Source organism: Tamandua tetradactyla, chromosome 12 (genome assembly GCF_023851605.1).
Source record: "Tamandua tetradactyla isolate mTamTet1 chromosome 12, mTamTet1.pri, whole genome shotgun sequence".
Lineage (NCBI taxonomy): Eukaryota > Metazoa > Chordata > Mammalia > Pilosa > Myrmecophagidae > Tamandua > Tamandua tetradactyla.
The window spans coordinates 20,498,883-20,745,395 of NC_135338.1; the positions used below are offsets into that span (position 1 = coordinate 20,498,883).

General features: G+C 44.2%; 1 protein-coding gene, 2 long non-coding RNA genes and 1 pseudogene across 8 annotated transcripts; 1 reads left to right on the forward strand and 3 right to left on the reverse strand.

The window, feature by feature from the left end:
- Positions 1–82,092: 82,092 nt before the first annotated feature.
- LOC143651374 (forkhead box protein R1 pseudogene) lies at positions 82,093–83,559 on the reverse strand (annotated as a pseudogene).
- A 51,754-nt stretch (positions 83,560–135,313) lies between these two features.
- Positions 135,314–212,300, forward strand: LOC143651857 (uncharacterized). Of its 5 annotated transcripts, none has more exons than XR_013160289.1 (5): positions 135,748–135,803; positions 136,836–136,944; positions 186,279–186,435; positions 207,672–208,090; positions 209,019–212,300. It is a non-coding gene; the product is annotated as an uncharacterized LOC143651857 (long non-coding RNA). The 5 variants fall into 5 exon arrangements; XR_013160287.1 differs by having other exon boundaries at positions 207,672–207,856; positions 207,968–212,300; XR_013160290.1 differs by having other exon boundaries at positions 207,672–207,856.
- Positions 136,015–138,723, reverse strand: LOC143651858 (uncharacterized). Its single transcript, XR_013160291.1, has 3 exons — positions 137,903–138,723; positions 136,574–136,928; positions 136,015–136,131 (listed from the first exon to the last, which is right to left on the reverse strand). It is a non-coding gene; the product is annotated as an uncharacterized LOC143651858 (long non-coding RNA).
- On the reverse strand, positions 210,257–240,908 carry LOC143651856 (uncharacterized). 2 transcript variants are annotated; one of them, XM_077122682.1, is made up of 4 exons: positions 240,307–240,908; positions 240,070–240,193; positions 225,742–225,854; positions 210,257–218,718 (listed from the first exon to the last, which is right to left on the reverse strand). In XM_077122682.1, exons 2-4 carry the CDS (start codon positions 240,183–240,185, stop codon positions 218,543–218,545), a joined length of 405 nt encoding a protein of 134 aa, XP_076978797.1. In that variant the 5' UTR covers positions 240,186–240,193; positions 240,307–240,908; the 3' UTR covers positions 210,257–218,542. The 2 variants fall into 2 exon arrangements, with proteins under 2 accessions (XP_076978797.1, XP_076978798.1); XM_077122683.1 differs by lacking the exon at positions 210,257–218,718 and adding an exon at positions 222,397–222,763.
- Between the last annotated feature and the right edge of the window lie 5,605 nt (positions 240,909–246,513).

Below are 246,513 nucleotides of genomic sequence, written 5' to 3' on the forward strand. Positions count from 1 at the left end.
TAAATTAGGGTCACTCCTGATTATTCACGTGAATGTAGAGCAAAGTGAATACCCTAAAAGAGACCCAATTTAGAAGTAATAATGGTGACTATACAATATGATGAATGTCTGGCACAACCTGGGCACTCAGGAAATGTTTGTTGAATGACTAAACAATTGGTGTCCATGGAAACAATTTCAAACTATAAAATGATGGGCAAATCATTATCCCCAGTGTATGATATGTTGTACTAAAGATGTAGTTTATTAAAGATAACAGAGAACCATTTCACATTCTTTTTGAGTACCTGCTGATACAAGAAGGGCCAGAACCCTGTCTTCCTATTGGTGAATCTAAGCTTTGCTCTTTACTCTAGGGTAAAAATGGGGATGCTTTCTCCATGAATGATCATTCTGCTAAGCACCAGCCTTTGTTTTCCCACAGCACACCCAGCTCCCACCTGCTGCTTTGGTCCAAAGCATACAGTCAGCTCACAGAACAACCGAACATTTACACACTCAGCTTGACAATGGTTTAAAGCAAGAAACTATCTCTGGCATTTATACCCTCACAGTTTAGGAACTACAGTTCTTCAAGCTGACCCTTCCAGCTTGACAGAACCCAAGGCAGAGTTCTCTTTGGATTCCAGGAGAGAGCATAGCACGGGAACAAATGTTTTACTGAGTGCTGACTCTGTGCCAGCGACTGTGCATCTGAACCTCATTTAAGTCGACCAACAACACTCTGGAGTGGGTTTTATTATTTTCTCTCACAGATGAGGTTTGTGAAGCACAAAGAGTTTAAATGACTTGTTCAAGGTCACACAGTGAGTCGGTGCCAGAGATAGGACTCAAACCCAGGTCTGTTTGCCTTGGAATCTGTGTTCTCCTTTCCCTACAGCAAGGTCTTCCAACCTTCTGAGTCACTTCCTTGAAAAAAGTTTCTGTTCAAATCCTGCAGAAGTACAAACTCACCTAATCCTCAGCTCTGCCTCTGGGAATACTGATTCTCTCTCTTCCTGCCTTTCAGCTTCCTTCTTCTTGTCCTCTGTCCACCTTCTTCTTCTCTTGCCCTCCCCTCTCTCCCCTCTTACTCCCTCTTTCCGGTCCACCCTCCTCCTCCTCGTTGTCTTCTTCTTCTTCAGCTTTGTCTTCTTCTCCTCCTCCTCCTCCTCCTTCTCCTCCTCCTTTTTCCTCTTCCTCCTCCTCCTCTTCCTCCTCCTCCTCTTCCTCCTCCTCCTCTTCCTCTTCCTCTTCCTCCTCCTCTTCCTCCTCTTCCTCCTCTTCCTCCTCCTCCTCTTCCTCCTCTTCTCCTCCTCCTTCTCTCTCCCTCTCACTCTGTCTAACTCTGTCTCTACCTGAGTGTGTGTCTTTCTCTATTGTTACCTCTTTCTCCCACATACCATCATTCCAGGCTTTTTTGCCCTGACTCTCTAACCTGTAAATTATACTATAACATCAGGAGGTGCCTTGAATTCCACACTTGCTTCATCATTTCTGTTCCACTCCAGATTTCTGTCCAGGAAGTGTCCCCTTGAGTTTTCCTAAGTCCTCACCATTGCCACCTAGTCACACACAAGTAGGACACACCTAACCCACTGTAGCGCACCTGGCCTTGACACAGGAGTGAGGCCCCAGGCCAGACATGTCCTGGTGGAGCTCTGGAAAATGTTTAACCCTGGACCAACTCTTCCCTACCATATGCCACGCCTCCAGGCATCCAGCTAACACTGGGGCGAGACTGCTTTCCTAGTCCCACCTGGAGAGTGGGCTGGAGGTGTGGTCTGCATCTGTCATTTCAAACACCACCAAGGAAGAAATGAGGTGTTTTTAGGGAAGATAGGGATTTTTAATGTCCACTGGTGAAGTGGCAGTTTCTCTTGACTCTATCCTCTCTTCTTGTCCCCCCACCCCCACCCAACAGACCTTTTTTTAAGCCACAGGGCACTTCTCAGCAACCCTGAATTGCACCAGGCTCTTGTGCCTCCCCCTTGTTTGCATCTCTTCCCCCCCAACCCCCCCGCCCCCCCTTTCTTAACTGCTTAATGCTTAAGGATCTTTCATGTCTCACCTTGGCCACCAAGTCTCCCAAAAAGCCTTCCCCAAGTGATGCTCTGGCCACAAATGGGGTCTGAGCTCTCTGGCTTTTCCTCTCCACACCTTATCACACTGGACTAATTTTCTGTTCACAGAACTGGGGGCTCCATGAGGCAAGGACTATGCCAGCTTGCTCAGTATTGAATTATCAGCCTTTGGGGACAGTCAGCACATAGCAGACACACAGTAAATAATTGTTGCGGTCACATTACAGTGGACGATTTTCCTTTCTATTTTTCCACATAACTGTAAGCTCCTTGAGAACAGGGGGCAATTATTTTTTATCTTTGAGTACCTAGAACTAAGGACAGAGCCTGACACAGGATAAGGAAAAGTCAGCACCCTGAGATGTCTAACCCAGAGAATAGGTGACTGCGGAAGGAAGTGGGGACCCACTCACTATCTTTAAATTCTGAACTATCGAATGGGTTAATACACAGCTACTCCAAGCATGGTTCCTAGAGCATGGGAACCTGGTAGGCATGTCAATTTCCAGGCCCAGCCTAGACCTGTTGAATCAGAATCTCCAGGGGTGGGACCCAACCATCTGCATTTTTAAAAGCCCTCCAGGGGATTCTAATGCGCTTTCAATTGTGAGAATCCCTGGACTAATAATAAGATTATTCTGCATAAGAAGAAGGTAATTTTCCATTTAATACACAGAATAGTCCTTCATGAGTTAATCTCTGTAATGACAAAGGCTACTCTACTAATTCCCCTGCAGTTCTATAGGTTACAGAAGAATCAGGGTAACCTCGCTTTCCCCCAGGGATTTAATGCCTTGATTCGTGTATTGTTGGTCCAGCCAGGAGATACAGATGGGCATAGAGAAAACCCTCCTGGAATTCGGCACTAATTTCTGGTATGTGGGACTGGGAGCTGGGAGGGGTTGCTGGGGGAGGGGTGCCAATGTTCCTGGATAAACTAGTTGCTTATCTCACAAGGCTAGAGGCTGGGGGTTGGAAGAAGGCAGTGGGGGAAGAGTGAGTAGGGCAGCACTATTTGTCTTTTTACTGAGAGAAAGGCTTTGTAGCTGTGGAAGGGATGTAAACTTGCAGTTGCAATAATAACTGCAAAAGCACTTTAACATTTATTCAGCATTTACTATGTGTCTGCAAGGATTTCCTCATTTAATTTTGTGAAAATCACTATTATCTCAGAAAAGGAAGTGAACTCAGAAAGAGCCTAAATGGCTTCTCAAATGATCACACGGTTATTAAGTGATAAAGCTGGGATTTGAACCCACATTGCCTGACATCAGAGTTTGATTTCTTAACATCTACACTGCTACAACCTTCCTGGTAGTAAAGACCTTTAGAGACTAAATGTCAGAAAAATGTTCTGGCATCCATTGTAACAAATGTTACAATTATATTACCACAAATACAAGGTGTTAATAAGGTGGTATATGGGAATCCTGTATTTTATGCATGATTGTTCTATAAGCACACAATTTCTCTAATGAAGAAAGAAAAACTTTAAAAACAGATTAAATGTCCAGAATCCAGAGACTCTGGTTGGGGACCATGTGACACCAGGCAATGGAGTTGAAGGGTGAGCTAGACTGTATCAGTCAGGATAGGCTGCAGTAACAAAACCTCCTGAAATTTCAGTATTTTTAAACAGTAAATATTTATTTCCTGCTTCCACAAAATCCATCAAAGATACTCTTAGTCTGCTTTACTGGGTAGCACTTCTCCAAGTTGAGTCAGACCCAGGTTCCTTCCACAAATGGGTACACTCTTCCCTGGAATTTTGGGTGATCATCCGCATTCTGCCAACTGACTGGAGAAGACTACAGGCAACTGGGGGAATCTCACTGTGCTGGTTTGAAGCTATTATGTACCCCAGAAAAGCCATTCAATATTGTTGGGTGGGACCATTTTTATTGTTTCCATGGAGATGTGTCTTCACCTATTCAAGGTGGGGTTGCTTACTAGAGCCCTTTAAGAAGGAACCATTTTGGAAAAAACTTTAGAGCCACCAGAATGGACAGAGCACTGAGCAAGCTGTTGAATATTCCTGGAGAGAAAGCTAGCAGATGTCTCCACATGGCTTTCCAGCTGAGAAAGAAGCCCCATACATCATCAGCCTTTTTGAACCAAGATTTCTTTCCCTGGATGCCTTAGACTGAACATTTTTATAGCCTTGCTTCAATTTGGGCATTTTTACAGCCTTAGAACTGTAAACTTGCAACTTAATAAATTCTTCTTTTTTAAAAAGCCATTCTGTTTCTGGTATATCGCATTCCAGCAGCTTGCAAACTAGAACACTCACCAGTTATTTTAGGGGCCAATCTTCAGAGCCAGGTGAATGACCCCACATCAATGCAAAGGAGCTGGAAAAGATTCTCCCTGTGTTCTTGGAAAGAAAATTAAAGGATGGTGAACACCAGATCTATCTCTACCACAGGGATATTTTATTTCTTTTCATCCATGAATGGGGTGAACTTTCATCTCTAGAAATGATCTCTAAACTCTTTTAATTGTTCTCCCCTAATGATAAAACAGTTAAGGCCTATACCCTAATAGATGCATATTTATATAGAAAACATATGCATGTACTTAAGCCAATCTATATTTGAGTGGTTGTGCTTGATTTCTTTATTTTTTTAGACAAGGAAATAAATATAAAGAGAAGTTTCAATATTTTATGCTTCCACCCCAACAGATTGCCTTGGTATCTCTGGAAGTTTCATTACTACACCTGAGAGACCCCCTGCTCCATAGCTTTGAGAAGTGGCTAGAGAAGAGGTAGTTTTCTGCATCAGAAACAAACTCTCCTTGGCCATAGGGACTTCCCTGATAGGCTCCCAGCATGGTGAGGAGGAATGGGCAAAAAGCAGAGAGGAGAACATGCTATGAACCATCCCCTGTCTCTACCTGTGGAGGACTGTATCCTGCTTCTCCCTCCCTGTGCTGAGGAAAAGTGGTTAGAGTCATTGATAACTCCCTTTTTATTCTATAGGCCATGCATCCTAGATCTTCCATCCCTTTTACTTTATTTTATTATTGGCATTTTAACAAGATTCCAGGATTTTAATTTAACAATAATTTTATTACTGACACTTGTATTTTGGGGGAAAATAATATGTACCTGATATTTTATGGAACAGTAGCCATCTTTTTTTCTGTGCAAAATAATTTTATGTACCAACTCTATCAGATAAACTTGAGAAAGAACAGAATGAAACAATGCAGGAAAAAGCACTTCAAATCGGTTCTGAATCATCCAGAAGTTAAATCTGATTTTAACGTCCTCTTCCTAAGTGGAGATATTTGATATTCAATTCTTGATTGTTCATTTATGCAACACGGTTTTTTTGAAATGGGGAAAACAGCGTTTCTAATTATAACCTAGTATTTTTTTAAATAAACTATTGAAATAATTGGTTACTCTAGCTGTCTTGAGTTTTACTAACACATAGCAAATGCTAGAGCACTTAGAAAAATTTCAGAGATGGGATTATAAACCCTAACTATTATTATCTGTGTTAATTGAGCACAATAGTTAAGATTTCCTGAGTTGAGTATTAACAATGTGTTCAGCATACCATTGACTATTTCACATGGATTATCTCATCTAATCCTCAAAAGAGCCTTAGAGAGGAGGAAATTGTTCCTATTTTATACAGGAAGAAACAGGTTTAGATGGGCTAATTGGAGACTTCGGTGGCAGACATGGAACAAGACACCTCCTATTAAGTGGGACTAGCTACTCACCAACTTGAAGGTTCTTCAGTTCCATGAACATGTGGAGAAGAGTTACAGTGACTGGGGTGGGAAAGGCAAGGACAACCTGCAGTCCAGGAGCACATGTGAAAGTCTGGATGCTGGCTTGATTCATTGCTGCACTGATGTTCCAGAGGCTCAGGGTAATGCAGTTTGAAATTTGAACAATTGTTAATGTATGGCCTGTGCATTTGAGCTAGTATGAAATGTGAATAGATGAAAGTTAGAGCATCAAAGAACAAAAATAGTGACAATTAACATTTATGGAGTGCTTACCATATGCCAACCCCTGCATGAATATACTACAATCCTTTGAGGGAGATATTAACTCCAGTTTTATAAAGGAGGAAACTGAGACACAGATAAGTTTAACTGAAGCATGTAGGGTTTTACTAATGCTTTGCTACTCAAAGTATGAACCACTAACCAGTCTCACCTAGATGTTGTTGGAAATGCCGACTCTCAGACCCCACCCATACCCATTGAATCAGAGTCTAATTTACCAAGTTTCCTAAGAGGTTCATGCACACATTAGAGTTTGAGAAGAACTGGACTAAAGAGTGCAACCTGTGCTAAAGTGAGGCATCTGCTGAGCCATGTTTCTCCTCTATTTGTTCTAGAAGTGATGTTAGCCAAACTGAAAGGCAAATGCTAGTTAGGGTGGTCAGATTTGCAATCATAGAAAAATCGTGGTTCCAGAAGGAAAGAGCTCATGAATTTGGCATATTGAAATGTTTAATTGGATTTCTCTTTCTCATGGTCCTAAGGTAACAGTAGTTAGGAATGAGACTCTAATATTCATTTGCCTCATTCTACTTCATATCTACTTTCATTCTACTCCAGATCACCTGCTTAGTGCAACAAATCATTAACCCATCTAAACCTCAGTTTCTTATGATAAAATAGGAACAATTTTCTTCTCTCTAGAGCTGTCATGAGGATTAAATGAGATAATCCATATGAAATACTCAGTCGTGTACCGAACACATATTTTTTGGTTTTTGTTTTGTTTTTTTTTTTTAGGTGCATGGTCCAGGAATCAAACCCAGGTCTCCCACATGGAAGGTGAGCATTCTACCACTGAACTATCCATGCACACTGAGCACATTTTTAATATTCAACTTAGGAAATCTTAACTATTACAAAGAATCAATATGGACAGATCAGGACTTATAATCCTGACTCTAAAACTTGCCTAGAATTTGCTCTGCGTAAGTACATTTCAAGAGAGAGTAACCAATTATTTCAATAGTTGTTTTAAAAAAAGGACTAGTTTGAAGTTAGAGACCCCATTTTCCCCATTTCAAAAAACTCTGTTGCATAAATTAACAACCAAATACTAAAAACCAAATATCTCCACCTTGGAAGAGGATGTTAAGAACAGCTCTAACTTCTGGATGATTCAGAACCAATTTGAATTGCTTTTCTCTGCATTGTTTCATTCTGTCCTTTCTCAAGTTTATCTGATAGAGTTGGTACATTAAATTATTTTGAATAGAAAAAATAGTTACTATTCCATAAAATACCAAGTATGTATGATTTTTTTCCAAAATACAAATGTCAACAAAAAAATTAAGTAAAAGGGAAAGAAGATATAGGGTCTATGGCCAATAATATTAAAAGGGAGCTGTCAATGACCCTAAACACTTTTCCTTTTCAGTTAATAATTACATGTACTATTGCATCCAAAGTCTTTTAAATTTATATGTGCATGTCTCAACAACAATTTGTACATCCACTCCAGAACTATTTTACCTCATCAGCATAATTCTTAAACAAATTTTTGTTCACTTTGGTTCCCAGAAAAATCCACTCATAACATAAAGAAACAACTTATTTGTAATGGCCAACTATCTCCAGTTGGAACCTTAGTGTCGAAAGAATAGAGTCCTGGACCTGCCACTATTAACTCCAAGACCTCACATAATTCATTTAACCTCTGTGGACCTTGGATTCCATGTCTTTAAAATAAGGATTCAAATAATGGCTCAACTTAATGAAATTGTTTCCTAAATTCTAGGTTAAAGGCCTATAGAAGTTTTGGTGAACTAATGTTTGTTTTACCTGTTTTGTTTTGGTCAAATGTGAAAAGGTAAATGAAAATTTTCTTCTTTGCTCACATGGAACATAAAAAAAAGAGGTTCCATTAATTCTCCTTTCCTAACCATTAAAAGCCTCAATTTTGTGTATGTCATGATTTGGAAAAAAAAAAAAAGAGGCTTGGTATATAAGATGGAGGCACAGACACAAACATAAAACCCCTGAAATCACTGTCAAAAGGAATCTTGGTATTGGCACCAATAGTTGTGTGACCTTGTATAAGTCATGTACCCTCTCAAGACCTCAATTTCTTTGTCTATGAGATGGTGCTCTCCTTGGTCAGGCTTGAAAAAATTATCACCTCCCCATCCACAACAATGAATCCACTCACAAAAACAATGTGGGCTCAATCCTCACTCTGTCCACAACTTCATAACATGAGGCTACTATCTCCTAGGGCAAAGTGGTCCTTCAGGATTCCAAAGTGTACTAGGAATAGTGGCAGAGGAAATTTCACAAAAGAAAAAAAAAAGAAAAAGGCAGATGAGCCTCCAGGATGTCACACATACTACTGAAAATATTTGTACCATGATTTGTTGTTTTTTAAAGTACTTTTACAAAAATGTGTTCTCATATGCATCTCTGTGAGGGGGTGACACCATGGTATTTACCACCACATCCTTTTCCTAGCATAGCCTGGGCTTGGCACATAGGCTGAGCACATGCTTATTGCAAAAATTAGTAAATGGGGGGGTGCAAGGGTAGTTCAGTGGTAGATTCTAGCCTGCCATGTGGGAGACATGGGTTCAATTCCTGGCCCATGAACTTTCCCAAAACAACAACAAAAACAGCAACAAAGATTCAACAAACGGTGTCACAATAACTGGATAGTCACGTGGGAAAAAAACGAAATGTGCCCCCCATCATACAGCATACAAAAAAAAACAATAAATGAAAGCTTTCATTGCATGCAGTGAGTTAGGTGCAGTCATTTTCTCCATATCACAGATGAAAAAACTGAAATTCAGAAAAGTAGGTGATTATCTAAGGTCACTTGGCTATTAAGAGATGAACTGTGATTTGATTACATTTCCTATCTCTAAAACTTGTGCTTGTCCCCTTCATCATAATCAACAGCATGGTAGATTATAAATAAATGGCTACAAATTATTTGCACTCCATTCAGTAAGAGGTCAACTCTTCCTCCACATCCCTGAATCTCAGACTTGGCCAATTGACCTGCCTTAGCCAATATGACACTGGAAAATGTGATTGTATTAGCTAGGGCTATCTACAGAAACAGAATCAGCTGGAGAAATCTGTAAATATAAAATTTATAAAATTATCTCCTGTAACTGGGGTTGTAGAGTCCAAGGTCTGTAGGGCTGGCCACGAGTTGGGAGCTCTAGTGAAGGTCTTCAATAAATTCTCAAGAGAAGCTGGTTAGGCAACTATAGGCATGTAAGAGTCCAAGCTCTGTAGGGCAGGCCACAAGCGGCAACTCCAATGAAGGTCTTCAACAAACTTTCAGGAGAGGTTGGTTGACTGAAACAGTAAGAGTGATTGTCTCTTCTGAGTCTTCCTTAAAAGCCTCCCAGTGATTAGATTAAGCATTGCTCATTGCAGAAGACATTCCCCTTAGCTGATTACAAATACAATCAGCTGTGGATGCCACCAATGTGGTCATGATTGAAGTCTTTAAAATGTCCTCATAGCAACAGACAGACCAACACTTGCCCTATCAGACAACTGGGCACCATCATTCAGCCAAATTGACACATGAACTTGACCATGACAATGATGCAGGCAGATGCTTGAAAAATCTTGTGCATTGGTATTTGCTCTTTCTTGCTACTAGGAACTTTTCCACCAGAATGTGAAGAAGCCCAAACTGGCCTACTGGATGATGAGAGACCATGTGGAAAGAGAGACCCCAGCAATCCCAACCGTCCAAGCTGTCCCTGCTGGGGCTCAACATTTGAGTGAGACCATCTTAGACTTTCCAGTACTAGCTGATCCAGCCCAGAGCAGAAGCCATAAATCTTTAGCAAATAAATGACTATTGCTTTAAGCCACTAAGTTTTGGGCTGCTTTGTTATACACCAAAGGCTAACTAACAAACAATGTCATCCCACAATCAGTACTTCTGATGTTATGTGGTTGAAACATCTGAAACTGAAACTGCCCTTCTTACTCACACAACCTTAAAAGTCATTCCTCATGCAAACACATGTGCACAGAGTAGATCACACATAAATATACACAGATACTCATGCATCTTTAGACTTAACTAGCTTGGAGCAGTGGGGAAGGAGGCACTGGCTTTAATAAAACTTTCTTTTAAGCACACGGATTGGCCTAAAGAATAATAAAAAGGAGTCAAATATTCTTACCCAGGAAGTCTGGATCTCTGCACAAACCAAGTGACCATTATTAGACCCCAGGCTTTAGCACTAGGCCACAGTCTCACAGCACCCACCAACAAACTGCCATCAGTGAGTTAACTTGAGGCATTTCACCCAGGCTTGCAGGCATAAAGGACACCACTCACCACCTGAGTAAGCCTGCAATGTATGTGGACATGGATGTCTACTGACTGGCCAACTGTAGATAGTTACTCAATATTCAAGGGTACAACAAAGAATGTCATCTCTTCCCAGCACCTGGCATTGCTCAGATTGCCACCACCAGGTATGGCCTGGATTTCCAAGGGGACATTGGTGACTGCCAACTGGCAGGAGCCTGAACCTACAGCTGCTGTTGCTGTCATCTTCCCAGAGTCTGCCACTCATGCCATTTCTAAGCTCTGGTCATGGTCACAGAACATCCACATTTAACCAACCATAAGGAGACTGTTAACTCACCCAGTGTGACGACAGTGGGGAATGAACTTCAGGGGTGAAAAATTAAATACAATCAAAGGTGTTGAAGGCTGCCAGAGGAGCTGATCTACAAAGAAATAACAGAGCCATATCAGGGCATGGAGAGCCCAAGAACCTCACACACAGTAAACACTCAATACATATATACTGAATGAATTTGTTGAATGAATGAGTACAAAGCAACCCTGCCACAGAAACAGAGCTTCATGTTTGTCCTCAGGTCTTAAACAATACAAATGAATTTGATCCTCCTAGTTGAAACCTGGCTTTCCTTCTAAGGCCAACTCTGACCCTCAGAGAGGCCACTCCAGGCCACATCTTCAATGTCAGCACAAAGGCTTTCTGATTACACTAGAAACTGATACATATGTAGGTCATCAGCTTTCTCTTCAAGTAATATTGGCCCAAATGAGGTAAAATAAATTTGTTTTTTCCATCTCATCTAAATTGTTTGGCAGAAGCAGCTTCTCATGCTAAGGCAGGAGTTAACTTACAATTCCATGCGTCAAAATAAAGGTTGACTTGTGCATTTATTTATTTATACCTCATCTCCCTGTACAAAAGGTTTAAGACAGTAATGGGAAAATATCAAATGTGCTATTCTGTTTTCAAGCTAAAAAACAGAGAAGAGGAAAACTATTTTTTTATGCTCTCCTGGCAGCCTCCTTTGACTTACACTTGGCATTCTGAATAATGCACATTTATAAGAGATTGCAATGGTCGAAAGTTATAGGGTGTCAGCCCAGCCCACACAGGGGGATGTGTTCTCCTAGGCAAATCAAAGCCAGGCCTCTGGTCAAATGAGGTCTTGAGATGGGAATGTCATTTCCAGAAAATGTGTGTTTTCTGGTTTTACAATACAATTTGGGAAGGTGAAAGATAGTGTCATTACAAACACAACAGAGTTCATAGGAGGGGACAAGGAACGAGGGAAGTGGAATAGTGTTTGCCTATTGATCAAGCTCTAAGTTCCCACATCTCTCTCCTTGTACAATCTAGAGTTGTCATGGCCAGAATCTAAGGAAATATTTGTGTTCCCAATATTTTTGGGTCAACTATTTTAACTTTGTACATTACCTACAACTCCACTGGAAGAAGGAGAGACAGGATAGTTGACCCCAGGCAGGCCCAATTATAAAACTCAGCTAAGCAGGTGGTTTAGTGGTAGAATGCTCACCTTCCATACGGGAGACCCAGGTTTCATTTCCGGACCATGCACCCTTCAAAAAAAAACTCAGCTAAGGGAGGTTGCCTGGGGATTGAAAAGAATAAGCTGGGCTATAACAATGACAGAGTGGAAGGGGGGCAAAAGATACATGCAGACACTGAGCCTAGCAATGATGGTTGCTCAGCCAGGGTCAAGTTCAGAATTCCAGATGCAAACTGCCCCCATGTGAGGCAGGTTTTGAATTTGGTTTACTTTTTCCTATTTTGTTATGAAAAAAAATTCTAACAGAGAAAATTGAAGGAATTTTATAATGAACACCACATAGCCAACCTAGATTCTACAATAAACATTTTGCATCTGTTGTTCTATCCCATATTTCTTCCTGTATCCATCCATCTGTCCATTTTATATTTGCATGTATTTCAAAATGAGTGACAGACATCAATTCACTTCCCCCTGCCCCCACATGTCTGTATTTATATCATTAGCTAAAATCCAATATTAATTTACAGTTGCTTTTTTTCTTTTGAGGTTAAATTTACATACAATGAAACACACATCTTAAATGTAGCATTTGATGAATTCTGAAAAGGGATAAAACTGGGCAACCCAAACCCCTATCAAGATAAAGAACATGATCCTTGCCCCAAAAGTTTCCTCTTGTCCCTTTCCAGCAAACCCTGCCCCTAATCCTCAGAGGTAACCATAATACAGAAAATTGTTCTGTATTTTTTCTACCATAGATTAATTCTGTCTATTCTAGAAAGTCAAATAAATAGAATCATTAAACATCACTCGACATAACATTTTCACAATTCATTCGTGATGCTGTGTCTATTAGTAGCTTGTTCCTTTTTATTGCTGAGTAGTATTCCATTATATGAATATATCACAATTTGTTTATCTATTCACCTGTTGATGGGCACTTCAGTTGTTTACAATTTTGGGCTATTATGAATAATTTTGAATTGATGGAAATATGTGAGTCAGCAGGTCTAAGTGGAACAGGGATCCTAGCTCCTATTCTAATTTCAAGTATCATGAGGCTAAACCCCTCAAGTGGTTTACACTATCAAGTGGCAGAATTTAAGGTTGAAATCCCAAAACAACTTACAACAAAGTTAATATGACTCACATTCAACAATGTATATAAATTTCATTGCCTCATAAAGTAGGGGACAGAAATGTGAAATAATTTACATAAATGGAAATAACTAGTATTATTTAATGTCACTTGGGATGGGAAAGGGTATGCAGTTGGAGGAAACTTCTTTCTGGTCTCTGAATCCTGTTCTCACCAAAAGAAAGAGATACCTACAGCTTTATTTCTACTCCCTTCACCCAGATGGGTTTTAAGGGAAGAAGCAGCCCCACTTAAAACCAAGCCAAGACCCTGGTGTCCATGAGGTCCCAGTTTTCCAAATACCAGTAGAAGAAATTACTTCTGTCTTCTCAGAAAAAGAAATACACAAAATACCTTCATCATCTCCACACCTTCACCTCCTATTCTCTCCTCAACATACTGCAGTACCACTGCCAATCCCAGCAGAGTGAAATAAGCAATGAGGTGAGCATTGAGAAGTTTCTACTATATTTGACATCCATTGTTGATGTTAGGTAGGACAGTTTCAGTAGGAATGGTGAGGGTAGGGAAGAGTTTAATACAGATAGAAATTAAGGAAACTGAGCTAAGGGTAGGAAGAGAAGTTTCCAAGAAACAAAAGAAGCTGTAGAAAAGAAAGTTTCTGGAAACATGGTGCAACCATTTTAAAAGTTCATGTAAAGCCAACTCAACTTGGTTCTCAACTCAAGACTCAGGGCTGTTGTCTCTTTACTTCCCTCTGAGTAAGTCACCCTTCCCAGACACCTCTCAGTCTCAGAATGGCACTGCCCTTGTTTTATGTAGAAGCCTGGTATTGGAGTGTCCTCCTCTGGTCCTTGTCCCCAGCAAAGAAAAACACTGGCCTAGCTGGTTGTCAACACTTCGGCAAGCATTGTTTTTGCTCCTCTCAGGTCAATGATCCTCTGGCCTCTGGAAGTCTTCCCTTCTCTCCTTACCCTATATGGCTTGGCTGTGTTGTTTCAGTTGCCTAAAGAGAGTTCACTTTCCAATTGCAAAAGCTGCTTCTGGCCTCAAGCAAAGTTTACTTTGTTGCTTTTTATTTTAAGCTGCCAGCCAAAGCTTGCCAGCAGCCTGGGACTTTAATGGCAGCTGTGCTGTGTTCCCTAGAATCTATGAGGCTTCCCTCAGCAGCTTTTAATAGCATTATCCCTACCTACCCCCAATTCCATTTCTTCCCATTTAAAAACCAGGGCACCTTCTTGGGCCTTCTGCTCAATTGCACTTTCCAGGTAATGGGGGATATTTGAATCTCAGTTCATTTGGGAAAATGTGATTAGCACAACCTAAGCCCAATAAAAGGTCATCTGCAGATCATCTCCCATCCATGTTCTCCCTGGGGACACATTCAAGTTTTCCCACCGCTGCCACATACAAATCCAATCCCTACCCCCATAGACAAGTAAAACTCTCACAGTTCCCAGATTACAGATGGACAATATCAAAATGCTTTAAGCATGCTATGATAGTAACAGTTACAGTTTCTACTAAGGGAAGAAGATGGTAGATTTCTGGACAGGGACATCATTGTGAACATCAGCTATTAGACTCTGATGTAATAAGATGAGGTCTTCATACAATACATGTGTGTCATTTGATTTGTCCACCTATTTGGTTTCAGAACACTAGTTTTCTGAGTTTCAGTGTTTGTTTGTTTGTTTTTAGTAGCTTTCTTTTCCCCTTGTGGCTGTTATCAGCTATCAGCTCTATGCGCTACTGTCATTATACTTGTCTCAGGCACCACTGATCACCCCACCTTCTAATTAGTTGTTTCTAATGCAATGTGTTAGAAAAAGTATATAGGCTCTGACTCACAGCAGTATATTAGTGGACACATTGTGCAAAATTTCATAGAAGCTCAAAATATGTTGTAAAAATATTAAAAACTAAGTAAAGAAAAATGTCCTACAATATAAAAAATGGAGCTTGTGTGAACAGGGTAGCCCCTTTCTTGCTGCAGCACATAGAAAGTATGGATACAATACAGCACCCTCTCCCTTCCCCAACTTTATAAAAGCACAAAGCTTGGCTTGAAAGACTCCCAAATATCAGATGAGAAGAGGGAAATCAAAGCTAGAGCAGTAAATACCCACTGACGCCATGGTGTCCCAGGGGAGTTTCAGCCCAGATATAGGCTGCAAACACTGAGATGGGGGCTTGAACACCTTCCCATACATAGGAACTGAGACCTCAGGCCCATGCAAAGTGAGAGGGCTTGAATCAAGCTACCTGGGTAGAGCTTGGAGCCTCAGAAATCTTTCCTGGCCATTAAAAGCATACAGAAGTACTCTGTGCACTGGCTCAATGAAACAGTAAGAATGCTTATTGTCTGTTTCAGTCTTAAGCAGGTAAATAAAAAAGACACCAAGGAAAAATCAAGAATCGAGGCCTCTATTCATTGTAGATGAAACATCTGAGTTAACACTACCTGTGGATATAGAAAGTCCAAGGTGAGAAATCAACGTAGAAACTGGTCCAGGGCCTTGAAAGCATTAGCGCCCTGGCAAAAAGTAAATGTGAAATTACACTGAAGGCCATATAGAACCAACACTGAGGGAAATAAAAGCTAAAGATAAACTCACAATGAAAAATACAAGCTATATAAGGAAATAAACTACCATAAGAGATAGTTCAGAAATGTAACAGTGAGGAAGAATCTAGTACTACCACTGGAAATAATAGAAAAATCTGAAGAAAATAAATATCACAAAAATGATTAAATAGATCAAATGGATAACATAATGAAATTAAGGGTTAATGAATAAAAATCTGATTTGAAAAATATATATAATAAAAAGCTGTTAGAATGAAAAATATAATAATGGAAATTTAAATTTAATAATTCAACAGCAAAACCTAATGAAAGCAACTTCTGTAAAGATGGGCAGGGGGAAGAAGCCAGGAGAAAAAAAGGGAAAAGAACGATGGAACACCTGAAAAAAAGGGAATAGAACCTCCTCCACCACACTATAAGCTTGCAGAGTACAGGGTCCAGGAACCATTTCCTATTTGACCTTGAATACCCAGTATCTATCCAGCCAGTTCTTGGCAGAGAATGACCTCCAAAAATGCTTATTGAAAGAATGCAGTAACAAAAGAACAAGCTATAAGTAAAAGGATTAATGAATAGTACCAGGTAGTCTTCCAGGCAGCATTCAGGACTAAAGTTTTTCTTTTCTCTCTTAAAGCCTAAGATGTCTACCAAGATTCATTCTATCTTACCAATGACAGATATTCATGGGCCAAGGCCATTTGCAGGCATCAGTACACAACAGATATTTTGTAAAAGGCCCCAGCTGAGTTGATTACCTTTGTAGATTGTGGCAGCACTGAGAGCTACACTCCAGCCTTGCATGGGTTTAAGCAAGACTGCATGGGGACAGAAAGGGCTAGGGCAATGGAAACACAGTCAGGGAAGTAGATGCAGAACAAAACAGAAGGCCTCTGGTCTGAGTGTTGCACAGTTGCTAAAGAGGGCCGGAAAGCATCCTAATCTCAATGACTCAACTTGTGGTAAGGATGTGACCAGTCCAGATTCTATCTGAATGGAACTGGTAGCACTTGAACGTTGAACCAAGAGGGCCTATCCTAGAGTCAGCCCAGTGATAAATTCAGTTTCCTCATAGTTTCAATGGGAGGAAAGTAGCAATTAATACAAAAAAACCTTTCCGCCATGAGAGCTTGAAATTGTTTTTGTGTCTATGTTCCAAGCAACATTTCCTAAATTATATATGCTTCACTGCACATTTAGGATCCAGTTGTTCTCAGTTCATCTTTTAGTTTGCTAGAAAATCCATTAGATATTTTCTAGTTCTCTTGATATGATAATGCTCTCCCTACTTGTAGATTACTAGAGCTGGTGCAAATAGTTACTGCAAGTGGAAGCCACAATAAACTTTTTTTGCCTTAGGCAAGCACAAAACACACTTCTCCAGAGGTTAACACTTCAGGATAACAGTATCAGATGGGCCTATTTCCATGCCTGTTGCAAACATTCTGGAAGTGAAACATACTGATGACTTTTTGACCTTCAGGCCTTCCTTCTATAAAATTTGAATGAATGAAAGAGGTTCAGAGTATGGACTTGGGTACCAGACTGACTAGGATTTGAAGTTGGGCAAGCTAAATGACCTTGATAAACTTTGTAACCTCTCTGAATTAATCTGAAAGTGGTGATGAAAGTATTATCAGTTGAATTTGCCTAACTACGGACAATGCAGTTCCATTGAACTGACCACCTGGGGCATCTGGAATGACAAACTGAGATAATATATGTGATAATAAGCCTCTTTGGGGTTAGAGCATCGTGAAGACCACTGAGTACACTCATCGTGGATTTTCAAAAATTACTAAGAATGCTGGTGTCACTGTAGTGCTCAACCATACAAAAAACGCCTGAGGGAATCACACTGGAAAGGCAATGCTTGAGGGTTGGGAGAACCAAAAGCCCAAAACAGAATTGCAGATTTTACAGCACATGCCCCATCCCTTACCACACCCCAGCAAAACAAAAGCAAAATCTAACCAAGATCAAATTCCTAATAGAAATGGGGGAATTTTCCACCTTACCTCTTGGCTTCTGCCTCCATAAGCCAAACTTGGCTTGATGGTCTTGAAGACCTCTTACAAAGTTTAATGTCTGAAGTGAAAGTAGAAGCCCAAGTCTTGTTTCACAACATGTCAGGCCAAATCAATGATGGAAAGGAATTTTCTAATGGTGTGATCACCGGCAGAATGCTAATGCTTCAGAATGAACTGAAAGGATTTTCTCTCCTTCCTCCACCCCCTTTAGTGGAGAACCAAAATTCCTGCATATAAAGAGCTTTTAGGAGAAAAGAAAGGTCAACTGGTATAAAGGGGAAGAAGAGTCACCATTTTTCACAAGGAAGACAAGTTGTGCCTGACATACTGAAATAAGCAGACCTTTGGAAATGATTTTCACCATTTCTTGGTTGATAAGTGGTTTGGAGATTCCTGGTATTTCCCGTATAGGCCATTTTAGATTGTTTACCAGCCACCACCTCTGATTCCCCACTTCCTGACAACAATGCTGGAATAAAGCAGGTTTCTGATGAAATGAACCTCTCTCCCACCCCCTTGGTGCAAGAATTCCCTTATAAGTTAAACAGAAAATCAGCTCACCAGTGAATTCTAATGAGGTTGCCTTCTCAAGACTGCAAGCAAGGAAAATGTTTGCACACATTGTGCCAAGCAGTTGACCTTCCCATAGACATCAGAACAACTTTCATTATGGCTGAGTTCACAGACAAACCCAGCAAGAAAAAACATTTGATGTAAGTTACCCTGTGTCCTAGGATTCCCACAAAACAAGGCTGATGTAGAAGGACAATTCTAGGGAACTGATTGAGATTAATCATTAATCTGATGAAAGCTCGGAGTTTAAACACATGCATATACCCAAGTACTCTTTGGGTATCAGCCCTGAATTGAAATGAGACATTTAAACCTTCAAAAGCACTGGAGCACCTTTGGATAGCAGTCCCAAGGGCAACTAGATGAAGGTCAGTTTTGAAATTAGCTGCAAAAGCAGGAAAACCCTCCTGTAGAAACCCTAGACTGTCCTTGGCCAATGGTTTTGTCTCTTGAGAAAAGACAGGCAAACACCTGTGCCCTTCTGAAACCAGGGTATAGGAAGGTTGTGGACTACCAGCAGTGTATGAACCATGGGGCTAAGTGTAAGGTTTAGGAGGTGAAAGAGAGATGAGGCAGACCAAAAAACCTTACAGTGAGCGAGTTTATTCCTGTGCTCCTGGGCAGAGCTCACAGAACTCAAGGTAGGGAGTTGTGAGCTCGCTGCTGGGTCCTGGTGTGGGTGCTTTTTAAGCAAGGGGGTTAGGTTACATCTAGAAGGGGCGGCACATTTTACACAGCTCAAGTTATGGTGACTTTCCCTATTCCCCTGACCTAACAATAAGCATAGCACATCTTTCAAGGGCATCGGTTTTGATAGCAGGCACTTTAAATATTGTTTATTTTAAATTTGTAAACAATTTTCCATGTTAAAATCAACCCTATTAGGTATGATTAACATAAAACAAAATTTTAAATGTGCAGTTCATGAGTTTTAGTAAACAATATGCACACATATAAACACCACCACAATGAAGATACAGAATATTTTCCTCACCACCCCAATTATTCCTTATGCATTTTCACAGTCAATACACCCTCCAACTGCAGGCAATCACTGATATGCTTTATTTCACTACAAATTAGATTCCTCTTTCTTAGAGATTCATTTAAATGGAATCCTATAGTATGCACTCCCTTGTGTCTGGCTTCCTTCTCTCAACATAATAGTTTCGAAGTTCATCCATATTGTCTTGCATGTCATGTCATTCTTTTTTATCTCTAAGTAGTATTCCATTGTCTAGACATACCACAATATTTTTAACCATTCTCCCATTGATGGACATTTAGGTGTTTGTTTGTTTGTTGTTGTTGTTGTTTCTTTGTTTTGGCACTTATGAATAAAGCTGCTATGAACATTTGTGTCCACGACTTCATGTGAACCTGTTTGCATTTCTCTTGGGTAAATACTTAGGCACGCAATGTTTGGTCATATGGTAAGTCTATGTTTAATTTAATAAGAAACTACCAAACTGTTTTCCAAAGTTTTTCTACCATTTTACATTCCTGCCAGCAATGATTTCTATTTAAACAAATGCAAATGAAGTTGAGTCACATCATATATGGAGATTCTAAATCCAAATCATAAGAAAATCTCTTTTGGTATTTTCCAGAGCACCACATACATGTTTTGGGGTGTGCAACTCTGTACCATAACATGTAAATATACATGTATCTTGCACATATAGTAATGGGCATGTGTATGTGTATATTATTGGTAGTAATAGTTAACTATGCTTTATACAATATGATTTTATATAGTAAAAGGTAGAGATAGAATAATAAAAAGATAAAAATAAAGAAAGAATAAATAATTTTTAAACATGGTCACTTCAGTTGAGCACCAGATTAAATGGTTGGCTTGTTTTTGGTGACTGTCTTAGCTTACCCCTCTCTCCCTCCCAAAGAAAGCAAAGCCTGAGACAAAGGATAGGAGCAGGAGAGAGGAGAAAAGGAAGTGAAACAGGGAGAGAGGGCAAGCCTTAATAACGATGTAACGATGTATTATAGTAAAGAGTTGGCCACTGTGACAGATGACAGATGTTCCAGATTGCTGAACTTTCTGAGGAGACTTATGGCAGGTACACCTTCAAACCAACTGCCTAGGGGACAAAGATGGGGATATTTATTTTTGGAGTCCTGCCCCTTATGGCCAAGAAGAACTCGAGAACATTTGCTCCCCAGATTTCCAGTAGTGCATTAGTACAGTTCGTCCTCACTAGTGTCTTGCACCACAGGGTCAGCAAAGCCCTAGGACAGGTACACTTGATGAGCCGAGGAGAGGCACTGCCTCATTGCACCTGTTTGATCCTAGTCAAAGCCAGTGGACCTGGTTGCCACAGTAGGTGGTGGAGCAAGATACGGAGCTGAGAGGAATTTGAAGTAATGCACAGAGGTACCCTCAAATCATTCATATTATTCCAATTGCAATTTCCCTCTCTGTACCTGCCTGTGTATGTGTGTGTCTATCTATTTTACTTTTTCAAGTGGAGGTGCCTACTTACTAAATTATATGAGCCAACAATTCAATTCCACTGCATGTTACAAAGTAGAACTTTTCAAAACTGACTTTTCAGACACTGCCAGAGATTTCAAAGATAAGTCAAGTTACAGGTAACTTTGGGCCATTCTCCCAGACCTGACCAGGTGATACCAGGGGTGGGCATAGTGACATACTTTCACTGTTGCCTGCTATTGGTGGTGTTTCAGAGAAAAACCTGATGTTTTTGTGTTTTTCAAATTTGAGTAGTATACCAGACCTTTTCGAAGGGTGCTCACTGTTGACATAAAAATATTTAATTAAAATAATTTACCTAATTACATGCAAACATAAGACCAACAGTTCTTTATATTATTGCTCTTCTACATCTTTGAAGCCTTTAACCCTTTAAAAATTAATGTAAGTATAACTATGACATCAGTGTAATTCTAATTAACAGCATTGTTTTGAAATAATAGGTAACGTTGTTTTGCTGAAACTAAATAGCAGCTACTCTAAGAGTATGAAATTGCCTTTATGCCCATACAATGATGGGTGAAACAATGCTCATTTTTCCCAGTATTTTGAACATTATTTTCAAATTATTCAGGCACCTTGGTTCAAGCAAATTACATTTGGTACAAATGCTTCATTTGCATATAAACATTGCTTTTGTGTTTTTCCTATTAGGCCAAGACAAGTTAAGTAGAGCTGCTTAGTGCTAGTTCAATCATAAACAAATACCATAAGAGACTGCAGAAGACATTTTGGTCTCACCATTATATCTCCAGCAAGTGAGTGATGGAGAGAGGTTATTTGAAAGCCCCAAACAGAAATCATAAATATAAATACTTAGGTCAATTTTTAAAAACTTATACTATCATCTATACCAAATAATCAAATATTGGGGTCAGTTAGACAGAATGCCAACTTTTCAAGACAAAAACTCCCTGAAGTTCTTAAATTCCCATTTGAACTTTGGGCACAATCAGACACAAGGACAAGGGGGAAATTAATCAAGAAATTTACAGAAAAATGGCATTGGTAGTGATGCATGGCTTGTTTGACAAATACATTGCAAGACACAAGGGAAATGAAAGACTTCAGGACAGAAGACTGACTGTGCCCTATCAGCAAATGTGGAAAGGAAATAAAAAGCAAAATAATTTCTGATGGAAGAATGGTCAGTGCTGGAGTTATAAAAGGCACTGGAAAATAATTTAATGAAGACCCTTCAGAATTTGAGTGGGATACTACACTTTTAAAAAGTATTTCCACATACATGAACTCTTGTGCTTCTTACAACTCTCTTGCATAGGAAATAAGGTAATGGTGAGCTCCCATGTCCAGAAGAAGAGACAGAAGTTCACAAAGGTAGAATGCTTTTCCCATGGGCATAGAGGCAATCAGAAGGGAGGTCAGGACTTGAGCTGAGGGTTCCTGCTTCATGGTCTATGCTGTTTACAACAATTTGGAAATCAAAGACCTAGAGGCAAGATAGTCTAGTGGTTAAGTGTGTGGGCTTGGAATCAGACAACCAAGGGTCTGAAACCACCATTTACTAGTTAGGGGAGATTCCTGTTCCCTTCCTCAGTTTCCTTATCACACAATGAAATAATGCATATCATTGAACACAGTGCCTAGTATATAGTCAGCTCTCAGTGAATGTAGCTATTGAAGCTTTAAAGGGTACATGGATTATGCAAACCAATATAATGGGAGTGGATAAATCATATGTAATCTTATGACCAGGGACCAAAGCATTCTGGGACAGATACAATGGTACACAGCTGTTTTTTTTGTTTTTTTTTTTTTACATGGGCAGGCACCGGAACTCGAACCCGAGTCCTCTGGCGTGCAGGTAAGCATTCTTGCCTGCTGAGCCACCATGGCCCCCCAATGGTACACAGTTTAAAAACAAATTTGACAGAATAGAAGAATTATTTTTAAAGGATTAACTATGGAATTTTGACTATTAAGGAATGAGGAATGATAATTCTTACAAATGGGGAATAATAAGAAAATTGGGGACCAGACAAATTGAACAATGAGATTAGTCTAGGAACGTCAACATTCACAATTACTCTCTTATGTTGCCACTCAAATATCTCATGTTTAAAAGAAAGATTAGTTGATAGATGATTCAGAATTGCATCTTACTGTGAATGTGAGGCAATTCAAATGAAGCTTGTCTGTACTTTATGTAGACTGTGTTAAGTGGAAAATGCCTAATGGGTAGATAAAAGACATTTTTTGTAAGGTTTTCTTCAAGTCACTTCAGTTCTAACCTATTCCAAAGACTCTTTTTATTGAACATCCATGTGCTCACATTAGTCTGCTTCAGTTCAATGTGTTAAGTTCTTTGCTAAATCCTGGGGATTCAAACATAAATAAAGACCATGTCTGGCCTCCCAATCTAGCAGCTGATTCAGATATATGAACACATAACACTAATCAATGTGGTGGTGACATTAGACAGCATGTTTAAGGTGCCGAGGTACTGAGGTGCCCAGATGAGGACTTTTGGTAGACCAAATTATTGGTCCCAATTTTTTACTTCTCTGTTATTACATATCTACACAATACACCCTTTCCATGATCTTCTCTGCCTCTTGAATTTGGGCTTAGCTATGTGACTGACTTTGGTCAAAGGGATGACAGATGTGACATGAGCAGAGGATCAAAATGAGCTTTTGCTCTCTTGTACTTCTGATTATCATTAGTAGAACATACCATGAATATTCCACAGGTCAAAGGAGGAGGAGAGACAAGGGAGCAAACCCATATTCAACCCATAGCCTGAAACCAAACCCATCTGAACCTGGTCTGGATCAACTAACCTCTAGTCAATCCACAGATACTTAGGCAAGAAATAAATGATTGTTGTTTGAAGTCACTAAGTTTTGGGGTGATCTGTCATGCAGCATCATGACAATAGCCATAGGCCTATTATAGGACATAATTAATTCTGCAACATGTATGTCAGGAAGAGTTTTATTAAGGCTATTCTTTGCCAGTATACTTCCTTTGTCTCTCTCCACACTTGCCCCATTAAATATATACACACATACACCAAGGAATTCCTGCCATTTTCAATCTTATACAAAAAGACTTTTCTTTGCATTGCATTGGGGCAATGGAGGGCCTATGACATTGACCTTTTGTGGCCATCTCCAGAGCAGAAAGATGAATGAGGAATAAAGGCCCAAACTTTATCCAATCTGCCTCTCCTTTTCTTGTTGCTCTTTCTTGAAATGTGTGACTCCTTCAGGAAAGGACATGTATGGCATCAACTCTAATGCACTCATAGCAACTTCAACAACTGCAGAAAGCTAGAGATGGATTTCCTAGAAAGAGCAAGTTCATTTGCTTGACTGTGGTCAAATTTTAAAGAGTATCTTGCAACCATGAGCAATATAGGACTTAAATCATGGATGACAAATGTTAACATTTTTCTCCAGGCAAGTAGACAGATGCTAAGGAAAGGTTGGGGGAAAGAGAGTACATACAGGATAGGGAGGGTGGTGAGAAAAGTGGCACAGAAAATCTATCGCATGCTATGAAAAATATGGTTGTATTCTTTTCATGTGTTCATCCCAAAGCATAGAACAATGTGGGATGATATACATTTCAGAGGCAGAGGTTTTTGTTCAAAGTTTTTGTTAGTTAATTTAAAAAGAATTTAAAGAGAGGGCTTCCAACTAAGGTATATGAGTCCCACAGTATTAATACAGTTAGGCAAATATTTGGAGGATCACAGGAAATGAGGTTGAATAAATTACATGTTTTATCAGACATCTTTGTGCTTTGAAATTGCTGACTGCCCACTGTGGAATATTAACTCTCACATTTCTCAATTTGCCTTTTTATTTATGTTGGGGAGAAGGTTGTATATGAAAAATTGTCTTCTCCCAACATTTATAAAATATTATGCATGTATTTACATATGTGTCAATATTTATTATTATAGGTATTTCAGGCTGGGTTCTCCCACCCCACCCTCCCTGTCACCGACTCTGAGAGAGGATTTGGATGGAAGTGGTTCATAAAGGAGGTGATTCCCACGTCAGGAAGTGGGGAAGTGAGGCAGGAAGGGAAATAAGTCAATACAGGGCTCATTAATTACCACAGTGGGAAACCGGAGCTTAGTCCGGTTAGAGGCCTCTGGCAGATCATATGGACACATAGTGTAACCTGGAGGGTGGTGGACTTGAGTACTTACAATCAATTCCCACTGAATATTGGTTGAAGGATGCCCCCAGGGGTCTTAACTCTCTAGCCCTTCCAGTCCACCCCACAAGAAAATCATCAGGTGGAAAACCTCTGGTCCATGCAGTAGGATTCCATTGGCACGTACAGGATGGTGAGTGCTGAGGGAACATAAACTAGCCATCAACAGTGTGTGCTATAAAGTGCACACTTTAAATCCATGTGCCAATCAGTTATATGTTAGGCATGATCTTACAGAGACAGCTTGTGCAGTTGTTCCTTTAGACCATGTTTAGACTCTGACTTCAATCATGAAAACAAACAAGCATAAAACTTTGTCTTATGTCTCTCCACCCCCTCACTAACACTGTATTATGAAAATTTTCAAACATACACAGAATTTGGCATGATTGTTCAGGGAACATTTGCAGATCCACCGTCTAGATCCATGTTGTCCGATATGGTAGCCACTAGCCATATGCAACTATTTAAATTTAAATTAAGCAAAATAATATTTAAAATTCAGTCCCTCAGTTGCTCTAGCCCCATTTCAGTTGCTTAATAGCCACAAGTGGCTAATGGCTACTGTATTGAACAACACAGAACAGACCAATTTCATCATCACAGAATGCTCTATTGGTCAGCACTGATTTATATTCTAAAATTAATATTTTTCTATATTTGCTTCATCATATATCTAATCATCTATCCAACCTCTATCCATTCATCATCAGTCCATCTTAATTTTCAAATGAATTTCAAATTAAGCTGCAAACATCAGTACCCTTTGCCCCTAAACTCTTCAGCATGCATATCTTTATTATGATTATTTTATGTGCATTGTACTAGTCTTGTAATATCCTCCCTTAATGCTTTTACAGATAAAGCAAAGTCACCATCAAGTCTACGGCCACTTCTACCCATGAGATGTCTTTCTGCAAATTAGAAATTAGAGTAATGCCTACTCTTGGAAGGCATTTGCCAAGATGTACTCTACCTGAGACACAAGTTGGCAGGCAGATTGCAGCTTGGTGCAAAGAAAAAGACACCTCTTCCTTTAATCAGAATCACACTGTGCCTGAGTGCATAGCTTAGAAAGTAGAGTGTAGGTGCCTTTGTGCAGTACACATACTGACCAAAAGTACATGATGGCTCTGAGCAGACCTGTTTAGACATATATAACATTTCCTAAGATCCATTTATTTACTCACAAATAGCTAATGTGCCTTTCTAAGAGCTCAAGACTCTGCTGGGAACCAGGGATACCAAGATGATTAAAACATGGCCACTGCCTCAATAAATTCCAAGTATAACCATAAATCACAGTCAATGGGGTCAAAGAATAAATACAAATCAACATAACATTAGTTATAATAGATCTGTACACAGAATAATCTAGCACTGCCATGATCAAAGGAAGACACACTCATATTTACTGAGGACTTACCATGTGCCAGGCTTTTAAAATGATCCCATTTAAGCCTCATAACAATCCAACCAGATACCCTTATCCCCATTTCTTCATATATTGAAATGGCATCTCAAATTGAATCAGGAATAACATTAAAAAAATTTAACTGATGGAAGGGCATGGACACCAATCAGAAAGGAAGAGGAGAACTGGAGGAGGGTCCTGAGAGGATTTGCGTTAACCTCTCAGTTGCTGGATTAGTAGAGGGTCCTGAGAAGGAGCCATGGTAGCTCAAGAGGATGGGGAAGAAGGTATTTACAAAATAGAACCTAAGTATTTCAAAGTTTTACTGTGCTTATCTGCTGACCATCAGCCCTGAGTAAAGTAGCTTGCATACAAGTCACACATAAAGAAAGTGGCTCAGTGGGGATTAGAGCACACATCTGCCTGACTTCAAATGTACCTCTTCACGGGGCTGCTCCCAGGAGAGCTATGGTTAATGCAGACATGGGTTTCCCATCCCACAGGGGAAATAAGCCACAAGTCAGCAAGAGGAATGACCCCTAAGAGAGAGGGGTTAGGGAAGGTTTAATGACACCTACTAGGGCTTTTAACTTTTCTTGGTTGATGGGATGCTTTAAGGGTCTGATGAAAACCATGGATCTTCTCCCTAGAAGAGTAAACTATGAACAAAAGAGTCTATACACATATTATGTCAAGAGCATTACAGTCACTTGAAACCCCTCTGTGAGTCCCAGGTTAAGCTACAAAATAACAGAAACTACTCATATTGTGGATGCTGTGATTTGGGGCACATTCAGAAAAAAATTTCAAATTTTGATAATTCGCCAAAATGGCTCTCTTCTTATTAAGATTATCTCTCTCCCACTGACAGTTCTCATATTACCTCTACAATTTCAGCCAATCCAGATATCTCAAGTGGCACAAGGAAACATGGTTTGATCCAGTAGGTTTCTCCCAAATCCCATTTAACCATAAACTTTTCCCAGCCAAACTAGGCCAATCAATGCTACTGAGAGGTTATCTTAAATTAGAAATTAACTGGGACAAAAGAACATACCTAATTGATTAAGTATTTTATAGGAAAGACTTAAGCATTAGTGGTAATGAGAGTGGCAGGGATCCAGACTTCAAAATATAGGTCTTTTCCATCCCTGACCCATTATTTATAAAGTTGCTGCACTGACATCATTAAGGCAGAAAAAAACATAACTCAGGGAGTCAGGCAGGACAGATTTAGTACCGCATCCCTGTGGCACCCATAGTTCTCTGTGACCTTGGGCAAGCTAGTTAAACTCTCCAACCCTCACTTTTCATATCTGTGCAGTGGGTGAATATTCCTTTCCATTTAAGGTTATTGTGGCATTAAAATGAGAAATGAAGACACCTGGAATATCTCTTGCCTTCATTTCAAGGTGTCTTGGTTTTAATTCCTTTGTTATTCTAACAGTCTCATCCTGTAATATCATGATGGTACTCAGATTGAACAAAAAAAACCACTTCAATTATTCTTATGTTCATACACTGTTGAAGAACTCCTCATAGTGGTCACAATCAATTAACATAAGTATCTGTAAGAATATCTCTATTGCAAAGAGTCCTATGTCTTAGTTGACTGTCTCTTTATTTCAATCTATAGTTATCAAATTATGGGACCATAGAGATAGGTGGGAGGGAGCAAAGACATAACTAATCTGACTCCTAATTTTACAGGTCCACAGCAGTTAACTGTCTTGCTCAAGTCACACAGCTAGTTAATGATGGAGTAAGTGGGAATTGGGTCTAGCTCTACAGACTCCCAAACCTGTGTTCTCTCTAGTCCCCTCATGGATTCCACATCAATAAAACTGAAGGACAGAAACAAATAAAAGAAATTTTTAAAATGTCTTGCAAGTCAATGTAATGAGAAGCTATCTGTACCTGGAATGTTTGTGAGATAGAATGAACAAAAAGTGCCTGAAAGGTACTGAACCATTCAGTATGTGGTGTGTGATCCTCATTAGTTCCACCTGTTTTGGCATCTGGATCATTCCAACCTGGAGGTAGTCACATAAGAGAGGAGGGAGATAGGTAGTATGGGGAAAATGGAAATTGCCCTGAACAGGTGAACAGAAGACCTGGATTCTAATTTCAGTTCCATTTAGCTCAATGTGTGAGGTTAAGCAACTTCTTTGACCTCTTTGAGCCCCCAATGTTTATCTGTAGAAAAGGGGTTCCAACTAAAGAATGTCTCCCTTTGAGTTCTCATACTCCAGTTTCCCAAACAAGGCCCATCCAGAGGAGGCCGGCTGCACACAAAGAAGGAAAAGAAAATCTAAGTAAGAAAGAGAAAGGGAGACTGGAAAGGAGTGGCAAGCGAGGGGGGAACAAGCAGGGAGACAAATCCTTTGGAAGAGAGAAACCTTGGCACTGGCCCCTGCTCAGGAAGGTGGTGCTTGTGATTTGACTCATGGATGTGATTACATTCAACACAAATGCAAAGCAGCTGACCCTCATTTGCCCATTCACTTGATCAATATTTTTTTTTCTCTTTCTTTGGTAACAGCTTTATTGTGATATAACCTACACACAATCCACATGCATAATCCACCACCCATGTCACCTATTTAAAGTGTATAATTCAATAATTTTCAATATATTCAGAATTGGACTACCATCACCACAGTCAATTTCAGAACATTTTTGTTCCCTTTAGTTATCATCCCCCAATCCCTCCATCCTTCTCTGCTCTAAGCAACCACTAATCTGCATTCTATCTTTATAGATTTACCTATTTTGGACATTTAATATAAGTGGAAATATACAGTATTTGTCCTTTCATGATTGGCTTCTTTCATGTAGCATGTTTTCAAGGTTTATCTATGTTGTAGCACAAATCGGCACTTCATTCCTTTTTAATAGCTGGATAATATTCCATTGCATGGATATATCATGTTTTGTTTACCCATTCATTTATTGATGACACTTGGGTTGCTGTTTTTACCTTTTGGCTATTATCATTGCTCTCAGAGAACATACAATGAAATAGGGGCAGAAAGACATGTCTTAAAAAGCTACAATAACCCACTGTGATAATTGCCATACATTAGTATGTGCAAAAACAAGAGGAGACCCATCAGTTGCTGGTGAAGAACTTACCATACTTGAAACAGGTCTTGAAAGTGAATTAGCCTTTAGGCATGGAAAACAGAGGGGACATTCCAGGCTAGGGAAACCACATGTGCAAAGGCACAGAAATGTCAAAGAGAATGTCATATTTGGGAAACTATAAATAATAATAACAATGATAATGTTACCTATTAGCATTAATAATGACTTTTTTATGATCCTTGCTATGTGGTGTCAGGCACTATTCAAAACATTTTACTTATATTAACCCATTTCTCCCCATAATAACCCTATGATGTAGATATTATCATTACTCTCAATTTATGGATAGGAAAAACCAAAGCACAATGAGGTAAGTAGCTTGTCTGAGGCTACTCAACAAGTGAGTAGCAGATCCTGGATTTAAACCAAGAGAATCTGGTTCCAAAACCTGTGATCTCAGCCACCACGGGACTGCCTCATTTAATTCCCAAGTCATCCTGGCAAACTGGATTATGGAGTGTGTGTGTGGGAGTGTAGGGGGATGCAGGAGATGAGATCGGAAGAGTAGGCTGTGCTAAGTCATGTGAAGAAACTCTAATTCCAAAAGCAAAGAGAGCCATTGAAGTTTCTTAGGCAAAGCAATGACACAGTTGAGAAATTCATTTTAGGATGTCAAGTGACAAAAGTGGTGAAGGTTGATTGAAAGCAGGGAAAGACTATGGGCTTATTTTACTGCAGATACCACTCAACAGCAAATGCCACCCCTGCCACCCTTTCCAATACAATATATCCATTATAGGTGTGAAATTGCAAAAGCAGTAGTGGTTGTGCTTTCCTCGATGCCATCTTTTCAGGAGGAGACCATTGTCAAGATTTGATAAAGATACTTTTCATTTTCACTTCCCCTACCCCTCCATGCTATCAAAGGGTTGAGCTTATTTCTGAATGAACAGGGCCGGGTGGTGACATAGACCTAACCTTGGAGGAGCAGGAAATCTGAGTACACACAGCTCTCACATATATTCTCACAAACACATCAAGAGAATGAAAACTGATAGACAAAGAGTTCATGTGCCAGAGGACCATATGATTGGGTATTTTCCAGATACACGTTATTAAAGTCGCTGGCCTTCAACACATCAATAGTTTGCAGAACTCACATCCCTGTTTTGCCGTGAATTTTCATTGTAATTCCTTACCTCCCAACAGAGTTCACAGCAACTACAGAGACAGCAGGCAATTCCAAGGGCACTTCTGAATCAGTTCTAACAGAAAACAGGGCATAACTGTAAAATCCATGCAAGGTGCAGAGAAAATGTGGCCTCTGTCACTATCCCTCTGCCTTAAAACCAAGGTTGTTTTAAGGAAGGTAAACAATGATCCTTGAGCCAGCAAGGTTCATATTAACTCACAAATCCTCACAATCCCTTTGTGAAGCTGCTGCAGTCATTTCCATTGCACAGGTGGAGAAGCTGAGAAAATAAGAGACTAGTGGATTGACCTCCTGTATTCAAAACTGTGCTGACAAAATGCATGGCTCTGGGCAAATTATCTCCCTTCTTCCACCCCCTAGACCTTACTTCATTTTTTGTTTTTTTCTGTTTTCCAAGCTCTGAGATGATGCTGTCCTCAACAACTGCAACACTTGATATGCATGATCTTAGAGTCTTGCCTTTTTAGCCTGGCTCATCATAGTAGGTTTGTGACAAATATCTGTTGAATGAATGAATAAATAAATGTTGGAAATATCACTTAGGGGTGATTGTTAAAGTATCATTCATCACTCTGTATGCATACGTGTGTGTGTGTGTGTATACACACATACATGCAAATATATATATGCACACACATGCACACATAAATATATGTGCATATCTGTAATGCCTTTTCTATGCTCTGAACTGAGCTACATATTTTAGAAGATAGCTTCAAATACTATGATAGCTAACTTTTGTGGAGTGCTTACTATGTGCCAAGAACTGTGCTAAGCTCTTTACATGCTTTAACTCATTTAATTCTTGCAACAACCCTATGTAGGATGAAATATTATTTTCCATTTTGCAGATGAAGAAATTGAGGCACAGAGAGTTGAATAATTTGCTTAAGTTTTCACAGTTAATAAATTAATTTAAAAAGTGAAGATTTCAACACAAGTAGTATGGCTCTTACCCTGAATTCTTAAATTAAAAGATAAAAACAACTTCTGAAATTACTGGATGAGAAAATTATATGAATTACGTGCATCTCCATAGCAATGTAGCATCCTTGGAGAGAAGTTGGTCATATATCTTGTAGTCCTAGGCAAACTGATTGTTTCAAGTATAACCCCAGTAAAATAGTGCTGCCTTGAGGCCAGTCTATGTCTCAGCATTGTGATATATCCAAAGGAAACAAAAACCTAATTCCCAAAAGCATTTAAAAACACTGATGTTCTCTTGAGATGATGATGATGGGGGGAATTACATCATGAAATAATGCAAAAAAAATTTATTAAATACCTAAACGCTGCTCTTTCTGAAGTCTGTCTGCTTTCTCTCTTTTCCCTTTCCCTTACTCCATTCCAGTACATGCCCCAGTGCTGATTCGTCTTCCTCTCTTCCTCTTCCGCCCTCTTTCTACCTCTGTATCAACCTCTCTACTCTTCCCTCTTTTTTCTATCTCTTTGCTGCCATTCTCTTTTCCACTCTTCCACTTGAGCAACCAGAGAGGTCCCTGGAGCCAAGTAAGCAATGCCTTTCTCCCCAGGAGGCAGTGGAAGAGGAGGATTGAAAATACTTATAATTAAGTATTAGTGACACATGAGAAAATGGGAAAATTGGAGAGTTCACCTTGTGGAAAATAATAGATACTCTATCTCCCCTAGACATTCCATATAGTGTATGGCATCATGGGAATTTGTGGACCCACTTTGGGGAGGGCAATCCAAGCTGCCCTGAGTAGATGCCAACAGAATGTGGAGGACAACAGCATGTGAGTATTTTTCATGGTGGGATGTGAGATGGTCTCAGTGGAGAAGTCAAAGTATGAGCAGAGCATTAAGAAATTGTGAGAATGGAGAATTCCAAACTCTGCACAATTTTTCACTTGTTCACCTCCTTCAAGAGAAGCAAAATTCCAGTTTCTCCAACCACAGATGAGGTTGGACAAGAGAAGAAGGTGTTAGAGTTCTGAAGACAGAGGGCGAAGGGCAGTAATTGCAGTGAGGAGAGAAAGGGGGCATGCTATTCTGGCTTTTCACATTGGATATTTGGAATGATGCTAAGATATTTGGAAAACATTATATTCTCTTCCTCTGCTTTTCCTATGGTGAAGGGTATATTAAGAGGACAAAAGAAAATGGAGGACTGAGACTATTATTGCTACTAAACATTTTCTCTATTCTTCCTATAGTAAGAGGTTGAAGAGAATTGAGACCATACTACATCAAAGACCAACACCCTATACCAATCCAAAAACATCCTGATACTTTAGGGACTATATAGCTAGGTTGGACACTAAGACACAGTTCTTGTTATATTGTCAGGACTCCTTTGGTAGAAAGTAACAGAGTCCCAACAGAAACTATTTCAAGCAAAAAATTGGAATTGTGTTAGGTAACAAAAAAAAATCGGCAGGTAGATTACCAATCACAGCTGCTTAGCTCAGCTCTGATTGCCCTTATACTGGCTTCATTAGATAGCTTTATCAATGAGGGAGCAAAGAGAGGTACTTGGACACTAGGCTTACATGAGCCTTACATTTTATGATCCCCATACAATTCCCAAAGATAACTCTGGCCTAGTTTGGGCCTCACGCTCATTCTTGAAACAATTGCTGTGTTAAGTGGTCATTGGGACTGAGTATTCAGATAGGTTAACCCAGGTCATGTGTCTAAGCTGTGGAAAGAGAAGAGGGACATTATAATTGGCCACCCATCAGGTAGGGAAGGGAGAGTTCACAAGGGAGATAGTATATTGAGCAGATAAAAAAAGTTCCAGATATACAGCATCTCTGCTCTTAGGAGCTTAAAATTTATTGAAAACAACAGCCTATAAACCAAGTAATTACTGGATGAATGCTATGTCTTTGGTGACACAAAAGGAGGAGTAACTAATTGTGCCTGGGGAAGGTTTCAAGAAGGAGATCGTAATTCAATCAGGTCTATATTGTCTTCATTCTTTTACGCTGAGATATAATTCACATTACATAAAGTTCACCCTTTAAGGCATTTTTTTATATTCACCAAATTGTACAACCATCATCACTATCTAATTTCAGAGCATTTTAATCATCCCTAAAAGAAAACCAGTATCAATTAGTAGCCACTTCCTATTCCCCTTGCCTCCCCCCAGTCCATAATAACATCTAACCTTCTTTTTATCTCTATGTATTTGTCTATTTTAGACATTTCATAAATCAAATCATGCAACATGTGGTCTTTTGTGTCTGGCTTCTTTCACTTAGCATAATGTTGTCAAGGGACATCCATGTTATAGCATGCATAAGTACTTCATTCTTTTTATTACTGAATAATATTCCATAGAATGGACATACCACATTTTATTTATGCATTTATCAGTTGATGGACATTGGGTTGTTTCCATTTTTTATGAGTAATTCTACTAGACTGAATCTTGAAGAAAGAATAATTCCTCAGCAGTTAAAGAAGATGAAAACCAATACAATATTCTAGGTAACCACACTAGTTATTATTTATTGAATGTTTTTCACTTCAGGAACTGCCCTTATATGCCTTCAATTTCATTTATTCCTTTCTGGAAACCCACAAAGTAGATACTATTATCCCTATTTTGCAGATAAGAAAATTGGGGCTTAGAGGGGTTAACTTCCTGAAAATCACACAGCTAGTAAAGGCAGAGGCAAGACTTGAATCTTGACCTGCATGAACCTATAGTCCATGCTCTTAACCCCTTGGCAATACTTCAGTAGTTCATGGACAGACACACGGGAATCAAAAAGCTGTTGTGCTTTGGGAATATTGCTGGTGCCACGGGCAATGCTGGAGAAGGAGACTATGACTGGATTTTGAAGAGTTTTACGTGTTTTGTTGAAGACTCTAGAATGTTCATTAGGCATTAGGAAGCCATAGAGGATTTTAAACAAAGGAGGGTTTTTTTGTTTTGTTTTATCTTGGGCATTTTAATCACAGCCTATTTTGGATTTTAGAATAATGACTCTGGCAATGGTGTGGAGAGCGGACTGGTGTTCCAAAGCCTCTCAGGTTGGGCACTTGCCTCACTCTTCCCATGCTTCAGGCCTGCTTTCTTGGAGGGCTGGAGGAGGGAGGTGGGGTTGCTCAACCTAGAATGCATCTGAAGGACTGAAATGCATCCTGGGAAAGACGCCCCACCCAAGGTAATTAAAGTGGAGGTGCAGTTTAATTTATATGACAGAAGAGATATATTTAAAAGATATCTGCATATAGTTTGCAATTGAAACCCTGGGATAGAATAAGTCCTGGAAAGTATGCTGAGTGAAGAGGGGAAAGAAACAAAAGTGAGTCCACGAGGAATTTCAATGGTTCATTACCTATTGACCAACTGAATGTAGGCACTGAAAGACTTCTAATTCTAAATATCAAGTGAATATGGGCTATTTAGATAAAATGGGGCTTGGGTGTGAAAAACAAAAGTGATGGGGAAAACTAAAATAGTATGGTCATAAGTTCATTTTTTTAAAGGAACCTGGATAATGCTGCAATACAAAGAGGTCCAATAGACATTTCAGCAATAAAAGCCCTTTGGAAGGATAGCTCATGTTGGGATTTTCTCATAGATGCATGTCAAATTAAGAGGGTACTTTGATGATTCAAAGCCTGGTGTACTGGATATTTTCAGTTCCCTCAGTCTCTTTCAAGTGACTCAACACTGGAGAAGTGCCAGAGGCTGATTCCAGTTGATCTTTTCTTAGGACTAGATTCGGTTGTCAGTTCATGGAAAGTTTCCTTTGGTTTAGCCAAACAAGAATGATATCAGGGTTATATTAAAAGCACAGATAAGGTGAATCCTCATCATCTAGTATAATTCCAACTTGCCCTACAGCATCATCATTCAAGTTAATTAGAAATTTTTACCCTAATCAGCCGTCTTTTTCTTGTTAAAGAATCTCTCCAATTGGATTTTCCTTCGGGCTTGAATTTTCCACCAACCGAGCCATTCAGTCATAAAACTTTAGGGCAGCCCTTGACATCAGGGTTCAACTAGCTCAATCCTTTTATTTAGATCAAGAAATCTAAATGAATACAGGTTAAATCAAGGCTTCCCAATCAAATGCCTTTTGGGATCAGGTAGGTAACACCCATGAGTGCAGCAGGCTTTGGATTTGCTTTTTAAACACCTAATTTTCATTTCAATTAAGAACTATGCCCCCCTATTGTTTTTCCTGGAATCATGTGACGCTGATGTTCTAACCCCCCCATCCTGAATTTTGAAAACAAAATTAAAAAAAATACTTCTACCTATAGGAAAAATAAACACCTTATAAGCAGAATGAGAGATGATAACTGAGATATAGCTTCAGTGCTGGGGGGAAGGAAGTAGGCAGCTAAGTGAACAGCTAATTCGACAAGCTCCATCTGTAGGGGTCAGCTTCTCCCCAACTTAACTCAATCAATTGTTGTCTTGAAAGACTGAACTTGTTGATGTCAGATCTTCCAAGTGTATTTACTTCTTTTTTTCTCTCTTTCACATATAGGCTGTTTTATGCTCTTTTCATAGGCCTTAATTCATCTGCTGAAACCAGACTGATGATCATGATAAAGGCACAAATAGCTTTCCTAGAGCTTCCCTGTTACTCTTGAGTGTCTGTTGGTTTTACTGTGCTTCAGATGGATGGAGAATGTTCCAAATTTCTCCAGCCTAGGTCATTTGGAACACAGCATTCCTATTTCAGTTTTGTCTGCTTCCCACATTTCTTTGCTTGCAGACTTTTTTTCCAGCAACAATTTCAAACATCAAACCAAATGGATTTTAAATAATCATGCAATAGTTTTGTCACAGTAAATATTGGATTAGATAACCAGAAGGGTGAGTTAGGGCAGTTTTTCCAGAATTTCACAGTTTAGAAATGTACATGGGGGGGCTTCCGGAGAAGATGGTGGCTTAGTAAGACGTATCTTAGTTCCTCCTCCAGAACAGCTACTAGGGGAGTAGAAATGATACAGAACAGCCCTCAGAGCCACGACAGAGAGCAAAAAGACAGCGTACCCCATCCTGGAACAGCTGACTGGCTGAGAGAACCTGCTCCGGTGAGATTGCTGAGGGGCGCGGGCTTCACCAGGCGGGGCGGCAAGCGGCCGGAGTTCCTCCCTTCCCCCTTCCCAGGCCGGCTGGGAGAATTGGACAGGCGATCCCCTCAAACCATGGCGGCTGGCGCCCACACCATGCGCAGCCCCCTGGACCAACTGAGAGAATTGGATCGGAAATCCCCAGGCCATGGAGAACGGTGACTGGGGGGGGGCCCCTTACAAACACGTGACTCCCCAGGAATGGTGCACTCTCCCGGGCGGGCTGCGGCGGCTGGCGCCCTCCAGCCACGCTCGGTGCCCCGGGCCGACTATGAAATTCGGACGGGCACTTTCCCGGGCTGCAGCGGCCGGAGACCCTCCCCGTGTTCGGACCCCGAGCCGGCTGGCACTCTTTCAAGACGCTTCGACTGGCGAACCTCCCTGAGGGCGAGAGTTTTCCAAAGTTAAAGGACCCACAGTACCTTTTACTGGTGGGACCCGCAGACAAACGTGTGCCATGAGCGCCCCCTACTGGGTAGGATAAGAAAAACAGAACCCAGAGATTTCACAGAAAAACCTTCTAAATTGTTGGGTCCAGCACCCAGGGAAATCTGACTAAATGCCCAGACACCAGCAGAAGATAATGGTTCACGCTCAAAAAATTGAAAATATGGCCCAGTCAAAGGAACAAACCAATAGTTCAAATGAGATACAGGAGCTGAGACAACTAATGCTGAATATACGAACAGAAATGGAAAACCTCTTCAAAAACGAAATCAATAAACTGAGGGAGGACATGAAGAAGACATGGGCTGAACAAAAAGAAGAAATAGAAAAACTGAAAAAACAAATCACAGAACTTATGGAAGTGAAGGATAAAGTAGAAAAGATGGAAAAAACAATGGATACCTACAATAATAGATTTAAAGAGACAGAAGATAGAATTAGTGATTTGGAGGATGGAACATCTGAATTCCAAAAAGAAACAGAAACTATCAGGAAAAGAATGGAAAAATTTGAACAGGGTATCAGGGAACTCAAGGACAATATGAACCGCACAAATATACGTGTTGTGGGTGTCCCAGAAGGAGAAGAGAAGGGAAAAGGAGGAGAAAAACTAATGGAAGAAATTATCACTGAAAACTTCCCAACTTTTATGAAAGACCTAAATTTACATATCCAAGAAGTACAGCGCACCCCAAAGAGAATAGACCCAAATAGGCGTTCTCAAAGACACTTACTAGTTAGAATGTCAGAGGTCAAAGAGAAAGAGAGGATCTTGAAAGCAGCAAGAGAAAAACAATCCATCACATACAAGGGAAACCCAATAAGACTATGTGTAGATTTCTCAGCAGAAACCATGGAGGCTAGAAGAGAGTGGGATGATATATTTAATTTACTAAAAGAGAAAAACTGCCAACCTATATTCAGAAAAATTGTCCTTCAAAAATGATGGAGAAATTAAAACATTCTCAGACAAAAAGTCACTGAGAGAATTTGTGACCAAGAGACCAGCTCTGCAAGAAATACTTAAGGGAGCACTAGAGTCAGATACAAAAAGACAGAAGAGAGAGGTATGGAGAAGAGTGTAGAAAGAAGGAAAGTCAGATATGATATATATAATACAAAAGGCAAAATGGTAGAGGAAAATATTATCCAAACAGTAATAACACTTAATGTTAATGGACTGAATTCCCCAATCAAAAGACATAGACTGGCAGAATGGACTAAAAAACAGGATCCTTCTATATGCTGTCTACAGGAAACACATCTTAGACCCAAAGATAAGCATAGGTTGAAAGTGAAAGGTTGGGAAAAGATATTTCATGCAAATAACAACCAGAAAGAGCAGGAGTGGCTATACTAATATCCAACAAATTAGACTTCAAATGTAAAACAGTTAAAAGAGACAAAGAAGGACACTATCTACTAATAAAAGGAACAATTCAACAAGAAGACATAACAATCATAAATATTTACGCACCGAACCAGAATGCCCCAAAATACGTGAGGAATACACTGCAAACACTGAAAAGGGAAATAGACACATATATCATTATAGTTGGAGACTTCAATTCCCCACTCTCATCAATGGACAGAACATCTAGACAGAGGATCAATAAAGAAATAGAGAATCTGAATATTACTATAAATGAGCTAGACTTAACAGACATTTATAGGACATTACATCCCACAACAGCAGGATACACCTTTTTCTTAAGTGCTCATGGATCATTCTCAAAGATAGACCATATGCTGGGTAACAAAGCAAGTCTTAACAAATTTTAAAAGATTGAAATCATACACAACACTTTCTCGGATCATAAAGGAATGAAGTTGGAAATCAATAATAGGCAGAGTGCCAGAAAATTCACAAATATGTGGAGGCTCAACAACACACTCTTAAACAATGAGTGGGTCAAAGAAGAAATTGCAAGAGAAATTAGTAAATACCTTGAGGCAAATGAAAATGAAAACACAACATATCAAAACTTATGGGACGCAGCAAAGGCAGTGCTAAGAGGGAAATTTATTGCCCTAAATGCCTATATCAGAAAAGAAGAAAAGGCAAAAATGCAGGAATTAACTGTCCACTTGGAAGAACTGGACAAAGAACAGCAAACTAATCCCAAAGCAAGCAAAAGGAAATAAATAACAAAGATCAGAGCAGAGATAAATGAAATTGAAAACATGAAAACAATAGAGAAAATCAATAAGACCAGAAGTTGGTTCTATGAGAAAATCAATAAGATTTATGGGCCCTTAGCAAGATTGACAAAAAGAAGAAGAGAGAGGATGCAAATAAATAAGACCAGAAATGGAAGAGGAGACATAACTACTGACTTCACAGAAATAAAGGAGGTAATAATAGGATACTATGAACAACTTTACGCTAATAAATACAACAATTTAGATGAAATGGACGGGTTCCTGGAAAGACATGAACAACCAACTTTGACTCAAGAAGACATAGATGACCTCAACAAACCAATCACAAGTAAAGAAATTGAATTAGTCATTCAAAAGCTTCCTAAAAAGAAAAGTCCAGGACCAGACGGCTTCACATGTGAATTCTACCAAACATTCCAGAAAGAATTAGTACCAACTCTGCTCAAACTCTTCAAAAAAACTGAAGTGGAGGGAAAGCTACCTAATTCATTCTATGAAGCCAACATCACCCTCATACCAAAACCAGGCAAAGATATTACAAAAAAAGAAAACTATAGACCAATCTCTCTAATGAATATAGATGCAAAAATCCTCAATAAAATACTAGCAAATCATATCCAACAACACATTAAAAGAATTATACATCATGACCAAGTAGGATTCATCCCAGGTATGCAAGGATGGTTCAACTTAAGAAAATCAATTAATGTAATACACCATATCAACAAATCAAAGCAGAAAAATCACATGATCATCTCAATTGATGCAGAGAAGGCATTTGACAAGATTCAACATCCTTTCCTGTTGAAAACACTTCAAAAGATAGGAATACAAGGGAACTTCATTAAAATGATAGAGGGAATATATGAAAAACCCACAGCTAATATCATCCTCAATGGGGAAAAATTGAAAACTTTACCCCTAAGATAAGGAACAAGACAAGGATGTCCATTATCACCACTATTATTCAACATTGTGTTGGAGGTTCTAGCCAGAGCAATTAGACAAGAAAAAGAAATACAAGGCATCAAAATTGGAAAGGAAGAAGTAAAACTATCACTGTTTGCAGACGATATGATACTATACGTCAAAAACCCAGAAAAATCCACAATAAAACTACTAGAGCTAATAAGCAAGTACAGCAAAGTAGCAGGTTACAAGATCAACATTCAAAAATCTGTAGCATTTCTATACACTAGTAATGAACAAGCTGAGGGGGAAATCAAGAAATGAATCCCATTTACAATTGCAACTAAAAGAATAAAATACCTAGGAATAAATTTAACTAAAGAGACAAAAAACCTACATAAAGAAAACTACAAAAAACTGCTAAAAGAAATCACAGAAGACCTAAATAGATGGAAGGGCATACCGTGTTCATGGATTGGAAGACTAAATATAGTTAAGATGTCAATCCTACCTAAATTGATTTACAGATTCAATGCAATACCAATCAAAATCCCAACAACTTATTTTTCAGAAATAGAAAAACCAATAAGCAAATTTATCTGGAAGGGCAGGGTGCCCCAAATTGCTAAAAACATCTTGAGGAAAAAAAATGAAGCTGGAGGTCTCGCGCTGCCTGACTTTAAGGCATATTATGAAGCCACAGTGGTCAAAACAGCATGGTATTGGCATAAAGATAGATATATCGACCAATGGAATCGAATAGAGTGCTCAGATATAGACCCTCTCATCTATGGACATTTGATCTTTGATAAGGCAGTCAAGCCAACTCACCTGGGACAGAACAGTCTCTTCAATAAATGGTGCCTAGAGAGCTGGATATCCATATGCAAAAGAATGAAAGAGGACCCATATTTCACACCCTATACAAAAGTTAACTCAAAATGGATTAAAGATCTAAACATTAGGTCTAAGACCATAAAACAGTTAGAGGAAAATGTAGGGAGATATCTTATGGATCTTACAACTGGAGGCGGTTTTATGGACCTTAAACCTAAAGCAAGAACACTGAAGAAGGAAATAAATAAATGGGAGCTCCTCAAAATTAAACACTTTTGTGCATCAAAGAACTTCATCAGGAAAGTAGAAAGACAGCCTACACAATGGGAGACAATATTTGGAAATGACATATCAGATAAAGGTCTAGTATCCAGAATTTATAAAGAGATTGTTCATCTCAACAACAAAAAGACAGCCAACCCAATTACAAAATGGGAAAAAGACTTGAACAGACACCTCTCAGAAGAGGAAATACAAATGGCCAAAAGGCACATGAAGAGATGCTCAACGTCCCTGGCCATTAGAGAAATGCAAATCAAAACCACAATGAGATATCATCTCACACCCACCAGGATGGCCATTATCAACAAAACAGAAAATGACAGGTGCTGGAGCGGATGCGGAGAAAGAGGCACACTTATCCACTGTTGGTGGGAATGTCAAATGGTGCAACCACTGTGGAAGGCAGTTTGACGGTTCCTCAAAAAGCTGAATATAGAATTGCCATATGACCCAGCAATACCATTGCTGGGAATCTACTCAAAGGACTTAAGGGCAAAGACACAAACGGACATTTGCACACCAATGTTTATAGCAGCGTTATTTACAATTGCAAAGAGATGGAAACAGCCAAAATGTCCATCAACAGACGAGTGGCTAAACAAACTGTGGTATATACATACGATGGAATATCATGCAGCTTTAAGACAGGATAAACTTATGAAGCATGTAATAACATGGATGGACTTAGAGAACATTATGCTGAATGAGTCTAGCCAAAAACTAAAAGACAAATACTGTATGGTCTCACTGATGTGAACCAACATTCAAGAATAAACTTGGAATATGTCATTGGTAACAGAGTCCAGCAGGAGTTAGAAACAGGGTAAGATAATGGGTAATTGAAGCTGAAGGGATACAGACTGTGCAACAGGACTAGATACAAAAACTCAAAAATGGACAACACAATAATACCTAATTGTAAAGTAATCATGTTAAAACACTGAATGAAGCTGCATCTGAGCTATAGGTTTTTTTGTTGTTGTTGTTGTTTTGTTTTTTGTTTGTTTTTGTCTGTCTGGTTGTTTTTTTGTTTTTTTTTACTATTATTATTACTCTTATTGTTTTTCTCTATATTAACATTCTATATCTTTTTCTGTTGTGTTGCTAGTTCTTCTAAACTGATGCAAATGTACTAAGAAACGATGATCATGCATCTATGTGATGATGTTAAGAATTACTGATTGCATATGTAGAATGGTATGATTTCTAAATGTTGGGTTAATTTCTTTTTTTCCTTTAATTAATAAAAAAAAATGTGCATGGGAATGTGTACCGCTTCAACATGGATTTTCTTATCTACTTAAAACTAGGTCACCAGTGTCAATAGGCTATGGATGAATCCCAGATCTAAGTCCAAGACTGTGGGTGCATTCATCTTCTATGGCTGGGTAACAAATTACCCCTGAAAACTTAGAAGCTTTAAATACTATATTATTATCTCACAGTTTCTTTGAGTCGGTAATCTGGCCACAGCTTAGCCAGGTACTCTGCTTCATGAACCTGCAATCGAGGTGTCAGCCAAAGCTGATCCCATTGGAAGGCACAATAGGGAAAGGATCCATTTCCAACCTCATTTAACTACTGTTGACAGGCTTCAGTTCCTTGAGAGCTGGTGGACTGAGGGCCTCAGTCCCTCACTGGCTGTTGACAGGAGGTCATTCTCAGTTCCTTAGTGTGTGGGCCTCTCCAGTATAGTAGCTTTCTTCATCAAAGCCAGCATAAGACAGTTCACTAGTAAGATAGAAGTTCCAAGCTTTTGCAATCTGATCATAGAAATGTCATTCCACTATCTTTGCTTTATTCTGTTTGTTAGAAGCCAGTGCCTAGGTACAGTCCACACTCAAGGGAAGGAGATTATACAAAATCATGAATACCAAGTGACAAGAATCATTAGGGTCTATTTAGAAGTCTGCCTACCACAGGATTATACCAAATCTGTTTCCCGTTATATCACCTAGAGCTTAATTACATCAATTCTAAAAAATTTCAACTTTATTGTAGCCCTTGAAACTGTAAGAGGGTTGGGAGGTAAAGATGTGTTAGTTCAGATAACACTGTCTGCTATAACAAATAAACCCTAAAATTTCAGTGGTTTAACACAAACAAGGCTATTTATTGCTGATATAGCCATGCACTGGGGGTATTGTGGCTTTCCTTTTAGTGGTAATTCAGGGACCCAGTCTCCTCCCATCTTGCTGCTCCACTATCTTCACAATGTGGCTTTCAAGGTCACCCTGGAAGTTGTCTCCAATCCAGGAATCTAAAAGGGGAAAAGAGCATGAAGAATAACATGTGGGAGTTTTCTTTGGGTCAGACCTGGAAATGGTGCTTCCACTCACATTCCATCAGCTAGAACTCACAGGCCATTCTTGATCACAAGAGAGTCTGGAAAGTGAAATCTGTCCATTGGCCCAGGAAGAAGAGGAATTAGTTTAATGAATAGCTATCCAGTCTCTGCCACAGAAACTTTAACATATTCATTTAATAAGCACTAATTAGGAGACTTCTATATGCCAGGCACTATGCTAAACATTAGGTGTTTACACATGAATGAATATTTGAAGAATATCCTTATTCTTGTACTTTTTGTCAATTTCCATATTTTTTTCCAATGTCCCCCACCATTTCATTGCATGTTCCCTTTCTCCTTGTTGGAAAATTGTTACTAAAAATTACCATCAACATTCCTCTTATTCTGCATGTACATACTGCTCCCATCATCTAGAAATAGAGTTCATTTTTCCTCCCCTTGAATCTATGCTGGACTTATGACTAGTTTTGACCAATAACATCCATGGAATTGACACTCTACCAGTTCTGCATCTAGACTGGCATCTTCTGCTTTCATGTTTTTGGAACCCTGAAGCCACTAGGCTACAAGGAAGCCAAGCTAACAACACAAAGAGATAATGTCTAGAGGAACCGTGGTATCTAAACTGACAGCTCCAACCCTGCCATCAGCTGAATGCCCACATGAGTGGGTCCAGCCGATACCATGTGGAGGGGAAGAACCAGCTAGCTTAATCCAGCCAAATCACAGAATCATGAAAAATAATAAATCATTGTTGTTTTACGCCACTAAGTTTCATAGTGTTTTATTACACAGCAATAGGTCATTGAAACATATTTCATTCATTTCCCTTTCCTTTCTTCTGTGTTCTTCACATTTCTAACATGTCTTCCAGATAAGGTTTGGAAAAACTTATTTCATTTAATAAGAAAATAACTGAAATATCTTATAGGGTACACATATATATGATACAAAAAACAACCTTAGAAATCAGAATACTTCCAAACATTGATATAGTGTGGGAAAGGTATTTATTTGCCTTCTACAAGTGTAATCAGTGATAAAATACCAAATGAACTTTGGATGTGAATTGCTCCCCATCTAGGATATCACTTACTATAGTCACATTCTGCAGGCATGTAAATGTTGATAAGTGATAGGTTCTATAGTCCAAATAAAAGAAAGTTTCAAGTTGTAGGATCAGAGTGTGGGTTCAGATGGTCAGTAGTACAAGCGAATAGGCATTGTCACAGCATCTCAAACCTGACAGTCCAGAAGGACAGAACCTAACAATTGTTGATATCTTACCTCTAGTTTGCTTATTTCTCTTACAATTAACCAGCATTTCTTACACAGTTTTGGAAAAAAATGTTACACAAGAAGGATCAATACCAAGAGAAAATTTAGCAGTCAAAATTATAGATGTGACTACCTTACATCAAGGCAGACCTAAAAGCAAGAGACTTATTCTTAGTTTGCAGAAAGAGAAATGACTCTTCAACTAGGGATGAGTAGAAGTGATTCTACCATTGGTACCTGTCCAGACTTGGCCAAGCCTTCTTTAGTGTCCTCCATTCATGAGTACTCTGGGAACATATGCCTGGTAGGAGGGTGGAGGGGTAGAAGGAAGGAGCCAAAGCAGAGTGATCCAGTAGTCTTTATTTGCCCTCCTGACATGGCAGTCACCTAACCTCATAAGAGCTGCCCCTGAGTCTCCATGCAGAAGCCAGTCATCACTGGTGTTTCATACCACAGTCTGTTATTTGGATAACTGTTGTTTGCTTCTGAAAATAATAATATCCTATGTTTAGTATCCAAGGCTAATGGCAGAGGCATCCTCATTATGATTAATTGCCATCAGTCAATAAGTCTCACCTCTGCTTCGTGGGAGAAACACAGAATGGACCCCATGTCCAGGATCTGCAAATCAAATAAAAGTCAAGGCTTATTTGAGGAAACAGAAAACATCTGTGGAAAAGGAGAAAGAAATTAGGGAGTAATTCTGCTTTAGGGAGATGCATATAGGCATGTTAAAGGAGCTGGGGGCCAAAGAAACTTTCTCTTAAAGATCCAAGGATGAGAATCTTGGGAATTGTAGTCAGATGGCAGCTGGGGTAGGAGTTCCCTGAAGTCTCTACTGGGCTGAAAATTCAAGATAGGTTTTATCACTCACATATCCAGCACCGTGGTGTTCCTCCACATGGCTTCTCTCTCCAGCAGAATGGCCTTGATTTCTTATATGAAGGCTCAGGGTCAAGATTGGAATTAGAAACTGCTGGGTACTCTTAAAGGTTGAGCTTATAACTGGCAATACATCATTCTTTCAATATTCTATAGGTCAAAGCAGTCACAGAGCAGCCCTGATTCAAGGGATTACAAGAATGTTTGCACCCTCTTAATGGAAACAGGGCACATGTTTACAAGAAGAAATAGAATTGATGGCAGCAATATTTTGGACAAGGTGGTACCACATGCCCCCTTTCACTCTCAAAATATTCCAGGTTTGCAAAACAAATTGCAGTTTTAGAAGTCAGGATAATATTACCCTTGAGGGACAGGCAGTGACTGTGAAGAACACAAGAGATCTCCTGAAGTGCAGGGAATGTTTTGGTTTTTGATATTTGTGTTGATTACATGGATATGATCACATTGTGAAAATTCATTAAACTGTAAACTTACAATGTGTGCATTTTTCTGTGTGAATGTTACATGTCAATAAAATGTCAAGTGATTAAAATAACCACAAACCAAAAAAAGTCATACTTTTTAAGAAGATAAATCATAAGGTTACCCTATCCATTACCCAACTCCAGGCTATGTAAGAGTAGCAGAGTGTTGGGTATCAAATGAAAACGTCCACAAAAGGTACGTTTAGGTCCCAACCCCTGGTCCTGTGTGATATGATTCCATTTGTAAATGGAACCTTTGAAGATGTCATTAGTTAAGCTGTGCCCAAACGAATGAGGGTGGGCTTTAATCCAATATGGCTGAAGTCCTTGTATGCAAAGGAAAATGAGTACAGAAAGAGAAGCCATGAAGAGCAGCCAGAGGCTGGGAGTCAATGAACCTGAAAAAGAAAGGAAAAGACACTGCCACATGCAATGCTGTATAATGGAAAAACCAAGGAACCCAAAGATTGCCTGCAGCCAACCCCCAAATGCCACAGTCTTTGGGAAGAAAGCATCACCACCTTTTTGATGCCTCAATTTTGGACTTCTGGCCTCAAAACTGGTGAGCTAATAAATGCCCATTGTTTATGCCAGCCCATTGTGTGGCATTTTTTTTTAGCAGCTAGGAAACTAATACAACAAGTAATTCATTAGAAGTTGGAGGTAGTGAGAGTGGTTGTAGTGCTATGGGTGAAGGGAGTGGGATACTTCTTCACCTTAAACTAGAAGATATGGGCTTTAAGAGAGCCACTGAGAGCTTGACTTATGCTTCCTGGGGTTTGAGGGCTAGAAGGGCTGGAATCTGACTCCTTCCTGGGAAAGTATGAAGGTGTGAGCCTGCAGCTGACTGACTGTACTGGAAACAACATGAGAAAAGGTAGCTGTCTTTGGAACTACTGGTGGTTCCAGTGTTTGGAGGATCCAAGATGAATGCATATTTCCCCTGAGCCATATGTGGACAGCATGAGCACTTCATCCTTGCTTTCTTCTCCCTTTCCACCAGCTGGGACCTTGGGAAAGAATGAGACCAATCAGTCAGAGACTGTTAAGACCCAGGCACTAAGATTGACTAAATAATTTGCAGGGCCCAGTGCAGATTGAAAATGCCAAGTCCCTTGTTCAAAAAGAAGGAAAAAAAAGAGTTGTTGAAGATCCTAAAACAAAGCTCTTTCCTTTCTTCTGCAATCCCTTGGTGTTTTTCTGTTTGCTATTGAATGTCATTGTATAGTTCTAGGGCAAATACAGACTCACACAGGTGGCTGTGGTCTCACCCCATGACTTGATGTGTGTGTGTGCATATGCATGCATGGCCCACTGGCTGTCAAGTTCCCCCTCTTGCCACTCCCTGGACCAATGCACTGTGTCCCAGTCAGGGACAAGGAAGTTGAGCCAGGCATCTCCCTTCCCATGGGAAAGGGCTAGGGTGGTAGCATCCAAACCCACAATCCTCCCCATCAATCTGCCATCCCAGGGCAGTGATGGTTGCCACTATGCCTTACACCCACATGTAGCAGCACATATGTGCCCAGCCCCAACCTTTCCTGCATTTGCATCCAAGCCTGTATCATGGGCAGGAGGCAGCAGTGGTCACAAGGTGGGACAGGAAAGGTTGGGGGTTGGGGAGCAGCTGGATCGGGCCTAGCTTTCCAGAAGGTAAGAGAGCAGTCAGCCAAGTCCCTATCCTGAAAGAAGTGAGGAGGCAGCTAGAGGCAGAAACACAAGCGAACCAAGGCTCCAAGCCTGGCCCAGTACCATTGTGCACCACTGCTGCTTCAGAACTTCATTTATGAAACACAAGTTCAAAGATAAAATTATTCAGAATTTTGTGATGGTGACAGAGCATTAAACTCCATGCATGATGTCCTTTGCGCAAGGGCCCCTGTGTAACTACACTTGTCAAATGTCCATGAAGTCAACCCTGCTGGGAACCTTCTTGGCTGCTGGCAAGAGATCTGAGTCTACTGAACCAGGGTGGGGCAGCAGCCCTTACCTTCACCACCCTAGGGTAAGAGAATTCAGTTGAGGCTCAGCCCATGACTTCCCTTTACAAAAAGAACAAGCTTGCCTGACTACAGAGTGGCTAAGAGATTGCACCCCCCCACGTTACTTTTCTCTGTCACCCTTGGGGCCAAACCACCAGCCTCCTCTCCCCTTCTCCCAAACACACTTAAACTTTTCTTACTTCTGTAACCACTTTGACTAGAAGTTGGCTTGAGCAACATTTTAGCAGGTGAAGAGGAGGAGGGCCAGGCTTGGATGACCAGACTGAGGGAGTGGGGCTGGAAAGGAGGGGCGCACACAGTGGGAGGACACTAAGTGCTGAGAAGGCTAAAGAGGTACTTTTCCAAAGGGGATGGGACAGGAATTAACGCTGCTTTGATATGCTCAACCAAAACTTTCTGAAGCTCTGGAGACCTTGCTTAGGGGGAAAAACAGCCACAAAAATGTGATTGAGCAAAGAGATTTCAGTACATTAAGTAAAGGTTAAGAGGAAACCTGGCTATTGTTCATTGCTAATCGCCTACTACTTAAGGACTTCCAAAATAGACATAGCTGATCAAAGGAAAGATGTAAGTGCAGATAAGAGTCTCCCAAACAATTCACCCAGCTACCCAATGTATGTGCACACCTACTCAGGGGAAAAAGGCCATTTCAAGTGGAATAAAGTAACAACCATAGTAGATAGCACTTACTTAATAGTGTAAATTAACCATGTGCCTGGCCCTCTTCAGAAACACTTTGTTCATAGTAACCACTTTAATCCTCACAATAAATATCTGAGGTATTATTTGTATTCCCATTTTACTGATGAGAAAACTGAGACACAGAAGGCACAGACAGGTGTCATAATGTGACTAATGGTTTTGTGTGTTCACATTTTATACCCAGGACTAATGAAAACAAGCACCCCATTTGAATTCCTAGTATGAACACATCACTTTCCAGAGGTAGTTCTGGAAAGAAAGCATATTCAGCTGCACAGGTCAAGTTTAAGAGGAAAGTAAGTTCAAAGCATAATACTAGATGCCTTAAAATATATCCATAAGTACATCTGTCCTGCTTCTTCTGTTGCATTACACCTAGGGGATTTCCACTCTGAGGAAGCTGGGGGAGAGATGATATGACCCCATAAGGTGGCAGAGGAAAGAACAAGACCTTCTCATACTTCCCATCTCTTATTGCCACAGAGAATAAACAGAAAGATCCTACGTGGGCTCATTTTTAAAACACATGAAGCGTGCCAAAGGTGTTCCGACTCATGGCAGGTGGCCCACCCCTGAACCATTCTCAGCTCCTCATCAGCATGGCCCTAAAAGTCCCTTCATACCAGAAAAGTGACCTCCCAAATATAGCAAGGGCCCTATTTTTAAAGAGGTTCAAATGAGCTTGCAGAAAGCCATGAACACATGCCAGCAATACAGTTTTATAAAAACCCAGGCCAAGCCCCTGCATGGCATTCAAATAATGCTGAGACAATGCATCAGCAACAACAGTAGTGGCAACAGAAGAGAAATCCCTGGTTAGTGAGAGCCCCTTATGCTTATAAAGCAGGATAAAATAGGACAACTGCAAGTCTCTGGTTTCCTAACCAGCTCTGAAAGAGTGAGCAGACAAGTGCAAGTCCCTTGTTTCTTATCTAGCTCCAAAAAGAACTAAAACGATCTGCAAACTTCCAGGGACAAAAGTTTCCCCTAAAGCCCCCAAACCTCCCCAAACCATGGAAACTTCCCCAAACCACAGAAGCTTGTAAGATCATGGGCCCAAAGCAAATTCTTAGTTAATAGCAGAAAACCTGGGTTTGTAAGGATTGTTAAACATCTGCCCAAAGATGGATTTTAGATACCTGATGGGGCTGGCCACAAGCATCAATCGTTATCTCTTCCTGAAGCAGTACCCTGTAAGCACCTGGTTAATACAAACCAGGTAAGCCCCTAGTGCTCAAAGGTCACTGTGGGAACCTGCTACCAATAAAACTTCCTATAAAGCAAGCTAACCCACTCTACTCAGTGTGTGTCCCTCCTTTGGGCAAGTCCGCATTAATCTTTTTAATGTGCATGCTCTCTCCTTCTCCTTAATAAACTTTACTACTTAATCCTACTGGCCCTCTTGTCTCTAGGTTCTTTTGGTATTGAGACTAATGAAACTGGAATGGGGTTCAGCTAGCACCATTGCCAGCAGGGCACCTGTTACAGTTAAGTCCCTGCTAAGTGCTTTCTTATAACTCTTTCATTTCATCCTATCAACAATCCTGCAGGATAGGTTTTATCACCCCCATTTTACAGATGAAAGCAGAACCTCAGGAAGGTCAAACAATGGCCCTGCTTTTCCTAGTAAGGATCCAGTGATCTTTAAGGCCTCCAAGAGCCTTTCATTTAGTGCCACTCTCCAGCTCTGCATTTTCAAGGCTATGACAGACACAGGTGCTACTGGAGGTCAATCCCAGGTGCACTGAGGATGTAGAAAGAAGACAAGCCCTTTTCCATAATGTGCAGAAGCCATCCCAAGATGAGCGACATACAACCCTGGATGCCATGGAAGCCACTCTGGTCCTGGAGAAAAGCCCAAATCAGGCCCTTTTGGAACTGCATGCCCTGGGTTCTATCAACACAAACTCTCATCTCTGTGACTTCCTGGAGAACCATTTCCAAAATAAAGAGGTGAAACTCATCAAGAAGGTGGGCAACCACCTGATTAACCTCTGCAGGCTCTTTGAAAGACTTCATCAAGCATAGCTAGGAGCCTCTGAAGTCCAGAGGCCTTTAGGGAGCCTCTCTGCATTCCCCTGGCATCCAGGCTTCTGCCTGAGCTCCTCTCTCCTACCAGGAGGATCTTTTTAACCAGCCACCCTGCTGGCATCGAACAAGCTCTGAACCAAGTGTGAATAATAAAGCTTTCTGCAACAAGAAAAAAAAAAGAATAAATCTCCTTGAAAAAAAAGAGAAAATCTTTATGACATAGGGGTAAGCAAAGATTCCCAGATAACAAAAAGAGCATGAGGCATAAAAGAAAAAAATAGACAAACTGAATGTCATCAAAATGTAAAGCAACTGCTCTTTGAAACTGTAAAGACTAGAAAAAGATAAGCCATTGATGGAGAGAAAATATTTGCAATACAGATATCTGACAAAGGACTTATATCCAGTATATAGTACTCTTACAACTCAATACAAGACAAACGAGTCAAACAATTGGCCAAAGATTTGAACAGACACTTCATAAAGGAAAACAACCAAATGGCCAGGAAGGAAAGTGCTCAACACCATCAGTCAAAATGCAAAAAAAACCACCAAGAGATATTACTACCTGCCTACTAGAATGGCTAAAATTGACAAGTCTGACAATATTCAAGTGGTGTCAGGATATGGAACAAATGGAACTTGTCTACATTGCTAGTGAGACAGTGACCTGGTAACAGCCACTTTTCAAGACAGTTTAACAGTTTCTTTTAAGGTTAAACATACACTTACCATATGACCCAGCCATTCCACTCCTAAGTATTTACCTCAAAGTAGCAAAAACATACGTCTATACAATGATTTGTACAACAATACGCATAGCAGTTTTATTCATAATAGCCAAAGACAAGTGATAATCCAAAGGTTCATCAGACAGAAGTATGGATAAACAAATGTTGGTACCCCCATACAATGAAAGACTACTCAGCATTTAAAAGGAACAAACTATAGAGGCATGCAGTACCATGGACAAATCTCAAAGTAATTATTCAGAGTGAAGAAAAACAGACAACAATAAAGAGTGCATGCTGTATAATTCCATTTGTATGAACTTCTAATGCAGGCAAAACTAATCTCTAGTGAGAGAAAACAAATCAGTGGTTGTTGGAGTTGGGAATTGGAGTGGGGTTGGCTGCAAGTGGACACAGAGGAAGTTGGGATGTGGAAGGCAATAAAAATGCTCTGTATCTTAATTGTGGGAGTTACATAGGTATACAAATTTAACAAAACCTTCTAAGCTATATGCCTAAAATTGGTACATTTTACTTTATGTAAATTATACATTAATGAAGATGATTTTGAAAAAAGTTCTTGAACAGGTGTTTTGAGAGAGGGCAGGAATTCAGAGGACAAGGAGGGAGGTTTGGTGAATTGATGACGGTAAGTGATGGTGGTGGCAGTGGGGTCACTGCCAGCCCTGGGTGATCACCTGACTCTGCCATTCATCACTCTGAGAACTTCAGCCAGATTGAAAAGCTGTGAAGCTTTGGGCAAAGAAATTAACTCCTTTCACCCTTAGAGTGAAATGCAACAATGAGGATGGTGGATTTATTTCCAACAGTCCCTTCCAGAGCTGATAGGCCATGGCTCCTGGCTGCCCCAAGACCTAAAGACACCCAGAGCTGTCTATTGCTTTTTTTTTAATCTCTAGGTCTGTTGTTCCTGCTGGCACTAGGCCTGCCTCTCTAACTGGGAAAGAGAGAATTCTCCAAAGCATGTGGTTGGCATAAAGCATAAACCCCATTCCTCTTAGGTCCTTGCAAAAAAACAAAAAAAGATACACTTTTTTTTATGTACCTCCCTCTCAAGAAAGATGAACTCTTTTCAAATGTAAGGAAATTGTACCTGTTTGCTGGTGCTTTTGCTGTAGAAGGCCCCTGTTTAAAGGCTACTGCTATATTAGAAGGTGGTTATTATTCAGCCACCCATTCAACATGTGAGCAATTCATCCACTTATTCAATCACCTGACAAACATCTGGTAAGCACCTGCTAGGTGCCAGGCATTGTAGGTGGGTGCTGGGCTTACCATGTTGAAAACATGGGCATTGACAGCAAGAAGTTCACTGCCTTGTGGGTGGGGCTGGGGGTTAGGAACTGGTAGCAGGACATTACAGCCTGTGTGGTAAGTGCCCCATAGCAGACCCTGCTATTCTCTGTCCATATCCCCGTGGACCTATCTACCTGTTCCATGAAAGCCTGCTGTTGCATGGAGATCACCTGTGTCTCTTTGTCTGAGGACCACTCTCAAGCTTCTGGAGCCTATTTTGCCTGCACCCAGAGAGAGCCAGAAGTGCCTGGGAATTTTCCTTTCCCATCTCTCTAGGGGGAGTCCTTAGCCCATGACTAATGGTGTTTAAATACTCCATAAGTGTAAGAGGAAGGTATAAATAAGTATGAATACTCCAGCTTCCTTGCCCCCTGTTTGGAGCAGTTCTAAGTGTGGCCTTCCCTGTCTCCACAGATGCCTCTCTGATATTGAACTAAAGTTAGCTACCCTCCTGGAGATTTAGCTTAATATTGCACTCCAGCTTGACTTCCTTCCTTCTGTCTCCTGCTTCCCTACTCCCCTACTGCTGATTTCTGGAAACACTTCTAGAAAATTGCTTTCCCAGGAGTGTTCATTTCAGGGTCTGTTTTGGGGAAATCCAACCTAAGTCATGCTCCAATTGTGGAACACTAAAGTGGGATAGGGGTGCAGGCTCCCGGGAGGGGCCCCTGGTTCAGAGCAATCAAGGCACACAGACCTTCAAGATACCCAGCTTCTTCCTGCTGTCAGTAAGCCTGGTTCTGCAGTCTGAAATCCGGGCTCCCTGGTTTTGATATTGCCTGCTCTGACAAAGACCAAATAGCAGACTGGGGTTGCCAGCTATCAGAGAGTAGGTTGGGAAACTAGGGTGCAGCTCTCCAGGGCAGCAGGATGGAAAGGGATATTTTAGTCATTCATGGGTTCAGTGAAGGGTCTGGTAAGTATATAGAGGGGGCCAAGCCTAGCTTTTGTGCCACAAGAATGCCTCAATTAAAATGCAATTCAGCTAGAAAAGCCCAGCACAAAAACTAAATCCTTCAGCTGTAATTTTGCACTTGGCTTTTTTTTCCATGTAAATCAAGGGATGCAAATGGTATTTTCCATCAGTCATAAGTGTCAAAAGCCCAGAGGCCTGCAGCTGTTATTCCACAGTATTTACTCACTGACCGTTCAAATAGCCGATCAAGATCTTTCCAGAGAGCAAGGTTCTGAGTCCAAATTCCAAGTTCAACCACTTGAAGTGGTTGACTTGAGTGGAGCCATGAAGTCTCAAAAGCGTCATGAGTAAAGGAGAACTTCCTCCAAGGCTGAGACTGTGTTGGTTTTTGTGGCTGTGATTGTGATAGTTGGCTTCTTATTTGCTTACTCCTCAAAACACTCCTGCTACAAACAAATTGCCCTTGGACAAGGGGCTGTTGACCTCAGGACAAAACGCAATGTACACAAATCTAAGGAAAGAGAGGTTAAGAGGAACTAGGTAACCTTGGGACAGTCTGGAAATGAGCAAGGCTGACAACACTCCCTGTGCACAGTGGCCACTCAGTAAACAGTTGCTGTGGTGGTGGTGGCTGCCTCTGATGTTCTGTAGGGAAATCCCACTATGATCATTTCCTGACACTTGAGAAAGATACTGTTATTTGCATCTCCACTAGATTATTAAACCCTTGAGTGCAGAGATTGTAATCCCTATGCCTTCCAACTCCATGCCTTTGGGTTCAGCCAATCACCTGCATGTGTACCCCAGACATTTAAACAGTGCCTGCACCCCTGTGCTCCCTTGGTAATTCCTTTGATCGGTTTGTGAAGATTGGGTCAAAACAGGGAAGGGATCACATTAAAATAAAAGGGCATAACATTGTTATCCTACCTTCCCACTGCTGAGTGATCCTGAATGAATTAGTAAATTCTTCCGAGTTACAGTTTACCCAACCAGAAAATGGAGAAACCACTCCATCTCACCCCCACCAGCCCTGTTTATAAAGTGCTCTGGTAAGACAATTGGAAATCTAATCAAAAGTTTATCCAGTGAGTTCTCTCAACTAGAATAAAAATCATACCATGACAATTTGGATAAAAGCTCAATATTTTGTTAGTCAAATTCCATCAAAATGATACTTAGGTACATTAACTTAATTTAAGAACTAGTGGCAAATCATATTACTATTTGACACATTACCGCTCTGCATAATTGTTCAATCAGAGTTCCCCTGAAGCAAATTAAGGCTGGTGCAACCCAATTTCTGATATTTTAAAATAGTTCAAGAATGCAGAATAATATCAAGAATAATGCTATGAACTACTCATGCACCTGCCATCGAGCTTCATAAGAGAGCCACATTTTGCCATAGTTTCTTCAGAACACATTAGAGATCCAGTTGAACCTCTTCACATACTCCTTCCTAGTCTCATTCCTTTTCCTCTCTTCTCAGAGAAAAGCACTTGGAGCAGATGGAACTGGTGCCCTGTGTCACTTGCCCTCAGCCCACCTCTAATTTTAGCCATACTGGCAGCCTCCCACCTCCACAGCCCACCTCAAATGTTCACTTTTCTCTTTTAAGGCATGCCTCAAAACTCTCAAGAATTCACTCAACTCTTACAAGCACATCATGGAAGTATGAGGGCCTTAAGTCTCCCAGGAGTGACATCAACTAATGGGGACAGAGGCTGATAGATACATACCTTTAAGACAGACAATTCTCAGAGGTCCCAGTGGAGTTGAGCTCTTTGCCTACACCAGTAACCTCAATAACCCACCTTTATTGGCTTCACACCCCCCTTTTGTCTTGCTTTTCCTGCCCCTTCACTCCAGCTCCCTGGGATTACCACGCAATAAACACTCCTGCAACCAAGTCCAGGCCTCAAGTTCTGCTGTGGGGGCACCCAAACTAAGACACTCTTCTGCAACTTTATACCTACTTTACGCCAATACAGTTTTATACTTTTAACATTTATGAGTATGCATGCATTGAGAAACAATATAAAGTATTCTTTTACATGCTCTCAAACCCTGTATAAATGATATCGTCTTATACTTGCTGTTGGCATTTGTGACTTATTTATTCATTTTGTAGCTTTTGAGCATATGGAAAAGCAACCAGGCACAAAACACATTTGGTTTCCAAATGTTGAATAACTGTATTATAGCCAACTCACTAAACTATATGTTAAATCTTTCTCAATTCATAACACATTAACACCTAAAGGTGCTTTTGAAATTGAAAATCTCATTACAGAGTCAATTTTCCAATTAGATGCAAACGTTTATATACACAGAAGACAGCAAATGGTATTTTAGCAAAACCATTAGTTTCCAGAGGTAAAGAATTGCCTTATTGCATGGAATCAGGCTTTTACTATAACTGTCATGTCTTAATAACAAGTTCTTTGTAAGTGAAGCCCTTTCCCTTTATAATGCTATTTTACAAATGTTATTTCAATCAATCCTCTCAACTCTGTATGGCTAGCATACCCACTAACAGTCTGATTTGTCTGTTTCCCCCATGGCACCTAGCTCCATGTCATGCACATAGTAGGCACTCAAATACGTATTGAATGAATGAATGCTTCACCATTTTATTCATGAGTCCCTAAAAGACAAAAGCTAATGGTAGTAGAACTGGAAGTAGAAACTAGGTCTGAGAGTCAAAATTTGATTCAGGGCATTTTGGAATTTCTATAATAATATGTTATGCTGAGTGTCTTCTGTAATTAGTGGCTACACTAGTATCAGTGCAGCAATTCCTTTTGTTCAAGGACCATTTTATCAAAGCAACATGTTCTAGTTTGCTAGCTGCTGGAATGCAATATACCAGAAACGGAATGGCTTTTAAAAGGGGGAATTTAATGAGTTGCTAGTTTACAGTTCTAAGTCCGAGAAAATGTCCCAATTAAAACAAGTCTATAGGAATGTCCAATCAAAGGCATCCAGGGAAAGACACCCTGGTTCAAGAAGGCCGATGAAGTTCAAGGTTTCTCTCTCAAGTGAGATGGCATATGGCAAACACAGTCAGGGCTTCTCTCTCAGCTGGAAGGGCACATGGCAAATATGGCATCATCTGCTAGCTTTCTCTCCTGGCTTCCTATTTCATGAAGCTCCCCGGGAGGCATCTTCCTTCTTCATCTCCAAAGGTCACTGGCTGGTGGACTCTCTGCTTCGTGATGTGGCAGCATTCTCTGCCCTCTCTGAGTCTCTCATTCTCCAAAATGTTTCCTCTTCTATAGGACTTAGAAACTAATCAAGACCCTCTCAAATGGGTAGAGACATGTCATCCCCTAATCCAGTTTAACAACCATTCTTAACTAAATCTCATCAATCAGGGAGATGATCTCATTACAGTTTCAAACATACAGTATTGAATAGAGATTATCCTACCTTTATGAAATGGGATTTATATTAAAACATGGCTTTTCTTAGGGGGCATGCTTCCTTTCAAACCAGCACATTCCACCCTCTGACCCCTAAAAAAGACATGTTTTTCCCATATGCAAAATACATTAATTTCATAACAATATCAGAAACCTTAAACCTATCAGGAGCAACACAATGAAGTACAAAATTAGAGACAGTATAAAATCTCATCAAGTCAGTTACAGGCATTGTCTGTCCTAAGGCAAAATTCTCTCCATTTGCTCTGGACCTTTGAAAACTCCTAACAAGTTATTTGCTGCCAACATTTATAAAGGAGGAACATTTGTAGGATACATATACACATTTCCATAAGGAGGAAGGAACACAGGGGTCACTGGACCCATACAGTTTCAAAAACCTGCAGGGCAAAGTCCATTAAATTTCAAAGTCTGAGAATCATTTAACTTTGGGGCTTTAGAAAGTGGCAGTCCCACCCCTTCCAAGGGTCTATGCAGTGGCCTGCCTCTTTCCAAATCAACCTCTGGGAACATCGAGGAGACCACCTCTGGGCTCCACTCTCTCCAGGCATCAGGGCCACCCCTGGGCTCTCTGCCATTTCTGGGGCACATGCTCAACCCCTCCACATGGTGGCAGCCAGGCTCTCCCAGACCCCCAAGGAGTGTGCTATGCCTTTTCCAAGGCCTGAGGCTGCACAACTCTTCCACTGCAATGAGAGGGGAGACTCATCCTCGCCCTTCAGGGTAAACTCACCCTCTCCATGCATACAGGTGGGTCCACTCTCCTGGCCGAGGTTTCTTGGCTTCAGACCCGAACTTCCATGGTTCTCACTCTGCAGACTCCAATCTCTCCGTTTTGTGTCCTCCTTTGTCAAGACTGGCAGTGGTTCCATTTAGTAGAAACTAGGTCTGAGAGTCAAAATTTGATTCAGGGCATTTTGGAATTTCTATAATAATATGTTATGCTGAGTGTCTTCTGTAATTAGTGGTTACACTAGTATCAGTGCAGCAATTCCTTTTGTTCAAGGACCATTTTATCAAAGCAACAGGATAGGAATTTTCCCTTAATGTGGAATGCTGGCACAATCCAGAGTACAGTCCAATCTCCATGGGAAAGAAACTGCACTCTTTCTCTCTCTCTCTCTCTCTCTCTCTCTCTCTCTCAGTCCTTTCTTTCTTTTTAGATTTTTAAAATTTTGAAATATAACTTACAAACAGTAAAATGAACAAATCTCAGCTCCATGAATTTTTATATATGTATATACATATTCACCACCAAATCAAGATATAGAACATTTCCAGCAATCCCAAAATTGTTTCATGTCCCATCTCAGTCACTATCCCCCAAAGATAACCACTGCTCTAATTTCTCTCACCATAAATGGATTTTGCCTATTTCGAGACTTTGTATTAATTGTCATACAGTATGCATTTTTTTCCATCTAATTTTTCACTCAAAATTATGTCTATAAGACTCATCCATTTTGTTGCATGTAGCAGACTTAGTTCTTTATCATTACTGCCTGGTAATCCATTGTACAAATACATCACAATTTATTTACCCATTCTACTGTTGATGGACGTGTAGGTTGTTTCTAGTTTGGGACTATTATGAATAAAGCTGCAATGAACATTCTTAAATACATCTTTTGGAGGATATTAAAATCCATCTCTATTGTGTATACACCCAGAAGTGGATTGCTGGGTCATAGAATTGGCATATGTTTCACTTTAATAGAAACATTACTTTGGAAAAAATTCTGAGAGTGTCCCTCACCTGAAAAGGCTGGCAGGGAGTAGAGCTTTCCTGTTCCTAAATGGCTTCTTATTAAAAATCACGAAATCTGTGATTATAGGGGACTTTAAGAAAGCAATGATCTGGCATCCCACAGGAAATCTGAATCCTTCCATAGCTCCACTACTGGTTGCTCGGAACTAGGTCACCTTCGGTAAGCAGAATTCATTACCTCCAGAGGACTTGGATGATCCTGCATTGTCCTGGCTTCCTACCACTCTTCCCTTCAAATCTTCCTTGCCTCAAGTTGAGCCACACATACTCACTGAGTTTGTGTCTCACCACAAAAATCCTTCTTTTGGCACTGAGTAATAGACCAGAGTTGGCTCAGAGAAGAGTTAAATCTATTTCCAATTTAATATCGATTAAGGCTCACTATAGCTTCCATCAGTATTGATGGCGATAATAAGCAAACTAAGCAGAGGAGCTGCATGATGACAGGTTAGAAAAGTCAAAAGGTCCAGTCAATTTATTGATCATCTCACTGCTGGTGCTACATGTCGTGGACTCTCAGGTCCTAAGAGGCTCTTGGGAATCATCCAATCCAGCATTTACTCAATGCCAAAATCCCCGAAGTATTGCCAAATCTCTGTTTAAGTACGTCCAGGGAAGATAGTTTAGCTCATCCTCGAAACAGCCTATACTACAGTTACACAGATCTATTTGCTTTAAATTCTTCCTCTTTTTAAGCTTAAAGCTGCTGTCTATTAATTTCCTCTTGTTGGTCCTCCTCATTTTACCCTTTGGGGCTCCTGAAAAAATACCATTCAGTATTTTTACCAATATTACAGGAACCCTTTCAATACTGGAGAAAGCTATCCTAATTCAGTAGGTGAATTTAAGAAGGCTGGAAGCAGCAGCTAGGGGCTTAGATTGAGACAATCTCTGCTTCATATCTTAGGTATTATTATCTGTGATTTTCACTAGTAACTTCACTATTTAAATTTTGCTACGGTTTCACTGATCATCAAAAGAGGAGCACTCAGGCTTCTGTTATGTGTCACGGTCATGGTGACATCCCTTTGCTCATAACTCAGTGCCCTTGTACTGGCTGTTGACAAGAGCAAGATCCAGCCTATTTAGTGAGCCCCCAAAGCTAATCTGGGTGGCAGTCTGATGTGTGGCAGTGTAGACCAAGCATGCCCTTTGCAGTCAAATTAACATGTCAAAAAACGAGTGTGCTGGCCTAGCCATTTCTTTAAATGTTGGTCTCTTTAGCAGCAAAATCTAGGTTTTAATACCCCCTCAAAGGGACATTAGAAAAATTAAATATGCTCATGTATATGAAGTACTGGGCAACATGTTGTGCCAGGCACACAAAAAAAAGATGTTCAATAATATTCTATCCCTAATCTACCTCCCATCACTCTTATTGAAATCATGGATACCCAGTAATGAAGAGGAACTACAATATGGTACCATGGAAATAACAATGAAGTTGTCTTCCATTCTAAACCTGGGTACTAATGTTAACACTGTGAGGCTTTAAACTAGTATTAAACCCTTAAGAAAATCACTTATCTTCTTTAGACCTTATGTATGAACATATTGAGTTAGATACTTCCTAGTCTCAGCTGTACCTGAAAAAGCTTATACCAAAGATACCATCTTCCTGAATCACTATCACCAAAGCAGTTCTAAGGATACATAACTTCTCCAAGGCTTCCATCTCTAAAGTCAACTCCATCAGTGTCAACTTTCTACTCAGATTATTTATCAAAGTACCACCATGTGTCCTCTTCTAGTTTGCTAGCTGTAGGAATGCAGCATACCAAAAACAGAATGGCTTTAAAAAAGGAGGATTTATTAAGTTGCAAGTTTATAGCCCTAAGGCTATGAAAATGTCCCAATTAAAGCAAGTCTATAAAAATGTCTGAATTAAGGCACCAACAAGAAGTTACCTTCACTCAAAAAAGGCCAGTGAAGTTCAGGATTTCTCTTTTAACTAGAAAGGCACTTGGCAAACATGGCAACATCTGCTAGCTTTCTCTCCCAGGCTTTTTGTTTCATGAAGCTCCCCCAGGGGAGTTTTCCTTCTTCATTTTCAAAGCATAGGTTCTCATGGATCTCATAGCTCTCATGGCTCTGTTGTGGTTCTCTCGTTCTCTCTAAAATGCATCCTCCTTTAAAGGATTCCAGTAAACTAATTGAGACCCACCTGGAATAGGTGGAGTCACAACTCCCTCTAATCAAATTTAATACCCATAATTGGGCAAGTCACATCTCCATGGAGATGATCTAATCAAAAGATTCCAACCTACATTATTGAATAGGGATTAAAAGAAACATTGCTCCCACAAGATTGGATCAGGATTAAAACATGCTTTTTCTAGGGTATATAATCCTTTCAAACCAGCACATGCCCCTAGCAGTTTAGGGTGTGTCTTACGTGGTACAACATTTTATGTCTTAAGAATACCTATGCAATGGAGCTTTCTGAAATGCTCAGGGAGTGCCATGAGAATTCGACAACCTTTACTACATATTAATCTAATGTGGGAGGAGGAGTTTAAAAGCACACACAGATAGCAGAGCTCTGGGCTGAGCAGGACAGAGCTGGCACATGAGAGCAGTTTAAGGTCATGCTCTGGTAGGTGACATTGCTAACACAATGGCCCTGCCAACTGTTTCTGAGTGGAACTGGCCTTGACCCCTGGCATGAAGTGAAGTTGGAAACTAGACAGCTGCAAATGTATGACCCACAATATTGTGGTGGTAACCAGCCAGTCCTTGGAGTACCCTTAGATACTTCACTGCACCCCTCACTGAAACATACTCCTGCTAAACAAAAACAGCGTTGGTAGTAAATCCCATAGTTTAGCATGAATATCATCTCAATCCATCACCGATTTATTCAACAAACTTTTACTGAGGGTCATTTCTGCTCCTGATATTTTAGAGAACTTAAAAATAAGTAAGACTGCCTCCAGAGACTGAAGTTTGTCTGACACCAATTCCCCTGGTGACTATGTTTTCAACAATAACAGCCTACATTCAACCACTTGCAACAAGGCCCACCCTGATGGGTTGAATTGCTGAGCCCCTTAGAGAACAGAAATCTATTTTCCTTCTCAGTATGATCTTGGTCATCTATTTTTCTCATAAACCTGGGTGGAGGTACAACAGAAATCTTCTGGGCTCTGACAAAATGCCACTGCTTCCCCAAGATCTTGCTAGTGTTGGGCCAGATCTACCTACATACGAGGTCCTGACTGGGGCATTTCATCCATGGGGACCCATATGCAATTTGTTAACCTCACTAATCCAGGCATTCTCTAAGGAAGACAGTAAGAATGAAACCAAACCATTTACCTGCCAGAGCTTAGAACAAATGAAGGAGCTTCAGAAAAGGGATGAGGTGGGTCAGGGGAAGTACACACAATCTAAGGCTGCATCCTAGCATAGCAATAAACAGGTGAGAAAAAGCAAGGTCCTGTTTCAGATTACACAATCTCACTGATTTGAGACGGAGGTTAAGCAAGCCTGACAAAGTGGTTCATTAAATTGGAGGTGAACCCCACAACTATTGGATCTCATTAATTCCCAGACCTGCCTATTGTCAATCCCAATCAATTCAGCCCACCATGTGGCACTCTGATTTCTCTGCACTTGCCGCCACCATTCATCTATTGCTGCCCAGACTCCATTCCCCTAAATTATGTCACTGTTCCTATCACGACAGCTACTAACTGTCTGCTGGAAATCTTAAAAACCCCATAAGTCATGAGCAGTACAGTAACTGGTGACTCTCATTTACCAAAGGACTTTCTATTTTAATTTTGTGAAAAGATTCCATGCTAAAGTTTCCTTCCTCTCCCTCCCACTCTTTGCAGTATTTTTAGGCCATGCAGGCTCTTCAGAATGAGTGTCTAGCTTGCTGGGCACTGCAAATAGATTATCTCCTTACCTGCCAGTCACAGTTTACTACAGACACGTGTCATGTGGCGAGCTGGTCCTTTTACTCCAGGCATTCGATTGGGAGGCTTTTGCTTCACTTCTGCATGCTGCTAATCTGTCTGGAAATCAAAGACACATCAGACTCGAAGGGGGAGGCCCTGACCCCTCAGCCACCTGCCAGGGTTATTATGAAGGCCCATCTATCCTGTACGAAGAGCTCACTGGGAACAACTGGCAGTAGAGAGGGGAAAGCCAGAGATCAGGGATCTGAGCAGGGAAAGGAGATTTGGGTGAAAGGAGGGTGGGAAGGGGCACAAGGGATCAGGCCTTTAAAGATTAAGGCACCCTGGGGACATTGCAGTCATGACTGCTTTGGGATGAGAACAGACACAGGAATTATCAGTGATACCATGGTGGGGAGATCAAAGGTCCACCCAGCCCAGGGTTGTGTCTGTCAGGGGGTAGCTCAGGAGCTTCTTTGGGAAAGAGAGAGCGGTGGAGTGAGCTTGTGAGTTGTTCTTTATATCCTCCTCCCCATCACTCCTGCAAGTCAGAAAGAGAACTTGCAGCTAATCTGCCCTCTCTCCTTTGGGTCAGTGGTTCTCAAAATGTGGCCCCCACCCCAGCAACATTAGCTTCACTTGGGAACTCCTTGGAAATGCAAATTACCAGCTCCACCCAGGAATTACTATATCCGAAACTCTTGGGATGGGGGCCAGCCATCCGTGTTAACAAGCCCTCCAGGGGCTTCTGATGCGCCCACCACCACCACCATGTGTGAGGATAATTGTATTAGGAAAAATAAAGCGAAAAGGTTCACTAGAGACTCAATCAAAGGAGAATTTTTTATAAACATGTAAGGGAATGAGATAGGAAACACTGGGATTTGTAGTTACTTCTCCTATTAGCACTGCTAAAATGAAATGAATATGACTGAAATGAATGGCATCAATATTTTAAAAAGCAAAATGGCTGAAGACCCCCAACAAAGCAAAGCAAGAATGAAGTTTTAAAATTAATGTTATGATGTTACAAGACCCTGTTTGATGTTTCCTTAGGGGAAGAGGGTAGATGTTCAGTTGAAAACCTGTCTGTATTCAATTGGGATCAGAGCATTGTGTTTTGATCATGAAAAGAACATCTCCCACAGACCGGGCATGACTGAAATCACTGAGTCCTCCCCAAAACTGAGCTTGAAATGTCCTATCCATGTTGTAGTGATTACTGATGTTTGTAAAAGAACAACCTGCAAGGACACCTTTAAATTAACATTCTCGACTATTCAATAAAGTAGGATACAGGGGAAGAATTCCCTTTCCAGTCTCAGTTCATGGCCTTCGTTCATATCTACTGGGAAACTTGAAGGCTTCAGAAATGGAACTCCACATGAGCCTACTGCCAAATATTCCTACCTCCCTGCCTCTCTGTCCTCCTCTCTGCATTCCCTTGCACATTATCTACCCACCATGTCCTCTAGGGTTAATCCTTCCACTTTGGCCCTGGATCTCATCTCCTCTCATCTCCTCAAAGACATACCTCCTGCAATCATCAATTTCCCCTCACAACCAGGAAGTACCATACCATCTACATGTAAACATCCCCAAGTATTGCCCACCTTGAGCCTATGGTCACCTCCAGCCATGATTTCATTTTCCTATCCAATTTTACAATTTAACTAAAACCTGATGTTTCTAAACTCACTGTCTTTACTGCCTCTTCTAGTCTTTCTAGATCCCGTTACAAACTGGCTTTCAATCCACCAAAATTATCCTTGTCCAGGCCACCAGTGATTTCCATGCTGTCAACACAGTGATCAGTGCTTCATCTCATCTTGCTTAGTCTCTCAGCAGCTTTTGACATAGTCCTCACTTCATTAGCCACTCCTGCTCTGTCTCCTCCCTGAATCCTCCTCATTTCTTTCTATCCTAAATTTTGGCACACCCCAGAGCCAAATTTTTTTTTAAATTATTATTATTTAGCTATATCTACTGCTTAGGTAAACTCAGTCAAGCTCAGAGCTTTAAATACTATCCACCAGAAAATTTAAAAAAAAAATCCAAAATGCAACCAATTCTCACCACCTCTACTGCTATCACCCTGGTCCAAATTTCCAACCTTTCTCACTTAGATTATTGCTGTAGCTTCTACTTTGTCCTACTGGCCTATGCTCTTTCTTAAAAATTATTTTTTATTAATAAGTCTTCACGCACATACATTCCATACATGGTATACAATCAATGGTTCACAATATTATCACATAGTTGTGTATTCATCACCATGATCATTTTTTAGAGCATTTGCATCACTCCAGAAAAAGAAATAACAAGGAGAAAGAAAAAACTCATACATACCTTTTACCCCTCCCTCTCATTGACCACTAGTATTTCCCTTTACCCATATTTTACTTTTTGTCCTCCCATTATTTATTTATTTTTTATCTATCTTTTTTGCTCATCTGTCCATACCTTTGATAAAAGGAGCATCAGGCACAAGGTTTTTGCAATCACACAGTCACATTGTAAAGTTATATCTTTATGCAATCAACTTCAAGAATCAAGGCTACTGGAACACAGCTCAGCAGTTTCAGGTACTTTCCTCCAGCCACTCCACTACACCATAAACTAAAAGGGGATATCTATGTAATGCATAAGAATAAACTCCAGAGAAACATCTTGACTCTGTTTGAAATCTCTCAGCCACTGAAACTTTATTTTGTCTCATTTCTCTCTTCCCCCTTTTGGTCAAGAAAACTTTCTGAATCCCTTGATGCCAGGTTCCAGTTCATCCCCAGGTGTCCTGTCCCACATTTCTAGGGAGATTCATACCCCTGAGAGACATGTCCCACGTAGCAGGGAGGACAGTGAGTTCACCTGCCAAGTTGGCTAAGAGAGAGAGCTGGCCTGTGCCCTTTTAAATTGATCACTTGAAAAGGTAAATCATATCATGTTGCTCCTCTACTCAAAAATTTCCCAAGTTGTCATATCTTACTAACAACAAAATACAAAGTCCATACCTAGACCTGCAGTGCCCGGCATCACCCTGCCCTGGCTTCCTCCAGGACTTCATCTCCTGCCCATTTCCCAATCACTATAGGGCTCCAGCTGCTCTGTCCTCCTTGATGGTCTTTACAGCTGCCAAGCTGTCTTCACCTCAGGGCCTTTCCACTTGGGTATACTCTGCCTAGAACTCTTTTCTCCAAATAACTACGTTTTTTGCTTCCTAACATCATTCAGGTCTTTGCTCAAATATCACTTTATCAGAGAGACTTTCCAAAACCTTCCTATCTGAATTTGTCCACATACCCCCACTGCATTCCATTCCACCAGCAAACATTTTACCCCGCATGGTAGATTGAAATATGTGCCCTGACTTAGACATGTTTTTAATCTTAATTCATTATCCTATGGGTATGAACCCATTGCACATAGGATCTTTTAAAATGTTAATTTTAATTAAATTGTTGGCCAACTGAAGTAGGGCAGAAGTCACAACAACTGGAAAGGAGAGGACATTGCTATCTGACAGAGGACTGTCATCACCAGAACCACTACTGACCCCAGGAAAAATCAGGGCTTTCTTATGCCTTGATTTGGAACTTGTGGCCTCTAAAATCATGAGCCAATTAATCCTATTGTTAAGTCAAAGCCAGTTTGTGGCATTTGTGATAACAGCTCTGGCAAACGCAGGTACCCTGCTTTATTTATTTTTCATAGCACTTATGTTCAATGTTATTATCCCCACATCTAGAAAAAGGGCCTGGCATATAATAAGGTTCCAGTAAATTTTTTTTCTTTTTTTATTGTGAAATGTAACATATACAAAAAGGAATAAATTTCCAAATACATTTTAACAAGTAATTATAGAACAGGTTTTAAATTTGGTATGGGTTATAGTTCCATGATTTTCCATTTTTTCTCCTAGCTGCTCCAAGACACTGGACCCAGTAAATTTTTAATTGAATGAATAAATGAACAAAGCATTCTCATATTCTCTGTCTTGCAGAAAGAGAAGGTGAAAGTGGGATCTTCTCTGTCCCAGAAACTTGACACTTACAAGGTAATTACCAGTTCCATGGAAAATTCAACATATTCCTCCCTGCCCAAGTGTAGTAGTTTATATAACTTATAGTGGTCTTCATCTTTTGGTTAACATCAGAGTCTCTTGTGAAGATTTTAAAAACATGAATGTTCAAAGTTGGGGTTAAAGTATTTCAGAACATAGGGGTAAGGAAGACAGTGTTTGTATTTTAAAACCACGCATGCTCTTTGAGACTAATGGAAGAAAGGTTTGTTTGATCTGGAACTGAAATTTTCTGTAATGCTAATCTAATTCAACCTATCTGTATAGCTCATTTAAACAACTGAAACACAGGGAGCACAGAATAAGAAAGACGTCCTTAAGTCCTGTATAGATTATTGTAAGGCCTGGATACATCCAAGAGTATATTAAGCAGATAATCAAAAGGCACTGGCAGGGCAGGCCATGTTGGCTCACTGGCAGAATTCTCACCCGCTGTGCTGGACACCCGTGTTTGATTCCTGGTGCCTGGCCATGTAAAAAAAAAAAGTATTGCCAAAGTCCTCGGAGGGATGGCAGAAAAATATGGACCTATTAAACCTTATCAACAGGGAATCCTCTGATATTGTGTCAAGCTTTAGGGACACCCAAATCAATAGGCCAAGCCAGGATGCTTACTCTTGTGAAACTTCTGTAGGTAGTGGAGAAGCTTAGACTACCTATAGGCATGCATAAGAGTTACTTCTGGAGGACCTCTGTTGTTGCTCAGATGTGGCCTCAATCTCTCTAAGTCCAACTCTGCAAGTGAAATCATTACCCTCACCACTGTGTGAAACATGACATCCAGAGGTGAAAGTCTCCTTGGCAACATGGGAGATGACTCCTAGGGATGAATCCAGACCTGACACTGTGGGATCAGCAATCCCATTCTGACCAAAAAGGGAAAAAGAAGTGTAATTAATAAAGTATCAGTGGCAGAGAGAGTTCAAATAGAGTTGAGAGGTTACTCTGGAGGTTGCTTTTATGCAAGCTTCAGTTAGACCTTGCTACCTATCATAACTTGCCAAATCCCAGCCAGGACCATTCCAGCCAATCCTAAAGAACATTTAGGGCAATATAAAAGTTTCCACAAGGGTTCCAGGCACTAGAGTAACCTGCCAGAAACCTACAACCTCCAGATGGGTCTCTGGTCCAGATAAGTCCTGAAACCTCACTCAGCCTCTCCAGAACATCAGATAGCTCCATCTCCCTACCCCATAAAATTAGTGACAGCCCCTTCCAATATGAAAAAGTTGTAATTGCCATAGTCCAAACACCCCTAAAGAGAGGGATGGAAAGATCAAAGGTGATGGCGGAGTTATACAGAGAAGATAGGATTTAACAAATGAATATGACTGCTGAATCATTATATTGATATATCTTTTAGTCTCCAGTATTTTAGAGCAGCTAGAAGTAAAAACCTAAAATTGTGGAATTGTAACCCATGTCAAAGTCTGAAATAGGTTCTACAACTAATTGTGGTGCTGTGCTTTGAAATGTATTGCTCTTTTATATATACGTTATTTTTCATTAAAAAAATGAAGGAAAAAAGTCGATTGTGATAATAAAAAAAATATTTAAGCCCTCTAGCCTCCTATGTTCTGGAGCAGCTAGAAGGAAAACAGGAGAGGATCGCATCATAGCCCATGACAAACTCTGGGATCTGTCCTGTAACTACTTGTTGAAGAGTGCTTTGAAAACCATTCCTTTTTTATTTCTTTGCTTTGTATATATGTTATACTATACAATAAAAAAAACTTAAAAATATATGAATGTCAGGCTCTACCCCAAGGAGATTGTGATTCAGGCAGTCAGGGATGAGACTCAGAAAAGCAGAATCTTGAGAGTGCAGCATAGTAATTAGGAGTATGGACTCTGAAGCCTTGCTTGCTGTCTTGAATCTTGACACCACCATTAGCTGAAGGACATTGAAGAAGTCACTGCACCACTCTGAACCTTAGTTTCCTAATCTTTAAAATGGAGATAATAATCATACCCCCATCTCACAGGCATGTTGTGATATTTAATGGATTAATATACATAAACAATACCTGACATGTAATGAGTATGAGTTCTTATTTTCTATATTTTTATATGCTTCTTGGATGATTCTGGTGTACAACCAGGTTTGGGGTTAACTGGCATAGACTGTAGGCACCATCAAATCAGAGACAAAGGAGGTGTAGGGCAAGCCTGAAGCTGAAGAGAAAGGAGAAGGTGTCCATTTAGCTGTTTTCTGAATAGGATTGAGCAAGTCACAGGACAGGACACCATGCTGTCCTTATGGCACTCAGGAATTCTGCCCCTGATCTAGAGGAATGAGCCCTTTCTGAATTATATTTTAGTTGGTTATTCATGTCCAGCTCATCAGTTCAAAGGCAGATGAATTGCTTTCTCCAACCACAGCAGGTGATTCAAAGATTCATGTGCTATACCCCAGGCTGCGAGGTCACCAACAGGGGTGCTAACCAAGCCCAGTGGTAACTGTGGTACAGTAGGCAGCAGTGGCCCATCCCACAAAATTCTAGGAGCTCCTTTCCTTCACACAAAAATCTTTCCAAGCTGCTCTCAAATGTCAGAAATCCCTTTAGTAGAGGACAAACTTTGCTTTCTTTAGCAACAGATGCTTGAAATGCACACACTTCTAGAAGAAGCTCAGATGTCAGTGGATCAGAAATCAGTTTGCAAAGTTCTGCAAAGATTTTGATAGGAGAAGGGCACTATCACGTTCTCAGCCCCACCCCACCCTAACCCTGAAAACTATTTGACATCAGGTTGGCTCTCCTGTTTCTCACTCCTAACCAAGCTCAAGGGAGACTAATTCACCTGAAGAGCTATGAGATATGATCATTTTTCTAAGTCACTTCTTTTGGGGCATGGTTTCATTTGGATCAAGCAGATTGATAGGATTGGCCCAGCTTTTAATTCCACCTGTGAACCAAACCAAGGTTTCATTTGTTAATGGCCAGTGTGAGGTGTGTCTGTCATTCATTTGTTCAATCAACAAGTATTTACTGGACCACTGCCATGAACCAGGATGTAATAAGGATGGCAATTCGACAGAAGTTCAGGAACTGACCCATTTTTACATGTATTTCTTTAGAAGATTTTTTCCCTTGCTTTTTACTCAAACTATTTTCCAAGACTTTTTTGTTTTTTTGGTAATTTTTATTGTGAAAAATAAGATATATTTAAAAAATAAATTTCAAAGCACACTGCAACAATTAGTTATAGAACAGATTTCAGAGTTTGGTATGGGTTACAGTTCCACAATTTTAGGTTTTCCTTCTAGCTGTTCCAAGACACTGGAGACTAAAAGAAATATCAATATAATGATTCAGCAGTTATACTCTTTTGTTAAATCCTATCTTCTCTGTTGTAACTCCACCTTCTCCTTTGATCTTTATCCCAATCTTTAGGGGAATTTGGGTTATGCCCATTCTAACTTTTTCATGGTGAAAAGGGCTGTCAATAATATTGGATACAGGGATGAAACTACTTGATGTTCTAGAGAGGCTGGCCTCTCTGGGTTTCAGGACTTATCTGCCCTAGGAACCCATCTGGAGGTTGTAGGTTTCTGGAAAGTAGTCATGGAACATAGAATCTTAGTAGAATTTCAGATAAAGCCCTAGGTGTTCTTTAGGGTTGGCAGGAATGGTTTCGGTTGGGGGTTTGCAAGTTATAGTAGGTAGCAATGTCTAACTGAAGCATGCATAAGAGTGACCTCCAGAGTAGCCTCTAGACTCTATATGACTCTCTCAGCCACTGATCCCTTATTTGTTACACTTCTTTTTCCCCTTTTGGTCAGGAAGGCATTGTTAATCCCACGGTGCCATGGCCAGGCTCACTCTTGGGAGTCATATTCCATGTTGCAAGGGAGACTTTCACCCCTGGATGTCAAGCCCTATGTAGGGTGGTGGGGCAATTATTTCACTTGCAGAGTTGGCCAAGCCTTTCTTTTGAAGACTATCTCCTAGGCCAATTGAGGGCCATGCAGGAAAACCAATTCTATTTTGTGTAAAGCTGATGGAAACACTGTCATTTCTCCCTTCCTCTGATGCCCTCCATCTCCTTATTCCTCCTTCCACACATCTCTCCTTTCTGGCTCCTCTGCTGAATGCCTGCAGTCACTGAAAGGCCTTCCCAGAGTTTAGTCTATGCCTCTAGGGCTGGGATGACTTCTTGCCCGTTCACCACACTGACAACATCCAGATTTCTTCTTTATCTCTTCATGGGTCTCCCTGTGCCCTCTGCCCTTGCACATTCATTGTGTGAATGGAATTGTATTCACTACTTGGAAAGGGCTGGTCTGATATATTGGTGCTCACAGCCTTAACTGGTTACTTTCTTTCTTAGGAGATAATAGGAGATTTTTCAACTACAATGCTTCTTTTTTGTGACTAGTCCCTGCATTTGGTCATACTAACTTTCCCAAGCCGTGCTTTTGTACCCAAACTTCCCCATTTGGCCGATTGGCTTTTCTTCAAGGTTGCAGTAGGGGCTACAAGGATGGCCAGGCCCCAGGCCACAACAAATTGCACCTAAGCAGCTCAAGTACCCCAGACCTTATCTGAGCCCTGGAAGGAGTACAGCTATCTTTGGCCACTCTCCACAGGTGCTGTTTTTGTTGGTGGAGGGGCCTGCCATGTGTTGTGCAATTACAATAAAATGATCAGAGTACCAGGTACTTTGCAAGATGAACTCATTTAATGTTCTCAGCCTTCTTATAAAATAGATACTATCATCATCATTTTACAGGCAATGTAAAATGAGGCCAGGGGAAAGGAGTTAAGTTGCTCAAGCTCGTGAAAGGAATTGATGCTTTTGGCCACAATGGTATTCTTTTGAAAGGATGGCTAAAGTGACAAGATTCAACATCCTTTCCTGCTGAAAACACTTCAAAAGATAGGAATACAAGGGAACTTCCTTAAAATGATAGAGGGAATATATGAAAAACCCACAGCTAATATCATCCTCAATGGGGAAAAATTGAAAACTTTCCCCCTAAGATCAGGAACAAGACAAGGATGTCCACTATCACCACTATTATTCAACATTGTGTTGGAAGTTCTAGCCAGAGCAATTAGGCAAGAAAAAGAAATACAAGGCATCAAAATTGGAAAGGAAGAAGTAAAACTATCACTGTTTACAGACGATATGATACTATACGTCAAAAACCCAGAAAAATCCACAACAAAACTACTAGAGCTAATAAGCAAGTACAGCAAAGTAGCAGGTTACAAGATCAACATTCAAAAAGCTGTAGCTTTTCTATACACTAGTAATGAACAAGCTGAGGCGGAAATCAAGAAACGAATCCCATTTACAATCGCAACTAAAAGAATAAAATACCTAGGAATAAATTTAACCAAAGAGACAAAAAACCTATATAAAGAAAACTACAAAAAACTGTTAAAAGAAATCACAGAAGACCTAAATAGATGGAAGGGCATACCGTGTTCATGGATTGGAAGACTAAATATAGTTAAGATGTCAATCCTACCTAAATTGATTTACAGATTCAATGCAATACCAATCAAAATCCCAACAACTTATTTTTCAGAAATAGAAAAACCAATAAGCAAATTTATCTGGAAGGGCAGGGTGCCCCGAATTGCTAAAAACATCTTGAGGAAAAAAAACGAAGCTGGAGGTCTCGCGCTGCCTGACTTTAAGGCATATTATGAAGCCACAGTGGTCAAAACAGCATGGTATTGGCATAAAGATAGATATATCGACCAATGGAATCGAATAGAGTGCTCAGATATAGACCCTCTCATCTATGGACATTTGATCTTTGATAAGGCAGTCAAGCCAACTCACCTGGGACAGAACAGTCTCTTCAATAAATGGTGCCTAGAGAACTGGATATCCATATGCAAAAGAATGAAAGAAGACCCATCTCTCACACCCTATACAAAAGTTAACTCCAAATGGATCAAAGATCTAAACATTAGGTCTAAGACCATAAAACAGTTAGAGGAAAATGTAGGGAGATATCTTATGGATCTTACAACTGGAGGTGGTTTTATGGACCTTAAACCTAAAGCAAGAACACTGAAGAAGGAAATAAATAAATGGGAGCTCCTCAAAATTAAACACTTTTGTGCATCAGAGAACTTCATCAAGAAAGTAGAAAGACAGCCTACACAATGGGAGACAATATTTGGAAACGACATATCAGATAAAGGTCTAGTATCCAGAATTTATAAAGAGATTATTCAACTCAACAACAAAAAGACAGCCAACCCAATTACAAAATGGGAAAAAGACTTAAACAGACACCTACCAGAAGAAGAAATACGGATGGCCAAGAAGCACATGAAGAGATACTCAATGTCCCTGGCCATTAGAGAAATGCAAATCAAAACCACAATGAGATATCATCTCACACCCACCAGAATGGCCATTATCAACAAAACAGAAAATGACAAGTGCTGGAGAGGATGCGGAGAAAGAGGCACACTTATCCACTGTTGGTGGGAATGTCAAAGGGTGCAACCACTGTGGAAGGCAGTTTGGTGGTTCCTCAAAAAGCTGAATATAGAATTGCCATACGACCCAGCAATACCATTGCTAGGTATCTACTCAAAGGACTTAAGGGCAAAGACACAAACGGACATTTGCACACCAATGTTTATAGCAGCGTTATTTACAATTGCAAAGAGATGGAAACAGCCAAAATCTCCATCAACAGAAGAGTGGCTAAACAAACTGTGGTATATACATACGATGGAATATTATGCAGCTTTAAGACAAGATAAACTTATGAACCATGTAATAACATGGATGGACCTAGAGAATATTATGCTGAGTGAATCCAACCAAAAACTAAAGGACAAATACTGTATGGTCCCACTGATGTGAACGGACATTCGAGAATAAACTTGAAATATGTCATTGGTAACAGAGTTCAGCAGGAGTTAGAAACAGGGTAAGACAATGGGTAATTGAAGCTGAAGGGATACAGACTGTACAACAGGACTAGATACAAAAACTCAAAAATGGACAGCACAATAATACCTAATTGTAAAGTAATCATGTTAAAATACTGAATGAAGCTGCATCTGAGCTATAGGGTTTTTTTTGTTTTTGTTTGCTTATTGGTTTGTTTGTTGTTGTTGTTTTTTACTATTACTACTACTTTTATTTCTTTTCTTTATATTAACATTTTATATCTTTTTCTGTTGTGTTGCTAGTTCCTCTAAACCAATGCAAATGTACTAAGAAACAATGATCATGCATCTATGTGATGATGTTAAGAATTACTGAGTGTATATGTAGAATGGTATGATTTCTAAATGTTGTGTTAATTTCTTTTTTTTTCTTTCCGTTAATAAAAAAATAAAAAATAAAAAAAATTTTTAAAAAGTTCACAGTTCAAAGTTATCCTTGAATGGTCCATCTTCTCCAAAGTACACATGCATGCACATACACCCACACAAAGAACACACCCCTGTTTCAGTGCAATTAATAAATGGAACTGGTTACTCATTTTCCCAAAGGATCCATTAGATTCTACAACTTAGGTTACATAAGCTGAAAGATATAAACTAAAACAGACTCCTAATGGGATGGTAAGAACTTTAAAGCCTATCTTCAGAAGAAGTTCTGGTGTAGTATGAGCACTGAATCTGGAGTCCAAAGTCCTGAGTTATGGTTCTTGTGTGGCCAGTAACTAACCCCGTGACTTTGGGAATATTCCTTTATCTCTCTAAGCCTTAGTTTCTCATCAGTATATGTGAGTTATGATACTTGCCTTACCTGTCTCATGGGAAGAATCAAATGAGATCATGGAGAGGGAAGTGTTGCAAAGTCTTCAAAGCCTTCAAAGTGCTTCCTCTCTCCCAGGGGTGTGGACCTTCCTGGCAACATGGGACAGAGATCCTGGAATGAGCTGAGACTTAACATCAAGGGATTGAGAGAACCTTCTCAACCTAAAGGGGGAAGAGTGAAATGAGACTATGTGTGAATGGCTGAGAGATTACAAACAGAGTTTAGAGGTTATCCTGGAGGTTATTCTTATGCATTAAGTAGATATCACCTTGTTGCTCAAGACGTAGTGGAGAGACTGGAGAGAACTGCCTGAAAATGTGGAGCTGTGTTCCAGTAGCCATGGTTCTTGATGATGATTGAACAATGATATAGCTTTCACAATGTGACTCTGTGAATGTGAAAACCCTGTGTCTGATGCTCCTTTTATCTACCATATCAACAGATGAGTAGAACATATGGAATAAAAATAAATAATACGGGGAACAAATGTTAAAATAAATTTAGTTTGAAATGTTAGTGATAAATGAAAGTGAGGGATAAGGGGTATGGTATGTATAATCTTTTTTTCTTTATCGTTTTATTTCTTTTTCTGTTGTCTTTTTATTTCTTTTTCTAAATTGATACAGATGTTCTAAGAAATGATGAATCTGCAACTATGTGATGATATTAAGAATTACTGATTATATATGTAGAATGGAATGAGATGTTAATATTTTTGTTTGTTTGTTGTTATTTTTTTTAATTAATAAATAAAAAAATCTAAAAAAAACAGTGCTTCCTCTCTATGTTCAACTAGGATGGTATGAATTTTATAGTCACAAACTCAAGCATACAAAAATGTAACTTTTAATAAAATTTCCTATAAACTGAAATTTGGGCCTCCCATCCCTCCGATGCAGAAAACATGGTCTAATCACTAATAGATACTTAGAGCAGTTTCTGAATCATCCAGATTTGAGCTCTAATAAACTCAGAAATCCCTGCACTCCTCCCTCACCTTCTCCCAGGAGCTAGGGGCATGTCTAACCCAAATGCTATCTCTGCATCCATATTGAAGAGTACCTTCCTCTCAGTCTCTGCCTAAGGCTTTTGAGATGTGCCTGTGTCCTCAGCCTTTCCTGCCTGTGTGGTCCATTCCCTGTTGAGATGCCCCCCTATTTAGGACTGTATCTCCTCTATCTCTCCAGCCACTCTTTTTGCTCCTTTGCTGAGCTCACTTCCTCCTCTACCCCCAGATGTGGGCTTATTTTCAAGATCCAGTACTTGTCCTGTACCATTGTTTCCCTTAGGTAATTAATACAACTTTCTGCCTCCCCACCTTTACCTCTAAGATCAAGAGTTCCAAATTCAAGCTCTGGCTGGCCCCAATTTTTGTCCTAGTCTTCACAGAATCACACTGTGGGTGCTAGAAGGAACCACCTTTCTGCAGGACTTTGCATCTCAGGTTGCCTGATGGACATTCCTGCACCCCAAATTCTCCTCCAACATTCCAAGTTCAATATGGCTAAAATCAAATTGATTATCTGTTCCCTGGAGAGCTAGGTCCCCTTTATGCTGCATTATTGCTCCCAAGGAACCTGTCATTATTGCAGCTGCTCAAGTTCAAAATTTGGAGTCTGTCTAAATTGGTCTTAATTTCTCTCCTCCCACGTTAGGTTGGGCCTTAAGATGTTCAAGTCTTACTATTTAAAGTCTCTAGATTCTGCTTTTCTTTTCCATTCACACTGGCACCACCAAAGTTCAGACAATCATTATTTCTTGCCTGAACTACTACTCTTGTCTCCAGACTTGCTTTCAGTTAAAATGCATTCCACTGGACAAGTCTCCTATTTCCTTCTCCTTTTACATCCCAATCAATATTTGTTGAGACAAAAGGCGTTCCTAATAGGTGAGGCAGGGTTCACAGGTGAGCTTCAAGAGAAACTCAAAACCCTCTGAATGTATACGTAAACTATTCTTTTCCTAATTCTAACAAGATTCAGAACCAGATGGTTAGAAAGTTGACTTAAAATATAAATGTTTCTCAGAGAGAGAGCATACTAACTTTAACTCACACTTAAAATTCAATGACTTGTGTGAGGACCTCTCCTGCAACTAGGTTTGACCAGAGAGAATGAAGGTCCTGGGGCCTGAAGGTTGAGTCTTGGTTCATCTTCCTTTACTATTTGAATGTCCAGAGTAGCCCTTAAATTGGTTTTTCGTACTCAAATTGGCCATTCACTTTATCTTTCTTCATTCATTCATTCTATGTGGAACAAATAGTATGTGCCAGAATGTTTACATATTTCATTTAATCTTCATTGCTAGATTCTATTGAAGATTTCTTTATACCCATTTTGCAAATGAGGACATTGAGCCTTAAAGAGGTTAAAGCACTGATCCAAGTTACCCAGCTGGGCAAAAGGCTGGGATCCAAACCCAATCAAATTCCTGTGCTCAAAATCCTTCCAAAATACCTTCCTACCCAATCTACTATGTGCCAGGCTCTGGTCTAGGCCCAAGGAATATAAAAAATGAGTAAGAATTAAATGAAGTAACATATGTTAAAGCTCATGGCATTGACCCTGGTCCAAAATAGAGACTCAAAACAGTTTTCTAAAAGAATAATCATTTTTTAAAAATGGTACCAAATACTCACCTTAAGGGACTTATAGTTGTTAAGAGAGGGCCATACTAGGTGGCATGGGGATGCCAAAGAGGAGACTCTATCTGGGGGGAGAGGGGGCAATCTTGAAAGGTATCCAAGAAAGGAGGTAACTTCTGAGCTAGGTCTCAGAGGATGAGGGAAAGACCTTTCCAGAAAAAGAATTGCTCATTGTGAGGGCACCATGAGTGAAGGCCACGGTGGCTAAAGAAATGGTGAGAAGTGCAATTTGGCTGGAAAGGATGTAAGGGAGACTCAGGGTGATGTTGGCACTGGTATCTGGGGCAGAGTTGAAGGGCTTTGGAAACTTTGCTGAAGAGGTAGTTCCTTATCCTGGAGGCATGAAAGAAGCCAAATGAAGTTTGAAAGTAGGGAAGAGATGAAGTTAGGTTTGTTTTCGTTCTTGTTTTTTTAGAAAAACAACTCTGGGGTCTGTACACTTCTTTAACACCTTGAGTATTATGTCAGTACTGTCCAACTAGACGGTAAGCAACTTGAGGCCAAGGACTTGGCCTCCTTCAGTTTTCTGCCCTTTTCACAAACAGCGATTAAACAAATCTAGTCCAACCTATCATTTTAAAGATGAAATTGAAACCAAGAAATAAAGAATACAAACTGTTAACCAGGGGAGGCTCTGGGTGCTAAAATTATAAATGATTTCTCCCATTCTCTCTTCTGTTCTTTATGTACTTAATATTCCATGGTGAGGTCATGGGATTTTTATTCATGGAAAAAGACAACATTACTAAAAGAAACAGAAGCAGAGGCAAGATCCCGGCATCAGGTATGGAAATCTCCCCTCTCTCCTTCTGTCACAGAAGGCCACTCCTCTGCTGCAAAAGGCAGCCTGGAATCGAGTGCGGCTGTAACTCCTTGTTAAGGGAAGTTTATCTCACAGATACACACACTGTGGTTTCCAAAGGCCTGAAATTTGACTATATTATATAGGAAAAAAAAACAGGCACAAGATTTTCACCAAAGTCAAGTCTAATGACTATACTTTATTAAGAAAACTAGCCTGATGGGGGTCTTAACACTGGTTCTGAGCATGTAGCATAATTCCTTTTCTGCTAAGGAAGCTGATGGGCTTCATTATTACTCATTTGATCTTTTCAGGACCAACCTGGGTTTTAATTAATCATTCTTTCATCCTTATGCCCCCTTCTAGCCAGGGGTCTTGGACTGCTACTAGCTCTTGGTGTCTCAGAGGGGAAATCCTTTCCTCAGACAGCTATCTTAGGTCTCTAGCACACCATCTTTTTCACTTCTACCTGGAAACAGCCCTCTCTGCTCTCTCAGCAGGCAATTTCCACTGTTAATGTGATACATCAAGGAGTCACCTCAGGGAGTCGTTGCTCAGGCTTCTCATTGGTGATTTCCAGCTCACCTCAAAAGCCAGCACAAAACCACATCTGTTCTCTCCTTTCTTTGTTTTTGCCTCCAAGTGACCTAGTTCCCTCCACATGTCACCCCAAAAGAGGCGTAAGGGAGTTTGTCATGAGCTCAGCAAAGTGTAAACAGAGGCAGCCGTAGTGGCATTAGTCATTGTAAAATTGCAAGGCCTGTGTTATTTCTTTTTTTTAAATTGAGATATATTATATATTCACATACCATATAATCATCCAAATTGTACAATCAGTAGCTCACAGTATCATTGTCTAGCTGTGCATTCATCATCACAATCAATTTTGAACATCTTCATTACTCCAAAAATAAGAATAAAAATAAAAGCAAAAAAGAACACCCAAAACAGCCCATACACCCCATACCCTCATGCCCCCCTATTGTTTATTTATTTGTGTCCTTTTTTTCTTGCTCATCTGTCCACACACTGGATAAAGGGAGTGTCAGCAACAAGGTTTTAACAATCACACACACCTTAAAAGCTAGTATAGTTATTAAATCATCTTCAGGAATCAAGGCTATTGGATCACAGTTCAAAAGCTTCAGATATTTCCGCTAGCCACTCCAATACACCAAAAACTGAAAAGGGATATCGATATACTGCATAAGAATAACCTCCAGAATGACCTCTCAACTTTATTTGAAATTTCTCAGCCACTGAAACTTTATTGTCTCATTTCTTTTCCCCCTTTTCATCAAGAAGGCTTTCTCACTCCCACATTGCCAAGGCCAGGCTCATCCCTGGAAGTAATGTCCCACCTTGCCAGAGAGATTTACACCCCTGGGAGTCCTGTCCCATACAGAGGGGAGGGCAGTGAATTCACCTGCTGAGGTGGTTTAGAGAAAAAGGCCACATCTGAGAAACGAAAGAGGTTCTCTGGGGGTGACTCTTAGGCATAATCATAAGTAGGCTTGGCTTCTCTGCAGGAATAAGTTTCATATGGGTGAGTCCCAAGATCGAGGGCCTGGCCCATCAAACTGAAGTCTCCAATGTTTGCAAGAATGTCAGGTCTTCCCCAGGTGGGGAGGTTTAATATTCCATCTTTTCCCCAGCCCCTAAAGGGGACTTTGTAAATACTTTTTAATCTTCTGCCCAGATTATTCTGGGATGTATCGGGGCATCACACCAACCTATAGATCTCACTCCTTATTCAAGTTTCCATGTATTTATGGTGTTCAAGTAAGCTGAACATACAAGTTAAAATATGTAGTGTGCTACCAAAAATATAAATTTTGCACCAAATAAACATCTCTTCCTTTGGTTTCACAAAGAAGTTGAAGTTTTAAAACAGTCAATATCTTCCTTTACCCTTTAGTCTGATTTACCTTAGTCCTACCCATATTAGCTTCATTTATATCTCTAATTGAAGTCTGATCATCTTTTCAGTGTTTTTAATAGTTGCTGTATGGGGAAATGCTGACTTTCATAGCTGCAAAACTCTAGGTCTGAGTCTCAGGTGTTGCACAAATACCTGAAGTTCTAGGTAATGACCAGATTATACACAGAGAATGCAGCACTTCAGAGTTTAGAAATAAGAATTGCAACTCCAGAATAGATGTAACTGCTGTAAGAGCTTAAAATCTAGGACCCTCTTCAAAAGGTCCCAACCTGATAACCTATGCTCTCAAATTCAATTCTCAGAGTTTGCGCATTATAGTTAGTCCAGATTATTGGGGCATTATAACATTTGTCTTTTTGTTTCTGGCTTATTTTGCTCAACATACTGTCCTCAAGTTTCATTCCCCTTATTGCAAGCCTCACAACTGCATTCCTTTCTGCAGCTGAGCAATAGTCCATTGTATATTTACACCACAGTTCCCCCTTCCATTCCTCAGTTGATGTACCCTCAGCTACTTCATCCATTGCAGATCAGTGAACATTGCCACCATGAACACCAGTGTGCAAATGTCCATTCCTCTCCTTTCTTTCTGCTCCTCCAAGTATACACCTAACTACAGGATCACAGGACAACCCCACCCCTCCGTGGAACCACCACACTGCCCTCCAGAGGGCTGAACCACTCTACTTCCCTACCAACAGTGACTAGGTACATCTCGCCACATTCTCTCCAGCACTTGTATTTCTCTGTTCATTTGTACACAGTTTTATTCACGTCATACAATACAACCTAAGTAAAAAATCAATGGTTCCTGGTATAATCACATAGTCATTCTTTCACCACCACTATCTATCTATAAGGACATTTCCATTACTCCCCAACTTGCAATAATTGCATTTTTTCCAATATACCATTCCATCTTCCACACCTTGCAATGTTGACATTCCTTTGCTCTCCCTTATGCAAAAACATCCTTATATTTGCACATTTAATTATCATCATTGTCCACTCTAGGCATTCCTATGTTGTACCATTTCAGTCTTCAACCTCTATCTTTCCTTCAAGTATCATACATGCCCCCAGCCTTTCTCCCTCAACTATACTCACACTCAGCTTCATTCACTGTATTGGGCTACAATACAGATATTCCAGAATTCCATTTCTGAATTTTTACAATCAGTCCTGTTGCACATTCTGTACTAAATGCCCAATCTCTACCCTCTTTCTATCTCCTGATAACCTGTGTCCTTAACTTTAATGTTCAACATTCACTCATTAATGTTAGTTCATATTAGTGAGACCATACAGTATTTGTTCTTTTGTTGTGGCTAATTTCAGTCAGCATAATGTCCTCAAAGTTCACCCATGATGTTCCATGCTTCATGACTTTATTCTGCCTTACAACTGTGTAATATTCCATTGTATGTATATACCACAGCTTGTTTAGCCACTTATCCATTGATGGATATTTGGGCTGTTTCAATCTCTTGGCAATTATAAATAATTCTGCTATAAACCTTGGTGTGCAAATGTCCTTTTGTGTCCTTACCTTCAGCTTCTCTGAATATATACCTAGTAATGGGATTGCTGGATCACATGGCAATTTGGTACTTAGCTTCCTGGGGAACTGCCAAACTGCCTTCCAGAGCAATTGCAACATTCTACATTCCCACCAACAGTGAATAAGTGTGTCTCTCTGCACATCCTCTCCAGCACTTGTCATTTTCTGGGGTTATTTTTGGCTGCTCACAGGGACTTCAATAACGTATGGGCTGACTCTTGCCTCTTGAGGTTAACAGGGCTCCAGTTCAAAGAGGTAGGGAATCATATCTCACTGGCTCATACACTGTTGGATACCTTCTAGCCAACTGGAGGCCAAGGCATGGGCGTTCTCCTCAAAGGGACAGTGTTCTTCTTCAGTCAACTTCTAGAGGCAAGATCGAGGCTGCATACTGGCCCTGCCCTGCATGTTCACTGGTACTTTCTCAAAGCTATCACAGAAGCACGGGTTGTGGTGGATGGAATTTTTCCAGCCTTCTGGAACCATCTGGAAGAAAGGGAAATGCTTGAGTGAAAGTGTAGATCTGTTGCACATTGAGGCCACAAGAGGAACTGTTTCTTAATGCCAGGGCAATTAGGTGGAAGTAATTGAGGGTGGCCTGGAGCCAGAGCCTCCCCTCCTGGCTATTGGCTTGCAGAAGCCTCTGATTCTGGAAGGAGGCCTTTTTGTAAGGGGATGGGAGACCCACAGAGGAGCTGTCATCCTGGTCTTCAGCCTCCTCCTCCTCCTCTTTTGTGAGTGCCCAGTCACTCAGAGAAGAGGCAAACAGTTTCTATGGGGACATTCCTCATGGAAGGAAGGTGGCAGTGACTCCACCACTGTGACTTTGGAGCACTTGGAGGCTTTGCTTTTTAGGAATGTCTGAGGGGCAGGGAGTATGCATGTCAGAGTGTTCCTCTTTGGGGCCTCCAGCTTTCCAGGAGCGGTATACAACATTGGAGTTTACCCATATCCACAGGTTAGGTTCAATGTCAGGACCATCTTTGTCAGGATTGGATTTCTTCTCCAGAGGTAGTTTTGGAGACTCAATTATACAGAGTCTGTATCTGGCAAGGTTCTGCCTTGCTAAGGATAGGTGGGTGGTAGTAAAGTCCAGAAGGACTCATTTCCCATGTCTCAGTAGAACAGCCCTGGGACCTGGCCATGGAGGCTGACTCGGAAGTTGGGATGTTGGAGTTTCAGGTCCCCTTTTGGGGAAAGTCTGCAGGCTAGGAGAGGCTGGAGAGATGTTTTCTGTTTTTTATAGTGGTCATTCTAGTGAGTGTGAGATGATATCTCATTGTGGTTTTGATATGTATTTCCCTGATAGCCAGTGAAGCTGTCCATCTTTTCATGTGTTTTTGAGCCATTTGTATTTCCTGGTCTGAAAAGTGCTTGTCCATTTCTCATGCCCACTTTATAATTGGGCTGTTTGTCTTTTATTGCTGTTAGGTTATAGAATCGCTTTATGTAATCTGGATATTAGACCCTTATCTGATATGTGGTTTCCAAATATTGTTTCCTATTGCATAGGCTGCCATTTCACTTTCCTAACAAAGTCCTTTGGTGCACAAAAGTGTTTACTTTTGAGGAGATCCACTTATCTATTTCTTTTTTCATTGCTTGTGCTCTGGGTATAAGGTCTAGGAAACCATCTTGTATTATAAGATCTCTAAGATATTTCCCTACATTACCTTCTAAAAGTTTTATGGTCTTCATTCTAACCTTTAAATCTTTGATCTATTTTGAGTTAATGATTGTGTAAGTGTATGATATTGGTCCTCTTTCATTCTTTTGGATATAGATATTCAGTTCTCTAAACACCATTAACTGAAAAGGCTGCTCTGTCCAAGTTGAGTTGGCTTGACAGCTGCATTAGTTGGGGTTCTCTAGAGAAACAGAACCAGCAAGAGAGATCTATAAATATGAAGTTTATAAAGGTGTCTCACACAACCATCAGAATGGAAGAGCCCAAATTCTGTAGAGCAGGCTGTGAGGTTGGTGACTCAGATGAAGAGTCTGGACAGGGCTCACTGGTTGAAGAATCAGTGAAAGAGTCTCTCTTTTCCCTAAAAGCCCTCAACTTATTGGATTACTTCTTGTGGGGGACATGCCTTAGTTGATCTCAGATGTAATCAGCCATAAATGCAATGAACTGACTGATGATTTAATCAACCACCCATGAAATATCAGGCCAGTGCTTGCCTGACCAAACAATTGGGCATAATCACTTAGCCAAGTTGACACCAGAGCCTAACCTTCACAACTGCCTTATCAAAGATCAATCATCTGTAGCTGAGAGGGTCTATTTCTGAATACTCAATTCAATTCCATTGGCCAGTATATCTTTCTGTATGCCAGTACTATGCTGGGGTTTTTTGTTTTTTTTTTTGCTTGTTTTTGTTTTAGTTTTCATTTGATATGGCCAGGCTCCAGAAATTGAACCCAGGTCTCTGACATGGCAAGCAAGAACTCTGCCACTAAGCCACCACTGCCCGCCCCATGCTGCTTCCACCACTATAGTTTTGTAATATGCTTTAAAGTCAGGTAGTGGGAGACCTCACACTTATTCCTCTTTCTCAAGATAAATCTGGTTATTGGCTTTTCTGTTTCTGCAAGTAAGTTGTTATGATTTTAATTGGTATAGCATTGAATCTATACATTTGAGTAGAATCGACATATTTAGTCTTCAGATCCATGAGCATGGTATGTCCTTCCATTTATATTTATATAGTCTTATTTGATTTCTTTTAGCAATGTTCTGTAGTTTTCTGTGTGTAGGTCTTTTGTGAGCTTGGTTAAATTTATTCCTAAATATTTTATTTTTTTGGTTGCTATTGTAAATGGAACTTTTTTTAAATTTCCTCCTTCAAACGTTGATCACTAGTGTATAGAAACACTACTGATTTGGGGGTATTGATCTTGTATCCTACCACTTTGTTGTACTCATTTATTAGCTCTAGTTGCTTTGCTGTAGATTTTTCAGTATTTTTGATATTAAGTATCACACCATCAGCAAATAGTGAAACTTTAACTGCTTCCTTTCCATGGGTCAGAGGCTTTACTTACAGTTCTGCACTGTGACCTCAGCCCTTCCACCCATTCCAGACTATTGGATGATCTATGTCCAGTCATGGGTGTCCCCTAAACAATTGTTTCAGACACTTCCTTGCTATTTGCTAGCTGCTCCAGAGGACTAACTAAATTCCACATGTCCCTACGCTGCAATCTTGTCCTGTATTATTTCTTAATGATTTTTCTGATGAAATGTGAGAGGCCAGTTTCCAAGCAGAAAAAGCTATACATATTACTGATACTTTGCAATGAAAAAAGCAAGAAAACATTTTAGCCCAACTCTTGAACTTATTTTGTTTCCCCACATAGAAACTGCACTTTTATTTTTGTCCTTGGTTCTTCATTTCTCCACGTTATTGGTTTCTACAGCCTGAGTAGAGGCCCAGTCATGCTTTTTTGTTCTCATTTCAGAGCTTTGGAACTTTCCTTTCCCTGTCCTCTCAAACCTCCAGGGGAGGTCAGGGATGAAATGTTGCTTCCTCCTGAACTTCCATCTGCCAGTGAGGCCTGGGGCGAGCCTTTCTGTCATACATAGCCTAGCTCTCATGCTCCCTGTGTCTCTCTCTTGGCCTACCCACAGTTTGAAATGCTCCAGAAGACTGGAGACAGTGAAATTAATATGAGGAAACAGATGCCTCAACTGTGGGGGTGTTTATAAGTAAAGTTCATAGGACAAATAGTTTGCTGGAGGCAAGGGAGATAATTTTTTTTTTAACACAAGCAGCTATGGCTACATTAGAGTTTCCTCAGAGGCAAGCCTGCCCAGCATGGTCAGTGATAGGAATGAGAAAGTTTAAAGGATTCTGGGCACCATATCTCCAATATGCAAGCACACAAAATGGATTTGGACATTTAAAGGGGCCCCCCATGTGTACACACACAGGGGTTACTTGAGGGGGATACCACCCTTGGGTTGGCCCCCTGATAGCCACCACCTCAGATAACATCACCCTAGCTCACGAACTCGCTAATGGAGAAGACACCCAAGACCACCACCATTATGTCAAATACATGACAGAGGGAGAAGCAGGTGACATTCCAATCAACCTCCAGAATCCTCACTGGAAGGCAGAAACTTTCACAGCCATCATTTAGACGCTACAGTTATAGTTTTGGAGAAAGTGAGAGGAGTCAAAAGATTTGTGTAAGTTGATATTATCTTACAGTACAGGTTTTAACTTGGGCTCCATGGACAGCATTGAGGATAGAATTCAGAGGTTTGTGAACTTAGTTAGGAAAAGGTTGGATTTTCATTCTCACTGACATCCAACTAAAATTCAGCACTTCCTTCATTCATGAAAGTAGGAAGCAGACCACAGTTTTACTCATAGTACCTGTGACATTGTCAACAATAAAAATCACAGATACGTTTATATCACATTGCAGTTGCTGAAAATGTCTCAATATATTGTTTATGTTCATCTCTACTTCAAAATTATGAGTTGTATCAGATGTGCCACTAGACATTGTTTAATATATCTATAAATATAAATTGCTAAGTCACAAATATGTTTCCTAATGTTCTGATGACTATATTTCACGTAATTGGCTCCCTTTTAAATCCTATGTCTTTTGATGCATTTAAAAACTCTATTTTGAGGGTGGGCAATGGTGGCTCATTGGCAGAGCTCTTGCCTGTCATGTCGGAGACCTGAGTTTGATTCCCGGTGCCTGCCCATGTAAAAAAAAAAAATCAAAAACTCTATTTCGAGAAAGAATCTATTGCTTTCACCAGTCTGCCAAGGTTCCGTGGTACACAAAAAAAATTGCAGCACCACTGTCTTTGAGCATCTTATGTCCAAGAGCCCATAATGTATAAATATAGGAAGGTTATTTCAAATAATCACCACAACCCCATAAGCAGATTCATTATCAACTTCATTTTATGAATGAGGAAACCAAGGCTTGAAGCAGAGTCTGCCTGATTTTAAAGGCTGTGATCTTTATACAACATCACGCACATACAAATACAAATATATTTTTATGACTCCCAAACATCCAGTCAAAAATTCAATTAGCACAGATACTACTGGCCATCAAACTAAATTAACTGGTGATCTGTCTCTGCAATGCCACCAGAACTGGTTGAAACAATGAAAAAAAAAATCATTCTGATAGATGTTTTGCTTAATTGCATTCATGATTTGATGGCCGTCCTCCCCCCTTCCCAAAGTGGCTGAGTATGCCAAGAGTTTAGCTGTTATGGGGCTTGAGTGAAGCAAGCCCGTGCTTTCATTATATCAGGATATCAGTGCCCTCTTCACCCAGCTTTGGCTCCAACCCCCAGTGCCAGGCTGCCACTTCATGGAGACACACTCCTCGTCCTACTGGGACTCTGACTTTCCAGTCTAGGACTCCATGAGCCCCCATCATCCTTTCCAAAAGGGATATCTATCCTGTCCTGCTCCACCCAATATTTGTTCTTTTTTTTTTTGTATGCAGCATGGCAGGGGTCATATTTCATTCTTTTTCCATGTGAGTATCTTGTTATTGCAGAACCATTTGTTGCATTTTTGTTTGGTTTTTTGTTTGTTTGGGAAGCGCATGGGCTGGGAATCAAACCTCGGTCTCTCACATGGCAGGCAAGAATTCTACCACTGAACTACCCTTGCACTCCCCACCCAATGGTTTAAGATTGAATTATTCATGAAGACAAGGGGAGGGAAAGACAGGGCAGAAATACAATCACAGATTGCCTTGGGTGCTAGGTAGAAAGACAGAGGGCTCTCTACACTGATGGGATTAGCATTAAAATATTTGAGGACCAATAATAAGCAAACAATTCTTCAAATAATAGATTAATTCATGATAATTTTGGTGAGTGTCACAAAGATGAAATTCAAAGCATTATATAACAGAGGGCCCTCACCTAGTCTGGGACATAAGAAAAGACTTCTCTGAGGAAATGATGTTTGTGAATTCATCTTTTATAGTATTTATGGTTTTAATATCCTGCTGGTGTGTAACCATTCTTTCATTATAATATGAAATAGAAGTCAGGCCTCACCTCTGTGGTCTCCTCTCAAGTAAGGGTGGTTATAGACCATTTCTGCCTGAGATTCCACTGTGCTGAGAATTGGGAGCTGGTGGCAAAGGTGTCTGTCACACATGGTGAGTACACAGCCCTAGACAGCTTGAGATGCCCTTGGTCTGTGTCACCACAGCTGAGCTGAGTGAGATTGAAAAGTGCAGCCCATCCAACTTGGCCCAGCTCATCTCTGCCACTGCAGCTTGCTTCACTGCAAGGACTGGGGAGCAGCGGCTGCATGTGCCTCATGTGGCATTCAGACGGCCTCCTGCAAATCCGATCCATCACATTCTACAGTCCAGTGTCTCATTTGTGCATGCTGTACAGCATAAATCCAGTCTTTTCAACTAGAAGCATAACAGTCACAGTTATGATGAGGGATGGGACTGGTGTGAGGCAGATGGGAGCTCTGACCGACTCTAGGAAGGGAGATCTCCTTTTCCCTGGAGACAAAAATTCACTCAGTGAAGGCTTAAAATCCTACTTGAGAGCAAAATTACAACTCATTCAGAAAGCACTCCTTCTGATGAATTATTCCTTAGTATTTTTTTAATCCCTTTTTTCTCCCTCCTGCCATTTTTTGACATCACCAATAATGGGTGCTAAGCAACATGGGAGAGGAAAGAAGAAAGGGAAACAAAGACATCATTGTTAACCAAAATCCAAAATAATAAATTGAGTTTTGTATGGCATTTCTAACAAATAAGAACAAAAACTCTTTATGCTCAGAATGAAATCCTTTACTCACTTTTAAGATTTCTCCCTAAGGCATCTGTTCTGTTGATGGACATACAAATCTCATGACTTTTGGGAAAAAATAATAAACCACACATGTATCCTCATCCTGGGAACTTCTGATTCTGACACCTTTACTTATTGTTTTCCTGACTACATTTCAGGGGTCCTCTTTTGTCTCTAGAGAAAGTATTATTTAATAGTCATTTAAAAAATAGATTTTCTTTTTCTTTCGTACATCATACTCAACTTATGTTAATAACAGCAAGAACTTTACACCCATGAATCCCTTTGTGACACATAAAAATGTGGTCACTATTGTTTACTTAAGCACAAAGAAAATTGGGTGCCTTGTTTAGATTATTAGATTTTGATTTAATAACTATTAAAGTGGAACAACAAAATCACAAACCAACACCTTCTATCTCTTTCATAGTCCTCTAAATCACAGAATATTGAAGTCTTCTAAAAGCCAAGTAGAATTGTACTTTTTTGTAAGAAATCAAATTTATTTAACATATTGTTGGGTTTCCACTTGCCACTTATAAGAAATCATTTTATCATTCTTAACCTAAATTAATAAGCACTCTGTTTCTTAATGGCAAACTCTTTCATATACTTATTTGATGCCTAACACTAAAGAACTGTATCAAATTCCATGGCTTTCAGTATTTTTGTACTTATTCTTTTAAACTTGTTTTGCTTGAGCTTTCACCTGAAATATTGAAATAAACTGTTCTAATTGCATAGAATACCATTTCTCAAACCAATTCTGCAGAACACTAGTCTTTCATGAATTGTTAACATGCCAATAAAAAGAAGTTCCCGAGTCAAATAAGATCAGATACTGTATGCGTTATGTTCCAGGAAGCCACAAAGCCCCTCAGCATAATAAATACTCTGAGGATCCTACTGTGAAGAAACCTGCATAACTTGATTTAATTCAGCATTTCCAAAGCTTATTTAACCATAGATGTCCCATCTTCTCCACTGCACCCTTATTTATAGATCACAGAACACTTTTATTCCTCTGGAAATGGTTTGGGAAACTCTTACAGCACATGATGGCTATGTCTACAAGCACTTCTGATTCTGCAGAATATAGTTTAATTCATCCAAACTAATATTTAGCCATGAGTTGCTAATGGGTTGCTTTCAAAATAACTGTGCATTTGACTTAACTCAATAACCTCTTTGCTCTGCCTTTAAAAAAAAATCAAAAGGTTCTATATACATTGACTATCCCTAAACAGAGTCAAAAATCCAATCAAGATTTCTTGGAATTGTTCCATTCTTCATTTCAAAGAGCTTACTCTTGTTTCAATTCTTGTGTCTCACCAGTTAGCAATTCCAAGCCAGAATCTCAGAGTGTTTGAGCTGGAAGAATTTTAGAAGACTTTAGCCCCATCCGTCAATGTACAGATTAAGTAACTGCAGTCCAAGACCACATAAACACTCAGTGGCTAGGTTGACCCAAGAAACCATGCCCCTGTCCTCCTACACACTTCAGATCCGATATTATGTTTTTTCTTTATGTTAAACAATAAGCCAAGTCTACTTGTGATGATCTCAGTACTGTTGGCATAGATACTTCTGATGTTACGAGCTCTTGTGGTTTACAGAGTAGGATCACATAGAGGCAAACTCTCTTAGGGAAATTTGGCATCACATATGGGTCTTAGAATCTTGTATTTGGACTTATTTCTTCACTAGGGTCTTGTAATTAAGGAAAACATTAAGTAATGTTTTCCAATTGGCCCACAAACAATTTTTGACCCATGGTGGAGCATGTATTTGTTCTTCAATGGGGACATTAATATCATTAAGCACTGATTAAACAAAAAAGCAGCATTCATTGCCTGCATCCTGTGGCAGCCACAGAAATACTTTCTATAGAAAAGACATAGCCGTACTGGTTTTCTTGGGTTATATATTTGTGTGGCTGTAGTGGTTAGAGGAGGAGTACCTGATGGCAATGTTTAGGAAGCTCTAAAGCCTTGAGTGACTGTCTCTCTCCTCATTCCTCTTCCTGCAGTTGACCTAACCACACTTCCCTGTGAGGGTGATGCTCTCTGAAGTCAAATGTCACACCTGTGGCTAATTCTCAGGCAAGACAAGGAAAACTGCTACATTAGGAGCATTTGGCTGTTTGCAGAAGCACGATGATCTGTAGTCACATCTCATTAGGGGAGCCTGGGCCCTGTGGTGCACAAGTGAAGCAAACGCTGTCAATGTAATTTGTTTTATATGCCTAATTCTCTTCCTTATAATTAACATTTGAAATGCGAAAACAAAACGAGAGTGCTTTGTACGCATCTGGGATCCCTACAGCACTTACAGGGAGCCTGGGATTTTAAAGCTGTACTCACCCTTACCTTGACCTTTCCCACAACAAACAACAGTGTGAGCTGTGGCTGGGACATCCTTGGGTCACAAAGAGCTGTTTTCGACCCTGGAGGCTGATCTCTGGGGTAAAATATATGTGGAGAGGGAAGAGGAGACATAGTAGCTGAGAGTCAGTGTTATCTCCCACCCCATGTATGGGTTTAGTTGCTATCCTCTTCACTGGGATGCAGTGGCCCTGCAAAGATGACTCAGCAGCAGGACAAGGTCACCAGTCAGGACTTTGCTATAATTGACCCAGGCAGCTTTCATGGTCTCTCCCCCACTGCCCTATTCCCATGACAACAAGAAACAACCAGACAAGGAGGAACCAAGAAGAAATATGGTGTGATGGGTCTTCTGCCACCAACCACTCTGGCAGACAGATGGTGAAATGAACCAGGAGAGAATATCATCCATGTGCAGAAAGTGCCTGGTGGGGGCTATCAGATCTAGAGCCTATGCCTCTAAAACATACCAGATGAGATCGCGTCTACATCATGGGTGTGCCAGGAAGTTCAGTTCATTGCAAACACCAGAAACTGACCTTAGATAATTCAAGTGGAAGAAGAATCTGTTGGTTAGCTTGTGGACTTGACAAAAAAGCAGGGGAATGGGATGAGCAAGAGAAGCTGGTGAGCACAAGCACAGATTAGATTCATGCTGTAAGAACAGCCTGGTTAGAATGTCATTACTACCGCTGCCTCTGAGTGCCAATTCTGAACACTGCCATTGCTACCAGAATGGACACCACTGGACAACGGTGCCCACCTGACTCCCCCTAAGCCCCACTCAGGACAGAGGAGAGGGGGGTCTGATGTGGGGCAGCCTAAATATGACAAATACCTCCCAGAATTGGTCGGTCCCAAAGACTTTGACCAGCTAGAAGATGAGGTCCCTGGGAGGAAGCAAACCATCTAGCCTCTGAAAATATAAGCCAATAAATTCCTGTAACTAAGCCAACTCATTTTGTGGTATTTGTTTTAGCAGCTAGGAAACTAAGAGGTATGGTTGAACCGTACTATGAAAGAAAATGTAACAATGGTCTTAAAGATCATTTTATCATAATATAAACAAAACAATTACTTTATTCTGTTACATTATTTTAGTATTTTTATTAATATATAATTCATATACTATGTAATTCACTCATTTAATGTGTACAATTCAATGATTTCAGTATATATTACAGATGGGTGAACTATAATCAGACAATTTTTGAACATTTCCGTCACTGTTAGAAGAAACTCCATATCTTTTAGTTCTTACCACCTCCCCTTAACCCTGACCTAAGCTACCACAAATCTACTTTCTGTCTCTATAAATTCCTTTGCTCTGTTCTTTCATATGAGTGGAGTCCTGTGATATATGGTTTTGGTGATTGGCAATTTCATTTAGCATAATGTTTTCCAAGTTCATTCATGTTGTAGCATGTATCAGTGCTACATTCTTTTTTATGTCTCAATAATATCCCATTTTAAATATTTACAACAATTGTTAACCCATTCAAGTGTAGATGGATTTTGTGTGGTTTCTACCTTTTGGCTATTATGAATAATGCTGTTATAAACTTCACTGTATAAATTTTCATGTGGACATATGCTTTCATTTCTTTTGGGTGTATACCTAGGAATAGAATTGCTGGGTCATATGGTAGATCTATAGTTAATTATACTGGAAGTGTGAGACTGTTTTACAAAGTGGCAAGACCCATTTTATAGTCCCACTGGTAGTGTATGAGGTTTCTGATTTCTCCACATCCTTGCCAGCACTTGCTGTTATTGGGTTTGTTAATTCTAGCCATATTGGATGTGAAATGGTACCTCATTGCGTTTTGATTTTCATTTCCTTGATGCCTAATAATGTTGAGAATCTTTTCATATGCTTATTGGCTTTTTGAAAATCTTCTTTGCAGAAATGTATATGGAAATCCTTTGTTCATTTCTTAATTGGGTTATTTATCATTTATTATTGAGTTTTAAAAGTCCTTTATACAATTTAAATACAAATGCCATATCAGATTTAAGATTTGCAATTATTTTATTCCATTTTGTGAGCTGCCTTTAGCTTTCTTAATGGTGTCCTTTGAAGGGCAGAGGCTTTAAATTTTGATGAATTATAATTTATTTTTTTCTTTTATCACTAGTGCTTTTTGGTGTCATATCTAAGACTCCTTTCCCAGATCCAATGTCCTGAAGATTTACCCCTGTATCTTGTTCTAAGAGTTTTATAGTTTTTGTTATTACAGTTAGTTCTTTGATCTATTTTGAGTTAATGTTTATATCTGATATAATGTAAGTTCCAACTTCATTGTTTTGAATGTTCAAGTTCAATTGTCTTGATTTCTAATTTGTTTATTCTTTCTTCTGTCTCTTGAAATCTACTGTTGTGTCTCTAATATATATTTTTAATTTGGTCTACATTATTTTTCATCTCTGTGATATTTGATATTTTTCTATTTATTCTTTCAAATACTTCTTGGTGCGCCTCCATTGTCTTCCTGATATCCTTCATGTCACTATAAACAACCTTATTTAATTGTTCTGAATTCTGTGTCCCCTTGGGTGATTTAATTTGGTCATTTGAGCCATATCTGCCTGGGTCTTCACATGCTTTTAGGATCGTCTATTGCAGACAGGGCATTTTAATGTCTTAATAAGGTTATTTTGCAGATTTATTTCCTTCCCTCATCTAAGATTTTGTATGCACGTGTTGCTTTCATGTTACCCTTTTGGATTTAGTTTGTCAGTCCTTCCCTGTGAAACCAAATTCACAATATCAAGGGGGGATTGCAATTCTATTAGGGCTTTGTTTGAGAGCTCAGCAGATAGACAATTTGTCAGACTGGACTTTCTTCTTCTTTCCAGCAGATGGTGCTCATGAGCCATCTTGATCTCTGAGACCCAGCTATCCCCAACTGCAGGTACCAGTTGAACCAAATGGAAACCAGATGGAACTCCAGCCAGGTCCACTGACATTGGCATACACTGAAAACTGCCAACACTAGGGCTGGGAGATGAGTGGCATGCACCTCAATGGAGGCTCCTCCTGTGCAGCTGATAGGTCTGGGTGCCCCCAGTCTCACCCCTGGGATGACCCCAGGCTGCAGCAGTGGGTATTTAAGATCCATCTGCCCACAGTCAGTCTAGAAATATTTTGTGGCCTGTCATGGCATTCAGCTCAGCTGCCTTCCTTGGCCTCAAATCGCCAACTGCACACACCTGTGGTCTTCAGACCTCCTTCGGGGGAAAGGAGTGGTCCTAAGACCCCGGGAAGTTTCTTTCACTGGTTGGATTTTGGACCAGCACTTCCACCTATCCCACTCCTCCATGGGGAAAGGCCCCCCAATCCTTGCCAAAAAAAAATTGCCCACAGCATTGTGTCACAAGGGTAGGGAACAGACACAATACCTTGACTAGTAGACTCTATGCACAGGAAAAGTGTATCTTTTATCTTCCATGTTCTCCGTGGAAACTCCAAGCTATGGAGCCAAAGGGAAAATCTTCCCAAGCCAGCTGCAGGAGTAGGTGGAGCTGTGACCAAGCACATTTACCCTATGCTCTCCAACACAATTTTCCTGGTTTTTCACCCAGAGCCTCCCAATGGAGAGTAGATGGCCCTCCATGATCACTCACCCCCTGGAACCACTGTCCTGGTCACTTTCCTATCATGTTTCTTGTTGCATGGAGCCAGGCAAATTCAGCTTCTCCTACTCCAACATCTTGCCAGAAGTACCACACTGTCTTGATTACCATTGCATTGTAATAATTTTGAAGTTGGGAAATGTGAATCCTACCTTATTCTCTCTCTCAGGATTGTTAAAATATAATGGGTCCCTTGGAAATCTATATACATTTTAGAATCTGCTTTCCAATTGCTACAAAGAAATGTGCTGGATTCTATCAGAATTCATTGAATCTTTAGATGAAATTGGGAGGTATAGCAATTTTAACTATGTTAAGTCATCTGATCCATGGGCATAGGATATGTTTCCATTTATTTAGCTCTTGCTTAATTTCTTTAAACAATGCTTTACAGTTCTCAGAGCATGGATTTTGCTCATCTTTTAACATTTATTCCAATTTTTTTTTCTTTCTGAAGCCATGTGAATTGAATCCAATTTTATTTCAAATTTGGATGGCTCATTGTAAGTGTATAGGAATACAATTGATTTTTTATATTACTCTTTTATCCTGTACCCATGGTCAAATTATTTATTAGTTCTAATAATTGTTTTAGTGGATCTCTAATGATTTTCTTTATACAAGATTGTGCCAATTACAAAAAAAGTTTGTTTTCTTCTTCCTTTCCAATCCAGATGGCTTTTATTTCTGTTTATTTCCTAATGTCCCCAGCTGGAATCTCCATTACAATGTTGAATAGAAATGGTGACAGTAGATATCACTCCCTTGTTCCTGATTTAAGTGGGGAAGCTTCCAATCTTCCACCCTTAAATATAATGCTAGCTGTGACCTTTTTATAAATGCCATTTTTCAGACTGAGGAAGTTCTCTTATATTCCCAGTTTGTTGGGTGATTTAACCATGAGAGGTTGTTGAATTTTGGAAATTTTTTTCATCTGTGGAATTGACCATGTAATTTTTGTTTTTTATTCCATTGTTATGTGGTATTATACAACTGATTTTCAGATGTCAAACTAACATTGCATCCCTGGGATGAATCCCACTGGTCATGTGTTAGGAATTTTTTATATGGTGCTGGATTCTGCTTATTCATATTTTAGTGAGGATGTTTGAATTCATATTCATAATGAATATTGGCTTGAAGTTGTCTTTTCTTGTGATGCCTCTGTCTATTGTGGTATCAGTATAATATTAGCCATGTATAATATACCACAATGTATATTAGTTTGCTAAAGCTGCTAGAATGCAATATACCAGAAACCAAATGGCTTTTAATGGGGATATATGAAGTTGCAATTTTGCAGTTCTAAGGCTATAAAAGTGTTCAAATTAAGGCACCAACAAGAGGTTACCTTCACTCAAGAAAGGCTGATGCCATCTGGATCACCTCTGTAAGCCGGGAAGGCACATGGATCGCATCTGCTGGGGTCTTTGGTTTCTGGACACCTCACTCAGTTGGGAAGGGACATGGCGACATTTGCTAGCTTTCTCTCCTTATTTTACAAGGCTTCCCCAGGGGCATTTTCTTTTGCATCTTCAGGCATCTCTGGCTATGTGGACTCTGAAGCTTTTTCCAAAACAGTTCCCTCTTAGAGGATTTCAGTTAGCAATCCTACTTTGAATGGGTAGAGACGTATCACCACGGAAACCACCTAATCAAAAAGTCCCACCCACAACTGAGTGGATCACATCTCATGGCAACAATGTAAACACAAAATCCCACCCAACAATATTGAATGAGGATTTAAAAACAGCTTTTCCAGAGTACACAACAGTTTCAAACTGGCACAGAATGATTTGGAAAGTGTGTTCCTTCTTGAATTATTTTTTCAAAAACTTGCATAATTGGTGTTAATTCTAAGAAAGAAGAATTGAAAAATGGTATTAATTCTTCTTGAATGTATGATAGAATTCATTAGTAAACAAATTTGGTCCTGGGATTTTCTTTGTGGCTAGTTTTTAAATTAAGCATTCAATCACTGCATTTGTAGGTCTATTCAGATTTCTCATTTCTTATTAAGTCAGCATTTTTCTAAGAATTTGTTGATTTAATCTAAGTTATCTCATTTGTTAGTGTACAGTTATTCATAGTATTCATTTACAGTTTCTTTAGTTCTATAAGATTGGCAGTATTGCTCTTTCCCATTTCTGATTCTAGTAATTTGAGTTTCTCTCTCTCTGTCTTTTTTTGTTGTTTAAATTACCTAAATATTTATCAAATTCCTTGATATTTTCAAAGAACAAGTTTTTTGTTTCATTGATTGTCCCCTTGTTTTTCTATCCTCTATTCCATTAATTTCCTCCCTAATCCTTATTATTTCCTTTTGTTTTGCTTCCTTATGATTAATTTGTTCTTTATCGGGGAAAGAAAAGTTATTGATTTTAAATCCTTCTTCTTCCTTAGGCATGTACAGCTATAAATTTCACTCTAAGAGGCATTTAGCTCTAGCCCATGAGATTTTGTATGCTGTGGCTTGATTTTCATTCATCTGAAAGTATTTTTTTCATCTGAAAGTATTTTATGATTTCCTTTTTTCTTTCTTTGACCCATTGTTTATTGAGAGGTACAATGTTTAATACCAATATATTCATTAGGCTCCTAAGTTTTACCTTCTTATTTCACTCCACTGGGATTGGAGAACTTATTTTGTGTAATTTTTATCCTTTCAAATGTACTGAAATTTTATCTATGCCTTAGAGAATGATCTATCCTGGAAAATATTCCATGTGTGCTTCTGAAGAATGTAATTGTGTTGTTTCAATATATGCAAATTATCTGCTTCTGTACATATCTGCCCTCCCCACTTTCTATTGTTATTTTTACAAATGGCATCTTTACACTTTATGTGCCCCTTAACATAAATTTATAATTACTGTTTTATGCATTTTCTTTTTAAATCATGCAGAATAAAAGAGGAGTTACAAACTCAAAGTACAGTAATACTGGATTTAACATTTCCTTATTAATTATATGCACCAGTGGTTTTTTTTATCATACAGCTTAAAGTTACTGTCTTAATAGCTTAAAGTTACTGTCTTAATATCCTTTCATTTCATTATTTCTGAAAGACTCCCTTTAGCATAACTTGTAGGTAGGATAACAATAACAAACTACCTTAGTACTGATTTATCTAAGAATGCCTTAATTTTCCCTTCATTCTTGCAACATTGTTTTGCTGAGTATAAAATTCTTGTGGACAATGCATTTTTGTTTTCCTTTCTTCCTTTTAGCACTTTAAATATGCCATCCCATTGCATTCTGATTCTCACGGTTTCTGATGAGAACTCAGAGTTAATCTTATTGAGGATCACTTGTACATGACAAGTCACTAAATGGGAGCTACTTTTAAGATTCTCTTTTTGTCTCTGTCTTTCAACAATTTTACTAAAATGTATCTTATGGGTTTCTTTAACTTTATCCTTCTTGGAGTTTGCTGAGTTACTTATATATATAGATATATGTCTTCAAATTTTGGAAGCTTTCAGCCACTATTTCTTAGAATATTCTTTCTTCTCCTTTTGCCTCTCTTCTTTGGGAACTCCTATGATGCCCTATTGGTACATTTGCTGGTTTTCCACAGATCTCTAATGTTCTGTAAGTTGTTCTTCATTCTTTTTTTCTTTCTGCTCCTCTAACTGGAAAATTTCAATAGTCTTATCTTCACATTTAATGAATCTTTCTTCTGTCTGCTCAAACCTGCTATTAAATCTCTTCAGTCAATTTTTTTTCCAGCTATTGCAATTTTCATCTCTGTAATTTGTTCCTTTCTGCAATTTCTATCTCTTTATTACTCTCCCTTTTGTTCATGCATTTTTCTTAATATTTCCATTATTTTTTTCATGGCTTCCTTTAAGCTCATGGGTCATATTTAAGACATATGATTTATTGTATATGATTCATAATTCAAATATCTGCATCCCTCAAGAATAGTGTATTAGTCAGGTTCTCTAGAGAAACAGAACGAACAGGAGACATCTGTAAATATTAGATTTATAAAAGTGTCAAATGCAACCGTGGGGATACAAGAATCCAAAATCTGTAAAACAGGCCATGAAGCTGGCAGCTGTGATGACGGGTCTCATTTAACTCTGCAAGAGAGGAGAACTGGGCATCATCACCAGGTCAGGTTGACACCTAATCCTATCATCACAGATAGTTTCTGCTAAAGTCTATTTTTTTTCCTATGAATGAGCTATATTTTTCTGTTTCTCTGTATTCTATGTAATTTTTTCTTCAGAATTAAATATTTTGGGCTTTGTAATGTGTTAACTCTGAAAATTATATTTGCCCCCTCCTAAGAAATTGCTTGGAGGGCTTCGTTCATCTATTTTTATACTGACTATTTCAAACAATTTTTGCAAAATATATATTATTTGCTGTGTGGGCACTGAAGTTTCTGTTTTGTTATTTCTGTAGTCAGCCTGTGATCTGATGGAGATTTCTTTAAGTTTCTGGATTAAAAGATTAAAAAGGTTTTGCATTTTTCTTTAAATCAGGAGACCCTTATTGCTTTATCCGATCGATTTCCACAGTTCGGTATATGAATAATTGATTCTGATAATTATTTCTAGATTAAGTTTATTTCAGTGGGGACCAACCTGTGGATCTTCATACTCCACATTTTCCATGACTCATTCTTGCCTTCATTTTTGAATGATACGATTGCTGAATATTGGATACCCATTTAAATATGTCATCCTATTGCTTTCTGGTCTCCATTATTTCTGCGGATAAGGTAGCCATAAATTTTACTGGGGTTCCCTTGTAAGTGACATATTCCATTTTCTTTCTCCTGCTGCTTTCAAGATTTTCTTGTGGTCTTTTTTCTCGTTAAAAAAGTAAGATTTTTAACATTCTTACTATGATGTGTCTATCATGTTATATGTGCATTTAATATACTTGCAGTTTGTTGAACTTCTTGAATGTATAGGCTTCTATTTTACAATAAAGTGGGGGAGGTTTTCAGCCATTATTTCCTTGAATTTTTTGCTGCTTTTCCTTCTCACTCTTCTTGTTCACATCTGTTGGTGCTATGTAGTGTACCACATTTCTCCGCAGCTTCTTCCATTTTCCCTCGTTCTTTTTATCTCTGTTACTTAGATCACATAATGTCTATTGATATATTTTCAAATTTGCTAGTGTTTCTTTTTACAAGTTCAAAGCTATTGCTAAACAAATACTTCTATTTCTGATATTGTGCTTTATCCAATATCAATGCCAGAACTTCTAATTTTCTTTTAAAAAAAACATTTTACCTCCTTCTAGATATTCTGGACTTGATATGACATTGTCATTATACCTTCCTTTAGTCCTTAAAGGAGATTTTATTTAGTCTGTCAACATATTTATAATGTTTACTTGGAATTATTTTTCTGCTAAATCTGACATCTGGTCACTGCTTATTTCTTGGTGTATGGGTTACCTTTGCATGCCTTCTGTTTTTTTGTTGTTGGAAACTAGAGATTTTAGATAAATAATATGTTGAAGCAATTGTGGATACTGCTCCCCACAACAGGGCCTTTGATCATTATTTGCTTTTTACTTCTATAGAGACTGGCAGAATTATTTTAGTGAAGTCTGTTCCCTCCAACACACAGTGTTAGGTCTTTGATGTTTCCTCTCAGGGAGGCACAGCTTTGGGTACGCCCACCTGAGATGACAGTGGTCATGGTAGGGCTCCCAGCCACTGTTTTCCTGACTATACCTAGCTGGTAAACTTCACTAATTGCTAGGAAACTATTCTATTCTTTACAACAATGCCCTGGGGCATAAATTCCTCTATGAACTCTTTTAATCAAATTGTAGCCTGCTGATGGAATATTTTCTGAAGTCACTGACATCACATGGGACTTAGCCTCAGAAACAGGCAGCTAGGGTCAGAATGAGAAATGCTGAAAGCCTGCTCCTCCAAAGAAGAAAGCCCTGCAGCTGGGAGCTGGAGGAGAGGGAGCCCTGTGTTCTTGATTGCAGTAGTCAAGAGTAGAGTCTCTTCCTCACTGAACTAGGACGGGGGAGGAAGGGAATTATTTTGCATCAACACCACCACCTCCTGCCTTTCTTATTGAATTGCAAATTTTCTTGGATAGATGTGTTTCACCTGCCATTCTCCCTTTTAAGTCTATTTTCAGGGTTTTGTTTTAAAAAAAAAATGCTGCCATTTCCCTGAGGCATGGCCAGTGAAGATCTTCACACTTTCATGCTAGAAGCTGGTCCTTCAACATTATTTTTATTAAGTATCTATATACACTCATGCTAAACTCTGAGAATATAAACAAGAGGAGATGTCTTGTTTTAAGAGTTTCCATTCTCACTGAATGGTTATTATTTCATTCATAGTAAAAATAGTTATTTTTGGAGGAGTGCAATGCACATATGCAACTAATTTCCCCAGGAGCCACTATTATTCATCAGGCAACAGGACAGTCTGAATCTTTTTTTATTTTTTATTTTTTTGACAGTCTGAATCTTTAAAGAAGAATCTCTAGGTGTGCAGCTGTTTGGAATAATTGGTGCCTTCATCAGTCTTATCTCAATAATACTGTGTTACCCCAGATTTTCTTCTCAGTTCACGTCTTTCGGCTCAATTCTCTCCAGCTGGTGATCACATTTATTTATATTTCTTCATTATTAATTATACATTGCAGGAATTGCTGAGAAATGCCATGCTTTGGAAATAATGAATCCAGATTAAACTCTGCAATGACATACAACTGTTATGTTTTCTCCAAATTTATTTTTCAGAGGAATGTAAACACTATCCCCTTCAGAGTTTGGAAATAGTAGCTCACAGCCAGAGAGGGTGGGGCATTGAAAATGACCAGATGTCCGCAGGACTCCTTCCACCTTCACTGGGGTTCTGAGGCTGAATCAAGCCTAAGCTTGTGGAGAAGCTTCAAGCAAAAGGATGGTGTGGTTATTTTATTGTTAACTTGGAATTGGCCTTTCTTTATCTGAGAGGGGCCAAATGCAATTTACTGCCTGTATGTGATTTTAAAAGTTTTGGGGGTGGGCCAAGGTGGCTCAGCAGGCAGAGTTCTTGTGTGCTGGACACCTGGGTTTGTCTCCTGGTGACTGCCCATGCAAAAAAACATAAAGTTTGGGGATCTACCAAAAATTCTAATCAGAGGCAGAGAAAGTATTATCAACAGAGAAAGTTTTAAATGAACTAGTACGAAAAATAAAAGTACTCACTGTTTGTAGTCAATGCAGCCCAACTCTTCTAATCAATAATAGCTTTAGTCAGATTTCCTCCCTCTAAAGTTAAAGGGGAAAAATAAAAGAAAGAACCACTGATGCTTCTTTCATTATGGCTTGTTTCTAACCCCTTGTATTTAGTCAGAACCTCTGTAGATTTTCTATTTAGACACTGTTCATGACCACTTCCTTTTCCTAGCATTACTCTGCTTTATTTCTTTAACAAACATCTTTTCTGTCTTGCTAAAAGATCCATCATCTCCTGCCTAAACCATTATAAAATACATTTATATGCATTTTCTTACCCTCCTATACAATTTATCCTCCCTGGTAAGGTCAAATTTATGTTCACATGAGTTAATGTAATTGAGCAATCGAAAAAAAATTACTCAAAATGAAAAATGAAATAAAATGAATGAAATATCTCAGATATTATTTCCAAACTGTCCACAGGATAAATTCACCTTCTTCCTAACGTACTTCATGGCCTTTTAAGTTGGACTTACAGAATCTTTCTTGGATATTTCCAATGACAATTTCCTTTAGACTCTAGCCATGCAACAATTGTGGTCTACCCAAAATATGACAATTTTATCTCCATTGTAAGGAATTTAAGAAATCTAAAAATCCACTTATATGGTTGCAACTCTGTCACTTTCCAGCTGAGTAATTTGGTATGTGACTTACTTTTTCCTCATCCTTTAATGATGGGTTATAATAGCAAATTTTATTTTATTTTATGGAGTAACATAATATAGTAAGAGTTTTAAAAAGAGTAGTTTCTCAGCAAACTGTGTTTATAGTAAAAGCCTCATGATACCTTTACATACAGAGTTCCCACTTCCTGGAATATTGGCTGTCATGGACCAGAATCTGTTCCCCCCAAAAAACTCCTAATCCCTAGTACTGCAGAGTTCCAGTTTGCTAGCTGCCAGAATGCGATATACCAGAAATGGAACGGCTTTTAAAAAGGAGAATTTAATGAGTTGCTAGTTTGCAGTCCTAAGGCCGAGAAAATGTCCCAATTAAACAAGTCTATAGAAATGTCCAATCAAAGGCATCCAGGGAAACATGCCTTGGTTCAAGAAGGCCGATGAAGTTCAGGGTGTTGCTCTCATCCGAGAAGGCACGTGGCGAACACAGTCACGTTTCTCCCTCGGCTGGAGCTGAGCACAGCGTCATCTGGTAGCTTTCTCTCCTGGCTTCCTGTTTCATGAAGCTCTCCGCAAAGTGTTTTCCTTTTTCATCTCCAAAGCGCTGGCTGATGGACTCTCTGCTTTGTGGTGCTGCAGCATTCTCTGCTCTCTCTAAATCTCCTTCATTCTCCAAAATGTTTCCTCTTTTCTAGGACTTCAGAAACTAATCAAGACCCACCCAAATGGGTGGAGACACATCTCCCCTAATCCAGTTTAACAACCACCCTTGATTGGGTTACTTCTCCAGGGAGATGATCTAATTCCAGATTCAAACATACAGTATTGAACAGGGATGATTCTGCCTTTACAAAATGGGATTTTGATTAAAACATGGCTTTCCTAGGGGGACACACATCATTTCAAACCAGCACATGCAGAATGTGACCTTATTTAGTACAGGGTCATAACATATGGAATTATGTAACTTATGATAAGATCACACTGGAGTTGAGTGGACCCTTTAGGCAATATGACTGGCAACTAATAAGAGGATAAAAATTTGGACAGAGGCCGGTAAAGAGGATGACCATGTGATGGGGGCAAAGATTGTATTATGCCAAAAGCCAAAGAAATTACTGACAAACCACTGCCAGAACTACACAGATTTCGAAGGTAGCATGGCCCTGGTGGCATCTTGATTTCAAAATTCTAGCCCCCAGAAGTGAGAGACAATACATTTCTTTTGTATTTTTTAAGTGATCACATCTTGGTACTTGGTTATGGAAGCCCTACAAAACTAAGACACTTGGCAAACTTCCTCTGTAACTTCTAAGGTTCCAGTTCCAATATCAACTCCTCTTTAAATTCTTTCTTCATCCTTTTATTCTCATGATTATTTTTACATACAGCTATTCCATCTTTTGCCACAAACAATCAGAAACAATATCTCTCCTCTTTGAGCATAAATCCTTCAAGGGCAAGAATAATCTATTTTGATTTGTATTCTCATAATTCTTGGCACATTTATAGATGGTCAATTTATTGACTTATCACAGACTGACATTAATTTTGCAGACGCACTAATAGAACTCTAGATATTAAGCATCACCCTTCTTAATACAGCTTCAGATATTCTTTTGATTTTTGAACCATTTCCCACTTTCCTGGTTTCTCTTGCCAATTTCCTACCACATCAGCTCCATTAATGGCTTGAATCTCCCCAGCAAATTTTCCTCCATACTGCCTTGGAAGAAATTTCTTTGTAATTAGTAGCATGAAAATCATAATCGAGAAATCTCAGATACAGTTTCAGTTGAAGAGAAATGTGGTAATTATTCCTTGAAACATAAAAGAAAAAAATTCCTTTGGTAGTTTTGTTCTTTCACCACACCTTAAACTAGTTCTTCCTTCTTTTCTTATTATTTCTTTTTTCCACTATCCTCCTTCTCCATCTTCCTATTCACTAATTTATTTCAAATGTCTCATTTCAGGTCTGACTTTAATCATATACTAATTTTTTTATTATAAAAATATATTTCTGTGCTATCTCACCAATGTTCAGTTTCTACGGGTGCTGGGTTGAATCTGCTGTGTAGCCCAGGAAAGACCATGTGATTTTAATCTGTTCCTGTGGGGCAGACCTATTGCGGGTGGAACCTTTCAGTCAGGCCATTTCAATTGCGATGTGACCCAGGCCGTTCAAGGTGGGTCTTAGTCCTTTACTAAAGCCCTTTGAGAAGAAGATAAAAGACAGTAAAAGTTCAGAGAGCTTGGAAAGAAACCCCCCAGAGATGTGAAGTGAGGACTCACAGGAGCTGAGAGAGAAAACAACTGAAACCAGAAGCTAAACCTGGGAGAGAAGGACCTGCAAACCTTGCCATGTGCCTTCAATGTGATTTCCCATGTGACAAAGGAACCTCAGATGCCAACAGCCTTTCCTCAGAGAAGGTATCCTCTTGTTGTCCTTAATGTGAACATTTTTACAGCCTTAGAACTGTAACTTGTAACTTAATAAATCATTATTGTTAAAAGCCCACCCATTTCTGATATGTTGCATTCCCATAGTTTTAGCAAACTGAAATACCATGTTATGACATAAGGTCATTGATTATTAAGGTACCTGGTATTTTGCATTGTTTTTTTTCATCTAAAAAGGACACTGGGAAATACAAGTAAATTGCACAGGAGGTTTAGTTTTGTTGGATTTGGACCTCAAGTTAAGAGGATTGAGTTAGCCATACTCCTCAATTCATGGCAGAATGTAAGGCACCAGTCTACACTCTCACCAGTAGGAGAGTTCTTCTATCTCACATCCCTGACAATAATAAGCAATATTTAGCTTTTGCTATCAGCCTAATGGCTTAAAAATTATATATATATATATATATAGAGAGAGAGAGAGAGAGAGAGACATACATATATATTAATATTCCTTTTACTTTTTATTTGCTCATTTTATTGTTGGGTTTTCACATCACATATGCCTGTTAACTTCCAGTATTTTCTCTTCTATTTATTGCACCTGAATTCATAGATTCTTTCATCCATTAATTCATTGCCCATTTATCTATCATACTTGCTGTCTGTCTCAGTTTTGTATGAACTGTTTAATTTTTTCTCAGTTTCAAATTTACAAATCATTTTTCCCAATCTCCTGTCTGCTTGGTAATTATGATGATGGTTTCCTTTTTTGAAAAGAAATTATTAATTTTATATAATCACATTAAGAAAATTCTATTAACTTTGTGTTTTAGATATTTACTTAAAAAGTTTGCTTTATCTAAAGGTATTACATTTTAGATTACCAATGTAGTTTTACATTTCATAAATCAGTTTTAATCCATTTAGTTTATACTTTTTAATTTTATCCGTATAGCTCGAGAACATTTTCCCCAACAACGTGCAAAAACTACTCATTATTTCACCATCAGTTTATAATACTAACTTTTTATTTTATATTTAGCTCTGATATATACCTTGGTCTTTCCTTGAGGTCTTTATTCTCCTCCATTTGTCTATTTGTTTATTCCTTTAATGATACTTTCATAATCTGTAATCATTTAGGGAATGGATCAGGATCAAGAGTATTTTTCAAACATTCTAAGTGATTTAACAATACCTTGAAATCATGCAATAGATCATATTTTATTCCATAATGAATAGAGATCTCAGTAATTAATGGGGGTTAGTGATATATAAACCTAACTGGACTGAAGTTCATACATAATGGCTTCAGGATTAAGAGGACTAATAACAAGAAGAGACACAGTGATATATTGAAATGTATTTCTGAAGCATTGTCAATTTGTAAATAAGGCATCATGGTAAAAAAATATAGTCATAGAGTTCAACATTTAAATATTATTCACCAACAGGCTAAATGGTTACTTTGATTAAACTCATGTTTTTTGAAGTAATATATCACACTGTTACAAACCAAATATGTACATTGTTAGTAATACTGTGTATAAATAGTTATCTTTTATTGTTATTCTCTTTAATATACTGTTATGTAATTTCTAACTTTTGCATAGAGATGATATTATTTTTACAACAAGAGGAAGATATTTTTTCATAGTAGGCTGATCCATATATTTTCTTTGAATATGAATCTTTGAATATCAATCACCATTTTGTCACAGGCAGTTCTGCTAGGGCATTTGTCTATATGACCTACATAAGCCCTAGAGAATGTCCAAAAGGTCAGAAAAAAATTGTGATTGCTTGCAGACTGCATTGACTTTTGGGGAGAGGCAAGTTTACACATAAAAATGTGTCCTCTGAAGGGGCTCTTGAATACAAACTTCCTTGAGTACTTGCAAGTGAAATTTTTTTTCTAAAGCCTTGAAATTTGAAGGATGGCTTGACTAAATATATAATTCTACCTTCTTTTCCAGAGTTTTCTTTAAAATGTTGCTTATTATTCTCTTATATTGATTTTTGCTGTGGAAAAATAATTTATTCCATCCTGATTTCATTTTTTTATAAAGTGTTTTATTTTTGTTTTTGTTTTTTGTATGGGATGCACAGCTTAGACCAGCTTCATATAGATATTTTCCAATTGTGTAGGTTTTTAAAAATTTCTTACCTGAATTCTTCTTTTATATCTTTAAATATTTATCTAACAATTTTTAATTTTTTGGGGTGCTTTTGTGATGAATTTCCTCTGTTTCACAGTTTATCTTCTGAGAAATATCTTCGATCAGCAGAAAAGTCCATTCTTACATTTTCACCTCTTATTATATTAGCTTTATATGAATTTTGGTTGTTGTTTTTAAGATATTTAAACATTTCTTAGAGTTTACTTAGATCAGACGTAATACATTCCTATAGTAGTGTGAGGTACTGGGTGTCTTATTGGATCTCTTATTTTAAAAAATGCCTATTCTGGAAAAATGTGGAAATATTTAACTCCCCCCCCAAGGAATTCCTGATGTTCTCACAAGCATTAGGAACTACCAACTTAATAAGTCAAGCCCTTATGAAGCATTCCTGTGAAGGGAGACTAAGCCTACTTATAATTATGCCTGATAGTCATCTCTAGAGAACTTCTTTTGTTGTCCAGATGTGGCCTCTCTTTCTCTAAGCCAACTTTGCAAATAAACTCATTACCCACCCCCAGCACTACATGGGACACAACTCCTGGCATGAGCCTGGCCCTGGCATCATGGGATTGAGAAAGTCTTCTTGACCAAAAGGGGGAAAAGAAATGAAACAAGATAAAGTTTCAGTAGCTGAGAGATTTCAAATCGAGTTGAGAGATCATCCTGGAGGGTTTTTTTTAGGTATTATATATTCATTTTTAGTTTCTAGCATATTAGAATAGCTAGATGGAAATACCTGAAACTGTTGGACTGTAACCCAGTAGCCTTGACTCTTGAAGATGACTGTATAACTATATAGCTTTTAGAAAGTGACCATGTGATTGTGAAAACTTTGTGACTGGCACACCCTTTATCCGGCGTATGGGCAGATGAGTAAGAAAATAAAGAAAAATAAATACATAAATAATGGGGGGTATGGGATGTTTTGGGTGTTCTTTTTTATTTTTATTTTCATTTAATTTATTTTTTAGAGTAATGAAGATGTTCTAAAATTGATTGTGGCAATGAATGTACAACTGTATGATGATTCTGTGAGCCACTGATTATATACTTTGGATACTTATATGGTCTGTGAGTATATCTCAATAAAATTGCACTGAAAAGATGCCATTCTTTTGGTTCAAAGAGTGGCATTTACTGAACCCATGCTGTCATGGTCAGGTTCATGTGTCAACTTGGCCAGGAGCTGGTGCCTGGATGTCTGGTCGGGTAAGCACTGGCCTGCTATGAGGACAGTTCATGGACTTAAATCGTGATCACATGGGCTGCGTCCACAGATGATTGCATCTGTAATCAACTAAGGGGAGTGTCTTCTTCAATGAGTGATGGTTAAACTAATCACCAGAAGGCATTTAAGAGGATTCAGAAGAGACAGTCACTCTTCCTGCTTCAGCTAGTGAGCCTCTCCTGTGGAGTTTGTCCAGACCTTTTCACTGGAGCCACCAGCTTCAAGCCGCCTTATGGATTTTGGGCTCTTCCATTCCCATGGCTGCCCAGTCAGACTCTCCTGAGAGTTCACTGAGGATCTTCATTGGAGTTGCCGGTTTGTGGCCTGCCCGACAGACCTTGGACTCTACATCCCCATTGTTACATGAGACACTGAATATTTCCAAGCCTCTTCTTTTAAGCTTCCCAATAATCAGCATTCTGATGTACCTTTTCTCAGATCTTTCCTCAACATAAACCAATTCAGGGTGGGACTTATTCATTCTTGAGTGATTTTATCTATTCCATCCCTATTTAGAGCAGTCTGTACTTTCCTTCTTTTTTGCATTCTCTGCCCTACTTTCTGCTCCTGTTTGCCATATGGAACTTGTCTGGCTTAACTTAACTGAAGATTGGGCTATTCTCTGTCTCACATGCATGCTGTACTTAAGGGTTTTGAATGGATTAATGTGCAATAATGTTTAAGCTCTATAATTATGGAGGTTGTGTAGTGAGATATGTATTTGTTGAACCATAAGTTCCCTATGGGAAGCTCATATTCTTCCTAAGTTATTCTATTTGAACATCAGAAAATTAATCATTTCCTTGTCAAGTGATCATTTCACATTTGAGCAATATCCATAGTGCCATAATGAATTTTCCAATTATAGACACATATAACAAGGATGTTTAAAACACCTGAAAAAATTCTGTTTTAGTGTTTCCAAAGTGAAACTTGGGAGATGTAATTTCCAAATGCAAATTTATATAGTTAAGTATCACATACCTGTTAAATTGTAAATAAACAAACAAAAGTCCTCCTGTGAAAGCTTTAATCTAGAAAACCAATCAACTGCTTCTAACCCTTGTGGGGAAATGTTATATATCACTTGAAATACTAGTTTTTGAACTTTCTTGTAAATAGGAAACAAAACAGTTGAGGAATCTATGAAAAATATATATTTCCCTGCCAGACCTCCAAAAATCTAACATAGTAGATGTCTGTATTGAATCCCAGGTTGTTCATTTCTCCTAAACCCCAAAGGTAAAGAAACAATTTCTTATGCTATCTCTGTTATTCCTTTCCTCAGATCCTTAGCTTTCCTTCACTGCACTAAACATGCAAAATAAATATTTGAGTATAGAAGCATGAACTTAAGGAGTCTTTAGAAATCATCTAAAATTAGTCTTTCATTTTAACTATGAGGAAAGTGATTCCAAGAAATATTAAAAATGCCCACTCCTGTGGAAACTGAGTCAAGACCCAGGTCTCTTCCCTCATTCACCTGATGCTACATCACAGATAGTTTCTTTGTGAATAAAGTTAATAAAACATCCAGGGATTTGCTCCAGTCAACATTGTGATATAAATGGAATTCAGAGTCTCTAGTCTTTTTCTATTTTTTTTTACACTTTCTCTTTTCCATTCAAAGTGGTACCCCTCCAGATATGTTCCTTCAAGAAATCAACAGTCCTTCCAACATAAACTCATCAACAATAATCATTTTTCAAAGAAGCAAATCTGGATTTCCTCTTATGTTCAAGATTCAAAAAAATGATGCTAATTATTCTATGCAGTGTGAATTGTTGTAATGTAAAGTTGAAAGTTACATTAAAGTTAATGTCAACATTTATACTAGAGACATATTTTTCTGATCATCTGTTATGATTATGATCTTTACTGGGTGCTTTATAATTATCACTCCATTTATGCCTCAGTACAGCTCTGCAGTGAATATTTAACTATTGACAGTATCTAGATGAAGTCACTAAACTTTAGAGAGCACAAAACTTTCAAAAGAATCTGCCAATGCAAAAAAAATGCTTTTTTGCATTTTCATTAATTTTGGGACTTGTAAATTGCTCCTCTTAAAGTTATAATGGGCAAATGAGAAGATATTCAGCCCAGAGGCAAGGCCTTAAGCTCCTGATAAAAGAGCCAGATTGATCTTTATATGTTATTATTATTTATTGAGAAATTTGTGCCTGGAACTCTCCCAGATTCAAGTCTCAAACTGCTTTCCCAGTGCTGCCTGGTGATGGACTGTGGATCTAAACTTCGGGTATTTCCTGTGTACAGAAGTTTGTCTCTTGAAGCTTCACTTGCCTAAAATTTGGTCCTACAGGGTTATAGTCATTATCATCCATCTCTGCCTTAACGTTAATTTGAGCCCAATTGTTTCTTCATCTTCTCTAACTTTAATTTCCTTTCTCAATTCTAGGTTTTTCAATAAATGTTTATAACCAAGACCCCCACATAGTCTAATTCCATTGTTTTGTGTATAAAGAAAATGCCCAACCCATAATATATTTTAGTTATTTAGCCATCATCAACTTTTAATAATATATCATCTCTCTTCCAATTTTTCAGCACTTAAAAAGTCATCTGGATGAACTTTCTCCTGCTTCTGCAAAATTAGAGAATTCTTTTTCATCCAGGAACATGGCTCTTTCAATGTACTTGCTTTTTACTTGGGGGATTAAAGGTGTAGAAGAAACATATTTCAATCCTGCCTGCTCCTGACTCCCTAAACACACCACTTACTGAATGTAACTTGTTGGTCATTCTGCTCTATGTGATCACTAAATATTCCCCCTTTTCTCCTCAGTACTGACTGATGAGCACAAATAGCACAATACACAGAGTAGTTCACCATTCATAATAGCAATAAAGATGATACATATCTATAAATAGCTCATTGTTCAGTATAATTTAATATTCTGCAAGCTTTACTGAGATGCTTCTGAGACTGCAAATTATGGGTCCAGATTAATTTAATTTGTGAAATGAGGAAAGAACATTGGTATTCCTGTTGCTTATTGGGATTATGTATTTGATGTATAAATAGCAGTCACTTCCCAACACCATTTCTAGATGCAGGTATCTACAAAACTTTATAAATAAAATCCATTAACTTCTGCAAATGGTAATGTCTTTCTGTTTTCAAGTCTTTCCAGCCTAGAAAAGAGAATCTATTTTTTTTCCATTAACTTCTGCAAACGGTAATGTCTTCCTGTTTTCAAGTCTTTCCAGCCTAGAAAAGAGAATCTACTTTTTTTTTCCTGAAGTCTAAGGTGGACAGGGGAACCACTACACTTGTTAATTTATATTTAACTGAGCAAGATTACCGAGATCCAGAACTCCCTTGCATAGTTTTTTCCCTTACATTTTACCTCCATAATAACATGGGTATCTTTAAGCTTTGACCAAACATCCCCATTCCACATAGAAAAATTAAATTCTATCAGCACAGTATCTGCAGCTTCAATACAGAGGGTTCTACTCAAACTATCACTCATATAAGACACTGAAATGTGTGTGGGGGGGTGTGGGGTATGGCTTGTGAGTAAGACAGGAGAGTATGGAATGGGTGTGAATTCTCAACCACAGAAAGCAAACATGAAAGAGACTAGTGTTCTTAAATATGCGGTCCTAGAAATTCAACAGAATTTCAGTTTTTGATGTGTAAGAACAAGAAAATATATGATTTTGAGATTATATGTGTCTGCATGCATATAATATAAAATTGTGATTTTTTTCTGATAACAGGCCTGCTTGCTCTTGCTTCTTGGCTTTAAACATATATAGTGATTACAATTTCTACATAGTATATAGAAGGCTAGAAGGAGCTTCCTTTCTAACTTTTATACAAGAAATGCTGGATAATTTACAAAAGTTCCAACCTTATTCAACCCAACAGAGAGCTGAGGTCACAGGAAATTTCAGGAAAGACAGGCACTTCTAGGGAGAGACATGATGCAAACATTTACTTATCTGGGGTAGACATGGTACCACATACAATCTGGTTAAATAGAATTCTACTAAAAATTTTAGTGAATTACTAAAAGCCAAGAATGTATAACTGTAAGAGTAAAAAACCCATAAGTGCTTGTTCTAGTTTGCTAGCTGCTGGAATGCAGTATACCAGAAACGGAATGGCTCTTAAAAAGGGGAATTTAATGAGTTGCTAGTTTACAGTTCTAAGGCTGAGGAAAGGTCCCAATTAAAACAAGTCTATAGAAATGTCCAATCGAAGGCATCCAGGGAAAGATACCTTGGTTCAAGAAGGCTGATGAAGTTCAGGGTTTCTCTCTCAAGTGAGAAGACACATGGCGAACACAGTCAGGGCTTCTCTCTTGGCTGGAAGGGCACAAGGTGAATACAGCATCATCTGCTAGCTTTCTCTCCTGGCTTCTGGTTTCTGGTTTCATGAAGCTCCCCAGGAGGCATCTTCCTTCTTCATCTCCAAAGGTCGCTGGCTAGTGGACTCTGCGTCTCATGGCTACTTTGTTCTACTCTCTCTGAATCACTCTCTCCAAAATGTTTCCTCTTTTATGGGACTTCAGAAACTAAGAACAACCGACTCAAATGGGTGGAGACATGTCATCCCCCAGTCCAGTTTAACAACCATTCCCAACCAAATCACATCAACCAGGGAGATGATTTCATTACAGTTCCAAATATACAGTATTGCATAAGGATTATTCTACCTTTAAGAAATGGGATTTATATCAAAACATGGCTTTTCTTAGGGGGCATACTTCCTTTCAAACCAGCACAGTGCTTTAAACACAAGCATAGTGGGGTATCTAATCCCAGTTTGGACCTTAGTTATCATGTATTTGGGTTTGTTAAAGTCACTTGAAATTCAAAAATTTTCACAGGATTTTTCTAAGATGGCTCAGCATGTGCCTCATGAGAAATAGTGGAGGAAGGGTGAGATTCAGGAGAAACGTTCCTCTGACATGCGGGTGTGGTAGAAGAGAACAGCAACACCCTGGGAAAGAGCCATGCCTCAGTAAGACCCTTCTCTTATCTACCCTGTGTTCTGTGTTATACCAATCAAAATTGCTGGGGAAAGGGCTGCAAACCTTTCTTCCCAGTGAATACCTATTACAGCTGCTTTAATAGAAAAGAAAAAAGGAAGGAAGGAAGGAAGAGAGGGAGGGAAGGGAAGGAGGGGGAAGGAAGAAAGGAAGGAAGGAAGAAAAAGAGAGGAAAGGAGGAAAAAGAAGAATGGAGGGAAGAAAGAGAAGATGAAAGGAAGAAAGGACTATTGCTGTTTCTTGGGGAGGGACAACTCCTACCCACAGACACTCTTGAAGTCCTCCCTGCTGAGAACCAGGTTAATGGGTCTGCTTAAGACTGAGGTTGAACCCAAACAAGAGAATACACATCTACTTCTAACACCCCCACCAGGTTTTTCAGCATCAAGAGCAGTAAGAGTGCAAGATCAAGGAGAAAGAGTCTATGAGGACTCTCTAAAGCTGAAAGTGGAAAACATCCATTAAACTAGCCGAGACCCTAAGCATAAGGTCACCACAAAGGGACTTGAATACTGCAATGAATGAGGCTGGCCATAGTAACAACAAAGCCCCAACTCAGCTCAATTCATTATAAGTTCCATCCAATTTCTCACATAAGACCTTGAAAAGTGTGCCCAAGTCCAAACATAAAATATTATTTTACTTTATTTCTATTTGTTTACACAAGATATACAAGTTTCAACAACAATAACAACAAATATGAAACACCAAAAGCAGAACAATTAATAACACCAGACTTGAATATGACCCAAGATGATGAGTTATCAGACAGGAAAATTCAAATAATTATGATTATTATGTTAAAGGCTCTGGTGGAAAAGTGAACTACATGCATGAAAAAACTGGAAGTTCCAGAAGAGAGATGCAAGTGATAAAAAAGTATCAATGATAAATGGCATAAACAAAGACCATGGAAATAAAGATGAATAATTCCTTAAATAGATTCATAAGTAGACTGGACACAGCCAAAAAAATAAATGATAAACTTGAAGGAATAGAAATTACTCAACACAGAAAATAAAGAGAGAAAAGGAATAGGGGGAAACAAAGACAGAGCATCCAATAATTCTTGCACAATATCAAACCATCCAGCATACATGTATTTGGTACCTCCAAGAAGAGACAGTACAAGGCAAGAGAGAGAGAGAGAAAGAGATTTCCAAAATTAGTCAATGTACCAAATTCCAAATTATATATCCAAGAAGCTTAGGGAAAATCAAGTGGGATAAATATAAAATAAGCAAACAAATAAAAAACACCAAAAAATAAACAAAACAAATCATAACATATTCAAACTATGGAAAACCAATATTAACAGGTAATATTATAAACATCCAAAGGAAAACTAAAACTTATTGCACACAGAGGAGAATTTTATGCCTAGCAAAAAAATATATTATTCAAAAAAGGAAGGAGAAATAAAAATTTTCTAATACAATCAAATACTGAGAGGATTCATTATGGTAAAGCTGCTCTAAAATAAATGTTAAAGGAACTTCTGTGGCAGTTGGAATATGATACACACAGGAAATTAGATAAATGCATAAAAACACTGTGCTGGTTTGAAAATATTATGCACCCCAGAAAAGCCATATTTTAATCCTGATGTAGTCTTGTGGGGGCAGCCTTATCTTTAAATCCTGATTCAATATTGTAGGCAGAAACTTTTTATTAAGTTATCTCCATGGAGATGGGCACACCCAGGTGTGGGTATGACCTATGATTAGATGGAGATGTGACTCCACCCATTCCAGATGGATCTTGATTAGTTTACTGGAATCCTTTAAAAGAAGAAACATATTGGAGAAACAACAGAGCTGACAGAGAGCCAACAGAGAGAGAGAGAGAGAGAGAGAGAGAGCTGACACAGATGCTGACACTTGGAGAACAGAGAAACAGAGGTTTGGAGATACCTGGGGACTGGCAGATGTTGCCATGAGATGTTAAGCAAGTCAGGACCTGGAGAGAGCCAAAGATGAAAGCCAACCCAGAGAAGCAAAGTGAGGAACCCCCACAGGAACAGAGGCTGAAAGCAAAGAAGCCCAGGAGCAAGGGAGTAGCAGATGCCAGCCACATGGCTACCCAACTGACAGAGGTGTTCCTTACCCAGCAATCCTCCTTGAGTTTAGGTACCTATACTAAACTGGATGACTTAGTTTGGACATTTTTGTAGGCTTAGAACTGTAAACTTCTTACGTATTACATTCTCTTTTATAAAGGTCATTCCAGTTCTAGTATATCACATTCCAGCAGCTTGCAAACTACCACACACACACACACACACACACGCACACACACAAACAAACAAACAAAAAAAACCAACTGCAAAGCACCCAATTATGTAAATGAAAGCAAATATAAAATTATTTTTCTTAGCTTTAATCACTCTATTGAACCTCTATATCAAAAGGAGTAGCAACATACTGGGTGCTTACAGAACAGTGAAAGTAATGAACTATATATATATATAACAATATATAGTTATAACAGAAATATAACAAAGAATGTGTGAGCAATTAAGAGGACATTGATGAAGGTCCTTATTTGTACATGTGAAGTATTATATTATTTGAAGGTTAACTGTGATTATTTAAAGAATTACTTTTTAAACTCTATGGAAGTCACTAAAAAATAGGAAAGCAGATAAAAGTAATAAATAAATAATGAAGATAAGAAAGAATCATAAAATAATATTAGAAGATAAAATAAAAGAGAAAAAATAAACATGGAAAACAAATCACAAGATTCACAATTTTATCCAATCACAGAAATACTGTATTAAATGCAAATGTTCTAAATTCACTGCTATAAAGATTGATTGTCAGATTGTATTAAAAATCAAGACCCAAATTTAATAAAGAAATTCACTTTAATATAAAAATATATAATAGTAAAATAATGTAAACTGCAGATACTGTGAATATTAATCAAGATAAAATTGTAGTAGCTATGTTTATATGAGAGCAAACAGACTTCAAATCAAGGATTAATACCATGGTTAAAGAGAGACATTACATAATGATAAAGGGACCAATTACCAAGTGTGCCTAGTAATCCTAAATGTGCATTCACTTACCAATACAGCTTCGAAATAAGAGAACTAAAAAAGCGATAGAGATGAAAGGAGAAAAAGGTATATTTGGGATCTTAGTACTCTTAGACAGTAAGTCAGCAATTGTATAAAAGATCCAACACTAACAAACAATTTGACTTGACAGTTATAAGACACATATACATCAAAAACAAGCTATGCATTGTTTTCAAAGCTAAATGGAATATTTATTAATGTAAATCGGGCCATAAAACAAAGCTTTAAACATTTAAATAATGGACACCATAAAAGTATTTCTTGGACCATAACAGAATTAAGTTAGAAAATGATAACAGAAATATATGTGGACAACTATATTTATAAATTTAAAAACACAGCATATTCAAATTTGTTAGATGTAGTTACAATTCATCTTAAAAAGAAATTTATAGCTTTAAATGTTTATCTTGGAAAAGAAACAAAAAAGCCCCAAGTCAATAATCTAAGCTTGTACTCTGACAAACTACAAAGAACAAGACAAATAAGCCAGAAGCAAGTAGATAAAAGAAATTTTAAAAGGTAAAAAACAAATCAATGAAAACAGGAAAAGTAAACCAATATAGAGAAACAAAGAAACCAACAAGCTAGTCTTTGAAAGACCAAAACTGATAAAACTTTTGGCAGATGTGCCAAGAAAAAAACTGAGAATATGTCAATCACCCAGACCCCGAGTACTAAAGAGGAGACACTGTGTACTGTTATCTGAGGGGCCTGGCTTCTTGCCAAACTTGGATGCCACAGTTCCGGCGGGACCACAGGCCATTACAGAGACTTCACCTCCCCCGCCTCACGGGAGAAGCTGCCCCGCCCCATCCGACACGGTGAACGGCCCGCGGATCGCAGTTCCTGAAGGGATTTGCAGTAAAGGACTCAGCTCCCAGCTGATCAAGCCCTTACCCATATCCACCTTCCTACCTCCAGGCCTTTTCCGGTCATCTCTGCTGAGTCCGTGTATGGGGGGAGGAAAAGAAGAATGAAGACATTTTTCTCCGCTCAGTGTATTTCCACTCCAGTGTCTGGGCTCGTAAAATTGCAGAAGCCTTTTTTCAGGTCTCCCACATCAGTGAGCCTCCCCACACCTGTGCGCACCAGCGGATTACCCAGGAGGCTCCATGGAAGGGAGGGGGATGGAATGGGAGGGACCAGCACTTTTTCTCCATGTTAGCCTCTCCACGACAGCCATGGTCACCTGCAGCTCAACTGAGCTCTTGACATTATTCATTAAGAGTATAAGAGAATGTTTTATCAACTTTATATCCAGAAATTCATCAATTTAGATGAAATAGAAAATGCCCTTGGTAGACAAAATCTACTAAATCTTACTTATGAAAGTAATAGTTGTACATTTATTATAAAAATAAAAAATATGGTAAAAAAAAAAACAAAACTGGCCAACAAAGAGAACTCCATGGCCAGACGGCTTCATTGGAAAATTCCACAAAACATTTACAGAATAAATTATAGCAAGTTACACAAACTCTTGAAGAACAGAGAATAATTCATTCTATGAGGCCTTGCATTACTCTGATTTTTAAAAATAAGCATATAAATACATTTTAAGTAAAGAAAACTACAAACTAGGTTTCCTTGAGACATTAACATAAAATTCCTCAAATTTATTTTCAAAATGAATTCAGCAATATATAAAAAGGATAATACCTCATGACCAAGTGGTATTCACACCAAGCATGCAAGACTAGTGCAACGTTAGAAAATAGATCAGTGTATTCACTGTATCATTAGATAAAATTTAAAAATAGCTTATAACTTTTTTACTAGATGTAGAAAAGTCATTTGACAATTTCCAGCATCAATTGCTAATAAAAATCCTTAATCCTTAACCAGAGTCACAAAAACAAAATTTTAAAAATATATAGTTTTATTTTTTTCACTCTACAGGGTGAAAGATTTAATGTTGCCTTCCTAAAACTTAGATCAAAGAAAGGATGTTAATGTCACAACACCTATTCGACACAGTACTAGAAGTCTTAGCCCACACCATAAGGGAAATGAAGCAATAAAGACATATAAATTAGAAAGGAAGAAATGAAACTATCTATATTCACAGGTGACATGATTTTCTTAATAGAACATCCTCCTCCAAAAAGCAGCACTAAGAAACTACTGGAATGAATAAGTCATTTCAGCAAAGTCACAGGGTACAAAGTCAATATACAAAATCTATCACTTTTCTATTTTCTAGTAATCAACAAGTGAAATAAAACAATGAGTATTGAATTTTTAAAATCATGTATCATTTAATATAGAACCAAATAACAAGAAATAGTTACAAATAAATAAAAAAATGCGCAAGTTCTGCATGTTGAAATGTAAAAAAAAAGAAAAAAATGCCCAACAATATGAGAAATCTTAAAAGACGCACATATGGAGAATTATACTGGTATTCATATTTTAGAAAGCTCAATATTGTTAAGTTATGAAATATTACTAAACTGATCTATAGATTCATTATAACTCCAATCAAAACCCCACCATAATGTGTAATTTGACAAGCTATTATGAAAATTTTTGTCAAAAGGCAGGGAAACATTAATCAAAACAGCCTAGAATGGAAAAAATGTTGGATTCACACTATGTGATTTCAAAGCTGAATACAATGGTTCAGTAGTCAAAACAGTGTAGAGTTGGAAAAATTATAGCTTAGTGATTAATAATGAAAAAAATAAGAGAATTCACCTATCTACTGACTATTTTCACCACAAACACAAAGTTACTATAATGGAGGAAGAATAGTCTTTTTAACATACAATAGAAGAGTAATTAGACATCCACATATAAATTGTTAAACATCAATCCATATATAATATCATATAAAATTAACTCAAAATGGGTCATAGTCCTTAATGTAAAATTATTTTTATTCATAAAGCTAAACATATATTTATCTTATAACCCATCATTTATATAACATACTTGAAAAGGCAAAGCTCTAAGAGAGACTACAGATCAGTGGTTTTCAATGTCTGGGATTATGGAAAGGGGTTGACCAATGAGAGACACAGGGAAATTTGTTGGAGTGATTGAACGTTCTGTTTCTTGATTATAATGGTTACAGTTAAGCAATTACACCATTTGTTGAAACTTACAAAACTGTCCATTATAAGGACAAACTTTACTGAGTACCAATTATACCTAAAAATACTTGTGCACTTTTGACTCACAAGTGTAAGTTTTCACTAAACATATCCCCCATTTAGTTTATAGTCAGTCTTTGATTTCTGTAGGATCCGTCTTGAGAGACCACCAATTAACATGTTTTCCTCCTTCCCAAATTATTCACCATATCAACTAATGGTAGCTTCATCTTTCAAGTTAAATCTCCTATAAGATTTTTTTCTTCTTGATTCCTCTCTTTCTGACATGCCCCATATCCCTTCTGTTCTGATGTTTTTTATCTATTGACTCTATATTCAAAGTATGTACAGAATCTGATCACTTCTAACCCAGCCCACCATTAGCAGGCTAATGGACTCCACCACATCTAATTCCTGGATTATTACAATAGCCTCATCTTAACATTCTCCAGTTTGCTTGTTTTTCTCTGTTTGTTTGCTTTGCTTTTATATTTTCCCACTACCCAACAGCCAAAATTGTAGTATTAGCAGAAGAGATTGTCATCACTCTTCTAAAACCCCCCACTTTGGCTTCCTTTACATTGAAAATGGAAGCCAGATTTTCCCATTGGCACATAAGACCCTTGCATTCTGGTAACTCCCTCTTCTACCAGCACTTTGCTGAGCTAGCTAGCCCTCCTCCCTTCTCTCTTCACTCCCACCATCCTGGTTTCCTTTACTCACTGAGCATGTTCCTGCCTAAGGGCCTTTGTTTTATCTCTTTCTGCTTTCCAACACTTTCCTTCAAGATGCCTGCCTGCTCACACCCTCACATCCTTCCAGTGTTTACTTACCTGTCACTTTTTCAGTAGGGCCATTCTGTACACACACTTCATGTTGAACCTCTTGTACCATGGGATTCCCGATTTTCTTTCTCCCACTCTTCTTTTCTTTCCCCTAGCACATGTTCTTTGAAATTGATACTGTCTCTTAGTATCCTAATACTAAGCAACAAATAAATGAAGAAATAAGTTATCAGTAAATAAACTCAGTTGCTTCCTATCATGTCAATTAGATTGAAAGAAAATTACTATGTTAATTTGAATTCGTCTTACTGGTGTGAGTACATGCCTCAACTTCAAAGTTGGTTAATCTTGCATCAGGCTTACTTTCCTAGAACTTGGGAAATAATTCTGAAACTTTGAGATATTTCCAAGGGGAATTTTACAACTTCTCTTGTAATATAGTAGGTTTTGCCAGTTTTGTTTCTTTAAACTTTTTGCTCAAGAAGATTTCTTGTTATGCTATCTCTAGGTACACTTGTAGCACAACTAGCAGAACTTATTTTCCTTCTTCTCAGTGCTGCATGTTTTAATAATTACCCATTTTACCATTATCTGGAAAGACATTTATTTCCAATCTCATCCTGATGAACATGTTTACCTTAAATTTATCTTAAGTCATTTTCGTATTTCAGGGGGTCTATTATTTTCTATGATATTTTCCACTTCATATGTGTTGTCATATTAATTTTATTATAGGCAATTTTAAATAAACCATTTACATTCTTACCTTCTCACCATTTCATTTGTATTATTATATCATTTAATGAGTTAATTTTAATTAAATATACCACTAACAACAGCTTCATAGAAAAACAACCTTTTGAAAAATTATCTCTGCTACAATTGAAAATATATTACCTATGTATTCAAAATATAATCTAATTAAAGGAAAACAAACTATTTTTAAATGTATGCATTTAAATGCTGGATACGGTAAATACCACAAGAATGTTGCAGAACAATTGTAATGGAATAAAGCAATAACTTTTTTCTTTGATAATCTGGAGAATGGAATAAGATAATCAGTTCTATTTCTAATAATGTAGAAAGATATATCTGATACAAGTAGCATTTACTGTCAGATTTAAAGGGAGAGGGAATTACTTGAGGCAGAAATAAAATTGAAAGAATGAACCCAGGCCAAGTTTATAGACAGGAATATAAAGAGGGTATTTAACAAACTATGAGCAGACCAATTGTGCTAGATCAGTACACTTTCAAGTAAAGTGAGCAATGCTTATCATAGTATGGATGCATATTAGGTAAGTGCTCAAACATATTTCATGGAGTACTTTATAATAGGATAATATGTTAAATATGAGGAAACTTTTAGCATTAATCCTTTGGAAGAAAAGGCAGAAAGAGATTGGCAACCTTATAATTTCTGTAAGTGTTGAGCCAATCTTGAACTAGTTCAGTGTCAAAGGCATGGAAAGGAATGTAAGATTGAGCCATTAAAGAATTCCACTCTCAAACCAAAAGCATGTAAAACCAATTGTGCACTTTTTACACAAGCTGCAAAATCTCTGAAAAAATATTTTTGGTTATCGTTTTTCCTTTAGAATTGTGATCAGGAAAACATATGCCCTCTATACCTTGAGATCTAAAGACTACCAGCCTGACATAATTTTCCAGTCCAAATTATACTCAGTGCAATACATTTAGCCTGAAGCCTACCTTGGAAAAGACCATTCTACTCAACCCATTGCAGCATGTGCATCACATTATACTATTGATTTTTCAAAATTTCCGCAAAAAGAGAAGATTAAGAATTAATGTCAAAACCACAATGAGATATCATCTCACACCCACCAGAATGGCCATTATCAACAAAACAGAAAATGACAAGTGCTGGAGAGGATGCGGAGAAAGAGGCACACTTATCCACTGTTGGTGGGAATGTCAAAGGGTGCAACCACTGTGGAAGGCAGTTTGGCGGTTCCTCAAAAAGCTGAATATAGAATTGCCATACGACCCAGCAATACCATTGCTAGGTATCTACTCAAAGGACTTAAGGGCAAAGACACAAACGGACATTTGCACACCAATGTTTATAGCAGCATTATTTACAATTGCAAAGAGATGGAAACAGCCAAAATCTCCATCAACAGAAGAGTGGCTAAACAAACTGTGGTATATACATACGATGGAATATTATGCAGCTTTAAGACAAGATAAACTTATGAACCATGTAATAACATGGATGGACCTAGAGAATATTATGCTGAGTGAATCCAGCCAAAAACTAAAGGACAAATACTGTATGGTCCCACTGATGTGAACGGACATTCGAGAATAAACTTGAAATATGTCATTGGTAACAGAGTTCAGCAGGAGTTAGAAACAGGGTAAGACAATGGGTAATTGAAGCTGAAGGGATACAGACTGTGCAACAGGACTAGATACAAAAACTCAAAAATGGACAGCACAATAATACCTAATTGTAAAGTAATCATGTTAAAACACTGAATGAAGCTGCATCTGAGCTATAGGTTTTTGTTTTGTTTTGTTTTGTTTTGTTTTGATTTTACTATTATTACTTTTATTTTTTTCTCTATATTAACATTCTATATCTTTTTCGGTTATGTTGCTAGTTCTTCTAAACCAATGCGAATGTACTAAGAAATGATGATCATGCATCTATGTGATGATGTTAAGAATTAATGATTGCATGTGTAGAATGGTATGATCTCTAAATGTTGGGTTAATTTCTTTTTTTCCATTAATTAAAAAAAAAAAAAAAGAGAAGGGATAATTGGAGATGAAGGGATACAGACTGTACAACGGGACTGGATATAAAAACTCAGAAATGGACAGCACAATACTACCCAATTGTAATGCAATTATGTTAAAACACTGAATGAAGCTGCATGTGAGGTATAGGTTTTTTGTTTTTGTTTTTTTTTGTTTTTTTTTCTTTCTATTATTGTTTTAATTCTTATTCTGTTGTCTTTTTATTTCTTTTTCTAAATCGATACAAATGTACTAAGAAATGATGAATATGCAACTATGTGATGTTATTAAGAATTACTGGGCGGGCCGCGGTGGCTCAGCGGGCAAAGTGCTTGCCTGCTATGCCGGAGGACCTCGGTTCGATTCCCGGCCCCAGCCCATGTAACAAAAACGGAGAAACAGAATACAATAAAACAAGAAAATGTTTAAAGATGTTTCCCTTTCTTCCTTCCTTCCTTCCTTCTATCCTTCCTTCCTTCTCTCTGTCTTTCCTTTAAAAAAAAAAAAAAAAAAAAAAAAAAAGAATTACTGATTGTACATGTAGATTGGAATGATTTCTAATTGTTTTGTTAATTCTTTTTTAAGAATTAAAAAAAATTGTACAATAAAAAAAAAGAATTAATGTCAAAAGCGCAGAATCAAGCAATCATGGTGTACATTAAGTTAGTGCCTATTAAAGTGTCTAGGAAAAGAGTCCATTCTGAAAAGGCTTAAAAGAAACACTGTAAATATTTCTTTGATTCGGGTTCCTTCATAATACCTGTTTCTATTTACTAAAGCTGTCAGAGTAGAATATATCAGAAACGGGTTTGTTTTGGCAGTGGGATTTATTCGCTTACAAATTTACAGTTCTAAGCCTATGAAAATGTCCAACTCAATGCATCAACAGGACAATACTTCTCTGAAGAAAGGTTGCTGGTATCTGGGACACCTCTGCCATATGGGAGGGAAGGCACATGGCTGGCATCTGCTGGTCCTTCTGTCCCAGGCTTCCCTGCTTTCAGCTTCTGACTTCAGTGGCTCCCTCTCTGTTTCTGTGGGTGTGTCCCTGTCTCCCAGCTTCTCTGGGGCTTCTGTCTAAGCTCTTTCTGGACTTTTTCTTATCCTCTCAAAAAGGACTCCATTAAAGGAATAAGACACCCAGTCCAGGGAATGGACTGGGTCACACCACAACTGAAGCAACCTAACCAGAAGTTCCCACCCACAGTAGGTCTGCACCTGTAGGAATGGATTAAAATAACATGGCCTTTTCTGGGGTGCATAACAGCTCTAAACCACCAGAGTACCCAAGCAGTAGAGCTAGGGATAGGAATATAGAAAAACCAGAGTGAGGCCACCAATTGAGGTGAGAAAGGAGAGACATTATATGCCAAATTGTTCCAACTTCCCGACAAAACCAATGACATTCTTTTTTCAAGTAAATCTACAATCTTGGATGATATGACCACTAATAACACTTTATTTGTAACATATTAAGATGTGATCATTTTAAAGAAATGGCAATAGGAACATGATGAACTTTGACAGTATTAGAAATTACTTTGCACCACAAACATATTAACTCCTTCTGTGAATCATATTTTACCTATGGGACACTAACATCATCCAGGAAGTTGTCATCTACAATCCAAGTATTTCAGCAATAGCTTTCAAGTAGCAAGATTTGTTCCTATTTGCATATCAAAATAGTTTCTTATTAAATTAGTAATCTATGTGAATCTTTAAATTTAGCTGTATTTTGATCAAATTTAATTGGTTATGAATCCAAGAGAAAATTAATGAACCTGTTTAGCTGCCAAACCACTCTTAATTTGCAGTATACTCTATTCAACCTGTTTCTTTTTTTTAAATGCCTTCTATATTCCAGGTCTGAAGAAGAGAATTGATGTATAAAATAGTTATGCTTCTTGCTGCCATTGGCATTTGAGTATTATTGGGAGGGGAAGATATTAATGAAAATGATCAGTCAAATAATTCAATATGATAAAATGCCTTGAAGAAAAAGCATGAAAAGAACACAGATGTAGAGGCAGGATAAGAAATAATGTTATGCTTGGTGTTCCATGAGAATAAAAGGCATTCATATGTATCTGAGGACAATGTCAAGGTTCCATAGCCTAGCACTGGACTGACAGCAATGTCAGGACCACTGGTGCCCCATAGTGCTACGTCTCATGTCAATGCAAAACAGGGCACTTTTTAAAGTGCTTTAATGTGAGATATTAAAACTGGGCAAAGCTGGGTGAGGTGTACATGGGACTGTCCCAGCAACATAAAAAGCCTGAAGGCAAAGCTATGTTTTAGGGCTCAGTACCATTAGGGAATCTAAATATATTTCTCTTAAGATACATGCACGTGTATTAACCTTGATTTTGTTTCCCTGAAAATAACCTCTCTGTAGCTATTTCAATTTATCAGAAGTAATTTTTTGAAAGTGTTAGAATAATTTTATTAGAATTCACCGTTTTATTGATAAGACTGTACTCCAGAAAGATGTGTGGAAGGAGTGTTCATAGATTAAACCCATACAATTGAAATCAGTGCAAGATAAACCAAAGACGCTTTTAATATCCTTACTTTTCTCAGATGTTTACAATATTTGACCATCTGGTTGGTCATCAATGATTGCTCAACAATTTTCAAAATTCAAAGCTATAACTGCAAGACACTTCCTCTAATCCCAAAGAAATTAGCTGCAAAATATGGTTTTAAAATCCTTGTTTATAAATGTTAAAAAAAAGCACTTAAAAATAACTCATGCCTCCAAGGAAATTTATTATGGTGATTGAAAATATTTATAAAAAATAAAATAAAATATTACACATCATAAATTAGGAGATTAAGTAAAAAATATAATTGGCGACAAATATGTATGCTTTAAATCTTATATAAATTTTATATTAAAGAGATGAAGCACAGATTAGTGGTCAGCAGTGCTTAGAGATGGGAGAAGGGAGTGTTGAAATGTTGACTACAAAGGGGGCATATGAGAAAAATTCCTTTGTGGTGACTCGAGGGTTCCACATGTTGATTTTGGTGATGGTGAGTACAGGAATTAGGCATATGGCAAAAATGAATATTAGCACACATACATACACACACAAGACAACATGTGAGAATTATTGAAATCTGAATAAGTCTGTAGTTCATGGTATTGTAGCAATATAAATTTTCTGATTGTGAGATTGTGATGTTGTTATGTGAGATATTAAAACTGGGCAAAGCTGGGTGAAGTGTACATGGGACTGTCTGCACTATTTCCACTCCTTCTTGTGAGTCTCTAAGTATTTCAATTTTTAAAGAATCTGATATTACAATAGGAAAGTAGCTTAAATATAATATACTAAGAATAAAGCTTAAATATTAAACAACAGAATAAAACCAAAGAATAAAGCTTAAATATTAAACAACAGAATAAAACCAAAGAATTTAAAAAAGAAGTAAAAATGCATATGTTATAGTAGGATTAAATGAAATAGAAATTAAGATTCTATGCGGGATTAACAGAATCAAAAGTTGAATGTTTGAAAAGACTACTAAAATTGAAAATTCAACATGAAATTGGAAATTACATACAGGAGAGGGTGCACAAATAAACTACTTTAAAAATAAAAATATACATTATCTGCAGATGCTAGACACTACAAAGAAAATACCTACAGGTCTAGTAACATATGAAAGTTTAGTAGATTAAAAAAATCCTAGAAAAATATAAATTGCTAAAATAAATTCAATTAGAAATAGAAAACCTTCAACATAATTGAATGTTTAAAAAATCACATATTACAAAAAATAAACTCTTCTGGACAATTTGTATATTAAGCTTTATTAAGATACAATTTTCATATAATTAACATGTACCCATTTTAACCCTACATTTAGATGATTTTTGACAATTACATACACACATGTAATCTAATACTACAAAGCAATATAGAATAGTTTCATTATCTTCCAGATTTTCTCACATTCTTTCCAAGTCAATGACTGTACTTTCCTCACTCCCTGTCCCCTCTCCTAACCTTACCCACATCTCCCCATCACTGAACCCCACTCCAGCTCCACTCAACTCCTGATCTGATTTTAATCACCATAGTTTGGCTTTGTCTTATTCAAAGTTTCAAATCAATGAAATCATGCAGTATGTACTATTTTGTAATCAACTTCTTTTTCTGAGTACAATGTTTTGGAAATGTAGTTATTGTTGTACATCGATAGCTTGCTCATTTTAAATTGCTGAATATAGTTATACTACACAGATATAGTGTCTTTGTTTATCAATTCACATGCTTTGGACATTTAGATTGTTTCCATTTTAGCTATTATGAATATAGATTGTTTTCATTTTAGCTATTATGAGTTGAGCTGTTATGTTCACAGATGGGTCTTTTTGTAGACATCTATTCTCATATTTCCTGGGTAATATCTAGGAAAAAATGAATTGCTGAGTGATAGTGTAAGTATATATTTGCATTTATTAAAAAATTCTAAAATTTCATATATGTTTCTACAATTTTTTGCACCCTCCTTCAGTGTATGAGAATATGGTTTCTGCTGCACATTCTCAGAAACCCTTGATATTACCAACCTTCGAAATTTAGACATTTTGGTGGATGGATAGAGATATCTCATTATGTTTTTAATTTGCATTTTTCTAATGACTAATGGTTCAGAGCGTATTTTAATGCACTACCTAACCATTCACATAATTCTTTTGAGAAGGGCGAACTCAAATCTTTACACCATTTCTATTTGATTTATTCATTCTTGGTACTGATTTGAATGAGCTCTTTACATACTATACACAAGTCTGTTGTGAAATATACATATTACAAGGGTTTCTCCCAGTGTGTGACTTCTAGTTTCATTTTTTTTAACTGTGTGTTTTGACTAGCAGAAGTTTACAATGTCAAAGGAGACCAAATAATCAATATTTTTTATTTTATGCTCATGTGATTTTGTGTCCTAAGACATCTTTGCCTAGCCCAGGGCCTTGAAAAATGTTCTGATGTTTTAGTCTGTAAGTTTTACAGTTTGGGTTTTATATTTAGGTATAGGATCAATCTTGGGTCAATAATGTTTGTGCACTGAAGCAAGTAAAGATTTTTTTTTTATTTTTCATGTCTTGAACATGCTTTTCTTTCTATCATTAAATTATATTGCCAGTTTTGTTGAAAATCAGTCAATTCATGTGTGAGTATGCTTTTGGACCTTTTATTCTGTTACAATATTCTTTGTATTGTCTTGACATTTGGTTCAATTAGACTTGAAAACAGGAAGCTAATTCAAGGCCCTCTGAATTTTCCAATAAATTTTAGAATCGGCTTATAAATTTTTCCAAAAGAAAACAGAAATTCTGGAGGAATTTTAATTGCTCTTTTGTTGACTCGGTAGGTCACTTTGAAGAGAATTAATAGTACAACAATATTCAGTTTTTAATGCAAAAACATAGTATATATGTCTACTTAGGTGTTCTGTTTCTTTTAGCAAATTTTAAGAGATTTTAGGGTGGAAGGATTGCATATGATTCATTTTCTGAAAATAGGATATCTATTATTATGTATTATTTTCACTATTATAAATTATCTTTTTAAAAATTGAATTTCCATTTATTGGTTGCTAATGTAGAAGTAAAACATTTTATCATGAAATGCCTTATATTCTGGACTTTGATAAATCACTTATTTAATATTAACTTTTTTTGTGGACTTCCTAATGATTTTTATGTGCACAATCATTTCATCTATGAATAGAGACAGATTTACTTTCTACTGTTCAGTCCAAACAACTTTTATTATTTTTCTTGCCTTGCTGTATTGGCTAGGAATTCTAGTACAACACTGATTAGAAGTGATAAGTAAGAAAATTACAGTTTTGTTCTTACTCTGAGGAAAACATTCAGTTTTTCACCATTAAGTATGCTGTTTACTATAGAGATTTCATAAATCTCCTTTACCAGGTTGACATAAATCTTATTTTATTGTGGAATTGACTTGCGCCCCTCTCCCTTGTTCTCTGGAGACAGTGTTTTCTAGGTCCATCATATAGCATTTGTGGTTTCTCCCCAAGTCAGACTGATGACCATCCCTCCACCTAATTCTTGAGACATTAGCTCTAAAGGGATCCTTATGTAACCTTCCACCCATCTGCCAAAATCACATCCTAGGAGAAGATTATATTTCATGTCTTTGCCACTTTCCCTGACTGATCTCTAAGTGTCTGAGAATCCTACTAGGCAAGGGAAGCTAATTCTCCTGTTGATTTTCAAGAAGTAAATGTGGCTCAGACTTGAGGATGGCCGCTAGGTGATGAGTGATCCCCAACTAAAAACCACCAAGGAAACACAGGCCTCATCCTTACAACTGCAAGGAATTAAAACCTTTCAGTCATCTAAATAAGCTTGGAAGAAGCCTCCGACCTCAGACGAGGCTGGCCACCACTTCGCTTTCACCCTAGTGAGAAACTAAGCAGAGGACCGAATTAACTTGTATTGGGATTCCTAATCCATGAAAACTGAAGAACATTGGATGATAATAAATGTTGTTGTTTTTTAATCCATTATGTTTCTATTGATTTGTTATCTAGCAATAGAAAAGTAATAAAATATCCCTACATCCTCTGCTGTTCTACATTTCCTAATTTCTAGAGGAACATCACCCACATCTATGGAGTGCAATGCTCATCTTGAAATAATATGAAAACGCAGTTCTGGGTCTTGTATAAATTTAAATTTTAGATAATGAGAAATGACTTATTGTTATAATTTCTTACAAAATACTGTAAATTAAGTTAACATTTGCTTTCTAAGTTGATGTTTCATACTTATTTTGAGACCTTAGCTGTTCCTGTTTTACATGTGACGTGTTTTCTACTACTTTACAATTCACTCACAATGTCCTAATCCAAGCATAGAATAACAAAATCAGCATTTCCTATTATTTTGAAATTCCTGAGCAAATTTAAATGACAGGTGTAGAAATTGCATGACTGATTCAGAGAATACAAGATGGGAAGCTGTATACTAGTTGGCCCATAAGATATTTTCATTTCATCCGATTAAGATGGCATAGCCTTTAGAAGCACCTTTTATTAGCAAAATGTTTTAGACTGATATAAATTTGACTAAGTGGCAAAGCAATTTGTCATAACTCAAAATGCCTTTCTCCTTTCCTACTGAGACATTGAAGAACTTCTTGGATGTTTATCATTAATTTCACTCTGTAGTTATACCATAATGCGATAAAACATCAGGGAAGCAAAATACCATATTGGATAAGTACTTAAAACATTTGCAACCTGTAAATTGAATATTTGTTTAAATACACTTGTCTGATTACAAAAGAGAATAAATGTTCATTGTAGTGAATGTGAAAACTGCAGATAAGCAAAATAAAGGACAATAAGAACTTCTAAAATTCAGTTTTAAATTCTTACACTATTATAGAATATATCTACAACACATTTGGAAATAAGTAATTGACAGGGTAAAAATAATGGTATTGTTGTTCACATATGTATACATATATATTTGAGTAGTAATAAGTTGGTATTTTAATAAAATATAGCTGTTATGCATTTTTATTTTTTTCTATTTCTAGAAATCATTTTTCTCTTAGTCGATTTTTAAATGTGTTTAAACATTTTACTTTTTCCTAGTGGGTATCCATCATCAAATATGTTAGAATATTTCCTACTTGATTTTTACTATTACTTTGTGCTCATTGTTTTAACTTTGTGTGTTTGTGTATGTGTGATTTGACATTTAAAAGTTTTAAATATTCATGCATTTCAAATTAATCAATCTATTGCATTTTGGTTTTTGTCTTTGTTTTCATACTTAGCAAAACTTTCTCCCTCACAAATGTATATAAAATATTCTAGCATTCCCAGAAAAGTATGAGTAAATGGAAATCCCTGAAAGACCTTCAATTTTTTTTAGCCAGTGAATTCTTCAGTCAATCTTTGCAAGATATTCTGCCTCAGTGTCTCTGATGAAAAGGAAAGGGTTACAGACACACTTTTAACCTTTATCTTCACATGCATGTACCTTATTTTTGTAACCTTTAAGTTGTTGATAAACCAGGAATTCAATGTGTGCCCTTTTTTAGTAATAAACTAGGAGAAGCACCCTTTCCACCAATATGTTTCTTATTTTTTAATTCTTTTTGTTTGTTTACTGAAAACTTGAATTCTAAACATGCTGTCTAATTTAAATTCCCTAAGCATTACTTAAACCTTAATATTCAGATTTTCTATTTCTTTTTTTGGTAAATTTTCTTACAATTTCATTTTGTTTTTGTTTTTATTTATTTTTTATTACAATTTCATTTTAATCACCAATAAGTATAAGGGAGAATCAATGAAAACAATGCCAGATGGCTGTGTTCTAAATCAGAATTTTAAGACAAAGAAACATCCCATTTTTTGCCTCCATATCCCATCCTCAGAGCAGAGGCCAAACGGGTTTCTACTGGCCTAAGACTCAAGAAAGGAACATGGTCACTGAGTGATCAGTGGGTCATCACAGCACTGTTTCACTTAAAAGTTATTTATCTCAATGTACTCACTGTAAATATGAAACTCTAGACATAAAACCCTAGAATACAGTGAAAAATCCATCACAATCTTGCCAACTAAAGACAAACATTCTTAACATGGGCTGGTCTTTGAGAAGGCAGGAAAGGCAAGCTGTCACACAACGTTTTATAAAGGGTGAAACAATAATAGGAATTATTTTTACTTTCATTTTCATCATTAAAATGTATTTGTCATTCTCGAGAATCCTATAATGAACAAGATAAAACATTTCAAAAATATTTTCAAAGCTTTTATTGTTTAAATTCATCATTATATACAGGCTACCATGTTCCAACTTTTTAAATCAACACCCCCTCCCTTTATTTTCCATCATCTCTGCAGTTCTAAAAACAGTTTCTTACTTACGAAAGGTGCTCTAGATATTTATAAAAGGAGGGATCACGTTTCACAATTTTTGAGAGTTTTCTAATCTTAGAGAATGGCCATTTGTCAAGGGACATTTGTACAAAAGGCAGTATCTCTTTTCAGCTTCTATTTAAAACATAGATGTATGAATTAATAAACCTTTGAAAATATTATATTGCAATTTAGCATAGTTCAGAGGAAAGAAAATATCTACTGAAGTGAATCTGTGATAAAACAATGTTTAATCTCTGTGGTGCTATGGAAGATAAAACAGAAGACTGAACTGATCTTAAACTTGTACCTGTATTATGGAGCATGTCTGCTATTTTCATAAATCTTTTGAAATTTGATTATGGATTAGTGGAAATAAGAGTTTCCAATCCTCTAAGCATAAAATAATCTTGTTTTTAATGATATGTTGCTTTCAATAAAATCTCATTAAAATCAAATGGCATGCATTCATTTAGAAGTCAGTAAAACAACAACTTTGAAACTAATTCCTAATTTGAAAGTTAAAAAAAAAGAGTAGAAAATGACTACTATAAGTCTGAAAATTCTCCCTTATCTAATGAAAATTTGGTATTAAGGATAATAAGAGCAAACCACTTCAACCATGTAGATATAATTTTGTGAGGTAATTTGTCACTAGTTCTATGATGGTCATAGAGATTACTGGGCTCAGATTCATGAAAACTGGCATTAAATATGAGATGTATGATAAATCTTGGAAAAAATCAAATTTAAAATGAATTTCCTCCTGAATAAACCAAATTTGAATACTCTTACATTCATTGGTTCTTAATTTCCCTCATTGATTTTGCAGAAATTAGTCTCTACCAAGCAAACCAGTCATTCAACTGCTGTTTATGAAAACTGACAAGGTCTAAAGAAACTAGATTTCAGGTACCCTGATCCCCAGATTAGACATGGCCTTTCACCCCCGTTATATGTAATTCAGGCTTCATCTCTAGCAACTTATGTTTTCCATCTTTGGCCTCAGATATCCTAAATATTTAGGCTGAGCCTTTTGCTTCACTGACCTGAATTCAGCAGCAGTAACCTACTTCTCCTCCCTCATTTGGAGAGTTAGTGTTTAAATGGAAAGATGTGAGACAATTACAGATATGGGGTATTTACTAGTTGTATGACTTCAGCAAATCTTTTAGCCATTCTTCATGTCATTCAATCATTAATTTACTGATTTAACAAATGTGTGTGCATGTATGCATACTTGCACACATAGTACACAGACACGTGAAGAGAGAGAGAGAGAAGCAGGTATTTTATACTGTGGACACTGCTGCCTTGGAGATAAAACAGTAAACCAAGCAGATAAAAACACTCATCCTCATTGAGCATACCAGATTTATTGGAACTCACAATTGTGACCTAAATTATCAGCTGGATTTCACTTTTCTAAGTAACTATTTAGAAGAATACCTAGAGAGATTCTTTAGCCCTGATGATTCAAGTTGCAGAGAAGGAGAACTGATTGAGACCCACGCATAAATTTAAAAAAATTTTTGTAATTTATTCTGCAGATATCTGAAACATAAAAATATGTATTTTGCACTGAATAGTACATAATACAAATTTTTACCCTGAGATGAACTTTTAATCCTTTTTTATGAAGAATTAAAACTCTAAGATAGGTTTGCAAAGAAATATCTCCTCTAAAATATTTATTTTTGATTTTTGTGTACTTGGTTAATAAGTAGGATCTACCTTATTGATTATGGGGAATTCTCAGTCTTGTGTTCTGTAATAACTTAATTTAAGACTTCATATGAGGACTTTTAAGAAAATGTATTTATTTTACTTTCTCTAGAACAAATGGGATATTCCTATTATTTTAAATTTATTATCCCTAGCATACAACTTCCAGCTCTGATTCTTGATCTCTCATATGAACATTCTGCGACTTGGCCCTTTGTTTGAATTTAACAAGCTGTACATTTGATTGGAAAAACAAGACCCATGTTGACTTTTAACTCATAAAACTGTCGCATTATGACAGAAGTTCTACCAACGTTTATCTAACGGAACCGCAGCTTTTGCTATCATAACCTAATTATTATCATTATGGTCTCAATTATTGGCCAGCTTTGTGTAATTTTATTAGCTGATTTTTTTAAGAAGGGAGTATAAATGTTTAAACTTTGTTTGAAAAATGAGAGGGGATATTTGTGATATGAATCTCAGGGATGAGCCTGGCCCTGGCACTGTGGGATCAACAATGCCTGCCTGTCCAAAAGGGGGAAAATAATTGTAACAAATAAGATATCAGCCACTGAGAGTTTAAATAGAGTCAAAAGGTTACTCTGGAGGCTATTGTTATGCAAGCTTCAGCTAGACATTGTTACTTATAGTTCGCCAAACCCCAACCAAAACCATTCTTGCCAACCCTAAAGAATACCTAGGGCTCTATCTAAGAGTCTACAAAAGTTTCCATCCATTATGATTACTTACTGGAGACCTACAATCTATAGGTGGGTTCCTAGGCCAGATAAATCCTGAATCCCAGAGGGGCCAGCTTCTCCAGAACATCAACTAGTTCCGTCCCCCATCCCATATAATCAGCAGCCCTTTCAAACATGAAAAGGTTAGAATGGGCATAATCCAAATACCCCTAAAGATTGGGAGAAAGATCAAAGGAGAAGGAGCAGTTATAACAGAGAAGATAGGATTTAACAAATGAGTATGACTCCTGAATCATTATATTTCTAAAAATGGTCTTTAATGACATAAATAAATATAACATTTATTGGTCATTTTTGGATACAGTTTCTTTTCTTTTCTTTTTTGCTTGGTCAGGGCACTGGGAATTGAACCCAGGTCTCTGGCACGGCAGGCAAGAACTCTGCCTTCTGAACCACTGTGGCCTACCTTGGACATAGTTTCTTTAGAAGCATGTTCACTCCACAAATTATGCTCCAATACATTTTTCTACTTTTCTTACTGTGGCTGTAAAGACAGTAGAGCTTATAGAAATGAGTACAGACTTAGGGAGACAAATTAGGTTCAAATTTGACACTTACTACCTAGGTGACATTACACAAGTTACATCATCTCTCTGTGCCTCAGTTTCTTCGAGTACAATATTGGGACATAAATTGAAACAAACTTGTAGGTGATTGCAAGGATTCAATCAATTATTAAGCCATCTTCGGCGATCTCCGGCAATGTCCGGAGGCCTGGGGGTTCGCGCCGCGCCTGCGCACTCTGCCCAGCCTGCTCTGCTGAGGCCCGGCTGCAGCCCAGTGGCGCAGTGTGCGGATCGCGGTAGTCGGCGTTTATCGCGGCTCGGCGAGAGTTGGCGCCGGTAGCTGACCCTCAGGGAGCCGCGGCGGTTCAGTCAGCGGCGGGGCGGCCTGGCCCGGGTTCCCGGGCGCTTGCGTGGGGCCGGGCGGCCGCGACCGAAGCTGAAGCCGGACGGGGAGCTGGAGCGGAAGCGGCGGGGGGCGGCACGGGACCCAGCCGCAGCCAGGTGAGCCGGGCGCAGGGCCGTCGTCGCTGCGTTTCCCTTGCGGGTCCCGCGCGCGCCCTGGGGCTGCTGGAACCCTCGGGAGGGGCCTCGCCGAGACCGTGAGGAAATTCAACAGCAGGAAAGGGCTGAACGGTCTGACTGCCGGATCGTCTCGGTCGCGCAGCCGCCGCAGACCGCGCCACCCGGCCGCGAGCCGGAGATTGCCGAGACGCTGCAGGCCGAGCACTTCCAGCTCTGCAAGGTGAGCCGGGGCAGGCGCGCGGGTGGCGTAGCGCGGGGAGGGAGGTAGCGGGCGCGGGTGGCGGAGCACACGGCAGGGCTTCGCGCTGGGCGGTGTCGGGGTGCGGGGCACGGGAAGTAGCACAGCGCGGGTGGTGAGGCTCCGGGGCTGGGAGTGGGGTGGTTGGGCGCGGGAGCGGGGCGCCGGGCGGGGGAGCGGGGCGGTGGGTGCAGGGAGTGGGATGCCGGGGGCGGGAGTGGGTCGGCGGAGTGGAGTCAGGGAGTGGGGTTTTAGGTATTTCTCTGTGAGGGCTTGGGCCTGGCGGGGTCTTCTGAGTTGCTCCAAGCACCTGTTAGAGAGGAGGGGGTGCTGGCCTCACATACAGTGAGCCCCTTTGCCTTCCTTTTATTTTTTATAATTTTTTTACTGTGAATATAACATTTATACAAAAAGCAATATATTTTGAAGTAGATTGTAAGAAATAGTTATCAAACAAGAGTTTGATATGGGTTACAGTTCCACAATTTTGGGTTTTCTAGCTGCTCCAAGACGCTAGCGACATAATAGAAATACCAATATAGTGATTTAGCAGTCATGCTCATTTGTTACATTCTAAATTCTCTGTTGTAACACCTCCTTTTCCTTTCACCCTTCTCCCAATCTTTAGGGATATTTGGGCTCTTCCCTTTCTAACTTTTTCATGTTGCAAAGGGGTATCGGCAATATAAGATGGGGGGTGGAACTAGTTGATGTTCTTGGAGAGGCTGGTCCCTCTGCGTTTCAGGGCTTACCTGGCCTAGGAACCATCTGGAGTTTGTAGGTTTCTAGAAGTAATCTTAGTGTGTGAAGCTTGTGTAGAGTCTCTGATAAAGCCGTGGGTGTTCTTTAGGGTTGACAGGAATGGTGTTGGTTGGGGTTGGCAGACCATGGTAATTAGTATTTAGCTGAAGCTTGTGTAAGAGTAGCCTCCAGAGCAGCCTTTTGACTCTACTTGAACACCCTTAGCCACTGATACCTTATCTTGTTACATTTCTTTTTCCCCTTTTGTTCCAGAAGGCATTGTTGATCCCATGTGCCAGAGCTAGACTCATCCCTGGGAGTCATGTCCCATGTTCCTAGGAAGACTTTCACCCCGGATGTCATGTCCTACAAAGAGGGAAAGGTAATGATTTTACTTGTTATGTTGGGCTTAGAGAGAGAGGGGCCACATCTGAGCAGCCAAAGAGATGCTCTGGAGGTAACTCTTCGGCATACCTATAGGTAGGCTTTGTATGGCTGCTACATACATGAGCTTCACAAGAGCAAGCCTCAAGATCAAGAGCTTTGCCTATTGACTTAATATTCCCTAACGTTTCAGACAGTATCAGGGGTTTCCTTCATGGCAAAGCTTAATAGTTCCATATTTTTATCTCCCGTTCCTCGAGGGACTTTGCCAATACATTTTACTTATCTGGTCAGCATACTCTGGAATATATCTGGCATTATATAAAGCTGTACAGAATCACAAGACCTCGTTATCATTCTGGACTCTGTGTGCTTGGGTTGTTTAAATGAGCTATCTGTACATGTTGAGTTAGATTGTGTGTTGCAGAAAATTTAGGTTTTGGACAGAATAAACTTCTCTTCCTTTGATCTCATAAGTTGGTAAAGTTCTGAATACAATGCTCTCCTTACCCGTGTATTCTGATCTACCTTATTCCTGACCTGGTTGGCTTCGTTCTTATCTCTAATTCAAACCTGATCTCTTTTTCAGTTTCTTTAGCAGTTGTTGCATGTAGTAATGCTGACTTTCAGAGCTACAGAACTCCAACTCTGAGTCTTAGGTGTCACACAGGTAGCCAAAGTTCCAGGGAGGTGCTAGATTCTACATATATAGCACAGCATCTCAAAATCTAGGTATAACATTTGTAGCTCCTGACTAAATGTGACTACTATAAGACCTTAAAATCCACACCCAAATTTTCTTATAAATATTTCCTAAAAGAGACCATACAATATTCTTTTTTTTTCTCTGGCTTATTTTATACAACATAATGTCCCCAAGGTTTATTCACCTCGTTGGTTGCCTCACGACTTCATTCCATTCTGTAACAGCACAGTATTCCATCACAAATACATACCAGAGTTCACCATTCTACTTCTCAGTGTATCTTTCAGCCAGCTCCTTCCATTGGACATCATGTATAATGTCCACTGTCAACAATCCATCTCTCACATTGTCTCACTTAGTTGTATAATCATCAACACTCTCAAGCTTTGACAATGTTCGTGGCTGTAAAGAGAAAAATAACAGATAAATGTATCCTTACCAATAGAATTTCCAAACCTCCCCTTAACTCTTTTCCCTCCCTCCCAGTTATTTAGCACTGGTATTGCTGTGGTACTGGTGATGTCTTCCTGTTAAACATATACCACAGTGTACAATAGTTGTTTTTCCCTTGTACTCTGATATTATTTATTCTTTGAACAAGATTCATACCTTTGAAGTAGTTCACGCAAGAACTTATTTATATGTATAGCGTCATCACTAGAATACATGGCTCTATACAACCCCTTTGGATCATGTTCACCTTCAATACAGCAGTATTACTTACAGACCCACTAATGAACTGCCTTCAGTTCTGTCTGTTCCTTACATTTAAGTTCAGCCTCATTAGCTAACCATTCACCCATCTCTGGCTTCTATGTATCTCTAGGTCCCCTATATTCTATATTATAAGCCTCTGAGTTTATCTTTACCAGGGTCATAATCGCGGAATAATAAGGTATCTATCCTTTTGTGCATGGCTTATTTCTTTCAGCATTGTGCCTTCCTGGTTCATCTAAGTTGTCATATGCTTCAGGACCTCATTTTGTCTTATGCTGCATAATATTCCATCATGTGTATGTACCACATTTTGTTCATCCACTGGTCTGTAGATGGATACTTGGGTGGTTTCTATCTGTTGGCAGTTGTGAATAATGCTGCTGTGAACATCAGTGTGCAAATATCTGTCTGTGCCACTGCTCTCAGTCTTCTTTGAAATTTCCTCAACTGGAATTCTATCATTTTGCAGTAAATGTCCAATAGTATTTGAAAAACACAGTCGGTCAACTGCTTCTTTGCCTATTTTATAATTGGATTGTTTGTTCTTTTCTTGTTGAGTTGAATGTTTTCTTTACGTATACAGTATATCAAGCCTTTATCTGATACACGGTTTCCAAATATTTTCTCCCATTGAGTTGGCTGCATCTTCACCTTTCTGACCCCTTTGCTTTCTGACTGTTGCCTGCATTATCCAAGTCAGAGGCTCCACAAGTGCAAACTCCTGTGTACCAAGGCACATTATCGTCATGGGTATTTTTTGATCCTGTGAAAAAGCATTTTCTTTCTGGTGAATTATAATGAGTACGTTAATGAAAGTGCTTAATTAGGTACCTTTGGGTCTATTCCATGATGATACGCCTATTAATGAAGTAATCAGCTTGTTGGAGACCTATACTTTGTAATTTTATTTGAAATAGTTTGCATTTGTACATTTTCCTTAATATTTTCATTGACGCAATAGATAGCTTTAAAGATAAAAGTGGATGTGAGTTTATTTTTAAAATTGTGGCTTCATAGATGTGTGAACATTTGGGTAAAAACACAACCTTATTTTCACTTATGGAACAAAAACAGTTGAAAAATGAATTATATGGGTAAAAACAACTCATCAGACTCTCTAATGCCGAATCCATGTGCACGGTGTCTGCTTTGGAATTAGATTATCACATGCCCCTTCTGGGCAGATAGGCGTAGAGTAACTTCATGGAAAGTGTTGTCTTTTAAACTTCTAGGAAAAAATTATAGTTGCCCGTCTTTGCATTGTTTTTCAGTATCAGCAGGTATGAGTATAACTTTATTCAGTGAACAAGACTAATTTCCTCTTGATTCTGTTCTCTGGGCTCCAAATTAGTCCTTTTGGAAGTTGTTTTACAGGCAGACGATGAGAGTGGTGACGTGGGGAGCTTATGGCATCGGATTTATTGTGCCATGATGCAAAAATGCGTCAATCCACAATAATTTATAGCCGCCTCAATGAGGGAGAATACAGTGTGTTTTAAATAGAAAATAGCTTTTTTTTATTTAAAACTTTAGGTTTACTTAATACACTATGTTCTCTGTAAATACATAAATATTCCTCAAAATTGTGTGCTTGTTATAGTGAAATAATGCTTTGTGTTTTCTTTTATCCTTTTTAAAATTAGGGATTTTTAAAAATAGCTTTTGATCCTGTTTTCCTTTCAAAATAAGTACCGTCTGGAACTTGTGTGGGTTGGCTCCCTGCTGAGGCTCCTGGTGCGCGGCGACCCCACCCATGGCCTCTTGGAAGTGCGCCTTGTGTCCTCAGGAGCGGTGTCCCTGCCTCCCACAGGGCTCTGCAGCCATGGCCTCGGCTGCAGCAGTGCTTCCTGCTGAGAGCTTTTCCTTTGAGTTTTCTTTTTGTCTTTTGGCAAGGGAAAATAGTGTTGAACCACATTTTTCCATCTATTTAGCCTTCATACTCTATTTTTCATAATGCTTTATTTTCTTTTAAGATTCACTTTGCTGTACTTGAGAAAACAACTTAACCATTAGGCATCTGAGAATGGATGATGGGATAAAAGATAGATTTAACTTATTTCATCCCAGTTACTACTCTAATTATATATTGGTATACATGCCACAGTTTCTTTTTCATTTTGAAGCTTGCTTCAGTCACATTAAAAGAAGCAGTTGACTGACCTAGTTTTTAAAACACTATTGGACTTTTTTTTTTTTTTTTTTTTTTTTTTTTTTAAGAGAGAGGAAGGAAAGGAAGGAAAGACAGAGAAGGAAGGAAGGATGGAAGGAAGGAAGGGAGGAAGAAAGGGAAACATCTTTAAACATTTTCTTGTTTTTATTATATTTTGTTTGTTTGTTTGTTTTTTACATGGGCTGGGGCCGGGAATCGAACCGAGGTCCTCCGGCATGGCAGGCAAGCACTCTTGCCCGCTGAGCCACCGCGGCCCGCCACTATTGGACTTTTATTGTAAATGTTAGAATAGAGTTCTTGTTAAGGAAGTTTTAAATGCTGACCTAAGAATTTTTTGCAGTTATTCTTAGCATTTTGTTAAGTTCCGCTGTGGGAATAGTGTGCAGTAGTTTCTCTAGGGCAGTAGACTAGCGGAATGTTAAGGCTGTGAGTCAGCAGCAAAAACAAAGTATAATCCCTTATAACCGTGAAGTGTGACTGACTTTTTTATTAATTAAAAAAAATTTAGTTATTAAAACCAATCAACACAATATGAACATTCTTTTTTTTATCACATAGTTGTGTATTCATCATCATGATCGTTGCTTCGAACATTTGTTGGCAACAAAAAGAAGACAGAAAAAAACATTCATACATACCATACCCCTTACCCCTCCCATTCATTGATCACTAGCATTTCAGTCTACTAAATTTATTTTGACATTTGTTCCGCCCATTATTTATTTATTTTTATCCATATGTTTTACTCATCTGTCCATAAGGTAGGTAGATAAAAGAAACATCAGACACGCGGTTTTCACAGTCACACAGTCAAATTGCGAAAGCTATATCTTTATACAACCATCTTCAAGAAACATGGCTATTCGAACATAGGTTTACATTTTCCGGCACTTCACTTCAGCCTCTCTGTTATACTTAAAAGTGGCTGCAGGCGCTGCGCTCGCGCAGTACGCGCAGTCCTTCCTGGACAACGGCTACGACAACCTGGAGATGTGCCGGCAGATCAGGGAACCCGACCTGGACGCCATCGGGGTGCTGGCGCCCGGCCACTGCCGCCGCTTCCTGGAGGACGTGGCCCACCGCCGGCCTCTACTTCACTCTCGAGCCGCCGCCGCCAGCCGACCCTGGGCCCCCCCGGAGCCTTCCGAGCCCTCGGCCGCCGGAGCCAGCCCCGCGGGGACCCCGGCACCTGGGAGCAGGTGAGCCACCCCCGACTGAACCTGAAGATCCTGATCCAGGACAAGCTGGTGCTTGCGATGGTGTGCGCCGGGGTAAGGCCCCGCACCCCCGCCAGGTGAGCAGGCACTCGGGGGTGGGTGTCCGGCCTGCGGCTTCTCTGTGGTTTTCTCTCGCGGCAGCTGGTTCCTTCCTTGCTGAGGTCACAGGTGCAGGTGAGGCCGACTGTGCACCCTTCGCCCTCCACTGGGGCCAGGTCTCCCGCGCTCGCCTGGTGCGGCCCTGGCAACCGAGTCCTGGGCTCCTGCGGTGTTCTGGGGGCCGGGGGATCTGAAGGGAAGGAGAAGAGTGGGTAATAGCTACCTGTCCTGGACCTCGCTTTCCTACTTGCCTATCTTTGCATTTTGAGTGACTCCCAAGGAGGGACTCGCTGTCCTGTGCGGTTGTGCTAGGTGCGCACGGAAAGTGATCGCCCTGCCGCTCGGGGCTCCCCCACAGCCGTGCATCTGAAAGTTGCTGGGGTAGGGGCGCTGGCGCAGGGGTTGGATGGGGGGCATTAATGAGATGCATGCAAGCTCTCTTGGGATGAGTTTTTTCCACAGAAGGGTACAGCACGCAGGCAGGCGCTATGGCCTGAGGGTCCCAGGGGCGTCCCTGCATTTGGGAGGGGAAGGCTGTGCACAAGGAGAGGAGCTTTTCAGGACTGATGGAGGAGGGTGCAGGGAAGGGCCTGGAAGCTCCGTGGCTGCTGGGCGTGGGAGGCCCAAGGGCGTGGGAGGCCCAAGGGCGGTACTTGGGTGTCAGAGTAACTAACAGAAAGTCCCCGTTGCCAATGACGCAGCTTCCACCCAGAGCCTGCCTGGCGTGGGTCCCCATGGCTGCTCCACCAGCTCACCAAAGCCCTTCCCTGGGTGCACTGGAAAGTGCACAGGCTCGTGGGAAGACACCTGCCTGGGAAGCCCAGGAGGAACATGCAGAGGTGCTGGGGCTGCAGCCATGAAGAGCCCGGGGCCCTGTTGACATCAGGATGTGATGCCTGGATCCCAGGAAGTCCAAGCAAAAGCTTCATAGACACAAGGTGACAGTGGGGTGCAGAGGGCAGAGGGTTTGACACAGGTTGCCAACAAGATGGACAGTTCAGATAAGCTGCCCCAGAGTAGAAGTGGTTTTTACAGAGCTGAGGAGGGCGGTCTGCCTTCCACTGACAAGTCTGCCTGTGCTGTTGGCGCTGCCCCCCCACGCTCCACCAGGGAAGGCTCCTCCCTGCAGGGGGTAGTTGGGGGGAGGAGGGAGGGGACACTGGCTACTGGCACCTGGGGAGGGAGGTGGGTACACCGGAGGGCATGGGGAGGGGGCTGCCCAGAGCCAGCAGGGGCTCCTCGGGAGTGGGGGTGGGGGATAGCCAGGGCTCTGGGGGTGGGTAGAGCCTGAAGGAGCAAAGTTGGGTTCTGATTCTTTTTTTTTTTTTTTACATGGGCAGCCACCGGGAATCGAATCCAGGTCCTCAGGCATGGCAGGCAAGCATTCTTACCTGCTGAGCCACCGTGGCCCGGGTTCTGATTCTTGACATAAAAAAAGGCAGGCCCCAATGTCAAACTTAGACATTGATTTTTGAGGACAAATCCCTTTGGAAGTCTGGGCGCAGACTTGGATGTGTGATGGAGGTGGTCCGGGCAAGCGCAGCTTATGGTTCATCCTCAGCTCGCGTCCAAGCCGTCGCCTTCGTCGAGAGCGTTATTCAGTAAACGTCACCTTCGTATGAGCCTCAGAGTGTCACCCTTGGCCATGAACATACACCTGATTCACCTTTTCTGCATATGCGACTCTCCACCTCAAAGAACGTGTGGGGGAAACGGGACAGATGCGTTTTGATGATTCCCTCACTGATGCTCCGGCTGGGAACTGAAAAGTTCAAGCTGGCAAACTTTATTGTAAGAAAGAATAACCTCCTACTGCCTGCCCCGTGCCGGTCCCCAGGAGCAGGTGCACTAAAGTGGTGTCACTGCAGCCCGTGCATGGGAAGCTGAGCTAGAAGGGGACGTTCCAGGCCTGCAGCCTGTTTTGAATTGGTTGCTTGTACGTAAGTTGCCTCTTAAGTTTGGATTTTAATTTTTTAAAGATTTTGTTGTGTGATGCGGCATGTATCTCTGTGTTCAGTGTCAGGACTTTGTTGTCTGGTGACCTGTGACACCGTCTCTGGGCCCTAAGCTAGTGTCTTGGCTGGGCCACACACCTGGGACCCACTTGTGGAGCACTTCCAGTCTGGCTCGGTGGTGCTGATGCTCGGGGGGCCATGCAGGAGTTCCATGAGAGGCAGGTCTGCCCCAAGCCATCCCCATTGTGGTGATTTGGGGCTCAGTGTATTCATGAGCCCTTCAGGCAGTTGCCACGGTCCCTTCAGGTGAGTGGAAGTGCAGCAAAGTGTGTCTGCAGATATTGGAAAGAGTGGCAAGTGTGTGGTTCCCCTGTCCTGCTGCAACTGCTGATCTGTGAAATGGGGAGGCCACCTGCAGGTGAACACCCACCCTGTCCTCCCAGGCTCCAGGTCACCTCCACATCTCAAGGTCTGGCAGGGCAGGCAGTGACAGCCCAGAGCTGACATCCTGGGGGGGCCCGAGTACCCAGGGAAAGGGCCTGGAGGGAGGGAGGCAGGCGGCTGTGATGAGGGGAAGGGCTTGTGGCTGGAGGCAGTGCAGGGGTGGGGCTGGAGTGACAGCCAGTCGCCAGTCCTGGTGGCCTGGAGGTCATACTCACGAGCGTGGACTGGGCTCTGAGGGCAGAGGGCAGTTCCTGACCAGTCCCAGCTGGGGCACTGAACAGTTAGGAGGGACGGGCTGGTGGTTGAGCCGGTGAACTTGAGATGGTGGCAGAGAGGCCATGGTGGTTTTTCAGGGTGAAGAATAGAGCTTGCATGACGGAGACAAGGAAAGAGAGGTTTGGAATTCACAGATTTCTGGTTTGGGATTGCCATGCCATTCCGAAGTAGGAGTCCTGGAAGCAGAGTATGTTTGTGGAGAAAGCTGCCAAGTCCAGGCTCTAACATACAGAGTTACGTGGCTTTCCAAAGCCTGTGGCTTTCCAAATGCAGCTGTCTGGTGGGCACTTGATGACGCAGCAGGGGGGCAGAGGAGTACCTGGGTCAAGAGAGAATGACGTGGGTGCAGTGGGCCCAGGGCAGCTGTGGGGATGTGACAGGCAGAGGCAGAGAAACGTCAGGGCGGCCTGACTGGGAGGCAAGGTCGGAGGAGAAGCAGAGGTGTGGGGTTGTGGAGGCCCGCGGGGTGGGGGGTTTCCAGCAGGGCTGGTGAGGAGACTGGGAGGTGTGGAGAAGTCAGGAAGGACCAGAACCTGCCCTGTCTATGGGGCAGGGCCACCAGGGCGGCCGGGACCTCTGGGGCTGCAGGTCTGGGTGATGGGACCAACCGCTTCCATCAGGCGAGGCCCGGGGGGAGGAGAGGGAAGAAGTGGAGTGTACACGACTTTTTAACAAAGCCTGAGGAGAGCCAAGGCTGCAGCTACAGGAGGGACACTGGGGGCCGACGGAAGGTGTTTTGGTTTCTCAGCTGCTGAAGCAAATGCACACCGTGGGCTGCCTTAAGCCGCACGGTTTATTGGTTCATGTCTTGAGGCCAGGAGATGTCCAGATGGAGGCGTTGGCGCAGTGGTGTTCCGTGCTGGCTGCCGGTGGCCTCGGTGCTCGGCTTTTCATTGCCAGGCAAGGCGCATTCTGATGGCCTCTCCCTTCTCTTCCGAGTTCTGTGGACTTCTGGCTTCTTGCTCTTCCTGAGGCTTCTGCTCTGTGTCCAGTTCCCTCTGCTTATGGGGCTTCAGCCCAGCGGGCTGGGACCCTCCCTCAGTCACTGTGGCCACACCCCAGCTCATGTCCTCAGAGGTCCCACCTCCAGGTGGGTTCACAGCCCCGGGACCTGGCCTTGGGCTCTGAACCTGCCTTCTGCGGCTGAGTCCCCAGTGAAGGGGGTTGTGTGTGGGTGTGTGTGTTACTCTAAGTGTGCAGGAACCTGGGCTGCTGTGAGTGTTGGTGCCGGTGGAAAAGGAGATGGTGAAGAACTGGAGAGAGCAGACGACATAGACAAGCAGGTCCTTGAGGAGGTGGGGTGGTGGTTGCTACAGTGGGGCCCGGGAAGTGTAGGTCTGCCTGGCCACCTCAGTGGCAGAGGCAGGGAGGAGGGTGGTGGGGAGCCTGAGAACCCAGCAGGTCTGTCTCTGGGCAGTGAGGAGAGAGGTGCAAGGATCCAAGGTGAGAGCACATGTTCGTGTTAATGCACAAGTAGTTTTATCATGATGTGGTTTATGATGATACCTAAATACAAACATTATTCAATGAAGAAAACTTACATGATCATACACAGCTGCACACAATGGATAGTACCACCACCTTTTGTGAACTCAGATGCAGGTTATGGGATCTTCAATGTTTATTGCATGCTGTGAAATGTGGCAGTGCTCGTGCAGGGGGCTGCTGTGAATGTGAGTGGCGGGCTGTGAAGTTGTTTTACTTCCTAGCAGATTTGGAACAGCAGAAGGCAGGCCCTGGCCAGCAGGGTGGGCTTCGCAACCTCTTCACCTGAAAACTCCCTCCTGGCCCACTGTGAGTTGGTGTGGCTGGGCAGGCACGCTGCGGGGGCGCTGGCCGCTACTCATGCCTTTGTGTGCATTTAAGTGATGTGATGCAGCTAAATGAGGCTGTTTGTGGGTATTTTGGAGAGAAGGCCTAGGGTGAGGGGTTTGGGAGATAGAAGGTGTTGTGCAGGCATCTGCCTCTGGGATCGTGGTGCAGGAAGGTGAGAGATTGGGAAAGAGGTGCTGTCCCTACACTGGAGTTTTGCCTTGGGTTCTGGCAGAAGCTGAAATGACAATAAAATTTCCTGCTTCCCACAAATCCTTTCTGCCTTCTGAACAGATTTGAAGCTGGCAAGCTTCAGTTTTCTCAAACTGGTGTCCTCAAGTACCCTCTGCCTAAGCTAGTGAAGGTCCCTCTTGGCCTTTTTGTCTTTAGTCTCTGATTGGAGCACTTGTGGAAAGAATGGAAAAAAGATGGAGCTGAGTGTGGGCATGGGGATGGGGTGCCGCTGTCCTCATGCTCCTAATCGTGTACCGTCTCTGTGTTTCCCACCTACTCATACCCTCAGCCACCCCCCTCCACCCACCCCCCTCCACCCATGCTTCCAACCATTTGTCCACCCGCAGCACAGGCTGGGATGGGCAGCACCCGTCAAGCTGAGTTGATACGCCTAGAACTGCCTCCTCTGCACAGACCGCGTGGCACAGAACAGGGGTTCGCAGTTTGGGAGACCATTTGCCTCACTCTCGGTCACCTTATTGGGGGTACTGGAAAGAGGGCATGGTTCAGTGTCTGATTTAGGGGTGCTGAAGGGCCACCCATAAAAGCCTGACTCTCCATGATAAGCAGAACCCGAGCCCACCTTCGAGCCTGTGCCTGGCCTCACCTGCCCCGCCCTGGCCCAGCCCTGCTGTGAAGGCTGACTTTCTAACCATCCTGCTAGAGGAGAATTTCAGTTCCCAACTCTTCCTTTAAAATATTTAATGAACAAACATGTCTTCATTTTGTATTTTATCACTAATCTTATTTTTACCAAAGTTGCCTTTCTAACATTTGAAATAATGTAAATGCAAAATTCTCAAACCCTTGGCACTGGTAAAAATGACATTCCTCTTTTATACAGTGCACCCATTACATGTATGTGTCCACTGAGTTGTAAGCCGGGACCACATCTGTGTCATTCCCTAGTGAAATACTGGGCCAGCACCTGGAAGCGCTCAGTCCCTTAAGTGGAGGGGGCAGGAGGACACAGGGCTGGGTGGGTGGGTGTGTAGGGAGGTGGATGGGTGATAGATGGTAGGTGGACAGATGAATGGAAGTTTGGGTGGATGGGGGGTGGGTGGATGGGGGTGGCTGAGGGTCCTGGTAGGTGGGAAACACAGAGACACACGATAAGGAGCTTGAAGACAACGGCCCCCAATCCCCATGCCCACACTTGGCTCCATCTTTTCTCCATTCTTTCCACAGTGCTACAATCAGAGACTAAAGACAAAAAGGCCAAGAGGGACCTTCAATGTCTTAGGCAGAGGGTACTTGAGGACACCAGTTTGACTGAGAAAACTGAAGCTTGCCAGCTTCAAATCTGTTCAGAAGGCAGAAGGGATTTGTGGGAAGGAGGAAATTTTATTGTCATTTCAGCTTCTGCCAAAACCCAAGGCAAAATTCCAGAGATGGACAGCGCATCTTTGCCAATCTCTCACCTTCCTCCACCACGACCCCAGAGGCAGACGCCTACACAGCACTTTCTACCTCCCAAATCTCTTGCCCTAAGCCTTCTCTCCAAATTACCCACAAACAGACTCATTTAGCTGCGCCACATGACTTAAATGCACACAAAGGTGTGATCAGCGGCCAGCACCCCCGCAGCATGGCTGCCCAGCCACCCCAAATCACAGTGGGCCAGGAGGGAGTTTTCAGGCGAAGAGGTTGCGAAGCCCACCCTGCTGGCCAGGGCCTGCCTTCTGCCGTTCCAAGTCTGCTAGGAAATAAAACACCTTCACAGCCCCCCACTCACATTCACAGCAGCCCCCTGCACGAGCACTGCCACACTTCACAGCATGCAATAAACAATGAACATCCCATAACCTGCATCCCAAGTTCACAGAAGGTGGTGGTACTGTCCGCTGTGTGCAGCCGTGTATGATCATGTAAGTTTTCTTTATTGACTAATGTTTGTATTTAGGAATCATCATAAACCACATCATGATAAAACTACTTGTGCATTAACACAAACTTGTCCTCTCACGTCAGATCCTTGTACCTCTCCCCTCACTGCCCAGAGACAGACTTGCTGGGTTCCCAGGTTCCCCACCCCCCTTCCCCTGCCCTGGCCACTGAGGTGGGCGCCCGGCCCCCCAGGCAAACCTACCCTTCCCGGGCCCCACTGTGGCCACCACCACCCCTGCCTCCTTGAGGACCTGCTTGTCTATGTCGTCTGCTCTCTCCAGTTCTTCACCATCTCCTTTTCCACCGGCACCAACACTCACAGGAGCCCAGGTTCCTGCACACTTAGGGTAACACACACACCCACAACCCCCTTTGCTGGGGACTCAGCCACAGAAGGCAGGTTCAGAGCCCAAGGCCAGGTCCTGGGGCCATGAACCCTCCTGGAGGTGGGACTTCTGAGCACATGAGCTGGGGTGTGGCCACAGTGACTGAGGGAGGGTCCCAGCCAGCTGGGCTGAAGCCTCATAGGCAGAGGCAACTGAACACAGAGCAGAAGCCTCAGGAAAAGCAAGAAGCCAGAAGACCTGGCAATGAAAAACCAAGAACCGAGGCCAACGGCAGCCAGCACGGAACACCATTACCCCAATGCCACTGTCTGGACATCTCCTGGCCTCAAACCATGAACCAATAAACCGCCTTGCTGAAGGCACCCCACGGCGTGCATTTGCTTCAGCAGCTGAGAAAGCAAAACACCTTCCCTCGGCCCCCAGTGTCTCTCCTGCAGCTGCAGCCTTGGCTCTCCTCACACTTTTTTAAAAAGTCGTGCACACTCTGCTTCTTCCCTCTCCTTCCCCCGGGCCTCGGCTGATGGAACCGGTTGGTCCCATCATCCAGACCTGCAGCTCCAGAGGTCCTGGCTGCCCTGGTGGTCCCGCCCCACAACAGGGCAGGTTCTGATTCTTCCTGACTTCTCCACACCTTCCGGTCTCCTCACCAGCCCTGCTGGAAACCCCCTGCCCCGCGGGCCTCCACAACCCCATGCCTCTGCTTCTCCCCCGACCTCCTCTCCCTGTCAGGCTGTGCTGACATTTCTCTACCTCTACCTGTCACATACCCACAGCTGCCCTGGGCCCGTGGTGCCCACGTCACTCTCTCTTGACCCAGGGTCTCTCCTCTGCCCCCCTGCTGCGTCATCAAGTGCCCACCAGACAGCTGCATTTGGAAAGCCACAGGCTTTGGAAAGCCACGTAACTCCGTATGTGAGAGCCTGGACTTGACGTCTTTGTCCCCAAGCACACTCTGCTTCCAGGACGGAATGGCATGGCAATCCCAAACTAGAAATCTGTGAGTCCCTGACCTCTCTTCCCTCATCCTCGTCACCCAAGCTCTGTCCATTCATCGCCCCCAATGACCGCCATGGCCCCTCTGCCACCATCTCCGCTGGCTCAACCACCAGCCTGTCCCTCCTAACTGTTCGCTGTCCTGGCTAGGACTGGTTAGAAACTGCCCTCTGCCCTCAAAGCTCAGTCCAGGCTCCTGAGTACGACCTCCAGGCCACCAGGACTGGCGACTGGCTGTCACTCCAGCCCTACCCCTGCACTTCCTCCAGCCACAAGCCCAGCCCCTCCTCACAGCCCGCGTGCCTCCCTCCCTCCAGGCCCTTCCCCTGGGGATGCGTATCCTCCAGGATGTCAGCTCTGGGCTGTCACTGACTGCCCTGCCAGACCTTGAGATGTGGATGTAACCTGGCACCTGGGAGGACAGGGTGGTCACCTGAAGGTGACCTCCCCATTTCACAGATCAGTGGTCGCAGCGGGGCAGGGGAAAGCACACACTTACCACTCTTTCCAATGCCTGCAGACATGCTTTGCTCCACTTCCATTCACCTGAAGGGAATGTCAGAACTGTCCGAAGGGCTCATGAACACACTGAGCCCTGAATCACCACAATAGGCACAGCCCAGGGTGGAGATCCCTCTCGCGGAGCTCCTGGGCGTGCCCCCCAAGCATCGGCACCACAGAGTACCCCAATCTCCTCCCAAGAGCAAACCTGGGGGGCGCCGGCAAGCCAGACAGGAAGAGTTCCACAAGTGGGGTCAGGGCGCATCGCCCAGCCCAGATGCCGGTCGAGGGCCCAGAGGGCATCACAGGTCACCAGACAACAAAGTCCTGATACCGAGAACAGAGATACATGCCGCATCAGACAACAAAATCTTTAAAAAATTAAAATCCAAACTTAAGAGGCAACTTACATACAAACAACCAATTCAAAACAGGCAGCAGGTCTGGAACATCCCCTTCTATCTCAGCTTCCTATGCACGGGCTGCAGTGACACCACCTCAGTGCACATGCTCCTGGGGACTGGCACGGGGCAGGGGGTAGGAGGTTATTCTTTCTTACAATAAAGTTTGCCAGTTAGAAGTTTTCAGTTCCCAGCCGGAGCGTCAGTGAGGGCATCATCAAAACGAGTCTGTCCCGTTTCCCCCAAACGTCCTTAGAGATGGAGAGTCGTATAGGCAGAAAAGGAGAGTCAGGTGTATGTTCATGGCCAAGGGTGACCACTCTGGGGCTCATACGAAGGTGACACTGACTGAATAACTCTCTCGACGAAAGGTGATGGCTCGGACACGAGCTGAGGATGAACCACATAAGCTGCGCTTGCTCAGACCACCCCCATCATATAGCCAAGTCTGCGCCCAGACTTCCAAAGGGATTTGTCCTCAAAATCAGTGTCTAGCTTTGACATTGGGGCCTGCCTTTTTTTATGTAAGGAATCAGAACCCTACTTTGCTCCTTCAGGCTCCCCACACCCCAGAGCCCTGGCTATCCCTCACCCCCACTCCCAAGTAGCCCCTGCTGGCTCTGGGCAGCCCCCTCCCCATGCCCTCAGGTGTACCCACCTCCCTCCCCAGGTGCAGCAGCCAGTGCCTCATCCCTCCTGCCCCCAACTGCCCCCTGCATGGAAGAGCCTTCCCTGGCTGGGTGTGGGGTGGAACTCTATCCCCACTGGCAGGGCAGCTCCAACAGCACTGGCAGAGCTGTCAGCACAAAGCAGACTACCCTCCTCGGCTCTGCAAAAACCACTTGTACACTGGGACAGCTTATCTGAACTGTCCATCTTGTTGGCAACCTGTGTCAACCCTTCTGCCCTCTGCACCCCGCTGTCACCCTGTGTCTATGAAGCTTCTGCTTGGACTTCCTGGGATCCAGGCATCACATCCTGAAGTCAACAGGACCCCTGCTCTGCATGGCTGCAACCCCAGCACCTCTGCATGTTCCTCCTGGGCTTCCCAGACAGGTGTCTTCCCGCGAGCCTGTGCACTTTCCAGTGTGCCCAGGGAAGGCTTTGGTGAGCCGGTGGAGGAGCCGTGGGGACCCACGCCAAGCAGACTCTGGGTAGAGGCTGCGCCACTGAGAACGGGGACTTTTTGGTAGTTGCTTTGACACCCAAGCCCCACCCTTGGGCCTCCCATGCCCAGCAGTCACAGAGCTTCCAGGCCCTTCCCTGCACCCTTCACTATCAGTCCTGAAAAGCTTCTCTCCTTTAGCACAGCCTTCCCCTCCCAAATGCAGGGATGCCCTGGGACCCTCAGGCCATAGCGCCTGCCTGCGTGCTGTACCCTTCGGTGGAAAAAACTCATCCCAAGGGAGCATGTATGTGCCTCATTAATGCCTCCCATCCAACACCTGTGCCCCCCCCCGCCCCGCCCCTGGCAACTTTACAGATGCCCCACTGTGGGGGAGACCCCAGTGGCAGGGCGGTCACTTTTCCCTGCGCACCTAGTACAGTGGCACACCACAGCGAGTCCCTCTTTGGGAGTTACTCAAAATGCAAAGAAAGACAAGGAGAAGAGGAAGGCCAAAGACAAGGTAGCTATTACCCAGTCTTCTCCTGCCCTTCAGATCCCACGGCCCCCAGAGCACCGCAGGAGCCCAGGACTGTTCCACCAGGGGCACGCTGGGGGCTGCGCAGAGACCCGGCCCCAGCGGAGGGCGATGGGTGCAGAGGCCGCCTCACCCGCACCTGTGACCCTGCAGGGAAAGAATGAGTAGCCGCGAGAGAAAAATCAGAGAAGCCGCAGGCCGGATGCCAGAACCCGCGCGCGCCTGCTCACCTGACAGGGGTGCGGGGCCTTGCCCGGGCGCACACCATTGCGCACCAGCTTGTCTCGGATCAGGATCTTCTGCTTCAGCCGGGGGTGGCTCATCCTCTCCCGGGTGCAGGTTCCCCGCGGAGCTGGCTCCAGCGGCCGAGTGCTCTGAAGGTTTCGGGGGACCCGGCGTCGGGGAGAGGCAGCGGCTTGAGCGTGAAGTAGAGGCCGGCGGTGGCCTCGACCTGCTCCCGCAGGTGGTCCACGTCCTCCAGGAGGCGGCGGCGGTGCATGTCGGGGTCCCCGATCTGCCGGCACATCTCCAGGTCATCGTAGCCGGTGTCCAGGAATGAGTGCGCATACTGCGCGAGCCGCAGCGCCCGCAGCCATTTTTAAACCACGCTGCTGCCCTTGCCGGCGCCGGCGCTCCAACTTCGGGCCTCGGCGTGCAGGGACTGACAGCGCGGAAGTTGTCATCGAGCCATGGCCGCGGGCGGCTCTGACAGAGGTGCGAGCGCCTCCGGAAGCCAGCCGCGGCCGAGAAGCAGCATCGAGCCCCGAGTTGTCGCTGACTCCGGGCGCCCGCAGTGGGTGCGCGCCAGGCCCTGCCGCCTGGGTACGCCCGGGGTCAGGGCCGGGCGGGGTCAGCGCATCCGGGGGCTGCTGCTCTGCCCGCGCGCGCCCGTCCCCGTCCGAGGCTGCGCCTCCCGCGTCCAGGCGCTTTCCCGCAGCCACACGGCTCCCTCCACACTCCCGCGCACCCGGTGTGCAGCGGGAGAGACACGCGTCCTCCCGCGGGGGAGGGTCCTGGGAGCCACCCGCGACCCGCGGCGCCTTCGAGAGCGCCCGGGTTCGCTGCGATCCCGCCTCCGCCCAGGCGGGCCCCGGGGGCCTACACCAGTCCGTCCGGGCCTGCGCGCCCCAGGCCGCTCCAGGGCCCGCCCCGGGGTCGGACGCGGGGGGCGGTCCTGCGGCCTCGGCTCCCTTGGTCCGGTGGGGGCCGCGGGGTCACCTCCCGCTGCTGCTGCCGCTGGGCTCAGGGATGGGGGGAGCGGCACTTTCTCAGGGACAGCGCGTCCCATGGGCACTCCCTCCTCGCCTGCGCCTTCCCTAACTCTCCTCCGGTCTCCCTGCCAGTCCCCTCCCAAGCTCTCCGGCACCCTCTCATTCTCTGGGCCCCTCGGTCTCTCTGTCGCGGTCCCCACCCACCCCAATCCCTGCCCAGGCGGCTCTGGCCAGCAGCCCCTTTGGGCCGCCTGGGCGCCCCAGAGACCCTCGCCTCCTGGCTCGGCTCTCGGGGACTTTTCGGAGCTTCTGGTCCGTTCTGCTCCCAGGGTGAGATCTTGTCGCTGTCACCTTCACAGCCTCCTAATGCGAGACTGTCCAACTCGGACCTGCCCTGCGTAGCGATAGGGGCAGGGCCTGGGGCAAGGCAAGGGGCATGGGCTAGGACAGGGGCAGGGGAAGGGCCGAGGGCTGCAGCAGGGGCAGTGGCAGGGCCAGGGGCTGGGTTAGGGCCAGGGGTAGGCGCAGGGCTGGGTAGGGAGAGGTGCAGGGCCAGGGGTAGGGCCAGGGCAGTGGCAGGGGCAGGGCCAGGGGGATGGCCAGGGGTAGGGCCAGGGCAGGGGCAGGGGCATGGCCAGGGACAGGGGCAGGGGAAGTTGCAAGGCCAGGGGCAGGGACAGGAGCAGGAGCAGGGGCAGGGCAAGGGCAGGCGCAGGGATAGGGCAAGGGCACGGTCAGTCCAGGGGCATGGCAGGGCCAGGGTCACAGTCAGGGGCAGTGGCAGCGGCAGTGGCTGAAGCAGGGGCTGGGGCTGGGGCATGACTGAAGCAGGTCCAGGTGCAGGGGAAGAGGCAGGGGCCAGGGCGCCCAATGGGCAGGGGCAGAGGCAGAGGCAGGGCCAGGTGCTGGTTTAGGGCCAGGGATCGGGCCAGGGACTCTGGCAGGTTCAGGAGCTGGGCTAGGGGCAGGGGCAGGGCCAGGGCCAGGGTCTGTGGCAGGGGCAGGGCAGGGCCAGGGGCAGGGACAGTGGTAGGGGCCTGGTCATGGGCAGGACAAGGGGTAGGGGCAGGGCCGAGGTCTGTGGCAGAGGCACGGACAGGGCCAGGGACTGGGATGGGGCAGGACCAGGGTCAAGACAGGCAGGGTCAGGGACAGGGTAGGGGTACGGTAGGGCCAGTGGCAGCCACAGGGGCAGGTGTTGGGGCAGGGACAGGGGCATGGCAGGGGCAGGGTCATGGCTGGGTCAGGGCCCGGGCCAGAGTCAGGGCCAGGGACAACAGGGGCAGTGGCAGGTCAAGGGCCAGGGGCTGGGCCAGGGACAGGTCAAGGGCCAGGGGCTGGGGCAGGGGTAGGGGCAGGGCCACTGATAGGGGCAGTGGCAGGGCCTGGGGCAGGGCAAGGGCCAGGGGCTAGGGCAAGGGCAGGGGCATGGCCAGGGGCAGGGGCAGTGATGAGGGCTGGGGCATTTGCAGGCACACGGCCAGGAGATGGAGCAGGGGCAGTGGCAGGGCAGGGCCAGGGGCAGGGGCTGGGGCAGAAGCATAGGCAGGGGCAGTGGCAGGGGCTTGGCTGGGCCAGGGTCACAAGCAGGACAAGGGGCTGGAGCTGGGGTAGCTCCATGGGCATGGCAGGCCAGGGGCAGGGCAAGGGGCAGAGGCAGTGCCAGGGACATGGCCAGGGGCAGGGGAAGGGTCAAGGACTGGGGCAGGGGCTGGGGCAGGGCCATGGGCTGGGGTAGGGGCAGGGGCAGTTGTATGACAGGGCCAGGAACCAGAGTTCCAGAGGGCCAGAGTTATGGCCAGCAGCAGGGGCAGGACTGAGGGCAGAGGCAGGGGCAGGGGTAGGGGCAGGGGCAGGGCCAGAGGCAGGCTCAGGGCCATGGGCTGGTGTAGGAGCAGTGGCAGGACCAGGGCAAGGAGCTGGGGCAGGCCCAGGGGCAGGGGCAGGGGCCCGGGCTGGGGTAGGGTCAGGGCAGGATAGGGACTGAGGCAGGCCCAGGAGCAAGGTAATGGGCAGGGTCAGGGCCAGGAGCTGTAGCAAGCCCAGGGGCAGAGCCAGGGCCAGGACCAGGGCCAGGGCCTGGGGCAGGGACAGAGCAGGGGAAGGGGAAAGGCCAGGGGTAGGGGCAGGAACAGGGGCAGGAGCAGGATAGGGTCGGGGCAGGGTCATAACCAGGTGCACGGGCAGGACAGGACCTGGGCCTAGGACAGGGGCAGGGGAAGGGCCAGGGGCTGGGAAAGGGCAGGGGCAGGCCCAGGGGCTTGGGCAAGGGCAGGGGCTGGGTCACGGTCAGGTGCAGGGGTAGGGCAGGGGCAAGGGCAGGGCCTGGGACTGGGGGAGGCACAGGGTCAGGGGTAGGGTGGGGCAAGGGCATGGGCCAGTGGCCGGACCATGGCCAGGTCTGGGTTAGTGAAGTGACTAGTACAGGGCGAGGGCCAGGGCCAGGGCCAGGGGCAGGAGCAGGGGAAGGGGTATGGCAGGGTAGGGGCAGGGGCTTAGCAGGGCCAAGGTCAGAAGCAGGACAAGGGCCAGGGCCAGGGGCTGGGGTAGGGACAGGAGCAGGGGCAAGGCCGGAGGCAGGGCCAGGGGCAGGAGGAGCAATAGCAAGCCCAGGGGCAGGGCAGGGGTGGAGGCAGGGCAGGGTCAGGACAGGGTCATCACCAGGCACAGGGGCAGGGGCAGGGTCAAGGGCAGGGGCAGGGGCTGGGGCAGTGCCAGGGGCAGGGGCAAGGGTAGGGGCAGGACCAGGGGCTTGGCAGGTACCAGGCAGGAGAAAAGGCAAGCCCAGGGGCAGAGGCAGGGGCAGGACCAGGGGCTTGGCAGGGTCGGGACAGGGTCATGACCAGGTACAGTGGCAGGGCCAGGGCCTGGGTCAGGGGCAGGGGCAGGGCCAGGGACTGGAGCAGGGGCATTGTCAAGGGCACAGGCTGGGGCAGGAGCCTGAGCAGGGCAGAGGGAGGGCCAGGGGCAAGGCTAGGGGCAGGGACAGCGGCAGGGGCCTGGTCATGGGCAGGACAAGGGATAGGGGCAGGACCGAGGTCTGCGGCAGAGGCACAGACAGGGCCAGGGACTGGGATAGGGGAAGGGCAAGGGTCAGGACAGGCAAGGTCAGGGACAGGGAAGGGGTATGGTAGGGCCAGTGGCAGCCGCAGGGCCAGGTGTTGGGCAGGGAGAGGGGCATGGCAGGGGCAGGGCCAGGGGCAGGTCAAGGGCCAGGGGCTGGGGTAGGGGCAGCGGCAGGGCCAGGGGCAGGGGCAGTGATGAGGGCTGGGGCATGTGCAGGGGCACAGCCAGGAGATGGAGCATGGGCAATGGTAGGGCAGGGCCAGAGCCAGGGCCAGGGGCAGGGGCTGGGGCAGAAGCATAGGCAGGGGCAGGGCAGGGGCAGTGGCATGGGCTTGGCTGGGCCAGGGTCAGAAGCAGGACAAGGGGCTGGAGCTGGGGTAGCTCCACGGGCATGGCGGGCCAGGGACAGAGGCAGTGCCAGAGGCATGGCCAGGAGCAGGGGAAGGGCCTAGGGCTGGGACAGGGGCAGGGCATAGGGCAGGGCCAGGGACTGGTACAGGGGCCAAGGCAGGGCCAGGGGTTGGTGCAGGGTAGGGGCAGAGGCTGTGCCAGGGGCAGGCCCAGGGTCTGGGGCAGGGCCAGGGGCATGGCCGGGGCAGGGCATGATGAGGGGCAGTGATTGAGGCAGGGCCAGGTCCAGGGGCTGAGGTAGGAACTGGGGCAGGGCCAGAGGCTGGGTTAGGGCCAGGGGCAAGTGCAGGGCAAGAGAAGTTGCAGGGCCAGGGGCAGTGGCATGGCCATTGGCAGGACCACAGGCTCGGGAAGTGGCAGGGGCTTGGCAGGGGCAGGAGAAGGGTCAAGGACTGGGACAGGAGTGGGGGTTGGGGCAGGGCCATGGCCTGAGGTAGGGGCAGGGGCTGGGGTACGGCCAGGGGCAGGGGCAGGGCAGGATAGGGACTTGGGCAGGGGCAGGGCCAGGGCCAGGAGCTGGGGCAAGGACAGAGCAGGGTAAGGGGCTGGGCCATGGGCAGGGGAAAGGCCAGGGGCAGGGGCAGGGGCAGGCTAGGGTCAGGGCAGGGTCATAACCAGGTGCAGGGGCAGGGCCAGGGCCTAGGACAGGGGCAGGGGCAGGCCCAGGGGCAGGGGCAGGGGCACGGCCAGGTGCTGGTTTAGGGCCAGGGATTGGGCCAGGGACTTGGGCAGTGTCAGTGCAGTAGCAGGGGTTGGGATAGGGCAGGGGCAGGGGCAGGGCAGGGACAGTGCAGGTGCAGGGGAAGGATCAGGGGCAGGGCTAAGCACTTGGGCAGGGGCAGTGGCAGGACCAGGGGTTGTGGAAGGGACAGGGACAGGGGCTGGGGTAGGGGCAGGGGCAGGGCCAGGAGCTGGGGCAGGGCCACGCACTGGGGCAGGAGTAGGGCAGGGTCAGGGACTGGGACAGGGGCAGGTCCAGGACCAGGGGCTGGGGCAGGGTCAGGGTCAGGTCCAGGACTAGGGGCAGGGGCAGGGCCAGGGTAGGTTCATGGGGATTTGCAGGGCCAAGGGCTGGGCCAGGGGCAAGAGAAGGGGCAGAGGAAGGGGTAGGGCTAGGGTCATGGGAGGGGCAGGAACAGGGTCAGGGACAGGACCAGTGGCTGAAACAGGGACAGGGGCAGCGGCTGGGACAGTGGCTGGGGCAGGTCCAGAGGCAGAGGCAGAACAGGGGCAGGGCAGTGGCAGTGGCAGTGGCTGGGGCAGGGCCAAGGCCAGGGACTGGGTTAGGGGCAGGGCCAGGTGCCTCGGCAGGCCCAGGAGCAGTGCCAGTGTCAGGGTCAGGGTCAGGGCCAAGGGCAGGGCCAGTGGCTGGGGTAGGGCTAGGGGCATAGCAAGCAGCAGGGCCAGGGGCAAAGGCAGGTGCAGGGGCCGAGGCAGGGGCTGGGACTGGGGCAGTGGCAGGGTCAGGGTCAGGACCAGGGGCTGGGGCAGGGACAGGGGCAGGGGCAGGGGAAGGGGCTGAGGCAGGGGCTGGGGCAGGGCCAGGGGCAGGGATAGGGGAGGGTTAGGTACAGGGGCCGTGCCAGGGGCAGGGCCAGGATCTGGGGCAGGACCAGGGGCATGGCAGGTGCAGGGCAGTGTCAGGGGCAGTGATTGAGGCAGGGCCAGGGCCAGGGACTGAGGTAGGAACTGGGACAGGGACAGGGCCAGGAGCTAGGGCAGGCCAAGGGGCAGGGCCAGGGGCAGGAGCAGGGGCTGGGGCAGGGCCAGGGGCTGGGTTAGGGCCAGGGGCAAGGGCAGGGCAAGGGAAGTTGCAGTGCCAGGGGCAGGGGCATGGCCATTGGCAGGACCATGGGCTGGGGCAGTGGCAGGGGTTTGGCAGGGCCAGGGGCAGGGGAAGGGTCAAGGACTGGGACAGGGGCAGGGCCAGGAGCAGGGACAGGGTCAGGGGCTGGGGCAGGGGCAGGGCCAGGTGCTGGTTTAGGGCCAGGGATCGTACCAGGGACTTGGGCAGGTTCAGGAGCTGGGCCAGGGGCAGGGGCAGGGGCAGGTCCAGGGGCAAGGGCAGGGCCGGGGCCAGGTTCGGGGGCAGTTCCAGAGCCAGGGGCAGGGCCAGGGGCCAGAGCAGGGCCAAAGGGCAGGGCCAGGGTCTGTGGCAGGGTCAGGGTCAGGACCAGGGGCTGGGGCAAGGACAGGGGCAGGGGAAGTGGCTGAGGCAGGTGCTGGGGCAGGGGCAGGGGCAGGGACACGGGCAGGTGCCGTGGCAGGAGCAAGGGCAGGGACAGGGGCATTGACAGTGGCAGGGCCAGGGCCAGGGGCTAGGGGGAGACCAGGGGCAGGGGTAGGGGCAGGGGGTGAGGCTTGGGTAGGGACAGTGGCAGGGGCAGGGCAGGATAGGGACAGAGCCAGGGCCAGGGCCAGGCCCAGGGGCTGAGGCAGGATCAGGGTCAGGGTCAGGGGCTGGGGCAGAGGTAGGAGCAGGAGCAGGAGCTGGGGCAGTGCCAGGGGCCTGGGCACAGGCATAGCAGAACAGGGCCAGGTGCATGGTCAGGGGCAGGGTAGGGACAGGGGCAGGCCCGAGGGCTGTGACAGGGGCGGGGACAGTGCCAGGGGCTTTGGTAGGGACAGGGTCAGGGCAGGGGAAGGGACTGTGGCAGGGTCAGGACCACGGGCTGGGGCAAGGACAGGGGCAGGGGAAGGGGCTGAGGCAGGGGCTGGGGCAGGGCCAGGTGCAGGGGCAAGACAAGGGCAGTGGCAGGGCCACAGGCTGGGGCAGGGGCAAGGGCAGGGCCAGGGCAGGGCACAGGCTGGGTCAGGGGCAGGGTCAGGGGCAGGGTCAGGTGCAGGAGGAGGGACAGGGCCAGGGGTTGGGCAGAGTAGGTGCAGGGACAGGGACAGGGGCTGAGGCAGGGGCTGGGGCAGGGGCAGGGGCAAGGTCAGGGGTTGGGACAGGGGCAGGGGCTGGGCCTTGGCCAGGGGCTGGGACAGGGCCAGGGGCAGGGGCAGGGACATGGGCTGGGGCAGGGGCATGGACTTGGCCAGGGGCTGAGGCAGTTGAGGGGCTGGGGCAGGGGCAGGGCCTGGGGAAGGCCAGGGGCATTGGCTGGGACAGGGGCAGGGTCAGGGGCAATGGCAGGGGCCGGGCCAGTGTCAGGGGCAATGTCAGGGCCACGTGCAGGGGCAGGGGAAGGGGCTGAGGCAGGGGCTGGGGCCAGGTGCTGGGGCAAGGCAGGGGCAGGGGTAGGGCCTGGGGCTTGGGGAGGCACAAGGGCAGGGTTAGGAAGGGGTAAGGGCCGGGGCAGTGGCAGGGTCTTGGCAGGGCTATAAGCAGGGGCAAGGACACGGGCCAGGGGCAGGGCCATGGCCAGGTCTGGGTTAGTGGCTGGTGCAGGTCAAGGGCCAGGGGCTAAGACAGGCCTAAGGGCAGTGCCAGGGGCATGGGCATGGGAAGGGGCAGGGGCTTGGCAAGGCCAAGGTCAGAAGCAGGGCCAGGGGCTGGGGCTGGGGCAGGGCCAGGGCCGGGGGCTAGGGTAGGGACAGGGGCAGGGGAAATTGCAAGGGCAGGGGGAGGGGCAGGGCAAGGGCAGGGGCAGGGTCAGTCCAGGGGCATGGCAGGGCCAGGGTCACAGTCAGGGCCAGGGACTGGGCAGGGGCAGTGGCAGGGGCATGGCAGGGATAGGGCAAGGGCAGGGTCAGTTGCTGGGGCAGGGCCAGGGGCTGTGCCCGGGCAAGGGGCAGAGCCAGGGGCAGGGCCAGGGGTTGGGGTAGGGCCAAGAGTAGGTGCGGGGCAGGGTAGGGAAATGGGCAGGGCCAGGGGTAGAGCCAACGGCAGGGTCAGGGCCAGGGGTAGGCCCCGGGGTAGAGCCAGGGCAGTGACAGGGGTAGGAGCATGGGAACTTGCAAAGCCAGGGACAGGGCCAGGGGCAGGGCCTAAGGCAGGGTCAGGGCAAGGCCATTGGAAGGGGCTTGGCAGGGCCAGGAGCAGGGGCGGGGGGGCAGGGGCAGGGATAAGCTCAGGGGTAGGGGCAGAGGCATGGGCAGGGCCAGGGGCTGTGATAGGGGCAGGGGCATGGCTAGGCCAGGGGCAGAGCTAGGGCCAGGTCCTGGGACGGGCAGGGGCAGGGCCGAGGGCAGAGGCAGGGCCGAGGGCTGGGGCACGGCCAGGGGCAGGAGTAGGGGCAGTTGCAGGGCCAGGGACAGGGCCGTGGCCAGGTCTGGGGTAGAGGCTGGGGCAGGGCGAGGGCCAAGGTCTGAGACGGGCCCAGGGGCATGGACAGGAGCAGGTACAGGGGAAGGGGCAGGGTAGGGTAGGGACACGGGTAGGTGCCGTGGCAGGAGCAAGGCCAGGGCCAGGGGCAGTGGCAGGGGCTTCGCTGGGCCAGGGTCAGAAGCAGGGCCAGGGGCTGGGGCTGAGGCAGGGCCAGTGGCCTGGGCAGGGGCAGGGCAGGGGCAGGGCCAGGGGCTGATGCAGGGGTAGGGACAGGGACAGGGACCGGGGAGGGTCAGGTGCAGGGTCAGGGCCAGGGTCTGGGGCAGGGTAGGGGTAGGGGCAGGGCCAGGGCGAGGGGCAGGGGCAAGGGCACCCAAGGGGCAGGGGCAGGGGCAGCACCAGGGGCAGGAGCAGGGCCAAGTGCTGGTTTAGGGCCAGGGATCGGGCCAGGGACTTGGGCAGGTTCAGGAGCTGGGCCAAGGGCAGGGGCAGGGGCAGGGGAGGGGCAGGGGCAGTGGCAGGGCCAGCGAAGTGGCAAGTGCAGGGCCAGGACCAGGGAAAGGCGCAGGGCCGCGGCCAGTGCCTGGGGCAGGGACAGGACTAGGGGCTGGGGCAAGGTCTGAAGCAGGGGCAGGAGCTTTGCAAGGCCAGGGGCAGGGCCAGGGACTGGGGAAGGGACAGGGTCCTGAGCAGGGCAGGGACAGGGCTCAGGGCAGGAAAAGAGACAGGGCCAGGGGCTGGCACAGGGGCAGGGTCAGGGCAAGGTGCTGGGTCAGGGCAGGGGTAGGAGCAAGGCAGGAGAAGGGGCAGGGGCAGGGCAGAAGCAGTGGCAGAGCTGGGGATGGGACTTGCAGGGGGACCAGAGAGCGGGGTTAGGGAGCACGCGGGCGGGGAGGTTGTGCCCAAGGGAGGGATGCGCCATCCCTGAGAAAGTGCCGCTCCCCCGTCCCTGAGCCCAGCGGTAACAGCAGCAGGAGGTTTCCACGCGGCCCCTGGCCAGCTAGAGGGAGCCGAGGCCGCGCAGCCAAGCCCGGCGCGCCCCACCCCAGTGCGGGCCCAGGAGCGGCCAGGAGCGCGCCGGCTGGGACGGGCCGGTGAAGGCACGCGGGGGCCCGATCAGACGGAGGCCGGATCGCAGCGAACGCGGTGGGGGGGGGGCTGGAAGACGCCGAGGGCCTCCGGAGGCTCCCAGGAACCTCCCCCGCGGGAGGACGCGGGTCTCGCGCTGCACACCGGGTGCGCGGCCATGCGGAGGAAGCCGTGTCGCTGCCAGGGGACACGGGAGACGCAGCCTCGGACGGGGACCGGCGCGCGCGGGCAGAGCGGCGGCCCCGGCAGCTCCCGGCTGCGCCGACTCCACCCCGCACCGCCCCCGGGCGCAACCCAGCGGCGCGCCCCCTTACTGCACCCAGGACCGGTTCCTGGAGTCGGCGGCTGCACGGGGCTCGCTGCTTCCGCTCGGCCGCCGCTCGCTTCCGGAGGCGCTCGCACCTCTGCCAGAGCCGCCCGCGGCCATGGCTCGATGACAACTTCCGCGCTGTCAGTCCCCGCGCGCCGAGGCCGGAAGTTGGAGCGCCGGCAAGGGCAGCAGCGTGGTTTAAAAGTGGCTGCGGGCGCTGTGGCTCACTCAGTACGCGCAGTCCTTCCTGGACACCGGCTACGACGACCTGCAGATGTGCCGGCAGAACGGGGACCCCGACCTGGACGCCATCGGGGTGCTGGCGCCCGTGCACCGCCGCCGCCTCCTGGAGGACGTGGGCCACCTGCGGGAGCAGGACGAGGCCACCGCCGGCTTCTATTTCACGCTCAAGCCACCGCCTCCCGCCGATCCCGGGTACCCCGAACACTTCTGAACTTGCAGGGAACCCCGTACACGGGAGAGGATGAGCCAGCCCCGGATGAAGCAGAAGATCCTGATCTGGGACAAGCTGGTGCGCGATGGTTTGCGCCGGGGCAAGGCCCTGCACCCCCATCAGGTGAGCAGGGGGCAGAGGTCCGGCCTACGGCTTCTCTGCATATTTCTCTCGCGGCTGCTCATTCCTTCCTTGCAGGGTCACAGGTGCGGGTGAGGCCGACTGCACCCTTCGCCCTCCGCTGGGGCCGGGTCTCCGAGCAGCACTCGGGGCGTCCCGGGCGGAACCGAGTCCTGGGCTCCTGCGGTGCTCTGGGGGCCGTGGGATCTGAAGGGCAGGAGAAGGCTGAGTAATAGTTACCTTGTCTTGGGCCTTCCTTTTCCCCTTGTCTTTCTTTGCATTTTGAGTGACTCCAAATAGAGACTGGCTGTAGTATGTCTTTGTGCTCAGTGCGCAAGGAAAGTGACCTCCCTTCTGCCCGGGACTCCCCCACAGCGGCTCAATGTAAGGTTGCCAGGGTCGGGGCTAGGCGCAGGGGTTTGATGGGAGGGGCGTTAATAAGGTGCAGGCAAGCTCCCTTGAGATGAGTTTTTTCCCGGGAAGGGTACAGAATGCAGGCAGGCCCTATGGCCTGAGGGTCCAGGGCGTCCCACACTTGGGAGGGGAAGACTGTGCTCAAGGAGAGGAGCTTTTCAAGACTGAGGGAGGAGGGCACCCTGAAGGGCCTGGAAGCTCCGTGGCTGCTGGGCATGGGAGGCCCAAGGATGTGGCTTGGGTGTCAAAGTAACTAACATAAAGACCCAGTTGCAAGCGGTGCACAGTCCACCCAGAGTTTGCCTGGCGTGGGTCCCCATGGCTGCTCCACCGGCTCACCAAAGCCCTTTCCTGGGCACACTGGAAAGTGCACAGGCTCGCGGAAAGACACCTGCCTGGGAAGCCCAGGAGGAACATGCAGAGGTGATGGGGCTGCAGCCTTGCAGAGCAGAGGTCCTGTTGACTTCACGATGTGATGTCAAGAATCGGAATCCAACTTTGCTCCTTCAGGCTCCCCCACCCCTAGAGACCTGGCTATCCCCCACCCCCACTCCCGAGGAGCCCCTGCTAGCTCTGGGCAGCCCCCTCCCCATGCCCTCAAGTGTACCCACCTCCCTCCCCTGGTGCCAGCAGCCAGTGCATCATCCCTCCTCCCCACAACTGCCTCCTGCAGGGAAGAGCCTTCTATGGCGGGGCGTGGAGGTGGGCCCTATCCCCACTCGCAGGGCAGCGCCGATAGGATAGGCAAAGGTGTCAGTGGAAGGCAGACCACCCTCCTCGGCTCTGTAAAAACCACTTCTTCTCTGAGGCAGCTTATCTGAACTCTCCATCTTGTTGGCACCATGTGTCAACCCCTCTGCCCTCTGCACCCCGCTGTCACCTTGTGCCTATGAAACTTTTGCTTGGACTTCGTGGGATCCAGGCATCACATCCTGAAGTCAACAGGACCCCTGCTCTGCACGGCTGTGGCCCTAGCACCTCTGCATGTTCCTTCTGGGCTTCCCAGGCAGTTGTCTTTCCACGAGCCTGTGCACTTTCTAGTGTGCCCAGGGAAGGGCTTTGGTGAGCCGGTTGAGCAGCCATGGGGACCCACACCAGGCAGACTCTGGGTGGACTGCGCGCCGCTGGGAACTGGGTCTTTTGTTAGTTACTTTGACACCCAAGCCCCATCCTTGGACCTGCCACGCCCAGCAGCCACGGAGCTTCCAGGCCCTTCCCGGCGCCCTCCTCCCTCAGTCTTAAAAAGCTCCTCTCCTTGAGCACAGCCTTCCCCTCCCAAGTGTGGGACGCCCTGGACCCTCAGGCCATAGTGCCTGCCTGCATTCTGTACCCTTCGGTGGAAAAAACTCATCTCAAGGGAGCTTGACTGCACCTTATTAATGCTCCTCCATCAAACCCCCGGGCCTAGCCCCAACCCTGGCAACTTTACATTGAGCCACTGTGGGGGAGTCCCGGGCAGAAGGGAGGTCACTTTCCTTGCGCACCGAGCACAAAGACATAGTACAGCCAGTCTCTCTTTGGAGTCACTCAAAATGCAAAGAAAGACGAGGAGAAAAGGAAGGCCCAAGACAAGGTAATTATTACTCAGTCTTCTCCTGCCCTTCAGATCCCACGGCCCCCAGAGCACCGCAGGAGCCCAGGACTAGGTTCAGTCAGGGGTGCGCCGGGGGCTGCACGGAGACCTGGCCCCAGCGGAGGGCGAAGGGTGCAGAGTCCGCCTCACCCGCACCTGTGACCCTGCAAGGAAGGAATGAGCAGCCGCGAGAGAAAAATGCAGAGAAGCCGCAGGCCCGACGCCCGCTCCTGCTCACCTGACCGGGTGCTGTGCCTTGCTCCGGCACACACCATCGCGCACCAGCTTGTCCCGGATCAGGATCTTCTGCTTCAGCCAGGGGTAGCTCATCCTCTCCCGTGTGCAGGGGTCCCTGCGGGGCTGGCTTGGGCGGCCGAGAGTTTGGAAGGCTTCGGGGACCCGGTGTCGGCGGGAGGCGGCGGTTTGTGCGTGAAGTAGAGGCCGACGGTGGCCTCGTCCTGCTCCCGCAGGTGGCCCACGTCCTCCAGGAGGCGGCGGCGGTGCACGGGCGCCAGCACCCCGATGGCGTCCAGGTCGGGGTCCCCGATCTGCCGGCACACCTCCAGGTCGTCGTAGCCGGTGTCCAGGAAGGACTGCGCGTACTGCGCGAGCCGCGGCGCCGCAGCCACTTTTAAACCACGCTGCTGCCCGTACCGGAGCCGGTGCTCCAACTTCGGGCCTCGGCGCGCGGGGACCGACAGACAGCGCGGAAGTTGTCCTCGGGCCGCGCGGGCGGCAGCAACACAGGTGCGAGCGCCTCCGGAAGCGAGCGGCGGCCGAGTGGAAGCAGCGAGCCCCGTGCGGCCGCTGACTCCGGGCGCGCGCCCTGGACACCTGAACGGGGCGCATAGCCGGGGCTGCCGCTCTGCCCGCGCGCGCCCGTACCCGTCCGAGGCTGCATCTCCCGTGTTCCCTGGCAGCGACACGGCTTTCTCCGCATGGCCGCGCACCCGGTGTGCAGCGCGAGACCCTCGTCCTCCCACGGGGGAGGGTCCTGGGAGCCGCTGGAGGCGCGCGGTGCCTTCGAGCGCCCCCCGCGTTCGCTGGGATCCCGCCTCCGTCTGGCAGGGCCCCATGCGCCTTCACCCGCCCGTCCGAGCCGGCGTGCTTCCGGCAGCTCCTGGGCCCGCACCGGGGTGGGGCACTCCTGGTGTGGCTGTGGCCTCGGCTCCCTCCGGTTGGCCAGGGGCCGAGTGGACACCTCCCGCTGCTGTTACCGCCGGGCTCAGAGATGGGGGGAGGGGCACTTTCTCAGGGATTGCGCATCCGTCGTCCCTCAAGCACAACCTCCCAGCCCGTGGGCTCCCTAACCCTGCTCTCTTGTTCCTCTGCCGGTCCCATCCCCCACTCTGCCACTGCTCCTGCCCTGCCTCTGCCCCTACTCCTGCCTTGCCCCTACCCCTGCCCCTCACCCAGCCCCTGGCCCTGAACCTGGGCTTGCTACAGCTCCTGGCCCTGCCCCTGCCCATGACCTTGCCCCTGGCCCTGCCCCAGTCCCTATCCTTCCGTGCCCCTGTCCCTGGCCCTACCCAGCCCCTCCCCCTGGGCCCGCCCCAGCCCCTGGCCCTGCCCCTGCCCCTACCCCTGCCACTGGCCCTGCCCCCACCCCTGCCCCAGCCCTCAGTCCTGCCCCTGCTGCTGGCCCTAACTCTGTCCCTGGCCCTGTCATACACCTGCCGCTGCCCCAGCCCCTGCCCCTGTCCCAGTCCTTGACCCTTCTCCTGCCCCTGCCCCTGGCCTTGCCAAGCCCCTGCCACTGCCCCAGCCCGTGGTCCTGCTAATGGCCATGCCCCTGCCCCTGGCCCTGCAACTTCCCTTGCCCTGCCCTTGCTCCCTGCTCATGGAGCTACGCCAGCTCCCACCCCTTGTCCTGCTTCATAACCCAAGTGATCACTACAGTGCTTTGGACAAGTGGTTGTTCAATAAATATCTGTTGAATAAATAAATGAAGGAGGCAAACATCGATGCTGAATGGATGGTAGTGTAGACATTGTTGCTGCACTAGAATTGAGGGTTTTGATCCCCACTTAAGACTACGGAATGGTAGACTTTTGGCTAGGTTAGAGATACAAAATTTTATGGATGAGATTAAAACAAAATAAAAGGGAGAAGAAAAATAATCAGATACACTGATGGAGACTATGTGGAAGAAGCAGATAGTTGCAGGGAAAGTGAGAGATGCTTAATGATTTACACAGAAAAGCAGGGATGGTACTGGAAGCCACACTTACGGACTCTGACACTTGCATAACTCTGAAGAAAAGAGAAATGAACATGAAGTAACATTTTAATGTGTTAAGCAGTTTATATATTTTCACAATTATAATAGAGATTAGCTGCATGTATTTCAAAATTGGAAGATGGTGATAGTGTCCTTTAAAAAGGGACAGGCATTTTGTGACAATGGATTAGAAAAATAGCTATATATAAAGAAGACATGCCCCAGCATGCACACACATGATGCTAGAGTATGACTGACGAAAGCAGAAGAAAGTATCAGAAATTATATTAGGAGAGTATTCTTCAAGGTTTCTGGATAGATGGAAGACACAGATAGTTTGCTTCTGATAGAGATCTGAAAGTTGACCCTGTGCCAAGTTACAGCTGGGGGATTTCAGTTATTAAGACGCTGGTAGAGTTCTCAACCTGCTAAGAAGCTGCATTTTTTGCGAGCTCATGACGTGCTTTGACAAACTGCTGACAGTCACACTTGCTGAAAGATAGGCCATTAAGAAAATAATTCTTCTTGCTCTAGATCTGACATCTAGGAAGAATTATTGGCAAAGTGGAAGGAGCTGATGCTTGGGGGCAAGTCACTGTGGCATTGTTTGTGATAACCACAGTGGGGTAGCCTGGCATGGTGGACCATGGGCTATGGGCTTCAAGAGGTCAGATTTCAAAGATCAGGTAGAAGAGGAGTGATTTCATGGCATGTCAACTCCAAGGGATGATGCCTGCAGGTTTGGGAAGTTCTTAGAAATAAAATTCTGATTCTGCAAACAGTAAGCCATGCAAGTAAAAAAATTATGGAGTATTTCTAAAAAAAAAATTCAATCTTTAAATAGAGACATAACCAGTGAACTCAGATTTTTAAAAAACAGGTATGTGATAGAAAAATGGGGTACAAATCAATGAAAAAAATTCCCAGTGTGGTCTTCATGTATAAGAATAATGTCCAGAAGATTGGGGTACACTGAGGTTTGTAGAAAGTGCCACAGACAATGAGATGGACTGTTATATTCAGAGCAAGAAAAATAGCAAGGAAGAAGTAGGGCTACAACACTTGAGAAGAAGAAGTATTGTTAACAACCCAGTAGAATTCCTTGTATCACCTTTGTTAAGATTTATCTCCATATTAAAAAGACTGGGGCAAACATTGGAACAGAAGGCAAACTCAAGGCAAATAAAGAGATGCAGGAACATTAGTAGGTCTATGAGTACAAATTTTATGAAGCGAATGAATGGCATCTTAGGGTACTCTGAATTGCTATGTGTTATTGTAGGGAGATTGTGGCGACTGGGCAAGATGTGGTGTGGCCGAGATCAGACAATTATCCTAATAGTTTTTTTTTTTTAAAGAAAAAAGGTGATTTCTGAAAGCTATATAGTAGTTTTGTTTGGTTAAAATCTTAAGGAAGATTGTTTTAGACATTAAAAATATTTTATTTTGAAAATGTCAAATATGGACAAAGCTGATACGCCCATTTCTGTCAATATTTAGCCACATTTATTCATCTGTTACAACCCTTCCTCTTATTTTTGTCAGGGAATTTAAAAACAATCCCAGTGTATCAGTATTCATTTAAAAAATAAGAAAGGGTATTTTTATACATAACTATGCCAGCAAAGGCGGCTTATTAAACTAAGGTTTGTGATTTACCAGAAGTAGAAAATGATCATTGGAACATAGAGTAGAGTGACAAAAAGTAATACTAGATTCATCTCATTTCTTCCTTTGAAGGGATTTCCTGGCAGCAAATGTGGTACTGTGCATTTTCATTTAAGGAATTTGACAAGGTCTCCCTAATTTGGGAATGAGATGGAGACATATAAAATGAATTTTAGCATTTGATTAAAATAATGGAATCCTGTTCAATTGTAAGGAAATTTCTAATCTTAATCTTGTCATTTAAAAAATATTTTTGCCAATAACTTGGAAGAAGGTAAAGAAGGTCTGCTCATTCAATTTTTAGATAACAGAATCATTAACTAAAAAAATATTGTTAGCTGCAGGATAGACTGAATCCAATATGCTGAAATTCAACCCGGATAATCACATGGTTCTTTACTCATTTACAAAAATTCTGCCCTAAGAGACATGATTTCAGTTGTCAGCAAGTACACAACTGACTAAAAGTGTGATGTAGCTTTCAAACAAAAGGGAATGTGATTCCATGTTGTGTGAATACACCTAAGTGTCCAGAAACAGAGTACTTTTAGCCCCTTTTTTTACTCTGCCACAGTGGGCCACTTTAAGAGTATTTAGATGGATTGAATGGCCAAGGGATATAAAAAGGAATTACCAATATGTATAAGAAACAAGCCATGTAACATCAACCAATCTGTGGAGAAAACTGGGAATAAATAATCTCGGAAAAGAGCAAATTTGGGTGCTGTCATAGTCAGGTTCATGTGTCAACTTGGCTAGGTGGTAGTACCTGTTTGTCTGGCTGGGCAAGTGCTGGCCTGTCTGTTGCTATGAGGACATTCCATAGAATTGAATCATGATCACATTGGCTGCATCCACAGCTGATTCCATTTGTAATCAGCCAAGGGGAGTGTCTTATGCAATGAGTGATACTTAATCTAATCACTGGAAGCCTTTTAAGGAGGATTCAGAAGAGACAGGCTTTGAAACTTCCTGCTTCAGCCAGCAAGCTTCTCCTGTGGAGTTCATCCAGACCCTCCATCGGACTCATCAACTTCACAGCCTGCCCTAAGGATTTTGGACTCTATGTTCCTGTGGTTATGTGAAACACTTTTATAAATTTTATGTCTTCAGATATTTCCTGCTGATTCTGTTTCTCTAGAGAACCCTAGCTAATACAGCTTTGTACTGGGCATAGGGTGGTTCTTAAGAAACAGAATCTTAAAAATGGGTTTTTATGACTAGTTTTCTACTCTGACTGGACTCAAAGGCACTAAGGACTCTGATTCCTGTAATCATAGTGATACCACCAATCTATGGGGTGGGTTGGCAAAATAGATAGTCAAAATATCACCATGGATTCTTCTAATGCATCGCTTGTATGAAGCCAGGCTCTGGAGGATAATGTTTCTGACACCTTTACAGAGTTTTGTGGAAATAGGAGGTATAGAGATGTTGGCTGGTTGTTGTTAGATACACTGTATACATCAATGAGTGAAAGGGCTGGGCCTAAGTCTTCAAATGAGAAGCTTACGTGCCATCTGACAGATGTAAACATTTCTAAGAGTGCCCTGAAGAAAAATCGTATTTCCTGTAGCCGTACACTCGAGATCTCCCAAAATCAGACTCTGAATCATATTGTTAGAGTAGCAACTTTATAATGTAAACTGAAATCTCAGTCTTTTTTGGTGTCTGCTGTTAAAGTGAGGCATTCATTGGAAAGGAGTGGGACACTGAAAAATGGGATGGTGACATATGGATTGATAATGGCGGTGGAGAGGTTGAAATCCCAGGTCATGCTGAGTCTTCTCTAGATAACCCTGTAATAGTCTGCCCTGAGGATATAGCCACCTCACCTTCAGCCTGCCCTGAGAAGTTGGCCACCCAACCTCCACCTGAAGGAATTAGCCCTAAAGGGATCAATCATGTTTCACCAAATGAAACTACAAATGAAGCAAATGGCTTGGAAGATACTTCTAATTCTTTTCATGACCCACCCCCACCATCCCTCATTTCTTCTGACCTATAACTAGACTGAAGTCCCAACAGGTCCCTAAAGGTGAGGTACAAAGTGTCACCCATGAGGTGGTACATTATACTTCAAAAGAACTGTGTGAGTTTTCCAATTTATATAGACAGAAATCAGGGGGATATGCATGGCAATGGATTATAAGCATGTGGGATAATGGTGGGAGGAATATAAAGCTGGGTCAGGCTGAATTTATTGATTTGGGCCCACTAAGCAGAGGTTCTGCATTTGATGTTTAACTCAAGGGGTTAGAAAAGACATCGACAGTTTGTTTGGATGGTTGGTTGAAACATGGATCAAAAGGTGGCTGACATTACCTGAGGTTGAATTGCTAGAACTGCCCTGGTGTAATGTGGATGAGGGGATCCAGAGGCTTAGAAAGATTGGAATGTTAGAGTGGATTTATCATGCAAAACCTGCTCTTACACCCCAGGAATGTCCAGAGGATGCACTTTTTACCAGAAATGAGAAATAAATTTGTGTGACTAGAGCCATCATCCCTGAAGTGCTCTGTAGTTGCACTTCTCTGTAGGCCAGATATTACTGTGGGAACTGCTGTCAATGAGCTGGAATCCTTAAACACAATTGGGATGACCAGATCCTGAGTTGGTAGAATCCAGGTGGCAGCACTTAATTGCCAAAGACAATGTGGATGTGGCTATCATAGTAGACAACAGATTCAAAGCAGGAGTCAAAATAATCTGACTTGCAGAGACTTATGGCATTGGCTAGTAAATCATGGGGAACTAGAAGTACAATAGATGGGCAGTCTACTAAATTCTTGTTTGAGCTGTATAAACAGAAGAATCCAGGTCAAGTGAGCAGAAGTCTAACCTGAATTACAAAAACAGAGAGTCATGGCCCCTTAATCAATTTCCAGACTTGAGAAAGTTTTCAGATCCAGAGCTCTTGAATGAGGGGAGGCCAGGTCCCTTTGGGGGGAGAACCCTGTTACACTGCCACAAATCTATACTGTTAATCTTCCTCCAAGCCTTCCCCAAGGAGACCAACAGCCTTTCACCAGGGTAACTGTGCATTGGGGAAAAGGAAATTATCAGATATTTGGGGGATTATTAAACATTGGTTCAGAAGTGACATTAATTCCAGTGGACCCAAAACATCACTCTTATCCATCAGAGTGGGGGCTTATGGAGGTCAGGTGATCAATGGAGTTTTAGCTCAGGTCTGTCTCACAGTGCGTCCAGTGGCCCCCCAGACCCATTCTGCAGTTATTTCTCCAGTTACAGAGTGCACAATTGTAGTAGACATACTGAACAACTGGCAGAATCACCAAGTTGGCTCTTTAACTCATGGAGTGAGGGCTGTTATGGTTGGAAAGACCAAGTGGAAGCCACTAGAACTGCCCCTATCTAGCAAAATAGTAAATCAGAAACAATAGTGGATTCCTTGAGGGATTGCAGACATTACTACCACTCTTAAGGACTTGAAGGATGCAGGGGTGGTGATTCCCAGCACATCCCCATTCAACTCTCTTACTTGGCCTGTGCAGAAAACAGATGGGTCTTGGAGGATGACAGTGTATTATCATAAGTTCAACCAGGTGGTAACTCCAGTTGCAGCTGCTGTTCCACATGTGGTATCATTGCTTAAGCAAATCAATGTGTCCCTTGGTATTTGGTATACAGCTATTGATCTGGCAAACGATTTTTCTTAATAGCTGTTAGTAAGGACCACTAGACACAGTTTGCTTTGCTGGCAAGGTCAGCAATATACTTTCACTGTCATACCTCAGGGATATATAAACTCTCCAGTCCTATGTCATAATTGTCTCCACAGGGAATTTGATCATTTCTCCCTCCCATCATCACATTGATCCATTATATTGATGATATCATATAGATTAGACCTAGTGAGCAAGAAGTAGTAACTACTCTAGATTTATTGGTGAGGCTTTTGCATGTCAGAGGATGGGAGAAAAATCCAACAATAATACAGGGGCCTTCCACCTCAGTGAAATTTCTAGGTGTCCAGTGGTGTGGGGCATGTCAAGATATCCCTTCTAAGGCAAAGGATAAATTGCTGCATCTGGCCCCTCCTATGACCAAAAAATAGGCACAACACCCAGTTGATCTCTTTGGATTTTGGCGACAACATATTCCTCATTGGGGTGTGCTACTCTGGTCTATTTATTAAGTGACCAGAAAAGCTGCTAATTTTGAGTGGGGACCTGAACAACAGGAGGCTCTGTGACAGGTCCAGACTGCTGTACAAGCTGTTCTGCCACTTGGACTATATGATCCAGCAGATCAAATGGTGCTGGAAGTGTCAGTGGCAAATAGAGAAGCTATCTGGAGCCTTTGGCAGACACCTATAGGAGAATCACAATGCAGACCCTTAGGATTTTGGAGCAAAGCCTTACAATCTGCTGCAGATAACAACACTCCTGTTGAGAAACAGCTTTTGTCCTGCTACTGGGCTTTAGTAGAGACTGGACACTTAACTATGGGCCACCAAGTTACCATGAGAAATGAGTTGCCTATCATGAGCTGGGTGTTGTCTGACCCACTAAGCCATAAAGTTGGGTATGAACAACAGCACTCCATCATAAAATGGAAATGGTATATACAAGATGGGGCCAGGGCAGGTCCTGAAGACACAAGTAAGCTACATAAGGAAGTGTCCCAAGTTTCCATGGTCTCCACTCTTGCCACATTACCTTCTCTTTCCCAGACCAGAGCTGTGGCTTCTTGGGGAGGCCGTTACATTGACTGAGGAAAAGAAAACTTGGGCCTGCTTAACAGATGGTTCAGCATGATATGCAGGTACCACCTGAAAGTGAACAGCTGCAGCACTCAAACCCCTTTCTGGGGTGTCCTTGAAGGACAGTGGTGAGGAGAAATCCTTCCAGTGAGCAGAACTTTGAGCAGTGCACCTGGCTGTTCATTTTGCTTGGAAGGAGAACTGGCCAGAGGTGCATTTGTGTACTGACTCATGGGCTGTTGCTAATAGTTTGGCAGGATGGTCAGGTACTTGGAAAAACCATAATTGGAAAATTGGTGACAAAGAGGTCTAGGGAAGAGGTGTGGATAGACCTTTCTGAATGGGCTAAAAACATGAAGATATTTGTGTCCCATGTTTGAAGTCACCGCTGGTGACTTCAGCAGAGGAAGGTTTTAATAATCAAGTGGATAAGATGACCCGTTCTGTGGATACCAGTTAGCCTCTTTCCCCAGCAACTCTTGTCATTACCCTATGGGTTCATGAACAAAGTGGTCATGGTGGTAGAGATGGATATTATGCATGGGCTCAGCAACATGGACTTCCGCTCACCAAGGCTGACCTGGCTACAGCCACTGCTGAGAGCCCAATCGGCCAGCAGCAGAGACCCACACTCAGCTTCTGATATGGCACCATTCCCTGAGGTGACCAGATGGCTACATGGTGGCAGGTTGATTGCATTGGACCACTCCTTTCATTGAAGGGGCAGTGATTTGTTCTAACTGGAATAGAAACATATCCTGGATATGGGTTTACTTTCCCTGCATGCAATGTTTCTGCCAAAACTGCCATCCATGGACTTACAGAATGCCTTATCCATTGTCATGGTATTCCATACAGCATTGTTTCTTATCAAGGAACTATACTTCACAGCAAATGAAATGCGGAAATGTGCATATGCTCATGTAATTCTCTGGTCTTACTATGCTCCCCATCATCCAAAGGCAGCTGGATTGATAGAATAGTGGAATGGCCTTTTGAAAACTCAATTATGGTGCCAACTAGGTGGCAATACCTTTGAAGGGCTGGGGTAATGTTCTGCAGGAAGCTGTGTATGCACTTACCATCTACTGCAGATACAGTCCACTGTATGGTGCTGTTTCTCCCATAGCCAGGATCCATGGGTCCAGGAAAAAAGGGGTGGAAGTGGGAGTAGCACCACTCACTATTACCCATAGTGATCCACTAGGAAAATGTTTGCTTCCTGTCCCTGTGAACTTGAGCTCTTCTGGTCTACAAGTTTTAGTCCCAAAATGGGGAGTGCTTCCACCAGTAGAAACAACAATGATTCTATTGAACTAGATTCTAAAACTGCCACCTGCTCACTTTGGGCTACTCATGCCCCTGGATCAAGAAGTCAAAATTATGTTCCTGGCTGGGGTGTTTGACCCTGAGTATCAGGGCGAAATAGGACTGCAACTACATAATGGAGGTAAAGAAGAGTTTCCCTGGAATATAGGAGATCCCCTAGGGCACCTTTTAGTACTACCATGCCCTGTGATTAAAATCAATGGAAAACTGCAGCAACCCAATCCAGGCGAGACTACCAATGGATCTGAAACTTCAGGAATGAAGGTTTGGGTCACCCCACCAGGCAAAGAACCATGGCCAGCTGAAGCACTTGCTGAGTAATGGCAACATGGAATGGGTAGTGGAAGAAGGTAGTGATAAATACGAACTACTGACCACGTGATCAGTTACAGAAATGAGGAGTGTAATGCTGTTTTGTTTATGTCATAGTATTTAAATTGTAAGATATCATGTTTAAGAATGAATATTACCCAAGGACTTGTATCATATTCTGGGGAGATTTAATGTGTTTCTGGTTGTATGCAGGAAAGTTGAGTATTGTTAGGTAAGGAAAAAAATGTGTCTTTTATTGTTTTCTATTTAGAACTTAAGTATAGTTTAAGGTGATGTGTGTAGCTGCCAAGTTGACAAGGGGTGGACTGTCATGGTCAGGTTCATGTGTCAACTTGGCCAGCTGGTGGTACCTGTTTTTCTGGTTGGACAAGTGCTGGCCTGTCTGTTGCTATGAGGGCATTTCATGGAATTAAATCATTATCACTTTGACTGCATCCACAGCTGATTCCATTTTTAATAAGCCAAGGGAACTGTCTTCTGCAATGAGTGATGCTTAATCTAATCACTTGAAGCCTTTTAAGGATGATTCAGAAGAGTCAGGCTCTCTTCCTGCTTTGGCTAGCGAACCTCTCCCGTGGAGTTCATCCAGACTCTTCATGGGAGTTGTCAGCTTCACAGCCTGCCTTGTGGATTTTGGACTGTATGTTCCTATGGTTACATGAGACACTTTGATAAATTTTATGTCTTCAGATATTTCCTGCTGATTCTGGTTTTCTCGAGAATCCTACCTAATATGTGCTGTGATAAACATCTTCTGATATTTGAAGGGTTGTCATGTGATTGTACAATTTGAGTTTTTGTGAAGACTTTGGTGTTAGCCTTTTTTGTAATGTTTTTTTTTATTTAAGAAAACAAACACTAGAACCACCAATAATGAATATTTTAGTTAGCTTAACAATATGCATATTTAAATAAAGTATCCATATAATCATTGTAAAGCCTGTGTTTGCACAGTAAATTTCATAAACCAGCTTAAAATTAAGGCAACAAGGAAAAAATCTTTAAATTCAGATAGCAGAGTTCTTAAATTCAAATGGGTGTTATCATTTTAACCAGTAATAGAACTTGCAGTGAGAAAGATTTTGGCTCAAGATAAGGAAGAATTTTCTAATGGTCAGAGTCATCTAAAGTGGAACATGTATGATTTTTTATTTTATTTTATTTTATTTTTTTATTAATTAACGGAAAAAAATTAACCCAACATTTAGAAATCATACCATTCTACATATGCAATCAGTAATTCTTAACATCATCACCTAGATGCATGATCATCGTTTCTTAGTACATTTGCGTCGGTTTAGAAGAACTAGCAACACAACAGAAAAAGATATAGCATGTTAATATAGAGAAAAAAATAAAAGTAATAATAGTAAAAAAAAAGACAAACAAACAACCAGACAGACAAAAACAAAAAAAACAAACAAAAAAACACAAAACAAAACAAAAAAACAAAACAAAAACCTATAGCTCAGATGCAGCTTCATCCAGTGTTTTAACATGATTACTTTACAATTAGGTATTATTGTGCTGTCCATTTTTGAGGGTTTTTTTAACTTTTTTATTAATTAAAAAAATTAACAAACAAAACATTAAGAGATCATTCCATTCTACATATACAATCGGTAATTCTTAATATCATCACATAGTTGCATATTCATCATTTCTTAGAACATTTGCATCAATTTAGAAAAAGAAATAAAAAGACAACAGAAAAAGAAATAAAACGATAACAGAGAAAAAAAAGATTATACATACCATATCCCTCACCCCTCGCTTTCATTTACCACTAGCATTTCAAACTAAATTTATTTTAACGTTTGTTCCCCCTATTATTTATTTTTATTCCATATGTTCTACTCTTCTGCTGATATAGTAGCTAAAAGGGGCATCAGACACAAGGTTTTCACATTCGCAGAGTCTCATTGTGAAAGCTATATCATTGTTCAATCATCATCAAGAAACATGGCTACTGGAACACAGCTCTACATTTTCAGGCAGTTCCCTCTAGCCTCTCCACTACATCTTGAACAACAAGGTGATATCTACTTAATGCATAAGAATAACCTCCAGGATAACCTCTAAACTCTGTTTGGAATCTCTCAGCCATTGACACTTAGTCTCATTTCACTCTTCCACCTTTGGTCGAGCATTTTTGAGTTTTTGTATCTAGTCCTGTTGCACAGTCTGTATTCCTTTGGCTCCAATTACCCATTATCTTACCCTGTTTCTAACTCCTGCTGGACTCTGTTACCAAAGACATATTCCAAGTTTATTCTCGAATATCGGTTCACATCAGTGGGACCATACAGTATTTGTCCTTCAGATTTTGGCTAGACCCACTCAGCATAATGTTCTCTAGGTCCATCCATGTTATTACATGCTTCATAAGTTTATCCTGTCTTAAAGCTGCATAATATTCCATCATATGTATATACCACAGTTTGTTTAGCCACTCTTCTGTTGATGGACATTTTGGCTGTTTCCATCTCTTTGCAATTGTAAATAATGCTGCTATAAACATTGGTGTGCAAATGTCTGTTTGTGTCTTTGCCCTTAAGTCCTTTCAGTGAATACCCAGCAATGGTATTGCTGGGTCGTATGGCAATTCTATATTCAGCTTTTTGAGGAACCGCCAAACTGCCTTCCACAGTGGTTGCACCATTTGACATTCCCACCCACAGTGGATAAGTGTGCCTCTTTCTCCGCATCCTCTCCAGCACTTGTCATTTTCTGTTTTGTTGATAATGGCCATTCTGGTGGGTGTGAGATGATATCTCATTGTGGTTTTGATTTGCATTTCTCTAATGGCCAGGGACATTGAGCATCTCTTCATGTGCCTTTTGGCCATTTGTATTTCCTCTTCTGATAGGTGTCTGTTCAAGTCTTTTTCCCATTTTGTAATTGGGTTGGCTGTTTTTTTGTTGTTGTTGAGTTGAACAATCTCTTTATAAATTCTGGATACTAGACCTTTATCTGATATGTCATTTCCAAATATTGTCTCCCATTGTGTAGGTTGTCTTTCTACTTTCTTGATGAAGTTCTTTGATGCACAAAAGTGTTTAATTTTGAGGAGCTCCCATTTATTTATTTCCTTCTTCAGTGCTCTTGCTTTAGGTTTAAGGTCCATAAAACCGCCTCCAATTGTAAGTTTCATAAGATATCTCCCAACATTTTCCTCTAACTGTTTTATGGTCTTAGACCTAATGTTTAGATCTTTGATCCATTTTGAGTTAACTTTTGTATAGGGTGTGAGATATGGGTCTTCTTTCTTTCTTTTGCATATGGATATCCAGTTCTCTAGGCACCATTTATTGAAGAGACTGTTCTGTCCCAGGTGAGTTGGCTTGACTGCCTTATCAAAGATCAAATGTCCATAGATGAGAGGGTCTATATCTGAGCACTCTATTCGATTCCATTGGTCGATATATCTATCTTTATGCCAATACCATGCTGTTTTGACCACTGTGGGTTCATAATATGCCTTAAAGTCAGGCAGCGCGTGACCTCCAGCTTCATTTTTTTTTCCTCAAGATGTTTTTAGCAATTCGGGGCACCCTGCCCTTCCAGATAAATTTGCTTATTGGTTTTTCTATTTCTGAAAAATAAGTTGTTGGGATTTTGATTGGTATTGCATTGAATCTGTAAATCAATTTAGGTAGGATTGACATCTTAACTATATTTAGTCTTCCAATCCATGAACACGGTATGCCGTTCCATCTATTTAAGTCTTCTGTGATTTCTTTTAACAGTTTTTTGTAGTTTTCTTTATATAGGTTTTTTGTCTCTTTAGTTAAATTTATTCCTAGGTATTTTATTCTTTTAGTTGCAATTGTAAATGGGATTCGTTTCTTGATTTTCCCCTCACCTTGTTCATTACTAGTGTATAGAAATGCTACAGATTTTTGAATGTTGATCTTGTAACCTGCTACTTTGCTGTACTCATTTATTAGCTCTAGTAGTTTTGTTGTGGATTTTTCCAGGTTTTCGACTTATAGTATCATATCATCTGCAAACAGTGATAGTTTTACTTCTTCCTTTCCAATTTTGATGCCTTGTATTTCTTTTTCTTGTCTAATTGCTCTGGCTAGAACCTCCAACACAATGTTGAATAATAGTGGTGATAGTGGACATCCTTGTCTTGTTCCTGATCTTAGGGGGAAAGTTTTCAATTTTTCCCCATTGAGGATGATATTAGCTGTGGGTTTTTCATATATTCCCTCTATCATTTTAAGGAAGTTCCCTTGTATTCCTATCTTTTGAAGTGTTTTCAACAGGAAAGGATGTTGAATCTTGTCAAATGCCTTCTCTGCATCAATTGAGATGATCATGTGATTTTTCTGCTTTGATTTGTTGATATGGTGTATTACATTAATTGATTTTCTTATGTTGAACCATCCTTGCATACCTGGGATGCAAGGATGCAATCCTACTTGGTCATGATGTATAATTCTTTTACTGTGTTGTTGGACACGATTTGCTAGAATTTTATTGAGGATTTTTGCATCTATACTCATTAGAGAGATTGGTCTATAGTTTTCTTTTTTTGTAATATCTTTGCCTGGTTTTGGTATGAGGGTGATGTTGGCTTCATAGAATGAATTAGGTAGTTTTCCCTTCACTTCGATTTTTTTGAAGAGTTTGAGGAGAGTTGGTACTAATTCTTTCTGGAATGTTTGGTAGAATTCACATGTGAAGCCATCTGGTCCTGGACTTTTCTTTTTAGGAAGGTTTTGGATGACTAATTCAATTTCTTTACTTGTGATTGGTTTGTTGAGGTCATCTATTTCTTCTTGAGTCAAAGTTGGTTGTTCATGTCTTTCCAGGAACCCGTCCATTTCATCTAAATTGTTGTATTTATTAGCGTAAAGTTGTTCATAGTATCCTGTTATTACCTCCTTTATTTCTGTCAGGTCAGTAGTTATGTCTCCTCTTCCATTTCTGATCTTATTTATTTGCATCCTCTCTCTTCTTCTTTTTGTCAATCTTGATAAGGGCCCATCAATCTTATTGATTTTCTCATAGAACCAACTTCTGGTCTTATTGATTTTCTCTATTGTTTTCATGTTTTCAATTTCATTTATTTCTGCTCTGATCTTTGTTATTTCTTTCCTTTTGCTTGCTTTGGGATTAGTTTGCTGTTCTTTCTCCAGTTCTTCCAAGTGAACAGTTAAATCCTGCATTTTTGCCTTTTCTTCTTTTCTGATATAGGCATTTAGGGCAATAAATTTCCCTCTTAGCACTGCCTTTGCTGCATCCCATAAGTTTTGATATGTTGTGTTTTCATTTTCATTCACCTTGAGGTATTTACTAATTTCTCTTACAATTTCTTCTTTGACCCACTCGTTGTTTAAGAGTGTGTTGTTGAGCCTCCACGTGTTTGTGGATTTTCTGGCACTCTGCCTATTATTGATTTCCAACTTCATTCCTTTATGATCCGAGAAAGTGTTGTGTATGATTTCAATCTTTTTAAATTTGTTAAGACTTGCTCTGTGACCCAGCATATGGTCTATCTTTGAGAATGATCCATGAGCACTTGAGAAAAAGGTGTATCCTGCTGTTGTGGGATGTAATGTCCTATAAATGTCTGTTAAGTCTAGCTCATTTATAGTAATATTCAGATTCTCTATTTCTTTATTGATCCTCTGTCTAGATGTTCTGTCCATTGATGAGAGTGGGGAATTGAAGTCTCCAACTATTATGGTATATGTGTCTATTTCCCTTTTCAGTGTTTGCAGTGTATTCCTCACGTATTTTGGGGCATTCTGGTTTGGTGCATAAATATTTATGATTGTTATGTCTTCTTGTTTAATTGTTCCTTTTATTAGTAGATAGTGTCCTTCTTTGTCTCTTTTAACTGTTTTACATTTGAAGTCTAATTTGTTGGATATTAGTATAGCCACTCCTGCTCTTTTCTGGTTGTTATTTGCATGAAATATATTTTCCCAACCTTTCACTTTCAACCTATGTTTATCTTTGGGTCTAAGATGTGTTTCCTGTAGACAGCATATAGAAGGATCCTGTTTTTTAATCCATTCTGCCAGTCTATGTCTTTTGATTGGGGAATTCAGTCCATTGACATTTAGTGTTATTACTGTTTGGATAATATTTTCCTCTAACATTTTGCCTTTTGTATTATATATATCATATCTGACTTTCCTTCTTTCTACAGTCTTTTCCATACCTCTCTCTTCTGTCTTTTTGTATCTGACTCTAGTGCTCCCTTTAGTATTTCTTGCAGAGCTGGTCTCTTGGTCACAAATTCTCTCAGTGACTTTTTGTCTTAGAATGTTTTAATTTCTCCCTCATTTTTGAAGGACAATTTTGCTGGATATAGGAGTCTTGGTTGGCAGTTTTTCTCTTCTAGTTAATTAAATATATCATCCCACTGTCTTCTAGCCTCCATGGTTTCTGCTGAGAAATCTACACATAGTCTTATTGGGTTTCCCTTGTATTTGATGGATTGTTTTTCTCTCGCTGCTTTCAAGATCCTCTCTTTCTCTTTGACCTCTGACATTCTAACTAGTAAGTGTCTTGGAGAACGCCTATTTGGATCTATTCTCTTTGGGGTGCGCTGCACTTCTTGGATCTGTAATTTTAGGTCTTTCATAAGAGTTGGGAAGTTTTCAGTGATAATTTCTTCCATTAGTTTTTCTCCTCCTTTTCCCTTCTCTTCTCCTTCTGGGACACCCACAACACATATATTTGTGCGGTTCATATTGTCCTTGAGTTCCCTGATACCCTGTTCAAATTTTTCCATTCTTTTCCCGATAGTTTCTGTTTCTTTTTGGAATTCAGATGTTCCATCCTCCAAATCACTAATTCTATCTTCTGTCTCTTTAAATCTATCATTGTAGGTATCCATTGTTTTTTCCATCTTTTCTACTTTATCCTTCACTTCCATAAGTTCTGTGATTTGTTTTTTCAGTTTTTCTATTTCTTCTTTATGTTCAGCCCATGTCTTCTTCATGTCCTCCCTCAATTTATTGATTTGGTTTTTGAAGAGGTTTTCCATTTCTGTTTGTATATTCAGCATTAGTTGTCTCAGCTCCTGTATCTCATTTGAACTATTGGTTTGTTCCTTTGACTGGGCCATATTTTCAATTTTTTGAGCATGATCCATTATCTTCTGCTGGCATCTGGGCATTTAGACAGATTTCCCTGGGTGCTGGACCCAACAATTTCGAAGATTTTTCTGTGAAATCTCTGGGTTCTGTTTTTCTTATCCTGCCCAGTAGGTGGCGCTCGTGGCACACGTTTGTCTGCGGGTCCCACCAGTAAAAGGTGCTGTGGGTCCTTTAACTTTGGAAAACTCTCACCGTCGGGGAGGTTCGCCAGCTGAAGCGGCTTGGAAGAGTTCCAGCCGGCCCGGGGTCCGTACGCGGGGAGGGTCACTGGCCGCCGCAGCCCGGGAGAGCGCCCGTCAGAATTTCTTAGTCGGCCCAGGGCGCCAAGCATGACGGCAGGGCGCCAGCCACCACGGACCGCCCGGGAGAGTGCACCGTTCCCGGGGAGTCACGTGTTTGGACGGGCCCCCCCCGTCACCGTTCTCCGTGGCCTGGGGATTTCCGATCCAATTCTCTCAGTTGGTCCGGGAGGGCCGCGCGTGGTGTGGGCGCCAGCTGCCGCGGCTTAAGGGGACCGCCTTTCCAATTCTCCCAGCCAGCCCGGGAAGGGGGAAGGGAGGAACTCCGGCCGCTTGCTGCCCCGCCCGGTGAAGCCTGCGCCCCTCGGCGATCTCACCAGAGCGCGTTCTCTCAGCCAGTCAGCCATTCCAGGATGGGGTACGCTGTCTGTTTGATCTCTGTCGTGGCTCTGGGAGCTGTTCTGTATTGTTTCTACTCCCCTAGTAGCTGTTCTGGAGGAGGAATAAGATCCGCGCGTCTTACTAAGCCGCCATCTTCTCCGGAAGTCCAGGATTTCTTTATATATTCTGGATATTAAATGCTCATCAGATAGATGAGTATTTTCTATCTCCAAGCCTCTGTCTCTCTGTCAGCTGTGAAGCAACCATTCTTCAAGCATCTGCATCCACTCTGAACTCCCTCCAAACTGAAAATATTTTCTTCCATTCTGTAAGATATCTTTTTACTTTCATGATAAAGTCCTTTGATTCACAAAACTTTCTGATTTTGATAAAGTCACATTTATTTATGTTTTCTTTTATTGTTTGTACTTTGGGTTTAAAGTCTATGAAGTCACTACCTAACACAAAGCCTTGAGATGCTTCCATATGTCTTCTTCTAAGAGTTTTAGAGCTTTGGGTCTTATATTTAGGTCTTTGAACCATTTTGAGTTAATTTTTATATATAGTATGAGATAGGGATCCACCATCACTTTTTCATTCCAGGTCATCGGGTTTTCCCAGCACCATTTGTTAAAGAGACTATTCTTTCCCCATTGAATGAATTTGCTACCCCTGTCAAATGATCAATTTGCCATGGATATAAGGGCTTATTTATGAGCTCTCAATTCCTTAGTCTATATATCTCTCCTCATGTCGGTGCAAAAATATGAATTATCTGTGAATCTGTGTTTATTACCTGATTTTTTCCTCTTGGTTTTCAGTCATTTTGTCATTTATTTTCATGCCTGGTAATATTTGATTGCATGATGTGTATTGAATGTAAAAATGTCTTTAGGTTCTAGACGGCAAGGTGCTCCCCCAGCGAGCAGGCTTCCTCCCTCTAGCAGTTGAGCACACCAGGACCTGACACAGCCAAGGCTGGTCACAGGGTGTGGGTACTTCGGGCTTCCTGGTCTGTCCTCACTTTATGCACAATATTGCAGGATCCTGGGGGCTAAGTGAATGGCTGGAGTGTTGACCAGGGTGCCCTCCCCTTGGTGGAACATGAACCCTGTGCCAGTTTGAAAGTGCTGTGCACCCTAGAAGGGTCACGTCCTTTAATCCTGACTCAGTATTGCAGGGTGGAAACTTCAGATTATCTCCACAGAAATGTGGCTCCAGCCATTCAAGGTGGGTGTTGATTAGTTTATGGAGTCCTTTAAAAGAGGAAACAGGGGTTGACTTCTCTGTCTTTGTTGCCCCTTCATCTCGTGCTGACTCTGGGCATGTCTCTTGCCTCGTGTCTGCTCCAATGTGACCCATAAAAGCTCAGGACTGAGGGTTTGGGAAGGTAAGGTGTGTGGAGGCTGGAAGCAGGGAGGTAAAGAATAAAAATTCCCCTTTTGAGAGGGTGCAAGGGTAGCTCAGTGGCAGAATCTGGGTTCAATTCCCAGCCCATGCACTCCCCACCCCACCTCCAAAATCCCCGTTTGAGTGGACATGGCAGAGAAGAATGAGAAAGCTCACATGCTAATACATTTTATTCCATCATAAAATTGACAACCACGTGAGAATCTGCTCATATTCAAGGTTACTTACAAATGTCAGGTTCTTTCCCATTTTGTCCTTTTCTTTTCACCCTTTCCCTGCATCCCACTTCTCTGCATTGATGTCTGTTTCACTCCACTCTAGCCAGATTGGAAACTTCCACTTCTTTTGCTCAACAGAACCTGATTGCACACTGCTGCCAAAAGGGTACTGCCTAGAGGGAGAGACAGAGAGAGAGTTCTGTTCTAATGGAAACCTCCACACAGATATTAATAGATTAATTGCATGACATAAATTTAATAATTTTCTCAGCAGCATTACATTAAAGACATTTTTCAATCCAGTTGTATTCATGGCTCAACAGTTTCCACATGGTGAGTCCTAAAGACTCAAAAAAAAAAAAAACCACCCAAAAGAGTGAATTCATGTGCAAATTCTGAGCATCCATCCCTCCCTAAATAATAGTTCTTTTTGGGCCATCCAAAAAGAGATGCAGAAGAAGCTATCATCAACACAGAAGATGCTTGGTGGTGTTTATTTATAAACAATCCCCTCTTAAAGACAGTCCTTTAAACATATAATAGTACAACCTTTTTAAGATTAGTATGAATATAATTTTCATTTTTTCTCATGCCAAAGAATTACAGGATCATCATTTAAAAGGAAACTGTAATACACAAATCAGATAAATAAGAAAAACATAACCTCCCCTCTAGAAACTGCATTACTAACAAGTTTCTATTTTCTTAGACTAATTATGCAGATTTTTCCTTGAAAAACTACATCATTTAGCATATTCTCTCTTACAAATCACTTTATTTCACTTATCAACATATTGATAATATTTCCCATGTCCATAAATGTTTATCAAAATACTGTTTTAATGACTGCATAATTTTATATTTTGTGAATATACCACATTTCATTTAACTAAGCTTCTATATTTGGAAATACATTTTAAAATTTTTTTCAAATTTTCACTTTTTTAAACAAGAGTGTGGTGGTTATTCTTTTTTCCAAATCTTTGTATAAATGCTTAACTATTTCCTTAGGATACATCTCAATAAGGAGACTTACCATAATAAAGGACAGGAATGTTTAAAATTTCTGATAAATTTTAAATGGGAAATAGGTCCAACTTTTCCATTGGACCTATTTCATACGTTCACTATGAGTATATCACAGTGCTCACACCTCTAATCTTTGTTGATGATTTTTATATTTTTATAAGTTTAGACTTCCAAAACAGGCATCTCATTTAATTTTTAAAGTTTTAACTATTTTGCTGGTGTTTTTCTTTTGCTTACTAGGTATCTGTATTTCTAATTTGAATAGTTATTTTGTGTTATTTTTGCATGAGAAAGATATTTGTTTTAGTTATTAAGATATTTGTATATATTAAGATATTTGTATATACTAAGGATGATGAATTGGCCAATTTATTCAACAAATAATTTCCAGAACCTACCATGCACCAAGCCCTGCTCTAGAAACGGGGATACAGCGGTGAAGAGGCGGCATAGAAAGACGCACATTTACATTTCACAGTTGCTGGGTGGAGACGCACAATGAACGATGCAGATCAAGGAGAAAGCGCAGCAGGCTACAAGGTGGAAAGGTAAGGGGGGACTAACACTGGAAGGGGGAGGGGAAGAGCTGTGGTGACAGCTGTCCTGCGGTGCGAGGGAGTGTCTGTGAGGGGTGGCCTTAGGCGAGGGGGGCGAGCTGCTGGGTGACCCCCTGAGGGCCCAGAGCGCACCTTCCTTACACCCTACAGGGTCCGACTCGCCACGCTCTGGGCCGCCTCCTTCTGAAGAGCCACTAAGACTCATGTGCTGCCCAGGGTCTGGGACAAAGCGAGAGGGTGGACACACACGCAGCAAGGCTGTTCCCTGTAGGGAAAGGAGGGAAGAGGCTTATGTTGTGAAGAGTGGAGCAGGAATCTCATTCTACGAGTGAAAAGGTGAAAAGGCCTCAAAACAGAGAGGCACAGATACTATCTGTGATTTTAGGGTCCCAAGTTTCCCAGAAATTAAAATGAAGTGAATAAAGCTCACAAATCCTCAATAACCACTATAAAATGACAGCAGCAAAGGCCACCTATAGATCAAGCAATAGCCAAGCAATATCCAGGAACTTCTGATGCTGAAATTGTTAGAGAATATGAAATATTACATATAAAACATTAAAGTTTTAAGAATGAAGTTGCAAAAAGAAAGGCAAAACATGAGTATCATAAATAACCAGAATGATTTGGAAAGAATTAGAACATTTACAAATGAAAATTATGTTGAAATTAAAAATATATTTGTGAAATAATACATTAGAGCTAATTGAGGAAAAAAATAGTGAACTGAAAGGTATATCTGATAAAATTACCCAGAATTCTGCCCAGAGGATAAAGTGATAATATGTAAAAGAGGTTAAAAACTAGGCTGAATAGAATAACGAGCTCTAATATATATTAAATTGGAGTTTCAAGAGATGGAAATAAATACAATGGATGAAAACCAATGCTTGAAGAAAAAATTGCTGATACTTTCCCCAAACAAATGGAAGACATGACTCCACATATGCAGAAAGCACAACATATACTAAATAAAGTACCTAGAACATTGTAGTAAAATGGCAGGGCATGTGAGACAAAGAGAGGATCTTAATATCATCTAGAGAAAAAAGACTGGTTAATAAAAAAGAACTACTTGTAGACGCAGAGGCTTCTTCCATGCTGGACATCAGGATGGGGTGAAAGGATGTTCTCAGGGTGCTCAGAAAAAAATTACTGCAAACCTAGAACTGTGTGTTTCAGAACTGTGTGTTGTGAAAAACTTTTTCTATAATGGGAGTGAAATAAAAAATTTGCTAATGGGTTAAAAACCAAGAGAAAGTTTGTCATCCGATTCCTTTTCTAAGTGATTTCTGAAGAATATAGTTGCAGGTCGAGCAAAGGGAAAATAATCCCAGAAAAGAAGAATGGGGAGCAAAGAAAAATTGATTTTTTTTAATTGTATGAAATTTAAAAATTGTATTTTTTACAATTTTTGTATTTAATTGTATGAAATTAAAAAAATGTTTTCATTATAAATATAATGCTGATAATAATAATGTTCTAATTTGTTGAGTTAAAAAAGAGGGACACAAAATCTGAGCAAAAAAAGACTTGAGTGATTGGTGTTAACATATTCAAATGAATTTGCATTATTTGGAAGAAGGTTAAGATACTGATTAAATTTGTGATTTTAAGATTTTTTTTTAATAAACACCAAAGGTAATGAGTAAAATAATTGTTAGAGGATATATAATATCCAATGCAATAGAGAAGAAAAATAGAATAAGACAATTAACGACTGAGAAAAATTTATATCAAGTTTTTAAAAAGGAAGAAGCAGGGCATAAGGAGAGACAAAAAGAGTTACACAAAATACAGGGAGGAAATGATACACAAAGTAAAAATGGAAAAGATAAGTCCAAATATATGTTTTTTTAAATAAACATAAATGATCCAGTCTCACTAGCAAAAGCATATCTTTTCAGATTTGATTTTTTAATTCTAATTATATGCTCTTTAGAAGATGTACACACAGGTCCTTAGGTGGTGTTCGGTTGGGGGAATAAGGGAGGGCTCTATGGCTGGAATCATGGAGTCACTCCGGAACGGGAGGTGAACCCTTATGATCAAGGTCTTTGCGCAGCAAACAGCTATTCATGCATTATTCAACGGACATCTAACCACCCCTGCTCAACCCGCTAGCATAATAATCCTTTGTTTAATGTGCCGCCCCTTTCATGTCATCACCTAACCCCTGCCCTTAAAAACTGCACTCACCAAAGCCCCTGCGCGAACTCACCTCATTCCCTTTTGGGTGTGGTGAGCTCTGCCCAGGAGCGCAGCCAATAACGCACATTCATTTACAATCCTTTCGTCTACTTTTCTTTCTCTCAAATACCTCATATCTTAAAACCTTTCAGATCCTTAATTGTAACTTTTGAAGGAAGCCCTGTGTCATTCAATGCCACAAACCAAAAGCTTCCATGTTTAATGTTATCTTCTTGCTATATAAGTAAAGCAAATATATTTAGGCCAGGGTCTCACTGAGGGGGAGCTGTATTGTCATCTTCTACAGCAAGCTAAATATTTTATAAACATCTGCAAGTGACCCTAAATAAATCTAAAGTCTAAGGTAAAAACAAAAAAATGAAAAAGTGAAACCTCCTGAACATGCAGCAGCCGGCACCGGGGAGAGGCTCATCACATTTTAATTTCATGAATGAACAAATAAGTAGCAAGCAGCAGGTCATGAAGCCTTGTCAGTGTAGATGAATTCATTTTGACTTTTGCAATATGTGCCTTGGGGTTGTGACGGGACCTGGGGGGAAGCAAGGTGGGGTGTCAAGTCAGGCAGGAACAGATGTCCACATCCTGCCTTGTCATTACTGCAGCTTAATGTTCCAAGTGTTTTTTTTTTCTTTTCTTTTGGAGAGAAAGAATCCGCCCACGTTTTCAGGTTGTTCTCATTGAGATACACTCACAGGCTTTGAAATTAACCCGCTGGTGAAGTGCAAGGAGTGAGAACCTACTGCAAGTTTTGCTTCTTCTCTCTGGTTTTGTGCAGCAACTGTGGGTCTGAGGCTTCTGGTGTTCCAGTGCAGGAAGTTGGGGCTGATGGCCAGAGTTGGAAATGGAGGTGAGGGGTGGGGTGTGCAGGAAGCTAAGGCATTGGGCATTTAAAATGTGTCTGTGACTTAGTCTTTGTAGAATGCTTTTTTCAAATGCTTACCTTTTCTGGCATGAGTGGCCCTCAGAGAGTTGCAGTAGATGAGAAGGGATGCGGGTGTGCTGCTGGGTGCTAGGCCAAGGTGTCTTGGGTCTGGGACCCCTATTTTAGGCTGTGTATTCATTCATTCATTCATTTATTCATTTATTACATGTGAATGGAGGATTCACCAAATAATAAGACCTATGGAGCTAGTCTAAGCCCCTTGTTTGGAAAAGGAGGAAATGGAGGTTCAGAAAGGTTAAATGACTTGCTCAGAGTCACAAAGCCAGTTCCCAGCAGTTTTGAGATGAGAATCTCAGCCTCTTGCCTCCCAGTCTAGTGTTTCTTGGGCTTGTGGAGGCTGCTAAGAGGAGTCAAGCTGGCGCCCTGCCTTCAAAGAAGTTCTGGTCCAGTGGGCAGTGGTGAGCACGGCATTGTTTGGGGATGTTTTCAAAGGGGGGGGGCAGTAACTCTTCAGGCCTATGGCAGTCCTGCAAAGGAAGGCTTGGCCTGGCCCCATTTGCAATGAGCTGGGGGTCTTTTCACTGGGGAGAGAAATGTGCCTCTTTCTGGGCAGAGCTGAGTCAGACCTCTCACACCCAGATCCATCCAAGCTGCCCTGCCCCTCCTGCCATGTGTATCTCTGCCCTGGGTAATTCCACTGACCACATTCCAGGCTTTGCATTTATAAAGCTGTGTCAGCTTGGGGTGTGGACAGGAGTGACCTGCGGTTGTCTAAACACACTGCCAGCTCCAGGTGGCCTGCCTGCCCGGGTGCATGTGACCTCCTCTATCCTGGTAAGTTCTGCCCCATTGCAAGGCTGGAACTCCTGCTCTGAGCATTTTAAGAGCCCAGCAGTGTAAAGGAAGGTCCCAGCCCTTTGGTTCCCAAGGGTGTTACTGCCAGCTCCTGCCACTCCCCCTGAGCAGGTCCTTTTTTTCTTTATTTATTTCTGTTTCTCTTAATCACCAAGGGACAAAGAGGAGACATCATGCACAGCCAAGCCGAGCAGATTTCACTTATAAGATAGTGCAGGCGCAGGCATATTTTAGTAAAATGAAAGTCCCATTGCTTCTTTCAGAGGCTGTGTCCTAAAATAATGCAATTTCGGTTTGTCGTCCTAGATGCATGTTTGAAAAAGTAGGTTGAAGCCTGTCACTTTAAACAGTTCTTCAAGTGACATAGAAATTATGCTATTTTTAGGTCAAACAGCCCACAAAAGTTGACATTTTAAGGTTCAGCTGTGTGTGAAAACATCTAAAGGGAAACGTGACTTTTCTTCTTTCCAGAAACAGTAAACAGGACGAGGGGTCTGAGCTGATTTGTTGATTTGTGTTGCTCCTTCCCATTCTTGTGTTTGCCTAGCGGGGTTTATTGGGGTGCTTCTTCAGGCACACGCTCCACGTGGCAGATGACAGGACACCCGAAGGCCGCTCTTTGGAGAGGCGGTCCCCGCAAATAAAAGCAGGTCGTTAGACTAGAACCGCCTTTGTTACCTTGACTATGGTGTTTTCTCCCTCGGCACAGAGCCGTGCTCTATATAAAGCCATAACCACTCAGATCACACGTGGACTGTGTAAAAGGCACTGCTGGGAGATGGAAGATGTTTTTAACCCCTTCCTCTCGGGCCTCTGTGGCAGCTGCAGGCACCCAGTTCTGGAACGTGGAAAGTTATGTTCTGGGCTGCCACAGGGTTGGGGGCTAAGGAGGAGGAAGGGGGAGGGGGCAGGAGTGAGTGAGCAAGGTGGGAGACGTGGCACCCCGCGCCCAGGCTGCCCTCTTCCTGCCTCAGTTTAGAGCTGCTAGGAATCCCCCAGGGATGCGATGAGAAGAGGGGAGGAAGCTGTGATGGCCATGGCAAGGACTCAAGCAGTGGGGACAGGAACAGCAGCCCTGTTGGTTGGGCACTCTGTTCTGTGATGTCAGACTGGGGTCCCTGTGCTCCGGAGTCTACGCAGTATTCCCCGGAAGTAAAGCTGGCAGTGTTTCCTGGAGGATCAGCTGCGTTTGATTTTTGAGACCATCTTATTTTTAAAATTTTGAAATCACTGCCAACTTACAGAACAGTTGCAAAAAATAATACAAACTCCATACCAAGAACTCCAGCATACCTGAAATTCCCAGATAACCAGACCCACTATGTTTTAACATCTTGCCACATTTGCTGTATCATTCTAACTATCCATCCTACTCATTTGTCTCTCTATCATCTATCTATCACCCATTTTCTGAGCACTTGAATGTAAGTTGTATACATCATTCTCCTTGAACACTTAACCAGCTATTCACCTCTATAACTACCTTAAGTGCAGTTAATAAGTTCAAGAGATTTAACATTGATATAGAGTTTATAGTCTATACTCTGATTTATTCACATGTCCCAATAATGTCTTTTTGGGCCTTGTCTCCTCTCTTGATAGATCCAGTCCAGGACCATGGATTGCATTTAGTTGTCCCTGTCTCTTTACTCTCTCTCTGTTTTAATTGGGGAAATGTATATACAACATAAAATTTCCCACCTCCCTAGCACACCATTCAGTGGCATTAATCACATTCACAAGAATGTATTACCATCAGCTCCATCCATTACCAGAACTTTCCTGTCACCCCAAACTTAAACCCAACACCTATCAAGCATTAATTCCTCATTCCCCTACCCCCCTGCCTCTGGTGACCTGTACTCCCCTTTCAGTCATGGTGAATTTGCCTATTCTATCTATTTTATATAAGTGGAATTACTTATACATGTGTCTGTTTTATGACGTCTTCAAGGTTCATCCATGTTGTTGCATGTATCAGAATTTCATTCTTTTTATCCATTGAATAATATTCCATAGCATGGCTATGCAGCGGTTTGTTTATTCATTTATCTGTTGGTGGATACACATGCTTTTTGGTGATTGTCAATGTTGTTTTCATATTCAAACAAGCACAGGGCTGTCTGATGGAACAGACCACCTGTTACATGTCTGGCTTGCTAAAGTGCCACTTTGAGCTGTAACTTCAGACCCCTCCAGGAGGCTGTCAGGACTCGTTAGTGACAAATTTAAGAAGCCCTGACTAAATAACAGGCTAAATGCAATATAGAAGTGGTTAGTGTCACAGCCAGGGCTGAGGTTCAAGGCCCTGCTTGACCAGTTCCCAGCTGTGTGATTTGAGGTGAGTCACTCAGCCTCTCTGAGCCTCAGTTTCCTCCTCTGTAAAATGGGACTGACACCAATGCCTTCCTTACAGGGATCTGGTGAGGATAAAATGCGATGATGCACTGGAAGCACATAGTAATGGCTCAGTGAGTGCTGGTGATCATTTTGCTCAGATGACCATATGCTGTGGGTGGAAAGGAAGTTGGCCAAGTCTGTTTGACTGGAGGCTGATATGCTCATCACTGTGTCCTCTTCAGAAACATCAGAGAGAGAATGGTGCAGGCCCACTTGCTCCTACATCCTGGCCAGGTGCCTGCCTTATGGTGTGCCAGGCTGCCCCCCTCAGGAGCCCTGCAATCCCCACATCCCCATTAGGAGAGAAGGTCTCTTGGGGAGGGCTGCCGCTGACTGCAGGAACACTTCCGTCTGAGCCCAGCCCCCAGGCAAGGTCCACTGAAACCTCCAGGCAGTTAAACAGCCTTTATCCTGTGAGAACTCAACCATGGGAGCTGAATGCCTGGAGACACCCAGATGTGCATTGAAAAATGCAGTCACATCATGCCCTGTGTTGGGAGACGTCTGACCCAGGAGTAACACTTTGGGCTACCACCTGCACCCTAAGGCCCCTATGCTCTCCCCATTTCTTCTTCCTATGTGGCCCCTTCTGAGACAAGGCTCTGAAGCTTGCTTTCAGGGACAAGGCAACTGATCCCAAGTTCCAGAAAGGGGTCAGGGAACCCAGCTGGATGGGTACACGTTAGGGAGGAAACAGCCTGCAGGAAACTGTGCATACAGGATTAGACACTGGGGTGCTTGAAAACAAAAAAAAATGTTGAAGCATTCTTTGAAATGCTTCCCCCAAGGAGGGAGGACACTCAGGTGATGGCAGCCTGGGCTGACACCCTGGCTGAGACCTCAGGAGACTCCCTGAGCCAGAGCCATCCAGCCTAGCGACTCCCAAATTCCTGACCCACCCAAACAATGAGATCATAAATACTTGTTTTCAGTCACTGGGTTTTGAGGTATTTGCTATGTAGCAAAAGGCGACTTACATTGACATCTCCATCTCATCCTTCAAAATATCATTCGAAAGGTGCCATGACCTCACAAATGCCTGTCCTTTCTTTTCCTGGCTTATGAGGACATTAGGACCTGGAAAAAGAAGGGGTATGGTCTTGGAATAGAGCAATTATACTTACCGTGGGTGAACATGCCATGCATCTTCCACTGATTATGTCATCGATCATCGCTAACCACCCTGTGGGAAGGGACCTGTTCTAGTTTGCTAGCTGCTGGAATGCAATATACCAGAAACAGAATGGCTTTTAAAAGGGGGAATTTAATGAGTTGCTAGTTTACAGTTCTAAGGCTGAGAAAATGTCCCAACTACAACAAGTCTATAGAAATGTCCAATCAAAGGCATCCAGGGAAAGATACCTTGGTTCAAGAAGGCTGATGAAGTTCAGGATTTCTTTCTCATCTGGAAAGGCACATGGTGAACACGGTCAGGGTTCCTCTCTCATCTGGAAGGGCACATGGCAAACACAGCATCATCTGCTAGCATCTTCTCCTGGCTTCCTATTTCATGAAGCTCCCCGGGAGGCATTTTCCTTCTTCATCTCCAAAGCACTGGCTGGTGGACTCTGCTTCTCGTGGCTATGTTCTGCTCTCTTTGAATCTCTCATTCTCCAAAATATTTCCTCTTTTATAGGACTCCAATAAACCAATCAAGACCCACCCAAATGGGTGGAGACATGTCGTCCCCTAATCCAGTTTAACAACCATTCTTGACTAAATCACATCATCCAAGGAGATGATCTCATTACAGTTTCAAACATACAGTATTGAATAGAGATTATTCTACCTTTATGAAATGGGATTTATATTAAAACATGGCTTTTCTTAGGGGGCATACTTCCTTTCAAACCAGCACAGGACCATTAGCCCCATTGTATAGAAGAGAACACTGAGGCTGAGAGAGCTTAAGACTCTTGCTCAGGAAGACACAGCTAAATTTGAAGTCTGAATTTCTTTTATTTATTTTTATTGACAAACCAAAACAACATACAAACACAAACATGCTTTTTTTGGTTTTCAAACTACTGAATTTATTTTAACATTTGTTCCCCCTATTATTTATTTATTTTTAATCCATATTTTTCACTCATCTGTCTATACCATAGATAAAGAACATCAGACACAAGGTTTTCACAATCACACAGTCACATTGTGAAAGCTGTATCATTACACAAGCATCTTCAAGAAATATGGCTACTGGGACACAGCTCTACAGTTTCAGGTACTAGGACCTCGGGGCCTCGGGTATCCCAGCCAGGGGTATCTGTACTTTGCTTTCCAGTTAATGGGTAAGCCAGTTGTTTGCTTCACAGCATAGCTCAACTGGGGTGTGTTGTGTGTGTACACATGTGTCTATGTGTAGCTTTATGTGTAGGGCCTTTCTTTAAGGAAAAAAAAAGTTACTTGTAAGAATTGCTAAGGTAAAATTAGGACACTCTATCTCACATTCCACACAAAAAAGAAATTCCAGGTAGATAGAAATCTGAACAGTACTAAAAAAGGTATAAAGCCTGAGATGAAGTTATTGTGGACCAGGTAACCATCTTGGGATAGGAACGCCCCCTTCTTCCCCCCAACACAAATAACCAGCCACATAGAGCAGATGTTCAGCCTCACTGATGAACAGAGAAATGCAAATCAGAGCAATAACAAGATGCCATTTTCCACCCATTACTTGAGCGAAAATGAAAGGAGAATGGAGCAGGCAAAAAGAAACAGGTGCTAACTCGTATGCCACTCATGGGGATTTAAGTTGGAGCCGCCTTTTCGGAGAACAATTTAGCTGTATCTATGCACCTTTAAATGTGGCCATGTTCTTACCCGGGAATTCTACTTTTGGGACTTGTCCCTGCAAACCCACATAAGCAGATAGACACATTCAGGGATATTCATGGCATTATTGTTTCATGGCCCAAGTTTGAAAGCAACTTAAATGCCCAACAGAAGGGGAGGCTAAATGAACAAGGGACCTCCATGCAATGAAATATCATATATCAGTAAAAAGGAATACTGTGTGCTGACATGGAATATTCTCCAAGAAATACAAAGTGAACAAAAGAAAATTGCAGATCTACATGTATAGTGTGAATTCATGCATGCACAATGATCCCTTTTTATAAACACAGAGAGAAAGGCCATGTGATATATGGCCGGGCTGGGGGTAGTGGGTTTTTCTAGTGAGGAAATCAGCATGACAAAGGAGTGGGAGAGAAGAGTTTCCCAGATTTTCTGGATCTTGTTTGAATTTTTATAGGCATACATTGCTTTTTCAATCAGAACAGAACATTTTTAAAGAATTAAAAAGCTATTAGAGGGTGGGTCACGGTGGCTCAGCAGGCATGAGGCTTGCCATGCCGGAGAACTGGGTTCGATTCCTGGTGCCTGCCCATGCAAAAAAAATGCTATTAGAGGTTAGATGACTAACCCCACATCACACAGCTAGTGAGAGGGGAGCTGGGATGCAGAGGCAAATCAAAATCACCTACGACCCTGTTTTACCTAGAGAGAAGCACTGTTCTTTCCTAACCATGTTCCGTGTGTGTGTGTGTGCATGTGCAGATGTGTGTTTGCACACGTGAGGAGTAGTCTGGTGGGCCTGCCATTCCAGGTATGTGATGAACTGTTGTTCCCTAATAGTCTCCTTTTCAGACTTTCTTTCTTCCTTGCTTTGGCTCTGATTTGGGAGTATTTCTCACTTTCTGTGGGGTGGTTTTTCTCTGCTGAGGTCATGAAACCAGAGACTCTTGAGTAGAAAAGAAGGTCGTGGCATGCTGAAGCAGAGGAATCCAGGAAGACTGCCTGGTGGTGGTGGCCTTGGAGGGAAGGGACCCCTAGAGGTGACACTGTGCAGGTAGGGAACAGGCAGAAACTGGGCCTGCATCCAGCAAGGCTGAATCAAACCTTGCAACTGCTTTTTAAACACAAGTCTGTGGGAAGTGTAACAGAGAATGCGTTCTGGATACAGAAGGCAGGAAATCATCTCGGCTTGGAAGGCGGCTGGCCATGAGCCAGTGTTCTGAAGAGTAATGGGTCAGGGAGCCCAGAGCACCCTAACTCTCCAGGACTGCCCTTCTGGCCCTAGGCACCTGTCCTCACCTCTCCCCACCCCACCCCTGGCCTGTGACCCCTTCCACCTTCCACAGCTGCATGTTCCTCTTTGTCCAGGAACAAAGGCAGTTCAGATGGCTGCAAAAGAAGAAGGAGAAAAAATAAACTCGGCTGAACTCGGCTTGTTTGTAAGGAAGCGGTTGGCTATGGCCCTTGAGTGGGGGAGTTGTGCAGGGTGGGCGGTGGTGGGGGGCCCTGGGGACAGCTTGGCTGGAAGGGAGCAGGGGCAGGGAGGTTCAGCAGGCCATGAGTGGTTGGTGATTTGTAGCACCAATAAGCACAATGGCTCAGTCTTGTGGTTTCCCCTCAAGATGTGTCTGAGCACAGGCCTCGCTGTGCATCACCTGTGTGTGCCATGGTGGCAGCCGCGAGCTTGGGAGCCCATCTCTTCTGCACCCTGCTAACCAGCACCCTTCCCTGTTGGGGGACCTAGAGAGAATGCACCCCACCCCCCATCTTCCCCAACACCAAAATGTGGAAAGTGGATGCAATAAAGAAGGGGTAGGGAGGACAGAAGAGGTCTTGCTTCTTCTTTGGGATAGAGCCCAGCATGCAGAGACCAGGGGGTCACCTTTTGGGAGACCCACAGAAGTGAACAGAATCCACTTTGGCAGTTGTCTCATGGCTTTCAGTTTCAGCATGCCTGCCCTAGGCTCAAGGATTCTGGGGATCCAGAGGTAGTACAATTTCTTGAGTGCCTACTGTGTGCGAGGTGCTGGGCAAAACACAGAACATTCCATTCATGCTCTTTAAGCCTCATATCCTCCCCCCACCCCAATGTAGGTACTATTTATTACTTTCATTTTGCAGACAAGAAAGTGAAGCTCTTCACAGTGAATATGAAAACCTTATGTCTGATGCTCCTTTTAGCTACTATATCAACAGAAGAGTAGAACATATGGAATAAAAATAAATAACAGGGGGAACAGATGTTAAAATAAATTCAGTTTGAAATAGTGGTAGGTGAAGGTGAGGGGTAAGGGGTATGGTACGTATAGTTTTTTTTTTCTCTCTCTCTATTATCGTTTTATTTCTGTTTCTGTTGTCTTTTTATTTTTCTAAATCGATGCAAATGTACTAAGAAATGATGAATATGCAACTTGATGATATTAAGAATTACTGATTGTATATGTAGAATGGAATGATTTCTAAATGTTTTTTAGTTAATTTTTTTAATTAATAAAAAAAAAGAAAGTGAAGCTCAGTGGGCTCAAATAACTTGGCCAAAGGCCACAGCTAGTAGGTGACAGAATTGGGATTCATGTCTAAGTTTACCCAAATCTGGAGCCTCTGCTTTTAACTACTACACCTGACTGGATCCCAAGTTATCTTAAGAACCAAGAAACCCCTAGCCTACTTTGCTACTTAAGGGTTGAGTTGCCTAAGGGGTAGGCTCAGGAGAGTCCTGGAGAGCCAAGCTTCTAGAAGCCCTCCAGAGTGAACCTAGACAACTTTCTAAATAGCAGACTGTTTCGAAAGCCTGTAGTCTGGGGTCCACTGTGGACTCTAGATCTTTTTCTATTAAGTAACCTGCACATCTACCTTGATGACTGAGTTTTTCTTTCTGAAAAGTTTCTGAAAGTTTGACCTCAGGACTGACTCCTTCTGGCCCATTGGCTGCTGGAGCTATTCCTGACTGCAGAGTGAGCAAGCAAATGAGTGGGCAGGCTACATTGACCTATGAGCCAGCACATGTCACAGTTCTGGCTTCCCACCATGGACTTCAGTGTTGGTTGTTTTCAGCTGTCGGGGTCACTCAGAAGCACATCTTTGGCCATTTGTTGGGGTAAGAGTGTGCAAGCAGATGTCTTTCCTGGCTATGGGGTGGGTGGCATCCCACCCCAGTCCCCCACCCCCACCACAGTCTACTCCTGTGTGTCCTCTCGGTCTCTCTGCCAGTAGGCATTAAGCAGGGAAGCCCACCTCAGGGGCTGGAAACAGCACAGCTTTAGCTTGAAGGAAATGCAAAGTCAGGGACATTTTGGTGTTTGAGGCTTTCCCTGTGGGCTCGCTGGGGTAGGCCAAGAGAGTCCCTTGCCAGTGCTGGGTCATGGGCTCCTGGCAGGCTTGGGGAGACCTGAAATGCTGGCAAGCTGCCCAGCTGCCCAGCAATGCTGTTCCCCTGCTGGGTGGGCTCCTCAAAGGAATGTCAACTCTGGCGTGGGGAAGGGGGTGTGCAGGCAAGGAATTCCAACTGCCTGCTGCTCTCTGCACCCCTGGGTCCATGCTGGGAAAAAATTTTGACAAGGTGGCACAGGGGAGTGGGGGATTGCACAGACATGGGACCTTCTTGGGAGGGCCTGGCTTAGAACAAGCTGCTGAACACTCTTTTCTTCCAGAACTTCTGGAATGTTCTTGAGCCAGGCTAGAGGGAAAAAGTAAACACAGCCCGGCCGTAGAGAGCAGATTCCCTGCCTCCCACCCCCACAATCTCCCCCCATACCAAGGTTGATTTCCTATCAGAGCTTAACGATTTCCAAATGGTCAGCGACCTCCAGGCTGCAGGAAAAGAGAAATCCGTGAAAGAGACTGCCCACCTTCTAGTCGATGGCTTGGAGGAGGCGCACTCCCCAGGGTCTGTCTGCCAACCACAGCACAGGCCCAGAACTCATGCCCCAGAGATTTGTTTCTTGTCTGTGACCGAGAGGCTTTCAGGCACCTCTGCCATGGAGATTTCCCTGGCGCTTGGCGAAGTGACACACTGGGCTGTGACAGAGCAAGACAGCTGGCGTACGTGAGTCACGGGCTACACAGAGCCACCCTGGAGGCCCGTTCTTGGGCTGTCCTGTCAAGCTGGTTGACAACACGTGCTCTGGACTCAGATGGAACTGGGTTTGAACCCTCGCTCCATGATGGGAGCTAAGGGGGTTATTTTGCTTTCTTGAGCCTTAGTGTCTTGTTTGGCTCCTGTTACTCATTAGTAATTTCTTTGTCTCCCCTTAGCAGGCAAGCACTTCCTCCTTTGCTTTTCCTCATGTGCCCACCCTTTCTTCTTACACTAGGTGTTCTTAGGCAGCCAAAGGGGTCCTGACAACAAGGTATCTGATCAACGCATTCCCACTTGGCCATGGGGACTTAAAGTTGTCTCATCAGGAGCTGTAGTTGCATTTTAACTCATCTCAGTGTCCTTGGATGAATTTATCTATTCAGTAATCACTTACTGAGATATATCCTATACCACACTAAACAATTATTTTTTACTGAGCATCCATTGTGTGCCAGGCCCATTTGTCATCTAAGTACCTCTTTGGACCAGCAATTTGCTGAAGCTATTAGCATCATTCCCATTTGACAGGTGAACAAACTGAGGCTCTGAGGGCTTAAGTCATACCCCTAAAGTCCCACAGTGATGCCCAGGTTTAACTAACTATTTTTTTGGCATGGACAGGCTCCAGCATGGCAGGCAAGAACTCTGCCAGTGAGCCACCATTGCCCACCCTCTGACTGGTTTTTGCAGCTACTTCTGAGGTGCAGGTGCTGTGCTAGAACTTAGAGCTTCAAAGAAGAATAAAACCAGCCCTGCCCTCAGAGGAGGACCCTGACCAGGGGTTCAGAAGGGCAAAAAAAATCAGATCACCTGCATGCAGCAGGAGCAGTAGGCTCGGAGCACTGTGGGGTCTGGAGGAGGGGCACCAGGGTACGGTGGAGGGTTGGGAGTGTATCACTGGGGGCTGGATGTTCAATGCTTCCATGCATGGATCTGAAGCCACTCAGGACAAGGGTAAAGTTTATTCTCCCACCTTCCAAGCGTACAGCTCATGCTTAAGATCAGCCCCACTCCAACTTGGGAGAATGAGACTCCTTAAAATGTCAGACTACTTCATAGACAGAGGTTAGAATCAAGAGATGTTCCCCGCCTCACCTCTCACTTCTCGTGGGTCCTTCTTGAGATATTGGAAGCATCTATAAGGATATATGTATATGATTATATATAAATGTATCTTTTCCAAAACTGTCAATGATAGCACCTGATAAACAGTGCAATGAGGTACTGTTTATGCACAGAAAGCAAGACATCCTTCTGAGTCTCTTCCCCTTCCTGGAGGCCACCCCTGCTGCCAATATCAAATACAAAGTTATGAATATATACCTTTTGAAAGGAGACATGTGAGAGCATACTATATATATGCTGTAAAGTTCCATCTCCTGATTTTTTCATTTAAGGCTATGTCTCACAGAGCATGCTGTATCAATACCTATAGCTTGCTGCTTTCTTTTAAATGGCAGCATAACATTCTATTAGGAGGATGTGCCAGACTTTATTTAACCAGTCTCCTCTTAATGGCTATTCAGTCAGGTTGGAGTTTTTGGTCTTTTGCAACTACAAATAATCCTGCCATGATTAAACCTTTACAGAGGCTTTTGCTCATATATGTTATATACGTATACCTTTGCCGAGAAAAGGGTATGCATTTTAAGCTGAGAAATAATTAAGGCATGCATAGCTATGTTAAATCCATGCTTGAAATTCCATGTAAAGAAATGAATCACTAACAGTGGAATTCTGACCATCGAAGAGGGATACAATTTGCCAAAGGAGGGCCTGCCTGCCCACCCTGAGAGGAGCCTGCCCTCTCTGTACCTCCCAAGCCTCCAAGTGCCAGCAAGCAGAGGCAGCTCCCTGTGGAGAGAGGCCCAGTGGTGCTCTCTGTGGGCAGAAGTTTCCTCTCTAATCAGTTTTCCCACTGCATTTCATTGGCAGCCAAGAGAGACTCTTATAACTCTTGCTATCTTTACAATATGTTATTCAAATTTAAAACATGTGTGGTAGTTAGATTCAGTTGTCAACTTGGCCAGGTGAAGGCACCTAGTTTTGTTGCTGCAGACATGAGCTAATGGTACGTGAACCTCATCTGTTGCTGATTTACATCTGCAGTTGGCTAGGAGGTGGGCTTGCTGCAATGAAGGATGTTTGACTTAATTGGCTGGTGCTTAAATGAGAGAGCACAATGTAGCACAGCCTAAGCAGCTCAGCATTCCTCATCTCAGCACTCGCAGCTCAGCCCAGGCCTTTGGAGATGCAGAAAGAAGTCACCCCGGGGAAAGTTGTTGGAACCCAGGGGCCTGGAGAGAAGACCAGCAGAGACCATCCTGTGCCTTCCACGTAAGAAAGAACCTCAGTGGAAAGTTAGCTGCCTTTCCTCTGAAGAACTAACAAAATAAATCCCCTTTTATTAAAAGCCAATCTGTCTCTGGTGTGTTGCATTCTGGCAGCTGGCAAACTAGAACAACATGCTAAAAGGGAAAAAATATTTATAGAATTTTTCTCTGGAAGGGAAAAAAATCTTACTTTTAAGCCTAGCCAATGACATTTCTGGAAACCACAGAGGGAAAACAGCAGCAAATCGCAGAAGATAAAATGGACTAATTACACAACAGATCTCTAATTTAAGAAACTAGCTGCATTCTTGGTTTTTTGGTTGTTGTTGTTTCTTTTTCTTTTAAAGATGACAAAGAATAAAAATACTGGCTTACCAGTATTCATTTTAAAAAAGTGCAATGGCTCCCAACCTCCCTTCTGCAAGACGATGCATGTCTGTCCAGGTACATGCATGTGGGTCTGCTGGCCCCAGTGGTAACTCTGGAGAGAGTCCGTATGGTGGGATTTCTTGGCCTATGCCATAGTTTCCCATGGGAAAGAATAGGGATCCTGCTGCCAGAGTTATTTAAATCTTGGAGTCTTTCCTTCCTTCTCCAAAGCTCTGGGAGTGTTTCTGTGGCCACAGCTGCTGAGGACACCCAGCCCAGTGACCTTGGCTTTGGAAATTGGCCCAGGTTAACCTGTGATTTGCGCTCTCTCTCCTCAGCCCAGCCCATTTGAGCTGCCACTGGAACCCCAACTGGCCACCTTGAACCAGGCATTACCCCATGTTTCTAGAACAATCCCTCAGCTGCAGGTTGGTCAGCAAAGAGATATGCTAGAGCTTCTTTCCCTTCCCTCATTTCTGTGACTCCAAGTCTGAGTGCTTCTGAATGGGACACCAAGGGAATCTTTCCTTGGCTAGAATTTCCAGAGGCCAAAAAAGCAGCTGCAGCCAAAACCTTCCCATGAACTTCATTTCTGTTTGGATTTTCATGGAAACGGTTTCTCCCAGACATGCATCCTGTGGGACCAAGCACCTTCCCCTTCCCTGATTTTCAGGTATGAATGGATTATATCAGCTAATTAATGAGTGTGCAGTGCACGCTGGCCACCTCATGCTTCCATGAGGAAGCAGTGGGATGCTGGCCTATTTCACAGGCCCAGGCTGAGGGAGGGAGGGCACCTTGGGCCAGGCTTTAGCTTCCTTGGACAAAGTCTGCACTTGGGAAGGCCAGGCCACAGGCCCACTGCTGGACGCATGGCAAGTTTCAGCCAGGGGCGGCAGCACTCATATCTGTGTGCCAGAGACAGGCTGAGGGGCAACCTCCGTGTTCCCGCCTGGCTCCCTTCGCCAGGAAGCGGCACAAGGAGGAAGCTTCTGGGCTGGGAGACCAGGAGGGAGCGGCAGGAGGAGGAGCCTGTGGGCCCCCCTCTCCAGAAGAGTCCAGGACAGGGGCAGGGGTGCCGCACTGCCAAGTCCCCTCTCCCCTCCCCCGGCTCAGCACCCAGCAGTGACTGTGCCACACAGGCGGCCTAGAAAATGCACCCCACATTTCCTGCTGCAAGTCGCTGGGAGCGTAAGTTCCCTGAGGAGGGGATTCTGCTTGTTCTCAAGAAGACAGTAATGAACGTTTTGAATAATTGTCCCATGTGTGGAATGCAAAGCTAATTTCTCAACTAAATGCTAATGGTATTGTCTTCTACAAGACACGTGTCCTAAAAATTGTATCCATAAATTCTCTCCCGTTTCCCATCAGCGGAGTAGCAGCATTTGTTCCGGGGGGCGGGGGGGGGGGGCGAGTTTCTGCAAGGCCCTGGTGTGGCGCAGGAACGAGGCCCCGTCTCGGCCTCGTCAGAAGGGCCCCGACCGACAGGCAGACATCTGGCGTTGTGGGAACCCGCGTGGTGGGGAACGCAGTGGCTTAATTTTATTGTCATAAACTCTCAGTGTCTAGGGCTGATAAACTCGTGGTTTTCATGCTCTCACGTGGCCCAGAACTGAAAGATCAGCCACCCCATGAAAGAGAAATAGAAAAGGCACAGAAGCCACCCCTGAGGTGCCCACAGGGGCAGAAGTCCAGGGAGATGCCAGTCTGGCTGAGGTCTGAGGACAGGGCAATCCGCTGGGGGTGAGCCTATTTAGATAAGCATGGAAGGAAATGCTGATCCTTTTCCAAGTCACTCTCCTGTCCCTTGATGTTAGTGGTCCTGGGCCGGGGTGGGGGTGGGAGGGATGGAATGTGCAGCTCAGGCTTCAAGCCCAGATGTCACTGACCCAGGAGCAAGTCCAGAGAGAAGGGAACAGATGCCCAGGGGTCCCTGCACCCAGAGCCGAGCTGCCAGGGCCTGAGGGTGAGGCTGAACTGTGCCCCTCAGCTTTCCTTGCTGTCTCCTGCTTCTTGGGCAGCAGCAGCTTTCCTGATGGCCCTGTGGCTTCCAGGATAGGGCTTCCTGCTTAGAAACCAGCTGTCCTGTGCATTTCTGCTGATTGGGTGGTTTTATATTTCACTGTAAATAAATAAATCACTAATTGAGACGTCTGAGCTGCTTCTGAGTGTGGTCGGTGTGCGGCAGGGCCCGGGAGCCTGCCCAGCCCTGGATTCCGGGTCCTGCTCTCCGGACCTATGCGGACCTGCAAGGGACTGGCTCCGCCTTGGTCCTGAGATGGCCTGGTGTGGAGTGAGACCCTATCTGCCTCTATGACCCGTTAACAGTCCCTCCCCACACCAGCTTTAGTGTCCCTGCTCAATCTCCCCAATGCCTGGACTCCGTGTTACCTCACAGGCCACAGGCCTGAAGCAAACGCTCCTGGGGAACAGGCCTGCGGGAGATGGGGGTCAGGTGCAGGTACCTCCACAGCAGCCCCGGGCCATGGCGAGTGGGGGACACACACGAGGTCATCCCACGCCTCCCCAGGGAAGCAGGGCAGAGGGTCTGGAAAGAAGGAGCAGAAGGAAGATGCCTGGGGGCAGGCCCCAGTACAGCTGGCCCCCCACCCTCTCCCACTGCTGTGCACCCCACGCCCCACAGGGGTGCCCGTCTGAAGGGCAGCTCCTGCTCCGCGGCCTGGCGCTGGCTTGGTTCTCCCTCCTGTGGGGGCTCCGCCACCTCCTCGTCGCTGTCCACGGGCTCCTGCTTGTCCCGCACGCCCAGCGCGGGCACCTCCTCCTGGCCGGAGAGCTGGCCCAGGCAGGGCTCCTCCAGGAGGGCCCGGTGCTCGCGGAGCTCCTCCTCCGTCTCCTCGGGGGGCTCTCGGGCTGCCAGGCGGGCTCGCTCGCCTTGGGCATGATCTGCAAAGGCAGATGGAGTGGATGGGCCGTCGGCGGGGAGGGCTGGCCAGAGGGAGGATGAGGCCTGGGCTGGGCTTTCCCCACCTTTCTGCACCGCAGGGTTCATCGCGCAGCCCCCCCTGGGGTCTCAGTCCCCGGGAGGCGAGGACCCTCCGACACACCCCATGACCGTGACCAGCCATTAGACCTCACAGAGGGAGGGGCAGAGCTCCCAGGTGGCCAGGGCGAGGTGATGGAGATGGGCCCAGGACACCTTGGGGAGCTGCGGGGGGCCCAGCAGGGCTCAAGTGTCCAAGGCGAGACCAGACCGGGTGGCCCAGGAGAGACCTCGCTCCCTCTGTGGGGAGTCTGGACACAGGCCCCGACAGGCCCTGGCGCCGCATCCGAGCAGGCCGACCTTCCAGAAGCAGAGCATTGCGGCAGCAGCCTGACTGGCCAGGGGTGACATGAGGGACCCAGGGAGGGCATGGCACGGGCGAAAGGGTGGGCCTGGGGAGAGCCTGGGTACAGAGGGGGACAAGACAGGACACGTGTGGGCTAGCTTCTGCAGTCCTCATAGACATGGCTCAGAGGACAGATTCAGGCTGAGATGGGGACAGAAGCAGAGCAAGGGCTGGGGGAGAAGAGAGAGCAGGAGACTGGGGGCGAGGTAAGCTGGTGGGAGGAGTCCGCACTGAGGAGGAAACTCATGTCCCTCCCTGCTCCCTTTCAGGGGCGGCACTGAGGGGTGTCTCAGAGTGAGGGGCTGACAAGCTGCTGTGCCTTTTGCACAACGTGAAAGCTCTGGGGTGTCTGGCGCCCCCACCTTGGTTCTCCCTGAGCCGTGAGCAGAGGGTACAGCTGCCCTGGATGTGGCCCCTGCAGAGAAGCTGTGGCATCTGGACTTCTGGGACAGCAAACTCCTGCTCTGGCAAAGGGCTCCTGGGGACCTGACCCTGCCTGACCTCTGGGCCCCACTCAGGCTGGGCCCTCCTGTCCTGTAGCACAGAGTGGCTCGGAGACACAGGCCCCACGGGGCATCGCCAGGGCAGCAGGGGTGCCGATGCCCAAGGCTGCTGGCCCAGGCTCAGCACTGATGCAGGTGGCTTGTGCAACAGCCTCCTCGGGTCGGCCACAGACACAGTGCCTGTTTTTGTTTTCCTCTGTCCATCTCTCCCTTTTGAAATCCAGCTTTGCTTTTAACTAGCAGGGCTGTGGCTGAGGCCAACACTGGCTTCTGGTGCGGAGTTTGCATAGGTGGTGGGGACAGCAAAATGCTGCAACAAAGAGGCCGCTGGCTGGCCGGCACACTGGCTCTTTGTCTTCTGATGGCCTGATGGACATTCGAGACCCCTTTTTCTCAATTAAGTAACAGCAATGGCACCTCTCCGTCCCCATGTGGAACAATGCATTTAAAATAATCAGGCTGGAGTTCAGGCCAAAACCTAACTGGTAAACATCCCAGTATTTAAAACTATTGGACACACTCATAGTTAGACCACCCAAATAAATGAGTCTGAGTTTTCTTCTTCAAAATTGAGATTGTTGAGTTAAAGGGAAGCACATCTAACTTCCAGGGATGTAATCTACACTTGGGCTCCATGGGATTCAAATGATCGTGTGGCACTCAGAAACCCCACAGGGACTCGTGTCCGTGGTGCTGCACTCCCACCACAATGCCTCTGTGCTCGAGTCAGCCAGAGACCATGCCACCCTCATGCAGGCCAGGCCACCCCGAGGTCAGCCCAGGAGCCCGTGATGCAGACGCAGGGGCTTCACTGCCACACCACACAGCTCCACTCACCCATAGACATGTCTTCACTTGGCCAGTTGTGCACAAGCACTGCTGCCTGGATGGCCCTGCACACTGGCAGGAGCAGACATCTGCCCAGGCAGTGATGGCCAGCTCCCGGGCTGACATCTTCCCCTGGTGTTTTCCCAGCCAAACAAGGGGCCAGGCTGCCGCTAGGTGTCCTGGGCTGCCACATGCTTTAAGGCCGACTGGGTGGCTCATTCACCTCAGTTCTGAAGCTGAAGTCCGAATGCAATGGGTGGGCAGGGCTGATGCCCCCAGAGGTACTGGGGGCCCCCTCCTCACCTCCTCCAGCTCCTGGTGGCCCCAGCACTCCATCTCTCCAGCCAATGCCCAGTGGACCGTGGCCTCCTGCTCTGCCGCAGTGCCCCGCCTCTTCTCAAAAGAATGCTGGTCACGCAGGGTAAGGGCCCACCCTAGTTCCATTGATCTCATGTCAACTTGAATCCATTGACAAAGACCCTATTTCTGAATAAGGTCATGCTCACAGGTGCCAGGGGTGAGGGGTGAACACGTCTTCTTGGGGGAAACAGTTCACCCTGTAACAGTGTGGGCCCTGGGAAAACAAGAACAGCCATTCTCTCTCCATCTCTTTCTCTCCAGCTCTGACTCCAAGGCAGGGGGCCAGTGAGCAGAAGCCAAGCAAGGAATAGCTGCAGCCCCACTGCAGGCTGGAGCAGTGCAGGCCGGGGCCTCCCCGCTCCCAGGAAGTGGGCACAGAGGATGTCAGGGCCGTCATCCTAGAAGACAGAGGATGCCCTGGAAACCGTGGTGCCAGGTGGGGCCAGGTAAGCCCCTCGGGGTCACACACACCCCAGAATGACATGACAGACATTTTTGTCAGCCCCTTTGCCACCGTAGTCAGTCACATAATGAAATCCAGTGACCTTGGTTTCTAGGTCACTCTTTCCAAGACTATCACACTGAATAGGTGCTTCCTGGCTTCCTAAAACCTCCCACCCTGTCACTCTGATAATGACATGATGAAATCAATCTCCTATGCTGGCAGCAGAAGGAGGAAGGTGAGGTTCCTGGGACACCTGATAGCTGCCACCGGCAGGGGCTGCTTTCTTGGTCCATCCAGTGCTCCCCTATCTGATGTGCTGGGCGCTAGCAGTTCTGAGGCTCTGCAAGGCCCAGCCCCCAGGGCCGGGCTTGGCATCGGGGCCCAGCCTAGGCTGAGCAGGGAGCCAAGGGAACCTGCCTCCTCAGCGCCTGCTCCCAGCCTGCGGTGGAGGGACCAGGGTGCATCTGGGTGGGACCAGCCACCAGCTCGGAGGAGACAGGCTCCACGAGGTGGCCCGCGGGCCCATGTGCTGACCACCGTGAGGTGCAGCGCCTGGTTTCCACAGCCCGCAAGCTTCAACCAAACCGTCCTGAGGATCTGCCAAGGCCGAGTGCTGCGCTGGCACCCAGGAGCCATGGAGGGCCCTCCGGAGAGCCTTGAGGGGCTGTAGTCCAGCAGGGGAGTCAGCCCGAGCCCCAGGGAGACGCGGGGGGCTGGCTGCCGGCCAGCAGCACTTCAGATGGAGAAGAGCAGCTGGGGCGTGGACCTCACCGGGAGGTGATGTTTAGCAGAGACCCAAAGGAGGCAGGGCTGGCAACCAGAAGCAGGAGGCTGTCCCAAGCTGGTGGGGAACACATTATGCTTTAGTGATCCCTGCCGTGTCCCGGAACCCCCTCCTGGGCTGCGGCGGGGGGCTTGGGTGAGGGGAAGCTGGTGCAGCACGCAGGGAGCTGGTGAGAGGGGCTGACGGTGTCACTGGGCAGGGTGGGCAAGATGCAGCACTTGACCCCTCTTTGGAAAGGGCGACAGAAGTCAGGGGGCCTTCCTTCCCCCCCAGTTCGATCTGAAGCTTTAGCCACTTGATCCTGCCATGTCTCACCCATTTATACCAGGCAAATCTCTCTCCATCCTCCTCCTTTCCCTTTGACCCTTTCCTTCTTCAGAGAAATCGATAAAAGCCTAGCAGTGCCTGACAAGCACAGGGTTGAAGACTGGATATGCCTGAGGTAAGAAACAGCAACAATGGGAGTTTCCGCAAGGAAGAAATCAAGGAGCAATTTTATCCATCTCCACAGCTGCCAAAGTTTACAAAATGTTTCCCTCAGCAAATCACCACAAAAGTTGCCTTCTATCGTGTCATCCTCTCCTTGTTTTCTAAGAGCTCTACTGAGGTGAAATTCATGTACCGAAGCATCCAGCCTTTGAGTGTACAATCCGGAGTTTCTAGATCATTTGCAGAGCCATGCAGGTCACCACTGTCTAACTTCAGAACATCTTCACCAACTCCCAAAGAAACCTGCACCCATAGCTGTTGCATCCCACTCCCTCTCCTCCCAGTCCTTGGGACCACTGGGACCACTCACTTCTTGTCTCATTGGACTCATCTTTTGCAGACAGTTCAGAGAAATGGAACATGTTATGTGGCCTTGCGAGTCTGTCTCATTTCACTCGGCATCACGTTTATCGGGCTCCTCTGGGCTGCAGCCTGTATAAGCCCTTTATTCCTCTTTATGGCTGAATAGTATGCCATGTCCGATCCATCACACTGTGTGTGCCTTTCAGCCGCTGATGGCCATCTGGGTGGTTTCCACCTTTTGGCTGTTGTGAATAATTCTGCTACGGACATTCACATGCCAGTTTTACGTGGCTGTGCTTTCGTTTCACTGGGGGTAGCGTGGCTGTGTCCTGTGGTGACTGTGCTTAACCACTTGGGGAACTGGCATGTGCTTTCTGAAGTGGCTCATCTCATTCTCTTGCAATTTGAGATGATTTATTTCAAATGCCCACATTTGGAAAACAGTATCCAGTGTGGCATGTTCTTATTTAGCACCCAGCATTGTGACACAGGCTTCTGTGCTGCTCCTTCCTGAAGACAGGCCTCTTGGAGTCACTCCCGAGGTCGGGGTAAGTCTGAGGGCCTCTGTGGGCTGGGCCTGGGATTGAAACTTCTGTCGATGCCCCTCCAGCAGGCCAGTACGTTACAAGCTCCTAAGTGATTTGGAAAATGGCTTTTGGGACTCCATGCTGCTGTAAAGTGGCAGTTGCTTGCCCTGAGTTTGCTTACATATGACAAGCCTGGGAAACATCCCTGAGAGCCCCCAGGAGATGTGGCACTGGGGCCGAGCATGGCCACACGGACATGGATGCTGTGCTGGGGCTGGGATGCGGGCTGACCCTGTGCCTGGGCCCACCTGGCACCCCAGCCCCATGGGTGGCATGGGCCTCATGGCCTGGGACACGTGCTCTTCTCTGCTATGTCTCCTGGCCTCACTCATGGTCACAAGCAAGCTGCAGAGACCTGGGGAAACCAAAACTCTGTGCCTGCAAACCTACCTTGTTAATGTGCAGTTGTTGCTGCTGGAACTGCTGCTTGTGTTTCTCGAGAAACTGCTGGTGCTGCTGCTGGATCTCCAGTGCTGCAGTGCCTGCGCATTCTGGGGCAGCGGAGCCAACTGGGTCTGGTCCAGGGGGCAGTGCTGCCTCAGCTTGTGGATGGAGGGGGACAGGCGGTCTGCATGAGCCAGAGACTGTGTGTGGAGGGGCAGTGCCCCCAGGCCTGAAAGATACCAGCCTGAAGACATTAAGGTGGAAAAGGCAGCAGAGAGGGGAGAGGAAGAAGAGAAGGAGGAGAGAGTGGCTGTCCAGTCACGGATGAGACAGCGAGGGCATCCACCTCTAGCACCTTCTCCCCTGGGGCCTGAGGGCCTGTCCACTGCCCAGGTGCCCAAGACCACTGCGCGGGCTCTGCCTACTGGACATCAGCTCGGCCAGCAGATGTGGGGTTAGGTTTGCGAGGTCTCCAGGGACACGTGTGCCTTCCCACACGTGGCTGGAACCCTGGGGCCTGAACAGGTTTGTTTAGAGCTGAGCAGCATGCCAGGACCACATGGGAAATGCCCATGCTGACAGCTGCCAAGCTGCCATGGCTCTGGCAGCTTCTGGGGTGTCCCAGAAGAACCCCAAGATGGCAATTCCCTAACTGCCACAGAAAGGAAGTTGTGGGGAAAAACCACACAATGTCCTTGGGGTTCGAGGCACCTGCAGGGTCTTTTCAAAGTGCTGATTTGATGTGGCAAGAAGGCACGAGCACCTCCACGGCCCCCGACCCGCCCTGAGACTCCACTCTCGCCGCGGGGGTGGGGGATGCTGCTGCACTTGCTGCACTGCGCATGCCCTGCCTTCAGCGGCAAAACCATTAGGCTTTAACTGGCATTTGCATCTTGTTCTAAAGTGCAAACCTATTCATGCAAATAACTCTATGCGAACCTAGGAGGTCAAATGTTTTTTTCTCCTTTATGCTTTTCATCCATCTGCTGTTTTTTCTTTTGGAAATTGTTGGTTTAGGTAGTTAACCATTTTTAAATGGTTCTGGGGCAAGGGGTCTAAGGAGACCCTTTCCCCTATGAAATGAGGATGTGGCCTTGGCACCCCGCAGAGGGAAATGCTGAACAGGGGCCTGGACTGGCAGACGCTAGTGGGGCAGCCCACTGCCAGCCCCCGAGGGAAGGCTCGAGCCTTCCTGGCTGCCACATCTGGGCCCGGTGCTAATGGTCGGCGGTGCTGCTGGGAATTCTGAGCCCCACGCTGAGACCTCAACCACAGGTCATGAGGAAGAATTTCTGATGGTGGATCCTAGGTGGGTTATGATATATATTGCAAAAGATATTTCAGCATAAAATTACATGACATTAAGATAAAATTCTATGGAGGAAATTAAATGGACAAAAGAGTTCAAGAAGAAAAGGAAACAATACAAGTTTGGGGCTAATGAGAGTTGTATGTTTATATTTTAAATAGATGATGATAAGTGTCAAATAACTATTGTCAAACTCTGGTCACATATGTTTAAAATAGTTTTGCTTTAAATACCAGTATTTATAACACAAAAAAAGTATATTCTTTGTAACAACTATTTTAGCTAATAATGAAAATGTAGATGCTAGTTTAAAATGTAAGGAGACACAGGTTTGCAAATACATGCAAGAGTTTGAAGGGTGTTATTTGAGGACAGTGTTGTTCAGGAGAACTTCCTCCAATGAAGGGAATATTCTAGATCTGTACTGTCCAATAGTCATCAAGCAGTGAGGCTAATGAGTGCTGACTATATCAAGAATGAAATGAATTTTAATTATTAAGAAGCTACATGTGCAAAAAACAGTATATTTTTTACATGACTTTTCTGTAAACCTATAACTTCTCTAATAAAAAATAAATAATCAAAAACATTATGCTGGGGTGCCCATGTGGTTCAGTGGGAGAATGCTTGCCTGCAATTAGGGAGACCTGGGTTTGACTCCCAGCCTATGTCCTTCCCTGTCCCCCCAAAAAACAAAGCCATTAGACTAAGTGAAAGAAACCAGGAAGAAAAAGGAGGAAAGTAAGACTGCCCTGGCTGGTGGCCCTGTCCTGGCCAGTGCAGAACCTGGTGATGGGGTCGGGACTGCAGGCAGGTGGAACTGCCCAAGGCCATTCCTGAGCAGCAGGGCAGGTGAAATATGGGCTTCTTTGGGGTCTTTTGCACATATGAGGCTTGGGGCCGGGTGATACCTCGCTGGCCCTGCTCACCTCCAGCCCACACTTCCTGGCAGCAGCAGCCCCTGCGTTAGTGGCAGCAGATGTGGCAGGAGCAGGGTACAGTGCAGTCTGAATGCAGCACTGCAGGCTCAACCACTGGGTCTCCATGGACCATCTGAAGCTCTCTGTCAACAGCTGGGGTGACCCCGCTGCCTGCAGTGACCCGGCAGGGATGTCTTTCTCTACTGGTGGTGTTGGTGCTGTGGTCCCTGGGCAGGGAAGCCCAGGGGACACCTGGACACTCACCCACCAGGCCTCTGTCCCTGATCACCCAGGCAGGCTCTCCCTCTCCACTGGGCAGGCACACCTGGCTGGGTCTTCCCACCACAGTCTCAGCAGAAACCCCCAGGGCTCCCGTGAGTGATGCACCAGTCTTGGGGGCTGGTGGAAGAGTTGCTGTTCCCGGGGCCCCTGCTCACTACAGCGGGGTTGGGGGAGGCCCTCCCAGGAGTCCACACCGGGACACGAGGTACTAAGAACAGCAACTCTCGTGCACGCACGCAGGGGCTTACTCAGCACCACGAGCTTGGCACTGTTATGTTGGGGGAACAGGAAAGGTCACCATGACTAGAGCTGTGTAAAATGTGCCCACTCTAAGATTTTTTTGGTCTGCCTCTTCTCTCTTTCACCTCCTAAACTTTACAGGCACTTTACCACATGCAGCCCTGAGGAATACGTGTGTAAATGCGGCACCATGCAGGCATGGTCCACCCAATGGGGGCTACAACAAGGAGGTGAAGTGCCCTGGGCCCAGACCTCAAGAGCCTGCCTTCACACAGCTGGGTGCTGTAGCCCCAGATGGATGAATTCACGCTAGGTGGGTGATTCTAGCCATCTGGGTCTTTAAAAACTCACCTGCTTCTTCCAGTGCCTTTTATGCCAAGACAAAATTCTTGAAGAGTCCTCAGATGAGATATCAGGCACACAAGAGTCAGGTATAAACTAGTGGTTTCAACCCTGCTGCACATTGGAATGACCTGGAAAGCTCTGAGAAACCACTGGTCCCTGGGGCCATCAGGCCTGCTGGTGAAGGGGAAGCATCCAGAGGGGAGCTGGGCTGAGTCACCCCTGCACCCTCCTAGGAACTCCTCCTCCCAAGAGGCCAAGAAGCAGCTATCCCCTCTGCATCAGGGGCTGGGGGCAGCTATCCCCTCTGCATCAAGGGCCAGGGGACAACTATCCCCTCCACATCGGGGGCCAGGGAGCAGCTATCCCCTCTGCATCGGGGGCCAGGGGCCCAGAAGACGTGCCCTCCCTTTGTACCAGAGAAGAAGTCTGCCAGGGATTTCTTCACAAGCCCCAGGAGCCCCTCCACTGAGCAGCGTGTGGAGTGGGCCTTCAATATCCATGTTACCCCCCGCCAGGAGGCTGAATGAGGTGCTGTGCTGAGGCCTCCTGGGGCTTTGGGGGGCCAGGCCATTGTCCAGAGGTGCTAACTCCTTAAAGGAGAACCCTTGCTGGCAAGGCATTTTCTAACCTCCAGCACAAAACATGGCTGGGACCCATCAAGGAAAAGTGCTTCGGCCGACCAGACTTTCTTCCTGACACCCAAAAACTAGGCATCTGGTACTTGTCCTTTCCTTTCAGAGCTTGAGGGCAAGCAGCTTTATATATTGGGGCTGTCTTTATTAGGAACCTTACAACATTGGCCTAAAAGAGCAAGATTATACCATCCCTTGCAACATTAAATCTTGGGGCTCACTTCTCTTCTCGGTTGATGCATGTCCCCTAAGGCAATTTTTTCCAATACAGGGCAATTCCAACAGCATCGGATATCAGTTCTAGTATGTAGCCTTTCTCTTCAATCAGTTTCTTCAGGGTTTCAGGTTTTGCCCTAGCTGCCTCTTCACTGGCAGACGCTGCCTCTCTCATTACTTTTACATCGCGTAAGCTAAACCTTTTTTTTTAAGTTTTCAAACCAGCCTTTGCTAGCCTGAAAATCTGTAAGTGCAGGCCCTTCACCTTCATTTTCCTTTGGGGACTCACAAAAGGACTTAGCCTTTCCTTGTACAGTGCCAGGGTCTAGCAAAACACCTTTTTAATAACAATCCTGCACCCGAAAGAATATTGCCCTTTCTACATTAGAGAGACACAAGTCTCATGGCTTATGCAAATGCCTTGCAGTTGATGGTATAGCTGAAGCCTTTGCACATTGCCTGAAGCTCTATAGAATTCCCCCCAAATTCCCATCTGATTTCTTATGCTGACCCCTGAACACTGAAACCGCGATGGGGAAAGCTGCGATGTGGAAGGAATAACTGAAGGATGGCAGTGTGGCCAGCTCCACCATAAGAGGGTGACATGGGACAGACAGATTTGTGTCCCATGGTCAGCAGGCAGCTGCCTCCGTCATTGTGGTGGGCCTGGCAGCCCATGCTGGGAAGATTGCGGCCACTGCGGTGTCCTTCCTCTCCCTGGGCCCAGGCCCAGGGGACCTACCCCAGCCTCCACTCTCCACGTCAGATGGGGCCAGCCTGTCCTCCCTCGCCCCGGGCCCTGCTCCTCCCTGCCCCCTGTCCCTGGGGCCTGCCCCAGCCCGCCCCTACCGGCCCGCCAGCTCGGCGGTTTTGTGCTGGGCTGCAGAGGCCGTGGAGCCCTTGGCAAAGGCAACGTCCTCCACCCTGAAAGGACCTCCACTGCCCGCCTTGGCCTGTGTCAGGGGTTGGCCTGTGCCCAAGTCCAGCCCCCACAATGCACAACCATGGCCTTTGTTGGCAACAGGGTCATTACAGATGGATGTGGGAAAGCTGAATGAGGTCATGCTGGAGCAGGGTGAGTCACACTCCAAGATGACTGGTGTCTGTGTAAGAGGAAACTGGAGACAGAAAGACAGACTGAGGGAGAATGCCATGTGGTGATCACAACAGAAAAGGCCATGGCGTGGCAGCCACCACCTGATGCCGGGGGAGTGGGACAGATGCCTCCCTGCAGGCTCTGCGGACGTGGGACTGCTGGACTGCTGTGCCCACCACTGTGCAATCACTGAGTCCTGCTGTGGATGCCACCAGGGCATATGCTTCGTGCAGCAGCATGGGAGACCAACACGGTCAGCTGCCCAGACTCAACCTCTGCCACTCTGGCAGCGCCTGCTCTTTTCAGAAGGCTCTAGAAAGCAAGTGCCTTATGTGGAGTGACTGCTTGGGGAGGACATACGCGAGTGCACCTGAGTGCTGCTGGGTCTGGAGATGCAGCGCACGTCCTCTGGGCCCTGGCTGTGGATCACAAGTGGGATGCGAGTTGTTCTAGCCCTAACATTCAAGGTCTGGATGTCAGGGAAGCAATTCCCAACAGGAAGTTGGGTCTCCCAGCCGAAAGCAGTGGCACCAAGAGGCAAGAGGGCTGGCTGCCTGGGCGCCTTCCTTGTGGTGGTCAGTCACCAAAACTCCCTAGAAGCGAGGGTTTAACCCGGTTCACCTCCAGGGACACTCATGAACCCACCATGTCGAGCACGGGGTGGGAGCTGGAGAGGAAGGGCGGAAGGTGGGCTGCAGTGAAGCGGGGCTCCTCACCTCCAGGAGGCTGAGATCGAGCAGCAGAAGCTGAAGCATAAAGCAAAGCAGCGGGCAGAGGCCGGGCCATCAGACAGGTGCAGGCAGACCAGTTTGGGGACCAGGGGCTGTGAGCTGGGCATGGTGAAAGAAAAGGACTTTTAGGAAAGGCCATGTGCCTCCATAACCCGATGGTGCCAGCCTGGTGGAAGAGGGATGAGGGTCTGGCCTGGCTGGTGCACAGATGGGGCAGAGGACACGAGGCCCGAGAGCAGTCTTGTCTCGCCACTGAGGGCTGGGGCTTCACCCAGGCCTGGGACCTCTTGGTGGGCAGGGGAGCCCTGTGTCCAAACAGCTGTGTGGCCTCCAGCCTCAGAGAGGAGATCTTGGTGCTGGTGAGTGGATAGACCCAGAGGCAGGATGCCGGGCTGAGCCTTTTTCCACACATGGAGGAGGTCCCACAGAGACCCAGAATCAGGGCCAGGCTGGTGGGTGGAGGGGAGGGCCCTCGAGGCCCTGGGAAGAGCAGACAGGTGCTGGCTGACAGAGGGGAGCTCAAGGGTGAGAACGCTAAAGCCAAGATAAATAATAAGTAAGCCAAAAGCACAGCCACCACACAACTAACAGGGAAAGTGGGCTCCCCGGGCCAGGGACTCTGCAGCACTAATGTGCACAGCTCCCGCAGCTGTCATAAAGCTCAGTCTGCACTGGGAAGGCACTCTTGTCACCCCACTGTTCAGATGGGGCAACACTCCTGAAGCCCCAGCGGCCACAGGCCAGGGAGGATGTGGGGCCGAAGGCACTGTGCTCCTGGCACCACCTCACCTTCTCCCAGGTGGGGTGCGGGGGCTGTGGCCAGCCCACCATCTGCACAAAATTGCAACACAAGTGCAGAGTGTGTGAGCTGGCCAGGCGAGGAGGGCAGGGGCTTCACCTTCCCCTTTACTTGACACTGCTCACCCCTCCCCTCTGCCGGGGCCGCGACTTTAATCTAAGTACCAAGCATCTGGGGAAACTAGCAAACAGATGAACAAAAAGGACAGAATGTGGGAGATGGAAGCCCACCAAGCAAAGGCTCGGACTGCCAGCCGCGCTCCCATGGGCATGACCAGCCGTGCACAGGACCTCCTGGAGAGGCTTCAGTTAGGGTCTGAACGACTGAACCAGGGTGGGTCTTAATCCACACTCCTGGAGGCTCGCAAAGAGAGGAGACCTGGAGCAGGAGAGGCCGGAAGTCAGAGCCCCAGCAGGAGGCCGAGGCTGCGAGGGAGGAGATGCCCCAGCCTGAGGACGGACTTCTAGGTGTCAGCACTGCAGACATAAGTGCTCACCGCTAAGCCAACATGGTTCATCACAGCAGCTCTGGAAACTAAGAACCAGGGGAGGTAAAGTTGCCTAAGGGTGGTTTCAGCTCAGCGGTGTCCTCTGGGTCTCAGAGAGGAAGGCGTCCTCAGTGCCGAGGCCAACCACACGGGGAGGGGACGGCAGCCCCAGCCCAGCCAAGTGCGCAGAGATGGCAAACTCAAAACAGATGCGGACACCCAAATGCCCACAGCCAAGCCGAGCTGCAACCAAAACCACGCCCCGACCCTGCAGATGTGCATTCCAGGACACACCAAGCATCTGATTTTTTGATGAATTAATATCAGAATATTCAGAAGAGGTACAGCACGGAGGTTATTTTAGCTTTTCATTTTGAACAAACATGACATCGAGGAAGCCAGACACAAAGTTCAGACACAAAGCAGCACAGAGGTGAAATGGTCTAAAAAATGGAGTCCTTCCTTGTTAAGTAGCAAATCCCACACACTCTGCCATCCATGAAATATCACTTTTATACTGCTGCTGCTATGCAAACTTCATAACTGAAATTCCCAGCTCTTTTCCAAATTACACTTCTCTGAATATGACTACCCCTCACAGACAGGACAATTTTTAAAAATTTTGCTGCTGATAGAACTTGACTGTCTTCCAGTCAGCTCCTTGTGTCCATCATATGTTTGGCTCAATCCAAATAGAAAGGCGGACCAGAAGAGACAGAAATCTCTCCTCAAGGAACTGAGCAAATGGTGCACTGGGACCTCTGCTTGGCAAGGGGTCTGGGCTTCTCACAGCCACCCTGACATGAGCGGGGACTCTGGAGGAGAGCAGGCCCCTGGCAGCCTCCCGCACCCACCCCGCTCACTTGGGACCAGGGGCGCCTTGCAGCGGGTGGCTCCAGCAGGACCACGTGCTGCCAAAGCGGGCTATGTGCTGCCCAGCATCTTGCTCCAGGGGCGCGCCGCTCAGGTAGGGCATGAGGTGGGAGCTGGGGAACAGGGAGATCTGCTGCTGGAGTATGGGAAGAGCCAGCCGCTCGGCCTCCTACTGGCCTGCTGCCCCCTGGAAAGGGATGCCCAGTGACCTCAGGGCCTCAGGCCTTGGATGGCCACCCCAGGCCACGCCGACCCCCGAGGGCTACTCACAGTGGATGGGCCAGTGGCAGGAAGTTGGAGGGTGATGTTGGCAGGAAAGGTGACATGTACAGGGGAAGCGGGGCCACCGAGCCTTCGCGGGTCACAAGTCTGTGCGCCAGATTTGCCTGGAGGCAGAGCACAAGGTGAGGGTCACAAGTCAGTTACGGCCAGACACAGCAACACACACCAAGAAATGACAATGAGAAATACCTCCGGGCATCCTGCCCTGAGCTGTGAGATATCCCTGTGCAGAAATTCATCAGCAAATGGGAGCATAAAACAACATGTGCCACCAGCGGAGGGGCTGCACTAAAGCAGTGGGATTCACCATCCACTAAAGTCTTCTTTCTTTTTAGGTGAAATGCTCATTCATCATGAAAGTGTCATAAGAAATTCTAGACTATATTCTTGGAATTGGAAATGGCTTTCCAAACATGATATCAAAGGTTCAAACCAAAAAGGAAACTACCACCCACTCCAAAGAAAAATCCCCAAACAGAAAAGGCAAGTAACATGGAAACAGCACTGGTGATGCTTGTGATGGACAAAGGCTAACCTACAGCGTGCTCAGATGGCGACAATTAAAATAGAAGTGTGCATGGTAGAGGCATGTGACAGAAGGGGAAAAAGCTCCTGAGAAAATATTCCACATCAATGAAATCTAAAAATGCATTTACATCTATCAAATTTGATAAAAACCCAGAAAAACTGAAAATACCATCTTGTCCCAAAACACAAAAGTACACTTTTGGGAGGGTTACAAACTAGTGTACTCTTTCTGAGGGACAATTTGGCAATCCATGTTGAAAGCTTTAAAGCCTGATCTAACTTTGATCCTACATCCACTTTTGGGAATTCATCTTAAAGGAACTCTAGGGAAATAATCCAAGCTACACAAAAAGACATAGCTACAGGATGGTCAGTGGTTAAATATACGAGGACGTGTTTACCTACTAGGTCACTCAGGGCGGGGAAAGAGCCTGTGGGTGGATACTTGGAAACTTGTTTATGATGTATTGTTATGTTTGAAAAAAAAGTTACAGAATTACACATAAAAACAATCCAGCTCAGACCGGGCAGGCAAAGCCTACAGTAAGGGGTAAAATCACCGTCAGGAAGCTGGGTGGTGGCAGTCCGAGGGTCGGAATCGCAGTAGTAATACATTTGTTGGTTTTAGACTAGACAGTCTTTGCTAAAAAGGGCAATTTCTAATCACTGCTGTATTCTCTAGGCAGTAAATACTCAGTAAATATGTGCAACGTGGACGTATGAACCAAAGATTCTCAGTGAAGTCGTTAATAGGGTTTTGGCCGAGAGAGTGCTGGAAAGCAGGAAGTTAACATTCGTAATGGAACACATAAATGGGTCTTCTCTTAGTTTGTCTCACAGTGGACTGTACAATTAAGGATAAGAAAAATTGAGCGCTCTGAAGTTTCCTTTCCAAGAAAATAATTTCTGAGCTGAATGTTGGCTCTGGAGTATTGCAAACAGAGGGGAGCATGTGCAGCCGAGGCGCCGAGTGAGGACAAGCTCACGGCTCATGGTGAAATATTATGTACTCTGCACAGTTCCTCAGGCAGTGATCACAGCTCACCTGGAAACACACACACTTCCCAAAGTTGCATCCTCACAAGAAGAGGGAAACAGAAGGTGACGGGCGTCCTGCCTTATGAGGGCAGTGCAGCTCATCTAGAGAAACTACTGCCCCACCCCACGTCCGCGCCCATGCTAAGCTGCACAGGCATGACCAAAGGGCTACTGTGAAGACAGCCACTGGCTATTTTCCCCAACAATTTTCTTTTTTGTGTGCTCAAAAGTAAAAGAAATATCAGCAAGTTATCCTTTAAAGAGAAAGATGGAGGCTGCCAGGTAAAGCAGGACTGCACTGTACCATAAATCATCCTGGAACCAATCAGGCAGACAGTTTAAATGGCTATAAAGTCCTAATTTCTTCCTGATAACCAACACTCTTTCTCTACTTCATCTGTTTCTAGAAAGAGAAGGTTTTGGAGAATTACTTGGTCCCGGCGCTGGGCCCAAAGGAAAAGCAGTGAGTGGCTGTGTTTCTCGGGGGCATGAGTGGTAAGCCACAAGGTGCTGCGTCTGCCCCATGACATGTCCAGGGGCTTCCCAGGCACAGGTGCCCTGGGGCCCCCAGGAAGCCCCGTGGGCTGGGGCCAGGGCACTGGCACAGCCACCCCAGGTCTCTGGACAAGATGGAGCCCACTTGCATTGGGCATCGGGGGCCAATGGCCAGCACTTGGGGCCCTCATGAACAGCAAGAGCTGCAGGTGTTTGGCATCTTGTCCAGGGACTTTTGTGGCCCTGGGGCACCTCCTGGGGCCACACAAAGGAAGGCTGTCCTCCCGCTGCCGTGCCCCCCATGGCCCAAGGAGACCTGCATCTGCATGCCTGGGGCAGATGTTGCTGTGCCATGTCCTCAGAGAGCTGTCCAATTCTAACAGTGTGTGAAACAAGGGACCTCATGTGCAGTCATTCAAAGATCATCCCCTGCCTTTCATAATAAGTGCCCAATGTAAAACATGAACTGCACTTTTTACATTTCTTGTGAATCCTTTCATACTCCATTATTTCACAGTACTTTAATTTATGTAATGCATGATTTGTAAAAATTAATATGCAACTTAAATTTGAACCATGCAATCTACCATAAAGCATTGCTAAGATTTAACTATTAAGTAGATAATTGCTCAAGTGAAATAAAAATAAATCTGACTGCCCTCAACAAAATGTAACTAGCAGAGAGGGAAGTACCTGAAACTGTTGAGCTGTGTCCCAGTACCACTGATTGTTGAAGATGATTGTATCAAGACAGAACTTTTACAATGTTACTGTGCGATTGGGAAAACCTTGTGTTTGAGGCTCCTTTCATCCATAGTATGGACAGATGAGTAAAAACAAAAGGATAAAAAATAAATAATGGGGGAGGTAAAGGGTAAACATTGGGTAGACTGAAATACCGTGGGTCAATGAGAGGGAGGGTAAAAGGGTATGGGATGCATGAGTTCTTTTTTATTCTTTTTATTCCTAGAGTGATGCAAATATTGTAAAAATGATCATGGTGAAGAATTCACAACTACGTGATGGTATTCTGAGCCACTGATTTTATAATATGGTGGGACTGTGTGTGTGTGGACTGTTATCCATAAAAATATTTTTTAAAAAGCTGATGTAACTAGCAGGAAGGGATTTCTAGGATAATTTCTAAGGTCAACTAAAGGTAGGGCTCAGACATGGCCTTAAGCTTTCAGATGAAGACCGCTGAAACTTTGAATAATCTATTTAGATTATTTTTATTTAAGCATTCAAACTGGTTAAGTTGAAAAGGAGTAGTAATAAAAGAAATATATCCAGAAACTAAAAAGAATAAGAGAAATGGGAATGAAAGAAACCAGACACAGTGATACAGAATTATTTCCTAGTAGTAATCTTACTTTTTAATCTTTTTACACATAAAAACATCTAGAAATTTGCAATGACAATGCTGAGTACTTATAGCTGTGTATTCAAGTTAACGTCCTGCGGTCGCGGAGGCTGCCCACTCTCTCGAGGCCGTGGGCGCAGGCTGAGCCTGCAGCAGCACTTGCCTGGTGGCCCACTCTTGGCCCCTGGGGTGGCTCCAGGCAGGACAGCACCAGGGAAGGGCCTCACTGCCTGCACTCACACTTGACAGGGGCAGCCGACCCCGGACACCTGTTCTCTGTTAAACACAGTGTCTCTGAAATAATTCCCAAACCTGCTGTGCCCCAGCAGCCCCTCTCAACTCATTCCAGTTTGCCAGGGTCCCAACTCAGGGTCTAGCCAGAGCTTGAGTGAGGGGTGCTGGCTGGGGTGGCCTGAGGCTCTCGATCCCCAAGAAGCCACAGCAGAGCCAGATGCCCTCACTCCCAGTCTGAGTGACATCCTGGGGATGGCCTGTCCCCACCCACCAGCAAGGGTGATGCCCTGGATGGGGCACTTGGCCACCATGTCGCTGCTGTGATTCTCATGCACAGCAAAGGCTTCCATCCCCATGGGCACCTGTTCTGAGCTGCCAGCCCACTCCTGGACACTGTGTAGAGCTCATCCATGGCTTTGTGCTGAGGCCACCTGGGCTGGGCTTGGGGCTGTGTGCTGACGTGTGATCCTCATGCCCAGAGGTCACTCTTCCTATTTAGAGACAGTGACAGTTAGTGGAAGCTAGGTATCCTGTCCCGCGCGGAACCTGTAACAGAGAATGCAAGCTTAACTCCAGTAAAGGTCTGTGCTCACAACCGCTGCGTGTCTTGGATCTGTGTTTCTCACCAGCGCGGATTTGTCTGCGTCTGTCTCTCTCTCCCTCCTGTTCCCTCCGCCGGCCGGGGGCTTGACGCTGAGCGAGAAGTCGCGGACAAGTGGTGGCCCGTACGGGGAACCCTTCTGCTGCCTTTCCCCGAGCTGGTGAGGACGCGCATCCTGAGTTCGCAGCGGACTTTCCACGCCTGATCACCGTGGGAAGGTGAGTGCTTCTTATTACGTGAGAGTTAAGGGCTGTGGGCGTTCAGGTAGCCCCAGTGACTCGGAAGAGCTCTCCGAGTGATTAAAGACAGTGCCGACTGCAAGCATGGGGCAGTCAGGAAGTTCACCTTTATTACCCCCTTTAAAAACCCTTTTGAAGCAGCGGGGCATCTCAGTTAAGAAGAGTTCCCTCCTGCGGTTCCTTGACGATGTTGTTACCTTTGCCCTTTGGTTCGCCCATTCCGGTAGCCTCAGCCTGCCTTCTTGGTTAAAACCTGGTAATGACATAGAACGGGCGCGCCGGACGGGCCTTTGTATGGACCGATCCTGGTCCCTATCTGGGAAACCGTCCGTGCTTGCCCTGAGGCAGAGTCTATTTCAGGCCTCAGTCCGTCTTCCGCCCTGCTGCAGGCACGGCACGCGCTCCAAGAAACTCAGTCAGTTTCGTCTGCAGACGGCTCCTGTAAGAGTGAGCCGCCAACTTGCAAGCCGCCAGAGTCAGACGTTAGTTCGGACGACTCTGACTCGGAGTCAGATAGTAATGAGACCGAGGGTGCAGACGCGCCTCCGCTGATCGATTGGGGGAGGCCCCCTGTCTCACCCACGCAGCCTTCCGCTCCGCCAGCGCTGCTGCAGGGACGCGGCGGCTTCCGGTGAATGGTTTTGGTGATCTCGCCAAAAACCTCACCACGGGCTCCCTCTGGTGGCCGAATTAGGTAATTACAGTGGCTGTTCTCCAACTTCTAAGCGCTTGTTAAAAGGAATGGGATATGTCCCCGGCAAAGGCTTAGGAGCCTCATTGCACGGCGCGCAAGGCCTATACAAGCTGTCTCCAATTCTGACAGACGAGGCCTGGGTTTTTCCTAGGGGCCACTGAGGGGAGATTCCCACCCACACCTATAAAACTAAAATGGAAGACCAGTACCCTGGTGTGGGTGCTCAGTGGCCATTATCACAGGAAAAACTCTCAGCATTACACACTCTAGTGTCAGATCAGCTAAAAGAGAGCCACATCATTCCCTCCACATCGCCTTGGAACACACCCGTATTTGTCATAAAGAAAAAATCAGGCAGATGAAGATTGTTACATGATTTAAGAGCCATTAATAATTGCATGGAGTCCTTAAGACCTGTTCAGATGGGGTTGCCCCTTCTCTCAGCTCTGCCAGAGCATTGGTCTATTTTCATCTTAGACATCAAAGACTTACTAAAGAAACAGAAAGGGGGAATAGGTCACGGCCTGTCCCCAAAGGCTCAACTGTCTATAGCCTTGTTTACGTACAATTTTTTAATGAAAATTCACTAGGAATGACACCTGCTCTTCAGCACACTACTCCGAGTCCTCCACATAGAGGTCTAGTCCGTTGGAAGGATGTCCTGTCAGGACAATGGCAAGGCCCTGACCCAGTGCTCAGCTGGGCCAGAGGCTCTGTTGGTGTTTTTCCCCAGGAGCCAGGACGTCAACCAGTGTGGGTTCCGGAAAGACTGGTGAGAACCGTGACATCGCCCGAGAGGCCACGGAGCTGTTGCCTAAAAAACAACAAGCCTTCAACCTGAACCATCAGATCAGGCCTCCAACTCTGCTGATGACGGCGGCGACTGACGAGATAGCAACGAAAGCGCCGGTCACCCTTCGATTGTTTAGAAGGGGGACCAGTTTTAATAACCCCCGTTGCCTTCGACCTTTCCAAACTGGGCGAGACTGTACAAAGTCTGTGGAACCGAGTCACCTCATGGTTCTCTTGGCCCAATTTGACTACTTGGATTCTCGTGGCAATGGGACTATTAGTGGGCTTAGTCACTGTTAAATGTTTGTTAGAACGCTTGTTCCAGACACAGCAGCAACTACGTGTTTCTACCATGTTAGCTATGTCTTCCCAGTCAAATGGGGTGTGCGTCCCTCCTCGATAGATAGCCTGTCTGAATCACCTGGGGCAAAGCTCTTGTCAGCAAGGTTTGTTGCAGGCTCCCTGGCCACTACCCGTGTTTAGCTAGGCACCAGAGGCTGTTAATTTTGCGCGCCTAGCCGCCTCGACGTGGAGCTGCGGCCGCAGTCCTGGCCAGACTGGGCTTGGCTTAGCCATTGCACCGAGGCCTCCGCAGCGTTTCCTATGCCTGGCTGTCGCTCTCATAATCCCCGCTTGACCCAGTTGCGAGGCGAAGCACTGCAGGGAGAGTCACGTGGTTTCCAGTTCACGGGCTCTCCGGTCTCTATATGAGGTGAGCATTCTGGTCGGTGCCAGAGGCTCCGTCGTGTGATGACGCGAGCCTAGTCCAGACTCCCCAAAGCACCAAACTATGTTGTGAGCACTCACTCAGGCCCACGGGAGCACCATCATCAATAGAGACACTGGGTACAAGAATACGGTCTACGGACCATGCCTCTTATAAAAACAAAAAGGGGGAGATGTAGAGAGCCGCTTTCCGGGTTTGGCCTAGTGGACACGCTGCAGCCTGCTCTAGAGTTCCCCCCGCCCATCGAGGTTAAAGTCCCAAACTGACCATTTTACTAGCAACCCCATTTCTCCCAAACCTGGAAAGTCAAGATGTGAAGGAAGCACACAAACAGGGTCAGTCCAAGCAGATCACCGGTCTGCACTGGCCCCTCAGCAGCAGAAAAGAGAAATGGAAAGTGGCACCTTGGTACTGACCTTGGCAGGCATGCTGGGGCCAGCGTTCGCCATTCCATTCTCGGTGCTGACACTGCAGGAGCTGTTGCTCGGTAAGCTGGGCCCGGAGCCTGGGGTGCTGCTGCAGGCGGAGTCTGGAAGGCAGAGAGACACCTGTCGTGAGTGCTACCCAGGGCGGAGGTCCCAGACAGCAGGCAAAGAAATGGGCTAACGCCCACCTGCACCTGAACCAGGTTTGCCTTCCATGAAGTTTTGCTTATTGGCAGAAACCCCAACACAGAAGAGCAGGACTGCAAGTCTGAACCAGGGAATGTGAATCCAGTTTCCTATTTTCAATTTTGCCACTGACTTCCACATATGGCTGTGTGGAGGGCCCACTCCAGCCTTTTAAGATGTGCACGCTACCAATTTTAGGCCTCTTCTGAGTTTCAAGATGATCCTCAATGCCAGAAAGAAAAGCCCTCAAACAGGTGATCAATATTTAACAACAAAAGACCAGAATGCAGAGAAGCCAAATGACTTTGAAGCTACCTGGCTAAAAACACTTTGTTATGGATAAAGCTACCCCACACTAGAGATCACTTTGAAGTAATTCGCTCCTTTCCATCCACAAGAGCAAACTTTTGGGGACAGCCCTGCCAGTGGCTGCTGCAGTTGATCAGTGTGATTTCAAGCCACTCCCCCCCCCATATACACAAGTTATTCCTAAAGTAACTTTAAGTGTTACTTAAACTTTAAAGACTTAACCAGGTTCCACTTTGATCTGCGGCCTTGGAAGGAACCTGAGCCCAGCTCAGACCTCACTTCTCTCTTCCTGAAGAACCACTGCTACTACTTTATACACAGATAGATGGCAGTCCCATGTCTCTGCCACACTACACAGGTCTAAGGGTTAGTTCAGCTTGTTGTGCAAGCTTGTTTGGTTCAACAGCATTTTAACAATGACATCGCCTGTTTCACACTGTCCAGAGAAAACCCAGTCTGGCCTCTTTGCCTCTGAAGGTCAGTGACAGCTCTGGGTAATTAGCACCTGGCCCCAAACCCTGCCTTACACAGCACATGCAGGTCAGGAAGATGTCGTGGCCCAGATACTGAAGCAGTGAGGGTAAGTGTCAGGAGGCTTAAGGGTCCCAGCAAAGCATCTTCTACAGTCCCACCTGCCCCATACCTACTCTCCCAGGTCTACCTGCAACTGGGGGCCATACAGCTACCCATGGCCTGTCAGTCATGACAACTCTTTCAAATAGAATGCTGGTCACCACTAGGCAGCATGAGGGTGGTGACAGGGTGGGGGCCAACATTCCACAGCCCTCATGACACATCAGACCTGGTTTATGAACTTGCCTCCCTCCCTACAACAACCCAAGCAGGAAGGCACCACCACTATTCATGTTGCACAGAAAGGCAAACCAAGGCACAGGAGAGGTGCCGACTCGCCCCAGGTCATCTGGCTTAAGGGAGATGTAAAGGGAAAACACAACCTAATTTAGCTGGCTGGACATTGCTGGCTTATGCCACCTGCCCAGGGTCAGTTGGTGGACATCTCCTGGGCGCAGAAATTCTGTTCTTCAGAGAGCCCCCTCTTCCTGCTCCCAGGAACACAGGGAGGCAGGACCTCCAGCACTGCACATGAACTGGGAAGGCCTCCCACCTCCAGTCCCTACCCCCCCTTCACCTCTCACTCGCTCACTCATCACCAACTGCCAGACCCACATCTGGGCTTCCCAAGTCTGGTAAAACCACGTCCATCTGTGCCCCACTAACAGGGGCCTGCCAGCCAATGCTCATGGTCCACTTGAACAGCGGGTGTGCTCTCTCCAGGGGGCTGCCCTGGGTGTGCGCTGCCAGCCTCCTGCCTCCAACTATACCCCAAGCTCCGCCGAGCCTCCTTTAAAGATGTGATTTCCCCAGGGTCACCAGGTGGGTGCCCTCTTGCAAGGGGCATGGGAAATCGGTGCATCTCTGTGGGACAAAGTATCCACACATTTGACCTCTCACCCACTTTTCTTCCACTGAGCTTGATTTTCTTTTCATCCTAAGTCTAGGAATCCAGTATAAGGAAATAAACATAAATTCATAATCATTGTGATAATATTTATATCAGCAAAGATGGAATACTGCTAGAGGGACCAAAAATTTCTTGTGACTCGCAGCTAGTGAAAAAGGGAGATGACATCACTCATACAGTACCAGCACAGCTACATGAAAAATGCACAAAAAAAGATTAGAAGGAAATATGCTGAAATGTTAGCAATTATATCTAGACAGTAGGCACATGGTGATTTATTTTCTTCTTTAAACTTTCTACATGAGGCATGCATTTCATTAATAACTGAAAAATGAAGCAAGGCTCTCATTTCCCCAAATCTCACAGCATGATCACCTGACTCGAGTATGGTGCTACCTTGGCACCCTTTGCCTCCCATCTCTCGCCTTCTCTCTGAGTGTGCTCAAGGACTTGTTTCCTTCCTGCCATGGATGCTGCCTGCTCAAGAACCTTCAGTGCCTCCCCAGGAACTCCAGGAGGAGCTCCCCTTGTTAGGTGGGACCAGCCTCCTGAGAACGCCTTAGTTATCTGCCTACTGAAGACACCGTCCCTCCAGAGCAGCTGTCCAGAGCCTGTGCTGAGCACAGAGAACTGACTCCCACTTCTCTCTCCTCCACCCTCACTTAGCCTTCAAGTTGCAGCACCATGCCCTCCTCTCCTAGGAATTCCAGCCCTTGGGATCCTTCAGGACACACTGCCTTTATAACATAGCTCCAGAGGGATCAGGGTCGGGGTGGATGGGCTGCTGCTGCCCCCAGGTGAAGGGGTGACTTCTCAATTTAGACTGTCAGCTCCCAAAAGGAAAGGACTCTGTCCCACCACTCTGTACCCAGCACAGCCCCAGCTGTGCAGACCGGCTGCCAGTGTGGACTGTGAAGGACTGCATGCTCTCAGTGCCTGGCTATAAATGTGCAGTGGCTGCTGTGCTCACCAGGGCTGCCCATGGCAGGGTGGTGATCACGGGACAGGGCAGCATTTGCACCTCGTGCTTAGACAGCTGTGCACCCCGGAGCTCCCACCCATCATGTTCTCTCCCAGCTAGTGAGGCTTCAGGTTAGGGCCTTTCTTCATCTTCAGGAGAGGCCATTCCACATTCTCTCTCTCTTTTTTTTTTTTTTTTTTGCATGGGCAGGCATCAGGAGTCCAACTGGGGTCTCCGGCATGGCAGGTGAGAACTCTGCCTACTGAGCCACCACGGCCCGCCCTTCATATTCTTAAGACCACAGGAGAGGGGCCTGTTCTAAAAAACAGGGACCACAAAAGAAACCAGGTTCCCCTTTTCACCAAGGGGCCCAGCCACTTTCTGCCCCTCACAGATCCCCAGGCTTCTGGAGCAGCCCAGCCTGAGAACCAGCATAACCCAGGGGACTGGGGGGCCAGGTGGAGCTGGGGGGCCTGCAGGACTGGGGGGCCCACAGGACTGGAGGCCAGGTTGAGGGGGTACTGGGGACCAGGCAGGGCAGAGCTGGGCTCCCACTGTCTCCTGGAGATTCCAGGCCTAGCCCTCCCCCCCATGCAGGACCCTGACAAAAGCAGCCCCTTCTCGGCCCTCTCTGGTCACACTGGCACTGTGCACTGGTGGATGGGCAGAGACACTGGGCTCTTCTCTGCTGGGCGCAGATACCCACCCGCTTCCTGTCGCCCCCCCCTCCCCCGCTCGGCTGGTTCATGCACCTCTGCATGCCTGCCACTAGAGGACAGTCGAGTGCAATACTTCAAGGTAAGGAGAAAACAATGTAGCTCCCTCCTTATTTTCTCCACCAGATGGAGGGGCGCTCTTGGCAGGGAAGGTTTCAGTGCTGTCCAGCGGTTCAGACAGGGTTTAGTGGGCTGCGGGAGCAGATAAGGAAAATGGGACTGACCGCTAATAGGGCAGGGATGTTTAAAACCCTGTATTCAGAGAAACCTCAACTTAAAATCCTTGTAAACATCTCCTTAAGGCCAACCAGCCTCGTCTGGTCATACCTATGGCTGCTTCTTGCCAGCTCCTAGGCACAGTGCTGGGGGAGCTGGGCAGCAGCCTCCTGTGCTGGGCCTCCCCTGGTGTCACCCTGGTGGGACAAGCCCACTCTTGGTTCCTGACAGTGGCAGGGCCCTGCAGAGCTCCTGGTGTTCAGAGGTGCTGGAGGGAAAACCTCCCAGAGCAGCTGGCAGGGTGGGGTCTGCTCTCCTGCTCTAACATACCTGTGATATCCAAAGGATGCTTCTTCAGAGTGGTGACCGCTGGTCCATCTTTCCTGTGTAACAGGGGACTGCGCCATCTTTCTGCCACTTTCTGCTTTAGCCTGGACCGTAATTTCAGATTGGGTTCAGAAGCTGCTTGAAAAGAGGATGGCATCACAGCCATGCAGACACAACCAGTTCCCCGATGGCCTCACTGGTGGCTGAGAGGTGTGCATGCCGGGTAAGCACTCACTCAGTGCCCACATGCCGTTCGATGGAGAGCTGGGGGGGGGGGCAGACACTTTTGGTCCCATTTGCCAGTCCCAAGTCATGAATAAAAAGTACCTGAAGCCTTCGGCTAGACCGGACACAGGGCTCTGTGTGTGTTAGTGTGGTCATCAATAATAACACTGCTGCTACTTTTAGCAGCAGTCGGGAAACAAGACTTGCGGTCAGACTTGCTGTGTGTGGAGAAAAATGGTGAGGGGTGAAACCTGCTCAATAGTCATCTCAGTCCTTCTAGCTGCTGGTACCATGCAGAGCTGTGTTGTTCTTAAAATGAAGAGGACTGACAAAGAGGAATCATGTCAGGGCCTCAAGCCATGCAATGGCTTCTAAATCTTTCCATCTCCTGCTTACCTGCAGATCTCAATCTCACCTCTCCAGTGTAAACTCCAGAAACAACCTGGTCACCCCAGCTCCAAGTGCCCTCCCCAGAGCAGCCTGAAAACCTTAGAGGTGCTAAGGCAGACCCTGCCCTGGGAGAGATTTGCACAAGCCCCTTGCCACGGGCAGGGTGTGGCTTGTTTGTGGTTGTCCACAGCTCTGCTGGGTGAACAAGGCCCAGGATGCACACCTGGGGTTGGTGCTGGTTGGGTGGCCATTTCCAGAGGGAAAGGCTCGAGGCGCCACTCACTGTGGAGGCCAACCCAGGGCAGCTGCCGAGTTGGGGGCCAGCGGCAGCTCAGTTCCCAGACCCTGCCTGACTTTCTCCTAACTCGCAGCCAGCTGTGAAGCCAGATCTAATGTTAGCTGGACAGTTCTGGAACAAGGCTGAGGCTTGCAACTTCTTGCTGAGGGAAGCCTTGAGATCTTGCTTTCCCAGGACAAATGGTGAGCACAGTACAGGTCGATGCCAGCCATGCCTTGATGGTATGCTGGGGATCAGCTGATGAGGGCATTGGCTCTGAGGAGCCTGGGCAGGGGAGCTGAGCAGGTGCACAGGCTGTGTGCTGAGGTCCCAGAACCTGCCGACTGGATGGGAAAAGGATTGGGGTGGATGGCAACAGTTATGTCTGTTTTGCTTTGTTCTCTTTTCATCGATTAGAAGTCACATAAGAAGGTGACTTAAAAGTCATTACTAACCAAGACAAAAAATATAGTGGCTGACATCTTCAAGAATATCAAGATGAAAACCCTACTGGAGGAAAATAAAATCCCTAAATATCCTCAATAGGCTAGAACTTGGTGTTGCTTTTTGAAGTAAAAAAACATCCATTATTCAGAGTGAATACAGAATTGACTGCTTGGCATCAGTGAGGTTTCTGGTGCAGCCTTCTGGGGAGGCACACACCCAGGAAAATGCCTGTTGGGTGAACCACACACCATCCTGCAGCTGGCAAAGCCAGTCTGCATCCTGGTGGGAGGTGGAGGCTCAGGAAGTGGAGGCTGTCCTGCACCAAACACCCAGGAAAGGAAGGTGGCACTGGGAACCCAGTCCCTGGCAGGGGGTCTGACTCTAGGGATGTGGAGGAGTCCCCCTGGGAGGGGGTGCTCAGGGCATGCTCAGCCAGGGGGAGAGGAGGGGCCACAGAGACCCAGCAAAGCAAGACATGGCTGGCAGCCAGATTCCTGGCAATTCACGTTGGCATTCTTTCCGTCCGGTCACCCTGAGTGGAGTGTAGCAGCTCCTGCCTGTTCTTTGCTGAACTGTGGGGCATGAAGGAAGGTCCCAGGAGCCTGCAGAGTTGAGCAGGGATGGGCTGTGGGTCAGTGGGTCAACCACCAGAGTGGAGGCTCCCCCATGCCCACGCCAGTGTTAACAGCCTCTGAAGTAGCTCCTCACTTTAGAGATGACAGAATTGTGGCAGAGAGGCTTCCAGGAGAATTGCCAGGTACCCAGCAAGGCAGCTGGGTGAAGTTGGGCAGAGCCCGGAGAAGGGGACATGGCCCTGGATGCCAGGTTGATCTCATGGGATTCTGTGTTTCTCTTTTGCAAGGGTCAGAAACCACTTGAGGCCATCCAGGGGGCCATCCAGGTTTACCCAGGGACAGGCAACACCACAGGCACATGGGGGATCCTGGCAAGAGCCCCCCCCGACATGTTCACATGTACTTAATTGCCCTACAAAGACAGGGACGCAAACTGTGGGTAAGGCCACTATGAATTGGTGTAGAGATTAAACCATGCAATTACTCATGTATACACTACAACCACTCAAGGTTATTTCTATTCACTCAAAATATTTTGTAACTAAAATTTCATTTAGTAAAGACTCATTACTGATTCTTGCAGAAATTCACAGTTGTAAATTATTTAGAATTAGTGATGCCAAGTGATTACAAATAGATACTTCTAAAAATAGTGATATAGGCCACCTAATGACACTCTATCCTCTTAAGTGGTCTAAACATTTCTTCTGAAACTTTTATATTGTTAATGTATTAGTGATTTTTTTAAATTGGTAACAGTGAAATCTTAACCAAGCTCTTCTAGAGCACACTGAGTGTGGAGAGAGGGAATTCTCTTGGCTCCTCACAGAAGCAGGAGGCTGGAGGTGGGGCTATGTTAGCAAGGTTAAAAGCAAACTGCAAAGTCTGATGACTTTGCTTCCAATAATCCCAAGGGAAACAGCTTGGTGCAGGGAGCCAGCAGCCACCCTGCTGGCGGAGGCTCACTGAGCCCCATGCAACCAGGGCTGCAGGCCACGAGGCTCACATGTGCTGACCACCCACACCTGCCAGGCTCCCGGGACCCCATTAAAGAGTATTCACACAGGGGCCACTCTCCGGGCTGGGTCAGCCCCGTTCATTTAGGAGAAGGGGACAGAGCCAAAAAAGCCACCTGCAGACCACTGCCTGCACCATTCTATTATGAGCCGAGGCTGAGTGTGGGTGGGGGGCTGTCCCTGGAAGGGCTCAGGGGCCCCTCCTGTGCCAGGGGGCAGTGGACACATGTTCTCCTTCCCCAAGGGCCTCACACAGAAGGGCCTTTGTTTTCAGTGCAGTGTTTTCAGCAAAGGCTCTCAGGGACAGACAGGCTACAGCGCAGCCAGGCTGTCAGCTGCCGCCCTCCTGCTCTGTGGTCATTGCCTGAGAGACCCCAGGTGCCATGTCCCTCCCACCCAGGGCAGGGGAAGCCCCCTTCTGGTTTCTTTGAGGTCCTTCTACCAGTTGCAACTGGGAGGATAGGGGTGTGTTTGGCTCCGTTTCACTGATGAGAAAACTGAGGCTGAGCAGATTTAAATAATTTGTCATGGGTCACACAGAGCTAACTGAAGAGTAAACAGAGAACCAGCCCTGAGCATTCAGCCTGCACTTAACCATGCCTATGTGAAGTTATTTAAAATGGCATCAAGACTCAGAAAAGGGGATCTGAGGGGAAGCTGATGACACAGGCCTGCAGATGCTGCCGCAGGCCAGTGGGCACAGCCTTCTGGGAAAAGCACCCCTGAGCCAGGTGCCCCGGCTGTTGGAGGGCCACTCTAACACTAGATTCTGGTTTGGGCCCTGGGGTGCCCAAACACACCAAACCCTCGCTGGGCCATGCCAGCCCCCTTGAAAGGTCTTGCCAACAGGTACTGCCTGCTGTCTTTGGGGTGGATGGCAGCAGGAGGGCCCCGGGCACTCCTCCTTTAGTGCGCTGCCTCATCATTTGGGCAGCGCTGCTGGTCTGGGATTGCATGAATGCACTCTGTCCAGACTTAGCCAGAATCCTGCGCAGAACATAGACTTTGTTTACTAAGAAGCTGAGCCCACAGACATCGCTCCCAAGTGCTGCCCCGGGAAGGAAGCTGCTAGGATGCCCCCACCGGGCTGCTGCTTGCGGACCCACCTGCTGTGCCTGGAGGCCAGGGCATTTTTCCACTTGTGGCAGCCAGCGGGTATGGCCCCAGGCCTCACATCCTCCCTGGGGCAGCACCATGGTGGGCACACCCTCTCCCGCACCTGCCCCCACCCTCTTGCATTCTGCCTTCTAAAAAGCCACTGCTCTGTTTAAACCATTACCGCCGGACCAAGTCCACGATTTCCAAGGCTTTCTTCTTGTCTGACCCAGCACCAGAAACCCTGTCCCTGCTTCTGGAAGCTTCATGCCTGAGCCCCCTTCTCCCACTGAGCTGTGACAGAACTGCTGCATAGAATTCTGGGTCCACCTGAGATGGTGCCTGAAGACACGATGCCTTTCTTTCTCACACAGCTCTCTGCCCACCCTGGGCACAGCTCCCCCACCCACAGCCAAGGGATCTGAGCAGTCAGCATCGAAGCCCAAACACACCCTCATGTGCAGAGAACGTGACTCACAGCAGTGGAAAACTGCTTTACCGCTGTGACCACCCAGCTGATGCTTCGGGCTGCAGCAAAGTAAAACACGTCATCAAAAAGATAAGTGAGTTTGTGCTTCCAAATACAAAGGAGGAATATATTCATAACATCCATTTCCTTTTTGTCTGAGTCATAAGGGAATGCTTTCAAAATGAAGGTCTAATGAGAAATGGAAATGGTTCAAAGACACGAGGGAACCCGGGAGAAAGGCTGCAGCTGGGGACCGCCCGGACACCCGTCAGAAGGTGTTCGGAGCCCAGGGCTGGCAGCAAACCTTGGACAGTGGCCTGTTTTCCTCAGAGGGAAGTCATCTTCGGCATCCTACATGCCCAGGACTGGGTGGCTGCAGGTGGCCGACAGCCCACTCTGCGGTGGGGAGCTCTGCTCGAGGGAGTTGTGCTGTGTTCCTAGAGGCAAAAGGGCAAGGACAGCATCTGAAGTCCACAGCAGCCACCCTGGCCAGGCACCGCCCCTCGGGCCAGAGCTGGAGGCCACACAGAGACTTCTTTCTTGACACGTGGGCCCGCTTCAATTCCTCACCAGTGGAAGTGCCTCTTCTCCAGAGGCAAAGGTGCAGTGAAAGAAAACAAACTCTAAAGAAGGAAACAAGCAAGCAAACCACCACTGACGCTGCATGCTGAGTGGTGCTGGGGACAGCAGGGCCCTGGCAGGGCACCCAGCGGTCTCAGATGGCCCATCCTCAGGGCAAAACAGGGGGAGACAGGGAGGCTGCAAGTGTGAGGAAGCAAGAAATGCTCTCCTTGAGGGCAGAGCCCACAGCTGGGCCAGCACACGGGGCTTCTCTTCAGCAGCAGACGCCCAGCGTCTTCAACCGCACCCTCAGGAGACCGTCACCCTGGAGGGTTCCTCTTCTTCTGGAGGTGACAGCCAACAGCCCCTGCCCCGGGGAGCTTATTCCGGAGACCTAAGTCCTTCAGCAGCAGCCCAGCACCATTCAAACCCCAAAGGGCCAGACAGCTGCAAGCTGCTACGGGATGCTCAGAGGAGGCAGGCGGGGCTGGCCTGGGGATGTGGGGTCAGGGGAGGCAGATGACCATCAGGGAAGCCCTCCAGGGGGCTGGCCAGCAGAGGCCTGCTCGGCACGCTGATGACCTAATGGCTTCTGCAAGGTTGTGAGCTGTATAACCAGCTTAAGGACTTGAGACAAACTTGCCAACTTACTTATTTGGAGTTTATGAGACTGTTTACTTGAGTACACAGCACACCACATCCACGTACCTGCAGTGATGTGGATTAAGGACGCAGGCTCCTAGGTGCTAATGGGTGTATCGTTAAACACTCGAGCACAAGCTAGTTCAGGGGAGATCTGAGGACAGTGGCCTGGCCGCTGGGGAGCCTGAGCTCTGAGCTCTGCCAGGCCCAGCCACTGCCGACCCTGGGAGCCCTGGGGCCACTTCCAGGCACACAGGTGAGGGGTGTGCTGCTCACACCCTCCTTGGGCAGAGCCCCCTCACTAAGCAGTCTCATCTTAGAAGTCAGTCTCAAACAGTGTTGTGGAGGCCCAGAGTGCCACAAGATTTTTCTACTGAATCCTGTATCCAGATTGTATGCTATGGGGACAAGCCTCAGTCATTTCAAGCTTTTCCTTCAATTTCATGTTAAAATCAGGCACTCCTTTTGCATTTACTTCTCCTTCCTAAGAAAATATGGATTGGCCCATGTGTGTCTATCATGTGATCTAAAAATATAAGAAATAACTATTTTTATATAGAATGGTATCAGGAATAATAATTCTTATTGTCAACACACTCCAAGGGGGTTTCGCTTATTATCAAGCTGGCAGTTGGAAAAGCGGTGCTCTTTTCAGATCCTCCAAGCTCTTCTCTTCCCATTTTGATCTCCTTAGATGCTGTCAGTTCAAAATTCTCACTGTCTTGTCCAACCCTGACCTGAGGCTCCTGGCAGGGAGTTCTGCACTGCTGAGCTGGCCTGGCCATTCCTGGGCCCACAGCCTCCTGCAGAACAGAGCAAATGCTGGGTGCCAGGCCTGGGCAGCTGCTCCCATCACAGAATGAGCCAAAGCCCCCAGACAGAGCCCAGGCAGCACAGCTGTCTCAGCCCATCAAGTCTGGAGACTCTTCCTCAGACTGACCTGCAGGACTGAGCTCTCGTCACACCAACCCCAGGGCTGTCCCTGGAGACATCTGAGCAAAAGTAAAATCCTATCTCTCTCTCTCACACACACACCCACCCTCTATCCTTCCACCCCCTCACCAGGAATTATCTTCCCTATTTTAAATGCTGAATTTTAAGCCAGTGGTGAAGCAGCTCGGCACCTCCTGCCAGGGAACTTGTGGACGAACCTGGCACCTTATCTCAAAGGCCATCCTCGTCCAGTGATGAAGACATGAAAACAAGCAGTGCTTTGTTTTCTTTCTAAACAGGACCTTAGTTGGAACACAGAAAAAAACTAAACACAAATTCAACCATCAAAACTTTATCGACAACTGGCCTTTCCCATGATATCAGTTTTACCCAAGTGGCCTTAAGTAAATAAAACCCGTAACCGCTTCTGCCAGCACTCTGTGGCAAAAATATCGAGTGGCCACATGAGTGATTTTAAATTCCCTAGGAGCCACATTAAAAAGAATAAAAGGTAATAAGTAAAACTATTTTTACTATTCTATTTAATCCAATATATACAAAATATTATCATTTGCACAAGAAAGTCTACATACTTTTTGTTTGTTTCCATCCCAGGCCTCTGGCCCCTGCTGTGTAACTCGCACCTGCAGCACATCTACGCTCAGACCAGCCCCATTGCAAGGGCCCAAACCACACGTGGCCTGCGACTGCTGCACAGGGAAGAGTCTCAGCGTGTAGCAAGGGTCATTGGTTTTTCTTGCTGAGCTGTGTTCCATGGTATGGATGCACCAGAATTTATTTAACCATCCCCCCACTGATGGACATCTGGGTTATTTACACTTTTTGACCCTTATGAGTAAAGAGTTCTGTTCTGAATATTTGAGTAAAAATGTTATATGGATGATGTTTTGATTTCTCTTGGGTAAATTCTAGAAGTAGAACTGCTGGGTCATAGGGCAGACATATATTTAACTTTATAAGAAAATGCCAAAATGTCCCATTAAAATTCTCACCAGCAATGATTGATGTCCAGGCACTCTCCACCTTTTATAACACTTGGTCCTTTTGTTTTCAGCCCTCCTGTGGGTATAAAGTAGTGTCTCATAGTTTTAATTTGCATTTCCTCAATGACTACTGAGGCTAAGCATCTTTTCCCATGCTTATTGCTTATTTCTGGTGTTTATTCGTATCTCTTATTTGGTGAGAAACTATTCAAATCTTTTTGCCTATTTTTTTTTCAGTAGCCTGATTTTCTTCCTTTTTTTTTTTTTTTTGCCCTTTTATTATTGAGTTGTAAGAGCTCTTTATATATTTTGGATTCAGGTGCTTTGTCAGATATATGCATTATGAGTATTTTTTTTCAGCCCATGCTTTGACTTTTCATTGTTTTATGTATCTTTCAAAAAGCAGAAGTTTTGAATTTGTATAAAGCCTAATTTATCAAGTTTTTGGTTTATAGTTGGTGATGGTAACAAAACATTGTGACCATAAATAATTACACTGGATTAGATATTTGAATATGGCTAAAAAAGGAAATGGGGAAATTTTAAGTTGAATATATGTTACTAGAATAAAACAGGAAAAAAACAGAGATCTTTGCCTATCCCAAGTCCTATGTTTTCTTCTAAAAGTCTGAGCACCCTAGCAGTTACATTCAGGTTCCTGCTTCATTCCCCGTTAACCATTTGGGTGGCTGAACCCAGGCTCCATCCAGTTGCCCAACACAGCTTTTGTGTCAGGCCGCATGTGATGTTGGATTTAGGCTCCTAATGTGACAAAACAACAAAACTGTTCCTTGGCTGACTTTCTCAAGAATAAGCTCTCCCCCCTCTGGCCTGCATATTCCAAATCACTCTGAGACAAGAAAACTCCCTGCCAAGCCCTGCAACCCAGGACAAGCCTCCCAGACCTGGGACCTTGGCCCTGAGCCATCGTGGCACCTGAACAACCTGCAGTGCCTGGAGATGACAGCAGAAGTGCCCCCTTCCCTTTTTGCCTGCTCACCAGGGAGCCCCTTACTGAATCCTCCTCTGGAACACCTCACCCCTATTTCCAACTTCTCACCAAATGCTGCTGCCACCCTCACTGCTGGACTCTGATTCTCACCACGGGTCACCATGCCCTGGACTAACACCCACTAGCCTGCTGGTCCCATCTAACTCCATCACTGGACACTGGCCTCCATCACTGCCAGCTACTTCTCCCAATGCCTGAGCCCTGTCCAATCATGGAATATCCTGGAACACACTACCCCAATCTTTCTCCACACCACTCTTGTCCTCAACCAAGACACTCCATGTGATCAACCCAGGTTGCACCTCCCTGCAACCCCTGATCTCTTCCAGTCCCACAGTCTTCTTACTGCCCTCCAGCCCCTTGCTGGGTCCTGCCTTCCCAAGAGCTGCTCCTCTCTTGAAAGCATTTGTGGCCTCCCCACTCTGTGAGTGGAATCTTCTAAAGGTGCCACCCTTCACAGTTCCCATTCTCCCTCCAAGAAAGATCAGAGAGGGCCTCTCTCCTGCTTGTGATGCACAGGGTCTCCACTTCTCAGATGCCTTCCATTTCTTCCCAGGCACAAGCTCCTCCTGCCTTCTCTCCTGCCCTTTCCCGGGTGAACCATCTGAATAGATCCCATCTGAGCTATACCCCTTGGCTGCACCTGCCAGCTGGTGGGGCAAGGGGCTTTTCACACCGAAGTCCATGTGAAATATCACTAGCACGGACAGCAGCTCCAGCTGGCCATTGGCCATTTCAAATGGATCCATGCGTTTTCGCAGAGTGTGTCTTTGGTTTGCTGCTGTCATCTGCCTGCTCTTCATGGTCCACTGTCACCTTGTCTCTTCTGAGTTTTTGTGTCACTGGTTACATTCCACAAACACCCATGGGCAGTACATGCCCTGGGGTGAGCATGGCATAGCCATACACCTAGACTTGCTGCTCCATTCTGACTCTGTTAAGGGCCAGCTCGTGTGTGCAACAGCAGTTCTTGAGGAAGGAGACCCTCCTGCACACAAGCATCAGTCCTGAAGCCTTGGGACCTGAGCAGTGGTGCATCACCTTTCTTCTGTTCTTAGCACAGACAAGACTCTTTTGCAGTCCATCAATTACAGAGGCTAGTAGGGAGTTCTTAGTATAAAAATCATCCAAGTGCCACAGCTGCTCACCGACTTGCTTAATCATCAGGAGAACATTGGGCAGAAAATGGGGGTGGTGGTGCTTATGGACAATTTAGATCAGTTTCAATTCAAGCTACTTGTCTTATGGCTAAAAACAACAGGTGAGGCCAACATGAGAGCTGGGTACCGACCACGAGAGCACACATTCCCTTGACTTAAAACCGTGCCTCCTGCCTTTTCTGGACAGCTGCAGTGCCAGCTGAGCATGAGGCCCCTTCATTGGATTTTTATGCCTTAGGGAGCGTGAAGTCCCACCACCCTGTATCACCAGGTGAAGGTGTGGGTCCCTGGGACCCCCCCATACCCCCCACTTACCCATACCAGTAGCGAGGGTCACTGGAGATGCAGTGGTTCAGGTTTCGGTGGGCCACAGCCTTCTTCTCATTTAGGACAAACTCCTGTAGTTTCATCTTCACTTCAGTGCTGGCCATGGCACCTGCTAGGGGAAAGCGCAGATGGGTGGCCACGGCTCTGCAGAGAAAGCCATGGGAGTGAGGAGAGGGGTGCTGGAGAAAGGATGGAAGGAAGTAAGACAATGGACACATTGGATACCATGAAAGCTTCCTTAAAGAAAGCAGAAAGATGGGAGGAGTTTTAATAACAGGCCCTCTTCCCATCAAGACTTCTTCATCATGGCATTCTGTTTAAAACGCAGAGCTCATCATCATAAAGACTTACTGTCACCTAACACAGAGCCCAGTTCTGAAAGCTGTTTTAATATTTTTACATAAAAGAGCATTTTGCATGCGGCACTGGCAGCATGGTGGTTTCATTCTTGATACATCAAAAGAAGGGGAATCCAAGAGGGTTTTGTGCAAACTTAAGCCTCACACCCAGAACTGAAAGTGAAAGGGACGAAGCATGCCTCGTGGGCAGGCTTGCTTAGAAATGCTTCCACAGACAAAGCCTCATTTTGCTTCCAATAGTATCAAAGCCACGTTCTTTTCATTTTCAGCCCACAATTACTTACTTAAACAGAATGGATTTTACTAAATTGGACTAAAGGAATAACGGAGTGTGGTGTAGTTTTCTTGTGGTGGTTTTTCACAGTCCCATTAAAGAAAATGGGCAAATTTGAGAAATAGACACACACACGTACATGCCTAAATTTGCCACCCTAACACCAAACTTCTTGGTATTTAATGTATATGCCAAAGAGCTGCAATCATACTATGCATCACTTTTATATCTATGCCTCCATTTAGGAATATCAGAAGTCTTTTCCTTGCTATTATACAGTAATCAGACAGCACTTCTAATGGTTGAAAAACATTTCATGATGTGACTGAAGCACAGCTTTGGGAGGTGCTGCCTGATGGGGGTGCTCTGGTTCCCCCTTTTCCTTCTCTTGTGGTAGTGGCAGGAGCTACCATGGTACAGAGCCACGTCTCCCGTGTGTCGATAGGTATACTGAGAGGCGATCAGAATGACCAGCTCTGATGCAATGGGCATGTCTATAGCCCTTCAAATGACCTGCTAAACCACTTTCCAAAATGTCTCCAGAGCCATCCCCCCCACTCGCGGCGTGTTGGACACAGGGCCCTGGGCCATCCACCTCACCCCGACCCCTTGGTGCCACAAACCGGGAGGCTGGGCAACAGCTCATGGCCACACATGCCCTGGTGGCTGTCCCTCTCTCATGGCGGGCCACCCTGCTCTCCGCCCCATCCCCCAGTGCATGCTGGCTGCTCAGCTGGACTGTAAGCATTCATGCACATTTCTCTCGTTTTCAGCTGCGCAGCTTTTTCATAATAACGACCTTGCTGAGTGCCACTTATGGGACTGGCCTGATGCGACTAAGCCTCAGGGTAGAGCCACAAGGAGGTGTTAGTGGCCCCTCAGAGAAGGGGGAGGCAGGAGTGGGGCCTCCTGGCAGCAGCCCAGGCTCCAGGCTCCTGCTCCTGTGTGAGCATTTCTCACAGTCTCTCCTTTCCTCTTTAAATGCAGATTTCATTCTGATGTTCAGATGCATACTTGTATGAAGTCTATTCTAGTTTTCCCTTTGTAAGGTTTTTCCTACTTCCTTGAAGCTTTGAACTTGACCTCCCTTTCAATGGTTTGATAAACAGCCAGCTGTAGTCTATCCTCATTCTGCTGGTTGCTTTCTGCTCGTTTCACTGTTTGCCAACACTACTCATTCACATTTCACTCTGATGTACCTGAAATGGTGTAGGCTATGAACTGCAGCCTATGCTACCTTGACAATTTGCTAATAAATTCTTAACATTGTTAGAGAAATAATCTTTCCTTGTCATCTTTCTCACATACAAAATATGTGTGTTATCAAGCGCATGTTGATGTTTTGTTATGAATGGACTGAGTTCTCTGGGGCAGAATATGACAGCAGTTATCTCAAGACAGCATTTCAGACCTGGTACTGGGGACAAGCACCATCAGCAGGGATGGCCCTCTGACAAGCACCAAGGCTGCCTCAGGTGCTTGGATCAGTTAGGAAAAACACAAAGAAATTGAATATGCTGTAAAAGACAAGATAAAGTTCTGAAAGGTTTGTCATGACACACAGGATTTTACCTCATTGCCATCTTAGGGTCTCCAGAAATGACCTTATTACTCAAGGCAGAAAAGCACAAAGTTCCCTGCACTCTGGCACACTGTTGTGGGGACAGCGCCTGACCTTGCTGCGCCACAGTGGGCACAGTGGAGAAGCACCCCGAGGAGCCAGCGGCAGGCAGGTGGGGAGACAGCAGGGCACTGCAAGTCGCACCTCTGCTCATGACAACGCCTCGAACTCCCCTTCAACATGGCAAACTGCTAGACTCAAATATAAATTCAAAACAATTTTCCCCTAATTGTCTTTCTGTCTGAAAGAGTCTTGTCAGAAAACCACACATATACACAACTACTGAAATGGCTCCTAAGACTCCCAGACATGCAATAACTTGGTGTCCCTAAGAGCCTATCAACACCCGCAGGCTGAGATAAGTTTAACTTCACTCACAAGAGAGGTAAAGTGAGATGACTTGCTCTGATATATTTGCCTCTTACAGTGATAGTGTTTCCTTTTTAATGGTGACCCAGTGTTGTTGGCTGTGGAGAGAAATCCTTGGGGGTGAATGGTAATGATTGTCACAGGGTTGAGAATGATGGTGGTGGTGGTGGTGGTGGTGGCAGTGACAATAGTGGTCAAGGTGACAATGGTGGTGGTGGTGGTGACTGTGGTGGTGCGGGTGACGATGGTGGTGGTGGTGATGATGGTGATGATGATGACAATGGTGATGGTGGTGGTGATGGTGATGGTGATGATGATGGTGTTGGTGGTGATGGTGGTGATGGTGATGATGATGGTGATGATGGTGATGATAATGATGATGATGGTGGTGGTGGTGATGGTGATGATGAAGGTGGTGATGATGGTGATGATGGTGGTGATGGTGATGATGATGGTGATGATGATGGTGATGATGCTGGCGATGATGCTGGTGATGGTGTTGAAGGTGGTGATGATGGTGATGAAAATGTGGAGAGGGCCCAGGATGCGGCTAGGATGGCCAGGTCAAGAAGATCACCTTCTAAGTCTTTCCTGGACTGCTTCCTGGGAGCAGTAGAAAACACAAAGCCAGAGCAGGAAGCAGAGTTCTTAGAATGTAAGATAAAGATGCCCCTCCAGAGTGTCCAAAAAACCCACATTTGGTGTTAGGTAGACTTACCTTTTCAAAAAATTTATCTACAAATTAAAATTAACAAAAAAATATGAGGAAAAAAAAGGTTCTCAAAATATGAAGATGAGAGCTTAATATTAAGGTGACTCCACTTTCCCTTTGTGCAGGGGATGGTCCTCAGTTTCCTTCGAGTGGTCTGGGAGCTGAGGGGGCCAGGCAGGCTCATGGTGATGAAGTGATGAACCCTCCACCTTTAACTGGATGGTGTCAGTGCCCCAGTCCACGGCACAGGCTCCTCAACTCCCAGAAGGGCAATGAGAATGGAAAGCCCAGTTCCAGAAGGAAAGGATTGAGATGAACCCAAAGGACAGGCCAAAACAGCAAGATACTAGGAAGGGAAAACTGCATGCCCTGAGGAGGCACTGGTGCCCCATCTCTGGTGGGGGGGTAACGGTCCTTCTAAGCCATCCACTGGGAGCACAGGACAAGCTGTCCCTGTCAAGATTTTAGTCCTTCTAAGCCATCCATGGGGCTGGGGACACAGAGGATACCCTGTCCTTTCTGAGGTGTCCTCACAGGAGAAAATGCTTCTGCAGGGCTGAGGGGTCCCCACGGCAGCTGTGGATACACACAGGGCTGTTGGCTGGCTCAAGGACAGATGTAAGGAGTCTTACCAGGCTTTTACTGAACCAAAGGAAAACAAACCCAACTCCCTGGATGCACCTTGGATGTCTTCATCTATGAAATGTTCTGGAAGGTTCCTTCTAGATCTCAACAAGTGTCAGTGTCTCCCTGATGTGTCTGACAAAGGCCACCTTAAATGAGGTGGCAAGGGGGGCTGTGGCCCTGTCCAGGAGTGTCCCTACACCTCCTTCCATCGCCTCCCCTCCACGTGGGCAGCACAGGTGCTCCTGGTCCTCAGTGTGGGTTATGTGTTCAGAAGGCCTGAGGAACACTAAGCCCCAGGTGGAGACTTTCCCTAAGCACAAATGGATTTGTTTTTACTTTGGACTTTACAAGGAGAGAAGTAAAATAGAAAGGTGCTGATTCTTGCCTCTCATTATATAAAAATACTCATCTGTCAACAGATTTCTCCATTCCAAATGAAAGTTCTAAAAAGATAAAACATTCAATAAATGAATAGCACATTTCTGCAAGTTTTCCTTTTGTTTTTTTGTTTGTTTGTTTGCCTTGATTATCATGTATTCATCCAGCTCCAGGTCACGGGGTTAAAGAGGGGAATAAGGACAAAGTCCTCACATGTCATGGGGAGAGAAAACCAAAGGGTCAGCCAGGAAGTCCTAGGCAGAGGTGAAGAGCCATGAACTGGGGGGGGTGCGGGGACAGAGCAGAGGGGTGGGCCCTGCCAGGGCAAGGTGAGCTGTTGGTGAGCTGGCCAACTGCCCTGAGACCGCACAGTCTGGGAGTCAACTGTGCCATTGGAGGTGGTGACCCTGTCCTGCTGCTCAGGGTCCGGCTTCTGCCTGCATGTCACTCCTTTTCCTTATGCTGCACTTCTGGTGAAGACACATGCTCTGCCCTACCCACCAGCCTGCAGAGGCCTCGTCCTACAGAGTGGATGGCTTTCCTCAAGGGACTGACCCTGGGTCTCACCCTGCACCTTCAGGGACACGGGAAGGCAGATGTAGCTGCACCGGTCACAGGTGCTCAGGGGTTCCAGACTTACCTGTCTCTCAGACTCTTCCCTCTGATTTTCCTTTAAAGACTGTGTATCTTTAAGACCCAAACACAGTTAACCTAAATAAAAATGTAATTGACTGGAGATCACGTTCATGATAAACGAGATCAAAACTATGACAAATTCTAAGAATTAACTGTTGTATCAAATTAAAGAGCATAATTTGTATCAATAAGTAAAGGAAAACTGCTGAATTATATAATATAAATGTGTACAAATGTAATAAAGCTTGTCGTTAAATATTTACTAAGAAATTCATTTAAAAACTAAATAACAGAGGCTTTGCTCTGCACTATTAACTGTTTAGAATATGGCAGTGCCCAATGCCACCTGCATGTCCCCCAAACACCCTTCCGGTGGGCGTCCACAAGCACCTTTCATGGGGGGGGTGGGGGCCAGCCGTGCCCTGGCACCCTCTGAGGACTGCGCACAGTGCATCACCCACGCTGATCATGAGCGCAGAAACCATGGCCCGGCAGGTTAGGACAAGGGCGGAGGGCAGCAGAGGACATTCCTACACTCTAGGTAAGGCGGGGCAATGAGTATTAGGGTTCAGAAATTGCTTTTGACTTGGAAACGGGTCTAGAATGTTTTCTGAAGTCAAATCTTTTTATATTTTGTGAGCCTTAAAATGTCATTTTTCTGAAAGATTTTAGTAAAATGTGAGGAACTAATGAAAACTAAGTTGATTTTTGGTAAATTGAAGAAAAATAGTATTATTTGTTGGTTCGCTGGGACACAAATCAACTAGCTGATATTGATAATTTAATTTTCAATTTTTTGATGCACGGCAACTGTTTTCTGGACTCACAAAAACCAGTGACATAAAAACTACATGAAGCACACATAGCGCACAGGTGGAAGGGATGGCCCGAGTCGGTCCGATGCATGGAGCCTGCTGAAGCCCCCCTCCCAGGCCTCCCGTGAGGGCACCTGCTGTAGTGTGGAGGCATCTGCTCAGGTGGAGAGCAGCACCCAAATACAAGGGTGCCTCTGGCTGGCCTTGGAGCCTCTTTGATACTCAGATTTCTGGTTCCACGGGCCACCGAGTCACCCAGACCAGCTGTCCTCTACCCTATGGCGGCTGGCACAGATGACCACTGCTGCCGTAGGATTTGCCTTCCCCGCTCCAATGCCACACAGTGAGCACCCAGCCTGCACCCTCGGGGGAGGACATGAAGCAACCCATATATACAAAACCAGCGGTGGAGCCTGAGTGGAGGTGGACATGGGAGCAGCTGAGCCCCAAGTGGGGATGAGAGAGGGACATGGGTGCTGCCAGCACAACACATGTGACCCCCAGGCGGGCCCACCCTGCGCTCCATCGACCCTCAGACGGAGCCACCCGAGCTGCACTCTGGCTTCCCCCGATGGCCTCTGGGGGCCATTCTGAGCCCCCGAACCTCGGGCCCTCGGCCCAATCACCAGGACAAGTCTTGT

Bases quoted from the DNA above. Each gene is read 5' to 3' on its own strand.
- LOC143651856 (XM_077122682.1), bottom strand. From the start codon at position 240,185: ATGGCCAGCACTGAAGTGAAGATGAAACTACAGGAGTTTGTCCTAAAT. The intron at 225,855-240,069 runs GTAAGTGGGGGG...TCTGCCTTCCAG, and splicing joins GACCCTCGCTACTGGTATGG to ACTCCGCCTGCAGCAGCACC. The intron at 218,719-225,741 runs GTCAGTACCAAG...CTCTGCCTCCAG, and splicing joins GCCCCAGCATGCCTGCCAAG to GCAAATCTGGCGCACAGACT.